At 47.0% G+C, this 238,443-nt stretch overlaps 14 protein-coding genes and 2 long non-coding RNA genes across 36 annotated transcripts; 8 read left to right on the top strand and 8 right to left on the bottom strand.

The window, feature by feature from the left end:
* Positions 1 to 25,372: 25,372 nt before the first annotated feature.
* PVRIG (PVR related immunoglobulin domain containing) lies at positions 25,373 to 27,237 on the bottom strand. Of its 3 annotated transcripts, none has more exons than XM_058711353.1 (5): positions 26,927 to 27,237; positions 26,490 to 26,843; positions 26,278 to 26,401; positions 26,130 to 26,187; positions 25,373 to 26,028 (listed from the first exon to the last, which is right to left on the bottom strand). In XM_058711353.1, the coding sequence occupies exons 1-5, from the start codon at positions 26,985 to 26,987 to the stop codon at positions 25,699 to 25,701; spliced, it is 927 nt and encodes a 308-aa protein (XP_058567336.1). In that variant the 5' UTR covers positions 26,988 to 27,237; the 3' UTR covers positions 25,373 to 25,698. The 3 variants fall into 3 exon arrangements, with proteins under 3 accessions (XP_058567336.1, XP_058567337.1, XP_058567338.1); XM_058711354.1 differs by having other exon boundaries at positions 25,373 to 26,025; XM_058711355.1 differs by having other exon boundaries at positions 26,490 to 26,681.
* A 3,435-nt stretch (positions 27,238 to 30,672) lies between these two features.
* Positions 30,673 to 62,761, bottom strand: STAG3 (STAG3 cohesin complex component). Of its 5 annotated transcripts, none has more exons than XM_058711344.1 (35): positions 62,650 to 62,761; positions 61,996 to 62,199; positions 61,152 to 61,313; positions 59,456 to 59,558; positions 58,951 to 59,067; positions 55,298 to 55,394; positions 54,256 to 54,332; positions 53,753 to 53,957; positions 53,089 to 53,240; positions 49,873 to 49,946; positions 48,755 to 48,878; positions 47,488 to 47,586; positions 47,199 to 47,278; positions 46,481 to 46,588; positions 46,103 to 46,217; positions 45,835 to 45,940; positions 45,590 to 45,693; positions 45,228 to 45,320; positions 45,013 to 45,102; positions 44,553 to 44,753; positions 44,362 to 44,432; positions 44,170 to 44,257; positions 43,610 to 43,690; positions 43,435 to 43,527; positions 43,118 to 43,286; positions 42,857 to 42,993; positions 42,146 to 42,247; positions 41,275 to 41,423; positions 40,899 to 41,027; positions 40,649 to 40,806; positions 35,953 to 36,124; positions 35,602 to 35,706; positions 35,221 to 35,293; positions 34,286 to 34,345; positions 33,602 to 34,015 (listed from the first exon to the last, which is right to left on the bottom strand). In XM_058711344.1, exons 3-35 carry the CDS (start codon positions 61,301 to 61,303, stop codon positions 34,007 to 34,009), a joined length of 3,693 nt encoding a protein of 1,230 aa, XP_058567327.1. In that variant the 5' UTR covers positions 61,304 to 61,313; positions 61,996 to 62,199; positions 62,650 to 62,761; the 3' UTR covers positions 33,602 to 34,006. The 5 variants fall into 5 exon arrangements, with proteins under 5 accessions (XP_058567329.1, XP_058567327.1, XP_058567328.1 ...); XM_058711345.1 differs by having other exon boundaries at positions 35,602 to 35,703; XM_058711347.1 differs by having other exon boundaries at positions 41,338 to 41,423.
* Positions 62,691 to 69,185, top strand: GPC2 (glypican 2). Its single transcript, XM_058711350.1, has 11 exons — positions 62,691 to 62,762; positions 62,848 to 63,046; positions 63,718 to 63,876; positions 64,192 to 64,514; positions 65,331 to 65,411; positions 66,201 to 66,363; positions 66,583 to 66,713; positions 66,919 to 67,098; positions 67,203 to 67,342; positions 67,438 to 67,610; positions 68,619 to 69,185. Exons 1-11 carry the CDS (start codon positions 62,718 to 62,720, stop codon positions 68,876 to 68,878), a joined length of 1,854 nt encoding a protein of 617 aa, XP_058567333.1. The 5' UTR covers positions 62,691 to 62,717; the 3' UTR covers positions 68,879 to 69,185.
* Positions 69,186 to 70,034: 849 nt separating this feature from the next.
* GAL3ST4 (galactose-3-O-sulfotransferase 4) lies at positions 70,035 to 76,232 on the top strand. The gene is made up of 4 exons (XM_058711352.1): positions 70,035 to 70,156; positions 71,306 to 71,616; positions 71,797 to 72,100; positions 74,792 to 76,232. Exons 2-4 carry the CDS (start codon positions 71,492 to 71,494, stop codon positions 75,824 to 75,826), a joined length of 1,464 nt encoding a protein of 487 aa, XP_058567335.1. The 5' UTR covers positions 70,035 to 70,156; positions 71,306 to 71,491; the 3' UTR covers positions 75,827 to 76,232.
* Positions 76,233 to 76,458: 226 nt separating this feature from the next.
* TRAPPC14 (trafficking protein particle complex subunit 14) lies at positions 76,459 to 80,890 on the top strand. The gene is made up of 11 exons (XM_058711351.1): positions 76,459 to 77,094; positions 77,295 to 77,390; positions 77,497 to 77,626; positions 77,772 to 77,858; positions 78,022 to 78,142; positions 78,246 to 78,393; positions 78,524 to 78,606; positions 78,694 to 78,857; positions 79,387 to 79,541; positions 79,770 to 79,963; positions 80,096 to 80,890. The coding sequence occupies exons 1-11, from the start codon at positions 76,684 to 76,686 to the stop codon at positions 80,247 to 80,249; spliced, it is 1,743 nt and encodes a 580-aa protein (XP_058567334.1). The 5' UTR covers positions 76,459 to 76,683; the 3' UTR covers positions 80,250 to 80,890.
* A 242-nt stretch (positions 80,891 to 81,132) lies between these two features.
* LAMTOR4 (late endosomal/lysosomal adaptor, MAPK and MTOR activator 4) lies at positions 81,133 to 84,359 on the bottom strand. Of its 3 annotated transcripts, none has more exons than XM_058711357.1 (4): positions 84,206 to 84,359; positions 83,652 to 83,732; positions 81,827 to 81,944; positions 81,133 to 81,493 (listed from the first exon to the last, which is right to left on the bottom strand). In XM_058711357.1, the coding sequence occupies exons 1-4, from the start codon at positions 84,206 to 84,208 to the stop codon at positions 81,447 to 81,449; spliced, it is 249 nt and encodes an 82-aa protein (XP_058567340.1). In that variant the 5' UTR covers positions 84,209 to 84,359; the 3' UTR covers positions 81,133 to 81,446. The 3 variants fall into 3 exon arrangements, with proteins under 3 accessions (XP_058567340.1, XP_058567339.1, XP_058567342.1); XM_058711356.1 differs by having other exon boundaries at positions 81,133 to 81,476; positions 84,206 to 84,358; XM_058711359.1 differs by lacking the exon at positions 83,652 to 83,732 and having other exon boundaries at positions 81,133 to 81,476; positions 84,206 to 84,323.
* A 196-nt stretch (positions 84,360 to 84,555) lies between these two features.
* LOC131501144 (NXPE family member 3-like) lies at positions 84,556 to 157,247 on the top strand. Of its 7 annotated transcripts, XM_058710870.1 has the most exons (11): positions 84,556 to 84,750; positions 89,314 to 89,409; positions 99,353 to 99,520; positions 104,943 to 105,133; positions 122,225 to 122,382; positions 122,668 to 122,873; positions 129,434 to 129,548; positions 143,759 to 144,483; positions 149,839 to 149,912; positions 150,019 to 150,231; positions 152,201 to 157,247. In XM_058710870.1, exons 6-11 carry the CDS (start codon positions 122,869 to 122,871, stop codon positions 152,731 to 152,733), a joined length of 1,665 nt encoding a protein of 554 aa, XP_058566853.1. In that variant the 5' UTR covers positions 84,556 to 84,750; positions 89,314 to 89,409; positions 99,353 to 99,520; positions 104,943 to 105,133; positions 122,225 to 122,382; positions 122,668 to 122,868; the 3' UTR covers positions 152,734 to 157,247. The 7 variants fall into 7 exon arrangements, with proteins under 7 accessions (XP_058566853.1, XP_058566851.1, XP_058566855.1 ...); XM_058710868.1 differs by lacking the exon at positions 89,314 to 89,409; XM_058710872.1 differs by lacking the exons at positions 89,314 to 89,409; positions 99,353 to 99,520.
* On the bottom strand, positions 144,127 to 149,955 carry LOC131501151 (uncharacterized). Its single transcript, XR_009256663.1, has 3 exons — positions 149,767 to 149,955; positions 145,010 to 145,117; positions 144,127 to 144,225 (listed from the first exon to the last, which is right to left on the bottom strand). It is a non-coding gene; the product is annotated as an uncharacterized LOC131501151 (long non-coding RNA).
* Positions 157,248 to 167,101: 9,854 nt separating the features above from the next.
* LOC131501149 (paired immunoglobulin-like type 2 receptor beta) lies at positions 167,102 to 179,448 on the top strand. Of its 2 annotated transcripts, XR_009256661.1 has the most exons (5): positions 167,102 to 168,537; positions 168,860 to 169,249; positions 175,287 to 175,448; positions 177,774 to 177,936; positions 179,107 to 179,448. XR_009256661.1 is itself a non-coding variant. In XM_058710882.1 (4 exons), exons 1-4 carry the CDS (start codon positions 168,483 to 168,485, stop codon positions 179,109 to 179,111), a joined length of 612 nt encoding a protein of 203 aa, XP_058566865.1. In that variant the 5' UTR covers positions 167,117 to 168,482; the 3' UTR covers positions 179,112 to 179,448. The 2 variants fall into 2 exon arrangements, 1 of the variants encoding a protein (XP_058566865.1); XM_058710882.1 differs by lacking the exon at positions 177,774 to 177,936 and having other exon boundaries at positions 167,117 to 168,537.
* Positions 179,449 to 183,448: 4,000 nt separating this feature from the next.
* On the bottom strand, positions 183,449 to 184,540 carry MBLAC1 (metallo-beta-lactamase domain containing 1). Its single transcript, XM_058710879.1, has one exon. It carries the CDS (start codon positions 184,422 to 184,424, stop codon positions 183,672 to 183,674), a length of 753 nt encoding a protein of 250 aa, XP_058566862.1. The 5' UTR covers positions 184,425 to 184,540; the 3' UTR covers positions 183,449 to 183,671.
* A 107-nt stretch (positions 184,541 to 184,647) lies between these two features.
* TAF6 (TATA-box binding protein associated factor 6) lies at positions 184,648 to 198,572 on the top strand. 3 transcript variants are annotated; one of them, XM_058710866.1, is made up of 15 exons: positions 184,648 to 184,671; positions 193,716 to 193,931; positions 194,034 to 194,120; positions 194,292 to 194,445; positions 194,640 to 194,696; positions 194,806 to 194,925; positions 195,154 to 195,299; positions 195,413 to 195,490; positions 195,601 to 195,702; positions 195,808 to 195,990; positions 196,256 to 196,330; positions 196,457 to 196,582; positions 197,090 to 197,263; positions 197,525 to 197,722; positions 197,993 to 198,572. In XM_058710866.1, the coding sequence occupies exons 2-15, from the start codon at positions 193,776 to 193,778 to the stop codon at positions 198,371 to 198,373; spliced, it is 2,037 nt and encodes a 678-aa protein (XP_058566849.1). In that variant the 5' UTR covers positions 184,648 to 184,671; positions 193,716 to 193,775; the 3' UTR covers positions 198,374 to 198,572. The 3 variants fall into 3 exon arrangements, with proteins under 3 accessions (XP_058566849.1, XP_058566848.1, XP_058566850.1); XM_058710865.1 differs by lacking the exon at positions 184,648 to 184,671 and adding an exon at positions 189,518 to 189,785; XM_058710867.1 differs by lacking the exon at positions 184,648 to 184,671 and adding an exon at positions 189,747 to 189,764.
* Positions 185,107 to 189,343, bottom strand: CNPY4 (canopy FGF signaling regulator 4). The gene is made up of 6 exons (XM_058710881.1): positions 189,213 to 189,343; positions 187,181 to 187,307; positions 186,986 to 187,082; positions 186,629 to 186,751; positions 185,998 to 186,115; positions 185,107 to 185,904 (listed from the first exon to the last, which is right to left on the bottom strand). The coding sequence occupies exons 1-6, from the start codon at positions 189,322 to 189,324 to the stop codon at positions 185,759 to 185,761; spliced, it is 723 nt and encodes a 240-aa protein (XP_058566864.1). The 5' UTR covers positions 189,325 to 189,343; the 3' UTR covers positions 185,107 to 185,758.
* On the bottom strand, positions 198,498 to 202,477 carry AP4M1 (adaptor related protein complex 4 subunit mu 1). Of its 2 annotated transcripts, XM_058710876.1 has the most exons (15): positions 202,263 to 202,477; positions 202,072 to 202,160; positions 201,613 to 201,719; positions 201,437 to 201,533; positions 201,194 to 201,304; positions 201,034 to 201,114; positions 200,779 to 200,841; positions 200,603 to 200,669; positions 200,445 to 200,498; positions 200,192 to 200,298; positions 199,995 to 200,089; positions 199,674 to 199,718; positions 199,390 to 199,440; positions 199,144 to 199,255; positions 198,498 to 199,001 (listed from the first exon to the last, which is right to left on the bottom strand). In XM_058710876.1, the coding sequence occupies exons 1-15, from the start codon at positions 202,318 to 202,320 to the stop codon at positions 198,777 to 198,779; spliced, it is 1,362 nt and encodes a 453-aa protein (XP_058566859.1). In that variant the 5' UTR covers positions 202,321 to 202,477; the 3' UTR covers positions 198,498 to 198,776. The 2 variants fall into 2 exon arrangements, with proteins under 2 accessions (XP_058566859.1, XP_058566860.1); XM_058710877.1 differs by lacking the exon at positions 199,390 to 199,440.
* Positions 200,298 to 201,307, top strand: LOC131501150 (uncharacterized). Its single transcript, XR_009256662.1, has 2 exons — positions 200,298 to 200,700; positions 201,004 to 201,307. It is a non-coding gene; the product is annotated as an uncharacterized LOC131501150 (long non-coding RNA).
* A 129-nt stretch (positions 202,478 to 202,606) lies between the features above and the next one.
* On the top strand, positions 202,607 to 209,977 carry MCM7 (minichromosome maintenance complex component 7). 3 transcript variants are annotated; one of them, XM_058710862.1, is made up of 15 exons: positions 202,607 to 202,759; positions 203,933 to 204,012; positions 204,284 to 204,448; positions 204,616 to 204,740; positions 204,816 to 204,996; positions 205,292 to 205,429; positions 205,747 to 205,896; positions 206,085 to 206,199; positions 206,287 to 206,418; positions 206,658 to 206,741; positions 206,970 to 207,363; positions 207,667 to 207,750; positions 208,356 to 208,524; positions 209,321 to 209,430; positions 209,607 to 209,977. In XM_058710862.1, exons 1-15 carry the CDS (start codon positions 202,729 to 202,731, stop codon positions 209,806 to 209,808), a joined length of 2,160 nt encoding a protein of 719 aa, XP_058566845.1. In that variant the 5' UTR covers positions 202,607 to 202,728; the 3' UTR covers positions 209,809 to 209,977. The 3 variants fall into 3 exon arrangements, with proteins under 3 accessions (XP_058566845.1, XP_058566847.1, XP_058566846.1); XM_058710864.1 differs by lacking the exon at positions 202,607 to 202,759 and adding an exon at positions 203,243 to 203,328; XM_058710863.1 differs by lacking the exon at positions 202,607 to 202,759 and adding an exon at positions 203,398 to 203,652.
* A 662-nt stretch (positions 209,978 to 210,639) lies between these two features.
* On the bottom strand, positions 210,640 to 213,358 carry COPS6 (COP9 signalosome subunit 6). The gene is made up of 10 exons (XM_058710878.1): positions 213,220 to 213,358; positions 212,850 to 212,975; positions 212,508 to 212,639; positions 212,110 to 212,198; positions 211,952 to 212,014; positions 211,568 to 211,615; positions 211,376 to 211,490; positions 211,191 to 211,283; positions 211,009 to 211,109; positions 210,640 to 210,897 (listed from the first exon to the last, which is right to left on the bottom strand). Exons 1-10 carry the CDS (start codon positions 213,341 to 213,343, stop codon positions 210,757 to 210,759), a joined length of 1,032 nt encoding a protein of 343 aa, XP_058566861.1. The 5' UTR covers positions 213,344 to 213,358; the 3' UTR covers positions 210,640 to 210,756.
* Between the last annotated feature and the right edge of the window lie 25,085 nt (positions 213,359 to 238,443).

Here is a 238,443-nt window from a genome sequence, read left to right as displayed (position 1 = left end):
GCTGAGACCATTGGTGACTCTCTGTGCTGGTTTTAGGAGGCTCAGCTCCCTCCCTCCCCAGAATGAGGTTGGCATTGGCTTACTCAGTAGATGGTGGGGATTGGAGAACATGATTTCATCACAGGAAGTGGCCCCATCTTCTGGAGGCCGAAGCAAGAAGACCAGCTTCCTTTCTCAGTTGCTTCCTCAGTCCTAATTTTCCCCCACGCTTCTTCCAGGGCCTTCCAGGCAGCCCCTGCCCTGTCCCTGTGTCTGCATTTCTTGCACTTCCTCCTAGGCCCCAGGAGACAGGTTCTGCATTTTCATGGAATCCCCTTCTCTGAGCCAGGCCCTAAACATCCATTGCCTCATTTTCAGCCCTACAACATTGGGTGGTGGATTTGTTGTTTTTCTATTTTCACCATCAGGAAACTGAGGCACCATCAGGAAGCAGCCTTAATGTCATGGAGTCCACTGGGCTGTGAAAGACATTTGGGTGAATGGTGACAGCTGGAAAGGTGGACAGAAGAGAGGACAAAGGACCGACTGCCTTTTTGGCAGTTCCTCTAGAGGGTGGCCTGCCCTGTCTGAGGGGTGACACCTGAATTTTATTCCCACCTTACCTCCCTGGCTGTGGAACCTGGCTGGACAGTCTCTTCTTTGCCAGGTCACCCAAGGAGGGGGCTGGACCCCACTAGGGGGTGCCCCAGCCCCTTCTGTTGGGCAGCGTGGCATGTTTACTCAACAGGCTCTGGGTCACTTTGGCAGAGTACCTGTCGCCCAGGTGCCTCAGGCCCTGCCTCTCCCATATACGATCTCCCTAGATGCAAGCTGCACATTCCATGCCATGTTCAAGCCCCTGGCCCCAGTGGGATCCCTATGAGACTTAAAATTAGGAGGCATGATTTCTGCTCACAGATGGTGTGTGGTCTTTGTGTTTGTTCACCCTCCCTTGTCCTGGTAGCATGAGAGGGCCCTGTAATCAGCATTAAGCTGTGGCTCTACTCACAGAGGGGCTTCTGGAAGGAGGAGGGCCTGGTGTTTTGTGATTCCCTGATGGGCAGAGCCTAAATGCAGGTTTTTAGCCCAGGGGGTGGCTGTGGGGGAGGGGTCAGGAGTGGGGGAGGGGTCAGGGACAGAGTGAGGGCTATGAGCTGTGGACCACAATTTGAGAATACGGCTTACATCTTCCTCCAAGTTCTCCTAAGTTTCTGTTCTCCCTTTCTCATTGGCCACATCTGTCACTGTCCCAGTCCCTTCCCCTCCATGGCACCTCACCCTGCTCCTGCTTTTCCCCCAAGATCAGGAGTAAGGCAAAGATGTCTGCTCTCACTACCTCCATTCATTGTGGTGGAGGTTCTAGCTTATGCAATAAGGCAAGACAAAGAGGTAAAATTGTTCTGTGTTTTCTGAGAATCTGTATTTATGTATTTGGCAGTCATTCATCACATGGCAATTGTATTGACTTTTTTTTTTTTTTAATTGCATTCTTGATGCTCTGGCACTTGTGGCCTTGCTGACTGGGAAGAGATGGCCCCTCCCAAGGCTAGCCTATTCTTAGATCTAGGGAAAAGCCTCCCAGCATGCCTTTCATATGCAAACTAACCCATGAGACCCGTACTCTAAAACACTACTTTTATCTAATTCTCACACACCAATCCAGTATTTCCTCTGCCCTGAGTCAACCCTGTCCTCGGTGCCAGACAACTAAAGATAACACTTGTAACCCAAGGCCCATTCAAATTAGTCAAACTAGCCAATCCTAAACTGGTTCCTCTTCCTTATCTTGTCTTGCCAGGGGAAAACATAATAAAGGCTGTGATCTATGCCTTCTGCTTGGTCTTGCTTCTGCCTCCTCTAGTGTTTCCCCAGGTGGCCCTCTATGGCATGGCATTTTCCTTCTCTGCAAGAAATGTCAGTTATAAAAACCTTTCAGTGTCATTACCCTCTCTGTGTCATCACTCAGTCTCCTGTATAAATTAAAACTCTGTGGGTATAAGAATTGAGCCAAAAGGCATCCAGATTGAAAAGGAAGAAATAAAAACTCTTTATTTACAGATGACTTGGTGCTTTATGTAGCCAATCCAATGGAATCAACAAAAAAACCCACTAGAACTATAAGTGACTTAAGCAAGTTCACAGGAATCAAGAGCAATACACAGAAATCAATTGTTTCCTATATACTAATGACAAAAAATGGAAGTCAAATGAAAACACTATCACTTACAATAGCTACAAAAATATGAAATATTTAGGGGTGCCTGGGTGGCTCACTCAGTTAGGTGTCTGACTTTGGCTCAAGTCATGATCTCACAGTTCGTGGGTTCAAGCCCTGCGTTGGGCTCTGAAATGACAGCTCAGAACCTAGAACCTGCTTCAGATTCTTTGTCTCCCTCTCTCTCTGCCCCTCCCTCGCCCACACTCTGTTTTTCTCTTCAAAATAAATAAACATTAAAAAATATTTTTTAAAAATATTAGGGGTACCTGGGTGGCTCAGTTGGTTGAGCATTTGACTTCAGCTAGGTCATGATCTTGCCGTTCATGGGTTTGGGACCTGTATCGGGCTCTTTGCTGACAGCTTGGAGCCTGGAGCCTGCTTTGGATTCTGTGTCTCCCTCTCTCTCTGTTCCTCCCCTGCTCACACTGTGTTCTGTCTCTCAAAAACAAACATTAAAAATTTTTTAAAAATATGAAATACTTATAACAGAATATGTGCAAGATCCAAACAGAACTAGAAAACATTACTGAGATAAATTAAAGATTGACGAATGGAGATTTCCTATGTAAGTATGAACAGTATCAATGCTGTTCAGAAGTCAGTTCTCTCCAAATTAATATGTAAATATAACACAATCTCAGTCATAGTCCCAGTAAGCTGTTTTGTAGAAATTGGAAGCAATTCTAAAATTCCTATAGAAATTCAAAGTACTTAGTACTTAGAATTCTTATAGAAATTCATAATACTCAAAGTGCTATCTCTAGTTGTCTGAAATAGAAGAACAAAAACGGAGGATTTATGTTACCTGACTTTAAGACTTACTGTAAGGGGCGCCTGGGTGGCGCAGTCGGTTAAGCGTCCGACTTCAGCCAGGTCACGATCTCGCGGTCCGTGAGTTCGAGCCCCGCGTCAGGCTCTGGGCTGATGGCTCGGAGCCTGGAGCCTGTTTCCGATTCTGTGTCTCCCTCTCTCTCTGCCCCTCCCCCGTTCATGCTCTGTCTCTCTCTGTCCCAAAAATAAATAAAAAACATTGAAAAAAAAAAAATTAAAAAAAAAAAAGACTTACTGTAAAACTACTGTAGTCAAGATATATTAATGTCAAGACAAATAGGTCAATGGAACTGAAACAAGTACAGAAAGAGACCCACGATTATGTGGTCAATTTATTTCTAACAAAGATGCAAAGACAATTCAGTGGAGAAATTATAGTCTTTTGAACAACTGGTACTGGAACAACTGGAAATTTATATTAAAAAAATGAACTTCATATTTTGTTTCTGTTTTTATTTTTGTTTTATTTTTTTTTAATTTTTTTTAACGTTTTATATATTTTTGAGACAGAGAGAGACAGAGCATGAACGGGGGAGGGGCAGAGAGAGAGGGAGACACAGAATCGGAAGCAGGCTCCAGGCTCTGAGCCATCAGCGCAGAGTCCGACACGGGGCTCGAACTCACAGACCGCGAGATCGTGACCTGAGCTGAAGTCGGACGCTTAACTGACTGAGCCACCCAGGCGCCCCTGTTTTTATTTTTTTTTAATGTTTACTTATTTCTGAGACAGAGACAGAGCATGAGTGGGGGAGGGGCAGGGAGGGAGTGAGACACAGAATCCAAAGTAGGCTCCAGGCTCTGAGCTGTCAGCACAGAGCCTGATGCAGGGCTTGAACTCACAAACCGTGAGATCGTGACCTGAGCCGAAGTCGGTCGTTCAACCGAATGAGCCACCCAGATGCCCCTCATATTTTGCACTATATGCAAAAATTAAATCAAAATGAATCATAAGCCTAAATTTAAGTCCTAAAATTATGTAACTCAAGAAAAAAAAAAACAGGAGAAAAATCTGTGACTTAGGTGCAGATTTCTCAATTCAACACCAAAAACATTAAAGAAAATACTGTTCGGGGCGCCTGAGTGGCTCAGTCAGTTAGATGTCTTGATTTTGGCTCAGGTCATGATCTCAGGGTCATGGGGTCTTGGTCTGCCCTGAGTGCAGAGCCTGCTTGGGATTCTCTCTCTCTCCCTCCCCCTCTGCCTCTCCACTGCTCACTAGTGCACTCCCTCTCTCTTTCTAAAAAAATAAAATTAAGTTAAAAAATGAAAATCATAATGAGATACCATTCTATATCTGTTAAATGGCTAAAATTGAAAGACCAGTCATACTGTTGGCAAGGATGTGGAGCAACTGGGAATGTAAAGAGGTACAACTGTTTGAGTCACTCCTTAAAAAGTGAAACATATACCTACTACCTATACATAAACATGTACCACATACACATACCACTGACAGGTATCACTGTGTTGACCAGCAGCAGCAGCAGAAGCACATGGGGACTTGTGAAAATGAAAAGTCTCAGGCCCCAGTCCAGCCTGTTGAAGTTTGAGAACCACTGCTCCCGGGCAAGGACACTGACTTTCAGGACCTGCCTTGTCTGTTACCTTTACTTTTCATGGCAATCCTGTGAGATGAAGAAATTTTATTCCCACCCATCAGAGGAAGAAACTAAGGTTCAGACAGGTCACCTCACTCACTCTAGTTCCCTCTACTGGGGCGGCCTGGACTTTGGACAACGCTCAGATCTGTGTGCCTTGGGTGCTTGGCGCTCTCCAATATGATTACCCTTCTTCCCAGCTCAGCCAGGAGTTTAACCTCTGCCATGTCCCCTCTCCTCCCGCAGCTCTTCTAGAGAAGGCCATTCATCAGTGCTTCATTCATCTAGATGCTTGTCAAGGTCTGGGGAAACAAAGGCAACTGAATATGAGCATGAGGTAAGGCAGGAAGATGACAATGGTTCCCTGAAGGTCAGGGAAGGAGGAGAAACCAGGAGCCAGATCTTGGTCTCTACCCTTCCCCATGAACTGCCTGGTGCCACTGCTGACAACAGCACTGTGTTTATTTACTTCCTCCTGTTTTCTACCAGAGGACAGGGGCCCAGAGAGGGTTTCTTCTGCCCTGGTTGGGGGCAGGCATGCAGTGAGCCCTCCAGGAATTAGGACCCAGCTGGGAAGGGAAGACTCACCCGTGTGAAGCAAGGAGAGGGAGGCCACAAAGTCAACGCTGAAACAGGTGGGGATGACATCTCCCACTTACTGGGTGCTGGGTGTTTTGCTTATTTGCTGTGTTCTTGATGCTTTGACAGGTGGAGCCTCACTGACCAGGGAGAGACTGCCCCTCTCAGTGCTGGCCAGTTCCTAGAGATGGCAAAGACTTGCCCAGGAGCACACCTTTCATATGCAAACCAACCAGTCCAGAGCCCAGTCCAGAGCCCGTACTCCAAACCACCTCTTCCATCTGGCTCTTCTGCCCCAGGAGGGCAATATTCCTCTACCCCATTCTCCCCAGGGCAGCCCCTAATCTGCAGAATCCGCTGAAATTATTCCCACTGGCCAATCATAAACCAGCTTAACCTGCTTTGCCTTGTCTTTTCCACAGACACTAGATAAAGGCTCCTGTCCATGTTTTCCCTTCATTTCCTTTGCTTCCTGACCGACCTTGGTGTCTCCCAATGCAGCCCTGCATGAGATTCCATGCCTCTGGGATCTAGGGATCAGTGAGTATAAATTCTTACCTCATGACAGTAATTTCTGTGTCTTTGTGTCTTACCATATCTGATTCAAACAAATCCAAATAAAATTATATATATATATATATATATATATATATATATATATATATGTATATGTGTGTGTGTGTGTGTGTGTGTGTGTGTATATATATATATATATATATGTTAAATGTTTATTTTTGAAAGAGGGAGAGAGAGGGCCAGCAGGGGAGGGGCAGAGAGAGAGGGAGACAAAGAATCTGAAGCAGGCTCCCGGCTCTGAGCTGTCAGCACAGAGCCGGAAGCAGGGCTCGAACTCAGGAACCGCGAGATCATGATCTGAGCTGAAGTTGGCAGCTTAACCATCTGAGCCACCCAGACGCCCCTAAAATTACATTTTAAAGTAGGAGTTAACTCTCCCCATAGGCAGGGTCTGTTATGGTCCTCATTTTACAAGAGGAAACTGAGGTCCTGAGTAAGGTTGTGAACATCACTTAAGGTCACATTGCCACTGAATACCTGCTGTGGTGTTGGGTCTGTGCCTCTGCTCCCCCCGCTTCCCCATGCAGTGACAACCATCAACAGTCCTCTGGGCCACATCAGCACCCAAGGGTTCCCTTTTCTGTGTTGTCTTCCTGCTACACAGGGAGATGCTTGAGGACTGACCGGGGCATGGAGCTTTGGGTCCTTGGCACCTGGCATAGTGCACGGGGCAGTCAGTGCCGACTGGTGTGAATGGAAAGAACACAGAGGTGGGTGTCAGGTGATGACGATCCATGTAGCTTTCCAGTTGGTGTGCAGTGTTTTCTGTCTTACCTCATTCTGTCCTCCCTCAGACCCTCTAAGGGAGGTAGCTGTTATCCCCACTTTACAGATGAGAAGACTGAGGCTCGGGGAAGGGAAGGCATTTGCCCAGCAGTCTGACCCAGGGGCTGCCTTCTGTGGAGTCTGCCACTGTCACATTCACAAGTTTCATTTGTCATGTGACCGAGACTTCCTCACCTGTCAGCTTCCTCCTCGTGGCCGCTGGCTGCATTCCAGCTCCTGATCAATGTGACAAATGCCAACAGAGCCTCTCAGAGGTGAGAGCAGAGGGCTGAGAACTGGGAGGCACCGGCTGACTCCTGACCTTGCCGTGCTCCCAGCTTGAGGGAGGAGGAAGGATACTCTCAGAGGTGACCCTTGTCGCCCTTCCCCTCTGTGTCACAAACAGCTCTCCAGAAGCCCCGATTCATAGCATTTGCCAGTTTCCATGGTGCAAGAACTCCCACAGTATGGAGTTAGCTACCTCTGTGTGGGCCAAATGTTTGCATCCCCACTGGACCCCCCAAATTCACATGTTGAAGCCCTAAGCACCAGTAGGGCTGTATTCAGAGGTGGGGCCCCTAAGGAAATAACCAAGGTTAATGAGTCATGGGGGTGGAGGGCTGATCCTATAGGACTAGTGTCCTTACAGAAAGTGACGTCAGAGTGCTGCTGTCTCTGTCTCCACACGCACATGCTGAGGGAAGGCCTTGTGAACACATAGCAAGATGGCGCCGTCAGGACACAACCTACCCTGCCAAACCTTGATCTTGGACTTCCCGCACTCCAGAACTGAGAGAAATTCCTGCTATTTAAGTCACCCGGTCTGTGGCATTTCATCATGGCAGCCCGAGCAGACTAATACGACTCCCGATGTGAAGTCACTGAATTTGAGCCAAGAAGAAATGCACAGCGGCAGGTGTTTCTACGTTATTCCCACCATGCAGACGCAACAGCATAAATAACGTCAAGAGCACAGATAATAGTAATACGTGGTAAACTATGTAGGCAGAGACGAGCTTTCTTCCTTTTTAATATAAGTTATTGTAAGGTTATATTTTTCTTTTTTTTTAGGTTTATGTATGTATGTACTTATTTATTTACAGTGCTGGGGGGGAGGGGCAGAGAGAGAGGGAGAGAGAGAGAATCTCATTAGGCTCCACACAGTTAGCAGTGTGGAACCCCATACGGGGCTCAAACTCATGAATTTTGAGATCATGACCTGAGCGGAAACCATGAGTTGGAGGCGTAAGTAACTGAGCTACTCAGGTGCCCCAGGTTATATTTTTTTCTTGATTAAAAATTAAGAAAACATTTTTAAATGTTTATTTTTGAGAGAGAGAGAGAGAGAGAGCACGAGTGGAAGAGGGGCGGGGGGGGGGGGTGGGGACACAGAATCCGAAGCAGGCTCCAGGCTCTGAGCTGTTAGCACAGAGCCTGACTCAGGGCTCAAACTCATGAACCGTGAGATCATGACCTGGGCCAAAGTTGGCGGCTTAAGTGACTGAGCCACCCAGGCGCCCCTTGATTAAAAATGTTTTATTGTGTTAATGCATACTTAACAAAAACTTACCATTTTAGCCATTTTTAAGTATACAGTTCAGTGGCATTAGGTACATTTATATTGTTGTACACATATTTAATATTTAATAGTGGCTGTGTTGAGAAAGGGTTCACAACATTCCCCCGAATTAACAATCAGCTCCGGTACGTTTCCCTCTGTGGGATCCCCTTTATCCATGGTCATCAGGTGGCTTAGCAAATTCAGAAGAAAAAGCCAGGAAATGCTTCTGTTGATGTGCATTTCACAGAATTCAAATTTAAGGTGAATTATGATGGACACATAGTCCTCCTCTTTTTTTTCCTTCCTTTATTTGAAATATGTTTTTAGTGGCCTGAGCTGAGCACATTCTTACAAGGCCTGAACTGGCCAACGGATCTCAGCTGAGGCGACACTTTGGTTCATGTCGGCCTCAAACTTCATGTCATTCACTGCGTGTCACTGGCCCCTGGTACTGATGTGTTTTTGGTTTGAAAGAGCAGACATTTATTCCCTCACAACTCTGGAGGCCAGAAGTCCAGAGTCAAGGTGTGGACAGATTGTGCCCCCTCTGAAGGCTCTAGGGAAGGATCCTTCCCGCCTCTCCCAGTTTCTGGAGCTCAAAGCGGGCTTCGGGGTCCTGGGCCCGTTGAGGCACCACGCAGTCTCTCCCTCCCATGTCTGCCTTCCAGCGTGACGATTGGCTTCCCTATATTCCCTGTTCAGATGCAGAGTGGCTGCCGGCCCTGGTGGCCCTGGTCTTTCACTGGAGCATAATTACTGTGATAAAGTGGTTACCAGTGCATCTTGGACAACACAAGCTGAGATGAGGGTGAGACCCAGGAGACCCGAGAGAGGGAGTTTGCATCTGAGAAGAGTGAGTGTGGGTGGTGACCCCCATAAGGACCCCAGGTGGAAGAGGCTTCTCCAGAGTCTGGGAGTAATAGCTGCAAACGGTTCCCAGGCACACACCCTGTCACAGGCCTTTATTAACTCATGGTGTCTATAGAAATGTAGTTATTCAGTGCCAGCAAAAGGCCAGAGTACAACCAGAGCCCTGTGCCTTATGTCTAAATATTTAAGTTATCATAACTTGGCAAATAATATCTCTCTGCCCTGAGAAGTATGCCTTCATAATACAAAATTGAGAAATGTGTTTTTATGCAAATGACAGTTAGCAAAACAAAGACAGCTGAACTGATTATTATTACAGGAGCCTGGATGTTCTGTTTTGGGTTGGCGATATTTGCAGATTTTTAAAGACGTAGGGGTGCCTGGGTGGCTCAGTCAATTAAGCATCTTACTTCGGCTCAGGTCATGATCTCACAGTTCGTGGGTTCGAGCCCTGTATGGGGCTCTGTGGAGCCTGGAGCCTGCTTCAGCTTCTGTGTCTTCCTCTCTCTCTGCCACTCCCCTGCTCATGCCCTCTGTCTCTCAAAAATAAGTAAACATTAAAAAAAAATTAAAGAGAACTACTGGGACCTCATCAAAATAAAAAGCTTCTGCACAGCGAAGGAAACAATCAACAAAACTAAAAGGCAACTGACAGAATGGGAGAAGATATTTGCAAATGACATATTAGATAAAGGGTTAGTAAAAATCTATAAAGAAGTTATCAAACTCAACACCCAAAAAACAAATAATCCAGTGAAGAAATAGGCAGAAGACATGAATAGACACTTCTCCAAAGAAGACATCCAGGTGGCCAACCGACACATGAAAAAATGTTCAACATCGCTCATCATCAGGGAAATACAAATCAAAACCACAATGAGATACCACCTCACAACTGTCAGAATGTCTAACATTAACAACTCAGGCAACAACAGATGTTGGCGAGGATGTGGAGAAAGAGGGTCTCTTTTGCATTGTTGGTGGGAATGCAAGCTGGTGCAGCCACTCTGGAAAACAGTATGGAGGTTCCTCAAAAAACTAAAAATAGAACTACCCTACGACCCAACAATTGCACTACTAGACATTTATCTACGGGCTACAGGTGTGCTGTTTCAAAGGGATATCTGCACCCCCATTTTTTAAGCAGCACTATCAACAATAGCTAAAGTATGGAAAGAGCCCAAATGTCCATCTATGGATGAATGGATAAAGAAAATGTCATATACAATGGAGTATCACTCAGCAATCAAAAAGAATGAAATCTTGCCATTTGCAACTACGTGGGTGGAACTGGAGGGCATTATGCTAAGTGAAATTAGTCAGAGAAAGACAAAAATCATATGACTTCACTCATATGAGGACTTTAAGAGACAAAACAGATGAACATAAGGGAAGGGAAATAAAAATAATATAAAAACAGGGAGGGGGACAAAACAGAAGAGACTCATAAATATGGAGAACAAACTGAGGGTTACCGGAGGCGTTGTGGGAGGGGGGATGGGCTAAATGGGTAAGGGGCACTAAGGAATCTACTCCTGAAATCATTGTTGCACTATATGCTAACTAATTTGGATGTAGACTTTAAGAAATAAAAAATAAAATAAAATTAAAGACATGGAATTCTTATGTATTATCTGTTTATGTAGTCAAATTTATTTTTTAACTTTTCTCGTAAAATCACTAAACACATTATAATCACTATTGTCATATAATTTGTTTTGTATGGGTAGTAATGCCAAATTAGGCAACCTTTTTTGAATCATTGTAGTTCTGTGGTTGTGTTGTTTTATCAATTCTAAAATTTTTTTTAACGTTTCTTTTTGAGACAGAGAGAGACAGAGCATGAGCAGAGGAAGGGAGAGAGAGAGAGAGAGAGAGAGAGAGGGAGACACAGAATCCAAAGCAGGCTCCAGGCTCTGAGCTGTCAGCACAGAGCCCGACGTGGGGCTCTAACTCAGGAGCTGTGAAATCATGACCTGAGCTGAAGTCGGACACCCAACCGACTGAGCCACCCAGGTGTCCCTGTTTTATCAATTCTAGTTGGAGAAAACTTCTCTCTGCTGAGGCAGCAATCAATACCATTCTTAAAGCAATACTCAGATTTGGAAATGTCATACATTTTACCCAAATATTCATGTGCTTGGAGGGGATCACATGTCACAAGTTATCTTTGTTATAGAAAATACTACAAAATATTTTAGTTTTATGATATAAATTGTTATCACATTATGGATTTTAACCACGTTTTATACTTTTATTTTAGAGAGAGAGAGCATAAGATGGGGAGAGGGATAGAGGGAGAGAGAAAGAGAGAGAGAGACAGGGAATCTCAAGCAGGCTCCACACTCAGTGGAGATGTGGGGCTAATTCCCAGGACCCTGGGCTCATGACCTGAGCCAAATCAAGCGTCAGTCACTCAACCAACTAAGACACCCAGGCACCCCTTAACCACATTTTAAATCTACTTTGGTAGGGGCGCCTGGGTGGCGCAGTTGGTTAAGCGTCCGACTTCAGCCAGGTCACGATCTTGCGGTCCGTGAGTTCGAGCCCCGCGTCGGGCTCTGGGCTGATGGCTTGGAGCCTGGAGCCTGTTTCCGATTCTGTGTCTCCCTCTCTCTCTGCCCCTCCCCCATTCATGCTCTGTCTCTCTCTGTCCCAAAAATAAAAAAAATAATTAAAAAAAAATCAACTTTGGTAGCTCGCTTCATGTATATGTCAAACTCACATATATATTTTATACCCATGCACATATATATATATATATATATATATGGAATGTGTGTACATGTACATATGCATATATATAGGTATGTACTAAGAATTTCTGTAGTTGCCGTCTGCACCTGTTAGGCATAGCATGCTAACCTGTGAGTATCTCTGGGACGATGAATTGGAACATGAAGAGGAGAGAGAGTGGGTGTTTGATACAACTAGGAGATAGTTGTGTGTTATACAAAAACTATTGCATTCAAGTTATCTGAGGGCAAGATTTAACAAATTAGTCTTTCTGTTACTTATGTAGCTCCTCTGCCCCTTTCCTTTACCTAGGCCCATGCAAAGACAGTCTCTTTTGTCAACAAGGGCACAACCCCCACCCCTCTGGCCTTAGGTCCAGTCCCCCCCTGTGTCAGAACATGGGGCAATCTGGGGGGAGAAGCACTTCTCTGGAGCCGGAAGACTGATAGTCTTGAGATCCCTGTTAGCAGGTTCCAGGTTGAACTGGCCCAGCAATGGGTGTCAGATTCCCGGATGTTCATGTGTCTTTTATAAATTCACTTATATGTATGTTTGAGAGAGACAGAGAGACAGAGCATGAGCAGGGGAGAGGCAGAGATAGGAGACACAGAATCCAAAGCAGCCTCCAGGCTCTGAGCTGTCAGTACAGAGCCTGACATGGGACTCGAACCCACACACTGTAGGATCATGACCTGAGCCGAAGTTGGATGCTTAACTGACTGAGCCACCCAGGTGCCCTCCACTTGTATGTTTTTATGTTCAAGAATTTCTAGGGTGGGCCAGGGTGGGATCCCTGTTGCCCAACTCCAGGTACGGTGCCCGTCACAGCCTGGTAGGCAGCCCTTTCCACACAGCTCTCCCTGCCTCCCTCTGAATTCTGGTAACTACTCTCTGGGGCCTGGAGATACCACCTCAGACTTGCTGCAGTGTCTGTGGGCCACCTCTCTGTCTCCATAGCGTTCCTACGCCCTGCCCATTTCATCCTCTGTAAAGATTCCTTTAAGCTCTCTTGCAATTGCCTTCATCTGAGAGCCATCTGTTTCCAGCCAGGATATGCCCCGCTTTACGCCTGGACAAAGGCTTGCAGAGTGTGAATTCATTGTCGGCAAATGTGTGGTAGATACAAAGGGTGAAGTGCTCGGCGGCTCTCTGTTCTATTTATTGCAGAAAACTTCTGCTTTTGGAGGGAGGAGAGCCACAATGTAGGTTGGAAAATGTAGACAGAAATAATTTTTTTCATTCTTGGGCCGGAGCTACATGGGATAAGGTAAATCCGACCACTATGTGACAAGCAATCCCCAAATGCTTGTGGTTTAACACAAGGAAAGTCAGTACTGGATTGTGTAGCATTCCAGTGTGGATGTTCCTGGTTTGAGGCTCTCCGGGGCATCTTCTTGGTCTCTCCTGCACTCAGAAACTCAGGGACCCAGGCTCCTTCCATCTTGCAGTTTCACCTCCTGTAGTTCTGGAGGCTCCTCTCCACGTGCCTGGCAGATGGGGAAACAGCGCGTGGAAGATTGCATAAAGAGTTTTATATCACTTCCTCTGGAGGCAATATACATCCTTCTTCCCACACTGCACTGGCCAGAAATCAGTTGTCCAACCCCCACCTGTCTGTGAGAGGGGAAATGTATTTAGATGTGGGACTAGAATCGGGGTGAGGCTGGGGAGGCACTGGCCTCAGATCAGAGCCATAAGAGGACTCCAAAAAAATTTAGTAGATTTTAAAAGTTTAATGGATGAGTTTGCTTCCAGTAAACCCAGGTAGGTAAAATTACAACAAATTCTGTTTGGGGTGTAATTAAAAATATTTAAACTTAGAATAGTTTTGAGAGTTTTAATAGACCACTTTTTAATGTGTAAATATATTTTTTAACCTCTTTAATGTTCTGTTAAGAATTAACCACTAAAATACACAGGAAACGTGTGTAGGGGCCCACATTTTTGTGTTTCCTGAAGGAAAGGGATCTAAGTTTTGAGAAACATTCAACAGTCTCAATCCCCAAACTTTATTTTTTATTCATTTCATTTTTCTTCTTATTAACTAATTTATTTTAATTTTTAATAAGCTTATTTATTTATTTTGAGAGAGAGAGACAGAGAAACAGAGAGAGAGGGAGAGAGCAAATCTTAAGCAGGCTCCATGCTGTCAGAGCAGAGCCTGAGGCAGGGCTCAAATTCCCCAACCATGAGATCATGACCTGAGCCGAAATCAAGAGTTGGACTCTTAACCAACTGAGCCACCCAGGCGCCCCTCATTTTTCTTTTTTATATCAAATGCCTTTAAGACAGGACACTTTTCTCTGCATACGGCTTTCATTATGTCCAAAGGTGTTGTTATGACAGTGTTTTCCTTCTTGTTGCCAAGTAGGAGTTTCTTTTAACTTATTTTTGGTCCAAGAGTTATTTAAGAGTGTGTCTCTTCATTTCCAAGCACATGTAGTTAAGACTGTTTGTCCCATTTAAAAAGGAAAGCTCTCCTGAGCCATGATTCACACACCGTACAATTCACTCATTTAAAGCATACAGTTCAGTGGTTTTTGTTTTTGGTATATGACATTATTAATTCCTAAAACTTGTGGTAAAATATACATAACATTTTCCATTTTAAACATTTTTAAGGTACAATTCAGTGACATCACTTATACTCACAATATTGTACAATGTTGTACAATCATCACCAGTCTCTATTTATAAAACTTTGCCATTATTCCAAACAAAAACTTCCTTCTGTTGTGTCTAGATATCCAGTTGTCCCAGCACCATTTATTGACGTAGTGTTTTCGTAGTCACTCTAGGGATTACAACAGATACACTGAACTTTTCACAGTCTAGTTAAAATTAATATTTTACCATTTCAAGTGAAATGGTAAACCATAGAGGTCCTTTTTGTTGTCATTTTCATACGTGTTAAATCTAAAATCATGAAAAATCCTCACCAGATAATGTTATAATTTTTTGCTTTCAGTAATCATGTTACTTTAAAGAATTTAAGAGGAGAAAAATAATCTGTCATATTCTCTTGGATAATCATTTCTGTTGTTTATCCTACATTATAGAAGTTTGAAGCTTCCCTGTGATGCTGTTTCTCTTCCCTATGAAATTTCCTTTAGCAGGTGGTGTGTTGGCTGTGAACTTTTCCATATTGGGGAATATCTTTCTTTCTCCTTCATTGCTACAGGATATTTTTGCTGGATAGAGGATTCTGGGTTGATGGCTCTTTCTTTGGGTGCTTGAAGCATGGTTTTTCTCTCTTCTGGCCTCCATGGTTTCTGATGAGGAATCTGTAGTAGTTTGAATGATTGAATGCAATGCTTTGTTATTCTCTGGCTGCTCTGACGATTTATTTCTTTATCTTTGGTTTTCACTAGTTTAATTATGATGTGTCTGGACATGATTATCTTTGAGTTGATCTGTTCACTGATCTTTTTTTTTTAAACAATACTTGTTTTTTTTGTTTTGTTTTGTTTTGTTTTGCTTTCTTTTCAAAAATTATAAAATTTTTATTTATTTTTGAGAGGGGGTGGGCAGAGAGAGAGACAGCAGGACACAGAATCCGAAGCAGGCTCCAGGCTCTGAGCTGTCAGCACAGAGCCCGATGCAGGGCTTGAACCCATGAACCGAACTGTGAGATCATGACCTGAGGCAAAGTCAGACATTCAACCGACTGAGCCAGCCAGGCGCCCCTCACTGATCTTAAATCTTTAATTTTATGTCTTTCACTGTATTTGAGAGGTTTTTAGCCAGTGTTTGTTTAAATGTTCCTTTCTTCATTGGTCTCAATTTCCTCTTCCTCCAGAATTCCAATGACATATGTGTTCAATCTTTTTATATTGTCCCATGGGTCTTTAAGGCTCTGTTCATTTCTTAAAATCTTATTTTTCCTGGCTGTTCAGGTTGGATAATTTCTTTTGATCTGTTTTTAAGTCTCCTGATTCTTTCCTGTCTCATCTCCATTCTGCTACTGAAGACTTCCAATTAACTTTTTGTTTCAGTTATCATATTTGTCAGCTTTAAATTTTCCATTTGACTTTTTTTTATGGCTTTTATTTTCTGCTGAGAAGGTCTATCTTTCCATTCATTTCAAGACTGTTTACATTTATTTCATGGGGGCATAGTGATAAAACAGCTACACGAAAGTCTTTGTCTGATCATTCCGACATCTTGGGATTCATGTCTTTTACCTTGTGGGCTGTTGAGTTTTCCTGTTTCCTTGTATGCCAAGTAATTTTGGATTATCCTGGACATTTTAAGTATTATTATGCTATGAGATGCTGGGTCCTGTTAAAGTTCTACGGAGAATGTTGACGTCTCTGTTTTGGCACACAGTTGAGCTACGTTCAGACCGCAAGTCCCAACACACCTTCTGTGGGCTGTGGTTTCAGTGCCATTTAAAAACTTGGCTGTGGTGTTTGGATCTGTCCTGTGTGTGCATCCCACACCCCCTGTTCTCCTCCACCCACCCTCCACTGCCCATGGGCCATTCTGAGACCAGGGTGGGGATCTACACCACAGTTTGGTTCTCAAAGCCTGTGGTATGCTTTCAGTGATCCATTCCATGTGTGTGTATCTTGGAGACAGGCTTGGGGCTTCATATACAGCTTATGGAATTCCTTTTTCAAGCTTCCTCCTCATAAAGAGAAGGCCAAGATTTTAGTTTCCCCTTGCACTTCTTGTCATGCACTTCCTGTGAGGTCATCTACCTCTTAGGGGAAGCAGTTAGAGGAAAGGAAGAGAGAAAAAAAACAGGGGGATTCCCCCCACACTCTTTCCCTTTGCTAGTTTCTATCAGGCAAAGGTTTTTGGGGTTTTTTTCCCCTTCTGTCTCCTGGTTTCTCTGTTATTGTGGGCGTGTCTGCTGCTGCTATGTCACCATTACTGCCATGAGAGTGCCTCAGGGCAGGCTTGGGTGGGATTAAAAATAAAGCAGGAAGGGGCCTGGGTGGCTCAGTCGGTTAAGCGTCTGACTTTGGCTCAGGTCATGATCTCCCGGTTCCTGAGTTCAAGCCCTGTGTTGGGCTCTGTGCTGACAGCTCAGAGCCTGGAGCCGGCATGGGATTCTGTGTCTCCCTCTCTCTCTGCCCCTCCCCCATTCACACTGTATCTCTCAAAAATGAATAAATGTTTAAAAAAAAATAAAAATAAAAGCAGGGTTTCCCCTTACACTCTCCCTCTTAGTCTTCTGACCAGAACAAGAGAGTTTCTCTTGGAGCTCTTCCTGTGCCCGCTGTGCAGTTCTGGGATCCAGGATGTTCTGAGTGTGAACTGGAGACTTGGGATGGTGAAAAACCAAAGAAAACCATAAACTCACTGCCATATATTTCCCTGAGGTTTTTTTTTTTTTTTTTTTTTTAATTTTTTAATGTTTATTATTTTTGAGAGAGAGAGACAGAGCACAAGCAGGGGAGGGGCAGAGAGAGGGAGACACAGAATCTGAAGCAGGCTCCAGGCTCAGAGCTGTCAGCCCAGAGCCCCATATGGGGCTTAAACTCACGAAATGGGAGATCATGACCTGAGCAAAAGTCGGACGCTTAACCAACTGAGCCATCCAGGTGCCCCTATTTCCCTGAGTTTTGATTTCTCTCTCCAGTCTGTTATTACCTACTTTGCAGTCCTCTATTATTTGCTTTGTGGACTCTGTCCAAGGTTTTAGTTGTAATGGGTGGAAGACATGAGGTGGGGTATTATTTATTCCACCGTAACCAGTGCTGGGACTCCTACCTTGATACTTTGAATCCCACAAACTAGGCATTGCTGGTATTGTTTGTCAGGCTCAATTTGTTTTTTTTTTTTTTTTTTTAAATTTTTTTTTTCAACATTTTTTATTTATTTTTTGGGACAGAGAGAGACAGAGCATGAACGGGGGAGGGGCAGAGAGAGAGGGAGACACAGAATCGGAAACAGGCTCCAGGCTCCGAGCCGTCAGCCCAGAGCCTGACGCGGGGCTCGAACTCACAGACCGCGAGATCGTGACCTGGCTGAAGTCAGACGCTTAACCGACTGCGCCACCCAGGCGCCCCTCAATTTGTTTTGATTTATCTACATGCTTCTTTCTTCTCCCCATCCCCTTTTGTATCTCAGAATTTACTTCTTTCTGTTGCTTTTGACTGAAAATGTATTTTTCCAGTGTTCTTAAAAATAATTTATCCTAGGAGTGCCTAAGTGGTTCAGCCATTTGAGCAACTGACTTCGACTCAGGTCATGATGTCACGGTTCATGTGTTCGACCCCACATCGAGCTCTCTGCTGTCAGTGCAGAGCCTGCTTCAGATCCTCTGTCCCCCTCTCTCTGCCCGTTCCCTGCTCTCTCTCTCTCTCAAAAATAAACGTTAAAAAAATAATTTATCCTAGTGTATAATTCTAGGTGGACACTACTTTTTCTTCACAATTCAAAGATAACATTGCACTACCTTTTGGGTTCCATTGAGAAGTTAGCTGTATACTTGTGGCCATGCTATAGATACTGTTTTTTGTGACTTTTTAAAATCATTTTGTCTATTAACATCCTCTCTTTGTTTTTGGCATTTTGTAGTTTTACTGGAATGTTTCTGGTTATGGACTTTTTTATATTTATTATTCTTGGAATTTATTGGGCTTCCTGAATTAATACTGGAAAAGTTTTAACCATTGTCTCTTCAAAGAGACAATGCTTACTTCCCAGTTTTTCAGTCTCTGTTTCTGAAATTAATATTATTAGATGCAGCCAACTTTCTTACTCTGTCTTTTATGTTTGATTTTTTTTCTTCATATTTTTCATCTCTGTATTTCCATGCTGCATTTTGACAATATCTCTGGATCTGTCTCAAGCCTGTCCAGTAATTTTATCTCTAGCTGTATCTAATTTGCTGTTTAATTTATCCACTTACTTTTTAAATTTGTATATATATATATATATATATATATATATATTTTTTTTTTTTTTTTTGAGAGACAGAGCATGAGTGGGGGAGGGGCAGAGAGAGAGGGAGCTGTCAGCACAGAGCCTGATGTGGAGCTCCAACCCACAAACTGCGAGATCATGACCTGAGCTGAAGTCGGATGCTTAACTGACTGAGCCACCCAGGCACCCCTAATTTTTATAATTTATATTTCTAGAGTTTCTTTTCTTTTTTTTTTTTTTAATGTTTATTTATTTCTGAGACAGAGAGAGAGAGAGAGAGAGAGCGTGCATGTGCATGAGCAAGATTGGGGGAGGGGCAGAGGGAGAGAGAGTCTTAACCAGACTTTAAGCTCAGCATGGAGCCTGATGGGGGGCATGATCCCATGACCCTGGGATCATGACCTGAGCTGAAATCAAGAGTTGGCCACTTAACTGACAGCCCCCGGGGCGCCTCTATTTCTAGAGTTTCTATTTGTGTTTTTCCCCCCAAAATTTACCTGGTTGCTTTTGCATTTTCTTGTTTCATCATGTTTCCAATATCTTCTTTTCTTCCTTTAGATAATTTATTTTATGATGTGTCAGATAATTCTAATATCAGCAGTCTTTGATGGCCTGATTCTACAGTTAATTGTTTCCAAAAAGATCTTACATATGTTTTGTTAGATTTATTCATTTTATTCCTATTACCTCATTGTTTGCTGTTTTAGATAATTGTATCTTTTTAAACTAAATCTGGTCTATGGAGGTATAATTTACCTACAATATTTTTCCTTTTCAGGTATTGTAGTTCAGTGAGGTTTTTAAAGGTATAAGGTCATGCAGTGGCCATCAAAATAGAGAATTTTTCCATTACCCCAAGAACTCCTTCATGCCCCTTTGTAATCAATCCTCCCTCCCCGGCTCTAGTCCCTGGCAGTCACTGCTCTGAATTCTGTCCCTATAATTTTACCTTTTCTAGAATGTTGTGTTCATCTTAAAAATAAAACTGCTGGTTATTTCACCAGCAAAAATGGGTTTGTTCAGGAACAGCAGAGGATTACAATATGGAACAAACCAGCTATGGCAAAATCAGAGGCATGTCTGCCACATAAAGGAGAGAAATGTTTTGTTTTTTGTTTTGCTTTGTTTTTAATATAATTTATTGTCAAGTTGGCTAACATAGAGTGTGTAGTGTGCTCTTGGTTTTGGGGTAGATTCCCATGATTCATCGCTTACATACAATACCCAGTCCTCATACCAACAAGTGCCCTCCTCAATGCCCATCACCCATTTCCCCCCCTCCCACCTGCCTCCCAAAGAGAAATGTATTTTAACAGAAGAAAGGGGGACACTGGGAAGTCTGTTATAAGCAAGTCCATTGGACTGACCTGGGGAAGTTCAACTACAGTGGCTTCTCATTGGCTGAGTATGTCTCTCATTGGCTGGGCTGTTGCGGGGGCGGGGGTGGGGGATGAAAACCTTTCTTCCTCTTGTTAGGGTAATAAAGTAGTATCCACCTGAAAGGCTCAGTTCTTTCTGTTGCATTTGCAATTGATGACTACTAGCAAAGCTTGAGAACCCATCTTCCTAACCTCCCGACTTGGTTTTAGTGAAATTCCCTTTATTAATTTTCCACAGTCATATAAATGGAAGCATAGCCTTTTGGGTTTGGCTTCTTTCACTTAGCAAAGTAATTTTGAGATTTATTCACATTATTACGTGTATTGGTAGTTGATTCCTTTTTACTACTGATAATATTGCATTGTATGGATGTCTCACTACTCATATACCCAGTCACCAGTTGATCAGGTGATGGACAATTGTTTTTTTCCCCACAGTTTTGGGTGATTATGAATAAAACTGCTATGAACATTAGCATACAGGTTTGTGTGACAACATGTTTTCCTTTCTGTGGAGTAGATACCTAGAAGTGGGAGGTTTGGTCATATGGTTCATACGTATTTATATTTAGAAGAATCTGCCAAAATATTTTTCTTTTAATTCTTAATGTTTATTTACTTTTGAGAGAGAGAGAGACAGAGAGAGACAGAGTGTGAGGGGATGGGGGACAGATAGAGAGGGAGACACAGAACCCGAATCAGGCTCCAGGCTCCAAGCTGTCAGCACAGAGCTTGACTCAGGGCTTGAACTCACCGAACATGAGATCATGACCTGAGCCAAAGTTGGAAGGCTAACCGAGTCACCGAGGTGCCCCCCCCCCCCACCAAAGTGTTTTTCAAAGTGATTGTACCTTTTGTTGTTGTTATTTGGTCCATATCATTCAGCACCCAGGGCCTGATGACCTCTGGAATGTTCTTGCTCCAATTTATGATTATACTATTTTGAATCCCCATCAGCAAAGTATGAGAGTTTCAGTTGCTCTGCATCCTCACTAGCTCTTGGTATTGTATCTTGTTGTGGTTTTAATCTGCATTTTCTGAATAACTAGTGATTTTGAAATTCATTTCATGCAATTATTTGTCATGTGTATCTCTTCTTTGATGAAGTATTGCTTCAAATCTTTTGTCCGATTTTTAAAAATTGGGATTTTTGTTATTGAGTATTGAGAGTTCTTTATAGATTGTGGTGACAAGTCCTTTATCAGATGCATGCTTTGCAAGTGTATTTCCCAGTCTGTAGTTTTTTTTTAAAAATGTTTATTTATTTATTTTGAGAGAGAGTGCATGAGTGGGGGGAGGGGCAGAGAGAGAGTGAGAGAGAGAGAGAGAGAGAGAGAGAGAGAGAGAGAGAATCCCAAGCAGGCTCTGTGCTATCAGCACAGAGCCTGATGAGGGGATCAATCCCATGAACCTTGAGATCGTGACCTGAGACGAAATCAAGAGTCAGATGCTTAACCGACTGAGCTACCCAGGCACTCCTGTGGTTTGGTTTTTTATTTTCTTAACAATATTTTTTGAAGAGCAGTTGTTGAGATTCCAGATGTCACCGGTCCCCCTCAGCAAGGTTTGCCTGGAATCTGAAGTTGGAAAGCTTCCCCCTGCCCATGGCTGGGCCAGCACACCTGGTATCTTATGCATATGTGTGTCCCTGTGTTGCAGTGGGGGCACAGCCTGGAGTTTCTCGTGGGGGAGTTACTCCACCATAGGACCTGAGAGAGGCCCAGAAAACAGGAGGGGGGCAGGAGGCTCTCCTAGTTCAACCCTAGCCCTTTTTAGCCCCCAGCTCATCCTGGATGTGGCCTTTTACCCATGTCCACCGGCTGAGCCTCTGTCTTATTTCTTTCTAGGTCCCAGGCCCCTGCCATTCACTGTAGAGGTCAGCATGAGCAGGATGAGCACCTGACAATGGCCAGGGGTGAGGTCATCACATCATCCAGTGTCCGGCAGTGAACCCAGCAAGGGTTGGAGTCTTCCTGGCCTACAGGTGCAGAAGTCACCCAGCCAGCAGGAGGTCAAGCTGTCCAAATCCCGGCACTCCCTCTGATCCCCAGAGGGTGCCTGCATGGGGAAGCAGCTGCCAGGTGCCTTGAACCCACGGCCTAGGGGTCAGTACAGAGTGGTGGCTGCTGAAAGTCCTGAGTGGAGAGAAGCAGGGATGGTCTATACGGGCAGTGGACCACAAGGAGGGTGGGGGTACTAGTGATATGGGGCTGCAGAGCAAATAGTCAAAAAAGAATTCTCGAGATGTTTTGGGTGCCAAACAGGTGTTTGTATTACAGCACGGGGACCGTGGGCAGAAAGAGCTGCACTTATCCTGTTGTTAGGGTAAGGTTATTTCATTGTCTAGTAGAAGGGTCCTGAGACCCCTCAGATGTGTATCAGCGGCCAGATGTTGAAAGAAGACTGTTAACATATATCCCGGGCAGGAGGAGGTGTGCAGTTATCAGAGGGAAGTTACACTGACCACAGTGATGAAGCTACAGCGGTAAAACATTAAAGGAAGTCCCTGAAGGAATAGAGGAGTGTTACAATCTGTAACCTTTGCTGCCTCAGGAGTCGCAGCAAAGTCTTCTGGTCTTTGTTCTTTTTCTCCCATCGCTAGGAAGAGCCGCGGGGGAAAGGGCGAGGAAAGGTCCCGGGAACAGGTGGCGGAATCCGGGTGGGGAGAAGGGCTCACGCTGGCAGGGGCCCGGCAACGATCTCCGGAGCCAAATCGGGTGGGCGAGCGCGAGGGTGGGTGGGAGCAGGCCTGCGGAAGGAGCGCTCCGGGGTCCCGAGGGGCAGCCCAAGCGAGGGTGGCGGGGTCGGGGAGCGGGTTCCCGGGGACCACCGCTGGGCTGCTGGGGGGAGAAGGAGCTACTGACCGCCAGTGAAGTCGGCCACGGGGTGGGGGCGTCCCGAGGGCCGTTTGCGGAGGGGAGAGCTGTCCGGGGCTGTCGGTCCAGCTGCGGTGGGCGAGGGCTGGGCTGAGGGAGCCGGTACGGAGGGGTGAGGGTCGCAGACACGGGTGAGTCACAACTCTTATCCTTTCCCCGAGACCCCGGCGGCACCTCGGAAGATGCTCTTCTCTCGGGCGGCACTGGTGTCTCCTGTGGAGCGACCTCCGGAGCCCGCTCGCCCGCAGCTCCGAGGCAGGCGTCAGCGGCGCCACCTGGTGGTTCCTGCACGCCCGGCCTCCCGCCCCAGGCCCAGGCCTCGTTCTGCTCCCGGCTCCTGAAGGTCGCCGCCTGCCCGCGGCCTCTCCTGCTGCCCCAGCCAAGCACAGTCACGGAGACATCCAGACCTCGTTGCTGTCGCTGTGCCTCCTTTGCTCCCTGCTGAAAGTACCTCCGCCTTCCAGTCTCAGGCTCCACATCTGTTAAATGGACTTACTGAAAACACCTACCTCTTCGAGTTGTAAGTCCTAAGTAACATATTCCGTGCGAAGTTGCTTAGTACTTGGTCCCGGTTTACAATCTTCACCCTCCCCTCAGGCCTTATGACTCTTATTATGTACTCGATGAGCAAAGTGAACCTCAGAGAGAGGTTAAGCTGCTGGAGGTTTCACAGTCAGGAAGTGGCCCCTGGAACTCCAAGTCAAGAGGGTCCAAAGCCCAAACCTTATCTCACATTATGGCAGAAGGCATGTCCTGGACATGGAAGTAAAGGGGCTAGTTCAGTTCTGTCCTCTTGGGCAATGCACCTCTTTCTCTCTCTGGTGTCGATTACCACGTGCACTGAATGAGCTCCCAGGCTGGGGTCTGAGAAGGGGTCTGTCCCTGGAATCTCTGGGGCTGAGTGGGTCTGGCAGCCCCAACAACTGCACTCACCCAGCTGGTCCCTTCAGTGCTGCTGGTTCTGGGACATGGGGCTGGACTGCTGGGAGCAGGCCAGCTGTGGAGACTTCCTGGCTCCTGAAGTTTTGGGTTTCACATACCATGGGGACCAGGCTGGCTGTGGCTGCCTGAGCTTGTAGAAGACAGGCTCCAGTTGGGGGAGCTCTCCCTGACTCCATAATGTGTAAGTGGCCTGGGCAGGCAGCCAGGTTCAGGCCCCGGGGTCCCTCAGAGCTCCCTCCCTTGTCCCACAAACATTCCCTTCCTAGAGAAGCGAGGCTTCCCGGGGAGACCCCAACACCTCCTCTGAGACCCTGCAAGTCCCATTGCCCCCACACCCCTGCCCCTGACATGGTCCTAAGGCAGCTGGGCCCACATCTACTCCCTCCCTAACATCTCCCTGAGCGGCCTCCGGGACCTCTGTGGCACCCTCTCCTCTCCCTTGAGCCCCCAGCCCTGCAGGGACCACTGAGCTGATTAGGCCAATGCTGAGGTCTCCTCAGAGGAGGAAGATGATCACAGGCTGAGGAAGGCAGGCCCTATGACCCCTTAACCACCCCCTCACCCTACCTGCCCCATCCTCTCCCCAATGCTTCATAGAGGTGGTGGCTGGGTGGGGCTGGGTCCTGGCAAAGCCACACCAGAGCATACCTAGAATAGTAAACTGGGTTTCTGGAAGGTTCTGTGGTTGGACACAGGCTCTGGGCAGGCTCTTCCTGAACCAGGCAGAGGGGGTGGTTCCTGGCTTGGCAGGTAGCACTGCCTGGGACTTCCCACAAGCAGAACCAAGTAAAGGACCTAGTGGCAGAGCTGGTGTCTCCTCTCCCAGGCAGGTATCCATCCTGGTTGGGGGTGCGGCCTGAGCCTGGCTCCAGGACCATCCTGTCGCTGCCACCCAGAATCTTTCACACTCCTGTAGAGCCTTGCAGCTTGTAGAGCTCTTCCGTGTTCTCACATGGCAAAGGTGTGATGAGGCCCAGGTGGCTGGGCCTGTTTACCGCAGGAGGCTGATTCCCGGATGGGAAGATGAGTGGGTAGGGGAGTGTGTGTTCAGTCCCTGTGTTGACCCGCCTCTACCTGCCCCCTGAGTACCCAGTGGGGAGTAGTGCTGGTGCCCTAGTAATAAGAGAGGAGCCAGAGGAAGCTACTGTGGGCAGATCTGAGGTGATCCTCCTGCCTCTGAATATCAATTCTGTGGAATTGTGGATATTGTGGAATTCTGTGGAAGGAAGGCATCAGGACCTCCTCCCCCAGAATATCTCAGGGAGCCCGACATAGGCATGCTGGGCCAGGCTACAGGGGCTTTTCTTGGGTTGAAGCCCCAGAAGCCCTTGCTGCTGTCCTAGGACATGGCAAGATGGGAGTATAGACCCCCCAATCTCACCTTCCCAGCCCCTGGTGCCACTCAGCAAGGTCTACAGGGCCAGGAACCCCCCTGGTCCAGAGTGGAGGGTGAGCAGGGGAGAGGTCTCCTATGCTGAGGCCCCATCCCTGTCCAAGTCTAACCTGGCTCCTGCCTCCCAGGGGTTGAAACTGCCTCTAACCTCTTAACCCCTAAAGAAGAAAAGGTCCAGCCAAGGCCCCAGTCAGAAACCACTTTTTTTTTTTTTTTAAACTTAGTTATCAACATCACCTGTGACGGCTGGGGACTTGAAAACAGGAAACAACCTGGGATGGAATTTTGTCACCTCGCATAGATACATGTGTGCCCACACGTACCCACACGTGCACACGTGCTGACCACATCCGTGGCGAGTGGGCCTTGGCCAGCTTTATGTTAGAGACACTTATGCAGGCCGGAGAATAAGATAAGATGTGCAAAGACGATGGGTACCCAGGACACAGGTGCACAACAGAAGGGGATCCCAGAGGCCTGAGAAGAGAGGGAGCCCAAGCAGACTTGGGGTCCCTCTCATCGAACTCCTAAGTGCTCCTCCGTGGTTCTGTGCCCCACAGGGTCAGGGAAATGGACAAAGTTGGGGCCAACTGGGAGAGGCCGCTCTCCCGCCTGAGCATAAAGTCCATTCTCAATGGAGACGAAACTGCTGCGTGCAGAGGCTGGCAGGGGCACCCAGGGGGCAGGAGGCCGCGGTTGGCACGCCGTGTGGGCGGGGAACACTGCCCATGGGGACAGTGGCCGGGGCTGAAGAACCGTGTCTAGAGTGGCGAGGCGGTAACGGTTGGTGTTGACAGTAGTGTACGGGATGTGGAGAGAGGCCAGGGAGGCTTGGCTGGCCACCTGCTGGGATGATGGGGAAGGAGGCCTGAGTTAGGCCCTACCTCATAGCCCCCCAGTACCAGCCCACTCTGTTCCCCACTCGCAAACAATCCCCCAGTCCTCACCCTTGCTCGCGTCTGTGTCTGGGGGCTGGTGAAGGGTGGCTGAAGCTTCATGACAGACCTGGGAAAGTGAGGAGGGTTAGAAGCAAAGCATGTGGCTAGCCCGCTGGTGTGGGAGTTTGGACTGGGCCCAGCAGGGGTTGGGTCTCACCAGTGCCTCTGCCGATGCAGCAGGTAGAGAAGGTAGACACAGCCAAAGATGAGGACCCCTGAGACCCCCAAGATCCCAGCCAGGTCAGCCCGCAGTATGGGGGATGGAGTAGGGGCAGGGAGCCCTGTGTATAGAGAGAGAGGTGTACCAGATGGGCAGCCAGTGCCCTGGGGTCCCTCCCTGCCCTCCCTGGCCCCTCTCATTGGCCCCACCTTGGTCTGTGCTGAGGAAGAGGTTCCCACAGGCCTCCTGGGAGCCTTCAGGAAAGGAAACAAATTTGCAGCAGAAGGTGGTGTTGGGATTGGGGCTTATCCCCTCAGACCCTTCTTCCAAGGTGAGGGAGATGCTGGTTTTGGTTTCCCAGTGGACCTGGCAGACGGGGGGCCAATGCTGGATGCCAAATTCTGGGTGCAAAACAGCCAGTCTAGTCCCTCCGGCACCGTCGGGCCCCCCAGAGCTCACAGTCACCAGGGAGACAGAACCAGATCCCAGGAATCCACAGCGGACAGTGAAGGACGGGGACTTGGTGGCCTCCATCTGAACTTGCACCCACACTTCAGGGGTCCCTGTGGGATACAGGCATAGGAGGGCCCCAGGGCTGGGTCTCCACCCTGCCCCATCTTCTGCTTCTCTCCAGTCCCCCACTCACCAGCAGTGATGCAGAGTGTCAGCAGCGCCAAGAGCAGGACCAGGGCCCGGGGCCTGTCCATGGCTCCCCTCCGGCCCCAGCTATGGGAGCTGCTGTGGTAGGGACAGCACCTGTGTTTCCGTTCTCATCACAGGAAGTTTTCATGTGTGAACAAGCCCGGGGAGCAGCTGGGCTCTGCAGCCCTGCCCCATTTCCTTCTCTGTCTGCCTCAGCTTGGTGAATGCAGGGCAATGCACCCTCTGCCTTGGGAGACTTAAAGCAACAGCAATAAGGTTTTCCCTGTACCCATGGTTGTGCTTCACTCAAGCAGGACAGCAAGCCAAAAACCAGTTGGTCCCTTGGGCAAACTGTCATCCCACCACACTGAGAGAAGCAGGGCCTCCAGGCCAATCACTTCACCGCTCTCAGCCCAGTGAGCATCCTCTGGACCCTTTGACCTCCTCTCTGGCTCCACACCTGACTCAGACCTGCTCTCACCGCTTCCTCCGCTGCTGTTCGCGACAGGGTAGGAGACCTGTGCACAGCTGACCGGTGTGGTAACCCAGCCCAGTGTGGGTGCAGAGCAGGGGGGCACATACCAGCCTCAGCCTCCCTAGCCCGGTAGCCCCTCTCCCACCGAGATCCTCCCCACTTTGCAAGGCCCTGCTCAAATCCCACCGCCTCCAGGAGGCTGCCCCCAAGGGAACATTTCCTTCTTGGACAACTGCTGCACAGAGGCTGGGCCTGGGTGGTGGCTCTCCCTGGGCCAGTGCTCACAGATGGACTCTGAGCCCTGGAAGAAGGTATAGCTTTTAGCAGACAGGGAGCTTGATACTTGGTGATTGATGGGACAAAAGCAATGGTACAACTACTCACCAAACTTCTCCATAAGCCACATGGTCCCCTCGGTAAGTTCTCATTGTAGATAATTAAAACAACACTGAATGGAAAACATCAAAGTTGTCTTTCACTATCCCACTTATTCCCATGTCCTTCCCCATTTTAATCTTCATGAGGTTACGACTGTCAATATTTTATCATTTCTGGATTTTGTACATTGCTTAGGAAGATCAAATTATAAAAATAACGTTGTAAATTTTGTTTTTATCCCTAACACTATGGAAGAGTTTCTTTTTTGCCCCTGAAGAATTTTTTTTTAAATTTTTTTTTTTCCAACGTTTTTTTTTTTTTATTTATTTTTGGGACAGAGAGAGACAGAGCATGAACGGGGGAGGGGCAGAGAGAGAGGGAGACACAGAATCGGAAACAGGCTCCAGGCTCCGAGCCATCAGCCCAGAGCCTGACGCAGGGCTCGAACTCACAGACCGCGAGATCGTGACCTGGCTGAAGTCGGACGCTTAACCGACTGCGCCACCCAGGCGCCCCTGCCCCTGAAGAATTTTAATTTGGGGATGGTGTAAAAAGTATAACCTTTTAGGTGGAGAGCCAACATCCTCAAGGTCTCTTGATGTTTTGAAATGCCATCTTGATCATAAATTCTTACAGATGATCTACTTCTGGATTCTCTTTGCTAATCTGTTGCTTCATTTGCTTATTCCTGTTTCAATACTGCACAGTCCTAATTATTAGAATGCTTTTGATGTGATGACCCTTGCCGTCAGAACTTTCTTGGTTACTCCTGAACAGTCTCCAGAATTTTCAGCTTCAGAGACACAAAAGGTCATTGAATTTACCAACCAAAAGCTCTGCAGCACCAAGCCTGCATTGTTGGGCCTCTTCCCTTTCTGGCCCAGAGGTACACATTAGATGACACAGGTAATGGCTACCTCCAGCTCTGACATTTAAAAATTTTTTTTTAATTTTATTTTGAGAGAGAGAGAGAGAGAGAGAGAGAGCGCGCACAAGTGGGGGAGGGGCAGAGAGAGAGACGGAGACACAAAATCTGAAGCAGGCTCCAGGCTCCGAGCTGTCAGCACAGAGCCCAATGTGGGGCTCAAACCCACAAACTGGGAGTCATGACCTGAGTTGCGGTCAAATGCTTAACCAACTGAGCCACCTAGGCACCCCCAGCTCTGACATTTCTTAGTGAAATCCCTGCAGCCACACACACTTCAAGTCCTGATGATCTCTTGTCATCAGTCTCTAGAATTAGGCCCATGAGGGTTGAACTGGTGCCACAATTTCATAGCTCTGCAAGCTCAAAGCAACCTCAACTCCCAAAGCAGTAACATCCCAACAGGGATCATACTCTGCTTCATGGCATGCAGCACTCTGCTCGTGCCTGGCTCAAGCCTTCAGGATATGTTGGTGACCATCCTTTTATGGGTTTATGAGTTCCCCACCTGAGTTTGTAGATTGAGACTCATACCTGATCCATTTATTTTATTTTACAAATATTTTAAATGTTGTGAAAAGGCCATTTTTGTTTCCCTATCAAAGTAATATAAATATGAAAGGTAATATCTGAGTGTACACTCTGTGCTAAATTTGTTCTGAACAAGTCAAACATTTTAGCTCCATACTTACAATGACCTTATGAGGAAGGAACTTGCCCAGGGTCACAAGGCTCTCACTGTGGGAGAGCAGCTTAGCATAGTTGTTAATATGTGGGTTCTGAAGCCAGGATTTGACAAAAATTTTAGCTTCAGAACCCACACTATTAACAACCATGCTGAGCTGCCTCTCCCACACACATTTTAAAAATTTAAATTACAAGGTTTTTGTCAAAATCCAGCAGTCCTCTGCCCCATCAGCAGAGAACCTGTGCTTAGTTCCTAGGCTGGGCTGCCCCCCACCCCCTGACATGAGCCACTTCAGTGCCGACAGGAGAGGCTTTTTCAGCTGCTGCTACCCCACTCGATTCCTTTGCTGCTCTCACCTACTGAATTAACTTAGGTATATTTTCCTTCAAGTTTCACCCAGGATTCTAGGCTCCTTTGCCACCCAGATGGCTTCTCTAGTGTCCTGGGCTTCATCTGGCAGGTTGGCCACCCTTCTAGTTCTCTGTTCCTACCTGACACTCCCCCCTCTTCTGTGCTATTTCTCTGGCTATCCCAACTCAACACCCAGGGCTCTCAGGGAATCTGTGCTCAAGGGAGACTTTCCAGATCCTGTGATCCACCCAACCCCGGGGAAGGAACTACAGAGCTCAAGGAAGACTTCAAAATGTTTGTGAAAATAAACCTTCCACCATCCTGCCACCTTATCCTCTCATGCCTTCCAAGCACAGACTCTCTTTTTTCTTGTAACATCCCAGTGTGCCTGGAATTCAGAACACAGAATGACTTACCTATTAGCTGAAGACTCTTCTCAGTAACCTGGAAAAAATCTCTTCACAATTTAGGAGAGAACACCAAACAATTCACCTTCTTGCAGAGCTTATGGCCACGACAAGAGTTAAAAAGAAAGAGGCTTGATTGAAGGTTACTTAAAATAATTCAAAAGCAATTATTCAATGCTAAGCTAACAGGCAATGCACAGCAGTGCCAGTCCCCTGGAAAGCACTGTTTGGTGTCACTTGTCAACCCAGGTAAGGTCAGCCTGTGCAGAGACCTCCACCTCTCTTGCCCCAGCTGGCCTCAGCTCTGGTTCCCACCTGGCCAGGGCCTGACCACTTGGCGCTGCTGCTCTGAAGCCCACAGCCCCACTTCTGTTGGCAAGGGGCTCACTGGCACGACATCCTCCAAAGCTGTGGTTTTTAAGGTGCCATGTTTGCACCTCAGCTGCTACACAAAATATCCACTGCTGTCATGCAGGACAAAAGATTAACATTTTTCATTTTTTTTAAAGATAAAAATACAATGAAGTAATTTTTTAATTATTTTATTTTATTATAGTTTAAAGTTTGTGAGTGAGAGCAAGAGAGCACACGTGTGTGCATGCAAGCAGTGAGGGGCTGAGAGGGAGAGACAGAGAATCCCATGCAGTCTCCGCGATGTCAGCACAGAGCCCGATGCAGGACTTGATCTCATGAACTTCGAAACCATGACCTGAGCCAAAATCAAGTCAGATGCTTAACAGACTGAGCTACAGGCGCCCCCAAGTACAATGAAGTATCCTCTCGCCAGGATCCAAATGTCACGGTTCATCTCTTAAGAAGATCATCATCCTAAGGTACGAGTGGGAAACCCACAATTGATGTTGGACTGTAATTTACATGCTATACGATGCCGTGGTTTTGTGGTCCTGAACAATGTGTATCCTCTCTAAGAACACTGTTATTGTACTTGGAAAGCATCTTCTGACCTGTTTATAAGTCTTCCAAATGAAAACTTTCAGTGGGTGCTGGCTCATCTATTTAAAAAAGTAGTAAACTTTTTTAGTAAACAAATTCCATTTGGATTCACAAGGTTTTGAGAAGTACCCCTTTCAATTATGTAGACCATAAAAGACAATTATCAAAATAAACTGATCTTTCAAGAAGAACCTCAGAAAACATTAAACCATTTAAATTTTTTTTCTTGGGGCGCCTGGGTGGCTACATCAGTGTCAGTTGAGCATCCGACTCTTGATTTTGGCTCAGGTCATGATCCCAGGGTCATGGGATCAAGCCCCGCATCGGGCTCTGTGCTAAGCATGCAGCCTGCTTAAGATTCTCTCTCTCTCTCTCTCTCTCTCTCTCTCTCTCTGTACCCCTCCCAGCTTACACTCTCTAAAAAAAAAAATTGCTTTTTTAGAGCAAAAAGGTATTTTGTACTGCTAAATAAAATATTTCAAAACATTTATTTTGTTATTAACTCACCATACATTTCTAAAATTTTTTTAATGTTTATTTATTTTTTTTATTTTTATAATATTTATTTATTTTTTAATGTTTATTTATTATATTAGAGAGACAGAGCATGAGTCGGGGAAGGGCAAAGAGAGAGAGGGAGATACAGAATCTGAAGCAGGCTCCAGGCTCCGAGCTGTCAGCACAGAGCCCAACACGGGGCTTGAACCCACAAACTGGGAGATCGTGACCTGAGCTGAAGTCAGACGCTTAACCGACTGAGCCACCCAGGCACCCCATGCCATACATCTCTAAAGTGTGTAATAAAACAAGTGGTAAATGTTTACATAATTTTTTAACTGATAAATGTGCCCTAACTTTTGGAGTCTTAGGACTCTAAGGTTCTGTTTTAGTTACTAGTGCTATGTAACAAACCACCCCAACTTGGTGTAAACATTTTATCGTGTCCATGGATTCTATGGGAGAGGAATTTGGAAAAGGCTGAGAAAAGATGAGGCCTGGGGCCTCAGCTGGAAGATTCAAAAGATGGGTGTTACAATCATCTGATTCACATCTGAAGCACATCTGGTGGTTGATACTGGATGTAGGCTGGGACTTCAGCTAGGCAGGACACCTAAAACATGGCCTTTCCATGTGGCTGCTTGGGGGCTGTCTCACAGCATGGTAATTGGGTTCCAAGAGCAAACATGTCAAGAAACAGGAGGTTGGGAGCTGCTAGTTAATTTTGGGTTCAGAAACTGGCACAGCATCATTTCCACTATATTCTATTAACCAAGCAATCACAGAGCTCATATTCCAGGAGAGAGGACCTAGACCCACCCTCTCAATAAAGAGTGTCAAAGAATTTGGGGAGCAGGATAGAAAACTCACATGTGTTCTGAGGTTGGGGCTCAACTGTCCACGCTGGGCTACCTGGATGTGTACAGATCTCTACATCTGCAGAACTTCCAAGTCTTTTGATCTTGTGAAGTAGCCTTAGCGTGGCTGGTATTTAAATAACTTGGGAATATTTCCCCTCCTGGATTCTTAGTGACCTCCATGTCTTCACATTGGCTTTCCTACTCTGTTCCCAGATCCCATAGGAAAGGCTCCTCTCCCTGGAGCTGTTCCCCCTGAATACAGGTTAAACATCTCTGAATGCGTCAGCTGCCCTACCCGGCACTGGCAGCTGCCTTTCCAAACAGAGACTCCTGAACCCAATTTCTAGCTTCTATCTGGGAGAGAGGGTGCTGGAGAAGGGAGGAGGTGGACTTAGTCAAAGAAGAAAGTGACAAGAGTGTCTTCACATATTTGGGTGCTTGTCAGGGGGAAAGAGAGAACAGAGGTGCTGTGCTCTTCCAAGAAGCAGAACAAGAACCAAAAAGTTAGAATTTCAAGGAAGCAGGTGTCCAGAGGCAGCCTAAGTGAGAATTGACGGTGGCAATGAGAGAGGAAACAGATCAGAGATATTTTGCAGAATGACTTGAGAGGATTTGGCTAAAAACTAGCTGGGGAAGGCAAGGATAAAGGAGAAGACAGTGTCAAAATCTTGGATTTGAGGGTTGGACATTTAGAGTAACTTCTAAATTTCTTCCTAACTCAGAAACTGAGAGTCTACACAATTTCAAATTATAACAGGTGTCTCTGGGATGAAGTCATGAAACTCCCCCTGCAAAGAATCCTTGGCTGAAGGCTGCCAAGGTGTATGGCCTGTTCTCAGTGTAGTGAGATAGGTCACCCTCTGGCAATCAGGATTCTGCCCTCTCTCCTCAGTCTGAATAGTCCTCACTACATAAACCACTGAAAGGCAGCCAGTGCTTCCTAGCTCCTCTGCCCTACCACGTCTCCCAGTTACAAAGCATTACATCCTTGAGAGCCAGTACACAAAGGCACCTGGGGGCGTGTTCAGGGCTGGTGTCTGTCTGTACGCTGGGCCACAGGGGGAAGGAGAGCCGCTTGAGACACTAGCAAAGAACCTGACTTCCATCAGTTTAACAATCTCAAGCCACACCCTGGGAACCAGCTGATTCAAACAAGTTTATTGAGCTAATCACAAGGATACAAAAGAGGCTGGGAAAGATGCTCCAAAAATACAGGAAACTATTGGGCTCTTTCCACTCAACACGGGGAGGCAGTGCTTCTCCAATACTGAGGTGAAGCCCCCACCCACTCCAAACGTGGCAGGAAAAAGGCACTCTTCTCAATACAGAGGGACAGAGCCAGGGAGCAGTAAGGAGGACTGGGGGCTTAAGGCTTCTCCATCGCAACATCATCAGAGAAAGGTCAGGTTAGAAAGGCACAGCCCACCTCTCCTTCCCCTCAGAGACCGGAGTGGAGCCTGGGAGTAGTGCTTCCTTCTGCTCTGTTCTCCTGTTTGCCTTTTCCAAGTTGAGATGGGGAGTGGAGACGGGGAGGGGCACAGAGTCATGTCAGAGATCCTGTAACGGGAAAGATGAAAGGAAAACACAGAGACAGAACAGCCCAAAGGGCAATGAGATGACTGCAAGGTCCTCCCCATGACAGTTTACTTCTCCTCCTGCCCTCCCCCCACAGCTACTCCTAAGGTTCCAGAAGCAGCAGAGAGGCCAGGCCTTGGGCTACTGCCTCTATTTCCACCTACTGCATAGCACACAGGTTACCTGCCAGCACCTCCCAAGGACACAAAGTCCTCTTAACCTGCTGTCCACAGTATTTTTGGGGACACTCACCTCAAGGTTCATCTCTGTGGAATCTAAGAGATCCAGCCCGTGCTCACTAGAGGAAGAGTGCTAGAGAGAGCAGGTGACAGTCAGACTAGCCCTTCTCACCCCTGTCACATGGGCAAACAATAACCAAGGTCCCTTTCCCAGGTGGGTGCCTGCAGCAGCCAGGGAGGGGAGACTAGCAAAGGGATGGTGGGCAGAAAGTTCAGACCTAGGAAGTTCCCAGAGTCCCAGGCCTCTCCTGGCTGCCAATTGAGTCCCTTAAATTTGTTCAGTTTAGAACCAGAGAATGGCATTTTTTTCTGAGGGGACTTTAGGAAATACTATGTTAATAGAGGACTTGTTTTCTAGTCTGTTGAAGAAGTCATTGTCTGTTTTTTTCCTTCTGAGCACAAAACCTCCATTCCCTTGCACTATTCCTCCCTTTCTCCCTCTGCAAAGAGCAGAGAAGGGAGGAGAATATCAGCAGCAGACACGTAACCCTTTTCAGTTTATAAGGTGCCTTCACTTTGTAGTTTGAGGGAAAACTCCATTTGAAAGATGAAGAGGCTGAGGGGTTAAGAGGAGCTAACTTGACAGAGTGGTGGTGCGGCGGACCCACATCACCTCACAGCTTCCACGTGCTCCTGCTGGCCTGGCGGCCGGGGTAGGAAAGAGAGTGAGGGGAGAACTGGGGAGAATGAGCCGCCTTCCTTCTCCAGCTCTGGCACTGCTTTCAACCCTGAGACTCAGAGGAAAAATACTTATTTGGACATTGGGAGGGGGAGTGTTATCCAAGCCCTTTTTGGTATTTTGAATTTGTTTTCCCTCCCCTCCTTAATAAAAGTCCAGGAAAAGTACAAAGCACCTTACAGGTCTCCCTTCTTTACTCTGTGATTCTTAGAGGACTTTCAAAAAGCCCTCTGGTTGTAGCAGGAAAAGGGAATGTTGGGTCCACTCACCTTGTCTGTATCTTGCCATTCTTCACTTAGCTCACTCTGGATCTCTTCTTCATCCTCTTCCATAAGGCTGAGTCTGAGGGCAGTGGCAAAGAGTAGAGGCTTTCACACTGCTATTTAAGGACTCCTGAGAGTATCTGGGAGGCACCCAGGAGAGTGAGATGGGCAGATGTGGAGCGAGCTCCAGGCTCCCACTGCTGCTTCAAACAGAGCAGCTGACTTCTATCAGTTCTATGAGCTAAGGACACACGTACCCCTGGAAGGAAGTGGTCTGTGATGTAAACAAGCCCAAAAAGTATGGGCACAGAAACACCAGGTTAGGGGAGAATCCCTCACAGCAGGTGCCTAATGTGAAGTGAGGATGAAAAGCAAGGAGCAGCTCACCTGGTCAGCCGGTTGCCCAGACCAGGACCGGAACGGTTGAGTAGAGTCCGGAAATGCTGTGGACTCGACAATCTTGACCTCTGGTTGCCTGAAAGGGGCTGGCTGCTGGTAATAAAGCAGGATCAGTAATGGGGATAAAGTAAAGGGTAAAAAGGATAAGGTGGGCAATGTTACAGGGGAGAAAAGCTCATAGGGAGAAAGAAAATCTACAGCTAAGAAAAGGGTAAAGGCCTGGAGAAGAACCCGAGAATGATGATGGAGTGCCACAGGATGGAACAAGAGAACAGAAATGGCAGGAGGAAGATGGCAAACACCAAGATCGGACACCCAACTGCTCTCCTCAGCCCTTACCTTTGGACAAGCTCGGGTTCTGGGCTGCCTTCTTCCATCTCTTCCAACCCCCCCAGAGGCTGCCTCCTCTTGATGGCTGTAGAGGTGAGGGTGGGTGTGGGTGGGATGCTGTTCAGCTGGAGGCTTTCCTCCTGGGATGAAGAGATATCCTCTCTCTGCTGCCTGGAGGGGCCTGCAAGGCAACAGAGGCACATATTCACTGCAGACCAGGTACTGCCACAGGCCATCTTCTACATTGTCAAGACCTGACCAGATTTTGGTTCAGGAAAGTTAAGAAAGAAGAGAATGGAAAACTTATATGGCCACATTAGGTTATGACTAAAAATTAAGCATAACCCTACATACTAAAAAGTAAAGGCTTACACAACAGTATCTAGGACTTGTTCAAGGAAAACGACACAGCTCAGAAAATAGAAAAAAAAATAGACATATATGTGATATGTGATAGACATATATCAATCACAGATAAACAGTAACATGAACATGAATGTGAGAGAGAATAAGATTCCTTAAGATTGCAAGGTCTCAATCAATGAAGATGTGTGAGGTCCTGTTCATTCATTCAAGATTTTTTTTAAACTTATTTATTCACTTACTCATTCACTTACTCAATCACTTCATTCATTCATTCATTGTAGGTACACCCAGCATGGAGCCCATTGTGGGGCCTGAACTCACAACCATGAGATCAAGACCTGAGCCAAAATCAAGGGTCAGACACTAAACCTACAGAGCCACCCAGGCACCCCTCAACATTTGTATGAAAAAAAAACAAAAAAAAAAAACAACCTTAAAATGGTAACAGAGTTCCTGAGCTCTGAAGCCGCTAGGGTGGAAGCAGGAGGGCTGGCAAGAAAAGACAAATGGGAGACTGGATTTTCTAAAGGCCAGGAAAACAGGAGGTGGCTGCATTGTCAGCATGCTTCTGACATGAAGAAATGGAGGACCTCGGGCTCACAATGTTAAAGTCTTCTGCAGAGACCGGAGAAAGGTAGAGGACCAGAAAGAATCCAAGGTTATCTCAGAAAACCCAGGCGATAGTACTTTCAAAGGGATATATTAATACTCGTCCACTGTAAATGTTCACAGCCCCAAGTTTCCAGAACTGGAAAGTGAGCTGCTACTGATCTAAGCAGAGAACTAGAGAAAGCCAGTGAGAGCCACACACATGATTTTGTGCCCTCGGGTAGGACCAGACGGGCCCCTCCTCAACTCCCCAACCTAGTCATAGTGTGATGCCCGAGGGCTCAGCCTTTCAGCATCTCCTGCCCATCATCTTCACTGGCTTCCTTAGCCTCGCAAGTTCACATTTCAAATACCAACTCCCAAATGTATCTCAAGCTTTTGCCTCTACCCTTAACTCCAGACTCCTATCTCCAGCTGTCTGTTTCACACTTCCACCTGTAGCAACATGGCTAATACTCAAGCCCTAATCTACTCATTCACTACCTTCCCCATTTCTGTTGGTATCAACTCCATCCTACCTAGTTGTCAGACCAAAATCTTTTTTTTTTTTTTTTAGGCCAAATTCACCCTCAATTCCCATCTTATATCCCACAGCCAGTTTGTCAGAAATCCTATGGGTGATACCTTAGAAATATATCCAGGATCTGTCCACTTCTCACCACCTCCATCCCTTCCCCCAGTCTACCCACTCAACAGCCTCCTTACTGGTTCCTTTGCTTCTACCCTTGCCCCTCTACAGTCCATTCTCACACAGCAGCCAGAGGGATCCTTTAAAAACAAGGCAGATCCTGTCACTCTCCGGTTCAAATGCTGTAATGTTTTCCCATTTCACTGTTGAGTAAAAGCCAGAGTCTTTACTCTGCCTCATATGCTCTGGGTTCCTCCAATCTCTTTGGTCTTATACCCTACATACTCTCCATTCGGCCATCTGGCCTTCTTGGCTCTTCCCAGAACATGACAGGCATATGCCATCATGGCCCTGTGCACTGGCGCCCCTTCTTGTATGCTCTTCTACAGACACTGTGCACCCCTTCCTTCCTTGCAATCCTGGCCCAACACTCACAAGCTCTGCCAGCCTTCCCCCAGCAATAAGAGAAGAGACTGCGATTCCCACCTCACCAAGGCTTCCCTGTCCTCTCCTCTGCTTTCCACCACAGCACACACACACTCTAAAGAAAAGAGACTTGTCTTTTTTTGTTCACTGCTATATTCCCAGCACATAGTGTTCAGTAAATATCTGTTGAGGGGACAATGGAACCAGTCTTTTCAGTTTTCTCCTACCTTTACAAACCCTCTGTTTTAGGCAAACCAGCCTAAACATCTGCATACTCAGCTAAAACATACCTTCCTATGTTTTGTTTGTGCTACTCTGGTAGCTCATGATACTCGTTCTTCCTCTGTTTAGCTTACATCAATCTTGTCCATTTTTCAAGCTCCAGCTTAAACTCCATCTTCCTGGTGAAGCCTTCCTAGGCTTTAGATCAACTAAACTCAAAGTGATACCTTCTTTCCTGGAATTCTAAAGCATTCAATCTGTCAATTTTTTTTAATTTTTTGATGTTTATTTATTTTGAGAAAGAGAGAGAGACAGCAAGCTGGGGAGGGGCAGAGAGAGAGGGAGAGAGAAATCCCAAGCAGGCTCCATGCTGTCAGTGCACAGCCCAATGCAGGGCTTGATCTTATGAACTGTGAGATCATGATCTAACCCGAAGCTAAGAGTCAGACCTCTAACCAACTGAGCCACCCAGGAGCCCCTCAATCTGTCAATTCTCAAAACCCTCAGGAAGTTATCATTTACTGGTGATGGTTCATAATTTAGATTTTCTATAAATGTATTTTCTCTATTAGATGGTAAGCTGCTTGAGGATCCTTCACAGCCTCTAAAACACCTAGCACAGTGTCCTGCACACAATAGGTCCTTAACAGATATTAGTTAAATGATTAAAACAGAGTTTCCTAGTGGTATAAAAAATACTTTTAAGTAGTATTAAGTACTTAAATTATAAGTAGAGACATTTTATTATTTATTATTATTATACATTTATTATTATAAGTAGAGACATTTTAAAGAGTTACATTCTACCTCACACCGTATACAAAAATTAACTCAAATGGATGGCAGAAAGAACTAAGACTAGAAAACTTTTAGAAGAAAACCATCTTCTAAAAAATCTTCATGATCTTGGATTAGACAATGATTTCTCAAGCTATGACACCAAAGCACAAACAACAAAAGAAAAACCAAATAATCTGGATTTCATCAAAATTAGGAACTTTTGTGTTTCAAAGGACACACAACAGATAATGGATAAAGAATATACAGTAGACATACACAATGAAATATCACTCAGCCCTCATTTAAGGGCTTTGTGGACAATGGATGGGCCTAGACAGCATCATGCCAAGAAATATCAGACAAATATGATATGATTTTACTCATATGTGAAATCTAAAAAACAAAACAAATGAACTAAAAAAGTGGAAACAGACCCATAGACCCATAAATACAGAGAACTGGTGGTTGGCAGAGGGGTGGGAGGATGGGCAAAATGGATGAAGGCAAGTGAGGCATAGGCTTTCCAGTCATGAAATGAGTAAGTCACGGGATGAAAGGTACAACACAGGGAACACAGTCAGTGGTATGGTGACAGATGGCAGCTATACTTAGGGGGACCACAACATAACCTATCAAGTTATACAGAGTTATAGAATCAGCTACATTGTACACCTGAAACTAATGTAATGTATGTCAACTATACTTCAATTAAAAAAAAAAGAAAACCACTCAGATGGCAATCAACTTAGTACAGGGATAAATAAAATGTGGCACAGCCATACGATAGAGTATTATTTGGCCATAAAAAGGTATGAGGTACTGATATATGCTAAAACATGGATGAACCTTAAAAACATTATGCTAAGTGAACAAAGGCAGTCACATAAGGCCACATATGGTATGATTTCACTTATATGAATGTCTAGAGTAGGCAGACCCAAAGACAGAAAGTAGATAAGTGATACTGCCTGGGGGGTGGGGTGGGGAGAACCAAGATTTTCAATTGTTCACTAGAAAACACATACGTGTGAACACATCAAGCTTGTGATTTCTAGGACATTTTTCACCTAAAATGAAATTATATTTAAAAAGAAAATTAAAGAAGGGCACCTGGGTGGCTCAGTCAGCTAAGCATCCGACTTCAGCTCAGGTTATGATCTCGAGGTTTGTGAGTTCAAGCCCCACATTGAGCTCTCCGCTGACAACTGGCCTCTCTCTCTGCCCCTCCCACGCTTCACATGTGTGTGTGTGCACACTCTCACAAAAATAATAAATAAGAATCAAAAAAAAGATTAAAGAAAAAGCGTTAGACTAGAAGACAAGTAATGATCTGAGAGTAAAAAAAATCATAAAGATTGTGTGAAAATCTTTAACATTTAGAAAATAATAGAATACTAGATGCAAGGATGGGCCCCCTAAATGTACAGATTTCTTATTTTCATCTTTGGTCTTATCATCAGTCGCTATTTGATTTTTCACAGAGGTTTGCTATTTTTAGCTGCCTAGACAAACTTTGAAGAAAATGAGTACCCCTTACTGATAGCACATGCTCAGTGAAATGTTTTTTATTTGACTAAAGACAAAAGTGTGAAGAAGGCAAAGGACCTTACATCTAGGTATTGGCTATGGAGGAAGGAAGTAGTGCTCACTACCCTGATATCCACACACACTTACCTTCAGTGCGCCTCTTCTTAGAGCGGGGATAGCCCTGAGGGTTGGCCTCCACTGTGTTCTCTACAGGGCTGAGGGAGTGGCAGTAGGTGGTGACTGGACCCCAGGGACAATCAGGTGCCTGGGAGACACGCTGCAGACACTTTTCCAGGTAGGACAGTCTAAGGAAGGGGTGAGATGAAGAGGCTGACTTGTCTGCTAGGCCCTCACTACTTCCCTAATCCTCCTCTTTATCCATTACCCACTAACTTACAGCAGCTGCTTGTCCTGATGGAAGAGTCGGGGGGAAAACTCGGCAAGGAGCTCCAGGAATGCTAGGTTTGGGGGCTGACCGGAGGAACCAGTTGCAGGAGACTCAGACAAGGAGAATTTGATGCCTTCCCTTGGTTGAACAGAATTATTTTAGGAAGATGGCCCCTCCTCACTTTCCTCCCCAGGGAAGCATCCTATCAAGTGCACCCTTCCCTTGTTCCCAGTCTGTCTCCCAGAGAATACCCACCAGCCAACCTGACTGCTGCTCCTCAACATGCCTATCCCTCCCTCCAAGACCACACTCCCACTCTCCCTGCACACAGCCTATGGCTCACCCCTCTTCAATCAAGTACCCTGACTTTTAACCAGTACTTTACTTGTGTAGCGTGACCACAAGGTCACGGTTCTGTAGCTGCTGGGGCCCAAAGCTCAAGGCAAACCTTCGGGCCAGGTCCCTCATCTCACTGAAGGCAGGAAGCTCATTCAGGCCCTGGGGCCCCTGTTCTTGCAGCAGTTCTGTGTACAACTGTGTCCAGGAGACATGGTACATTTGGGAAACGAAGGAACAAAGTGGAAATAGAGAAGTACAGCATTCCTTTCTCCGCGTAGAAATTCTAAAGGACTTGGGATGCCACCTGCTACCTTTACTCTTTCTTTCCTCCCAGGACACTGTTCCTATTCCTGAACCCCTACAGAAAGAAACTTCACCCTTGCTCTGTAACAATAAAAATGTCCCGGGGCGCCTGGGTGGCTCAGTCAGTTGAGCGTCCGACTTCAGCTCAGGTCACGATCTCGCGGTCCGTGAGTTCGAGCCCCGCGTCAGGCTCTGGGCTGATGGCTCAGAGCCTGGAGCCTGCTTCAGATTCTGTGTCTCCCTCTCTCTCTGCCCCTCCCCCGTTCATGCTCTGTCTCAAAAATAAATAAATGTTAAAAAAAAAAAATGTCCCTAGTAACTGAAGAGACTGACAGAGAACAGGGCAGAAAAAAATTAGGTATTTCCTATCACTTTATTGTTGGTGCTCCTATGTCCTGATAGTTCAATTTCTATGAAGTTGGGGAAACTGCCCATCACCTAATAGTTTCTACAGACTTACTAGTTATGAAGAAGACAGTCAAGTAAAGAGTCAAAATAAACTAGAAAGTTCCTTAAGGATCTCACATTCTAAATGGCTGAGGGTGAGCAGAGAGTTTGTGGGCTACAGGGAAGGCATATCACAGGTCAGAGGTATTCCAGGCAGAAGGGAGTACCTGCTTGAGGCTCAGCAGCAGGATTCGGGAACAATGACTTCGGTCAATCTGCCTTGCTCTAGTTAATGTTTCCTTGATAATGTCACCATAGTCACCGTAGAACTGAGGGACAGGAAATGAAGAAGATATCGTTTGGCCACAGGGCAAGACCGGTTCTGTTGTTTCTTCCTTTACATTTCTCATCATGTCTCCTTCCTAAAGTGAGTTAAGTCAGGAAACATGAATCTAAGTATAAAACAACTCAGACTAGACCAATAGGTCAAAGCCCGAAGACCTCAGAGTTTAGGCAAATAAATATGGGAAGAAATTCTGCTCAGAGCCCACTTCTTGGGAAGAAGTGCTCACAGTAAACAGAAATCAATACAATGGTGAGTTAAGGCAACTGAGGTACACATCTTCCATTCTTTTTTTTTTTTTTTTTTTTCTTCTTATATTACCCCAGTTTACGGAGACTGGGTTCACAGAAAAAAACAAAAAGATTCTGGACAGGATGAATAAGCTTACTTTCTCTCCAATTAATTTCCTAACAGCTTTTTTTCTGTAATTGTTTACTACCAATTTCCTCTTTGTCCCCTTGTTCTAAACTCCTGTTGCCTTTTTCCTCCTGCTTTTCTTCAAGCCTGGTACTGTCATCCTCGCCACGTTCTTTCCTGCAGTGTTCCAGCATCTGAAGTCGTGGCTGTGCTCACTCAGCCTGACGCCTCACTGTACCTTGTTGTAGTGTTTGAAAACATCTGAGGCTGCATCCATCTCCAGCACCCCATAAAGCAGCAGCTTGCAGAACCCAGCCAGGAGGCGGCGCCGCTGGTGCAGCTGCTCTATCTGTAAATGATCCTCCTGGGAATGACCTGGCTCACATCAAAAGCAGAATGGAAAGATCAGAACCACAGATCTAGGACTCCTGCCCTTATATGCCTGAGGCAGGCCCAAGCCCCAGACCCTTCCTGAGCCCCAGGTATAGAGTCCTTGTACCACTGCCCAGTTCTCCAGGCTGGATGAAGACATGGTCCATGAGGAAGCTGGCTAGTTCAGACTGGAGCGTGGCTTCAGGAAAAAAGACAAGGGGTCTAAGAAAATCGCGACCCCCTACAATCATCTGAGGGCTGAAGATGAGAAGTAGATCACTTAATAAGACAAAAGCCTGTTGGGAGGGGGAGAAAAAAGAATGCTTGAAGAGGACAGGATATTCACAAGACAGAAATTACACAGCTAATTTCTCCTTAGAATAAGGCTTCCTCAGACCATGAGAAGTGACATGCCTCCTTGGTCCCACTCGAGGAAATGCTAACCTGCTCCTGGATCTCAGAAGCCACATCTGAGAGGCAGCTCTGGCAGAGTTCGCAGAATGCCACCATCCTGTCCTTCAAACTCAACAGCTGCTTCTGTGGAGACAGTGGCTTGAGGAGGAGGAATGGAGACACAGGCTCCTCCATTCCCACTCTCCCTACTCAGACCCATATTCACCTGGGAAGCACCTGATCCAGAAAGGTGGGTTAGTGTCCACAGAATGGAAAAATAGACAAGAGTCAAGGCTGGCAGCATCACCTGTAACAACCAAATGTTACAAAAATGGGGGAGTCAGGAGTGAAGGGCAGAAAGGGAAAGAGGGAGGAAGAGAGAAAGGAAAAGACAGACAAGCAACACACACAAAGGAGTGAAGAGAGAAAATGAGATTAGAAGAGACCTGATTCCTTCTCTGGGGGAAAAAGATCTGATTCTGTACAATCTTCAGAGCATTCTGTCTTGGGCAGGAATGCCACCTCTTCTTTATTTATCTGATGTCTCCTAGAATCCCTCAACATTATCCTTGACTCCCCGGGAACCAGAGAGGATGGCTGTTTTCAGGCACTGGAAAGTACAGTTCACCTTATAAAGTGGAACTGAAGGAAAGATATGCACATGCTCTTCCTCTCGTGTCTCCTCTGCACCCCTGGGACTGGAACTGCCTGGGATAGTCGGCCACCTGGGACACAGGGCCCTTAAAAACTCCCCTCTGCCTCCACATCTCCGACTCATCTACTTGCCTGGTGAGGAACTTCTCCTGTGTCCACAGCCTTCCGGAGGAGTCGGAAGCATGGCTCATAGAGCTCCCAGCGAGTCAGGTCGTGAGCACTTTGGAGAAGAGATGGAAACATGATGCAGGAACAGAATGAGAGGAATCACCACCACAGACACCAGTAGAAATAGGAAGAGGGAATGGGAGGTGAGCTGCTCACTTGTAGAAGGCAGACAGGCGCTTCAGAGTGGCCGCCAGGCTGTACACCTCATCCTCATCTAGGAAGGACGACTGAGGGAGAGAAAAGGTCCACAACAGGATTTTCCCGAGAACGCATAGATCCACATTCCCCATCTAGCGGCCCCTCGGACCCAAGTTTGGGGCTTCCCATATTTCAGCCCCAGTTCCTACCTGCAGCAGCTCTTCAAGTTCTTGCTGGAAGCGGTCGCTCAGCAGATCCACCAGCTGGCTGCGGGCAAAGTCTACCCGGCCGAAGAACGTGAACTCAGGATTACAGAGCAGATAGAGGGCATGAGCACCTGCCTCAAGCACCGTGGGTTCCGCGTGCTTCACCACCACCTCCTGGAGCTGCTGCAAGAACAGCTCCAGGTGCTGACAGAAAAACAGATGGGAGAACACAGTGCTCTGGGCAAGGAAAAGAGGGGGCAAGTCTTCTGGAGGGGAGTGGGGTTGGGGGAGATGAGAAATACGATCGAAAGCATTAACTTTCAAGGAGAAGATGCCTATGGAAGGGAAGGCTTATTGATTTTTCTGGAACCTGGGTTCTTGAGAACCAGATACTGGCAGTAGAACCTTTGGTCCTACCAAGAAAGCAGCAAGGTGTAGGAACTTTACCTTCCTCTCTACTCACCTTCTCCAAGCGCCTCGTGCAGTAGATGTTGAGGTCAAAGTAGTTAAGAAGCTGGAGCAAGGGAGCAACCTTCTCCGCATCAGCTGAGAACTGTAGGGGTTGAGAGGGAGACCTAATCACTAGCTAATGTATGCTAAGTCTTACTCCCAGTCCTCACTGGGGGCCATTTCCTTTCACCCCTCATTCCCAGGTACTGAATGGTAGGGCAGCTCTACCTTGGCCAGGAGCTGGGGTAGCAGGGGGATGAGGTGCTCTGTCAGCTTCACCTTGTCATCAGCTTGGATCTTACGTTCTTTCGGGGTTAAGCCCTGGAATTAGTCATTTGGGGGTATAGGGAAAGATATGGAAAAACACTAGGTCCATAGGGAGTGCGTGTGTATCCCTCCTCCCCACAATCTCAGCTGCCCAGGAAGGAGAAGATAATTCATTTGGCACCTCCTTCAAATTTATTTTTCTAGAAACAGAATTCTTTGAGGGGCAGAGAAGAGGCACCCTAACCCAAGGCTTGAGGGTGAAGACAGACCATACCTGTCTGGACTTTTATTGCTAACCAGCCCACCCACCCTTCACACCATACCTTCCTCCCAGTGATCCGCCCCACAGGTGGGTGACCTTCAGAAGCTTGCCGAACACTGGACACCAAGATCTCAATCAATGTGCTCTCCTGCACATCGTCCAAGTCTGGGTTGGCAGGAGGATGAAAACCAGAATAACAAATCAGCCACCCTCCATCTCCCAAGTCACCCCAACTCCCCCACTGCCCAGGACACCTATGCCTCATGGGGGAAATGACCCCTCCTCCAGCTACCAGGTGGCACGCACTCTGGTCCTTCTCCAGCAACAGGCTTGTCAGACTCTCCCAGTCCTTCAGCTGAGACCCTGCACAGTCCCACAGGCTGTCTACTAAATAAGCAGCATGGTTATGGAGCTGTGGAAGAAGGTGCATGTTAAGTTACTGAAGCTATGTTAGAAAATTCTGGGAAGTGGCTACTGACAAACCATGTCTCTCCTTCCTGTAGTGCCAGTCCCATCCTTTTCTACTCACAGGTCTTTATGCACAACAGGCAAATAGTTCCTTCCCATACGTCACCTCACTTTCCACAAAGAAGGACAGCAGAAGGTGGAAGAAAGTTCTCTGGGCACGTGGACTTCTGCGTCGCTCTCTCCCACTGACCATTTTAGTCTCACACTCAGGGTAGAAGAGCCTGGTAGAACAAACACAGGGAAAGGGCACACCTGGGAGCAAATGAGGAGTGGAATAATCTCCATGAAAGAAAGAGTCCAAGGAGACATGTGAGGAAAAGAGGTGCAGAGCCAAGGAAAGCCTCAAGGAGTTAAGAGGGGCAAAGCAACAAAAGAGAGACTTTAACAGGTATGCGGGGTGGTCATTGGGAAGAGCAGCAGCAGACACAGGAGAAAAAACAACACAGGAGGGTGTTAAAGGAACAAATGAGAGGACCCTACTCACTTCCAGTAGAGAAACTCCCCTGCAGCAGAGGCCAGGGCTCGGTTAGAGGCATATACAACTGGGTAGATGCCCTCACAGTCTGCATCTGTCAGCACCCCTTCCATGTTCCTGCCAAGAGAAAAGGAGAAAAAGCAGGTGGATATGAAGGATGTCCCCTAGCACAACTAGGGCTAGAAACACAAAGAGGCAAATAAGGACTTGGAACAATCCAAAAGAGGAACAACAACAACAAAAATCAATGAGGATTAGCTGACAAAGAACTTTTATTATTATTTTTTTAATATTTAATTTTTTTAATACTTATTTATTACTGAGAGACAGAGCATGAGCAGGGGAGGGGCTGAGAGACGGGGAGACACAGAATCCAAAGCAGGCTCCAGGCTCCGAGCTGTCAGCACAGAGCCTGATGCAGGGCTCAAACTCACAAACCGCGAGATCATGACCTGAGCCGAAGTCGGACGCTTAACCGAAAGAGCCACCCAGGCGCCCAAGAACTTTTAAATGAAGAGTGGAAAACACAAGAGTATGGAGAGTTAGAGAAGATAAGAAATATCCCCCCTGGAGATCCTGCAACTCAGGAATGACCTCTGTCTTTCAACCTGTTACAGAAAGAAGAGTCAACCTGTGACAAGCAGAGGGACAGGACTCTGGAAGGGCCTGCCTAATGCTGGAAAGGTAGAAGTCTGAGATGCATGCCTCCCCATTCCCCAGGACTCACTTAAGGATGAGTGTTAGTAACTTGACAGCTTCCACCGCCACATCATACTCTCGGTCCATGACCATGGAAACCATCCGGTCCTATAAGGAGAGAGAACGTTGCTCAGTACTTCATTGTATCCATCCCAAATCATTATGCTCTCTTAGAATTTGAGAGATTCCTAAAGAGAATGAGTAGGCAGAGGTTGGGATAGCTGTAGACACATAAGAGCAATAGGAATGGAAAGATGGGGTGGGGGAAACAGGAACCAAAGAAAGAGCCAAGCACAGGAATACTGTCCCAATTTTACCTTAAAGCGGCTGGTAAAGAGCTCCAGGCGGGCAGTCAAATCCCGGCTGCCATACAGCCCTTTTAGAGCCTTGAGACACTTCAGACGGACTTCTCGATGCTATTGAGGAAAATGGAATATGAATAACTATTCCTCTACTCAACCCCCACTGGGCTTCCATGCCCCTCTCTCAGATTACTCTTTCTGGGCTTTGGTGTCCTCTATGCTGAGGACTTTGGGGTGACTCAGAGACAATAGACAGCTGTCTTCTTACATAAAAAAATGAAAAGGGGGCGCCTGGGTGGCGCAGTCAGTTAAGCGTCCGACTTCAGCCAGGTCACGATCTCGCGGTCTGTGAGTTCGAGCCCCGCGTCAGGCTCTGGGCTGATGGCTCGGAGCCTGGAGCCTGTTTCCGATTCTGTGTCTCCCTCTCTCTCTGCCCCTCCCCCGTTCATGCTCTGTCTCTCTCTGTCCAAAAATAAATAAAAAACGTCGAAAAAAAAAAAAAATGAAAAGATCACAGCAGAATTTAGCAATCATAATGAAAAGGATCTTTGGGGCACCTGGGTGGCTGAGATGGTTCAGTGTCCAACTCTTGATTTCAGCTAAGGTCATGATCTCATGGTTCATGGGATCGAGACCTGCGTTGAGCTGTGCACTGGCATTGTGGAGCCTGCTTGGGATTCTCTTTCTCTCCTCCTTCTCTGCCCCTCCCCCACTCACACCCTCTGTCTCTCTCTCAAAAATAAATAAACATTAAAAAAAAGAAAAGGGGGGCGCCTGGGTGGCGCAGTCGGTTAAGCGTCCGACTTCAGCCAGGTCATGATCTCGCGGTCCGTGAGTTCGAGCCCCGCGTCAGACTCTGGGCTGATGGCTCGGAGCCTGGAGCCTGTTTCCAATTCTGTGTGTCCCTCTCTCTCTGCCCCTCCCCCGTTGTTCATGCTCTGTCTCTCTCTGTCCCAAAAATAAAAAAAAAAAAAAAAGAAAGAAAAGGATCTTTTGGCTATCACCCTAGCACCTGTATCACCAATCCATTAATAGCTTTCTTGCTTTTTTCTAGGGAAAGTTTTTCTCTACTCTGGTTTTAAGGTGTTCATCTCCTGGATATATCTTTCTCTCTTCTACCTCATCCTACCCTCCCCAATACTGTGGAGTTTTGAGGTTCACTGTCTTGATGGGCTGATCACTAGTGAAGCTCCTAAGCAGCAGGGCCAGGAAAAGCTGTGGTGTCTTGAGACAGGGAAGATGGTGAGGGTAACAGAGGAAAAGAAACTGACTCAACACTGACCTTATCATGCAAGGTCCAGCCAATATATTTCAAATAGCTGTCAGTGAGGAAAGATGTGCTGTAGCTTTGCATCCAAGACCCAATCTCTTCAATGCAGATAGCACGGATCTCAGGAAGGATGTCCCTAGGCACAGAGAGATAAACTGACCCCTATCACCATCTTTCTCTAAATTCACTTTCCATCCACCCAGACATCTCCCTGCCATAGAAGAATCTACTTTCTTGACTGAACAACATGCTCCAAGCCTTTCATTTTTCCCTCCCAATGTAAATATATAAACAATAAATATTTTCTAGGGGCACCTGGGTGGCTTGCTTGGTTGAGCATCTGACTCTTGATTTTGGCTCAGATTATGATCTCATAATTCGTGAGTTTGAGCACCATGATGGGCTCTGTGCTGACAGCACAGAGCCTGCTTGGGATTCTCTCTCCCTCTCTCTCTCTCTCTCTCAAATAAATATTTAAAAATAAAAAATTAACATTTTTTTGGTAATACTGTATAAAATAATTGAGCTTATTTTCCATGCCCCTTTTAAAACTGACTTTGGAAGTCAGTTTAACTGTTGGCCAAATTTCCACTTGAAGAAAATATTAAATCAGCTGAAGAGTTCTGGAAAGGCAGAGGTTGAAATCTAGGTAACAGTGAGAAAAAAAATATGGATGCTATTTTTAACTTAATTCCACCAGTTCTTTTAAACAGTGTAAAACTCCCCTTCCTTTAGCCCAGTGAAACAGCAGGCTGCGCTAGGAAAAGGCCTGCCAAGTTGCAAATGCTCAGAAAAGCCCTGCCTTTTGTCTCTCTGCTGTGGTCTTCTCAGGTCTCCAGCTCCAGGAAGATGGGGAAGGGAAGATCTTAGGCAAAGCTGGAGCAGAATAATACTCAACAGTGCCTTATTCTCTTATTTTCTCTCCCAAAAGAGCTTACAAGAGCCTCTGGAGTTGGGGGTGAACTAAACCTTACTAATTTAAAACATCTGTTGTCAAAGTTTTTGCTCCAGCTGCATTTGCACTAGGACTAACCAAATTACCAGGGTTATAACGGAGGGACACCTTGCTACGTTTACAGATTCCATAACCAAGGACCAGCTGTTTCAACGAGAGGAGCGCATTCACTCACCTGTACCGATGCACAAAGACCCCCCTGAAGAGCGCATTCATCATCCCCTCAATCTCCTCTTGATGTTCTTGGAGCTGGAAGACAGGGAGTAACAGGTCAATCTTTCTTGTGCCCCAAAAGTATATAGAAAAGTATGACTTCCACTTACTTCCTTTTATTACAGGACATAATCTGAACCCCTGATATCCTAGGTTTCTTTTCAACCTTCTAAATTCTGGAAGAAGCTGTAGAGTCAACCACCGACTCAGAGGATTCTTTGTGTTTGGAAAAAATAATATCACCTCTGGGTCTGGTTATTTTTGGCTATTCAGAGGCACTAGCTGGTAGTTACACAGATTTTTTGACTTACAATTGAGAACATGAATTTTTAAATAAATGCAGTTTATTTGATAGAAATAGAAAACCGGGGCGCCTGGATGGCGCAGTCGGTTAAGCGTCCGACTTCAGCCAGGTCACGATCTCACGGTCCGTGAGTTCGAGCCCCGCGTCAGGCTCTGGGGCTCTGATGGCTCGGAGCCTGGAGCCTGTTTCCGATTCTGTGTCTCCCTCTCTCTCTGCCCCTCCCCCGTTCATGCTCTGTCTCTCTCTGTCCCAAAAAAATAAATAAAAAAAAAAACGTTGAAAAAAAAAAAAAAAGAAATAGAAAACCTAGCAGAAGAAGAAAAGGAAGAGATTAGACCAATGGTCCTCAACTAGGGCCCCTCAAGGGACATTTAGCAACTTCTGAAAACATTTTTGGTGGTCACTAATGGGAGGGGGTACTACTGCCATCTAGTGGATAGAGTCCAGGGATGCTGTTAAACATTCTGCAATGTCAAGACAGGCCCCCCAGGTCAACAGTGCCATTGTTGAGAAACCCTGGATTAGATGAATAGATATCAAGGAAGCAGAATTATAAAGGAACACAACTGACCCTACCTCTTCAATAAATCAATATATTGGGGGGGGGGGAATGGGAGAGGCAGAGGTTAAAAGAGGCTTAAGAAATACAACAAATGCAATGCATCATAATCCTTAATTAGATCCTGGTTGGAATTAATCAGATATAAAAGCCATTTTGGGGATACACAGGGAAATTTAAATATGAATTGGAATTAGAAAATATTAAGGAATAATTAATATTTTTGAATGTGAAAATGGTATTGAGTTAATGCAGGAATAATTTTTTTGGATGATAAGTTTTAAAATAATTTTCAGAGAACATATTTAAGTCTTTAGGTGGAAATACCAGTATATATATAATTTACTATAAAATAACAAAATAATTGGGGCACCTGGGTGGCTCAGTCAGTTAAGTGTCTGACTTCAGCTCAGGTCATGAACTTGCGGTTCATGGGTTTGAGCTCTGCTTCAGGCTGTGTGCTGACAGCTCAGAGCCTGGAACCTGCTTCAGATTCTGTGTCTCGCTCTCTCTCTGCTCCTCCCCCACTCATTCTCGCTCGCTCTCTCTCTCAAAAATAAACATTTAAAAAAATTTAAATAACAAAAAATTAGAAGAAACAAATATAATGAAATATTAGTTGTTAAATCTAGATAATTTGTATATGATGTTCACTCTGCCAGTGTTTCTCTCTGTCAGAATGTTTGGGAAATTTCATATTGAAAAGAAAAGGAAAGAGAGAGAGGGACAGAAGGAGGAAAAGTTGTCATCAGTACCAATTTCTATAGAAGTTTGGAAAAAGGAAATTAAGAAAAGACCACTGACTATAGGGATTAAAAAGTCAGTGGTTGGGGCGCCTGGGTGGCTCAGTTTGTTAAGCGTCTGACTTCAGCTCAGGTCACGATCTCGCGGTACATGAGTTTGAGCCCTGTGTTGGGCTCTGGGCTGATGACTCAGAGCCTGGAGCCTGCTTCTGATTCTGTGTCTCCCTCTCTCTCTGTCCCTCCCCCATTCATGCTCTGTCTCTCTCTGTCTCAAAAATAAATAAACGTTAAAAAAAAAAAGTAAAAAAAAAAGTCACTGGTTTGGAAAGAATAATTTCAAAGAAAAATGGGGAGAGAAGCTAGGTAGTAAAAAAATGGATTCAGTTGGATATTAAGGAAGTAAGAAAATACTAAAAAGGATAGAAATGGAGTAGTTCATAGAGAGGAAGAGTAAAGGGAAGATTCAAAGGCCTACAGACATTTCTAAGTGAAGAGAACAGTGGGGAGAGAGGAATTAAAAACAAAAAGAGAAATAATGACTGATAAAGCAAGAGCCTAGAGAACTAAAAAAAAAAAAAGATTCACGGTATTATACATAGGATATGAGACAGACCTAATACACATAAGGTTTAAGATCATACTGACATTGAAAATAGTAAGAGAGAGTAAGGAAAGAAGGTTTACCATGGAAGAAATCTTGGTGAGGGGTGAGAAGACAGTCAATTGTTGTGGTTAGGCATGGGGAGTCCTGCCAACCTCATGCTGGAGGAGTCTCAGATACTTAGAGATATTACTAAGAGAGAGTAGGGGGAAAATCAGTGTCTCATGACAGGCACAGCTGTTTGAGGGTTTAATCAGTGTAAAAGATTTTGTTAGGGCTTATGTCCTCCAGTTGTCTTTAAGTATAAAAGGAAATAAACCAAGTGTCCACTATGTGCCAGACTATTCACTCACCATCTATTTAATCTTCATAAAAAGGTAGAATTATCCCCTTTTTTAAAGAAAAGAAAATGGAAGCTTGGAAGTTATATAAGGCCATGGAACTGGTAGCTAATTGGAACAGACAGTCCAGGAGTGATTGAAAAGCCAGTCACTTTCCAGTCCTCAAACAGTTGGCCTCCCTCATCAGTGGTTGGCCTTTAATACTCTGGTGATCTCCAGACTATATAGTTGACCAGAAAGTCAAAAATTAACTCCTTGCATGAGATGCAAGCACAGCACTTAAAAACATTCCTGGTGATGAATGTAGATAATGGAAACTAAGCAAAAGTGGGATTATAAAGAACTCTAAAATTTACTCTGAGTTAGAACTAATTCATTGAGATCACATCCCAGAAACAAGATAAGCATGCAATGACCTCTGACAGGATGGGTCTATTAGACTACTGTCAGACTCCACTGTTCATGACCCAAAAGGTTGCTTAGGGGCCTGTGCCTTACAAGAGACAAGTGTGTGGGCAGGGGTAAAACGGGCTTCAGCAACAGTGGATGAAGCTGAGAGAGAGAGAGAGAGAGAGAGAGAGAGAGAGAGAGAGAGAGAGAGAGAGGGAAGAGGCAGGGAACACTTTTTACCTCTTTGCGTTTCTCCAACAGGCTCTCCAGTCGCTCAGGAGCTCTCTGTCCTGGTCCCTTATTTCGTTCAGCCTCATACTGCCGCTGATTATTGTCTTTGTGCAGACTCAGTTGGAGGGCAACTCTTACCAGGGAGGTCATTAGCTTCATGGCTTTGAGCCAGGAAAAACAAGAAAAGGGAATTTTTACTTAGGTCAGAGGAGGGAGGACAGATTTTAAAAAGGAAGAAAAAAAAGCATCTTGTGGTTCCAGTGGGAAGAAGAGGAGGAAGCAGGGAGTGGGGCACTTGGGGGTAACCCACCATGGCTGCTCCCACCTCTGCCACAGAAAGAAAGAAAAGAAGGAAAGAAAAAGGAAGGGGACTCAAAATGAAAAGCTAGAGCAGGGTGACCCTAAAATCCTAAGACTGTTCTGGACATTTTTTTCTCCCCCTTTTGGGCTTCTTTTAATCCTCAGCATGTTCCCAGCTGTTGAGCTATAAGAAACAAGTTAAGACTGGAAACTGTCACTGTAATCTATCCTTTTTTGCAATACTACTAGTGAGAAACTTGGTTGAAGTTTAGGGTAAAAGAAGCCAGGGCTTGAAAGGCTAAGAAGAATTCAGAGACCAGAGAACACAGGAAATCCCCAAAAGAACATTTATAGACTAAAAATGAATGCTCACCAGCCAGGGTGCTAGTGTGACGGAAGGCACGGACTTGGGAGTCTGAGAGGCCAGTGAGCAGGGAGATGAGGTTGTCCATAGGGAAGCCGTCATAGAGGAGGCTATACTGGCACTGATAGACCAATGTTTTCACAAATTCACAGAAACTGCCCTGGAACTTCTTCCAGGATGGACCCGGTGCTGTCAGGGGATACTCTCCTGAATCCTATAGAAGGGTTTATGAACTGAATGAGAAAAAGTACTACCAAGTCTATGAAACCATAGGGACTTTGGATGTCAAAACCCAATAGTATAGTAAAAATCTTTCTCTGTTATACCTCATTTCCTGCTATTCTCAACTTCAGAGGCATATTCAGATAACATCTATGGGTCCCTTTTGCCCCCAAGAGATTGAACTCCTTCTTCCAAAAGCTATCCTATTTCCCACAGTCAGAAAGAAGGGGATAATGGGCCTTGTGTTTTGAAATAAGTGTGGCAAGAGAATTCTGATTGTCTTCCTCCACCTCATTAAACTGTTCTGTTAGGTGCCGGATGATCTCTGAGTTGGACATCTTCTTGAACATCTCGGAGGTTACATTGCCTGAGGAATGGAGGAGGTGAAGTAGTTACAAGAAAAATAATAGGACACTGTGACCATTTGCACATACACCTGAAGATGAGCTAGGAAATATATTGAAAAGAGCATAGGTGGGGAATCAGAAAACCTAAATCCCAGTCCTAAACCTGCTGCCATCAAACTGTGTATCTGCTGTTAAAGCAACCTTTCTAGAAAACCCAAAGGAATCAAGCAATGGAAAAGAATAGTTTAAAAAAAAAATCCTGGGGCACCTGGGTGGCTCAGTCAGTTGGGTGTCCAACTTTGGTTCAGGTCATGATCTCATGGCTCATGAGTTTGGGCCCCATGTCGGGCTCTGTGCTCACAACTCAGAGCCTGGAGCCTGCTTGGGATTCTGTGTCTCTGGCTCTCTTTGCCTCTCCCCTGCTCACACTCTGTTTCTCTCTCTCTCTCAAAAACAAATAAACATTACAATTTTTTTCTTTAAACCCAAATAAAAAATAAATAAAGCAAAAAAACCACACAAATTCTGGATTCTTATAACACAACCTGCCTGAGATTATCTTACCCCAATAAGTTAGGTCATGACCTGTGGGGATCTGGGGAATCCACAGCTTCAGTGGAGAAATATGGAAGGAAGTATCTGAGAAATAGGGAATAATGAAGGATGATTTCATCTAAAGATAGGAAGACTAAAAGATGTCTAATGGTCTATTTTCAAATTTGTGAGTATCATTGGCCTCACATTAGTGTGATTAGTTACTTTTCCCCAAAGGGTCTTATCTCCAAACCAAACCAACATAGTTCCCTAACTGGACCACTTTCCTACTTACCAATCTACAATGTGGTCAAATCAGTGAAACTTTTCATATGCTTAACCTTCTCTCTTTATTTAGGCGATTCCTAGTCCTACTCATCTAAATGTAGCAAAAGTTCTATAACATAGGAGCAAAGGGCTAGGGATTAGAAAGGGGTAGGAGTTTCCTTACCTTTACATCCACAAGATCGGATGAAAAAGTTAACGAGTTCCAGGAATCCTGCATCCTGGTCTTGCTTGTAGCTATCCAGCCACTCATCCACCAAAGACTAGGAAAAAAAAGGTGGATGATTTCTATTTCTGGCAATATGACAGAATGGAAATCCTGTATGATTGTACCAACTGAAACAGCTAAACTTCTGATTAAAATGTTAAAAACATCTTTTAAAACGTATTGCTGAACTGGAATGAAAGGTAGAATTCCGTATAGGCCCAAAATGAAGTGAGGGTAGCAATCCTGGGAGATAAGCAAGCTGATTCTTGCCCTGAGGGTTCTATGGAACCCCAGGAACCATGACTTTCTGTCCAGATAGCTGCATGGAATGCAGAGCATAGGAGATCGAGCTTTTGGGCTTTCCAAGAAGAGAGGTCCAAAAGGAGGCTCCTGCGATAAAGCGAGGTGCTGCAAAAAGTCATGTTAGCATGAAAACAGGAATGAAAAATAAACCCACAGGTCAGAAGGGGACAGCATGAACACCAGCTTGTTAGGACGTTAACGTGGGGTGGAGGGAAAAAAAAGAACTCGCCCTTGAAAATTCATAACCATAAGTCAGCTCTCAGGTCTAGATTTGCAGTCTAGATCCACACTCCCTATACGATCAGAATACTCTCAATTAGAGAATTTAATTCAAAGTGATTCTGGAGGGTCCCCAGTCAACTACAGCCAAGCCAAGCAGGTTCCTCTCTTAAAAACACACCTTTAAAAACAAACAAACAAACAAACCAACAAACCACACCTTTAATTCAGGCCCCAAAGAATTCCAAAATATAGAACTCCAAAATATAGGGTCCAAAGTATAGAACTCCAAGAGACAATGAGCAGCTCAAAGTGTGAAACTTAGTAAAGAAATAAGGCACTGAAAGTAAGAATTAGCAGAAAAAACAGCAGAATCATATTCATAGATTTCAAACATTAAAGTTATCACAGATTATAAATTATGCTATGAATAAAAAAATAAAAGTGAAGCTTTAAACCAGAAGCAAAGAACAATCAATTTTGAAAAAAGACCCCCCAAAAATCTATAAAAATGAAAAAAAAATGTAAAACCCATTTAAATGAATGGTTTAAAGGCAGATTGGACACAGAAAAACAAAAGATGAGTGAACTAGAAGATTAAATCAAAGAAACTATCCAAAATGCAGCCTGGACAGACTAACAGAAACAGTGACAGAGCTATTAAGAGACATGGAGAATAGAGTGAGAAGTTCTAATTAATGTCTAATTGAATTTCAGAACAAGATAATGGAATGACAAAGAGGCAGTATTTGAAAAGAATTTTCCATAGTTGTTGAAAGACCCCAATCTTTAGAGCCTGGAAGCCAATAGATTTCAAACATAACAGAGGAAAAGAAAATGTACACCTATAAACATTATATAAAACATCAGAACACAAAAGCAAAATAAATCTCAAAAACAGGGCAAAAAGAGATCACTTACAAAGGATCTGCATATAACACTTACAAACAAAACCACTTACAAATTAGATTTGAACTAATCCATAAGCCCCTAGCCATATGTGGCTATTAAAATTAAATGAAATGAAAATTAAAATCCGGTTCCACAGTCACACCAGTCGCATTTCAAGTACTCAACAGCCACATGTGGCTAGTGAATACTATACTAAATGATGATATGCAACATTTCCATCATTACAAATTATTGTAGTAGATAGTGCTAACTTAAACTGACAGCTGACTTTCACCAGCAGTAAGTGAAGTTAGAAGGCAGTGGAATAATCTTTCTAATGTGCTGAAGCAGAAAAATGTCCTCTTAGACTTCTATACCCAGAAAATAACCTTTCAAGAACAAGGGTAAAAGACATTTCATACAAGCAACAACAACAACAAAGAGTCAATAAACTCTACCTAACAAATTTTAAAGGAGAAACTTTGAACAGCAAGAGAATGAATTTTTACAGAAGATTTGAGAAGGAATGATAAATAAAATGATACAAATGCAGGTAAATACAAACACTTTATAAAACAGCAATGTCTGATTTGTTGGAAAGGGAAATAGATACAAATAAAACACTACAAGACAGCATGTAAATTGGAAGGGGCAATTAGAATTAAAGTGTGCATAAGTCCTTATAGAAGACAGAATCCAAAAGCAAGGAAGTAAAGGAGAAAAAGAAACAGAAAAGCTAAGACAAAATGGAAGCACATAAAATGGGAGAAACAAATTCAAATGTATCAATAGTGCCAATAAATATAAATGAATCAAACTCTCTTGTTAAAGGAAAGATTGGCAGAATGGATTGAATAACATAATCTAGATATCCGTTATATGCAGGAGACACACTCCAAACATACATAGATTGAAGGTAAAAGGATAAAAAAGGTATCAGACAAATAGTAACTAAAAATAAAGCTAGTATAGATTATGTGAATAAAAAAACAGAACTGTTTATCTTAAAATATAAAAAGTGACAGTAAATAACAATAAAAGGTTCAATTTACTAGGCAACAAATGCTCAAAATGCTTAAGGCAAAGATAGGCATGAATACAAAAGTAGTAACTAAAGAGAACATCTTTGTGGGTTTTAATACATCTCTCTGTAATTGACATACCAGACCAAAAACAAGGAAACCCTAACACCTAGTAGAAAGATCAAAACAGTATCACATTTGTACCATTTGGGAGTTTTGATCTCACCCTAGAGAACGCTCTACCCAACAACTGGAGAATACACATCTTCTGTGAGCACAGGTGAAATAGTTTTGGAAATGGGTTAAATGCTAAGTAATAAAGCTAGTCTCCATAAGTTTCAAAGACCACATTTTCTGACTATAATGCAATAAAGTTAGAAATCAGTAACAAAAATATAAATAGAAAAACTTCCTATATTTGAAAATCTAAAACTGTTCTAGAAACTAAAAACCTATACTACACATCAATATGACTAAATCTCAAACAATCGAAGTAAGTCACGGAAGACTATACATATAAAGAACTGCTCACTTATTTAAAAAAAACACATTCTCTGGTGACAAAAGTATAATGAAAGGCAAGGGAATGATTAACATAAAATTTACTCTAGTGGTTATCTCTGGGTGGTGAGGGGACTGTGGGGGCCAGCCAGGTGGAGAGAAGATCTACTGTGGCCCTATTAATTTTCATTTCTTGAGGTGGGACTAGAGATCTGGGTGATCATTCAAAATTTTTAAATTATACATGAGCCTTCTACACTTTTAGATGATAATAGAATTACAATAAAATTATGGAAAAAGAAATGTGGAGAGAGAAAAAAGGATTAGGTGTAACTGTTAAAATGGAGCTAAAAAGTCACAAGGGTGAACAAGTTGCCACCCATAACATTTCCTCTCTAGACAATCCAATGCCTCTGCCTGCCTCCTCCATCAGTCAATAAAAGCAAAATCCACCTTGTTCTGTGACACTTTTAGGAAAGGAGCATTCTCTCTCATCCAAGGTCTCCCTTACATCATTCCAAGGATTCACTCCATGGTCTTATCTCTCTTTCCTGATATAGGTTATATTCCCTAACATGTCCACATTAAATCAATTTTGTAAACATTTGTCCTTATCTTTTTATCCTACAAAGAGTGAGATAGTATCAAGAAACAGAGGGTGAGACACCGTTTTACCTGCATGTCACTTTTGGCAGCTTTCACAGCATCAAAAAGATCACTGGTTGGTGGTTCTGAGTCTTTCTGGCCATGACCACGTACCATTCGGGACCCCTTCTTTGGATGTTTGGCCACCTAGTAAGTATAAAGAGATCATGAATATCCTTAAAAAGTAGAAGTGATATTAACACTCAGTCTCATCATTGTCACACAAGTAGGCTTAAGCTGCCAATTTCACAGCAGAGTTTGAGTTACTGAGATCTGAAATAACTAATTCTTATATTGTGAACTTTATTACTTTCTTCTCTTTTAAAAAAGTCCCTTAGGCCCATTCCTATTTCTTTATGCCCTTACTACCCTTTTCTCTTATCTTTCTTCAAAATTTTCCCTATTCTTATTTTTGTCCCTTAATGCTCTTTAAATTTTATCCTTTCATCAAACATATCATCTGAGGCTTTTTCTAGGTTTTCTTTTGCTGCTTCCCAGACCAAATTCAAAAGCAAAACAAAACGGACTGACTCACTGGGGTTGTCCTGAGTGGTCGTTTTGCTGCTCTCTTCTTCACACTGTGTCTCAGGCTGTCTTCAAAGTCACTGCCTTCATCAGCTGACAAAGAATCACTATCCCTATGAGGGAATGTGGTTCTCCTTAGATACAACACCCCCATCTTTATATACAAGGGTAAATGAATTAGAATTTCTTTGTCTCTGACTGTAGCCCTTTCTCTGTGAGAAAAATATATTCACATTTTCTTAAGATGTGTTGGGGTGTCTGGCTGGCTCAGTCAGTGGAATGTGTGGCTCTGCATCTTGAGGTTGTGGGTTCAAGCCCTGTTGGGTGTAGAGATTACTTAAAAATAAAATCTTTAGCGGGCATCTGGGTAGCTCAGTCGGTTAAGTGACTGACTCTTCATTTCAGCTCAGGTCATGATCTCACAGTTGTGAGATCGAGCCCTGCATCAGGCTCCATGCTGGGTGTGGAGCCTGCTAAGATTCTCTCTCTCCCTCTCCCTCTGCCCCTCCTCTGCTCATGCACATGTGTACTTTCTCTCAAAGTGAAATAAAGTCTTTTTTAAAAAAAAATAAGAGGGGCGCCTGGGTGGCGCAGTTGGTTAGGCGGCCGACTTCAGCCAGGTCATGATCTCGCGGTCCGTGAGTTCGAGCCCCGCGTCGGGCTCTGTGCTGACAGCTCGAGCCTGGAGCCTGTTTCCGATTCTGTGTCTCCCTCTCTCTCTGCCCCTCCCCCGTTCATGCTCTGTCTCTCTCTGTCCCAAAAATAAATAAAAAACGTTGAAAAAAAAATTAAAAAAAAAATAAATAAAAATAAAAAAATAAGAGATGTGTTTACTGTTATAGGGAGTAGAGACAAAAATCTTAAAAGAAAGCTTTCACTTGAAGAGAGCAGTGAAGATGAAAAATGAGAAACTGAGATGGGTGAAGGACAACCTTTTCCTAATATTCTCTCTGAATAAGAAAATCAAGTGATATTCACTTAAACAGGCAGAGGGATCACTGCTGTGGCGAAAAATCAGCATGGCCTGGTAAGTCGCATATTACTCATATATAACTTGGATGTTAATATGTGCCTAGAGTTAAATTTCATCCCTTGAAAAAATTTGTAAGTTGTATTGACTAGAGTTAAGTTTATAACAATAATATAATCTTCTCTCCAACAGTGGCACTGATAGAAATGAGTCAGAGGAAGCCAATTAAAAAAATAACCAGGAGATAAATCAGATCTTGTATGAGGTTATTTTATTCCTGGAAAGATAAAAAAGATGTATTATTATAACCTTCACAAAACAAGCTGGTAAATGATAATAGAGAAGGATAGACAAACCTGTTTATAAAATCCCCAAATAAAGGATCACACACCAACCAACAAGTATATACTATTTGTCAGGAGCAAACAAAGAACTCTTCTCCCTCCCCCCCCTCCCCACTCCCAATAGAGGCTGTACATGCTGAGCATACAAATATATGCAAGAAAAGTTTGTACAAATGGATGATAGGTTTGGAAGTGGATATATTATTTTTGATGTCTACAACATGTACGGCAGGGGGGGTAGAAAAACCCAATTAGCTAGCAAAGCAGGAGAGAGTCACTGCTCTGAGAGTGCATCTCTTAATGTTTACACAGAGGGGCAGACAGAGCTGAAAGGTGCCCCCACTGTGGGAGAAGGCCAGGCAATGCAACAAGTTCTCATCGACTCCACTCACCCCTCTGCAGTCTGGTCCGAGTCCCTGTCACCACAGTGCATATTGACAGACGAACTAGAAGATGCAGACAAGACCCTTTGTCTGCCTCCCGACGCTCTCCGCAGTGGGGAGGACACACTGCTTGGGGAGGAGGAGGACCGCAGCGTAGGCATGATGGTCGAGCTGCGGAAGTAAGGAGAGGAAAGGGCCTCTAGCCCACCACGTCTCCAGCCTCAGCTCTGACCATCCCCTTCCTTTCTAAGGGAAGTGCTCTGCAACTCGGGGGTGGGGTGTGGATGCGCACAAAAAATGACTGTCTTGACCTAAGGCATCTGGGGATTAGAGACATCACGGCCGCGCGTTTGGAAACCTCCCCAAGGCCGCCACGATGCGCACACCAGAGCCGCTTAAAGCAGACCCCTCTCTGCACGCGTCGGAGACGTAGATTGCCTGGTGCAAAGGAGACCAGCTCAAGCGGTACAAATTGGAAAAAAAAAAAAAAAAAAAAAGACCCCAGTCTTTCATTTTCAGGCTAGAACCTGATTCCACATAGAATGGAATGGGAAGCACTTAACGATTTACGGGCGCAGTCACCATTAGAACTGGAGCAGAAACACTGAGGGAGTAAAGGAAAACTCTCGTTCTCCACTTTTCCAGCAGATGGTATCTCTGACTGACCCTGGGGCAAGTGGACTGAGGAGCTTCCCAATCGCTGACGGGAGTGACTGTCAGTCTCTTGGGGCCTGGGGCTTGGGGTTCCTAGCTTCTGTGGAGGAAGCCATTGAGGCTTGGAGGAGGGTGGTTCCTCTCTCAGGGCCGGGAGTGCGGAGAGAGGGCATATTCTTGGGTCAAAGAGGAGCCTCACTGTCTGAGCCTGGAATAGCGACGTCTGGCTGATCAGGGATGAGGAAAGATCACAGCCTTGGCTCCCTCGGGGTTCTGCGTTCTTCACCCCGCCACCAGAACAGGGGCCGGCTGCTTCTCTTCCGGTGGTGGAAGAATCCAGAAAAACGCGGGAAGGCGCGAGACACGTTGTGCGCAGGCGCGAGCTCAACGGCACGTCCCAGGACTGGAAATTGTCGCGAGGCTTGGGCGTCTGCGAGCTCGTGTTCACCACGTTACAGTCACGCTGCTCCAGCAGCCTCGTGCGGCCCGAGCTCTTCGAGCTCTTTGGCGTGCCGCCCCGTCACGTGGACTCAGGCGCGCTGATCCCTGGCTTTAGCCCTGCTCCACCTCGGTCCCGCCCCCGCTGCCCCCAATTTCCCCCTCCATTGGTCGGGCTTCGCACTAGACTTGTTGTAGCCCCTTCACTCTGGCTTCTCAACTGCCATAGGCTGGGTTCCACCCAGGCCCCGCCTTTCGAATAGGGTAGCCACGCCCCAAGAAAGGCCACGCCCCTCCCCCACCAGCCTCTTTAGTTCCGCCGAGTCCCGCCCCCCCCCCCCCCCCCCCCGACGAGCTTCCCCACTACATTGGCTTAACTTCTCCCTCGACCCCGCCCCTGAGGCCCGCTCCTTACCATCATTGGCGGGACCCCGCCTCGGACCCCGCCCCCTGCCCGGCTCCCAGCTCCCATTGTCTCCGCAGATGCCGCTTGGTCCTGCTATCGTGCTCGGTGTTCAGTTTTCTGAAGTCGCGCTCTTTTTCTGGCCGGGGGAGCGGTCGCGCGGCAGAGAACCGGATTCCCGAGTTCGGGCTGTTCTTCTTTCCTTCTTAGGACACACTTTGCAGAACCAGGGCTGCAGCAGCTATGTTCGCTCTGCCACCTCTTCTGCTTTTGCTGCTGTCTCTGTGCCCCGGTCCTGGTCCTGGACCCGGGAGTGAGGCAAAGGTCACCCGGAGTTGCACTGAGACCCGGCAGGTGCTGGGGGCTCGGGGATATAGCTTAAGCCTACTCCCTCCCGCAGTGATCTCAGGTGAGGAGAATGAGGAAGACTAGAGAATTGGGGGCGAGGGAGGGGGCGGGGGCGGCTCCCCCCCTGCTTCACAATAACTCTTCCTTTTCAGAATGATCGTTATAATAATCTTTTCATGCCATTGTCATGCCAATAATGTCTCTTCTCCTGAACTTACTTACTAGGATCACAGTTATCCTCTTGTTCACATAATAGCTTTCTTACTCCACCCTCACACTAGGAATACCTTTCTAATAATTGGCACCCCCCCCCCCCCCCCCGTGTTTCTTTCTTCACATCTCAATTTGTTCCCTTCGGTGTTTCTAAGAGCCCCTTCTATGATAATACTTTCTTGCTTACCTAGTAACCCCACCCCTCCAAATCCCATTCTTCCATCGATGCTGTCTCTGTAGGTCCTTAGAGGCCTGAAGTGTGCAGTGTTGGGGAGGGTCACCTGAGGACACTCTGATCATTCATTTTGCCCATCACTATTTGATCCCATGACTAATGGCAGTGGACTTGGGATGGGTGATGGGACAATAAGGAGGGGATAGGTGGGATTGGGGGATAGACAATAGAAAAGAGACCAGACAGGTAGAAGAGAAAGGAAAATCTCCCAGACAGAGGAAGAAGGAAGGAATTTCTTGCTAGCACTCTCCCCCACCCCATTCTTCTATGTCTCCTCTGTCCAGGTGAGCACCTTCGGATCTGTCCCCAGGAGTACACCTGCTGTTCCAGTGAGATAGAGCAGAGGCTGACTTGGGAGACTGAGGCCACCTTCAGAGGCCTGGTGGAGGAGAGCGGCTCATTCCTGGTTCACACACTGGCTGCCCGGCACAGAAAATTTGATGGTGAGGAATTGGTGGTCCCCACACCTGGCCTCACCCCTCCTCTCTGTGCTTATGACCCCAGCAAACATCATGTCTTCACTCCCTAATTCATCCCGAAGGCATCCGAACCCTGGCTTAGCCTCTCTTCAGCCTCCTCTCCAGGGTCTGTCCCCCACCCCTTTCCCAGCCTGCCCAGGTCTCTTGAGAGTTCCTGAGGCTCTAACTCACTCGTCTTTTTTCTTCCAATCCCCATCTCTTCCTGCCTCTGCCCTTCCAATTTTCCATCCTTCTCTGGCCTCACCCCAACTCACACCCCTTTCTCTGCATTTGCCACAGAGGTTTTTCGGGAGATGCTCTCGTCATCTGAGCACTCTCTGGCCCTGCTCTTCCACCGCTCCTACGGCCACCTGTATTCCCAGCACGCCCCTGTATTCACTGGCTTGTTCTCTCGGCTGCGGGACTACTATGAGAGGTCCGGTGAGGGGTTAGAGGACGCTTTGGTGGATTTCTGGGCACAGCTCCTGGAGAAAATGTTCCCCCTGCTGCATCCACACTACATCTTCTCCCCCGACTACCTGTTTTGCCTCACTCGCCTCGCCTCCTCTCCTGATGACTCTCTGAAGCCTTTTGGGGAGGCACCCCGCCGCCTCCGCCTGCAGGTGAGAGGCCCCGAGGCTTGAGCTTCAGCCACCTCTGACCTGGTGACCTCTGAGCTGTGCACCACTCACCTCCGGCCCAGTGACCACCCCCCTCATGCTCCAGTCACCGCTGACCTGGTGATCTCCTCATCCTGCATGGCAGATGTCTCTGACCTGGTGACCCCTAGCTTGAGCCCCAGTCCCCTCTGCCTGACCCAATGCTCTCTGGTCTCCTTTAACTGGGTACTCCCTCACTCTCATCCGGTGCCCTAATTTCACACAAATCCCTGACCCTTTCACCTGCTCTTGGCCCCTAGCCACCTTTCTGCCAACTGCTCCCCAGTCCTAATATCTTGACTTTCTCTGGTTCAACTAAACATGAATTAGGCACTTAATAGTTGAGACAGACTTTCATCTGTAGTATCTCATTTAATTGTCATAACCCTTGGAGGTAGAAAGTATTATCCCTATTTTATGGGTAAGAAAACTGAGTCTCCCAGAAGTTAAGGTCTCAGAGCCAGTGGTAGAGCTGTGTCTCATACCCAGGTCTTCTGGCTTTCAGTTTATCGTTTGCTCTGATACATCGTTTCTCTATTTCCAAGCCCTGTAAAACACAATCTCTCTGTCTTTTCCTAAGCCCAGTTCCCCTTTATCCTTCTAGACTGCAATTCCTTTGAACCTGCTTCCCTGTACCACCTGACACTCCTAACGACCCCAACGTAACTCCACAAACCTGGCCCCCCAGTGCTTGTGCCCTTGGTTCAGTCTCTTGGTCCCTGTCTTGCCTGAATCATGACTGACCCTGTGGTTTCTCTCACCTTCTTTCCCCTACCCCAGATAACCCGGGCCCTGGTGGCTGCCCGGGCCTTTATCCAGGGCCTGGAAACCGGAAGAGATGTGGTCAGCGAAACACTTAAGGTTAGAGGGGACCTGAGTGTGGGCAGGGCCTAGAGAGGGAGAGGCAGAAGTAAGAGAGGCCCTATGAGAAAGAGTCAAGTGACACCTGGAGAGGTATGGGGCCTTCCCATATCAGCCCCAAGGCCCTGGGATCCAGGGTAAATCAGGAGGGGGGAGGCCAGAGTGAAGTCTCCCTTGTGTCATGATCCATGATCTCCTCTGACTCTCTTCTGCTCTCTGATGACTCCCCCCATCCCACCCCTGTCAGCTTCTGGTGGTCTGTTTATCTCCATAGCAGCCTGAGATTGAAGTAGTGCCTCTACCACTCCCCCCCTCCCCCCCCGCCCCCCCCCCCCCCCCCGGTGTCTCCCCATTCCCCTGCTACTGAAGGCCAGATTCCTGCCTTGGCCTTTAAAGCCCTCTCTTCACCACCCATTCTCTCCCTGACCTCCCAGCCTTACCTCCTGCATCCCCAGTCTCCCCTCTTCCCAGCCACAATGGGCTCACTCTTCTCTTTGAACCTTTTCTCAGACCCCTCTTCCCACTGTCTCTCTAATTCCATACCCTTCAAGAAGCGGTATCTACAGCCTGGGCCCCTAAGAACCTCTCTCATCAGATCTTTGGCAGTTTTGAGGTCTTACCTGCTGCCACCTGGGGTCAGCAACCCTAGACATTCACATCCAGCTCTCCACAGAGAGCCTAGGGAAGGTGGGGTGGAGTATGTATTTGATTTCGCTCTGTCCAAAACCAAACTTGTGTAAGTACAGCTACTGTGTTTGTGAATGACATAGTCCTGCTGTCTGCCCTCAGATGCCGTTGTCCGAAGGCTGTAGGCAGGCTGTGATGCGTCTGACCGGCTGTCCTCTTTGTCGGGGTGTCCCCTCGCTGCCACCCTGCCGGGGCTTCTGCCTCAACGTGGCCCATGGCTGTCTCAGCAGCCAGGGACTGGATCCTGACTGGGGGGCCTATCTGGGTGAGGGGATTCAGGAGGGTCTGGGAGGGCTGTTTGTGTTCTGGATGCTTTCCGGGTGGACTGGGGAGGGAGTTTTAAACCCTATTGAGTGAAGAAACTTTTCATGTAAGTTTGCCCTCTCCAACACCTTGCTGCTTCCCTCCAAGACCCAGGTCGGGAGGATTTGTAGGGACATCTAGTCCCTCATAGCACCCTTTCTCTGTCTTCCCCTCCTTCAAGATGGTCTCCTGTTCCTGGCCGAGAAGCTCCAGGGCCCTTTTTCTTTTGAACTGGCAGCCCAGTCCATTGGGGTGAAGATCTCAGAGGGTTTGGTGTATCTGCAGGAAAACAGTGCAGTGGTGTCAGCCCAGGTACAGGGGCCGTGAGAAAGGTGGGAGTGTCAACCTGAGGACAGGGGGAAGACAGTGTGGGTGTGTCAGCTAGAATACAGGAGGTGAGGGCCTGGAGTGGGGGGACAGTGTGGGGTATCAGGGATACTGCGGGTGTTGGGAGTGGGGACACTGTGTGGCTTTCACCGCAGGATGACTGGGAGGGGGTCTTTTCCCTGGGCGGTAGGTGTTTCGGGAATGCGGGAATCCCCAAAGGGCACCGTCCCGCGCCCGCCGAGCCCCAGCCCCCCGGGAGGAGGTGAGCCGCCTCTGGACCCCGGCGGCGGCGGCGGCGGCGGGGGCGGGGGCGGCGGGGACGGAGGAGGAGAGGCCCACGACGGCCGCAGGCACCAGCCTGAACCGCCTGGTGAGTGGGGCGCGGAGGAGGGGCGGGGGAGGGACGGGGCAGCCAGGCTGGGTGGGTAGTGGGGGGCGTGCGCTCCAGCCCAGCCGCTCTCTCTGCTGGCCCAGGTGTGGGAGCTCCGCGATCGGCTGGGCCGGGTGAGGGGCTTCTGGGCCGGGCTGGCCCTGACGGTATGCGCGAACCCCCGCATGGCGGCGGACATCTCGCAGGAGGCGGCGCCCTGCTGGACAGGAGCTGGGCGGGGCCGGTGAGACCGGGCGGCAGCTGGCGGGTGGGACGCGACTCCGGGGCGGGGCGGGCTTGGCGGGAGCCTGGGAGCCTTCGGGGCTGCTCTGCCGGCAGGTATTTGTCGCCTGTGGTCGCAAGTTCCCTGGAGCAGCTCGAAAACCCAGAGCTGGACCGTGAATCCTTGAGATCTGACGTCCAGACACGCAGGCGGCGGCTGCAGCTCCGGTTAGCCACGACCAGGATGAGGGCGGCCGCCCTGGGACGTGACATGGAACTGGAGGACTGGGGTGAGAGCCCCGGGTTCCCCGAGAGCCTCGAAGCTCCAGGCTTTCAGCGCTCGGGTCTGGCCCCGCCCACTGCTTTCTGAACCCCTCCCCCCCCCCGCCCCCACCGAGTCTCTACTCAGTTACTCATTCTCTCACTCCTTTGAACACGCGTGTACTGAACGCTTACCTCAAAGGTGAGGGGTTAGAAGACTGATGACAGGCTCTCCATCCTTAAGTTCACGGTCCAGTGGGGAGACACCAAAGCATTCCTACAGAATAGCGGGGAAACCTCTTAGAGTAAGCAAAAGGCTGTGGATCTTTGGGGAGGGCAGGGAAGCCAGGTGGGGAGCCACTGAGCAGACTCCCAAGGTAGAGTTTGCCAGAGAAGCAACGCACGGACAGACGTTCATTTTTTTCTCTACTACTGTTTGTCTCTGTCTTTCATTTTCTCTCTTCCAACACCCGTCTTTCTGTCTGCCACCTGCTTCTGTGCGTGTCTATTTTGTCTTTTCTGTTTATCTTCTCTCCATCTCTCTGTTCTGTGTCTGTCTCATTGTCTCTCATTCCCAAGTCTGTCTGATCTCTCTCCTTGCCTTCCTGTCACTTTCTCTCACCTCCCAACTTCCATCTATCTGTGTCTCTCTCTTCCTTGTCTCTCCTTTCTGTGTGTGTGTGTGTGTGTGTGTGTGTGTGTGTGTGTGGAGGGGGGGTTGGTAATGTTTATTGGTTTTTGAAAGACAGACAGAGCATGAGCAGGGGAGGGGCAAAGAGAGAGGGAGACACAGAATCTGAAGGAGGGTCCAGGCTCTAAGCTGTCAGTGCAGAGCCCCATGCAGGGCTTGAACTCATGAACTGCAAGATCATGACCTGAACCAAAGTCAGATGCCTAACTGACTAAGCCACCCAGGCACCCCTTTTCTTTTTTTTAATCTCAAATTCTCTTCCTCCCCATTTACACGTCTCTCTCTCTCTCCTCTGTCTCCCATTATGTCTTTTCCAACCCTGTTTCTGATCCTCTCCCTCCTGCAGATGAGGAGGAGGAGGACGCCAGCGGTTCTGGAGAGGGACAGCACTATGCAGATGACTGGATGGCTGGGGCAGCAGCTGTGGCCCCCCCAGCCCGGCTGCCTCGCCCTCCTCGAAGGGACACTTCTGGGGGCAAAGGAGGAGGTGTCCTTGTCCGCCACAACCAGGGCAGGAGCAGGACTGGGGGGACATCTGTTGGTTTTCACACCCAACCCATCCTCATTCTCTTCCTCTCAGCCCTGGCCCTGCTTGGACCAAGATAACAGGGGAAGGGTGCCCTAGCATCAGAAGGGTTCATGGCCCTTCCCCTCCTCCCCCTCTCCCTCAGCTGGGTCTGGGAAGGAGTCGAAGGGGGATGCAGAGAGGTAGAGAAAGGGACTTTTTGGGTGAATGGCTGGGGCCCCAAATCCAGGAGATTACCATTGGTGGGTTGGGGGTGGGTGGGTGTTCATAATATTTATTTTTTCATTTACAATCTGGGGAGGAGGGGCTGGGGGTATTTATTTAGGAAGAAGGCGTGTGCTTTCCAAGCACACCTCTATGTTGGGCAAGTTGTCAGCCCCAACAAAGAAAAGGGGAGGAGTTTTAGAGTTGCAATTGGGGGTGGGGTTTGAAGGAAGTTGGAAGTGGGGAGGGGTGGGGCATTCTGTCTCAAAGGGACCAAGCTGGGTGCTGGTGGGGTGCAGGGCAGGGGACTGGGGTGTGTGAATAGGATGTCAGGATCTGTGGGCCTGGTTTCTATGGAGTTTTCTCGGTTATCAATTTCTTAAACTACAATACCAAAAATTTTTTGAAAAAGGGCTGTTCTCATGACCTCTGCCATCCACATCCTTCACAAGCTTCACCATTTCATGTTTCAGTGTTTGATTCAGTGTTTATTCTGCAAATAAACAGCTAAATTATTGGACCCTGTGTTTGCCTTGTACTTCTAACATCCCTCCCTGAGCCCAGGCTCCTGGCAGAGGCTTCTGGCCTCTCTTGGAACCTGCCCCCTGTCGTTCACTTTGGGCAAGTTGTCTGCCCTCTGGGCCTGAGCACCTTCATCTGTAAAATGGGGAGAATTGTAGGGACTGGCAAAATTCTTTCTGAACCTGAGGCATCATTAATATCACAAGACTGCCCCTTGCCTTCAGGGTGGGGGCCCCTATTCTCTGTGTCAGCCTGGGGCTACCTTGTCATGTCCTTGACAATGTCTGCTTTCAACTCGTCTGTTATTTTCTTTTTCTTTCTTTCTTTCTGTTGCCTGAATGAGTCTTTTGTTCTGAAGAAAGCAAAAACGTGAAAGGAGGGTAGAAGTGCTGTCTTCCAAGGGCAGGCTGGGTGCCCTGACGGAGAAGGAAAGATGCCGTGAGAGAGAGAGCCAGAGACACAATTAAAGACCGAGCAGCTGCAGGGACTGGCGGGACAAAGGGAGGGAGGAGGAGGAGCCTGGGCGCGGAGCAAGTTTGTGGGGAAAGTTGAGCACAGCGCGGAGCCGGGCGGTGGCTGGGGTGTGCGGGAGGGCCAGACCCCGATCTCCCTGCTGCTCTTCAGGTGGCCTGGTGAGTGGGCAAGTGAAGCTGAGGTCGCAGCCAGTGGAGGGACTCTCGAATTTATGGGGGGAGACCTGGGGGGGAGGGGGTCACAGAGAGAACCTCGGAGGGGGCCAACAAAGGGCTGGCGACTGACTGAGCGGTCACCAAAGCTGGAGGGGACACAGGGCTGAAATGGGAGTAATGGGAGGAGACAGAGATGGATGGAAGGAATAGAAGAAATCAGGACACTGGAGGGAGTCCGGTGCGGTGCTGGATCCTGGGGGCTGTGTTGGGGGAGGGAATTAGGGGGTGATGCCAGAGGGGGCGGGTCTCTAGGCAGCAAGTGTGGGTTCTCCTTACCTGGGGTCACTCCTAGCTTGTCCCAGAAAGGGGTTGTCAGGAAGGGCTGTGGCCCTTGGTTGTGGCTGTAATCTGAAGGGGTGGGTCCAGACTCCCAGTTGATTAGGAAGCTGGGGCCTTCGGGGAGGAACTCAGAAGCTCGATGTTTGCATCTTTCAGTATCCTTATGTCGCAGAGTTTTTTTCTCTCTCTTTCCAGCTCCACCCTCTCCATCTTCTCTGGGTGCAGAGGGGATTGGAAAGCGGGCACAGGGGTGTTGGGGGGGGGGTCCGGGGATCTGAGCTTCATAAGTCACCCGTCTCCCCCAGCTTTTCATACACTGGGGTCTGCCTTATGCTGAGAACGTTTCAGAAGAGAAAAGAAATGCCCGAGTTTTAACTCCTACTCATGACAAAGTTGCTCCTATAGTTTGACCTCCCTGGGTTCAGCACCCTGTGCCTGTCTGACCCTCATTCCCTCCTTATGGCTGCCTTCTTGGCCTCAGAATGGGGTTCTTCATCCCCATCTGTCACAGGCAGAGGAACTCACGAGGAAGCCGGGCGTCCGGCTGATGTCCATCTCACTGTCACATGAGCAGATTGGTCTTTCTCCCCTCCTCTCTGAATCCCTGAGGCTCAGGGAGAACTGCAGGTGGGGGTCTGGGGAAACTGGAGACTGATGTCAGAGGAGTACTTGTGGGCCACCTGGAAGATCTGGGTGTAGAGAGCACATGCCCCTCTCCGCAGGCTCCCACTCCTGGTATGAGCTGTAGCAGCAGGAGAGAAGGCTTTACCCTCTCCTTAGACTCCCCTCCTTTCCCCCTCATTTCCCTTCTAGACGCTGACAGAGGCAAAAATCTGCTAACTCAGGGGGCAGACTCAACCAGGGCTGCGAGCAGGCCTGGGGAATGACCCCCCGATCTCCAACCAGCGCCTTCCACGGCTGCACGGCTGTCTCAAGCTGTCTCTGCCTCTGTGCCTGGCCCTTGCCCTGTCCCTCGATAGCATCACCCTTACCTGCCACATGGGCCCTCTGTCTCCTACCAGGACCATGCGCCTCTGGGGGCCTCGGAGCCTGGGGTTGGCTCTGGGAGTCTTCATGACCATCGGATTTGCCCTCCAGCTCTGGGGGGGCCCCTTCCAGAAGAGGTGAGTTCCCATCTTGTCCCAATGCCTGATAGATGCCCCCTATTTGCTCCTCCCTATGCCACCTAGGGCTGTGACTCTTGGTGACTCAGAGGAGGTTCCATGTCCTCTGTCTTTGCTCCACAAGATGCCCACTCACCTGCTGGTGAGGGACAGGAAAATTCCCCTCCCATCTCTCCCCAGGCTACCAGGCCTGCAACTCCGACAGCCCTTGGCCCCATCCCTGGGATCAGCTGCTTCATCCTGCCCACCCCGGCAGCGACTTGTGTTCCTGAAGACGCACAAATCTGGGAGCAGCTCTGTGCTGAACCTGCTTCATCGCTACGGGGACCGACACGGGCTGCGCTTTGCCCTCCCTGCCCGCTACCAGTTCGGCTACCCAAGGCTTTTCCAGGCCTCTCGGGTCAAAGGCTACCGCCCTCAGGGTGGAGGCACCAAGTCCCCCTTCCACATCCTCTGTCATCACATGAGGTTCAACCTGAAAGAGGTGAGGGGCATAGAAGGGGGTGGGTGGGACTGGAGAGAGATGGTCTCAGGCCTGTGGTCAAGACCACCAGGGGAGGAGGCCCCAGGCAAAATTTGGTCCTCACTCAAAAGTTGGGCATGGGGGTCACAGTGATTCCTATTCTCCTCTCCTCAGCTGTCTCTTGCCTAGTAGTTTCTGGTAGCCAAAGTCCTGCTTTCTCACATCTGGAGCTTTCTGGTCTCTTTCCTTGGCCAGTTTACCCCACTGGTATCAGTGCCCTGACAACTCTGACTCCCCAGACTCTCCCTCCAGGGGCTTCTTGCTCTTCTTGGCCCTTTCTATTAACACTACCAGGGCCCCTGCTCAGCCACTGCCTTCTGACTACCTTCCTCTGCCAGATATTGAGAATCAGCTCCATGCCAAGCCCTAGCCCGGTCCTGACCCCCTCCTCCCCAGTTCTAAAGGGGAAGGTACATGCGTGCACTCACGAGCTCATCCATACATACACAGGAACCCGAGAGCTCTCAGACACAGAAAATCAATGTGCAAATGACAACATACAGGGAAGGAACTTTTTTTTTTTTAATTTTTTTTTTAACGTTTATTCATTTTTGAGACAGAGAGAGACAGAGCATGAATGGGGGAAGGTCAGAGAGAGAGGGAGACACAGAATCTGAAACAGGCTCCAGGCTCTGAGCTGTTAGCACAGAGCCCGACGCGGGGCTCAAACTCACGGACCGCGAGATCATGACCCGAGCCGAAGTCGGACACCCAACCGACTGAGCCACCCAGGCGCCCCAGGGAAGGAACTTTTACTGAATACTTACTGAGTGCTGGGTTCTTACCTCACCATCACCTTGCCAGAAAGGCATTATAAGTGTCCCCATTACACAGATGAAGAGGGCAAGTTTCAGAGAGCCTAAGTGACTGGCCTCCTTCATAGAAAGCAGCAGAGCTAGGATCTGAACTTGGGCCCGTCTGCTCCAAAGTCAAAGCGCCTTCCCTGGCATGTGTGCATGCATATGTGTGTTTGTATTTGGAACTATGAGGAGAAGATTCAGCAAAAGAGGTGGAGCTTTCTGCTGAAGTGAGTTTTAAGGAAAGGTTTGACAGAACTTTGTAGTAAGAATATCAGGTATTTAAAAAAAATTTTTTTTAAGTTTATTCATTTTTGAGAGAGAGAGAGACAGAGTGTGAGCAGGGGAGGGGCGGAGAGAGAGAGAGGGAGACACAGAGCCCAAAGCAAGCTCCAGGCTCTGAGCTTTCAAAACAGAACCCGACGCAGGGCTCAAACTCATGAACTGCGAAATCATACCTGAGCCAAAGTCGGACGCTTAACTGACTGAGCCACCCAGGTGCCCCTTGAATATCAGGCATTTTAGAGGAAGCAGAACACCAGCAAAGCTGTGGTGGTGTTGGTGGCACGTGTGTAACAGGGGAAATGTGTGTAGGTGGCAGAACCCCAGATGCTCCCATGAAGCCAGAGCTGGAGAAAGCAGCTGAGGAGTATGTGTGGGACCTAAAAGGCAGTGGGGGGGGGGGGGGGGGGGGCGGTGGTCACTGCTGGGAGTGACATGATGACAATGAGCTTTCAGGCAGGCTTCTCTGGTTTTTGACCTTCATTGTCATTACCATTCATTGAGTACCATGCGCTCCCACATTCAAGGTAAGCGTTAACGCAGATTTGAGATGCAGGAATGATGGCTCTGAGAAGCTCAATGACCTGCCTAAAGTTACACAACTGGTAAATGGCTGAATTGGGGTTTATCCCAGGTTCACCTGATGCCACAGACTGTTCTTTGCACTGCTCTCCTCTGCCTTCAAAGAGACACTCAGTTCACAGGTGGTGCTCTGCGGGCATACCCACATTAGCAGAGCAGATTGGAGGTTGTTGTGAGGGGTGTTAGGTTCAGTGATAAGCTGTATTCAGAGGCAGAAACCCTTCAGGGAGCCCAGGAGCTGGGTTCTGATGTGTATGTGCCTGTAGGACCATGCTAGGGAGTGGCTCAGCCCAAGTCTCACCTCCCTTCTTGCTGAGAAGTTGAATCACATGTCCCAGGCTTCAGGGTAGCAGCCTACCAAGTGTCCATAGCTCCCCAGTGCCCAGTCCAGAGGTGTCCTTTACTTTCCTAGATGCCTAGGAGCCCCAGAAATACCCTTTCGGCCATCCTGGGGTTGGCCTGCCCACCTGATGCCTATACTTGAGACAGCATTATGGTTGGCCCCTTTCCTCCCTTTTTGCTGCCAGTGACCCACTGGCACTCTGGGAAGAGGCCTGAGGCCAGTTCCTTTCTTGGAACTGTGACCAAGAGTCCCAGGGTAGGCACTTAATAGGTTTTTGTTGGAGAAGTGAACACGAAGTTTGATTCTTAGAGATTTGGTTCTGACCAAAGCCACACAAAAAATCCCAAGGAAATTAATGTTCTCAAGGAGCTTCCCACATTCCAGGTTCCTTCATATCCTTATCTCCTGTACCTCCATAATCATTTGGTAAGGTATGATTATCCCCATTTTGCAGATGAGCAAATTGAGTCTTAGAAATGTTAAGTAACTTGCCCGAGATTTGTCAGTTAGTGAAGGAAGATAGGGGTTCCCAGCAGAGCTTTAAGAAGGTGATTTGAGGAGTCTAGGGAATCAGCCAGCAATGGGCATGCTCTTAGTTTCTTCCTGGTCCACTTCTTTCTCCCTATGCCTGTTTTCTCTCCTCCACAGGTACTCCAGGTCATGCCCTCTGACAGCTTCTTCTTTTCCATTGTCCGAGACCCAGCAGCTCTGGCCCGCTCTGCTTTCTCCTACTATAAATCCACCTCATCAGCCTTCCGCAAGGCACCATCATTGGCTGCCTTCCTGGCCAATCCTCGAGCCTTCTACCGGCCTGGAGCCCGTGGGGACCACTATGCACGCAACTTACTCTGGTTTGACTTTGGCCTCCCCTTCCCCCCAGAGATGAAGACCAAGAGAGGGAATCCTCATCCCCCTAGAGACCCCAAATCCCCACAGCTGAATGTTTTGCCTTCTGGCGCTGGCCTGAGAGCCCACTATACCCTGGATCCCAGTGCTCTCCTCCATCCTGCTCCTACAGTTGCTGGTGGTCACAGCCAGACATCCAGCCATGCCTCTTTGGATTTGGGGTCTTCATCCTTCATCCAGTGGAGTCTGGCCTGGCTGGACTCTGTCTTTGACCTGGTCTTGGTGGCCGAGTACTTTGATGAGTCACTGGTTCTACTGGCAGATGCCCTGTGCTGGGGTCTAGATGATGTGGTGGGCTTCATGCACAATGCCCAGGCTGGAGGTGAGCAGGGCAGAAGCGCGGTCAGCAGTGGTGGACTGACTGCTGAGGACAGGCAGCTGACTGCACGGGCCCGAGCCTGGAACCACCTGGACTGGGCTCTCTACGTTCATTTCAACCACAGTCTGTGGGCACGGATCAATCAATACGGCCAGAGCCGGCTGGAGAGTGCTGTGGCCGAGCTCCGGGCTCGCCGAGAGGCCTTGGCTAAACATTGTCTAGTGGGGGGTGAGGCTTTAGACCCCAAATATATCACTGACCGTCGATTCCGCCCTTTCCAGTTTGGGTCCGGTAAGGTTTTGGGCTATGTACTTCGGAGTGGACTGAGCCTCCCAGACCAGGAGGAGTGTGAGCGCCTGGCTACCCCTGAGCTACAGTACAAGGACAAGCTAGATGCCAAGCAATTTCCCTCAACAGTCTCTCTGCCCCTTAAGACTTCAGGGCTACTCTCCCCGTAGCCATTAGACTACTAAGTTTTAGCTTAAAAGCAGCTAAGCCACAAGGGCAAACATGTTTAGTATGGGGCAGCCAGATGCCGTTTCTGTTTCCCTCTGAAAGCATGTTTGTGCCCTAGACGATGAGTGGAACTTTGCACAGATGTGGGCACCAAATCCTCCAGCCTGTGTGGAGGAATTCCAGCAGTACCCCTCCCCCCAACTTTGCCCCTTCCCCTTTCCAAACCCCTGGCAGGTCCCCATTGCACTCTCAAAAGTCCCCTGGAGGAGCAAATCATGGAGTAAGCCAGAAATAACTTGGAACTTGTGGGTTGGAATAATGTGTCCATTTCTCTATGAATTATTTGGTTCCAGACTATGCTCATTTAACTGTGAAATGTTTGTGAATGAATAAATAATTTGAACCTTTGACTTGCATTATGTAGGGTGGAAAGGGGGCGGGATGTTCCATCTTCCCGGGAGAAGCGGAGTTGCAGGGGGTCCCTTTAATATTTCTTCTCTAAGAAACCTGTCTTGTCTCCCCTAAAGCCTTCTTACTGCAGCCTAACCCCAGCCGGACCCCGCCTCTCTCCCCAGCGGTCCGGTCACCCACAAATTCCGGGGGCCCGGAGGCCACGCCCCTTCCTTTCCGCTTCCGGTTTCTCTCCAGTCAATCGGCCCAGCAGCCCGGTTCCGGCCCTGCGGGGTCTCGGTTCCGGGTTCGTTGCCCCGGTTCCCGGCCCCGGCCGGTCTCCCGGGCCGGCCCGGCCGCGCACAGCACCCGTCGGGTGTCGGGACTCCCCAGCCCCACCCCAACGGCCCCCTCGCCCTCCGCCGGCCCGGCCCACCTCGCCCCCGGCCCGCGCCGTCCTCGCCGCCCCATGGAGTCCCAGTGTGACTACTCCATGTACTTCCCGGCCGTGCCGCTGCCGCCGCGCGCGGAGCTGGCGGGGGACCCGGGCCGGTACCGGGCGCTGCCCCGGCGCAACCATCTCTACTTGGGGGAGACTGTCCGCTTCCTGCTGGTGCTGCGCTGCCGGGGAGGCGCAGGGTCCGGCGCCGGGGGTGGCGCGGGCTTGGGCTCTCGAGGGGCCTGGGCAGAACTGGCAACGGCCTTGGCCGCCCTGGCGTCGGTCAGCGCCGGAGGCGGGGCGCCCGGGGGCGGTGGGTCCGGAGACCAGGATCCCGAACCCCCAGGGGGCGGGGATCCCGGAGGTGGGCCGTTGTTTCGAGGCTGCAGCCCCCTCCTCACCCACGGCCCGGGTCCTGCTACCTCAGGGGGAGCGACCACGGTGAGGAGCTTGGGGTGACACGGCACAGGGCGGAGGGGCGGTTTGCTGGGCTCCAGGGACAGGAGGGGGATGGACACTGGGGGCATGAAGGAGGCAGATGAAGGAAGCCAAGAAGAACCGCGTACAGCACATCTTAAAAGGGGACGCTGCAGGCTGCCTCTTTGACTCTCCCGCCCTTTTACCCCTTTCGCAAACACCAGCTGCCTGTGGAGGAACCAATTGTGTCCACAGATGAGGTCATCTTCCCACTCACCGTTTCACTGGATAGACTGCCCCCCGGGACACCTAAGGCCAAGGTAAGATTGACAAGGGGTGGAACTGTTGTCCTAATTCAGACTCCCTTTCTAAGGCAGGGCTGGCTGGCTCTCCTCTTAACTGTGGCCCCGTGTCCCTTGTTCTCAGATTGTAGTGACTGTGTGGAAACGGGAGGTTGAGGCACCAGAGGTCAGAGATCAAGGCTACTTGCGCTTGTTGCAGACCCGATCTCCTGGGGAGACGTTCCGGGGCGAGCAGAGCGCTTTCAAGGCCCAAGGTGGGGAGAATGTAGAGGGGAAATGCTCGAGTCTGAAATTTAGGGGATAGAGTGGAGGGGTGACACTGGCAAGCGCTGGATTAGAACTGTGTTGGGGATGAGGTCTCTGCCCAGCTCATCAGTTCTTGCCTCGGCCCTCCTGCAGTGAGCACCCTGCTGACTCTGCTGCCCCCTCCGGTTCTGAAATGCCGCCAGTTCACTGTGGCTGGAAAACACTTGACCGTGCTCAAGGGTGAGCAGATCTGTGGCTTGGGTCTTGGGTAGCAGCAGGGGCATTGACTAGGTGGCAGTTACTCTGGGCACACTGGTGGGGATCGGTCCATTTGGGAGGGGTAAAGTTGGGGTTTGAGGTGTCCCGGTACTCTCAACTGAGCTGACCTGGTTACCTCCAACAGTGCTGAACAGCTCCTCCCAGGAGGAAATTTCCATCTGGGATATCCGGATTCTCCCAAACTTCAATGCTAGTTATCTACCTGTCATGCCTGATGGCTCTGTGCTGCTGGTGGATAATGTCTGGTGAGATCCTGAGGAGGGGCAGGGATGTAAAGTGGGGATGGGGGCAGGACCAAGAGCTCTGGCAGGAAAAGATCAAGCTGTGTCGCTCTTTCTTCTGAACTAGTCACCAATCTGGGGAAGTCTCCATGGGCTCCTTCTGCCGGCTCCCTGGTACCTCTGGCTGCTTCCCCTGCCCGCTTAGTGCCCTGGAGGAACACAACTTCCTGTTTCAGCTGAGAGGGGGAGAGCAACCCCCTCAAGGGGCCAAGGAGGTGAGTATAGGGGACTGGATGCTCAAGGAAAAGGTTAAGAAAAAGCAGTGGGAGGGAAAGGCCAGTGGGCCACAGAAGATGAGAGGGGAACCTCAGGTACACACGATGTTTCCCTTTGTCTCTCCCACAGGGCCTAGAAGTTCCCCTGATTGCTGTGGTTCAGTGGTCCACCCCAAAGCTGCCCTTCACCCAGAGCATCTACACCCACTACCGGTGAGTTTCTGGGACTCTCCGCTGGACACCATCCTTTCACCTTTGTTTGGCAACACACACCCTTCTTCCCTCTCTCACTGCTTCTAGCCTGCCCAGCATCCGCCTGGACCGCCCATGCTTTGTGATGACTGCTTCTTGTGAGTCCCCCGTTCGAACTTATGAGCGGTTCACTGTCACCTACACACTGCTCAACAATCTCCAAGACTTCCTTGCTGTGAGGCTTGTGTGGACCCCGGAGCACGCACAGGCTGGTAGGTGGGCTGTCAGGCTCTGGGGACTTGTCCCAAAAGAGGAGGGGAAAGGAAGTTATAGAGGTGGGGGCTTGTGGCAGGCTCCTTTGGCTCTATACCTAGGTGGTCTCCACAGTGTTACAAACGGAGAGATCAGAGAAGCAGTGGGGCAGTGATTTTAAGGACATTGACCCTGGATCTGGGCTCCCTTGTATATTTGATTTCTATCTCTCCCCTTCACTAGCTGTGTGACCTTAGGTAGGTTACTTAATCTCCGAGCCTCACTTAGATTCCTCTTTTCTAAAATGGGGGAAATAATATCTCTTAGGATTGTTAATGGTGATCTAATAGTGTAGCATAAGTGAAGTGGTCAGAATAGACTTCAGCACACAGTAAGGATTTGCTATTGTTATTTATAAAGTTCAACAAAAGAGAATATATAAAGACTGTGCTCATGAAAAGCCCTTTGCGAACTGAGAAGTGCTGTATAGATGGGTTTACTGGTGGCTGTTTCTGCCCCCCCCCCCCCCCCCCCCCCCCACTCTCCCAGGAAAGCAGCTGTGTGAGGAGGAGCGCCGGGCCATGCAGGCAGCCCTGGACTCCATTGTCTGCCACACGCCCCTCAACAATCTAGGCTTTTCCCGGAAGGGCAGTGCGCTCACCTTCAGTGTGGCCTTCCAGGCTCTGAGGACAGGGCTCTTTGAGGTGGGCTGGGGAGGGGCTGGGCTTATGGGTTATGGGAATGTCAGGGTGGGAGGAGTCCAGGCCTCCAGCCTCTGTGGAGGAAACACCATGGATGGCACTGAACAGCCGGGCAGAGGGAAGGGGGAACTTCCATCCAACGTTGGCCGGGCAAGTGGGGAACTTGATTTGAAAGGAGGGTCGGGGCCTGGAGGCTGAGCTGGAATGCTGACCTGTGTCTCCCCGCCCCAGCTGAGCCAGCACATGAAACTGAAGCTGCAGTTCACCGCCAGTGTGTCCCACCCTCCGCCCGAGGCCCGGCCCCTGTCTCGAAAGAGCAGCCCCAGCAGCCCTGCTGTCCGGGACCTGGTAGAGAGACACCAGGCTAGCTTAGGCCGCTCTCAGTCCTTTTCTCACCAACAGCCCTCCCGGAGCCACCTCATGAGGTATGGAAGCCGTGGGGGGGGGGGGGGGGGGGGTGGTGGGCTCCGGACTGTGGAGAGGCCAGAGTTGGAGGGGGAACAGGAAAGGGTCCTGGGGCCCAACCAGAGCCCACAGCCTCTGCCTTCCCCCCCCAGGTCAGGCAGCGTGATGGAGCGCAGGGCCATCACACCTCCTGTGGCCTCCCCCGTGGGCCGCCCCCTCTACCTGCCTCCGGACAAGGCTGTGCTTTCTCTGGACAAGATTGCCAAGCGCGAGTGCAAGGTCCTGGTGGTGGAGCCTGTCAAGTAGCACCCTGCCGGCTCTCCTCCCTCTTACGCTCCCAGAAACCGAAAGCCCCCTGGAGGGGGCCCTTGCTCCAGACTGTGCCTCCCCTGGGATGCCTCCCACCATGGATGAGGAGGCCCAAGAGGGCCGCCTGTCTGTGTCTGCTGATGAGGGACAGGGAAGAAGCTGTGAAATGGGCGGGTATGGCTGCAGCACTAAGCCAACAGTATTTCCCCGGCTCCCTGGGGGGGGCTGGCCCCACCCCAAGGCCAGGGGCAAGGGCTCCGAGAGCCCCCTTGCCCCCCTCCCACCCAGTACCCTGGTTCTAAGTTTACAAAGTGTATTCCTTGTTCCTATTAAGTTGTCTCTCCTGACTCTGACACCCTCCCTCCCACCCACCCGCAGGGCTGAGATTAGAGGGTGGTGATGGCAAAGGGACCCTGACAATGGCCCTCCTGTCTCAGGGGTGAGGGGGGATAGCCAGGTGGCCTCCTCCTGCCCCTCATGTTTACGTTTGTGGCCTGAAGCACTTTAAGTTGTGTGGGCGTTTTTTCTTTCTTTGTTTCTTCTTCTTTTTTTTATCTCTCTGTTCCTATAACTTATTCTCCAACTACTGCTTCCAACTGAAATAAGACTATTAAATGCCTGTTCAGGAGGGAGAAGAATGACCTGCATTTGTGTGTTGGTGGCAGGAGCAGAGATCTCAGGGGCTCAGAACGGTTCCCTTCAGTAGGCACACAAATAGCTCCCTTCCTATCGTACTATTCTCCGACTGCCAGTTTTGTATGCCCAGGTGCCTTGCCCCCCCCCCCCCCCCCCGTCAACACACGACTGTCTCCCTAGAAGATGGAAGACTGACTCACGGTGTAACCTCCCTCACCCCCCATCGTACACACATCCCTAGGCCTGGGAGCATCAAACTCATGTTTATTAGGAGGGAGGGAGGGAAGAGGGAGATCCCCTTGCCCTCACTCTCCTTGACACAGTGCAAAGTCCCCAAGCCTCTGCCCTTCCAGGTAGGGGTGGGGCAGTGGGTGAGCAGAAAGCCTTAGTTCTAGCAGCAAGCCAAGAAAGAGGTGGAGGAGGTTTGTGTCTTCCTCATCACAGAGGCTCATGGACCCAATCCACCTCTGCCCCTTGCCCTCTGGCAGGCTCAGACGTCAACAGGCTCCCGGCCTCGGTTCTGCCTCTTCACCACAAATACCCTCTGTCCTGACACGGTCACCAGCAGCGTGTGTTCTCCAAAGACCACTGGAGAGGAGACACACCTTCCCCCACCCGGGGGAGGGAAGGGAGCACAGAGTTAGTGGGGTACAATGGCCTCTACACAGTCACGCAAACTGGTGGGATCAAAAGCCAAAGGCATGTGATAGTTCAAGGCTCAGAGATTTGAAGATAGGAGGGCTCCATTAAATCCCCTTCCTTCTCTTGGTTTCTCCTGATTGCAGGAGTGAATCCCAAATGGAAGAAAGTGGCCAGAACTAGGGATCTCAGAGATGGTGAGAGATTGGCAAATTTTTTTTTCCCCGAGAAAAGAAGCCTCTGGGAGCAACTCCCACCCCCTCCCATCACCACCATTAGGGGCAGGGGCTGAGGCTCACCCGATAGGCGCTTGAAGGGTATGTTCGTGCTGTGGTGCAACCGGAAGCCACAGGCCGTGCTGACCAGCTCAGAGATAGCACTGGCTGCCTGCTCGTCATTCTCTAGATCCCCAGATGACTGCATGCAGATGGAGGAAGGAGAGCAGAAATTAGGGAACAGAACCGGGAAAGAACTGTAAGAACAGTCACTTTGGCTCTCGCACTTGTAATTCTCCCTCTGAACTTTACGGTACTCCTAAGGATACCCCCATTTTTGGAAAAAAACAAACCTGAAATTTTCCTCTGATATTGCTGCTCTTCTTGATGCCATCCTGTTTCTCATTCTTACAACATGGGCCTTCCCCCAGTGAGCACGGACTCTCATTCATTTCTTTACTGACCATTTTTTCCTAATCCCTGAAACTTGATTTCTCCCTGTGTCCCCACTTATTAGATAAATCCACGTTCTCAAACATCTGTGCCCGCCCAGTACTGACTGGTTCAAGGCTCTGTCTTTTCCTCAGTCTTTCCTCTGGTTGCCCTGTCTGTAGAATCTGAAACATACACATCCTCTTTGTCCCTGAGGCCTGCCCTACTACCTAGCCCTTGGGTAATGATGTGACAGCGGCCCAGGCTTCCTCTTTTCCGGTGCTTGTCTCAACTTCCTCTCCTAACGTCCTCAACATGGGCCTCCCAATTAGATTAAGTTCAGTGCCCTTTGCTCTCTGTGACATTCTGTACCTCAGTATCCTCATCTGTAAATTGGGACAAGTTCCTATTTATGGGCTCATGGTGAAGATTATGTTGAGGTATCACTGGTGAGATGCTTAGAACAGCTCCCAGCAGTATATACTAACTGCTCTTACTCTGTTTCTAACCAATGTCTAAAGTCAAGTCACCAAAATTACCCTTAGTTCACCCCCTCCCCAATCAACTTCCTTTCTTAATTTCCTATCTGCCATGGTGCCATCATTCTAGACTTGGGTTCACTGTCTTACTAGACAGAAAAGTATCTCCATTACCCGTCTCTAGTCATTGCCAAGATATATTGATTCTTCCTTTAAAATTTCTTCTCTTCTTGCTCTTCACTGCCACCAGACCCATCCCAGACCTAGATTTTCAAAGCAGCCCTCACCACTTCTGAATCTGGCCCTTTCCCGTCTATCTTCACACCTAATAGAACAATCTTGCTTAACTATTTCGTCAGCTCACGTTTCTGTTCAAAGCTCCTATCACCCTCAAGATTAACATAAATGTGCTAATCCAGCCTTGAAAGTCCTCCACAGTCAGATCTTTCCTTACCATATTCTCTTCTTCCAAACCTTTCCAAATCTCTTCAACACGAACCTACCATGCCTACCCTGAGTACTCTCCTTTTCTGCCTGTTCACAACCATCCATCCTTTAAGACCAGCTGAATTCTCACCTCCTCCAAGAAAGTCTCCTTGTCATAATGTAAGTTATAACAGCTTTTAACCTTAAGCCTTGTCTCTCCAGCTAGATTAAAAACTTCTAGAAAGCTAACACTGTATTGTACTACGGAACAAACAAAATACAAAGGATCTTGAGTAAATACCAAATAAAAACATATTCGAGAATAACGTGGGTAATATCAGTTATCAACAAACCTATAACTAGTTGTCTGAAAAGATAGTAAACTTCTACCTCAGAAGTTCCCAGACTATGATTCCAGAGATTTTATTTGATTAGTTACCAAAAGCTTACTACGTGCCAGGCATGATAGCTAACAGTGAGAGTGGAGACAAATTAGGCTAAACTGGGTGATGTTAAAAGGGATCACTGGGCCCTGTGTCCTTGGGGGACCCCCGCCCTTGCCCACAACGCACCGCCAGCACTGCGCCTTCACTCAAAACCAGGTAGCCGAGCTGGTCTGGGATTCTCTCCAGCCCCTGGGTCAGTGCAGAAGTCTAGTGGGTAAAGTTGCGATTGGTGAGAAGCATGCCAAGGATGGCCCTCGATGCCCTTCATTTGCAAACCCATGTCTCTCGTAACAGTGCCCCCCAGACCTTTCCCCAGCCAGGGTCCTTCCAGACCCTCTCCCCTCTACAGAGCCTTCAACACGGAGCCTGAGGTTCCCATCTTCCTCACCCTCTGACCCTGGGCTCCCTTGGCCTCAGCAGCCCCATCAGCCCGCCCCATCTCCAATTCTCCTAGTAGTCCACCCCTCCCCCGCAGACTACTCGCCAGCGTCCGTACACCCTCCCACAGATCCCTCCTCAGCCCTCTACGTCGCCTCCCCTCCCATCTCCATTCTCTCTGCGTCCCGGGGTGGACAGGAGGTAAGGGCTGAGTGCAGGCCCAAAAGGGGGCAACCAAAGAGATTGGGGAACAGGGATGCGGAACCCCTGGCGCGTACTCCCGCGCATGCGTTCTCACTCACCATCGCAGCCTTAGGTGCTGGGGGCGCTCCCTTTCAGATAGGTAGCTTCCGGCTCCAGACCCAGGTCACGTGCCTTCTCCAGGCGGTCCCCTCCAGCCTTGCGCCTCCGGACTTTAGCTCCGCCCCCAAAGCGCGGATTGGAACATGACTACATCATCAGCCTTAATCTGCCAGTGAGGAGCGCCGCTTCCCAGAGACGCAAGCGGATTGGTCGCAGGTCCGTCCTAAATACCCATCTCCCAGCCCCTCAGCCGCAGATTTAGAGGACAGGGGGGCGTGTCGGTGGGGGGGCGGGGGTGGGGGCGGGGCCGGAGGGAGGAGGGCGGGCTGAGGGTGTGCGCCTGCGCGCAGAGGGCTCGGCGTTTTCTATGAGCTGGGGTTGCACTTGAGAGTGTGACAGCGAGTGAGAGAATAAAGTGAAATGCAGAGTGAAGAGCTATTCAAATGCCATTTTTATACCTACTCCAGGCAGCTCTCTGTTTAAGACAGGGGTTTGTTCCCAAAGCGGCTTTTCCTCCTGGGATTCTGTGAGGAACGGTGTGATGGTGAGTCGAGTCCCCCGCCTCCTCCCCTCAGGCAAAGCAGTCGTGGTGCTGTCTTGTCTAGTCTGTGCCAGGAAACATTAGCAACAGTACTTTGAAGTCACTTTTTAATACATGAGTGTCACATCGAAAGTTTTTGTTTTAATATAAATAGTTTCTGGGCCCGCAATACCAATGTGACCGAGAAAGTGCTGGTGAAGTAAAATGAAGGATGATTCTAGAAATAAGTACTTTTTGGTGATAAGATGGGGGAATTGGCGCCCTCGGTGCGTTGCTGATGGGGCCGTGAAATGATGCCACTTCTATGGAAAACCCATCAACGGTTCCTGGAAAAGCCAAATACAGAGTTAGTTCCATGAGCAGTTCCACTCCTAGATGGATACCTAGGAGACTTGAAAACATGTCCACGCAAAAACTTGCACACAAATATTCTTAATAACCTAAGGATGGAAACCACGCAAATATCCATAAACTGAACAACAGAGAAATAAAACGTGGCGTATCCATGCAGTGGACTCTCATGCAGCCATAAAAAGGAATGGCGTATTGGTAAATCCTACAGCATGGATAAACTTTGGAAACATGAACCCTGAGTGAAAGCAATCAGATACACGAGGCCACATAGAGTATTTTGCTGTTTATGCGAAATGTCTAGACGAGGCAAATCCGTAGAAGCAGATTAGAGGTTGCCAAGGGCAGAGGGGAGAGAGAAATGGGGGGGGGGGGTGACTGCTACTTGGTGATGGAAATGTTCTGGAATGATAGAGTGATGAGTGATGGTGGTTCCGCAGTCTGAATGTAATAAAACCACTGAATTGTGCACTTTATTTTTAAAAATATTTATTTATTTTGAGAGAGTGAGCAAGTGGGGGAGGGACAGAGAGAGAGAGAGAGAGAGAGAGAATCCCAAGCAGGATCCACGCTGTCAGCACGGAGCCTGATGTGGGGATCAAACTCATGAACTGTGAGATCATGATCTGAGCCGGATCGGGTGCCCCTAATTTGTACACTTTAAAATGGTGAGGGGCGCCTGGGTGGCGCAGTCGGTTGAGCGTCCGACTTCAGCCAGGTCACGATCTCGCGGTCCGTGAGTTCGAGCCCCGCGTCAGGCTCTGGGCCGATGGCTCGGAGCCTGGAGCCTGTTTCCGATTCTGTGTCTCCCTCTCTCTCTGCCCCTCCCCCGTTCATGCTCTGTCTCTCTCTGTCCCAAAAATAAATAAAAAACGTTGAAAAAAAAAAAATTTTAAAATGGTGAATATTGGAGTATGTGAATTGCATCTCAATAAAATAAAACTAAGTACTGTTACTTGAGGAGAAGGTTAATTAGAGAAGATGAATGCATTTTATTTCAAACGAGGTATGTTTAGAGGAGCCTTGGTGGCTCAGTTGAATTTCCAACCCTTGATTTCAGCTCAGGTCAGGATCCCAAGGTTGTGGAATTGAGCCCTGTGCTGAATGTGGAGCCTGCTTAAGATTCTCCCTCTGCCCCTCTCCCCTACTCTCACTAAAATAAAATAAAATAAAATAAAGTATGTATAACAAAATTTAAATTGGGAGGAGGGTGTAGAGAGACAAAGTTGTGTGGAGATGCTTAATTTGCAAAGGCTTCCCTTGGCCTTAGATATTGACAATACTTCGTAGCGTCATTTTCTTTAACTTACTGTTCAGGGCATTTTCATCCATACGCTTACTTCTCCCTCTCATTAACCACCCCGTAATAGTGTCTCTATTTTGCAGATGAGGAAGTGCAAATTTAAGAGAGGTTGAGCCCTGCTCACAGGCACCCAAGTGGGCAAGTGGCAGAGCCAGATTCCAGTCTAAGTTTGCTGACACTGAGTCTGATGCTTTTCTATTACTCCATTGGCCAACTATGTTTATTGTTATTTTTTAAAGCTACATTTAACTTTACCACAGAAATTCCCTATTTTCCTTTTTCTTTATGCAGAGAAGCCCCTCGCAAAACGATGTTCATCAGCCATCATCAGAATTGTTTCATTTTCACAAATCATAGTACCCATGTAGAGAGCAAAGTTTCTCGTTCTTTCATTCAACCAATGTTTATTGAGCACCTTCTGTGTACTAGACACTCTTCTTGGAATTGGAGATACGGCAGTGAATAAAAACGATTTTTTGGGGACGCCTGGGTGGCTCAGGCATCTGACTTCGGCTCAGGTCATGATCTCACAGTTTGTGGCTTCAAGCCCCACCTTGGGCTGTGTGCTGACAGCTCCAAGCCTGGATGGAGCCTGCTTCAAATTCTGTGTCTCCCTCTTTCTCTACCCCTCCTATGCTCGTACTCTGTCTTTCTCTCAAAAATAAATAAACATTAAAAAATTAAATTAAAAAGACATTTTGTATTGTTGTCAAGAAAAGTGAGGGAGAGGGTGAGCCAGATAATGAGTAAGAAGATGTTAAGTTATCAAGAAGTGCTATGAGGAAAAATAAAGCAGGCTTCCATTTCCATTCAGTTCAAAAAACATGAAAAACAAAATAATGTATTATTTAGGGATTTATCTATTATCTAGCTACCTATCTCAAAATGATAAAGATCAAGGGAATGATTTTTATTTTTATTTAAAAAAATGTTTTTAATGTTTTATTTATTTTTGAGAGAGAGAGAGAGAGTATGAGCAGGGAAGGGGCAGATAGAGAGAGGGAGGGAGACAGAATCCACGAAGCAGGCTCCAGGTTCTGAGCTGTTAGCACAGAGCTTGATGTGGGGCTCGAACCCATGAACCATGAGATCATGACCTGAGCCAAAGTCAGATGCTTAATCGACTGAGCCACCCAGGCACCCCTCAAGGGAATGAGTTTTAAAACTGGAATAATGGTTACTTCTGGAATAGAGAAGGGGTTGGGATAGAAAGAGACACAAAAGGTTTCAAATTCATATATTGATCCCCAAATTAATATATTGACCCTGATTCCATTTTGATGATATTTGGATGTAGGGATATTGGGAAGTGCTTATGTCATGAGAGTGGTACCCTCTTGAATGGGATTAATGCCCTTTTAAGATATATCCCAGAGACCCCTCCCCCCTTTTGCTATGTGAGCACACAGCACAGATGGCAGTCTGTGAAGCAGGAAGCAGGCCTCCACCAGACTGTAGGATCTGCTAGTGCCTTGATCTTGGATTCCTAGTCTCTAGAACTGTGAGAAATAAATGTTGTTGCTTATAAACCACCCAGTTCTGTATATTCAGCTCTATAGCAACCAGAATGGACTATGGCGGTAATATTCTATTTCTTAGGTTCTAAGTCTCTGCTTCTGTGTCCTCTGTGTGTGTGTGTGTGTGTACATATATACACACTTTTTAAAAAATTTTAATGTTTATTTATTTTTGAGAGACAGCACAAGTTGGGGACGGGCAGAGAGAGAGGAAGACACAGAATCCAAAGTGGACTCCAGGCTCTGAGCTGTTAGCACAGAGCCCGATGCCGGGCCCCAAACCTGCAAACCATAAGATCATGACCTGAGCCGGGGCGCCTGGGTGGCTCAGTCAGTTAAGCATCCAACTTCAGCCCAGGTCACGATCTCGCGGTCCGTGAGTTTGAGCCCCGCGTCAGGCTCTGGTCTGATGGCTCAGAGCCTGGAGCCTGCTTCTGATTCTGTGTCTCCCTCTCTCTCTGCCCGTCCCCTGTTCATGCTCTGTCTCTCTCTGTCTCAAAAAATAAAAGTTAAAAAAAAAATTAAAAAAAAAAAAAGATCATGACCTGAGCCAAAGTTGGCCGCTCAACCAACTGAGTCACCCAGGTGCCCCCATATACACTTTTTAATACATGAAAGATTTGATAGTCTTAAAAATCGTAAAAAAATTAAGTAGGTCACGGCACCTGACCTGATTTGCCTCAGTCAATTAAGTGTCCAACTCTTGGTTTTGGCTCAGGTCACGATCACCATTCATGAGATCGTGCCCCACGTGAGGCTCCATGCTGACAGCACAGAGCCTGCTTGAGATGCTCTGTCTGCCTCTCCCCATTTGTGTTGTCTCCTTCTCTCTCAAAATAAAGATACAAACTTTAAAAAATAAAAAAAATAAATAAAGTAGGTCTTATGACCCCACAATTTTACCCCAAGGTATATACCCAACAGAAAATGTGTGCATATATCTGCCCAAAGACAGTAGATTGTGTCACATTCACATAATGGAGCACTATTGATCAATGAGAAGGAATGAACTAAACCATACACAACAACATAAATGAATTGCACAAACTTGATATCTAGTGAAATAAACGAATCACAAAAGAGTAAATTCTGTGTGATTTCATTTACGTAAAGTACCAAAACAGGCAAAGCAATCTATGTTGTAGAAATCAGGATGGTAGTTATCCATGGGGGAAAGGTTGAGACTGGACAAGAGGGATGCTTCCAGTACTTGGTAATAGTATTTCTTGGTCTGGATGTTAGTGTCCTGTGTGTGTTCAGTTTGTGAAAAATTGGTGAGCTGTACACTTGTGATATGTGAACTTTTCATGTATATATGTTTGAATATTACAAAACAAAGTTGAGTGAGAAGATAGAGAAGGTCAGGGTGGTGATGGGTGTGCTGTTTTACACCAGGTGGGCAGGACTGGCCTCTCATGAGGAGAAAACTGAGCAGAAACCCAAGGGAGTGAACCATGTGGGTATCTACATACCTGGGGGTAGAATATTCTGGTGAGTGCTCATCTAGCTTGTCTTAGACTGAGTTCTTTGAAGATAAGCACCTGGTATACCTTTGAAATTCCAGTGTTTACCTCAGCACCTACCACATTGCTAACCTGCAAATTGAATAATTTGTTTTTGGTATATTGTCCTAGTCACTTCTAGCACTTCCTTCTGGTTTTATTATTATTTTTTTATTTTTTTTAATGTTTATTTATTTTTGAGACAGAGACAGAGCATGAGCGGGGGACGGGTAGAGAGAGAGAGGGAGACACAGAATCTGAAGCAGGCTCCAGGCTCCAAGCTGTCAGCACAGAACCTGATGTGGGGCTTGAACTCACGAACTGTGAGATCATGACCTGAGCTGAAGTTGGATGCTTAACTGAATGAGCCACCCAGGCGCCCCACTTCCTTCTGGTTTTAGAGACTTTTTTTTTTTTTTTTTTTTTTTTTTTTTTTTTGGCCTCATGGTCCCTTAATTCTGCTCTGTACCCTTCCATGGTACTTTCTTCTTTTGGAAAGGAGGGAACAAATCCTGAGATGTAAAATGTTTATACCCAGCTGTTTCCAAATAATCTCAGACCTTCCTCTCTCTGCCTGGAAACCACATGTTCCTTTATTTACCCCCAACTTGACCCCTCCCAACACACATACTTTGTCCCACCAGGATCTAAGTGGCTCCCATTTCTAGTCTAATGCTTACTATACTTCACTGCTACTCTTTGTTTACCTGCCTAGCTCACTTACAAGCTGAGCAGCATGGGGTCAAGTCTTTGATGTTTTCAACATGTTATTCCCAAAGCATGTGACTATTACCCTGCAGTCTTTAAAAAGTGCTGGTTGAATGGATGTGCCAGGGTTAAGATCCAGGAAGAATAGAGTTGGGGTTTGGAAGTCTGTTGATGGTTATATATAATACATAACATATTTTAAAATATTTTATTTCTTAAAATCCCTTCCCCTTCTGTCTGTAGAGAGAGAGATTTATTTTAAGGAATCTCAAGCAAATCACACTGGCAAGTAGGAAATCTGTAGGGTGGGCCAGCAGGAAGAGTTGATGTTGCACCTTGAGTCTGAAACCTGCAGGACACAAGGCTAGAACTCGGAGGTTTTATGTTATTACAGGAATTCTGGAGAATTCCTTCTTTTCTGAAAAAGCTTGATCTTTTCTTATAAGGTCTTCAATTGATTGGGTAAGGCCCACCCGCATGGTGGCATTTAATCTGTTTTGTTCGAAATTAAATATTCATCATATCTTAAAAAATGCTTTCACAGTGTAGGGGAGGCAGATTTTTACCTTTGCCCTCCTAGGGTCTTTGGCTGGGTCTGATGATTAAATTAACATAAGACAGGAGAAAAGTATACACATTTATTTAATGCAAGTTTTACATGACTAGGAAGCCTTCATAAGGAAACAGAGACTGAAAGAAGTGACAAAACCTTTTATACTAGGTTGAACAAAGGAAGACAGTTGTGGAAAACTAAACTGTGTGTGGGTGGTAAAGGAAGATAAGAAGAATTATTTTAATGAGGTCTGTTTTACAGAATTCTCTAGTCACAATTTCCTGTCCTTGATAATTAAGAATGTTACTTGCCCTCTGATACAGGGAGGACATCTAAGGGCCTTACCATCTGTTTTCAAGAAGAAAAGGAGGAGAGTCAGAGTGCCTTTCTTATAACTGCTGTTTAAGTACCTTTAGCTCATAATAATTTTTATGTCACAGAGACATATTTTGGGGTGACATACGATAATTTCCTTCAACAGCAACATCTAGACTGATGTTTGACCAAACCAATGGGTACCATAGCCTAGGCAAGTTGACACATAAAGTGAACCATCACATCCACAAAAGCCAAAGATGGTGGGTGCCCCTTTGCTGTGATGGTCTCTGTGGCAGCATTCATACCTGGGACTGCAGTTGTGGGTAATCCTTTCCCACTGGCTTTCCCTTGTCTCCATCCAGGAGTCTTATGGGATAACTGAGCAAAGGGGAAGGAATGTGCTTTGTAAGTACATATCTTGAGGAAGCACTGGTGAGCCAGAAGGGGAGGAGACACTTGAATGTCTGGAGCACTACAGCCTATGAGTGCTGGGAGCCCATATAAAGTTGGAGAGTCCACTTCCTTGGCTTTCTATGGCCAAGAGACAACAAAGCCCATCTAATAATACACAGGCTCAAGCCACTTCGATTCTCAAATTTAGTAGTATGTGAAAAAACAAAAAGAAGCAAAAGCAGGGTTCCAAAATTGTGCTATGATTGAAATGGTTGCACTTGAGAAATGAATGCTTTTAACACAGAGATATTACAAAGCTTTATGATTTTGACAGTCATGCAATAATTGCCAGGTTTACAAAGTTAATCTGAGAAGCAGAGTGCTATGAGACACCAGTTAAGTTGTAATCTGAAAGTCTCCTTCCTTTCTGGTGGGCATGTCTCTGACTGAATATATAACCAACACCCTTTAGAAGGAATGTTCAAAACCTACATTTGAGGCTTTCATGAATGTGAAGCCCAGGCAAAAAGTCCCTCTCAGCCTGGGCTAGGCTCCCGATACAGCTTTAACATGCCTCAATTTCTTGTTATTTTTATGGCCTTAAGGAGGGGGTCCCAGACAGAATTAATAACGTGGTCATGAGTCACATCCTTAGCCCTGGCTTCATACTTTTTTTCCAGTTATAGATTTACCCTCAACTGAATTTATAATTACTTTTAGGACGTAAGTTTTTCCCCTAAGGCTAGAAAGGATTAATTCATTCATTACAGAGCTACTACTAGACATTGTTCTAGAGGTTGTGGGTAGAACAAAGCTGTCTATCGTCATGGAGCTGATACTCTAGTAGATGGAGACAGAAAATAAGCAATACATATAAAAGGAAAATTAAGTAGCGTGTTAGAAGATGATAAGTGGTATAGGAAAAAAATCATCAGGGTAAATGGGATCCAGAGTGTGGAGGTAAGAGGGGACCTGCTGCTCTATTAAATAGGGTGGTCCTGGTAGGTTTCACTGAGGAGACATTGAGAAGACTCCGGCAAAGACTGGAAGGAGGTGAGGGAGTCAGCCTGGAGGAAATGGGAAAGAGTATCCATGGAAGAGGTAACGAATACAAAGGCTCGGTGTGTGTGCATATGAATGCGCTTATCTGATATACTTGAGAATTAGCAAAGAAGCCAATATGGTTGAAACTAAATGATCAAGTGGAGAGTAGTAGGAGTAGTAGGAGACAAGTTCAGGGAGGTAATGGAGGCCAGAACATGTATAGCTATATAGGAATTTGGTTTTTCTTCTGATTTGTTGTCAACTCCCCCCCCCCCCCATTATTATGCCCCGTAGGAGACTTTTTAGATTTTTATTTTCCTAATTGCTACCCTCTCATGAAATTTTAATACCATAGATATAGCTTCTATTTATCTATGTACTGTGGCCCTTTGGAGGGCTAGAAACCATTATAATATCCAAGATTTTTTCACCCCCTGCTCCCCAAAAAACAACTTTCATCCCCTTGGAGATGATATTGTTCCTGTTGAGAATGCATGCTGAGTGAAATAGGGACTCACCAGGGAGTTTAAACAGAGGAATGACATGATCTTACTATTAAAAGGATCATTCTGGATGTTCTGTTGAGAAAAGGCTATAGGAAAGTAAGTGCGGAAGCAAGAAGACCAATTAAGTAAGAGATTATGGTGACGTTGACCAGGGTAGTAGTAGTGGAGGTATTGAGAGGTAGTCAGATTATAAATATATCTTGAAGGTGAAACCAATAGGATTTCCTGAAGCATTGAGTGTAGGATGTGAGAAAAAATAAAGCAATAAGAATGATTTTTAAGGTGTTTGGCCTGAGCCACTGTAAGGATGGCATTATCAACTTAGTGGGAAAAGATAAGGTTAGAGTAGTTAATTTAGAGGGCAGTTGGTGGTGGAATCAGTTCATTTTTGCCCATATCTATCTGGTATGTATCCAAGTGGAGATTTTGAGTAGGCAGATAGAAGAGTCTGGAAATCAGGAAGGAGTTCTGTGCTAGAAATATAAATTTGGGAGCTATTGGTTAATAGATGGCCATGATATTGGATAAGCTAAACAAGGGAGTGAATGTAAATAGAGAAGAGAATCAAAGTCTGATCCCTGGGGCATGCCAACATCAAGAGATTGTGAGAAGAGGAGGAATCAGTGAAGGAGTCTGGGAAGGAACAATTTACCAATTGTTAGGTTAGAGGAAACCAGGAAAGTGAGGTGTCCTGGAAAACAAGTGAAGAGTATATATCAGGGGGGAGTGAGTGATCAGCTGGTGCAGACACTGCTGATAGGTGCTGAGAACCATCAGTAGGTGATTGATTGTTGGATTATGTGCTATGAAGGTCATTGATAATTTCAAGGACAGTTTCAGTGGAATGGTCAGAACAGAGTCTGATATAAGATTAAGAGAATGGGAGTGGAGAAATCAATTGCATTGAGTAAAGTCATATACTTTTAAGAGTTTTACTGCAAAGGAATCAAAGAAAAGGGGCAGTAGCTGGTAGAAGGATTAATCAGTGGATTAATCACTAGATTAATCAGTGATTAGAGCAGACCTTGGTGATCAATGGGGTCAAGGGAAGGTTTTGTCAAATTGAGAGAATAAAAGCATAGTTCTATGCTGTTAGGAATAACTCAGAAGCAGTTGGGGGGGGGGCGGGTGGTGATGTAGGAGAGAGCAAAGAAAATTTCTGGGGCAATAGCCTTGTGAAATTGAGGGAGGATGGGGTCTAGTGAAGGATGGTCTTTAGATAAGAATATGGACGGTTCATTCATGGCAACTGATGGGCAGGCTGGTTATATGGACACAGATGCTGATAGTAGCTGGATAGAAATGCGGGTGGGGGAGTCTGTGAAATATTTTCAGAATTGGGGACTACAGCCATTGCCTAGGAGAGAGGGGGAGATGATGTATTTGGAGTTTGAAGACACAGGCCCAGGTGTGAAATGGTCATCCCAGAAAGAGTGACTAAGGAAGGTGGATGACAGCATCGTCGGTGGAGAGCAGCTCACGGAAGTGAAAGGCTGTGGTGTTGAAAGATTCACCCACATGGATTTTGAAATTGCTGAGTGTTAGGACAGGTAGGGAATTGGAGAGAGTGACACTGAGCCAGGAGCTGACATTGTTTAGAAATGAGGGAGGAGGGTTGTTGGCAGATAACAGGAGCAACTTGCGGTAGGATCTGAAAGGCCCTGAGCAGTTATGAGCCTGAGTCCCTTGCAGGTCAAGGCAGTGGAGCTAGGAATGTGGCAGGTGAGGGTGGGCAAATGTGGCCTCAGAGGCATGGCACAGTGAGCTGGAAAGCCAAGGCTCAGGGCCAGCCAGTCAGCAGCAAGTGACCAAGCCGACTGGGAGCTAGAGTAAGGAAGGGCTCTCCTGCCTTCATTAGAGGGTGAGTGTGATTGGGGCAAGCATCTGTATTTAAACGATCCTAATGGTAAGATGGAGATGTGTAAATTCCCAGAGCTCCTGGTGCACATGATCCTATAGGGCCTGAATGGATGGGAGTCCGGTTGGCACCACTGTGAACTTGTTAAACAACAATTTCTTGCATTTGTGGAGTTACAGCCCTGTATTACTTGTATTTGAAAATATCAGCTCATCCTCATTCTCTATTCAGTCCCTCAAACCTCAGCTCAGGGCTGTCATTAGAATTTAGCCCCTTGCCTTGCAAACTAAGATTATGTTCATAAACTGGGGCTTTATTTTCTCAAAATTGGGCAAAACAAAATCAAATAAAATTCAGGTCCACAAATCCAGTATCATCTCTTTCCCAATTACCCCTCCCTCTCCATCATCCCCACCTCCCTTACCATAAAACCACCCATGAGAGGTAAGGAAGCCAAATTAGGGGACCCTTTCTTTTCTCTCCTCAAATAAATGACAATGTAGCCACTGCAGAAGGAATAAAGGCCTGGGCAAGTCTTGGCAGATACTCCAAAGAGAGGAAGGGTGGGAGACCAGAAAGGGGCTAAGATGGAGGTGGGATGGTAATATGAACCCAGAGGGGTGTATGCTAGATCATGGGGTTCAACCAAGTTCTAAATCGTCTCAGGGACAGAGGGGGTTGGACCCATCAAGGAGAACTTTCCTGGGTTGGACATGGGAGAGAGTCCTTTCTGATTCTGACTTTTCCCTTGAAAACTCTTCCCAAGTTGATTAGATTGTAATGAAGATATGAGTTAATATTATTTCATGATTCTTTAACGTTTTCATCACCAATGACCCCCTTTGTTATGGACTAAATGTCTCCCCTCATCCCCTTTTATATGTTGCAATCCTAAATGTGATGGTAGTAGGTGGAGCCTTTGGGAGGTGGTGAGGTCCTGAGGGTGGAGCCCTGTGAGTGGGATTAGGGCCACAATAAGAAGAGACTGGGGAGAGCTTCCTTCTTGTCTCTTTTCTCTACCACATGAGGATAAAACTAGAAGTCAGCAGTCTCAACTCAAAAGAGGGCTTTCACCAGAACCTGACCATCCTGGCACTCTGATCTTGGACTTCCAGGCTCCAGAACTAAATTTCTGTTGTATATGAGCCACCCAGGCTATGGTACTTTGGTACAGCAGCCAGGACTGAGACACCCTATTTTTAGTCTCTTTTTACAACATTATAATATGATGTAACCTTTCCCCCATTTTTGTTTCAAATTTATTAAAATTTTTCATTTCTGTTTCCAGTATCATTGGATACCTTCAACATCCATTTCTACTAAGTATTTTATTTAAAAATTTTTTTTAATGTTTATTTATTTTTTGAGAGAGAGAGAGACAGAGTTGAAAAGGGGAGGGCAGAGAGAGAGGTAGACACAGAATCTGAAGCAGGCTCCAGGCTCCGAGCTGTCAGCACAGAGCCTGATGTGGGGCTCAAGCTCACAAACCGTGAGATCATGACCTGAGCCAAAATCAGTTGCTTAACCGACTGAGCCACCCAAGTGCCCTTCTACTAAGTATTTTAAATACTTCAGATAGTTCACAGACCCCACTGTGGGACCCCGACTGCCTAATTTCCTTTGTGACTGTCATTTACTCTACTGCCTGGGTTGGTTCCTGTGTGTTGTCAGTCCTGTCCATATTACTATTGCTTTTCATCAGAGCTGACTTCATGGGTGCTCAAACTGTACAGTCACACAGGGTCCCATGCTCAGAAGGGCCTGTGCTGGGTTTAATGCTGTGCTGTCCCCATCTTGAAATTTGTAATAATTTTTGAACAAAGGGCCCCACATTTTCATTTTGTACAGGGCCCCCACATGTTGTAGTTGGTCCTGCCAGTCACGACTGGGAGAGGTCCTGGGGCTGGTTGGGGGCATAGCCCTGAATTACTCTGACAGGCTGCTCAAGACTATGGCAGGAGGGAGGGAGACTTCCACTTTCTCACCATCCATATCTCAGACCCACTTTGTTTCCTTGAGTTAAAAAATTATAAACATGAAATCACTGCTTCACTATATACTAATTTGGATGTAAATTTTAAAAAATAAAAAATAAAGTTAAATTATAAAAAAAAAAGTGACACGGATGGTTTAAGGACAGATTTACATTTACAGATTTGTGGCTATATTTCTAAAAATCATAAAATGTCTAATGTCACTTTATTGTAATAAGGATTTTTTTAAGTAAAAAAAAAAATTTATAAACATGAGGGGTGCCTGCGTGGCTCAGTCAGTTAAGCGTCCAACTCTTGATTTCAGCTCAGGTCACGATTGCAGGGTCATGGGATCTAACCCCTGTCAGACCCTGTCAGAACCGGCTTAGGATTCTCTCTCTTTCCCTCTCTCTCTGCCCCTTCCCTGCTCATGCTCAATCTCTCTCTCTCTCTCTCTCTCTCTCTCTCTCTCTCTCTCTCCCTCTCCCCCTCTCCCTCTCCCTCTCCTCCTCTCTAAATAAACTTAAAAAAAAATTGTAAATATGGACACAGATTCCCTCTTGCCTCTTTATTTGGAAAACCCTGCCACAAATTCTGTGCCTGTTGCTTTCATTTTTGTTTCCTTGTGCTTTATTTCATTTCCTCCCAACCAAGTGTGTTCGTGGTGCAAACAGGCAAGAGTTGTTCTTGGTGGGGACCCTGTTCACCACCTCCCATGCCCCTTTTTGCCCCCACCAGGCAGGCAGCCATGCACTCCTGCACAATTCCTGCTGCTGTCTTTGAACTTTCTGCCTCCAAATGCACTAAGGGCCCAAAGTGGTAAAGGGTAGAAGGGAAAGGAGATCGAAGGAGAAGGAATGGAGAGGAGGAGAGCGGGGGGGGGGGGGGGGGGGGGGGGGGGGATGAAAGGAAGAGAGAAGCAAAGGCCGAGTAGCTGAGGGTTGGGAAGTGCTTGGGATGAGACCCCTTTAAACTTATTTTATTTCTTAGAGAGAGAAAGAGAACAAGTCAGGGAGAGGGGCAGAGGGAGAGAGAGAATCCAAAGCAGGCTCCACGTATATATACGTATACATATATATAGAGAGAGAGGGAGACAGAGGGAGAGAGAGGGAGATTGTGCATACTATTTGATTATTTGGCCTACCGAAAATTCAACTATGTACACACATATATTCAACTACCCATTTAAAAGAGCTACCTAGGGGGTACCTGGGTGGCTTAGTTGGTTGGCTGTCTGACTCTTGATCTCAGCTCAGGTCTTGATCTCAGGGTCATGAGTTTGGGCTCCATGCTGGGCATGAAGCTTACTACAATAATAAAATAGAGTAGAATAGAATAGAATAAAAAAATAAAACTACCTAATATTCAGTCATTTAATTTATGTAATTTAATAATTTCCTATTGTACACCTGGTTATTTAAATTGTTTTCAATTTTCATTTTTATTTTTAAAAAAAATTTTTTTTTCAACGTTTTTTATTTATTTTTGGGACAGAGAGAGACAGAGCATGAATGGGGGAGGGGCAGAGAGAGAGGGAGACACAGAATCGGAAACAGGCTCCAGGCTCCGAGCCATCAGCCCAGAGCCTGACGCGGGGCTCGAACTCACAGACCGCGAGATCGTGACCTGGCTGAAGTCGGACGCTTAACCGACTGCGCCACCCAGGTGCCCCAATTTTCATTTTTAAACAGCATGGACTGAAATTTCTTGTGCATATCCAGGATATGCACTTTCTAGATAGGATAACTTTCTAGAAGGAGCATTTTAAAGGATGGCAGTCCACAGTGTAGAGTAGTGGCAAAAGCATGTATTAAAAACACTTATATGCTCTGTAATTTAGTTACATCATTTAGTCCCTCTGTAACTCTGTTTTCTGCATCTATAAAATGAAGGTGATAGCATACTGCTTCATGGGCAGCTGTGAGGATTGAAAGAACTAATAACACACTTAGCCTAGTGTCTGGAACATGATAAGAGCTCAATAAATGTGAGCTATTATTACTGCCAGACAGCTCTTTCAAAAAGTTGCGCAAATTACACAGCACCCTATACTATGATATACTCTCACTTGAATTAATGTTAGATATTATCCTCCTTTTAAATTAGTGATTCTCAACTTTGCCTATACATAGGAATCATGTGGGGAACCTTAAAAAATACTGATACCCTGGTCCCACTCCCAAAGATTCTGATTTAATTGGTCTGGGATGTGACCTTCAGCATTGGAATTTTTGAGGCTTCCCAGGTGATTCTGATATACCGATATGTGAGTTATCACTGTTTTATTTTCTCTTTGGTGGAAAAAAATATATATTGATGGTGCTAGCAGCTGGGAGGAGGGGGGTGAGGAGTAACTGCTTAATGGGTACTAGCTTTCCTTTTGTGGTGAAGAAAATGTTTTGGAACTAAATGGGTGTGGTAGTTACATAACACTGTGAAAGTACTAAATGCCACTGAATTGCTCACTTTAAAATGATTAATTTTGTGTTATGTGAATTTCACTTCAATAAAAAACAGAAAAATATTATGTCTTTTTTTAATATCCTTTAAAATTTTTTTAAATGTTTATTTATTTTCAGAGACAGAGACGGAGTAGGGGTAGGAGCAGAGAGAGAGAGAGGAGAGAGAATCCCAAGCAGACTCCATGCTGTCACCAAAGAGCCTGATGTGGGCCTCCATCCCATGAACTGTGAGATCGTGACCTGAACCAAAACCAGGAGTTGAACGCTTAACTGATTGAGATTCAGGTGCCCCTATTTTAATTTCTTTTACAATTATGATTGAGGGTTTAATTATATGTTTAGTAACCATTAGGGTGATTTTTCTTTTACTCTTTTTCTTAAGCCTGTCTATTGCTCACTTTCCTGCTAAGATGTTCATTTTACTGTTTGTAGGAGCTGTTAGAATGTTAACCTTTGTCTGACTCGGGTTTCAAATGTTTTTTTCAGTTTGCTTTTTGTCTTTTATTCCTGCGTTTTTTTTTTTATTTTTTTAAACATTTATTTATTTTTGAGAGACAGAGTGAGACAGAGCATGAGCAGGGGAGGGGCAGAGAGAGAGGGAGACACAGAATCCGAAGCAGGTTCCAGGTTCCAAGCTATCAGCACAGAGCCTGATGTGGGGCTCGAACTCACAAACCACGAGATCATGACCTGAGCCGAAGTCGGACACTTAACCGACTGAGCCACCCAGGCGCCCCAATTCCTGTGTTTTTTGATGTACAAGTTAAGTTTTTTTTCTTGTAATTAAGCTGTCAAGTTTTTTATGATTTTGCCCTTCAGTGTCAGGCTTAGAAAGTACCCCCCCCAACCACCCCCCCACACACACACTAGAAAAAGAGCAAACTAAACCTAAAGAGAACAGAAGGAAGGATATAATAAACATTAGAGTGGAGATAGAGAATACAAAATAAAGTAGTAGAGAATTCAAAATAATAGGGAAAATCCATTAAACCAAAAGTTGGTTCCTTAAAAACATCAACAAAATCAACAAATTTTTAGCCCAACTGACTATGAAACAAAGAAGACTCAAATAAATAAAATCAGAAATGAATTTCAGATAACATTACTATTGACCTTACAGGAAAAAGAAAAAGATTGTAAGAATATTCTGAATAGTTGCCAACAAATTAAATAATCTAGATGAAATGGACAAATTCCTAGAAACACACAGTGTACCAAAACTGATTCAAGAGGAAATAAAAAATCTGAATAGACCTATAACAAGTTAGGAGACTGAATCAGTAATCAAAGACTTTCACAAAAGGAAAAGTCCAGGACCAGAGGGCTTTACTGGTATTATCCGTGAAAAATTCTACCAAACATTTAAAGAAGTATGAATACCAGGGCGCCTGGGTGGCTCAGTCGGTTAGGCGGCCGACTTGGGCTCAGGTCACGATCTCACAGTCCGTGAGTTCGAGCCCCGCATCGGGCTCTGTGCTGACAGCTCAGAGCCCGGAGCCTGTTTCAGATTCTGTGTCTCCCTCTCTCTCTCTGACCCTCCCCCATTCATGCTCTGTCTCTCTCTGTCTCAAAAATAAATAAACGTTAGGGGCGCCTGGGTGGCGCAGTCGGTTAAGCGTCCAACTTCAGCCAGGTCACGATCTCGCGGTCCGTGAGTTCGAGCCCCGCGTCAGGCTCTGGGCTGATGGCTCGGAGCCTGGAGCCTGTTTCCGATTCTGTGTCTCCCTCTCTCTCTGCCCCTCCCCCGTTCATGCTCTGTCTCTCTCTGTCCCAAAAATAAATAAAAAACGTTGAAAAAAAAATTTTTTTAAAAAAATAAATAAATAAACGTTAAAAAAAATTTTAAAAAAAAGTATGAATACCAATTCTTCTCAACCTCCTTCAAAAAATAGGAGAGGAAGAAACACTTCCTAATTTATTCTGTTAGTCCAGCATTATCCTTATAACAAAGCTATAAGAATACATTGCAAGGAAAGAAAACTACAAACCATTATTCTTTATGAACATAGATGCAAAAATCTTCAACAAAGTATTAGTGAACTAAATCCAGCAACATATTGAAAGGATTATATACTGTGATAAAGTGGGATTTAACCCAGGAATGCAAAGATGGTTCAACTTACAAAAATCAATCACTGTAATACACCACAATAGGAGAAAGAAGGAAAAAAAAATTCCCACATAATCATCTCAATTGATGCAAAAAAAGCATTTGACAAAATCCAACACTTTCATGATAAGAAGAAAAGGATGCCTGCTTTTACCACGTCTATTCAGCGTTGAATTAGAAGTTCTAGCCAGAGCAACTAGGCAAGAAAAACAAAACACATCTAAATTGTAAATGAAATAACACTATATTTATTTGCAGATAACATGGTTATGTGTGTGTATATATATTTTTCTTTCTCTATGTGTGTGTGTGTGTGTGTGTGTGTATTTATAAAATCCCAAAGAATCTATGAAAACACTATTAGAGCTAATAAACCAATTCAGCAAAGTTGCAGGACACAAAATCAACACACAAAAATCAGTTGTATTTATATTCATTAGCAATTAATCTAAAAGGGACATTTAAATAACAATACCATTTATAATACATAAAAAGAATAGTATACTTAGAAATAAAGTTAACCAAAGAGGTGTGAGACTTGTATGAGGAAAATTACAAAAAAAAAAATTGCTGAAAGAAATTAAAGAAGATCTAAATAAATGGAAAGACATCCATATTCATGGGTTGTTAAAAAGACTTAATGTGGTTAAGATGGCCATACTGTCTATCATACTGCAAAGCGATCTACAGGTTCAGTGTAATCCTTATAAAAATCCCAATGGCCTTTTTGCAGAAAGGGAAATCACTCCTAAAATCCATAAATCAAGAGAATTGAAAACATATGTCCACCACAGAAAAACGTACACAAACGGTTGTAGCAGTACTATTCACAATAGCTGAAAGGTGGAAACAACTCAAATGTCCATCAACTGATGAATGACAAACAAAAACTAATATATCTATATACAATGGAATATCATTCAGCTGTTAAAAGTGATGAAGTCCTGATTCACACTGAAACATGAATGAGTTTGGAAACGAAAGAAGCCAAAAACAAAAGGCTACTTATCACATGTTTCTATTTATATGAAGTGTGTAGAATGGGCAAATCCATACAGACAGAAAGTTAGTGGTTGCCAGAGGGAAGGAGGGGGGAATGGGGAGTGAATGCTTAATGGATATGGGGTTTTCTTTGGGGTGATTAAAAGATCTGGAAGTAGTGGGAATGGTTGCACAATATTGTGAACGTACTTAATGTCACTGAATTGTACACTTTAAAATGTTAAAATGATGAACTTCATGTTATGTATTTTGTACTACAATAAAAAGTCCTTTCCAATGCAAGATCAAGTAAATTTTTACTTCCAAAAATAATAGGTTTTTTGTTTTATTATCAAAATTTTAACTCTTTAATTAAAAATTTTTACCCCAAATTATCACAATACCATTTATTGAATAATGTCTTTATTCTGTGCTGGTTTGAAATGCTGCCTTTATCATATGGTCTGAGGCCAGGCTTTCTCTGCAGCATGTGGTTGGATTTTGCAGTATTATTAGCCTCTGTTTTCAGTATAACATGTTTTTTTTTTATCTATTGTAGTTTAGAGCACATTTTAGTTTAGTACACATTTTAATATCAGAGTACCTCATTATTTAAGCATTTTCTTGGTGATTTTTTAACATTTTTCTCCCAGATGAACCCAATGATTATTTTGTTAGATTAAAACTACCCCTTTGGGGGCACCTGGCTGGCTCAGTTGGTGGAGTGTGCGACTCTTGATCTTGGGGTTGAGTTCGAATCGAGCCCCATGTTGGGTGTAGATATTACTTAATAATAAAATCTTAAAAAAAATACCCCTTTGGAATTTTAATCATAATTGCATTTAAGTTGAACATATTTACAATACTGTGTATTCCTGTCCAAGAACATATGTCTATTTATTTAACTCTTCTTCCGTGTCATTTAGTAAAGTTTTGAAGTTGAATTTATATACATATTATACTTATATCACTTCATTTCTAGAAAATTAAGTTGTTTCTGTTGAAACTTTGGTGACTGATCATTGGTAGTATGCAGGAAAATATAAGGGAAAGCTATTAGTTTTTGTTTAAATATTTTATAACTAGCCATGTTACTGAGTTATAATTGACTCTAACAATTTTCAGGTGCTTCCTTGGGTTTTTAGGTGATGATATCATACATGAATAACAGAAATTTTGTTTATGCCTTACCGTGTAATCTTGGGCATAGTTCCATCATAGGATTTAACTACCAAATGTAAAATTCTTGCAATATTGGCTGGTACACAGTAAGCATTTTATAATCTTAGTATTATAATAATGATACCATATTCTCTAACAGAAAAATTGGGAGGGGGGGGTATGGTACCTGGCTGGCCCATCAGTTGATAGAGCATGTGACTCTTGATTTTGGGATTGTGAATTCGAGCCCCATGTTGGGTGTAGAGATTACTTAAAAACCTTAAAAAAAATGTTTGGTGTTTTATCCTTTATCTTTGATATTAGTTGTTGGTTTGAGATAGATTTAAAATATTTTTTCATGATATAGAAGTATTTGCTTCTACTTTTCTAGAGCTTTTGTTTGTTAAGATAAATGTTGTCTGTTTAATGTCACAGGATACTGATTTGCATCCATCTGAATTATCCTTTCTCCTTTTTATACAATAAACTATATTAATAGATTTTCTAATGTTTAGCTAGTCCTATGCTATAATAAATCCAAATTGGTCGCAGTATCATTAAAATGTTGAATCTGATTTGCTTATTTTTTTTATAATCATTATATCTATACTTTTAAATGAGATTAATGTAAGGTTTTGTATTTTTTTCTATGTTGTGTGTGTTAGCCAGGAGTTGGTGTCCAGGTTTCTGTTAGCTTCATAAAATGACTTGGGAAATACTCCACTTTCCCCAATGTTCTGCAGCAGTTTTTACAGTATAGAAATGATTTATTTCTAGAACATTTGAAAGAATTTACCCTCAAAGCCAATTAGATCTGACATCTTTCTTGGAAGTATATTGTTGTAAACCTTAAAAAAATCTCATTTGTGATTTGTGATAAGTTCAGGATTTTAACTTCTTATATCAATTTTGAAAATTTCCTAGAAAATCACCCATTTCATCAATATTTTAAAATGTTTTAGCCTAGAGTTGTATAAGCAGTCAATTCTGCAATAACACAACATAAGCATTCCTAAAAATTACTAAAATCACACAGTGAAAACCACAGGGTTTAGGGGGAAAATGGGATTAGGGATATAATCTTCAAAAACTTTGTCAATGACACATTAAAAAAAGATGTGAACGTAATAAAACCATAGCATACTACAATAAACATGGCCCTATATATTGAAAAAAACCCAGAAATTTGCTTGTGGAAGTGGGCACTGGAAAAGTTGCAGCTTGAGAATGTTTTGAAGTGGCCAAGGAGGAAATCTAAAATTGGTCCAAGGTGTAACACTAGATCTGGGTGGGTGTGGCTCCTAACACATCCAGGTTGCTGAGGTAACTGGCAAATGCTTTAGATGAGTGCTCTGTGGGTTTCCTACAGAGCTGGGTGCAGTTTTTTGCATTCACGTGGGGTTCCCCCTGAAGGTTTCTCAGTAGCACCCTAAAGTACTGATTTATTTCCAACAGGTTCCAGAGGGTAGATTTACAGCAAGTTCTGCTGCTGTGACTCCACAGTGACTTCTCTGCCATTCAGTGGGCCGTGACTTGAGTCATCTCCAAAAGATCTGGATCTCAGCCCTAGGAGCAGTAGCTGCCTCTTATCTCTGCTATTCTTACGAATCGTTGTTCTTGGGAAGAATCCACTCTGACTCTCTCAGGTAGATACCCTCTTCCTATAGTGGGAATTTGTCATGCCAAAGTCCTCCCATTATGGAGTCACAATATATCAATAAAACAACTACAATGAACACCAAATACATTTTGTGAAAATTTACAAATGAATGACGAAATGTAAATTCTCTCACAGATGGTGAGATTGTTTTGGATATGATGAATTGTTATCTAAAGCTGTGGCAAAAAAGGTAATTCCCCAGATGGGTAAGCCAAGCTTTGTGCAAAGACCCAGAGTGGGAGTGGGGGATTGGTTTTTGGCACACTAGAATGAAATCTGCCTGTTTACAGGAAGTTGGATTGGTTTCAAAGGACAGAAAGTGAGACTCCAGGATTCAGGGGATGGGGGGTGGGAGTGGATGAGGAACTAGGACTTAGAAAGGTAGAAAAAAGAGACACAGGGCTTGGAAGAATTGGCAGTATCAGACGGAACATGCATATATGCCATATAACAATTTCCATGCCTTCTCTCGGGAAGTTACCAGAGTGAACTCACTCTTTAATGCTCCAAAGGCCTATTAAACTTTTATTGTTTTATGCTGTACCTGGGTCCATGGTTCATGCTGAGTATTTAAGAGAAACGTCTAGGCTGTCATGGATCCATTCATGGAGTGCAAGATTCTGACTGTCAGGTTGGTGTTTCTGGCTCTGGGGAGTACCTCTCTTGCCTCCACTGCCTCTCATCACTGGCTCCTGTGTTTTCTTCCTGTGCAACTGAGGGAAGCTGTCCATCTCCTTACCTGTGCCTCCTGTGACTCCAGGGGCAGCCATTACAGGGTGAAACATCATCCTTAGGAGGAGGGTGAATGGTTAGGTGTTAGGGTCTATTAGGGAATCCAAAACACAAACCTTCAGAAGAGATCATTTCAGGGAAATTCCTGTGGAGAACAAAAATAAGCAATTCCCCATGGTTCTTAGCTCTCCTCACCCTTCAAAAGTGTTTCCTTTCTTGGGGGCATCTGTGTGGCTCAGTCGGTTAACTGGCTGACTTCTGCTCAGGTCATGATCTTGCAGTTGGTGAGTTCAAGCCTCGTGTCGGGCTTTGTGCTGACAGCTCAGAGACTGGAGCTTGCTTCAGATTCTGTGTCTCCCTCTCCCTCTCTCTGCCCCTCCCCAACTCGTGCTAAGCCTCTCTCTGTCTCTCAAAAAATAACTAAATGTTAAAATTTTTTTCAAAAAAAAGTGTTTCCTTTCTATCCCACTGTAAGAGAAAGAGATGGAAATCTATGGTGTTGTCTCTGCTTTTTAGCGGGGGGGGGGGGGGGGGGGGGAGCCAGGAATTCGGTGAGGGCAGGGGGGGGTGGGAATCCCTTTCTGAAAAGAGAGTGGGTAATTGGCTGGAGTGACTTTTGCTGTGTCTTTTGGAAATATGAATATGGTAAGAAGCTAAGAATATCTCCTAGAGAAGGCATTTCTCTGTTTGTCCGTAAGTCAAAAGTGGAGATCTGGGGCTTAATATAGCTACAGATACATTTTGTTTGGACTGTTTAAACAATGCTGAATGGGTTGTTGATAGTTAAACAGTAGGGGCTTTCAAATGAAAATACGGATTTCTGGTTTCACTTTAGTGGTTGATCTGGCAAGATTGGTCTTTATTCTAAAAGTATGAAAGAGTTTGGCAGGAAAACCCTAATTCCTTAATAATCTGTTCCAAGGAAAGTGTTGATTTCATTTCCAGAGTAACCTTTCCTGTGAGAAAGAGTGAGACTTCTTGGAGCTAAAACTTTCCACCTTTTAAAAAAGCTGAACCGTAACATACATGAAAATATATAAATCATAAGTGCTCAATGAAATAAAAGACAACACACCTATGGAATCATCACTCAAGTCAAGTAGACATTACTAGTATCCTTAGGAACTTTCTCTCATGCCTTCATTCCCATCACTACCACCCTTTCTTCTTTCCAGGTGTAAACATTATAGTTTATTTTTGCCTGATTTTACATTTTATAGAAGTGTAATCATACACTGTGTACTTTTTTGTGTCTTTTTTTATTATTAAGAAGATGTGTCTTCATTCAATATTTTTGGTGAGATTCATCTACATTGTAGCGTAAAGCTATTATTCATGTTCATCTCACAGTACTCCAGTATATGAAAATACAACACTTTATTTATCGTTGCAGTGGTTGGTAGACAATTGGGTTGGTTTCAGTTTTTGACTATTTTAAGTATTGCTACTATAAATCTTCTTGCCCGTGTCTCTTAGTGTGCACATGCATGCCTTTCTGTTGGGTATATACCAACAAGCTAAATTGCTTGGTCCCAAGGTATACGTATGTTCAACTTTGGTACTTACTGCCAGTTTTCCAAAGTGGCTTTCCCAATTTATACCCTCACCAAAACAATATGAGGGATTCAATCGCTTCACATCCTCACGAGCATTGGTATTGTTTCTTAGTTTTAGCCTTCCTTTGAATATGTGGATGTATTGTGGTTTTCATTTTCATTCTTTTCTTACTTATTCTGTTGAGCATCTGTTCATATATTTATTGGTCATTTGAATTTCCTCTACTGCGAAATGCCTGTTAAGGTATCTTCTGTCCATTTCTAATTGGGTCATCTGTCTTTTTCCTATGAATTGGGAGGAATTCTTTATAGGTTTCGGATACAGCCCCTTCATTTGTTGTGTGTGTGTTACAAATATCTTCTCCAGCCCTGTGTTATGACTGTCTTTCACACTAATTGTGTCTTTTGACAAAAATGAATAATTTTTTTATTTCAAAATTTTGTGATAAGAACACAGTTTGAGATCTACCTGCTTAACAATTTTTAAAATATACAACACGGTATTATAGGTAAAATGTTGTACAGCAGATGTTTAGAACTTATTTATCTTGCTTAACTAAAACTTTATGCGCATTGATTAGTAACTCTCCATTTCCCCCATCCCTAGCTCTTAGCAAACACATTTCCACTTTTCAAGTCTATAAATTTGACTATTTTTGATACTTCATATAAGCAGAATCATGCAATATTTGTCTTTCTGTGACTGGTTTCTCACACCTAGCATAATATCTTCAAGGCTCATCCATGCTGTCTCTTGTTACAGAATTTCCTTCCATTCCATTGTATGTGCATACCATGCTTTGTCTTTTCATCTGCTGATGGATGTTTCCACATCTTGGCTATCGTGACTAGTGCTACAATGATCATGGGAATGTTAACATCTCTTCAAGATCTTGATTTCAATTCTTTTGGATAAATACTCAGAAGTAGGATTGCTAGATCCTGTTTTTAATTTGGAGGGGGGAACATACATTCTGTATTCCATAGCAGCTGCACCATTTTACATTCTCACCAACAGTGTGCAAGGGTTCCAATTGCCCCACATCCTTGACAATTTTGTTGTTGCTATTGTTGTTGTTGTTTGATAATAGTCATCCTGACAAGTGTGAGGTGATACTGTGATTTCCATCCTCCTGATGATTAGTGATGTTGAGCATCTTTTCATATACCTGTTGGCCATTTGTGTGTCTTCTTTGAAGAAAGGCCTGCTCAAGTCCTTAGCCCATTTTATAACTGGGTATTAGGTTTTTTTGTTAATGAATTGTTGGACTTATATATTTTGGAGCTTAAGTCCATATCAATTATATGGTTTGCAGACACTCTGTAGGTTGCCTTTTCACTTTGTTGATTGTTTCCTTTGCTGTACAGAAACTTTTTAGTTTGATGCAGTCACACATGTCCATTTGTGGTTTTGCCTGTGCTTTTGGTGTCATATCCAAAAAAATAATTGCCAAGACCAACGTTAAAAAGTTATTTCCCTAAATTTTCTTCTAGTAGTTTCATGATTTAAGGTCTTACATTTAAGTCTTTTATCCATTTTGTATTACGTTTATATATGTATAGTACCTCAGTGTCCCTTTTGTAATGGAGATAAGAATAGTACTTCATAGATTTTGTAAAAAGTAAATGAAGTAATATATATATAAAGCACATAAAAGAGTGCCTGGCGTTTTCTGTTATAACTGTTAGCCCTGTACTGTGTTTCATTTTCCTTATAGCCCTGTCCCCATAGCCCCCATTCTGCCCTGGGATTCCAGGCCCAAAACCCTCTGGCTTCTACCACTGAGATGTGTGACAGTCCCTGTCCTGCTCTGACCACTCCTCCACTGTTGACAGCATCCTGGGTTGCTGGCTGGCCATATCCACATGATGGGGACTCCACACTTCTGCATTGGTGGGAGTACCTGAGAGACAACATGTGCTGTGAGTGTCTATGCGGGGAGAGAGCAGGACACTTGGAGCTTCATGAAGGAAAAGGTGAACAAGGAGAGGGCTTTGAGAAACAAGACTCCTGTGTTTTCAGTAGAGAGGTGGGGCAGGATGCTGGGACTTTTCCAAGGGCATGTACGTGAAAGAGTCAGAGCTACGTGAATGTAATTAGTACCATTGAGCTGCCTTTCCAGTTTAGGTAACCAGATGTTATGTAATGAGTCAAATGACAGAATTAAAAAAAAAAAACACCTTTCAAATAATACAGTTTCTGATATACAAAAGCACCCCCCAATTAGTTAATAAATAAAATCCCCATTTATTCTCTTAAGTAAAATTAACTTGTAAATGACATAAAATTCAAACTTTTGTCCCACATTCCACCTCAATTTATTTTGCTTTCTTTTCTTTTCTTTTCTTTTCTTTTCTTTTCTTTTCTTTTCTTTTCTTTTCTTTTCTTTTCTTTTCTTTTTTCTTTCCCTTATTGAACAGCGAGTAGGCTGTGGTCCTTTTAGAACGTAAATCCTGAATGACTTCTTGCTCAATGCATGTAGTTTCCTCAGCCCCTCCAAAGTTAAATTAATCCAAACCCCATATCTTCCATGTGTGACAGTTTCTAATAGTCAAGATTAATGGAAAACAGAAAACTGTCACAGGACCTGTGAGTTACCTTCCATTTAGAAAAGAAAAACAGGGGCGCCTGGGTGGCGCAGTCGGTTAAGCGTCCGACTTCAGCCAGGTCACGATCTCGCGGTCCGTGAGTTCGAGCCCCGCGTCGGGCTCTGGGCTGATGGCTCGGAGCCTGGAGCCTGCTTCCAATTCTGTGTCTCCCTCTCTCTCTGCCCCTCCCCCGTTCATGCTCTGTCTCTCTCTGTCCCAAAAATAAATTAAAAATGTTGAAAAAAAAAAAAAAATTTAGAAAAGAAAAACATTTAACATCTCTAGTGGTTATATAGAATAAAAGTATGTCCCAAGAAACAGTGCCTTGTGCAAAGATATTACAAATCTCAAAGACTTCTGGGGAGGAGGAAAGTAGAATAGAAAAGCTAGCCATATGTTCAATGCATCACACTCTCTGTGAACTCAGTTGTAAAGTTAGCAACAAGCTAATTGTAGCTCTTGCTTACCATGTTTTTGAGGAATGTTCATCTAAGCATATCCTCTCTGATCTCAAATGGGAAGCTCAGATACATTCCTATCTTCCTGCAAAGTTTAGAAATTTGCCATATCGTCACCCTCAGTCACTAGACTAATTTGAGGTTCCCCTTTATTTTAATTTTAATTTTAATTTTTTTTTTTTGAGGGGAGGAAGGGCAGCAGGAAAGGGAGAGAGAATCTTAAGGAGGCTCCCAGCACAGAGCTTGACGGGGGGCTAGACTCACAACTGTGAGAGCATGACCTGAGCTGAAATCAAGAGTCAGACACTTAGCCCACTGAGCCACCAGGTTCCCCGAGGCTCCCCTTTATTTTTAAACAGTTTATTGAGGTGTAATTGACAAACCATAAACACATATTTAAAGTATGCAGTTTCAGAAGTTATAACATATATGTACACCTGGAAAACAATCTTCACAAAGAAGATAATTAACATCCTCAACACCCAGGAAAGTTTCCTCATGGCCCTTCCTAATCCTTCCCACACCCACCTCCCACTCCCTCCCCAGGAAACCACACATCTACTTTCCGTCTTTTTATCTTAGTTTGCATTTGCTAGAACTTTACACAAATGTGGCCATACAATACATACTCTTTTTTTCTGTGTGGCTTCTTTCACTCAACATAATTATTTTGACATTCATCGACATTTCTGCGTGTGACAATAGCTCATTCCCCATTTACTGCTGTGTAGTTTTCCACTGTATGGATATACCATTACTTGACTATCCATTCATCTGTCAGTGGACGTTTGGGTTCTTTCCAATTTTTAGCTATCACGAATAAAGCTGCTATGGATATTTGCACACAAGTCTTTGTATGGGGATATGCTTTCATTTTTCTTGAATAAATACCTTAAAGTGCAATGGCTAGATCATGTAGTAGGTATATGCTTAACTTTTTTTTTTTTTTAATGTTTTATTTATTTTTGAGAGAGAGGGAGAAAGTGGGAGAGAGGCAGATAGGACAGGGACAGAGGATCTGAAGTGGGCTCCATGTTGACAGGCTGACAACAGCAAACCCGATTTGGGGCTCAGACCCATAAACCGCGAGATTGTGACCTGAACTAAAGTTGGCGCTCAATTGACTGAGCGACTTAACTTTTTAAGAAACTGCCAAAATGTTCTCCAAACTAGTTGTACCATTTTGTATTCCTACCATCATTGGTTAGGAATTCCAGTTGCTCTATATCCTTGTCAACACTTGGAAGTGTCAATCTTTTAAATTGTATCTATACTAATAGATATGTAGTGTTCATATGGCCCATTCAAGCATTTTTTATGATGGCTGTTTTAAAAATCCTTATCAGATAATTCCAACATCTGAGTACTCTTTTTTTTAAGTTTATTTATTTATTTTGAGAGAGAGAAAGAGAGAGAAGGCACAAGTGGGGGAGGGACAGAGAGAGAGGGAGAGAGAGAGAGAGAGAGAGAGAATCTGAAGCAGGCTCCACACTGCCAATGCAGAGCCTGATGCAGGACTCGAACTCACAAACTGACAGATCATGACCTGAGCCAAAGTCAGACCCATGCACCCCAATATCTGAGTTCTCTTGATATTGGCACCTGATGATGATCTTTTCTCATTCCAGTTGTGATTATCCTGGTTGTTGGCATTGATTAATGATTTTCTATTGTTTACTGGACGCTCTGGGTGTTATGTCATGAGACTGTGCATCTTACTTGACCTTTCTTCTTTTGAGAAGGCAGTCACCTTGTTTAGGTGTAGCAAGCAGGTCCAGATGGGATGTATGTTCAGCTTTCTTGGGAGCCTGCTGATGCCAGCCTGGTGACAATGGAGCACCAACTCTCATTGTCTCATTTCCACTGGACAAAGGTGGAAGTTCAGGTCCACACTTTGCCTTACTGACACCAGGGGCAGTGGACACAGTGCAAACTAGCATTCTTCATCCCACCTTGTTCTGTCATGTTGCTTCCAGGTGGGAGTGGAAGCTCAGATCCCTCCTGGAAATCAATTTTATCTTAATCTATGTATATGTTACTTTGAATTCTTTACATACTACAAAGAACCAAGTGGATATCTTACAAATGGAAATATTCTTTAAAAACACTCAGCAGCTGGGGCTCCTGGATGGCTCAGTCAGTTAAGCGTCTGACTTCAGCTCAGGTCATGATCTTGCGGTTCGTGAGTTTGAGCCCCGCGTTGGGCTCTGTGCTGACAGCTCAGAGCCTGGGGCCTGCTTCGGATTCTGTGTCTCCCTCTCTCTCTGCCCCTCCTCTGCTCACACTCTGTCTCTCAAAAATAAATAAATGTTAAAAATTTTTTAAATTTTTTTACTTTCATCTTTTTCTTTTGCAAAATAAAAACAGCCCTGGAATTTCAATGACTTGACACCAAAGTTTATTCTGAACTCCCCTGAAGTCCAGTCAGCGATTGGGAACAGCCTTCATACTGCTGTCCTTTAAGCTCTGACTCTAGAATCAAGGTCCCTTTTATCCTAAGTTCCCAGTGTCCCTCAGGGCCTCCCCAGGGTCACTACTGGATCCTCTGCATCTGGCCCATTGATTGAGAGATTGAGAGAATAGAGGATTCTATGGGGTGTTTTATGTCCAGGCATGGAAGTGGTATACATCTTAGCTGCCCAAATTCCAACATCCACAACCCACTCATGGCCCAAACAGGGAATTTGGGAAACAAAGTCTTCGGGAAATAAAATAGGGTAGTGAGCAACTAGCTAGATTCCCATTTGCCCAGTGGATTGGCATTAGTTTTAGATATATCAATGAACTGTGTTTATATTTTTGTAATTAGGTAAGTTTTTCCTTCTTCATATTCAAAACTAATACTATGGTTTAGTGTCTTGTGTAGTAATTTGTTTTTCCTTGTCTCACTCTCCCCCTTCCCTTCCTTTCTTTTTCTTTCTTTCTTTCTTTCTTTCTTTCTTTCTTTCTTTCTTTCTTTCTTTCTTTCTTTCTTTCTTTCTTTCTTATTTTTCATCAATAAATATTTATTGAGCCGACCTCTGGACCCCTCTGATGTCCAAGCACTCTTCAGGTTCTAGGAACATAGCAGTGAACAAAACAAGAAATCAAGATTACTGTTTTCTTGTGCATAAACTCTAGTGGAAAGGCTCAGAAACAAGGAGCAAAACAAATATAGGTAAAGCTCCAGACAGTGGAAAGTTCTGTGAGAGAAAACAACGTGAAAGTTTTGAGATGGTGAAGAGGAAAAAGATGGTTGGATTAAAAGGTCAATGACGGTGCTTTTGAGCATTTTCATTTCAGCCGAGTCCAGAATGACAAGAAGGAACCAGCTGTTTGATGATCTTGGTGATAATCTCTGGCTCTGGTACATTCAACCCTCTACCTCTTTTGCAAGTACACCTGTGCCGCAGAACACACCTGGAGAGGAACGTTCAACCATGCTGACAATTCTCACTTGAAACACTGGCCCGCACACCTTAAGGGGGCCCTAATGCTGCACAGTAATCTCAGTGGCTCTCAAAATGTGGTCCCCAGATGGGCTGCCTCACCTGGGGGCTTGTTAGAAATGTAGCTTCTCAGTCCCAGCCCCAGGTCCACCCAGTCATTAACTCTGGGGAGGAGCCCGGTGTTTGTTTCAACAAGCCTTGTAGGTGCTGCTGATGTGCACAAAGCCAAAGAGCCACTGCCCTAGTCCCACTGGGTGCTCCTGGGTGACTGCTTCCCAGCATCTCCTCTCTCCTGAAGCCTTCCTCAACCTCACCCTCGGTGGATGACCTAACATACCTTCCTGAACAAACAAAGCAACCGGAAGTGAAATCGCACAGACTCCCACTACCATATTTCCTCACCTTCCGGCATCTGTACTAGAATTTTCTATCTTCTCACCTGTTTTTGTAAAGGAAACTCCGTGCTCTTATCTGTCACTGGTCCTTCTACTCAGCTCTGGTTCTCATCCCCTCTTGCCTATTCAAGGACATTGCAACTTAAATAACAGTGTTATTTCCATTACATTCTGGTGGCATATACCTGTCCCTTTTTACTTTATTTTCATATGCTTTAAGTGTTTGAGGCAATTACAGAATCATGACATTCTACCCCCAAATAATTCAGTATAAATGTTTTAAAAACAATATTTGTGTAGAAAACCAAAAAAGATTATTATGAACAAAATGAGTAATAATTCCTTAAATCTCATATCCGGTTCATAATCACATTTCCTCCATTGTCCTTCAAAAATCCATGCAACTGTTTTCTCAAAGCCAAGATGCATTCCAGGACCTGGTGGTTTCTTCCTTGATTTCTTTAACTCCAGGCTAGCCCTTCCTTTCCCTTATCCTTTTTAATGGAAAAGTCAGGGCCAGTTGTCCTGTCAAATAAATGTCCCACCTTCTGGACATTTCTGATTGCTCCCTGATGGTGACATTTAGTTCGTCCTCTATTTCTTGTATTCCCTATAAAAACAAATTTAGAGTTAAAGACTGGATAGATTTAACTTAAGCATTTGCAGAGGGATGTTGTGATGAGCACTAGGTGATGTAAGGAATTGTTGAGTCACTATATTAAATGTATATGTATTCATGCATATATATAATGGATGTATGTAATTTTACTTAAAATTTTATTATATAACAAAACAGAAAATGCGTGAAACAGTTCAACAAATTGTTATAAAATGATCACTCATATAACTCCCACCCTAAATAAGAGAAAAAGACCTTTACTCCAGAAGCCCCTGATACCATGTCCCTCCCAAGTTATATCCCTCCCTTTCTCCTATTATTCTAGATGTACTCATTATTCTAACTTTTATAATATTTTTGCCCTGGTCTTTCTTTATGGTTTTACCAACTTATGAGGCATTCCCAAACAATATATGTGCATTTTAACCTGATTTTCAACTTCATATAAATGACAACATACAGTATGAATTCTGTTTTGTCTAGCTTCTTTTGCTCAATGAAGTATTTAAGATTCATCCATATTCTTTCATATAATTGCAGTTCATCCATTTTCACTTATATTTCATTGTATGATTATATTACCCTATATTTTTACATTCTACTGTTGATGGGCTATTATGAAAAATGCTGCTGTGTTCTTGTGCATGTAACTCTACAGCCTGCATAAACAGGCATTTCTTCAGGGTGTCACCTGGTGGTGGTTTTGCTGATCAGAGAGTAGATTATCTTTCAACTTACTGGGTTCTGCCAGTATTTAAAAAGTGGTTTTACCTGTTTACTCTTTCACAAGCATTTCTTGTTCCACATTCTTGCCAGCATTTGATATTATCATTTAAAACTATTTGACAAAACTTGTGGGTGTGTAGTAGTGACTCATGTGGTTTTAATTTTAATTTCTCTGGATTACTTATGAAACAGCATTTTAAAAAAAAGTTTTGGGGGTGCCTGGTGGCTCAGTCGGTTAAGTGTCCCACTTCGGCTCAGGTCATGATCTCACGGTTCATGAGTTCAAGCCCCACATCAGGCTCTGTGCCGACAGCTCAGACCCTGGAGCCTGCTTCAGTTTCTGTGTCTCCCTCTCTTTCTGCCCCTCCCTTGCTCGTACTCTGTCTCTCTCTCTCTCTCCCTCAAAAATAAACATAAAAAGAAAAAAAGTTTTGGATGTTTGGACACCTGATTGACCTGACACGTTGACTGAGAAGTCCATCCATCCCCCATAGCTCTGCAGTACATCTTCCATCGCAAATCAGGTGTCAATGTATCGATTTGTTGGGGGCTGTCTATTCTGTACAGTGAGTCGATTTGTCTATATCTGCGCCAGTACCACCCAGTCTTCATTACTAAAGTTCCGTAATAATTCTGCATTTCTGGTAGACAAGACCTACATTTTTGTTCTTTAAAAGGGCCTTGGCATGGGGCGCCTGGGTGGCTCAGTGAGTTGAGCGTCCGACTTCGGCTTGGGTCATGATCTCACGGTTTGTGAGTTCGAGCCCCGCGTTGGGCTCTGTGCTGGCAGCTCACAGCCTGGAGCCCGCTTCGGATTCTGTGTCTCCATCTCTCTCTGCCCCTCCCCCACTCGTGCTCTGTCTCTCTCTGTCTCAGAAATAAAGAAACATTAAAAAAAATTTTTTTAAATAAAAGGGCCTTGGCAGATTTTTTTTTGAGCGTCCATAGAAATCTTTCACCAATTTGTGAAATTAAAAACAATTCCTGTTGGAATTTTTATGATTATATTGCATAATTGTGATTATACTGAATAACTGTTGTTATACTGAATTTTTAGTTTAGTGTGGTTTCAACTGAGAGATAATAAATATCTTTCCATTAATACTATTTTTGTCATTGATTTCTCTCTTTTTTTTTAATGTTTTTTTTTTTTTTTTTGAGAACGAGAGAGCGTGAACGGGAGAGGAGCAGAGAGAGAGGGAGCACAGAATCAGAAACAGGCTCCAAACTCCAAGCTGTCAGCACAGAGCCCGATGTGGAGCTCAAACTCACAAACCGCAAGATCATGACCTGGGCTGAAGTCAGATGCTTAACCGACTAAGCCACTTAGGTGCCCCTTTGTCATTGATTTCTAATATAATTGCATTGTGACCAGAAAATATATTTCATATGATTTAAATATTTTTAGATTTGATAAGCCTTGCTTTTTAGTCCAGGATACAATCAATTTTGTAAATATTCGCATGCATATTCTACAGTTGATACTTATTTTATTGACTAAATAGGACTGTTTTTTAAAATCATGTTGCTCAGGGGTGCCTGGGTGGCTCAGTCGGTTGAGCGTCCGGCTTCGGCTCAGGTCATGATCTCACAGCTTTTGAGTTCAAGCCCCGTGTTGGTCTCTGTGCTGGCAGCTCAGAGCCTGGAGCCTGCTTCGGATTCTGTGTCTCCCTCTCTCTCTGCCCCGAACCCACTCGCATTCTGTCTCTGTCTCTCTCAAAAATAAATAAACATTAAAAAATAAAATTAAAAAATAAAATCATGTTGTTCAAATCTTTTACATCATTACTAATCTTTTGTATAGTTATTTTACCAATTACTGATAGGTACGTATAAAAGTCTCCTTTATTTACTTGATGCCATTTTTTTAAGATTTTATTTTTAAGTAATCTCTACACCCAACATGGGGCCCGAATTCACAACCCCAAGATCAAGAGTCGCACACTGCATCAACTGAGGCAGCCAGGTGCCCTTGATGCCATATTATTAGATGCATAGCTGTTTAGAATTATTATATATTACTGGCAAATTGAGCTTTTTATCATTATGAGAAAACCTTTCCCATTTGTAGAAATGATGTTTGCCTTAATGTCTATACCAACTTTCTTTGGTTGCTATTTATATGGTGGATCTTTTTCTATTACATTTGTTTGAATCAGGATTCAGACAAGGTACACATACTGCGTTTGGTTATATGCTTACATTTTTCTTAATAGTTATAGCACTATTCAAAGTAACTGTTACATATTAGGTGAGTTTAATAGTTTGTGCTTTTTAGTGAATTGATCCATTTCATCTACAATGTCAAATTTATGTGTGTAAAGTTGTTTGCAGTATTCCCTTATACTTCTGATGGTCTGCAGAGTCTTTAGTGATAGTCTTTATTTCATTCTTAGCATTGATCACTTTTTGTCTTCTCTTATTTTTCATTGGATTTTTCTGTATTTTCAGTCAAATGTTATTTAATGTGGATTTTCCAAAAAATCCTTTGACTTTGTTGGGATCTTTGAAACAGTAGATTGATGCCCTTCATTACATCTTTAATTGGGGAAATTCTCAGCCATTATCTCTTCAAATATTAACTTTTTCCATTCTTCTTTCCTCCAGGACTGCAAATTAATTATGTTCTATTTTTCGCACTGTATTCTCCTGGCTTGTTTTGTCTTGCTTCACCATATGTCTTGTGATACTTGATTGTTTCCTGGACATTTTATTTGAAAAGATACTTTTATGTATAATGTAAGACCTTAGGCAATGTTATCATATTCTAAAGAAGACTTTTCATTCCAGCAGACATCTGAGAGTGTTTATAGTTCAGGAACAAAGTTTGAAGTTTTGTGAGCCATCTTTATAGTCTCTGAGAATATAGTACACACCAACATCCAGAGTAAAGTTCAGTTTCTAGCCCAGTACAGGGAACGTAACACTAGGGCTCTCCCTTGGTAGGTGCTAAGCTCCAACCCCCATTGCTCCACCAAAAATACATCTCCACCTTTCAGGGAACTTTCATGGATTGGTAAATAATCCCAGGTGTTTTGGGGTTCTCAGCCAAAAGCAAAACATATTTCACTAAAGTCTTCCTCCTTGATTGCCAAAGGACTTGACCTATGTTCACTTGACCTCTTAAGAATGGCAGAAGCAGAGCTTTGTATGTCTGCTTTCTCTATTCACAAATACCCCTCGTTTAGAACCAGCCTTATTTTATCTCTGAGCTCTAATCCTTTCCCTTTTCTCTCCTGATAATTTTTTAAAACTTTCTTTTAATTACTTTTTTTCAGTTGTCTTCATCAGGGTAGTTGGACCAAATCCCACAGCACACCATTAGCAAAAGGTAACATATAGCATAGACTATTCTGTACCTTTTTTTCTTACTTAATATATTTGGGATAGATAGTACAATGTCACAACTGGGATATTAACATTGATACAATCTACCAGTCTTATTCAGATCTCCCTATTTTTATTATACTCATTTGCACACATATGTATTTAGTTTTACACAACTTCATCATGTGTATTGGTGATATGTCTAATATTGGTGATAATTTTAATTCTTTAGCATCTGTTTTGTAGCCTTGGAAAGGAAAGACAAGGTCTAAGTGCCCAGTCTAATAGAAGAGCCCTAGACAAACTGTGATCTCAAAGGACTCTACCCTTAGGCTAAGGGTAATATAGAGATATAACTCCAGACCCAAGGAGCACAAGGAAAACTACTTTGGGCACATCTGATGAGTAGAACTGCAGGGGAAAGTGTCCACTAATACTTTATAGCCATAAGCCAGTCCTCATGCTGATTTTCAACCAAAATTGGCATCACTTGGGTGGCTTCAAAAATCTCTAGATCAACATTAATTTAAGTGCTTCTAGATTCATGTTGCCTCCGGGCATCTTACAGAAGAAAATACGTATGGTTTCTGGAGAAACCTACATTTATTTCAGATCTCACAGAATTTTCCACAGATAATACTACCAAGGACCTACTTCCTTTGAATTGATTCTTAAATTACTCCAGATTTGGCCAGTGAGACCGCCTTCAAGCTGCAGTGCTATTGTTATTGAAAGAGGGGTCTCCCCAACTTCATTTCCTCCCTTTCACATCTCACCCTGCTTTCCCTTCCAGTCAACCAAAACTGCTCGTATTAAGGTAAATCCCTTTTAGGGTATATCCAATGAACGCTATCCAGTCCTTACCTTTTGATTTTTTTCTACATCATGGACCACGCCTTCCTTTATGAAACTCTCCTATTCTTGGCTTCCATAATATCACATCCTTCAATTCAGACATGAATGACCTGAAAAATGAGGTCCACACAGAATCCATTTTGCTGGTAAGGGTGGTATCAGTGGTGGTAGTTGCAAGGTCAGGCCCCTGGCATAAAAAATGGCATCCTTGGTGTAAACAACAGCAGATATTTCTCCCAGTGATTGTCAGGCAGCAGCACTGGTGGTGGGCGCCTCAGCAGGCATGTTCAGAGCATGGTGTAAGGGTTCCTTAGACCCTTAATTAAGGTCTGAGTGCTTCTTAGACCCTCTAGTTCCTACAAGCTTACTTAGCATTCAAGCTTGCTTTTCCAGTCTCCCAGCAGTACGGGGAGTACACGGAATCCTCTTATTAATACCCCTTATTCTTTAATCAGCCAGAATTAGCTTCCATCTCTGGAAAGTAAGAATTCTGATTAATCAGAGTCAGTTATTATGCTGCCCCTGGTAACTGGCAGTTGCAATTTCATACAGTAAGTGTTATAACAGAGGTGAGCTATGGAGAGTAACAGGATAGGCATGTGACCCAGCCTCTGGGGCCTAGGGAAGAATTTCACAAAGGGGAGATACCTGAGCTGAGTTCTGAAAGAGGATTGTGAATTAGCCAGACACAGAGCATTCTAGGACATTGTAGATAGAAGGACATTCCAGGCTGGGAAACAGAGATGCCCAGGAATGGTATAAATCACATGGCAACATTTTTTGAGATGGGGACAGGGTGAGGAAAGAGGTGAGGTAGCAGAATTAAGCGAGAAGATCTCTGAGGATTTGTGTATCATACCCAAAGTGGTTTCCTGGACTAGTAGCAGGGCTTGAGCCCTTGCCTTGCAATGTATATCCCAGGGAAAAGGTAAATGCTTGACACTTCCTGGATATGGTTTTAGGTGATTACTTATTTTGTATTCAGCTCTCAGCCTTGCCTGAAAACTCAGGAAACAGCTAGTTGAAAGTGACAGTAGCCCATGATGGAAATTCTGACCCAGAAAGAAACCAGCATGCTGGACCCTCACATTGCAAACCCCTGAGCACGACTCCTCTCCCTTAGTCCTTGCAACTATGATCCAACTCAGCCAAACTCCATTCCCTTAGAGACCTTGTTATCTCAGGTTCTCCCCCAGACAACCCTCCTCCCTCCACTGTGTCTTCTACAATTTAGTTAACAGAGTGCTTTTCTCCAAAGCTGTATCTTGCTTTACTAGGAAAGAAAACATTTTATAAACCTTAGTGTTGGCCTTATTGCTAGAAAACCTATAGCTAAGCTGATTGCTTACGTGGAACAACTTATTTTTTTTAATTATTACTACCTCTGTTTTAGAGAGAGCGTGCATGAGCAGGGGAGAGGGGCAGAGGGAGAGAGGGGGAATGTTAAGCAGGCTCCACAGTCAGCCCGGACCCTGATGGGGGGCTCTATCCCATGACCCCGGGCTCATGACCTGAGCCAAAATCAAGTCAGAGGCTCAACTGACTGAGCCACCCAGGCACCTCTCACATGGAACAACTTCTAGGCAACAAGTTTAATTACTGTTTTGTCTGCCTCTGCTGTTAGATATGCTATTGTCTCTCAGTTCCAAACTTACCCTTCTATGCTCTACTTTGTGAGTCTGGGGCTGGGACTCCGCAAACATTGCTGCTCTACCTGCTGGTTGCCTGTTAGGCTCTTCCAATAGAGGATGCCAGAAGTAGAGGGCAAGGCTGCAGGAAAGAGAGGACTTGCAAAGAGACAGGATTTGCTATTCCTGTCTGCTTCTTACGGGATTGCTGCTTGTGTCCTTCCAGCGAGTCAGATACCCTCCTCACACTGGTGGCACCTATTGCTTCCAGGAGCAGAAGCTGATCAAGTTTGTGGTTTTTTCAACACTTTCAGAACAAATTGGGCAGCGCCACTCTGCAGAGGTCTGAGTACTATCTCCATGGACTCCTACGTTTCTAAGTGTTTACCGTTCTAACAACTTGGCTAGACTCCCTCAGTCCCAAGGGTAATGGCTGCTTCCGGCAGTTGGAACCTACCCAACAACATAGTGTTCTGCTTTTCCAGTTACCTATGCACAGCTCTTTATACCTGGTTAACAATTCTTGATATTAAATTCTCTCTGCTCAATCTAGTGGGATTTCTGTCTCCTTACCAGACTCTGGCCAGAATACTTCCCTCTCTGCTTTCTGAGTTTTCCTTTTTGTAAATCAGTCTTTCTTATTTTGTCTGATCAAATAATTTGTATTATCTATTTTGGAAATAGAATCAAAATAATGTTTTCCTGTGTAAACTCGGATTTCAAAGTTTGTCTTTTTCCCCTAACCTCTCATGCATTTCCTACAGCCATGACACTGGGAATCCTCCCGGCCCCCAACTTGGGTCCCTTTTCACTTCTTAGTGCTTGAATGCTACACAGAAGACAATGAAAATTCTGACTCAGGAAAAAAGCACTCAGTCTTCAAGCAAGGACATCATCCTGCACATCCCCTGCATCTTCCTAGGTATTAGCTTCAAGTCTAGTTTCTTTTTAGAAAGGAGATGTACATGGCCCTCTCGCCAGTATTTGCTTTGTTCAACAGACATGAGTAGAAAAGGCTTTCTGGTGAGTGGGAAGAGGAAGTCGTTATTCTTTGGGGGTTTGGACCATAGTGTTCTACAAGCACCATAGTGTTCCCCTGCAGGGAATAAGAAGGAATAAGGAATAAGAAGACATTTCTTCTTTGCTGTTGTGTTTTCAGCCTCTAACTTTATTCTGCTAAGAAGCGTGGCTCTCTTTCCTACTACAGGTGCCTTCTCTCCACATTTGACTTCATTCTGGGTGGTGACTGGCCACATCATCCTCACGGTTGGAGATGCCGTACTTGGGCAATATTTGAGCCATTGGCAGGATGTTACCCTGTGAGTTGCTATGAAAAGAGGAAACAAGACTTTGGGGACTTTACAGAGGAAAGACAGAAAGAACAAGAAGAGCTGAGAGGTATCCTGAGATGAGGTAAGCAGGCTGAGGCTTCAGAAAGGAAATGTGAGCAGAGAAAGTGGACACATGGGCAGACTCAGGTTGAGGGAACAGGGTATTTGGTCTACTTGTCAAGCAACCAGCATGAATTAAAATCATCATCTGGGCAAATTACTATCCTTATTGTTGTGTGGAATACAAAGAAGGGCACAGGATATGGCACCTGGTTTTCGGAAAGTGGTATGTACAAACAGAACATTGGGTAATGTCCACAGAAGGGGGTATGAGGCAGTGCCCAAGTGATTAAGAAAACAGGAGACTTGGGTAAAGCTTCAAGGTGGAGAAAGTGGTCAACAGTGTCAAATATTGCTGGGAACTTGAGAAAGCTAATGGAGAAAAAGACCTCAGAGATGGCAACCTTGTTAGCACTGGCAACCTTGTGCAGAACTGGGAGCAGGTTCGTGATTGGGAGGAGGGTGAGATGTGGAGTATCTCTAGGTTAGAAGATTAGGTGTCCACCCCTGCAAGGCAGAAGCCAGCATCCAACTGTGCAGAGCCAAGGATGATGACCAAGGTATTTTAGAGTGTGGTGCTACGCAAGTAAGCCCATAGCTGACCCTGTGGTTCTGTAGCCTACCTCATGGTTTCCCTGCATGCTCATTCTCACTCAGGAACTGGAGGAAAAGGAAAAGGGAGGTGGCATTGGGTGGTGGCAAAGGGGTCTCCTTCGTTCCTACTTCCCTTTTTGCTCCTATTGACCATTGCCTGATGCATAGCAGTCGTCTAGGTGATCCTGAATACAGTGCTGGCTGGGGAACCTGCTGATTGCCACCCAAATTGCAACAGTATGTTCAAGTGTATATACAGTAGTGACTTATCCATTAGCTGAACAAGCCTCTCTGACATGGTTTTGCTGTCATCCCTCTAGTGTTTGAGTTATGATGTCAACTTGACTCTGCCCTGGGTGGCACTTCTAATTAGGTAGATTGGTTCCTCTTCTTGGTCTGCCCTAGCTGAATGTGTCTGCCTAGGTCTCAGAGCTGTGTTGGGGAGAATATGGAGCCTGCAACCTTGTCTCAGGAGTGAAAAGGAGCAATTGAGTGGTAGGATGTCTGGAATTTCTAAAGAAGGATGGTCTGGATTCCCAGGTCTTCCAACAGCCACAAGAAGTGCAGAGGAAGACATAAGCCCTCCCTCTTAAAGGAGGAGCTGGAGGGAGAGGAATTAAAGAATAGGTTGCAGCTGCTTTATGAAGTCAGGGAAGAGATCCCTGGCTCTATCCCAAGTGAAATTCTCTTATTAGTATTTGCCTTAGATTTGATAAGATGTTGAATAAACCTGATGTGGTAATAATCTGGAAGCAGATGCCTGACAGTGTAGGATGACTGGATTTATTAGAGCAGTGCCAGTAGCTTTTAGATTTTAAGGAAGTCTGTCCAATATTACAAGTACAAAGAAGCAGGGGTGGAGTTTCTAGGTGCTTGATAGAGTGAAAAAGTGACTAGGTGAGTGGAATTGGGGGCCAAGTCCTCACATTTCAAGAAAAGAGATGGAAGGGGAATGTTTCTGGAGTTTGCTAATAGCTACTGGGGGACTGAATCTCTTTCATACACTTCTGCCTTCCATCTTCATTTGGGCAGAAGCTAAAAATCTGCCCAGGTGGCTGTGTTACTGCTAATTGCTTCATGTTTTTTAATGGGGCCTCATAATATTAATTGCATTTGGATATTTTATATTCACTCAGTCTCCACATGGGCACTGTTGGAGACGATAATACAGAAAATTATAATGACATTGGTGATACCACTCACTTGGCCCAGGGCTCTTTGCTGCTCTGGGTTAGAGAACAGGCAGAAAGTAATGCAGAAGGTCAAGAGGAGTCTCAGTTTATCCTCAGCTTGATGGTCCCCCATCCTACCCAAGAACCAGGTTGCCACTGAGTCTGGCAGCATTAGCTCTTTGCCAGCCCCAGGATTCACGCTGGATAGTGGAAGGCCTGGTTTTCAAGCTCCAGGCCAGGTTTCCAGTGGATGCATCTCTCTCTCTGGCTCTAGACAACTTGGAAGAGGCCCCATGCCCATGTGCCCTTTATAAGTAGTCCTTTGGACTCCTACTTAAACATGGTCCTCTCCTACTTAAATATGTCATCGGCCACCAAGGCAGTAGTACTTAGGGATATGCCCGTCTTTGCCCCACCTAATCCTGTCCTTTCTTGGAATCCAGCCTCAGTGGAGGAGGAAGAGAATTCCTCCATAAAAGTACACTTTTTATTTCCGTAATTAAAGTGTGATCATATAAATAACACTTGCTTTTTATTTGAATTTGAATTACACATGGAAATATAAAGAGAAAAATAGAAGACACCTGAAATCTCATTACCTTGAGATAACAGTTTGGTGACCATCCTTTCAAGAACCCCTTTATGCATTCAGACACACATGTGTATAGTTTTACATGAATGGGATGATATTACACATACTGTGTGTGTGTGTGTGTGTGTGTGTGTATTTTAAAATCATGAATTTTTTCTTTCTTGCTATCTCTTCTTCCTAAATGAACACTTATCTCCCTATTTCTGTCCTACATATGTTACTATCTGCTGTGTACCCTTCTATATTTTTCTCCATACTCAATTACTGTCATACAGAGATATGTGTATGTCTGTGTACCTATGCTTATATAATATACATATACTTTATAAGCAAATAGATAGATTTTTTCTTGGTTTTGAAATGTGATATACTTCAAAAAAAAAAAAAAAAAGAAATGTGATATACTTCAATCCATACTTTTATCACCTTGCTTTTCTTATTTAGTAATACCTTATGTTCCCACTTCCAAGTTACCTAGTATAACTCTATCCCATATCAACATTTCATTGCATAACATGGTAGAATTCCCCTATTAATATACATATGCTTGGTTTCCAGTCTGGACCACTGTGAGCAGTGCTGCAATAAATATCCCATTCCTTTCAAATAGGTTCTTTTATTTCTCTAGGATAGCTATCTAAGAGCCAGAATTGCTGGTTTAAAGAGTATTTGCATTTTAAATATTAATATATGTGGCCAGATTGCCTTCCAAAAAGGCTTGAACAGGGATGCCTGGGCGACTCAGTCAGTTAGGCATTGACTCTGAATTTTGGCTCAGGTCATGATCTCACAGTTCGTGAGTTCAAGCCCTGCAGTGGGTTCCACGCTGTGAATGTGGAGCCTGTTTGAGATTCTCTGTCTCCCTCTCTCTGCCCCTCCCCAGCTCTCTTTCTCTCATAGTAAATAAATAAACTTAAAACAACAATAACAACAAAAAGCTTTAAACACTTCAAAGTTTCACGAGCATAATTTATTTTCCTCCTTTCTTTTCTTCCACGTTTTAGGCAGAAATAGGGAATTATATCTCATTGTTGTTTTCATTTATAGTTTTCTGGCTTTTAGTGAATTTGAGCACCTATTCCTAAGGCTGGCTATCTGACAAACCTAACTATTTGTGACATTTGCCCATTTGTCCATGATATTATCTTTTTCTAATCAATTGGTAAGAGTTCTTTGTATATTACAGAGGTCGTGGTAGAGAAAACACTTATCCCTCACTTCTGATGTTTCCATCTAGCAGGGGCAGCCATTAATGTAATGTTTCTGTCAGGTCTTCAACTCTTCATTCACTTCCTTTCTGTGGTAGAGAGATTGAATCTGGTGAGTTTGGGAGGAGAGGTTGGAATGTAGTTAAGCCTATATCCTTTTTTTGTGTGTTTTCTTGTGGTGAGAGGTCTACTAAGAGCATATGTTCTTGATTGCACTCCACTGTCTTTTAATTGGTGAGTTTAACCTATTTACATTTATTTCAATGACTGTATAAATTACGACTTGTTTCTTCTAATGTATTTCAAATTTCCCATTTATTGTACTTTCTTTTTTTCTCCTTCCCTACTTTCCTTTTTTTTTTTTTTTTTTAAAGAAATAGCCTTTTAAAAAAATATTTATTTTTGGGGCGCCTGGGTGGCTTGGTCGGTTGGGCATCCGACTTCAGCTCAGGTCATAATCTTGCAGTCTGTGGGTTCGAGCCCCGCGTCGGGCTCCATGCTGACAGCTTAGAGCCTGGAGCCTGTTTCGGATTCTGTGTCTCCCTTTCTCTCTGCTCCTCCCCTGTTCGTGCTCTGTCTCTCTCTGTCTCAAAAATAAATAAATGTTAAAAAAAATTTTTTTTTTAAAAATATTTATTTTTGAGAGAAAGAGAGAGAGCACGAGTGGGGAGGGGCAGAGAGAGAGGGGGACACAGAATCCAAAGCAGGTTCTCGGCTCTGAACTGTCAGCACAGAGCCCTATGCAGGGCTCAAACTCACAAACCACAAGATCGTGACATGAACTGAAGTCAGCCACTAAACTGACTGAGCCACCCAGGTGCCGCTGTCCTTCCCTGCTTTTCAATGGATGAATCAAATATTTTTCCTGATGGTTTAAACATTTTACATTCTATTTTTAGTCTTATATTTGTTACTTGTGCTTATGTTTATTTACCTCTATTGATTACTTTTTTTATTTTTTAATTTTTTAATGTTTTTATTTATTTTTGAGAGACAGAGAGAGACAAGATATGAGTGGGGTAGGGACACAGAGAGAGAGAGAGAGACAGAATCTGAAACAGGCTCCAGACTCTGAGCTGTCAGCACAGAGCCCAACGTGGGGCTTGAAGTCATGAACTGCAAGATCATGACCTGAGCCAAAGCCCCACACTTAAGCAACTGAGCCACCCAGGCGCCCCACCTCTATTGATTTCTTATTTTACTTACCCCTTATTGATTTTAATATTGTACCAGAGGTAGTGAGAGAAACCAAGTATGAAAATGAAATAAAAAGCGTATAGATTTGGGGGCACCTGGGTGGCTCAGTGGGTTAAGCATCTGACTTCAGCTCAGGTCATGATCTCACAGTCTGTGAGTTCGAGCCCTGCGTTGGGCTCTGTGCTGACTGCTCAGAGCCTGGAGCCTGCTTTGGATTCTGTGTCTCCCTCTCTCTCTGCCCCTCCCCTGCTCATGCTCTGTCTCTCTCTGTCTCAAAAATAAATAAAAACATTAAAAAAGTGTTTAAAAAAAGCATATAGATTTGAAAGGAAGAAGTGAAATTCCCTCTATTTTCCAGATGACATGATCTTGTATAAATAAAATTCTACAGGGGCGCCTGGGTGGCTCAGTCGGTTAAGCGTCTGACTTCAGCTCAGGTCACGATCTCACGGTCCGTGAGTTCGAGCCCCGCGTCGGGCTCTGGGCTGATGGCTCAGAGCCTGGAGCCTGCTTCCGATTCTGTGTCTCCCTCTCTCTCTGCCCCTCCCCCATTCATGCTCTGTCTCTCTCTGTCTCAAAAATAAATAAACGTTAAAAAAAATTTTTTTTTTAAATAATAAAAAAAAATAAAATTCTACGGAATGTGCTGAAAACTTTTAGAGCTAACAAACAAGTTCAGCAAGGTTGTGAGGATTAATATGCCAAAAAAAAAATTATATTCCTAAACACTGTGAGTGAACAATCCAAAAATAAAAAAAAAATTCATTTGGGGTACCTAAGTGGCTCAGTTGGTTAAGCATCTGACTCTTGATTTTGGTCAGGTCATGCTGTCACAGTTCCTGAGTTCAAGCCCTGCACTGAGCTTTGCACTGATAGTGTGGAGCCTGCTTGGGTCTCTCTCCCCCCCCCTTTCTCTCTGTCTCTGTCTCTCTCTGTCTCTCTCAAAATAAATAAACTTAAAAAAAATAGTTTCATAATAGTATCAAAAAGAAGTATATCATCATCTGTATATTCCCCCTTGAATGATACAAATACTTAGTGTACTCTCATATCCCTTAATCTTACCCCATGCACCATCTCCACCATGTTGATAGTGTGTAAAATTTAGTTATGAATTATATAAGTATACATGCTTATCTTTTCTTCTCTTTATTGAGATATAGTTTTCATATAGTCAAATGCACAGATCTGTCTATAACTAATTTGGACAAATGTACATAATATATAAAAAACATCACCCAATTCAAGATAAAGGACATTTCCAGAACCCCATAAGGTTCCTTCATGCCCCCTTTTAGTCAACCCCTTCTACCAGAGCCAACTGTTATTCTGATTTCTATCACCATAGATTAGTTTGCCTCTTCTAGAATTTCTTATTAAAAGAATCATGTAATATATACCTTTTGGGTTTTGCTTTTTTCACTCAACCTGATATTTTTTGAAAGTCATTCATGTTATTGCATTTATTTGTAGTTGTTTTCTTTTTATTGCTAGTTGTTATTCAATTGTATGAACATACCAAAACTTGCTTATCTATTCTTCCATTGGTGGATGTTTGTGTTTTCTTTTTCAATTTGGGAATACTATGAATAAAACATTCTCATATAAGTTTTTTGTGTACATGAATAGAATTGCTGGATCATAATTGCTCCAAGGGTGTGTTGAAACTTCTCCACTGGACACTTGAACTTCTACAAAAGTCATCTCATCCATGGTGATTGTCATTATCCATCTTCTTTATGGGGGAGACAGTAGAAAACTCATATTGCACCATGTTTATAATGACACTGCTTCTGATTTGACACTTTTATCTATTTAGGGTCTTGATCACACACCAGATGTCTAGTAAACAACTCCAGGCTTCCACAGACCTATTCATCAGAGCGTTCAGGTGGCACATGATTGTGATTGTGGGATCAGTCATTGCAATTTGTGTAAGTATATTTCTTTCCACTTGTCTCTCTCTATCCATAGAGCTTGAACCAATTGCTTCCATCCAGGAGAAGGAGGCTGAAGGAAGCTCTCCATTTCATCATTCCATTTTCCTGTTTCTAATCCAGAAACAGAAGTGTCCAAGAGGGACAAGCTCTTAGAAAAAGAATGAGCAAATTATAGTAGGTAGGGGTAACTGTAAGGGAGTCCAAAACACTAGCCTGAAAAACTGAGGGGAAGAAGGAAACCTGAGCTCTCCATGCTTTCTTTCCCCCAAGGTGCTATATTTCTGCTCCAGCCCACCTGGCTCCTTTCTAGATCTTAAAATTGAGATAGCCCCCATACCTATCTCTAAGGATGCCCTGCTGTCCCTCTCTACCTCTGCATATATGTAAGAGTTTCCTTTTCCCCTTGGTTCCACTAAGGAAAAAAAAAAAAAGTTGAACTATGCAAAAAGAAGCTCTATCAGGAATAGGGGCGCCTGGGTAGCTCAGTTGGTTAAGCGTCCAACTCAGCTCAGGTCATGATCTCATGGTTTGTGAGTTCAAACCCCACGTTGGGCTCTGTGCTGACAGCTCAGAGCCTGGAGCCTGCTTCGGATTCTATGTCTCTCCCTTTCTCTTTCTCTCTCTGCCCCTCCCTGCTGTGTTCTGTCTCTCTCTCTCAAAAATAAGTAAACATTAAAAAAATTTAACAAAAGAAAACATTTAAAAAATTTAAGGGAAAAAATAAAAGAAACCTTAAAGATAGAAATCTATGTATGTACAAAGGACAAATCATTTATGTTAAGCTAAATAGCAGTTGTCTTCAAACTGAGTTGCTTCTATAGCTCCGTTTTCTGGGCGTTAGTTCAAACTTTTTGCCATTTAGCCTAAGATAAGTTTATTTTTGCTGTTGCTCTGACTAGTTCTGGTGAAACTGAGAATCTTTTCTTGAACATATTTTCTTGTTTTGAGTTCTTTATCTGAGAACAGGAAATGAGAATTTAGTAGAAAAGTGCTATCTCAGGATAGAGTATGTACCTTAGGGATATGATCCTAGCAGAGGAAAAGATTACTTCAAGAGATGGCATTTCGGGGGCGCCTGGGTGGCTCAGTCAGTTGAGCGTCTGACTTCAGCTCAGGTCACGATCTCACAGTCCGTGGGTTCGAGCCCCGCGTCGGGCTCTGGGCTGATGGCTCAGAGCCTGGAGCACGCTTCCGATTCTGTGTCTCCCTCTCTCTCTGCCCCTCCCCCGTTCATGCTCTGTCTCTCTCTGTCTCAAAAATAAATAAACGTTAAAAAAAAATTAAAAAAAAAATAGATGGCATTTCCTGATACCACTATAGAGTGATAAGCCCTTGGGAATTATAGAGGAAGGCAGTCAAGAAAGGTGGCAGCTAGACAAGAGCAGGGAAATGTTGGGAAATTGGTTTCATACAGGGAAATCAGGCAAGTAAGTAAATGCATTCAGGATAATGAGAAACCAGTTTCCATTATTGAAGGACTTACAAATACGGAAAGGGAAGACTGGAATAGACCCTGAGGTGTTGGACTGGAATTGAAGCTATAAAGGGAAATATTTCATAACGTTAAAAGGATCGATTCAGCAATCCGTCAAGAGGACATAACAGACCTGTTTATGCATCTAATAACAGAGTTTCAAAATATATGAAGCAAAAACTTACAGGACTTCAAATAAAAAATAGACAAATTCACAATTAGAGATTTCAATATCCCTTCATCTATAATTGACAGTATAAATTGACAGAAAATAGGTTAACATACCGAAGATGTGAACAACAGTACCAACTGACTTGACCCAATTATGTCATTTATAGAACACTCCACACAACACAGAAGAATACACATTGTTTTCAAGTGCTTATGGAATGTTTACCAAAATAGATTATATTCTGAATCATAAAACAACTCTAAATAAATTTAAAATGTTTCAAATCATACAAAATTGTGTTCTCAGATCACACTGAAAATACATTAGAAATCAATAATGGAAAGATTTCGAGAAAACTCCCAAATATTTGGAAACTAGGCAACATCTAAATAGTTCATGGGTCAAAGGAAAATCTTAAAGGAAATTGTAAAGTATTTTGAATAAATGGAAAATGAAAACAGACCTATTAATTTTTGTAGGATACGCACAGGGAAATTTATAGCACTAAATGCCTTTGTCAGAAAAGAAGTAAGATCTCAGACAAATTCTTAGAAATACACAAACTACCAAAACTGAAACAGGAAGAAATAGATCATCTGAACAGACCCATAACCAGCAAAGAAATTGAATTAGTAATCAAAAATCTCCCAACAGGGGTGCCTGTGGCTCAGATGATTGAGCGTCTAACTTCAGCTGAGGTCCTGATCTCAGGATTTTTGAGTTGGAGCCCTGCCTCAGGCTGTCTGCTGTCAGCACAGAGTCTGCTTTGAATCCTCTGTCTCCCTCTGTCTCTGCTCCTCCCCCCTCTCAAAAATGAATAAACATTAAAAAAAAAAAAACTCCCAACAAACAAAAGTCCAAGGCCAGATGGCTTCCCAAGGGAATTCTACCAGACATTTAAAGAAGAATTAATACTTCTTCTCAAACTGTTCCAAAAATAGAAATGGAAGGAAAACTTCCAAACTCGTTTTATGAGGCCAGCATTACCTTGATTCCAAAACCAGACAAAGACCCTACTAAAAGGAAAATTACTAAAAAGTCAATATCCCTGATGACCTAGATGCAAAAATCCTCAACAAGAAACTAGCAAATCAAACCAAGAGTACATTAAAAGAATTATTCACCATGATCAAGTGGGAATTTATTCCTGGGCTGCAGGGGTGGTTCAATATTCGCAAGTCAATCAATGTGATACACAACGTTAATAAAAGGAAAGATATATATGTTAACTAGCTTGGATTTAAATAAAATTTGAAAAAAATAAATAAAAAAGAAGGATAAGAACCATATGATCCTCTCAATAGATGCGGAAAAAGCATTTGACAAAATACAGCAACCATTCTTGATAAAAACCCTCCAGAAAGTAGGGATAGATATACATACCACAACATCATAAAGGCCGTATATGAAAGACCCACAGCTAATATTATCCTCAATGGGGAAAAACTGAGAGCTTTGACTCTGCAATCAGACAACAAAAAGAAATAAAAGGCATCCAGATCAGCAAGGAAGAAATCAAACTTTTGCTCTTTGCAGACAACATGATACTCTATGTAGAAAACTTAAAAGACTCCACCAAAATATTGCTAGAACTAATATACAAATTAAGCAATGTTTCAGGATATAAAATCAATGTACAAAAGTCTGTTGCATTTCTATTTACCGATAATGAAGCAGCAGAAAAAGAAATCAAGGAATCAGTCTCATTTACAACTGCACCAAAAACCATAAGGTCAAAAGGAATAAACCTAACCAAAGAGGTAAAAATATCTGTACTCTGAAAACTATAGAACACTTATGAAAGAAATTGAAGAAGACACAAAAAAATGGAAAATCTTTCCATGCTCATGGATTGGAAGAACAAACATTGTTGAAATGTCTATACTACCCAAAGCAATCTACACATTTAATTCAACCCAATCAAAATACTGCCAGCATTTTTCACAGAGCTAGAATAAACAATCCTAAAATTTTTATGGAACCACAAAAGATCCCAAATAGTCAAAGCAATCCTGAAAAAGAAAAGCAAAGCTGGAGGCATCATGATTCTGGACTACAAAGCAAGTCATCAAGACTACTGGCACAAAAACAGACACAGGGATCAATAGAACAAAATAGAAAACCCAGAATGGACCTACAACTATATGGTCAACTAATCTTTGACAAAGTAGGAAAGGATATCCAACAGAAAAAAGAAAGTCTTTTCAACAAATGGTGTTGGGAAAACTGGACAGCAACATGCAAAAGAATGAAACTGGACCACTTTCTTATACCATACCCCAAAATAAATTCAAGGTGGATGAAAGACCTACATGTGAGACAGGAAACTATCAAAATCCTAGAGAACACAAGTAGCCACCTCTTTGACATGGGCCATAGCAACTTCTTACTAGACACATTGCCGGAGGTAAGGGAAACAAAAGCAAAATTTGTGACATCATCAAGATAAAATCTTCTGCACAGTGAAGGAAACAATCAACAAAACTAAAAGGCAGCCTACAGAATGAGAAAAGATATTTGCAAATGACATATCTGATAAAGGATTAGTAGACAAAATCTATAAAGGATTTATCAAACAACACCCCCCCAAAAAACAAATAATCTAGTTAAGAACTGGGCAGAAGACATGAATAGACATTTTTCCAAAGAAGAAATCCAGATGGCTGACATATACATGAAAAGATGCTCAACGCCACTCATCATCAGGGAAACACAAATCAAAACCATGATGAGATATCACCTCATACCTGTCAGAATGGCTAAAATTAACAACACAAGAAACAAGTGTTGGCAAGGATGCAGAGAAAGGGGAATGCTCTTGCACTGTTGGTGGGGATGCAAACTGGTGCAGCCACTCTGGAAAACAGTATGGAGGTTCCTCAAAAAACTAAAAAGAGAACTACCCTACAATTCAGCAATTGCACTACTAGATATTTACCCTAAGGATACAAAAATACAGATTTGATGGGTTACATCACCCTGATGTTTATAGCAGCATTATCAACGATAGCCAAACTATGAAGAGAGCCAAATATCCACTGACCAATGAATGGATAAAGATGTGGGGTGTGTGTGTGTGTGTGTGTGTGTGTGTGTGTGTATAATGGAATGTTACTCAGCCATCAAAAGGAATGAAATCTTCCATTTGCAATGATGCAGATGGAGCTAGAGTGTGTTATGCTCAAATGAAATAATTCTGGCAGAGAAAGATAAATATATGATTTCACTCATGTTGAATTTAAGAAACAAAACAGATGAACACATGGGAAGGGGGGAAAAAAGAAAGAGGGGGAAATGAACCATAAGAGACTCTTAAAGATAGAGAACAAACTGAGGGTTGATGGAGGGAGGTGGGTGGGGGGTTGGGCTAAATGGATTGTGGGTGTTAAGGAAGGCACTTGTGTTGAACACTGGGTGTTATATGTAAGTGATGAATCACTAAATTCTACTCTTCTACTCCTGAAAACAATATTACACTACATGTTAACTAACTAGAATTTAAATAAAAATTTGGAAAAAGAAAGAAAAAAAAAGATCTCAAATCAATGAACTCAGTATCCACCTGAGTTCTGAGAAACTGATAAAGAAGAACCAATTAAGTCCTATGTAAGCAGAAAAATATATATATCAAAGCAGAAATAAATAAAATAGAAAATAGAAAAACAATATAGAAAATAAATTGAGGGGCACCTGGTTGGCTCAATTGGTTGAGTGTCCAACTCTTGATTTTGGCTCAGGTCATGATCTCATGGTTCCTGGGATCATGCGCACGTTGGGCTCTGGGCTAACAGCAAGGAGCCTTCTTGGAATTCTCTCTCCCTCTCTCTCTGCCCTTCTCTCTCTCTCTCTCTCTCTCTCTCTCTCTCTCTTTCTCTCAATTTCTTTCTCAGAAGAAAAAAAGAAAAAATTGAAAGCTGGTTCTATGAGAACATCAATAAAACTTAAGCCTGAAGTGCAACTAATCAGGAAAAAAGAGTAAAGATAAAAATTTTCAATATTAGGAATGCAAGAGGTATGTCAGTAAATATTCTGCAGATACTAAATAGATGAATAGATTTAAGCAAGTAAATTTGATAACTTTGATGGTGACAAACTCCTTAAAAGTTTGTCAAATTCCTTAAAAGATACAAACAACAAAAGATGACTCAGAAAGAAATATATAACCTGAATAGCCTCATACCAATTATAGAAATTGAATTTGCAGTTAAAAAAAACCTTCCTAGGAAAACCATCATTGTCAAGTGGATTTTATCCCAAGTGTACGAAGCTGACTCAATATTCAAACATCACTAAATATAATTCACCATGTTAATGGCCTAAGGGAAAAATACATGACCATCTCAATAGATGCAGAAAAAGTATTTGATGAAATTCAACATCTATTCATGATTAAAAGTCTTAGCAAAGCAGGAATAAAAGAGAATTTACTTAACCTGAGAAAGGGAATCTACTTAATCATACGTAATGGTTAAAGACTGAATGCTTTTCAGAAAGATCAGGAATATGGCATGGATATCTACTTCCAGCACTCCTCTTTAACGTTGTACTGGAAATCTGAGCCAGTGCAATAAGGCAGTGGGAGAAAATGGTATGCAGATTGGAAAGGAAGTCTCTGTCTAAAAAGTTTTTTTTGGGAGGTTGGTGACTCAGTTGGTTAAGCGTCCAACTTCGGCTCAGGTCATAATCCCATGGTCTGTGAGTTCAGGCCCCATGTAGGGCTCTGTACTGACAGCTCAGAGCCTAGAGCTTGCTTCAGATTCTGTGTCTCCGTTTCTGTCTGTGCCCCTACCCCGCTTGTGCTCTGTCTCTCAAAAATGCATAAACATTAAAAAAATTTTTTTGAAAAACCAAATGAATTATATTTCTATAGATGAACAATTGGAATCAAAAAATTTAAAAATACCATTTCCAATAGCACCATCCAAAAAAGAGAAAAATACTTAGGTATAAATGTAATAAAATATGTGCAAGATCTGTTCACAGAAAACTACAAAACACTGATGAAATAAATCAAAGAAGACCTAAATAAATTAAGAGATATACCATGTTAATGGAATAGAGAATCAATATCATTGATATGTCACTTACATGGGCAGGGGCAGGGGGATGTCATTTAAGAAGAAAACCTTAAGAAGAAAATACTAAATCAAAAGGTGAATTTAGGACAGTTAAATGATATAAAACCAAAATATAAAAATCAACTGTATTTCTATATACTAGCAATAAACAAATGGAAAGCTTTATGGGTGGTGGCTTTTCAATGTAGGGTGATTGGAGAACCTGTATGTTAGTACCATTAGGTCTTTCCTCTCAGGTCAGATTCCTCAGAGAAATTTTCCAGGATTCTGCTTTGAGGTTGGTGGCCTGTGCTTAGCTGTCAGTCTTCTAGGAGGTGAGTCTGGGAAGAAGGCTGGGGGTGAAGTTTGGGAAGGGAGGAGAAGAGCTAAGCATTCAGCATATAATCATTCTACTCCCTGGGAAGGGCTCCCCACACATTGGTTTCCATGGTCCTTGGCTTCATCATCTGGGAAGTTCCTCCTTATCCATTATCCACCTTGGTCACATCTGAAGTGGACACTGAAGAGGTAATATTGAGTGTAGCAAAGGACTGTCAATTATCTGTTAAACACCTTTCTCTAAAAACAGAACCTCTAAACCAGGACTTTTTTGTCTTTCTGGAGAGTTGGTTTACTAGCATGCTACTTCAGAAATCCCTGAATTTCAGGGAAGATGAATCCTTACCCAAGCCTAAGCCCTCCAGGCTGAATTGTAACTGGTCTCAACCAATCATGATAATGTCATTCTCCTAGCTCTGGTGGTCAGCTGACACTTGACAATGAAATATAAAGCCAAAGTCTTCTGGGTGGAGCTTTTGGAAAATATTTTCTTTCCTAATTTAAAGGGGAAAATCCAAGCACAGTTTGCTATTTCCCATTTTACTTGCTGACACATGGACATAAGCACTGGATAGACAGCCATCTTGCACCATGAACAGCAAGTCAACATAATAAGACAGCATATGGAGGCTGGATCCTTGATGACATTGTTGGAGCCACTAACCAGCCTTTCATGCCCTATTCCTGGACATCTCATTTTGTGAGAAAAATAAGACCATCATTCTTAAGCCACTGTGCTTTGGCTTTTCTGTAACCATTCCTAGCTCATATAACCAGTGTAGTTGAGCATCTTTTTCTGATGTTTATTTTCTTTTACAGTTCCCCTTTTGTAATATGCCTGTTCATGTATTTTCCCCATTTTCCCACTGTACTATTTATTGTATTCATTTTGACTGTGGTCATTCTTCCTATATTCTGGGTATTAGTCCTTTATCTTTTATACATGTTGTAAATATCGTATTTCATCAATTCCAAGATGTGCATTTTTTCACATTTGAATATCTCTGAAATTGAGATGTCATATAAATTATGGTATTTCATATTGCAGTCAGCAGGGGGCAGAGTTGGCATTGCTGTTGCCATAACCTGAGGCATATTTGCCAAGAAGCCAATGAGGCTCAAAGTTCAGACTCTAGGGGTACTGACTGAGCCAGTAGAGTATACAACTCTTGATCCCAGGGTCCTGAGTTCAAGCTGAACATTGAGCATGGAGCCTAGTCAAAAAAAAAAAAAAAAAAAAGTTCAGACTCTAACTAGCTTGGATCTCTACCAACGCCATGGGAGGGGCACTAGCAGTGTCATGTGGTTCTGTAAACTTTATAGTAGTAAAATATTTTAACCTCAATCTGTTAAGGTCATGTATCTTTCTATTACAACTTCCTCTATGTCAGGTGATGTGAGAGTGGTCACGGGCATTTTTTTTTAAGCCTGTTAAGAGAAATTGGAGTTGAGGAACATTTAGTTTTGATGTGATGTGGTTTCCAGACATTCTTGTGTATAGCTAAGTTGTAGTTAGTTGTCTCAGTATAGGAATGGCTTCCAGGAATACTCCTCCCCCACCCTGTGCCAACCCAGCATCACCACACAAAGAAACAGCCAGAGGCCCTACCATGATACCAGTGCTTCCTATGACACCCAGCACCAGAAAGAAGTATGTGGGTAGTGGAGAAGAAACAAAATTTGAAACGGCCTTTTCTTTCTTATTGCAAGATGGCTGACACACCTCCAGACACTGAATCCACATCTTAGGTGGAAATAAAATAGGGGCAGTCCCAGCTTTATTGGTCCTTTTTGTTTGGTGAGTGACAGCTGTCTCAGATGTCTGTTATCAGACCTCTCCTGGTATCTTAATAGCCAGAGCTGAGAAACTCTCAAAAAGATTGAGAAGGTGTAGAATGTGATGTCATGACTGGCTCAGACCAATAATAATATCCTACATGATAATATTGTATCACATTTGGCTATACAAAAATGGAATATGGATGGACAACCAACAGTGTCTGTCACAAACACCCTCCCCAAGTCTGGACCTAGGGAAACCTGCCTGCAGGACAGCCCAGATCTGCACAAGAGACACACTTATACAGGATCACTGTCTCACATACACAGGCCCTGAGAGTTTAGAATGAAGGAAGAAAGAGAACAAGGAAGAATGGCCTCCAAAGCCAACAGGACTCCCAGACTATCACAGCACTGGACCCATACCCACCAAAGTTAGAAAATGGTAGCAAATTCCCACCCCTCTGAGCAGTTAATCCAGGAAACAATGTTCCCAGAGCCTAATATAATCCAGTCTCTGGTTTTGCCAAAGAAACAAGCTGAGCTTCAGAGGTAGCCAAAGGCAAGTCAATAGGCAAGGAAGAGAAAAGCTTCTTGGTTTCAGGATCACCATTTGGTCTACAGTGGTTGTCTGAAGTCCACAGCCTATGAAGTTAAATTTTATTGGGACATTTCCCCCACTAAGGGTGATTGTGTCCTGTGCATACTATAGCAGTAGGAAAAATCCACTGGATTTTTATGTCCTGTGCATACTATAGCAGTAGGAAAAATCTGTGTGCTTCCTCCTCTTCCAGAGAATGGGGTGTGGGACATCCCCTTCTTTTTGAAAATTGTGGAAGTGTGCAGTAGGGAAAACTTCATCAGATCTTACTTAAAGGGCCCATCTTCCCCACATCATGTATGTTTGAAACATCTCAATTTCCTGTTCCCTTTTAGGTTCCATGGTCCTGATATCCAATTGCTGTATAAAGTGTGGGTTCTGTAAATGACACAACCTTGAGAAATATATCTGTCTATCAGTGTGTTGGCATCTTCCATGCTTTGCCCAAAGGCTGTGACCACAGCTTCTTGCACAGCCATTGCTTTGCCCCAAGAACATGCCTCCCGAGGGCAGTTTCCGTGTTAGCCCCATGTTGGTTTCCCTCTCAACAGGTTCCTGAACAAAATCTGGTGACTCCAAGGCTTTTGCCTCATTTTAGAAATATTCTCCCATTCTTCTCTACTAACTCAAAGCTGGGTAATGAGCCCAGCAGGGAAAGGGGAGAAGACTTTATGTCCAGATTCCATCATAGGCAGGAGTAGTCAATGAAATATAAAAAAAAGGTGTTGGGTGGTACTTCTAAAGCTATCTTGATGCCCTGATTTTCCTCCTTTGTGTTGCCCAAAAATGAATGTGATGACTGGAGCTCCAGTAGCCTTATTGGGACCATGAGAGAAATGCAAAGAGAGACCTTGGTCTGACATCCTTAAGACCAAAGCTACCAATTGTCTACTTTCAGATACTCATTGAGAGAAAATTAAATTTTCTTGGCTTATGCCAATGAAGTTAATGTCTGTTACTACCAGCCAAAAGCAATTCCTTACTAACACATTTGCCTTATTTCTGCTTTTGAATTTTCCAGTATGTGAATAACTTGTTATTTTAATGTCAACAAAAATATTTGTGTGTCACCTCTTTCTTTGTAGAGGAGGGTTTGTTTCTGGTAATATATTTCTTTCCTTCATTCTCTAGTCATTTCGGAAAGCTTCAACTATGCTTTTAATATTTTTTTTTTAAAAATTTAATGCTTATTTTTGAGAGAGAGAGAGAGAGAGAGAGAGAAGGAGCAGGGGAGGAGCAGAAAGAGAAAGAAACAGAGAATCCGAAGCAGGCTCTGCACTGTCCAGGCTGTCAGCCAAAAGTCCAATGTGAGCTCAAACCCACAAACCATGAGATCATGACCCGGGCCAAAGTTGGATGTTCAACCAACTGAGCCATCCAGCTGCTCCGATATTTTAACATGCTTTAAAAATTAGTCCATTTTCCTCTCCTTCATTATGGCCTTTATGTATCATCTTTTTCTTTGCATTCCTTTTTTAAAAATATTTATTTAGTTAGAGAGAGAAAGAGCAGGGGAGATACAGAGAGAGGGAGAGAGAAAGAATCCCAAGCAGCCTCTGAGCTGTTAGTGCAGAGCCCAATGTGGGGCTCAAACCCATGAACTGTAAGATCATGACCTGAGCCAAAATGAAGAGTTGGACAATTAATTGACTGAGCCACCCAGACCCCCCTTTTGCAATCCTTTTAAACAAATCCTAATCCCCTCTAGACGATGAACCCCCTGACTTGGGTGGAGATGATATACTCCAAAACACAAAATAAACAAAACTAGGGGCACCTAGCTAGCTCAGTCAGTAGAGCATGTGATTCTTTAAAAAAAAATTTTTTTTTAATGTTTATTTATTTTTGAGAGCAAGAGAGAGAGAGAGAGAAAGCACAAGTTGGGAAGGGGCAGAGAGAGGGAGACACAGAATCTGAAGCAAGCTCCAAGCTCTGAGCTGTCAGCACAGAGCCCAATGCAGAGCTTGAACCCACGAACTGCAAGATCATGACCTGAGCCAAAGTCAGTCGCTTGACCGACTGAGCCACCCAGGCACCCTGAGCATGTGATTCTTAATCTCAAGGTCGTGAGTTCAAGCCCTACATTGTGTGTGGAGCCTACTTAAAATTAAAAAACAAACAAACAAAAAAACCCCACAACTATATGCTCTCTCTCCTTGATAATCTAACCCCCTTTTTAGGAGCAGATTCTTAGATCAAAGTCAACAGCAGATACCCAGTTTTTGCCTACTGAAGTCCATGCAGTTAAAATCCAGGGGCAAGCCGCGCTTGGATGCCTCAGTTGGTTTAGCCTCCGACCTTCGCTCAAGTCACGATCTCACAGTTCATGAGCTCGAGCCCAACATCGGGCCCTGAGCTGACAGTGCAGAGCCTGCTTCAAATCCTCTGTCCCCCTCTCTCTGCCCCTTCCATGCTCATGCTCTCTCAAAAAATAAACACTAAAAAAATAAATAAAAATAAAAAAATAAAATCCAAGGGCAAGACTACAGCCATCAACCGCAATGTGGGTTATCACAGCCTGCAGAGACCAAAGGCCCATGCTTACTAGTTTACAACCAGTTTAGGGAGAACCTCGTTGGAATATAAATTTGAAACAATTTTAATTCTTCCAGTTGTTGCTATGCAATGTGTCTGTTCACTACTATCCTTCCCCTTAACCACATCTCTGTCTTATTCCATAACTTAAAAAAAAAAAATTTTTATTGTTTATTTATTTTTGAGAGAGACAGAGTGTGAGTGGGGGAGGGGCAGAGAGAGAGGGAGACAGAATCTGAAGCAGGCTCCAGGCTCCAAGCTGTGAGCACAGAGCCCGATGCGGGGCTCCAATCCATGAACCATGAGATCGTGATCTGAGCTGAAGTCGGACGTTTAACCGTTTAACCGACTGAGCCACCCAGGCACCCCTAATTCCATAACTTTTAATTCAATTTCAGTTGTGAAATTCAGTCGATCTCATGTCTCTAAGACTCAGCTCTATTCATTTTAAACTTCACCTTCATATCCAGTTCAAAATTCTCCTCTGCTCCATTCTTTCTCCCTCTGTCCCCTCTTGCCAGGTTCAGCCAAGGTTCTGGCTGATATGAGTCTGTGGGAGGCATGCTCTGCTCACACATATCTCCCTCATTCCTCCGCCCTCTATTTCTCCTCTGATACGGGAAGGGAAACAAAGAGAAGGAGAAATAGCCTCCATCCTGTCACTAACCTGACAAAGTGGCCATCCCTTCTTGTTGACTGATCAAAGTTGCTGACCAGCTCATTAACTATTGCCTTGATGACAGGGTGGTGGCTCCAACAGGCGCTGCAGATAAAGGACTCGCTGTCAAGCCACTCCCAGAGCCACTGGCAGACTCTGGTCTCATTCCCCAGTTGCATGGGTGCCTGATAAGACTGTGGCCTCCGCAGTTCTCAGTCCCAAACTATGCCAGCAACTCATACTATACAGAAAAATTGGAATTCCAGGGGCTTAAGTAAGTGCCTCTGGGGCAGGTCCCAGTGATCTGCATGAAGGAAATAGCTCCTCCTTTCTCTCCCCGTGTGCTGCAGTCCTTTCTTCCTGATGCAGGCCCCAAATCTTTCTTCCTGCTCATGTTGATTTTATCCAGGAGATACATAAGGAGGGGCCTTGGGCATCCCCTGTGCCCTGGCCCTGGTGAAACATGGGAGTATCACATGCCAGAGTGTGTATGTGTCACCTAATGTCTGTGCTGAGGAAAGGCTGAGCGAAGGGGTCCAGATCCCTGACGCTAAAGTGTAGTCAGAGGACAAATCAGAAGCAGGGTAAATAAATGCTAGAGACTGCCAAATACTGATGGGCCATCAAACTGGATTTACTTCCTTCCCTGGGAGGAATTGCTGAGCATTCGTACTGTGATTTTGAGCCATGTGGATGTCCCCCTGAGGCAAGGCCAATTTAGGCTTGTGGTTACCTGAGACTTGGATTTTGGTTGGGGGCTAGAGATAGCTGGAGCCACAGCCCACTCCCTCCCCACTGCCCCCTTCTATCTGCACATCTCTCCTTCTTGCCTCCTATGCAGGGAAACCCCACGACCCCATGAGTCTGATTCCATTGACTACTCCCCAAGGTGGACCTCTAGCTCATTCCTCTGTGTGTGAAGGAAACTCTCCTTCTCAAATCCGGGATGGAGATTATAAAGGTTGGGTTGTAGAAAGAGAAAATACAAAGGGGAAGGAGAATTTATCCTGGGTTTTGGAGTCCAGAGAGAGAAGGACGTGTAATGGGTGAGGAGAGCTGGAAAGTGGGGGGGGGGGGGGGGGGGGCTAGGTCCAAGCCTGGACACCCCTCAGCTGGCAGTTAGAGTGTATGCATCCCAAGTGAGCAGGTGATGGGGCAGAAGCCAGTGGGGACTGGGAGATAGATGAGTGAGTGTGTATGTGTATGCACATGAGCGGGGGTGGGGCAGAGAGAGAGGGAGAGAGAATCCCAAGCAGACTCTATGCTGTCAGTACAGAGCCTGACTCGGGGCTCAATCCCATGAATGGTAATATCATGACCTGAGTTGAAATCAAAAGTCAGACACTTAACCAACTGAGCCACCCAAGGCTCCCCAAGACATAGGGTTTTAAACATGAGATATCTGCACGTGTGTGTGGTGGTAGCTCACACACCAGCTTTGGATCAGAAGCGGCATGACATAGGGCTGGTAGGATTCCTGCCTGAGACCCACCAGGCAGAGGAGGACTATGTTTGTTGAACTGATACCTTCCCAGAAGAAAGGTGAAGAGACACAAACCACTGACAGTTTCTTCTTTTTCTGTCCACAGATCTTGTACATCAGAGTTTCCTGGCCTAACAGCATGGTCCCTCTGCCCCCACAGCCCCGCCCCGCCTGCAAGTCCTCTGGCTCTCTCCCCAAGGAGCTCTCGGACCTGACCCATCTTCTGCACTGGCCTCCCACCCCAGGAGATGCAGGGGACCTTTTGGCCTCCACCAGTCCCCAGACTTCCACCTACCACCTGAGGGATCGTTCCCAGGCCAGCTACACCCTGGGAGTCTCCCTAGAGGCCATCCTTGTCGCCAGAGACCACCAGGGCAGGCCCAAGACCTATGGTGGAGATCTGTTTCGGGCACAGCTGCTGGGTCCCCACCTGAAGGCAGGAGTCCCTGGGGATATCCAGGATCTGGAGAATGGCACCTACCTGTTGTCCTTCCCTCTGCTGTGGGCTGGGCAGGCCCAGGTGCGAGTGCAGCTGATCCACTCCAGCGAGGCAGTTAGGGTCCTGCGGGGAATCTGGAGAGACCAATGGGCCACAGTTGATTTCATGGGCTATTTCCGAGGACCCACAGGATATGAAGAAATTGTGACTTGCAATGTTAACCCCCTGCTAACTGGGGAGGAAGAGTCTACCTGTCACTACAAGGATGAAGATTCTGGTGAGCTCTGGTTCTGTGCTCGACCCCCAACCCTGCCCTGCAACTCACTGGTAGGGCATTCAAGTGGACATTACTGGAATGTGACCACACCACACGAGGAGGCCCTGCTGGCATGGTAAGAAACCCAGCATTATCTGGGATGTCTGCCCTAACCCTCGAACCCCAGTCCCTGTGATATTCTGCCTGAACAACTACTCTTATTCATCTATTCTCTTCTATTAGATGTGTTTCCTACTGCGTGCCAGGTCTCATACTAAGTGCTGACTACTTCTGTGTAATGGTCAGCATACCTGCCCTCTACAAGTTTTCAATGAGGAGATTCCTGACTTTTGTTTGGGTTTGTTTGTTTGCTTATATTTTTGTTTGTTTGTTTGTTTGTTTGTTTGTTTTTTGGGGAGAGAGAGAGAGAGAGGGAGAGAGAGAGAATCTTAGGCTCCACACTCAGTGTCAATTCTGACACGGGGCTCAATCCCACGACCCTGGGATCATGACCTGAGCCAAAATCAAGAGTCAGACACTCAACTGACTGAGCCACCCAGGCGCCCCTATGGAGATCCATGACTTTGGAAAACACAGTGTGACGAGTGCCTAAGTACAGTATACATTGCGTGGCTTGGGGACATGGAGAAAGGGCAACCCACCTGCCTGTGATGATCGGGCAGGTGACAGTTTAGCTAAGGCTTGAAGGAGAAACATGGACCTCTGGCAGAAGAGAAGCATTGCAGGCATCTTTGCTCTTCTGACTGCCCCTGTAAGGAGAGATGTAGGGTAGAAATTACCAGCATATGTGGTCGGAGAGTATGGAGGGTGGATGTGACCCCCGAGTGATAGGGGAGCAGAGCCTGAAGCCCAGAAGCTGAGAAAGGCTGAGAACTGTCCTCAGTCTCAGGGCGGGGTGGGGGCAAGCCTCCCTGGGTGGACACAAGATGGGAGTCATGGAGGGGAGATGGGCAAACAGCCTACTGTCCCTGAGATCTGAGGCAGGGTGGGGGTTAGAGAGACCCAAGGGAGAAGGGAGGCATTTTTTAAGGTGGGAGACCTGTGCATCTGGTCTCCAGCAGGGAGAGTAGGGGGTGGAGGTAAAAATGGGGTCCCAGAAGGTGGCAGGGTGGAGGCAGAGTAGGGGTGGAGGGACACCCCCACTGAGTGGGGGAAGAGAAGAGCCAGAGGTGTTTACAGAGCAGGCTGGCTGCTGCTGCACCACCCCAAGGAGCACAGAAGTTCTCACTGGCTGCCATGAGGACTGGAGGAGGTGAGCCGAGCCGGAGGCCCTGGCGGTGCTGAGGTGCCTGCTGGCCTCACCAGGTACCCATCTCTGGAGGCTCTCAGTAGTTCGTGTCTGGGGAATTCCCACTAACATTTCCTTCCTGGCATGAGAATTTAGCACCAGGTAACCTTGGTCTTTCCAGACCAATTCTTATGCTCCCTTTGGTCAGAAAAGGAGAATCACATATCCTTTTTGCATTGGTCGATTAAAAATACATCTAAGGTTATGGGGTGCCTGGATGGCTCGGTCAGCCATCCAGGCATGCATCCTGGATGGCTGCATCCGACTGATTTCGGCTCAGGTCAGGATCTCGCGGTCATGAGATCAAGCCCCATGTCAGGCTCCATGCTGAGCGTGGAGCCTGCTTGGGATTCTCTCTTTCTGCCCCTCCCCCACTTGCACTCTCTCTTGCTCTAGCTCTGTCTCTCAAAATAAATAAATAAACATTAAAAAATAAATCTAAGGGTAAAAACAGGAGCCATATCAGGATGTCACTTGGGGTACATCCCAGAAGTCTCTGGAGTGAGAGTACGTGGGTTCTGATCCTGGCTCCACCTGCTCGACTTGCCAGCTTCTGTCCATGTGATCTCTGGCAAGTCACTTAACCTGTCTGAACCTCTGTTCTCTCATTCATAGAGGGGGATAATAATAGTACTTCCCTCATAGACTTGGGGTGAAGAGCAAATATATTAATGTGTATAAAGTGCTTAGAACAGGGACAGCATATCTCAGCTCTCTTGGCTGTTACAATCTTGGCCCAAGTGTTTTGCTGCTGTCAAGTGGCCCCTGCTCTGTCAGACATGGTCCAAAGTCGTAGAGGTCCTGGGGATGAGAGAGCAGGGCAGACGTGGCCCCATCCTGTGGGAGCTAACAGTGTATTGATAGAAGTTTGGTGTTAAACAGATAACCACACATGTGAGGAATGTATAGCGGACATGAATTTGCAGCCCCAAGGTCAGGTGTTTTCTGTATATCAACTTTAATCCCATCTGAGGACCTCTGCAGCCAGGCTGGTGGGAAGAGCTCCCTTCACCGAGGGTCCTGCAAAGATACTGACGCCTTGGCCATCTGGGATCCTCCCGTAGTCCTCCCCAAAGTGCCCGCTGTTCAAGCTTGTGTAATCTTGGGCTCTGATGGGAGGGCAGGCGTCTTCCACCTGGGTCCAGAGTCCTTAAGATCATCCTTTACCTGCTTCCTGAAGCTGTCACCTCTAGGGGGCACTAGGGCCCTGACAGTCTCAGGGCAGGCCATACTCCTGCATTTTTCTAGCTTGTAGGAATATTCTCATCCCTTCTCCCCTCCAGAAGCAAATTCCCCTCTCCTCCTCAGACACAGCCCCTTCAGTAAGTCCATTCCTTCATTCAGCAAATGCATGCTGACCACACTCTACACGCATGGCCCTGCTGGAACTGGGAACGCAGCAGTGAAGATACAGCAAGGACCTTGCCTTGGTAAAGCTTATTTACAACAGGAGAGAGGATGATAAACAATAAACATAACAATAAGTAAATAGTATAGAATGCTAGAGGAGATGGGGCACCTGGGTGGCTCAGATGGTTAGACGTCCGACTCATGATTTCAGCTCAGGTCATGATCTCAAGGTTTGTGGGTTCGAGGCCCGCGTCGGGCTCTGATGCTGACAGCTCAGGGCCTCCTTGGGATTCTCTCTCTCTCCTTCTCCCTCTCTTTTCCTCCCTCACTTTCCCTCTCTCTCTCCCCCTCTCTCTCAAAAATAAATAAATAAACTTTTAAAAATTAAAAAAAAAAAAGAACGCTAGAAGGAGATTCGTGCTAGGGGAAATTGAAAACATACACGAGGTAAGGATTAGAAGTCCGATGGGGGCAGGTTGCGGTGTTAAATAGGGGGTCAGGATAGACCTCATTAAGAATTTGGCATTCCGGGGTGCCTGGGTGGCTCAGTCGGTTAAGCGGCCGACTTCGGCTCAGGTCACGATCTCGCAGTCCGTGAGTTCGAGCCCCGCGTCGGGCTCTGTGCTGACAGCTCAGAGCCTGGAGCCTGTTTCAGATTCTGTGTCTCCCTCTCTCTCTGCCCCTCCCCTGTTCATGCTCTGTCTCTCTCTGTCTCAAAAATAAATAAACGTTAAAAAAAAAAAGAATTTGGCATTCCAAGCTCCATGCTGAGTGTGGAGCCTGCTTGGAATTCTCTTTCCCCCTTTCCCTCTTGTCCCTCCCCCACTCATGTGCATTCACTCTCATGCTCTCTCGCTCTCTTTTTCTCTCTCAAAATAAATTAACTTACAAAAAAAGGAGAAGAAGACGAAGCTGACATTCATGCAAAGACTTAAAGGGAATGAGAGAGTTGGCCCAGGATGTACCTGAGATGAGAGAGTTCCAGGCAGAGGAAATGCCATAGTGTGCCTGGAACAGCAAAGGAAGCCAAATAGCTGGGATGGGGTGAGGGACGGAGAGGTGGGCAGGTGAAGACCAGCGGTGTTAAGCGAAGGATGCAGCATGACAGGAAGGGCTCTGTGAGTACACTGATTTTTTGCTGTAAGTGTAAAGGGAGTCATTGCAGGATTTTGAGCAGAAGATGGACACGCTATGATTCACATCATTTACAGGGTCTCAGACCGTTGCATTGAGAATGGACTACAAGTTAAGGGAGAATCAGGGAGACTGAAAGGTAGGAGGCCTCTGCTTCAGGTTGCAGTAGTAGAGGTGTCCACAGTGATTCATTTCTGGGTATATCCTGAAGGCAGTGCCCATAAAATGTTCTGAGAGAACACGGAATGTGCTAAAAAGCGAGAACTCACATGTGGCTGTGGGGCTTGGGGCCCGCTTCCCTGGAAGGACAGTTGCAGGTGGGGGGAAGGGTGGGGGTAGAGATCAGGAGTTTGGTCACATGCATTAGACACCAAGTGGAGGTGTTGAGCACATGGCTAGACTCACAAACCTGGAATCTGGCAGAGAAGTCTAGGCTGGAGATCTTGGCTGAGTGAGACCACCAAGGGAGGGAGTGTGATCCGGATAGAGGAGTGAAGGCTGAGCCTGGAGCATGGGAAGAAGGGGGCTCACACAAGGGGCTACCAGGGGAGGGAGGTGTCCTGGCAACCAGGAGAAGAGCGAGTCCCAGGGATCAGGGAACAACTGCTGGTCTAATCGTGATCGGGGAGAATCCAGCAGGAGTGGGCCCAGTAGGACCAAGAAGAGAGTTAGCACTTCTTACAAAAGGCTCCAAGCCCCTTCCTGTATAAATCATGTTTATAATTCCCTGTATTTTTGTGATGCTTTGATGCCTTGGGGCCATGTGGACCCAGGGAGGGCCAGCCCCTCCCAGGGTTAGCTAGCTCTTAGAGAGGCCTTGAGCATACCACCAATTTTAGTGCACCCCACCACCTTACCTCCCTCTATCAGGCTCCTACAGTCTGGGCCAATGTCCTGGGCCTGAAATCACCCCAGAGCCAGTTACTGACAACCAGAATCTGCCTCTATAGCCCAGACCCCATTGAAATCATTCAAAGGCTCCAATCCCAAGCCTCCTCAGCTGCTTACCCTTCCTTGCCTATTCCTTCCTGTGAAAATCACTACAAAGGTTTGTGCCCTCTGTTTGCTCTTACTCCCTCTGCCCCCGACTGACCCTGGTGCATCCCCCTGTGGCCCCATGTGGTGCACTGTGCCCCTGCCTCTCAGGGACTCTGAGTAACCCCCTGTCTTTCTCATGGCCATCATCTCCTGATGTGTTGGCCTCCCCAAAAAGCCTGGGTACGTAAAAAAAAAATTTTTTTTAATGTTTATTCATTTTTGAGAGACACAGAGTGAATGGGGGAAGGGCAGAGAGAGAGGGAGACACAGAACCTAAAGCAGGATCCAGGCTCTGAGCTGTTAGCACAGAGCCCGACGTGAGGCTTGACCTCACAAACCATGAGATCATGGCCTAAGCCGAAGTCGGACGCTTAACCAACTGGGTCACCCAGGCATGCCTGGGTACATTTTAAAACAGCTCTGCTTCCTGCACTGATGGAATCCCCGAGGCAAAGAACCTGGATCCCTGAACTCCAGCTTGCAATCCCTCTCCTGACCCCAAGCCTTCAGTATCTCCCAGGAGCCCTGACACTAGACAGATGCCCTTGATTTTGAGAACTTCCTTTCCTCCAAGAACCCCAGTCTCACCTCAGCCCAGGGTGCCTTCCCATCACGCATTTCCATTAAGGGCTTCCCTCTTGCAAATTGGTTTCTCTTCAGGAACGTGACAGACAAGGTCCTCCCTCAGGGTATTTCTCCAATCTGGGTGGCCAAGGAGAGCAACAAGAGTCTGGGTAAGTGACACTGGGGCTTGCAGAAAAGGCAGCACGTGTTCCATGCCTGTGGCTTTAGACTCTTCTGTACCCACGGATTGTTCTGCTCACAAATAATTGTTTACAGCTCTGTCCCCTCGACAACCATGCCACCCTGGGATCCCAGGCCCAAAGCCCTCTGGCTTCTACCACCAAGATGTGTGGCACTCACTGTCCTGCTCCGGACGCTCCTTCTCCACTGTTGACAGCATCCTGGGCTGCCTAGCTGGTCACGTCGTCCACATGATGGGGGACTCCACACTTCGGCAGTGGTGGGAGTACCTGCGCGACACTGTGCCCTGTGAGTGGCCGTGAGGGGAGAGGGCAGGGCTCCTAAGGCAAAAAGAGAAGATCCAGGGCTTTGAGAAGGCAGAAAACATTTCAGGAGAGTGCTGTGGAAGGACCAGATACTGGGTTTGGGGCAGAGGCAGGGATGGGGAACAGGTTGCCCAGATTGCACATAATCTCAACAATTAGGTGGATGATCAGAGGCTCTAACAGTAGGGTGGATGTGTTTGAAGAATGATGAATAGATAACCTTACCCGGAAGTGAGGATTTGCCAAGGGATATTGCAGGAATAGAGTTGGAATTTAAGAAAAGTGCTGTAGGGAAATCAGGGGTTTCTCTTGTGACTTTGGGAAGACACTGAATGTTTTCATTTTGTTTGACTGATTGATTGAAAAAGCACATTACAAAAACCAGTTATAAGACACTGGTAGGTCAGCATGCAGGCTGGTGAGAGACTAAATTGGGGTCAGCAGTAAAGGAAGCATTATACTGGGGGAACTGACAGCTTGTTGACTGATTGCTTCTAGAAAGAAGGGAGATGACCAGGTAACTACAGATAACAGAAAACGGACTCAAAATGGAAATCACTGGGGTGCCTGACTGCGTGTGGGAGCAAGGGACAGCAGTGATAGAAGATGGTGTACTTTTTTTATATTCTTCATATCGGGTTGTGTGGGCGGGTCTTCTGGGGAGTCTGTGCGTGAGGCATTTGAACACAGGGGACTGGAAGTGAATTGAGATGTCCAAGCTTCAGACAGAGTTTCATATTTATTTATTCCCTGGACGATAAAAGTTAAAAGAGGTGAGAGTATCATGAAGGGTGAGTGCCATCTGAGCCTCCAACTTTTGTTGCACAGATTCCACAATATAATGTAACGTGGTTTAAGGAATATGCTTTATCAGGGAGCGGGGGCAACGTGAGGGCCAAGGAAAGAAGGAACGTCAGCACCGAGCTGCCTCCCCTGCCTGTCTCCTATGATCCCAAAGAGAAGTGTGCAGGGTGGGTCTGTGCTCTCCTGGAAGAGAACCCCCTCAGGCTCTCCCTTGTCACCTACAAGTGTGAGAGCAGCCATGTTGGGCTTCCCGGCACCAGAGGGATGTGGGCCGCCATTTGTTTACAGAAGTTCTAAAAGTACCAGCTGCCCCCACCTAGAGATCTTGAGGTCTGGGCTGTTGTGTACGCTCCTGATTGAGGTATCAAAGCCCGCTGCCTCCCAGGAGGGTTAGTCTCGGTGCAGCCCCTTCCTTCAGGGAAAAAGAGAGCTCCAGTTCTAATTTGGTGTTTAGGCAATCTGAGGTGACCTCCCAGGGTCACTGCCCGTGGCAGTGGAGTAGTTGACTTTCCTACGCAAGAGGTGTATCTAGAGATGAATAGAAGTTCATGACAGAATGTTGGGAAAACCAGATCCTCTGCTAGCTGATTTGGCACCTTTCTGTGAAATAGAAAAAGGCGCCCCCTGTGCCCACAGAGCCCTGAAGCACAAGGTAGGGCAAGCAGGCAGAGACATGGTGCAAAGGAGGGGCCTTTTATTGCAGATGCGTCTAGCTCTCTATCAGGGTGTACAGCTGAGTGACCAGACCTGATTCCAGAAACCTCTGGCTCCCTCGGTTGGCCACCATTGTGCAAAGACACACTGGACAGCCTTCACTCTCTAGCCTGGGGCAAGTCTCCATCCAGGGGTGGCCAGAGGAGGCCAATGGATCAATCCAAGTTGAATCCTTTCTGCTAAGAAAGGAAGGAGCATCCAAAGGAACGTCAATGAGACAAAATGCTCCAGGGCCAGGGAGGCTGAGGACTGAGAATAGGTTTTGGGGCTTGGTAACTACTGGCGATATCACAGATTAGGGAGAACATAACCAGGTGCCTGGGCCAGAGGATGCTTGTGTCCTAAGGGGAAACTGATGCTAGATCTTCTATGTAATTAAACGAGGAAGTACGGTCCTATATTAGCCTCTAAGCTTCCTCTTGTCCTCCCCACAGCCCTGAAGCCTATGGATCTACACACCACATATCAGACGGGGCCCCTGATGGCGGTGGAGACCGCTCGGGGCATAGTGCTGCACTGGCGGGCCCACAGCTGGCCCCTGCGCTCCCTGCACACACCAGTGGCCTCCCTGCACTCTGTGGTCCGGGAACTGGGGGGCCTGGCCGGGGGCCCCCACACAGTGGTGGTGCTGGGCCTGGGCGCCCACTTCACCACCTTTCCCCCATCTGTCTTTGTGCAACGACTCGCAGGGATCAGGGCAGCCGTGGCTGCGCTGCTGGCCCGCGAGCCCCGCACTCTCGTGGTCATCAAGCTGGCCAATACCGGCTACAAGTCTGTGTATGGCAGTGACTGGTTCACCCTCCAGGTGAACCGGCTTCTCCGAGCCGCCTTTGCTGACCTCCATGTGGCCTTTGTGGACGCCTGGGAAATGACCTCCAGTCTGGCTCTGCCCGACAGGATCCACCCAGGGCGGCTTATTGTCCGCAATGAGGTCAACTTCCTCCTGTCCTTCATTTGCCCCATTTGAGCGCTTCTGCGGGTCCTGGGCTGTGTGGATGGAGGCGCTGGTGTGAGGATCAAGCCTGGAACCCCTTCCCCTCAGCTGTCTGTACCTCTTCTCTTAACTGTTTGTTTGTTTGTTTGTTTGTTTGTTTGTTTGTTTTGGATGAGGGAAAAAAGATTTTTTTATTGTATTTTAATTCAAACTTATTGGGTTCCTGGTGAGTTTTAAATTTAAAATACTTTATTAGCCAATTCTCAGCGTTGGTTCTATGAATTGTTCATCTCATTTAACTATTTTTCTCCTAGTTCTTTAGTGTTTTGGGGTTTTTTTATAATTTAACTTTATTTTTTATTTTTAAAAATTTACATCCAAATTAGTTAGCATATAGTGCAACAATGATTTCAGGAGTAGATTCCTTAATGCCCCTTACCCATTTAGCCTATCCCCCCTCCCACAACCCCTCCAGTAACTCTCAGTTTGTTCTCCATATTTATGAGTCTCTTCTGTTTTGTCCCTCTCTCTGTTTTTATATTATTTTTATTTCCCTTCCCTTATGTTCATCTGTTTTGTCTCTTAAAGTCCTCATATGAGTGAAGTCATATGATTTTTGTCTTTCTGTGATTGACTAATTTCACTTAGCATAATACCCTCCAGTTCCATCCACGTAGTTGCAGATGGCAAGATTTCATTCTTTTTGATGGCCGAGTAATACTCCATTGTGTATATAGACCACATCTTCTTTATCCATTCATCTGTCAATGGACATTTGGGCTCTTTCCATCCTTTGGCTATTGTCAATAGCGCTGCTATAAACATGGGGGTGCATGTGTCCCTTCGAAACAGCACACCAGTATCTTTTAGATAAATGCCTAGTAGTGCAATTGCTGGGTCGTGGGGTAGTTCTATTTTTAGGTTTTTGAGGAACCTCCATACTGTTTTCCAGAGTGGCTGCACCAGCTTGCATTCCCACCAACAATGCAAAAGAGATCGTCTTTCTCCGCATCCTCGCCAACATCTGTTGTTGCCTGAGTTGTTAATGTTAGCCATTCTGACAGGTGTAAGGTGGTATCTCATTGTGGTTTTGATTTGTATTTCCCTGATGATGAGTGACATGGAGCATTTTTTCATGTGTCGGTTGTCCATTTGGATGTCTTCTTTGGAGAAGTGTCTATTCATGTCTTTTGCCCATTTCTTCACTGGATTATTTGTTCTTTGGGTGTTGAGTTTGATAAGTTCTTTGTAGATTTTGGATACTAACCCTTTATCTGATATGTCATTTGCAAATATCTTCTCCCATTCTGTCGGTTGCCTTTTAGTTTTGCTGATTGTTTCCTTCACTGTGCAGAAGCTGTTTATTTTTATGAGGTCCTAGTAGTTCATTTTTGCTTTTGTTTCCCTTGCCTCCGGAGATGTGTTGAGTAAGAAATTGCTGCGGGCGAGATCAAAGAGGTTTTTGCCTGCTTTCTCCTCAAGGATATTGATGGCTTCCTGTCTTACATTGAGGTCTTTCATCCATTTTGAGTTTATTTTTGTGTCTGGTGTGAGAAAGTGGTCCAGGTTCATTCTTCTGCATGTCGCTGTCCAGTTTTCCCAGGACCACTTGCTGAAGAGACTGTCTTTATTCCATTGGATATTCTTTCCTGCTTTGTCAAAGATTAGTTGCCCCTATGTTTGTGGGTCCATTTCTGGGTTCTCTATTCTATTCCATTGATCTGAGTGTCTGTTCTTGTGCCAGTACCATACTGTCTTGATGATTACAGCTTTGTAGTGTAGCTTGAAGTCTGGGATTGTGATGCCTCCTGCTTTGGTTTTCTTTTTGAAGATTGCTTTGGCTATTTGGGGTCTTTTCTGGTTCCATGCAAATTTTAGGATTATTTGTTCTAGCTCTGTGAAGAATGCTGGTGTTACTTTGATAGGGATTGCGTTGAATATGTAGATTGCTTTGGGTGGTATTGACATTTTAACAATATTTGTTCTTCCTTGGAAGAACATGGAATCTTTTTCCATTTCTCTGTCTTCTTCAATTTCTTTCACAAGCTTTCTGTAGCTTTCAGTGTATAGATTTTTCACCTCTTTGGTTAGATTTATTCCTAGGTATTTTATGGTTTTTCTTCTCTTAACTTTTCTAATGCACAGGCAATAAATCCACCAGTGAGAATTGGGATGTGGGGGGTGGGGGTGGCAGGTGAGGGAAACCTGGCAGTGCTGAAGGGATGAGGCAGAGCCACAGCCAGAAACATCTATCACATCTGTGCATATAAGGATTGTCATTTTATGTGCTGGAGTCTCCATTTAGAATGCCAGCAAGCCTTGAAAAGATGTAAGAGAGGGATTCCATTTCAGTTCATCAGAGCCACCCTCGTGAAGAGCCCGACTATATATATAAAGACTTTTCGGGGTTGATTTGTAAAATAAAATATTTCTCCTCATCGTAAAAGTAATGCAGTGCTTTTTGTAGAAAACTTGAAAAGGTACCAAAAAAATAACAATGAAAATAAAAGTCACCTAGAATCCCATGGCTGGGAGACAATCACTGTTGAAATACATATATTCCCAACAATTTCTCAATGCATAAAAACAAAATTCTATACCTCTTCCTTTTATTATTATTTTTATTTACTCAAGATATATCCGACGGGTTTATTTTGAGATTCTAATGGACATTAATTTGGTGTGTGTGCCCCTTGGTCAGTTCAGGTCCTACAAGAAGCAGGTGTCAAGATAGGATTAGAAGTGCAAATATGTTTAGTGGAAACACCTATGAGAGATAATGCGGAGGAAGCCAGGTAAGGCTGGGAGAGCCTTCAGACCTGATGCAAGGTTGACCTGGAATAAAGGATGGAGGGAAGGAAGGTTGGGTAGAAGCATGCTAGACCATCGTGCAGTCTAAGGAAATTTTGGCAAGACCAGTGAGAAGTTCTTGAATCACAGTTGACCATCAGAGGAGTCCTGTATCTCCCAGGAAGGGGCCAGCCTCAGTATCCCTGCCGTGCTCAGCTGTTGGCTGGCAGCAGCCCCATGGGAAGAGTGGCCTCACTGTGAGGGATGTCAGAGGATAACAGCTGGGGCCCTTGGTCAAGTACAAGCCCTGCAGTCCACTAGGAAGGCAACAAACATTTCAAATATGTAATAACTCAGGAAATACAGTTGATTTTCTAAAAGAATGACAAAAGTCAAACTTCAGTCAAAGAAGACATTACTGATATGATCCAGCAATTCTACTTCTGGATATTTATCTGAAGGAAAGGAAAACACTAACTCAAAAATGTATCTGTACCCCCACGTTCACTGACTACAGCATTATTTATAATAGCCAAGATATGGAAGCAACCTAAGTGTCCACCAATGGATGGATGGATAAAGAAAATGCGGTATTTATGAAACAGTCAAGGACTGGAACAAGCCCCTGGACACCCAGGGCACTCCCTCTGGGCTCATATCCCTTTCCCTGGAGGGCAGAGCAAGAATCAAGGAGGAAACCCAGACTGGTTCCAACCGATCCCAGATGAGATGGTCACCAAAATTGACCTTTCACCAACTTTTCTCATCTTAATGCTAAAAAACATGCCCAGAGGTAGAGATTTAACATGCAAATGAAACGTCCTGTGCATGAAGAAGCATGTTCTGTCAAATGTACCTGTGCCCCCACTTTCCTGGGCTTCCCCACCCCTACTTGCTTAAGCAACATTCCTTTTTCCCACCTCGGCCCCTTTAAAACTCCCTGGCTATTGTCTGGAGAGCCAGTATGACACCTTAGTCATGACTTTGTCTCCCTTCTCCTGCAGCTATTGCCCCAATAAAGCCTTGTCTGTACCTTTAAATTTGGGGTCCATCCTCATTTCTACCATACCTGGGTCCAAGGACCCAAGTGTGGCACCATATACACAATGGAATATTAGCCAAAAAAAGAAAGAAATCCTGCCATTTCTTTGGGTGGATCCAACAATATGGTTGGATTTTGAAGGCATCATGCTTAATGAAATATGTCATATAGAGAAAGGTAAATGCCAAATGATCTTCCTTATATATGGAATCTGAAATAAACAAAGAAACTCCTAGGTAGGGAGAACAGAGTGGTGGTTGCCAGAGGTGGGCAGGGGGGCAAAATGGGTGAAGGGGGTCAAAAGGCACAAACTTCCAGCTAGAAAATAAGTAAGTCCTGGGATATAATGTACAGCATGGTGACTACAGTTAATAATGCTGTATTGTATATATGAACGCTGCTAAGAGTAGCTCTTAAAACTTCTTATGACAAGAAACAAAATTTTGTAGCTATGTTGGTGATGGGTGTCAACTAGACCTATTGCAGTGATCATTTCAATAATACAAATATCAAATATTTATGTTGTATACCTGAAGCTAATACAATGCTATACATCAGTTATATTTCAATTAAAAAATTAAAAAGGGTGTTTCTTGGTTTAGTCGTCTAATAGACTTTCCCAATGACATTTCTGTTCGTAGACAAAGATATGTTGTCTAATTTGGCATTGCTGCTGATAGAAAATAAATTATCTGGAAATATTGATTATAACGTATTTAGCGATTTTACTGAAAGAAAAAATAAATTTCAATAAATTTCAATATACAAAATAAATTTCAATAAATATACAATACAAATATATATAATACAGAATTCCACGTGTCTTTAAAAGTTCTGCAAATATCGCCAAGCCAAAATAGAACATGCAGGCTCCTGTAATAACGATCAATTCAGTTGTCTTTGTTTTGCTAACTTTCATCTGTATAAAAACACATTTCTCAGTTTTGTATTATGAAGGTATACTTCTCAGGGCAGAGAGACAATTATTTGGCAGATTATGATAACTTAAATATTTGGACATGAGGAACAGTGCTCTGGTTGTGCTCTGGCCGGGGTCTCACAAGTGATAGAAGCAAACCCACCATCCAAAAGTAAGGAAGCCAGCCCACAGTGAACCTGGCCACAGCCCTGTAGGGTGCACCCTTGATGCCCCCCAGGACTGGAGACGCACCCCCGTGACCTCACTCTCCTCCCTCCCCAGATCAGGATCCTGCCCCTGCTCCCATGTCAATCCATCACTCCGGGAAGAGCAGGGAGTGACCAGTGCTCGGAGGGCGGGGGGGTTGGGGGACGGGCCCCTCGGTCCTACAGGAGGGCTTGTGCCCGGCTTTGCTACAGGAAGCCTAACTCTCTAAGTAACACCGCCTGATTTTGGTGTCTTCCCCGCCCAAAATTGGCTTTATGAAGCAAGTCATGAATCAGACAGCATCTTATCCAGCAAGTAGCGAGATGCTCCCCCTTCTCCGCCTTTGGAAACAAAATCCACCAGTTTGTGTGGAGAAACATTGCCTCTTGCTGGCCCTGAATAATTATGTTTCTACAGAGACCACAGGTTAATAAAGGCCTGTGACAGGGTGTGTGCCTGGGAACCGTTTGCAGCTATTACTCCCAGACTCTGGAGAAGCCTCTTCCACCTGGGGTCCTTATGGGGGTCACCACCCACACTCACTCTTCTCAGATGCAAACTCCCTCTCTCGGGTCTCCTGGGTCTCACCCTCATCTCAGCTTGTGTTGTCCAAGATGCACTGGTAACCACTTTATCACAGTAATTATGCTCCAGTGAAAGACCAGGGCCACCAGGGCCGGCAGCCACTCTGCATCTGAACAGGGAATATAGGGAAGCCAATCGTCACGCTGGAAGGCAGACATGGGAGGGAGAGACTGCGTGGTGCCTCAACGGGCCCAGGACCCCGAAGCCCGCTTTGAGCTCCAGAAACTGGGAGAGGCGGGAAGGATCCTTCCCTAGAGCCTTCAGAGGGGGCACAATCCGTCCACACCTTGACTTTGGACTTCTGGCCTCCAGAGTTGTGAGGGAATAAATGTCTGCTCTTTCAAACCAAAAACACATCAGTACCAGGGGCCAGTGACACGCAGTGAATGACATGAAGTTTGAGGCCGACATGAACCAAAGTGTCGCCTCAGCTGAGATCCGTTGGCCAGTTCAGGCCTTGTAAGAATGTGCTCAGCTCAGGCCACTAAAAACATATTTCAAATAAAGGAAGGAAAAAAAAGAGGAGGACTATGTGTCCATCATAATTCACCTTAAATTTGAATTCTGTGAAATGCACATCAACAGAAGCATTTCCTGGCTTTTTCTTCTGAATTTGCTAAGCCACCTGATGACCATGGATAAAGGGGATCCCACAGAGGGAAACGTACCGGAGCTGATTGTTAATTCGGGGGAATGTTGTGAACCCTTTCTCAACACAGCCACTATTAAATATTAAATATGTGTATAACAATATAAATGTACCTAATGCCACTGAACTGTATACTTAAAAATGGCTAAAATGGTAAGTTTTTGTTAAGTATGCATTAACACAATAAAACATTTTTAATCAAGGGGCGCCTGGGTGGCTCAGTCACTTAAGCCGCCAACTTTGGCCCAGGTCATGATCTCACGGTTCATGAGTTTGAGCCCTGAGTCAGGCTCTGTGCTAACAGCTCAGAGCCTGGAGCCTGCTTCGGATTCTGTGTCCCCCCCTCTCTCTCTCTGCCCCTCTTCCACTCGTGCTCTCTCTCTCTCTCTCTCTCAAAAATAAACATTTAAAAATGTTTTCTTAATTTTTAATCAAGAAAAAAATATAACCTGGGGCACCTGAGTAGCTCAGTTACTTACGCCTCCAACTCATGGTTTCCGCTCAGGTCATGATCTCAAAATTCATGAGTTTGAGCCCCGTATGGGGTTCCACACTGCTAACTGTGTGGAGCCTAATGAGATTCTCTCTCTCTCCCTCTCTCTCTGCCCCTCCCCCCCAGCACTGTAAATAAATAAGTACATACATACATAAACCTAAAAAAAAAGAAAAATATAACCTTACAATAACTTATATTAAAAAGGAAGAAAGCTCGTCTCTGCCTACATAGTTTACCACGTATTACTATTATCTGTGCTCTTGACGTTATTTATGCTGTTGCGTCTGCATGGTGGGAATAACGTAGAAACACCTGCCGCTGTGCATTTCTTCTTGGCTCAAATTCAGTGACTTCACATCGGGAGTCGTATTAGTCTGCTCGGGCTGCCATGATGAAATGCCACAGACCGGGTGACTTAAATAGCAGGAATTTCTCTCAGTTCTGGAGTGCGGGAAGTCCAAGATCAAGGTTTGGCAGGGTAGGTTGTGTCCTGAGGTCACCGCCTGTAGCTTGTAGGCGGCGCCATCTTGCTATGTGTTCACAAGGCCTTCCCTCAGCATGTGCGTGTAGAGACAGAGACAGCAGCACTCTGACGTCACTTTCTGTAAGGACACTAGTCCTATAGGATCAGCCCTCCACCCCCATGACTCATTAACCTTGGTTATTTCCTTAGGGGCCCCACCTCTAAATACAGCCCTACTGGTGCTTAGGGCTTCAACATGTGAATTTGGGGGGTCCAGTGGGGATGCAAACATTTGGCCCACACAGAGGTAGCTAACTCCATACTGTGGGAGTTCTTGCACCATGGAAACTGGCAAATGCTATGAATCGGGGCTTCTGGAGAGCTGTTTGTGACACAGAGGGGAAGGGCGACAAGGGTCACCTCTGAGAGTATCCTTCCTCCTCCCTCAAGCTGGGAGCACGGCAAGGTCAGGAGTCAGCCGGTGCCTCCCAGTTCTCAGCCCTCTGCTCTCACCTCTGAGAGGCTCTGTTGGCATTTGTCACATTGATCAGGAGCTGGAATGCAGCCAGCGGCCACGAGGAGGAAGCTGACAGGTGAGGAAGTCTCGGTCACATGACAAATGAAACTTGTGAATGTGACAGTGGCAGACTCCACAGAAGGCAGCCCCTGGGTCAGACTGCTGGGCAAATGCCTTCCCTTCCCCGAGCCTCAGTCTTCTCATCTGTAAAGTGGGGATAACAGCTACCTCCCTTAGAGGGTCTGAGGGAGGACAGAATGAGGTAAGACAGAAAACACTGCACACCAACTGGAAAGCTACATGGATCGTCATCACCTGACACCCACCTCTGTGTTCTTTCCATTCACACCAGTCGGCACTGACTGCCCCGTGCACTATGCCAGGTGCCAAGGACCCAAAGCTCCATGCCCCGGTCAGTCTTCAAGCATCTCCCTGTGTAGCAGGAAGACAACACAGAAAAGGGAACCCTTGGGTGCTGATGTGGCCCAGAGGACTGTTGATGGTTGTCACTGCATGGGGAAGCGGGGGGAGCAGAGGCACAGACCCAACACCACAGCAGGTATTCAGTGGCAATGTGACCTTAAGTGATGTTCACAACCTTACTCAGGACCTCAGTTTCCTCTTGTAAAATGAGGACCATAACAGACCCTGCCTATGGGGAGAGTTAACTCCTACTTTAAAATGTAATTTTAGGGGCGTCTGGGTGGCTCAGATGGTTAAGCTGCCAACTTCAGCTCAGATCATGATCTCGCGGTTCCTGAGTTCGAGCCCTGCTTCCGGCTCTGTGCTGACAGCTCAGAGCCGGGAGCCTGCTTCAGATTCTTTGTCTCCCTCTCTCTCTGCCCCTCCCCTGCTGGCCCTCTCTCTCCCTCTTTCAAAAATAAACATTTAATATATATATATATATATATATATATATATATATATATATATATATATAATTTTATTTGGATTTGTTTGAATCAGATATGGTAAGACACAAAGACACAGAAATTACTGTCATGAGGTAAGAATTTATACTCACTGATCCCTAGATCCCAGAGGCATGGAATCTCATGCAGGGCTGCATTGGGAGACACCAAGTTCGGTCAGGAAGCAAAGGAAATGAAGGGAAAACATGGACAGGAGCCTTTATCTAGTGTCTGTGGAAAAGACAAGGCAAAGCAGGTTAAGCTGGTTTATGATTGGCCAGTGGGAATAATTTCAGCGGATTCTGCAGATTAGGGGCTGCCCTGGGGAGAATGGGGTAGAGGAATATTGCCCTCCCGGGGCAGAAGAGCCAGATGGAAGAGGTGGTTTGGAGTACAGGCTCTGGACTGGGCTCTGGACTGGTTGGTTTGCATATGAAAGGTGTGCTCCTGGGCAAGTCTTTGCCATCTCTAGGAACTGGCCAGCACTGAGAGGGGCAGTCTCTCCCTGGTCAGTGAGGCTCCACCTGTCAAAGCATCAAGAACACAGCAAATAAGCAAAACACCCAGCACCCAGTAAGTGGGAGATGTCATCCCCACCTGTTTCAGCGTTGACTTTGTGGCCTCCCTCTCCTTGCTTCACACGGGTGAGTCTTCCCTTCCCAGCTGGGTCCTAATTCCTGGAGGGCTCACTGCATGCCTGCCCCCAACCAGGGCAGAAGAAACCCTCTCTGGGCCCCCGTCCTCTGGATAGAAAACAGGAGGAAGTAAATAAACACAGTGCTGTTGTCAGCAGTGGCACCAGGCAGTTCATGGGGAAGGGTAGAGACTGTGCCCTGTTCTCCTTCAGAGAACTATTGTCATCTTCCTGCCTCACCTCACGCTCACATCCCCTTGCCTTTGTTTGCCCAGACCTTGACAAGTGGCCTGATGAATGAAGCGCTAGGAAGGGCTGTGGGAGGAAAGGAGGCAATAACTTGGGAAGCACCAAGCTTACAAAGTGCACAAACCTGAGAGTGGTCCAAACTACTCCAGACCTGCCCAGTGGAGGGAACTAGAGTGAGGTGACCCCTCTGAGCTGTAGTTTCGTCCTCTGTCGGGTAGAATACAATTCCTCTGTCTCACAGGATTGCCATGAAAAGTAAAAGTAACACACAGGGGGAGTCCTCAAAGTCAGTGTCCTTGCCCCACGGCAGCAGTTCTCAAACTTCAGCAGGTAGAGTGGGGCCTGAGAATTAGCATTTCCACAAGTTCCTAGGTGAGGCCGATGCAACTGGTCAACACTGTGATACCTATGAGGGGTATGGCTAGGGTATACAGTAGGCGTATGGTTAGCATTTTAAAGAATGGCCAAAATAGTTGTACTGTTTTAAATTCCCATCAGTAGTGTGAGAGTTCCAGCTGCTCCACATCCTTGCCAACCACTAGTATGGTTGGTCTTCCAATTTGGGCCATTTTGCGGATATGTGATGGTATGCCATTGTGGTTTTCATTCCATTTCCCTAATGACTAATGATGTCACACATCTCTTCATGTGCTGCTACCTGTATATCTCCTTCAATGAAGAATCCATCTAATCCAGTCTTCAGCTCACCTTTAAAATCGAGATTTGGGGGGCATCTGAGTGGCTCAGTCAGTTAAGCGTCCGACCTCGGCTCAGGTCATGATCTTGCAGTCTGTGAGTTCGAGCCCCGCATTGGGCTCTGTGCTGACAGCTCAGACCCTGGAGCCTGTTTCAAATTCTGTGTCTCCCTCTCTCTCTGCCCCTCCCCTGCTCATGCTCTGTCTCTCTGTCTCTGAGAAATGAACAAACCTTAAAAAAAATTTTTTTTAATTGAGATTTTGTTTCATCAAATTGAAGGTTTCTGTCAGTTATGTGATTTGAAAATATTTTGTCCCAGTCCATAGCTTTTATTTGTCATTTTCTTGATAGTATCTCTTGAAGAACAGAATTTTTAGTTTTGATAAACTGCAATTTATTAGTATATTCTTTTATGGATCATGCTTTTGGTGTTGAATCTAAGCAATCTTTGCCTAGCCCAAGGTCACATTTACTCCTGTGTTTTTTCTAGAGTTATATAATTTTAGGCCTTATATTTTTTAGTTTATTTATTTATTTTGAGAGAGAGTGTGCATGCATGAGCAGGGGTGGAGCAGAGAGAGAGGGGGAGAGAAAGAATCCCAAGCAGGCTCCATGCTGTCAGTGCAGAGCCCAACATGGGGCTCAATCTCACGAACTGTGAGATCATGACCTGAGCCAATATTAACAGTCTGATGCTTAACGGAATGTGCCACCCAGGCACCCCGTAGGTCTTAAATTTAAACTTATCATTCGTTTTCAGTTAATTTTTGTATAATGGATCAAGATATGGTGTTTTGTGTGTTGTTGTGGGCTTTTGTGGGTTTTTTTCTGTTTTGTTGTGTTTGGTTTGTTTTTGCATATGGAGGTCTAGTAGTTCTAGTACGTTTGTTTAAAAGACTATCATTTCATGGGGTGCCTGGGTGGCTCAGTCAGTTGAGTGACTGACTTCGGCTCAGGTCATGACCTTGCAGTTCGTGAGTTCGTGCCCCGTGTCGGGCTCTGTGCTGATGGCTCAGAGACTAGAGCCTGCCTTGGATTCTGTGTCTCCCTCTCTCTGCCCCTTCCCCACTCATGCTGGGTCTCTCTCTGTCTCTCAAAAATGAATAAACATTTTTAAAAAAAATTTTTTAAACTATCACATTTCCACTGAATTACCTTTGCACCTTTGTGGGGAATTAATTGACCATATATGTCTACGTCTATTTCTGTATTCTGTTCTTTCCATTTATCTAGTTGTCCATCTCGATTACAATTGCTTTATAATAAGTCCTGATGTCGAATAGCAGAAATCCTCCACTTTGTTTTCATTTTCAAAGTTGTTTTGATTGGCCTCGGTCCTTGAACTGCTTTGGGAAATTTTTTTTAATGTTTGTTTGTTTGTTTGTTTTATTTTTTAAATTTATTTTGAGAGAGAGAGAGAGAGAGAGATGTGGGAGGGGTGGGGGGGGGGGCGCAGAGAGAGAATCCCAAGCAGGCTCTACACCGTCAGTGCAGAGCCCTGTGTGGGACTTGAACTCGTGAACCCTGAGATCATGACCTGAGCTGAAACCAAAAGTCGGATGCTTAACCAACTGAGCCACCCAGGCACGCCTATTTATTCATTGAGGGAGAGAAAAAGAGAGAGAGAGCACGCGCACAAGCAAGGGAGAGGCAGAGAAAGGTAGGGAGAGAGAGAATCCTAAGTAGGCTCCACGCTGTCAGTGCAGAGCCCAGCACAGGGCTTGATTCCATGAAGCCTGCGAGCATGACCTAAGCCAAGATCAAGAGTCAGACGCTTAACTGACTGAGCCACCCAGGCGCCCCACTTTAGGAATTTCAGAGTTGACTTGTCAATTTCGGCAAAAAAGCCTACTGGGATTTTGGTTAAGATTGTGTTAAAGCTACAGATTAATTTGGGGAAACTTGACATCTTAATAGTATTGAGTCCTCTCATAGAAGAATTTATTAGTCTTCTTCAATTTCTCTCAGCAAATTTTGTGGTTATCAATGTACAGATCTTGCCATATTTACTCCTAAGTATTTCATTCTGGTGATGTTATTATAAATGTTTTTTTTTTCAATTTCCAATTCTTTGTTATTAGCATATAAAACACAATAATATTTCTGTATATTGCTCTTGTATCCTGCAAACTTGCTTAAATCACTTGTAACTCTATTAGCTCTTTTGAATTTTTTTTTTAATGTTTTTATTTATTTTTGAGACAGAGAGAGACAGAGCATGAGCAGGGGAGGGGCATTAAGAGAAGAAGACACAGAATCCAAAGCAGGCTCCAGGCTCTGAGCTGTCAGCACAGAGCCCGACACGGGGCTCGAACTCACAGACTGTGAGATCACGACCTGAGCTGAAGTCAGATGCTTAACCAACTGAGCCACCCAGGCGCCCCTCTATTAGCTCTTTTGTAGATTCCACTGGATTTTCTACATAACCAGTCAAGTCATCTATAAATAAGGACAGTTCTTACTTCTTCCTTTTCAATCTGGATGCATTTTGTATTGATTGTTGTACATGCAAGATTTTAATTGTAGAGGTGACTGAGTGATGACACAGAGCTAATGCCGTTGAAGGAAATTTTCTATAATTTTTATTTCCTAAGAGAAGGGAAAACGCCATGTCATTAGAGGGCCACCTGGGGAAACACTAGAGGAGGTAGAGGCAAGAACAAGCGGAAAGCGTAGACCACAGACTTTATCGTGTTTTCACCAGGCAAGACATGGCAAAGAAGGGGAAACAGCTTAGGATTGGTGGGCTTTGGGCTACAACTGCTATCGCTAGTTGCCTGGAATCCAGCACAGGGTTGACTCAGGGCAGAAGAAATACTGGCCTGGTGTGTGAAAGTTAGATAAAGGAAGTGGTTTAGAGTATGGGCCCCATGATTAGTTTGCATATGAGAGACATGCTCCTAGGAAAGCCCTTTGCAAGTTCTAAGAATAGGCTAGCCTTGGGAGGGGCCATCGCTCCCCAGTCAGCAAGGCCACAAGTGCCAGAGCATCAAGAATGCAGACAATTAAAAAAAAAAAAAAGTTAATACAATTGCCATGTGATGAATGAATGCCAAATACATAAATACAGATTCTCAGAAAACACAGAACAATTTTACCTATTTGTCTTGCCTTATTGCATGAGCTAGAACGACCATCACAATGAATGGGGGCAGTGAGAGCAGACCTCTTTGCCTTACTCCTGATCTTGGGGGGAAAAGAGGAGCAGGGTGAGGTGCCATGGACGGGGAAGGGACTGGAACAGTGACAGATGTGGCCAATGAAGAAGGGAGAACAGAAACTTAGTAGAACTTGGAGGAAGATCTAAGGCCCTATTCTCAAATTGTGATCCACAGCTCATAGTCCTCACTCTGTCCCTGCTTCTGATCACACTCCTGACCCCTCCCCCACAGCCACCCCCTGGGCTAAAAAGCTGCATTTAGGCTCTGCCCATCCAGGACAGGGAGGATGCTACCAGGACAGGGAGGATGAACAAACACAAAGACCACACACCATATGTGAGCAGAAATCATGTCTCCTAATTTCAAGTGTCATAGGGATCCCACTGGGGCCAGGGGCTTGAACATGGCATGGAATGTGCAGCTTGCATCTAGGGAGATCGTATATGGGAGAGGCAGGGCCTGAGGCACCTGGGCGACAGGTACTCTGCCAAAGTGACCCAGAGCCTGTTGAGTAAACATGCCACGCTGCCCAACAGAAGGGGCTGGGGCACCCCCTAGTGGGGTCCAGCCCCCTCCTTGGGTGACCTGGCAAAGAAGAGACTGTCCAGCCAGGTTCCACAGCCAGGGAGGTAAGGTGGGAATAAAATTCAGGTGTCACCCCTCAGACAGGGCAGGCCACCCTCTAGAGGAACTGCCAAAAAGGCAGTCGGTCCTTTGTCCTCTCTTCTGTCCACCTTTCCAGCTGTCACCATTCACCCAAATGTCTTTCACAGCCCAGTGGACTCCATGACATTAAGGCTGCTTCCTGATGGTGCCTCAGTTTCCTGATGGTGAAAATAGAAAAACAACAAATCCACCACCCAATGTTGTAGGGCTGAAAATGAGGCAATGGATGTTTAGGGCCTGGCTCAGAGAAGGGGATTCCATGAAAATGCAGAACCTGTCTCCTGGGGCCTGGGAGGAGGTATAAGAAATGCAGACACAGGGACAGGGCAGGGGCTGCCTGGAAGGCCCTGGAAGAAGCGTGGGGGAAAATTAGGACTGAGGAAGCAACTGAGAAAGGAAGCTGGTCTTCTTGCTTCGGCCTCCAGAAGATGGGGCCACTTCCTGTGATGAAATCATGTTCTCCAATCCCCACCATCTACTGAGTAAGCCAATGCCAACCTCATTCTGGGGAGGGAGGGAGCTGAGCCTCCTAAAACCAGCACAGAGAGTCACCAATGGTCTCAGCCCCAGTATCTCATCCCCACCCACCAGCAGTCACAGGCTGGCAGTGCCCTCGATTGGAGACGGTCCAGGGACCGTCCGGAGGGTGACTCATTACTGCTCTGGGCCTTATTTCCCCCCTGCTCAAGGAAGGCTCCCAATTAGCCAGGGCTCTCACAGCTGTGGAGGGAATGACCTAAGGGGCATTATAAAAATACAGCCTCCTGGGGCTTACCCCCCAGAAGGGAGCCAAGGCCCAAGGTTGTGTGGTGCAACTTGGTGGGAGCATCCAGAAGGAGCAGAAGGCTCTGTGGACTCAGCGAGACTGGAGTTTGAGTCCTGGACCTGCCTCGAGAGTCACATGACCTGAGGCAGGGCTTCTCTGAGCCCTTGGTCTCCTCATCTGTGGAGTGGAGGACAGAGGGGACTGCCGATCCAGTCTTGCCTCCTGTGGGTCAAGGCATGGGCTCCAGAAGGCCCACCCTCACCTCTTAACCCCAGGGATGGTGTGAGACTGCACAAAAGGAGCTGACCAGGGGAGGGAAGGAGCCTGGTAGGCCTGGGTCCTGGGCAGGGGAACCCCTGCTGGGAGGGAGAGTGGCCAGGTACAAGTTGGGTGTCCTTGGTGCCTGGTTCTGGGGTGGAGGCCATCTGATCACCAGTGGGTCCCTCCTCCTTCCTCTGGGGAGGCGTTAGCTGGGCAGAGACTCATGGCTGCCTGTCCTCTGGCTGGAAGAGCCAAACTGGTCCTGCTGCAGCCTTTCACCTGGACGACAGAAAGAGGCCAGGAGATGCCGAGAGCCAGTGAGAAGGAGAGCTGGAGACACAGAGACTGACTCCTGAGGAGAGGTGGCCAGGAGCTGAGATGGAAGAGGAGAGGCCACAGATGGCCAAGGTGTGGGGTGGCCATGTGAAGAAAGAATCATGAACCATGGCCATGTGAAGAAAGGCCATGAACTATGGCCCTCCATGTGAAGAAAGAAGTTGGGGGCCTTTCTCACGGCTCTCTGTGCACTGACCACAAGGGAGGCGCTTTTGCAATGTAGAAAAAGAAGAAACCAGATTGATAAAGGAAGTGCTGGGTACTCCGGGGGCCCGCGAGTTTGGGGAAGCTCACCCTCCCTTGCTCTTCCGAAGGAACCTGATCCACGCTTTCCACGTTCCTCTGGACTCCCCGAGGAGGCACCTCTGTAGCGCCTGCCCTCTGGCCTTGACAGAGCTACTTGGCTTCTCCTCTCCTGGGAGGAGAGTGAGGCAATGGGTCCGTCCCTGCTGCTGTCCCTGCTGCTGCTGCCGGCATCTCTGCAGGCTGGTGAGTGTCCAGGACACCCTGGCTCTGCCCCGAGGGCCAGGAGTCCCCAGGAAGGGCTGTGGCTGGGCAGCTGGAGAAGGGGTCTGCTGGGGTAGCCAGCCAGGCCTCCCAGCTCCAGCGGGCTGGTCCCATGGTGCCAGGTCCTCCCCAACCCTTCACCCTCCTCCCTACCCCAAGCCCGGCAAGGGGGACACCCAGGCCAGAGGGCCAGTCCTGCCATCTGTCACACTTGGTGTGCTCCGTGAGTGAGGGTGCCAGAAGGTCTGGGGTTATCGTCCTCATCTCTCCCAGTGGCTCAAAGTCTCTCCTCTCTCTCCTCCAGGCAGCTCAAAAGAATGCAATCCAAACACTGACTTTGGGATCAACCAACCATCGTCTCTCTCAGCCCCCGAGGGTGGTTCCACCTGCATCCTTTTCTCCTACTTCCACTGCTGGGAGTTAGCCAAGGATCCCAGACTGAGTATAGCCGTCAGACGGACAGACTTCTCTGGAGAGGTCATCTACAACAGTACCCAGCGTTTTATCCATAAGGATTACAAGAACCGGATCTCCCTGGACTTGAGAGAGGGTCAGAACTCCGGCACCCTGTGTATACGGAACCTGCGGAAAGAAGATGAGAATAGGTACTTTTGCCGGGTCCAAGTGGAAACGCTAAGAGATGGCAAAAAGGTGTGGCAGTCCATCCCAGGGACCAAACTCACCATTACCGACGGTGAGTCCAGCTGCCCGACAGCCACCACACCCACCCTGCAGGGTGCCCTCATCCCCCAGGCCTGGCCCAGGCCCCAATCTTCCTGCTTACCCCTTCTCTCAAACTCCTCTCCCCACCCCTCTCCCCTCCCCAGGCCTCTGCCAACTTTACTCTTTCTCCTGGATCTCCCCAAACCTGGGCTGCCTTCCTTGCCCATCCCCCTCACTGCCCCCTCCGGAGCCAGTCCCCACCCCGCTCCCCCAGCCTCAGCACCTTCCAGGCTGCCCAGGAATCCTCCCTTCTTGCTTCAAGCTGGGCCTCCAGTCTTGCCTCCCTCCCCTCACCCCACGCTGTCCAGGTGGACTTGACTTCTTCAGGTCGTGGTCTGCCTTCCCTTTGTCCTGTGTCCCTGTGAGTAGCCCCTGCCAGCCCCCAGTCTTGTGTCTCCCCAGAGTCGCGGGCTCAACCCAGCACACACAGCAGGTACCCAATTATGACCCAAGACCCCTGTCCCCTGGCCACGCCCCATTACCTCTTTTCCCAGTCCCCCCTGCGTCCTTCTCCTGCTCTGCTCCTCGGAAACTGGCCCACAATGCTCCCTGCCCCAGCCCCTTCCCTCCTCTCCTTTCCCAACCCCCTCTTCCCCTGCCTCCATCCTCTTTACCCTCCTTGCCCCCCCCCACCCCTGGTCCCCACCTCTGCCTGCACCGTCCCCACTGTCCACTCCGATCTTGCTCCTCCATCCTGGCCTTTGAGACATGCCATCGACAGCAGAAATATGGCGGCTGCCGCTTACCATGCACTGTGTCAGGTTGAACAACTAGGTGTACGTCACCCTGGTTAACAACCTTCCCCGCGACCCCACAGTAACAGTAGGCACTGCTCTTATCTTCCTGTTACAGATAGGGAAACTGAGGCTCAAAGAGCCTAAACGCCTGCCCAAAGCCACACGCATGGCGCAGGCAGGACTTGAACCCCGTTTAACCCCAGAGCCTCCACTCTTAACCTAGTAGCTGCTCAGCTTCACAGCTGACCTGATCCTGTTGCTGTCTTCACCTATTTTAACCCAGGAACGGGATGTGTTACAGCAGCAGATCTTCCCATGTTACCCAGCAGGCCTTGGGAACTTGAACCTAGGTTTGTCGGTCTCCAGAGCAGTTGGGGAGGGAGCCCTTCCCAGGAGCAGGCACTAGGGGATGCACTGTCTGTAGATATTATCTGTAGAAAATTCCTTAAAAACGAAAAACCCCAGGTCTGCTCTTTATAATCACTTGCACTGACAATTCTAACAACGTATCACTGCTCCTGGGTGGAAGGACACTCTCCGTGACCCCACCCTTGGTAAACCACTGTCCCATCTGGCCACCGTGCTGGTTTCAGAGCAAATAGAAAGTGGCTCACAACCTGAATTTAGCAAGACAGCGTTGGATTTCTATTTCTGGCACCTCCTCCATATTCCCTTAAATGGCCTTTTTTGAGAGGTTTTCGCTCTCCCCAGACCCCTCTTCCTCCTTCCCTGATCCTCCAACTTTCCTCACTTCTCACTTCAGTCACATTTACTATGAATTTTTCATCAATAAATTAATTTTTCTTTAAAAAACATTTTTTTTAATGTTTATTTCATTTTGAGAGAGAGAGAGCGTAAGCAGGGGAGGGGCAGAGAGAGAGGGAAACACAGAATCTGAAGCAGGTTGCAGGCTGTGAGCTGTCAGCACAGAGCCCCATATGGGGCTCGAACTCATGAACCGTGAGATCAAGACCTGAACCAAAGTCGGAAGGTTAACCAACTGAGCCACCCAGGCACCCCAATAAATTAATTTTTCAGTTAATACAATTAATTGGATATTCATGCTCATATTAAAAAATATAGGAAAGTAATAAAAAGAAATGTGTTTTTAATGTTTATTTATTTATTTTGAGATAAAGAGTGTGAGCGGGGAAGGGGCAGAGAGAAGGAGAAAAAGAACCCTGAGCAAGTTCCACACTCAGCATGGAGTCCGACATGGCGCTTGATCTCAGGACCGACCATGACACACTGACCTGAGCTGAAATTAAGAGTGTGAGGCTTAAGTGACTGAGTCCCCCAGTGCACCCAGTTATGCCTTTTTAAAAAAGGCTGCAGGGCGTCCCCTTGCGGTAATGTATCATAATGTACTTATTCAGTTTCCTATTTAAAGACTTTAGGTTGGGGGTGCCTGGGTGGCTCAGCCACGTGAGGGTCCAACTTCGGATCAGGCCATGATCTCACGGTTCGTGGGTTTGAGCCCTGTGTCAGGCTGTGTTCCGACAGTGTGGAGCCTGTTTGGGATTCTCTTCCTCTCCCTCACTCTCTGCCCCTACCCCACTCACACCTTTTCTCTCTCTCTCTCTCTCTCTCTCTCTCTCTCTCTCTCTCTCTCTCAAAAATAAATAAAGTTTAAAAAAAAAAAAGACATTTAGGTTGTTGACACAACACAAAGCTGCAAAGAACACCCTTAAACACAGGCCTTTGACGACTTGTCCAGTATTTCCACAGGATAAATTCCTAGCACTGAAATTACTGGGTCAAAGGCATGCCTGGGCATTTTGCATTTTGATAGATATTCCCAAATGCAATGCCAACCTATCCATTTTCCTGTAGTGCCAATTCTGGGTGGGTCCCTCTACTTGGATCAGTAAAAACAAGCAAGTAAACAACACCCCCAATGGCTTCTTATTTTAATCTGCATTTTTAAAAATTATTGAGAATAACCTCAGCATTCTCATATTACAAGATTTAGATTTGCAAAGTGACATAGGATTGCAAAATTTGAGGCACCAGGGTGGCTCAGCTGGTTGAGCTTCCAAATTTTGATTTGGACTTAGGTCATGATCCCAGGGTCTTGGGATCTAGCCCTGCGTTGAGCCCCATATCAGGCTTCATGCTGAGTGTGGAACCTGCTTAAGAGTTTCTCTCTCTCTCTCTCTCTCTCTCTCTCTCTCTGTCTCTCAAATAAAAAAATTTGGGGGGGCCAGGGTGGCCTGCTTACCTCAATGGGGTAAGCATCTGACTCTTGGTTTCGGCTCAAGTCATGATCTCATGGTTTCCTGAGTTCAAGCCCCACATCAGGCTCTGTGCTGACAGTGTGGAGCCTCCATGGGATTTTCTCTCTCTCTTCCTCTCCCTCTGCCCCTCCCCCACTCACTCTGTCTTTGTCTGTCTCAAAATAAATAAACTTAAAAATTTTTTTTTAATTTAAAAAATTTTAAAAAAGAGTTTCAAAGTTTTCCATTTCTCTGTGTTCTGAAACCTTCTGTTTAGGAATTATCTGTTCCTTGACTTTTTCCAAGAGTTTACCCATAAAACTTCCTGAGCTTAGAATCTTTATAAAAGGGAATTAATAGTGTTCTTAATTTCATCTCTGACTAGTCTTGAGTTAAAGTTTTTATGCTATTTCTTAAACATATCTTTTTAACCTTTATTTATTTATTTTATTTATTTATTTTTGAGAGACAGAGCATGAGCAGGGGAGGGCAGACAGAGTGGGAGATATAGGATCCGAAGCAGCTCCAGGCTCTGAGCTGTCAGCACAGAGCCCGACATGGGGCTCACACTCACAAACCGCAAGATCATGACCTGAGCCAAAGTCAGACGCTTAACCAACTAAGCCACCCAGGCACCCCACCATCTTAAACATATTTTTTAAATGTTTTGTTTGTTTTATAAAATCATCCACTTCCGAGAGGTTTTTAGATTTATCAGTCTATAGTGGAGCATACACTAACTCATAGTTTCAACACTTTTTTGTTGTTAGGTTTGGAAAAATTTCATGTTTGCCTGTTTGTTTTTTCCCTAAATAACCACTGCCCACATTTATTACACCTAATGCCGTCCTGTTTCCCATAAATTTACTCCTACATAGCTTCTCATTACATTCTTCCTCTGTTTCCTTCTCAGAGAAAGCCAACTTCTCTCTGTTTTTGGTATTTTTTCTTTGGGAACTATTTCATTCATTTAAAAAATGTCTCCATATTTAAAATAACGGAAGTATTTAGTGCTATAAATTTAACTTTGAGTGTAGCTTTAGCGTTTATATGCATTAATATTGTTTTTATATTATCTAGCATGGCAGTTTCTTTGATTAAGTAATTATGTTATCTTCTATATGTTTCTTTGATTAAGTAATTTTTAATTTTTCTAATGTTTATTTTTGAGAGAGAGAGAGAGAATGAGCGGGGGAGACACAGAATCCGAAGCAGGCTCCAGGCTCTGAGCTGTCAGCACAAAGCCCAATGCCGGGCTCGAACCCATGAACCGTGAGATCATGACCTGAGCTGAAGTCGGACGCTTAACCAACTGAGCCACCCAGGAGCCCCTGATTAAGAAATTTAAAAAATTTTAAATTCTCAACTGAGGAATGGTATTTTACCCTTTTACTCTTCATTTCTTTTTTTTTTTTTTTTTTTTTTTTTTTTTTTTTAACATTTTTTATTTTTATTTTTGGGACAGAGAGAGACATAGCATGAACGGGGGAGGGGCAGAGAGAGAGGGAGACACAGAATCGGAAACAGGCTCCAGGCTCCGAGCCATCAGCCCAGAGCCTGACGCGGGGCTCGAACTCACGGACTGCGAGATCGTGACCTGGCTGAAGTCGGACGCTTAACCGACTGCGCCACCCAGGCGCCCCTTACTCTTCATTTCTAATAAGAGTGAATAGTGAATTTGGTCCACACTAACCTGAAGATTTTATTCAAATGGGATTTTTTTCCTTTGGATTTTATCAATTTTTTAATGGTCCATTAAAAGAAGGTACAATCTGTTTGTAAGTCTTACATATTAATTTAGCCTTAAAAATACATTCCAGGAGCGCCTGGGTGGCTCAGTTGGTTAAGTGTCTGACTTTGGCACAGGTCATGATTTCATGGCTCGTGAGTTTGAGCCCCGTGTCGGGCTCTGTGCTGACAGCTCAGAGCCTGGAGCCTTCTTTGGATTCTGTTTTTCCCTCTCTCTGACCCTCCCCTGCTCGTACTCTGTCTCTCTCTCTCTCCCTCAAAAATAAATAAAACATTTAAAAAAATGTTAATACATTCCAATATAAATTAGAGGTGCTTTACAGATGTTTTCTCATTGATTAGAACAATCCTGATAAAGGACAAATACTGTTTGATTTCACTTGTAAGAGGTCGGTCCCTAGAGCAGTCAAAATCATAGACAGACTAAAACATGGTGTCTCTTCGATCAGATGGGGGCTCCCAAATGTGGGGGGATGATCGGTGGAAGTATGTGGCCCAGGCAGGTGAAAGGATTCACCCAAGGCAGAACAAAGGTGACAGAAGTTTTATTGACTACAGTGAAAGGGAGCAGCAGGCAGGATAGAAGAAGAAAAGTTGTCTGCAGCAAGGCAACGGGTAGGAGCTGTTTTAAAAGCGGGGAAGGTGAGGAGGTGTGATGATATATGGAATTTTCCCTTTTTTGGGTCATTGTGCCTGGTTGTATGTAGCCCATTGGTCAGTTAGGGCCTATGGATATTTTGAGGTCACCTGATGGGTCTGTCTGGATTCAGCCAGGAAGTCCATGTGGTCATTTTGCCTTGATCAGTTTCCATTTATCAAGCCTGTTGTCTAAAAGCAGCATCTACAGAACAGTGGATGCCAGTGGTGGGGCCAGGGGGTAAGGAGTGTCTAACGGATACACAGAGTTTCATTTTGGGAAAATTAAAAACCTCTGGAGAAGGATAGCAGTGATAGTTGTACAAGAACATGAAGAAATTTAATGCCACTTAACTGTACACTTACATATGGCTAAAATGGTAAGTCTTGTTATGTATATTTTACAATAAAAAGTATTTTTTGTTCCTGTGGATTTAGTGATCCCTGTTTGTCAGGGATGAAATGAGGTTCTGAGGTCACAGCACTGATCAGAGGTAGAGTCAGGATTTAAACTGAGTGATGTGGATTCATCACCCCCATCCTGTGTGAGAGCTTCAGAGAGTTGCTCCCCACCCCCAATATTCCCCACACTAGGGAACAAGATTTAAGTTTCATCCAGATACCTCCAGGCCTCTGAGGGGGAATCTGCTAAATTCTCGTGTCTTCTCAGCTGCCCAGATGACCACAATCACCAAGGGCCCTACCACCACTGTCACCACCACCACAAGGGACATGAATATGGAAACCATGGTCAAGGTGGCACTGCCCATTGCTGTATTCAAAACTGCAATTTTGGGACTGGTTGTCTACCTCTGGTGGAAGAGAAGCAAAGGTAAGTTTTTCTGGGCCATGCTCCCCACCAACCTTCCCAACTGGAGTGATTCTCAGAACCCACCCGCCTCAGAATGACCGCAGGTGCAGGTTAGAAAATGCAGATCCCTGCAGGTATCTAGGTCTGGGTTTGGGAATCTGCATTTCTCAAGGTCTTATCAAGTGGTGTCCGTGTGTGATCCAGTTTGAGAACCACTGCTTCAGACCAATCCCTCCCCACAAATCTGATCATTTTATAGTTTTTGTCTCTTAACTTAATCATTTCCCATCAATTCTCACCTTTTGGTTCATGGGGAGGGGAGGGTCAGCCTTGGGAAGAGTAAGAAGAGAGCAGAAGGGAAAGGAAGTTGGTTCAGCTCAGCAAGCATTGGTTGAAGACCTATCTTCCAGGGTCTGGCTTATAATTTTTTTTTAATACTCATTTCATTTTGAGAGAGAAACAGCACAAGTGGGGAAGGGGCAGAGAGAAAGGGAGACACAGAATCCAAAGCAGGCTCCAGGCTCCAAGCTGTCAGCACAGAGCCCAATGCAGGGCTTGAACTCACAAACCATGAGATCATAACCTGAGCCAAAGTCAGATGCTTAACCAACTGAGCCACCCAGGCACCCCCAGGGTCTGGCTTACAATTGGAGACACAAATGTAAATAAAGGGTAGGTCCTGCTTTCAAGGAACTCAGTGGAAGAGGGAGAGGAAAGGGGGTGACTACCTCATTTGGAAAGAACTGTGGTAGTCTAGGACATTGGAGGGGAATCACAGAGAGCTTCCCATAGGAAGTGACACTACAAAAAGTCTCAAAGAGTATAAGAGAATTAGCCAGGCAAGTGGTGAGGGTGGTGAAGACATCACTGTCCACACAGGTACAGGAAAGCAGTGGGGGAACTCTAAGCAGCTCCGTGCTGTGGAGGAGGCTGGAGATGGGAAGAGAACCTCGTAAATCACACCCAAGAGCTTCTGCTCCCAGAGGCAACATGAAACAGTTCGCCATGCAGATACATAAGTATGGGGTAGAGGTGCCAGAGGTGGGCCAGGCCAATCTAATGCAGTGGCAGTGTGGGTGGAGGGATAGAGCCAGACCCTGGAAGAGTTCAAGAGAGAAAACTGGTAAGACTTGGTGATCAGGCTGGTGTAGGGGCAAGGGAGTGGGAAGAACTTGGGTGAAACAGCCAAGCAAATTAGAGAACACAGGAGTTCAAAGACCATGTTGTGGGGAGAACAATGCTTCTTTAGCTTGAGACATGTTAGACATACCTGTGTGGCATCTGAGCAGAGATGTTCATCAGAAATTTGAGTGTATGCATTTACACCTAAAAGGACAGGGCTAGGGGTACCTGGGTGGCTCAGTCAGCTGATCGTCCCACTCTTGGTTTCAGCTTAGGTCATGGTCTCGGGGTTGTGGGTTCAAGCCCTGTGTTGGGTTCTACACTGAGCATGGAGGCTGCTTAAGATTCTCTCCCTCTCTCTCTCTCTCTCTCTCTTTCTCTCTCTCTCTCCCTCTGCCCCTCCCACCCCTGAAATAAAAAAACTTTTAATTAAAAAAAGAGGACAGGGCTAGAGGCATTAATTATTTACACCCCAACACCCTCCAATACTGATTTGAAATTCCTCTAGAGAAAGATTTCAGTGAGAGGAGATTAGCCCTATCAGATATTAAAGCACAGAGGTGAGCAGCATAGAATCTAGACTGCCTGCCCTCAAATCCTGGCTGGGGAAACTCTAGTGCAATGGTTGTATTACTCTGTGCCTCAACTTACTCATCGGTAAAATGAGAATAATAATAGTACTCACCCTGGGGGTTGTCACGACAATTAAATGTAATTCACTGAGAACAGATCCTGGCACAGAATAAAGACTATGTGAGCACTAGCACTTGTAATTATTAAGCTGCAATAATTAAAATGATTCGATGCTGTCATATTCATACACAGATAAACCAATGTATTAAAAGAGAAAAGCCCAAATATAGGCAGGACAAAATAGGTCAAAATATATTCAGGAATTTAGTAGGTTAAAAATTGGCATTTCTAATCAATGGGGAAAGATGAGTAATTCAATACATGGTGAGGGAACAATTGAGCAGCCATCTGAGAAAATGTTATCTCATAATTTGCACCAAAATAAATTCCATGGAGATCAATCAAAGAGTTAAATGGGGGGTGGACAGCATGGGGGGGAGGGGAAGAACCCTAGCATCAGAATAAAGCACGTGAGACTATTTTATAACCATGGAGTAGAGATGATCTCCCTAAATATAACATAAAACCTAAGAGCCATGAATAAAAATATTGATAAACTCAAATATATACAAATTGTTTTTAATTCTGCAGAGGAAAAATCACAGTGGTTGTCTCTAGAATGAGGATGAGGGTTGGAGATGAAGAAAAACATGACATAGTCACTGAGGATACAGAAGACAGTATTTAAGGATTCAACTCAGATGAGAAGCCATAAACTCTGTAAAGGCATCGCCTCATGTTTTTCCTCATGCAGGTTAGAACCCTCTGGGACTTGTTCATTAGGAGTTATGTTCGCCTGCTGGCACCAGAGACCAAAAGTAACAGGGCTTAAATAAGACTGAGTTTATTGTTTTCCCTCATATAAAAGGATGAGGAAGCAGATAGCAGAGGACACTGTCCTTAGGCAGTCAGGCTTCTATCTTCCTGCTCACCGTTATGGCTATTGGCTTTTATCCTGAATGTTGCCTCATGATCCAAGATGGCTGCTCAGAGTCCAGCCATTATTTCTGAATCCAGACAGGAAACAGGAGGAAGGAAGAAAGGAAAAAAAAAAAAAAAAAAAAAAGACTATGCCACAGCTGTCTGTCCTCATTTTAAAGAGTCTTCCTGAAAACCCTACCCACAACTTCCCCTTGAATCTTACTGGCTAGGATGTACTATGTCCCACATCTGTCAGTAGGGCAGCACACTGCCACCCCAAATAAAATCAAGGTTCTGTAGCTGAATAAGAAGAAATGAATGGATATTAGGTAAGCTAATAGCATTCTCTGCCATCAGCCACATCCAGAATTAGAGCTGTGTCAGCTAAGTGTGGCATAAGGACAGAGGAACACAGGCGGTCAAGGAGCTAGTGAAAGGGCAGGAGTAGAGAGTAGAGGATGAGCAGGGAGCTTGGACAGCCCAAAAGAAAGTGGATTATTAAGGGACAAGATTTCAGGGGGTCAAAACACAGATATACCAAACAGGCTGATGATAAAATAGAGCTGGAAGGAAAGAAAGTTGTAGCATAAAAATGATGCTGGCACTTAATATTTCAGAGTTCTCAATCCCAGGGATAAAAATGAGTCCAGGGTATGGCTGAGTGGAGTGGAGGTCACTAGAGTTGGGGGGACATAGGAGTCCCATGTGTTCAGAGGGCTGTCCGTGTCGATGATGGGACCTCCCAGGATAGTGTTGGGTGGTGGAGGGGATGTCTGTGAACCAGGGGCTGATCCTTGGGAAACGCTGTAGACAGACTCAGAAGGACAGGAGGGGAGATGGTGGCAGGGGGACAGCAGAGGTTTCAGTGGCAGAGGATGGAGAGGAACTGGCTGCAGCATAGACACCCATTCCAGCCCTGAGGTTCGGCAGGGGGAGGGAGGGAGGGGAAACAGCTGCCACTCCCCTTCCACTGTCTACCGCCTTTTCCTTCTTTCTCCCCCAGGATGAAGTGCAGGATGACAGCAGCATCCTCTATGCCTCCTTCACCCTCTCCAGCTCCTCCCTGCACCCCTCCCAAGGAGAGCCTGCAGGAGACCCTGTATTCTATTGTAAAGGCCCAGTGAGCAGGACTGAATGGGGACTCCCTGAGACTAAGCTGCACAGAAGGTCACAGCTTCTAGTAATAACCCTGGCCAGACACAGACAAAAGCCAGTGGGTGTGGAAGGCCACCAAGGACCAGAGAGAAACAGAGCCATCTGCTTCCATTCCCTCTTCAACTTCCCAACCCTTGCCCACAAAAATAAAAGTACTAGTAGGATTTGCCTGAAGGCACCTAAGGAGAAACTGATGGCATCTTCTGTCTTTTCCTTCTCGCCAAAAATGAGCTGTAAAAGTAGCTCACACCCGAGATCCCTCCTCCAGTGCTGGTGTTCAGTGACCGCCTTCAGGCCAGGCGGGGGACCCCAAACACTGGCAGCCAGCCCAGAGCCCAGACTCCGCCCCCTTATCTAACCATTCTACTTCTGCTACCATAACATGTACCGCGTTAAGTGCATCACTCATGTAAACATCACCAACAACCTTATACAGTCCTGGATGCACTCACCGGAGGCGTGAAGAGAAGACCCAGAATGGTTAGTGCTTTTCTCAAGGCCACACACCTAGTAAGTGGCTGAGCCAGGTCTGGACCCAGACCTGCCCTTCTCGACGGCCTCCTCCCAGGACTTGGGTCTCACTGCCTTCCCAGATCCCTGTACTGTGCCGGCCTCCCACCAGAAACAGGGACATGCCACAGGGACCGGGGCGGGGGGGTGGGGGGGACGGGGAGAGAAGCCAAGGGAAGCATGTGGTTAGAGACGAATGGAACCACTTAAGCCGGTAACCTGTTTTATTAACACATAAACTGCAGAGCCGTGACTTTAGCCAATTGACCTGTAGCTGAGGAACAAACCCCACACTTAGTAGCTTCTCAGGGACCCTCTGAGGGGCTCTCTCTGCTGCTCCTGTGGAAGCAGGTGAGGCAGGAGCACACAGCTATTCCTCAAAGAAGGTCGTGGTGAACTCCCCAGGGTCATCTCCACACTGTGGCTCCTCCAGCTGCTCCGGCTCTTCTCCAACATCTTCCAGGAGTTGCTCCAGGTCCAGGTCACTGGAGGCTTCATTGTCATGGGGGACGCTTCCAGCCTCCTGAGGACACTTTGAGCCTTCTTTCCCCACCATGGGACACGCCCCAAGATGGGCTGGTGGGGGCAGGCCCTTTGGCTGCATCCTGGCTTATTTGTCCTCAGACGGGCTGGTTCCTGCAGCCTTGCTTTGGGGAGCTTCCCGTTATTTAGCTTGTTATGTTTTTCTCCCTCCTACAGCTTTGATCCATCAACTCCCATACCACCCTGGGATCCCGGCCCCAGAGCCCTCTGGCAAGACACCTGGAGCTTCATATAGGAAGAGGTGAACAGGAGGGCTCTGAGTGGCACCGCTTTGTTCGCAGAGTGCACAGGATACTGGAACTTCTCCAGAGAATGGGCAGAGACAGACCCTGAAGTCCTGGGCAAGGAGTCAGAGCTGAGAAAAACAGCATGTGTCTATTACATGGCATTTGTAGACATAACACAAGCTCGGGAGCATTCAGAGAAGTTTTTTTGTTTTTTTGTTTTTTCCTCAGTTTCTGCTCTCAAAGGGCACAATGAGGAGAGGAGGACATTTCCAGAAAAAATTATCAACACTGGGTATATCTAATGTTAAGTGAATAATACAGAGAATGCCCTGCAAGAGTTTAAAGAAGAGCTGGAAAAATCAGGGGAGGTTTTTCTGTAGATGAGCTGAGTTGAGCCTGGATCGATGGATGGTACAGAACAGAGGGAGGCCGGCAGGAATAGAGCAGGATCAAAGGCCTGCAGGAGAGAAGGACTGCAGGCAGTCCTGCCAAACTGGAACAGGGAAAGTTTGTCTCAGAGATGACTGGACGAGAAAGTTTGCGATGTGGAGCCACTGAATATTTGCAAATACAAGTATCTAATCATATGGGTCAAGTTTTCCTAAGAATTTACACAAGAAGGAAGCTAAAAGAAACTTCTAAGAGTACAGTCACTCTGGGCCCCACCTCGAATGCTGCTTTCCCACCATTTCCGAGGCCTCTCTAATGGGTCATTTCCACCTGTGTTTGTATCCACCCAGGACTCCTCTTGTTGTGACTGAAAACACAGTCAAAGCCTTTCAGGCAGCAAAGGGGTTGATTAGCCCTGGTGACTCAAGAGTTCAGCAGCGGATCTGGCTTGAATTCAGCACTCAGATTTCTCCCCGGGGTCTATTTCTCATAACTGCTCATTTCTGCCCCCTATAGTTCAGCTTCATTCTCAGCCTCCACTTGGCCCCAGCGCCATGGGCTCTTCCCACAGGGTGGCAAATGACGTATCCTCTCAGGTCAGTGTGGTGTTTTTGTTTTTTTGTTTTTTAAGTTTTTGTTTAAATTCCAGTTAGTGAACATACAGTGTAGCATTACCTTCAGTGTAGCATCACTTCATATAGTGATGTATGTAAATATAGTGATTCAACACTTCCATACATCTCCCATGTCAGTCTTTCAGGAAAGAACTCGACTTTTCTTTTCCGCTAGCTCCAGCAAAACCCCTAAGATGACCAAGCCTGGAGTAGCTTAGGTGACCTGTCCATTGTGGAGACAGTCAGTGTGGCCAAAGAGATGTGTTGGCTCTAGATGACCAGACCAGAATCATGGGCAAGAGTACCATGTTATGGAAAGTAAGTCGGGATTGGAATTTTTATTTGTACAAGTTGAAAGTGCATAGTTCTCTATAACCCCCATCCCCTCCTTTTCATCCCTCTCATAGCCCTGAAGCTATTGGATCTACACTCCACATATCAGAGGGGGCCATGGAGATCACTCAGGGCACAGTGCTGCATTGGTGAGCACACAGCTGGCCCCTACACTCCCTCCGCACACCAGTGGCCTCCCCGCACTCTGTGGCCCAGAAGGTGGGGAACCTGGCCAGGGGCCCCCACACCATGATAGTTCTGACGCTGGGTGCCCACATCGCCACCTTCACTTCATTTATCTTTATCTGATGACTGGCAGGGATCTGGGCGGCTGTGGCTGCACCGTTGGCCTGGGAACTGTGCACTCTTGTGGTCATCAAACTGGTCAACACCAACTACGAGTCTATGTATGGCAGGTACTGGTTCACCCTCTAGGTTAACCAGCTCCTCTGAGCTGCCTTTGGTGACCTCCACCTGGTCTTTGTGGATGCCTGGAAAATAACCCTCAGTCTGGCCCTGCCGCCACAGCATCCACCCAGGGTGTCTCATCATCCACAACAAGGTAGACTTGCTCCTCTCCTTCATCTGCCCCACCCCAAGTGTTTCTGTGGGTTCTGACACTGTGTGGATGGAGGGCCTGGGGCACAGCTGTAAAGAGGGCCACAGCCAGAACAGCATTTCTGGGAGAAGAGCAGGTGCCACTAACTTCTCTTGCCTGAAAGACTGCAGTAGTTTCCTAACCAGTCCAGCTGATTCTATTCTTGCCCTACTCTGACCGCTTCTCCACTCAGAGTAGAACTTTAGAACTAGTAGAACAAGAGTAGTTACTTTAAAACATAAATGAGGCCAAGTCATTAGCCTGCTCAAAAGCCAAAGGCTTCTCTCTCAGTATAAATCCAAACCCTTAACCATGGTCCATGATGGCCTGGCCTAATTCTGTGTCCTCATTTGTTGCCACTCTTCCTTGGCACTCTACATTCTAACCCCATAGTCTTGCTACTCAAGCAGGTCAAGCTGTCCTGCCTCAGGACCTTTATACCTGCTGTTCCTGTGCCTGGAATGCACAACTGCCAGATCCTCATATGGTTGGCTTTCTTCTCATTTGGTTCCCTGATCAAACATCATCTCCTCAGAGGCTCTTCCTGACGACCTTAAATAAGAGAGGCCATCTTCCCATCTTGGCACTCCATCCCCTTTGCCCTCCTTTTCTTTCATGTCACTATTCACAATCTGTAATTATTTGGTTTACTATTATTGTTGTTTGCTTGTCTTTGTCTCTAGAATGTAATCTCCATAAGGGACAGGGAGTTTGTCTAGCTTGCTCACTGTTGCATCCCCATGACCTAGGGCAGTGTTTGAAACCTTTCAGGTTGTTAAATATTCCTTGAACAGATGGATGATAATCACATGACTAAGGTGTTACTTATATGCCCTGCACCTTCACAGCAAATCTCTATCTTATGAGAAATACGCAATTGGCCAAAGTGTCCCCCTGCTGCAGCTGCTAACTACCAAATTTCAGGATTGTCATTATTAATGATTTACATTTACATGAGGGCCGTACGATTTTCCCTACAGTTTTCTATTTTTATTTTGGACGACTCTCCCAAGAACATTCTCCCATTTTACGGAGGCCCAGAGAGGTGGCACACGGCTGAGTCAGTGCTTGGTCCTAGTTTGGTTGCAGTGATATCGGTGACTGTCCTTGCTGGAAAAACCAGCTTCTTGCGACAGCTGGAAGCCATCACCCCTGATTCCTCCGACTCAGCCGACTGGGTCCTCTGTTCTCCTGGACGTCAGTTCGGTGGTTGAGGGGCTTCCCTGACCACCCTAAAGGGGGCTCCGTGACCAGGCACAACCACGTCCGCTGTGCCTAGGACCCTCTTCCGGCTCCGCTCCTGGGCCACCGGGTCTTCGCTCAGCGCTTGCCACGAGTCTTCGTCTCCACTGCGTTCAAACACATCGCCCGCCACCACCACGGTGCCCAAGACCGTGCCCGCCACTACTACGCTCACGTCCCGCTGGCCCCCATGGCCCGGCGTGGCCCACACCTCGAGCCCCGGCCCCAGCCGCAGGGGCCGCTCCTCACCTAGCCCGTGGGGGAAGTAGCGGCCCCCGGGGAGGCAGAAGTCGTGAGAGACCAGCAGAGCCGCCCCGGGAAACAGCCCCAAGTTCCCGATGTGATCCGAGTGTCCATGGGTGCCCACCACCAGAGTCACGTCTCCGGGGGCCACGCCCTGCCGCGCCAGGGCCCCCAGGAGTGTGTCCCGGGCCCAAGGGCCCCCGGTGTCTACGAGGATGGGACCACGGGCCGCCTCCTCCAGGGCGGTCTTCGCCCCGCCGCCCTCGGGCGGGGACTCTCGGTGGCTGGAAGCCGGGCCCCAGGCCTGAGGCAGCACCAACGTCACGGAGCCGTCGGCGCGCACCGCGTCGCCCACCCCCTCGGGCTCCGCATAGCCCTGCAGAAGGACCACCACCGAGTAGGGGTCGCCGCGCACCAGCAGAGGCGGCTCCCCGAGCAGCGGCTCGGTCTGCACTAGACCGCTCATGGCAGAAGGACGGCTGGGGAAGGAAAGTGGGGCTATGGGGGACTGTCCAGTCCCTTCAGGTTCCCACACGCGCCTGCCTCCGCCGCGTGGCACCTTCCAAGTCTCAGTTCTTTGCCACCACCCCCCCGCACCCTTAAGGTGGTATCGCCCCAACCCCCTCCCATAGATGGTATCGTCCAATCATCCCTTAGGGTGAGCTCGCCTGCCAGTCCCACAGTGTCTTCGGCTGTCGCCACGCTCCTATGCGGTAGGTCCCCACCCATCACTCCCCTAAGGATATCCTCTTTATTCCCCTCATTCTAACTGGAGCCGTTCCCTGTCTTGAACTTAGTTTCACCGCTTCTCTTAATTCTTGCCTCTCCGTGGGGACACTGGCCCTCGGAAAAGCATGAGGGATTTTGTCCCCAGCGAGCTCCCGTAAGCCCAGAGTATGGTGGCCGACGCGCGCTCCCGCACGCTGATTTTGAATTCCAGGGTATTCTCCCGCAGGCGCCGAGAGGGGCCGCACAGATCCTAGCCTAAGTAATTATCAGCCGGGGACCCCTGCTAGTCTCCCTGAACTGCAAATTACAAAACGCTACTAGCTTCTAACAGACGGCCACCAACGGCTTATTCTGTGGGCGCTGCTATATCGGCTAGCTATGTTGTTTGCAGGTCAGTTGTTTGAAACTACAGGCCCAGCTGGTATTTTTAAAAAATTTACTAGCGATATAGAAAATTTGGCACCTGTGAAATCCCATGGTGGGCCCTCGGTGAAATTAATATGAAGTAGACCAAATATCTACCCAACTTATCAACATCACCCCATCCTGATACAGTGTCCCCATCGTGTTAAATTTGTTGGCTTGTAGCCTCCTAGATGCAGGCAGCGTGTGTATAGGTCGTAGAGAATGTCCGCGCTGGCTTCTTCCTCGGAAGGGTCTAAAAACAGACCCCCGAGGGGCGAAGTGACTTTCCTAAGGCCCAGAGCTCCAATGCCTTCATTGACCTCTGGGTGGGGTGGGGAGTAGGAGAGATATTTAAAGGGGAAAGCCTTCAATACTGTCCCCCCCCCACACACGTGACAGTTAAGGGGCTAGATGGCAGGTAGAGGGCTGATCTGTTGGGGCAGGCCTTCCACCTACTGCTCCCACCTTGTCCCTGTAGCCATGCCATGCTGCACCACCAGGATCCTGCCTGAGACCAGATAGGAGAGAACAGTTTCGAGCCTTGGGGTGGGATCCCTCGCACATACACACAAACCCTTATGTGGGGCAGGGAAGGGATTGCTCAGACTTCAGAGGGTTCTTCTCCAGGACCCCTGCCCCTCCTGAGGACTCAAACAAAAGCAGGGGTCAAAGATCCTCTGGGTCACGCTTGGGGTGCCCTGGTGTGTGAGTCATCCCTTCCTCTTCCTCCTGATCTTGCTCCTCCTCCTCTTCTGTCTTCTCTTGCCCATCTGTGATCTTTTCCTTTCCAGTCCAAGTTTCCTGTAGACACGCTAGGTTAGGTGATAGAAAACAATGTAGGTATTAGTCCTGGGGGGAGGGGAGGTTGTGGTCTGGCAGGAAGGGGGCCAGCCCCACACACTTACCAGTTTCAGCAGTGGGGAGCACATGACCTTCACAGAGAAAATGCTGTAGGGGCTGCTCCTGATGGTGGAAGTACCAGTCTCCCACAACATCTTCAAACTCCTCCAGCATCGTCTCACACTGATCAAATGGGTCAGAAGGAACTATGCTCTGCTGGGCTTTGGAAACCTCCTCTCTATTCTTCACTCCCTTTCTGCCCACCCCACCTTGAAGAGGCAGGTAGCCAGGAGGCTAAACCCTGCTTACTAGCTGTGTGGTCCTCATTCATTCATCAAACATTTACTAGTACCTGTTCTACCAAGTAGACTATTAAACTCTATGTCTCAGGCTTCTTGCCTATAAAATGGGAAATGGTAATAGTACCTACAGTGTGAGGGTGCTTTGAGAGGAAAATGAGGCAGCAGCTGGAAAGTTTGGGAGCCTGAATCTGACACATAGTAGGTGCTCAGTAAGTGGTAGTAGATATTTTTAGCCTCTACTATTACTCCTTGATATGCTCCTGGGCCCACTTCAATCAATGATAGAGTCCTCACTCTGCCCCCTTCTCTCTGCTCAGAGGTGGACCTCCCTAGGATCTAGCTCTCCCCTCAGGCTCCCTTCTCATTGCCCTGGCAGTGCATTACCCCATCCTACCTGCTTCTTGAGGAATGTGACTTCCACGCTGGGCTCGTCCCACAGCTCCAGAGGGATCCCCAGATCCACCTTCACCCCCTTCTGCACCAGACCTTTCAGTGTTACCATGGTCTGACTCTGACCCTGAAAGATAGGAATCTAGAATCAGCCGAGCCCCCTGCCCCACCTCTTTTTTCCCCTTTCTGCCATATCAGCACCGTCAATTACTGGAGACCCAGGGGTGAGCTCCATGAGGGTGAGATGAGGGAGTCTAACAAGGGGGTGGTGACACTCTCCAGAGCTGGAGGGAGATGGGTCCCAGGGGATATCCATTGTTGTTTCTGAAAAGTGGAATGCTGCCCTAGGGAAGGGTCTGACCTTGGCATATCTCAGTGAGCCCTTGTGCTCAGCATGAACACTGTAATCCAGGATCCGCTCACACAAATTCTCCAAGGCCTCTTCCAGCCTTGTCTCTCTGTGGGAAGAGGGGAAACAAAGACTCCTTGGATGCTGTAGGCACTCCCAGGGCTCCCTCAGGGGTTGGAAGGTAAGGGAGCACCAAAAAGAACTCACGAAACACTGTAAGGGACATGTCTCTTCCTCTTGCCCGTGTCCAGCACCTGCCCCAGCTCCAGCACCTCTCGAGATTGGCCAGTGCGACTGAGCTCTTCCTGTAGCTCCAGGCTTAGCAGCTTACACACTAGATGTCCAAAAGGATGTGAAAGACAAACAAACATACCAGCAACTCATTCTGTAGATGAGCAAAAGCAGCAGAACGTGACGGTTACAAGTGCAGACTGTGGAGCCAGACTGGCATGGTTAGAATACTGACTCAGCCACTTAATAGCTATGTGACAATTCCACTGTGCCCTGGCTTCTTCATCTCTAAAATGGAGATAATAATATAATAGGACCTCCTGTGGAGGGGGGTTGTGAGGATTAAATAGATCAATCTACATAAAGCCCCTAGGATAGTGCCTGGCATATAGTGAGCACTGTATGTGTTTGCTTTTATTCTGCAGTTATTTATTGAGCTCCTATATGTACAACAGCAACATAGCAATAAGACCCATGACCCCATCCACAAGACATTGCTGATGCAGTTGGGGACAAATAAAATGATGACAGTGTGCTGTGATGGGCCCTGCACTAGAGGTTAACAAGAGATTTAATCTCATTAGGAAATGCAAAATTCATGAAATTGTCATGTGTTGACTTCCTACCGGCTTGTGATTTCCTTAAGGATGAGCGTTGTGTATGTTCCACCACTGTCTTCCAGCAAATAGCACCTGGCCTGGCATGAAGTGGGTCCCAAAAAAAGGGAGTGGCCTATACAGAAGTGCCACGCAAACTAAACACAGGGCAGGTAACAAAAGTGCCTAAAATGTTCCAGACACTACGCTAGGACCTCAGAGACAGGTACTCTCCTTTCCTCCACGGGCTTAACAATATAGTGGGAGGTGACAGAAAAGGAAGAAGGCTTCCAAAGGAATTGACATCTGAACTGGGCCTTGAAGAACCAAATGCAGAAGGGAGGGTTATTCCAGGCAAAACGAAAAACAGTGTGCTAAGGCACAGAGGTGCAAGAGGATAAGGCAGGCTCGGTGACAGGTGAGAAGTTCAGCGAGGCTGAAGCATGGGCACTTTGAGGAAGGGAGTTGAGGTACCGAAATGTAAGAGAGGTGGGGACCATACAACAGAGACTGTCAAAAATGGCTGTATTCCGACCACAGCAGGAGGCCTGCAGAGATGTTACAGCAAGGACTGACATGACCAGGTCTGTGTGTAGAAAAATGACAGGCGTGGGGAGAAAAGCAGGGACACAAATGAAGGAGAGGTTAGGTCCAGGTCATGCAGAATACTGATAATGAAATTCAGTGTGGAGTGAGGTGAAGGGAAAAAGAATCCAGGGAAGAAATTAAAGTCAGGAAAGCAACAAAACTAGGAAACCACGGCACTCAATGGCCCAGCTCTTAAGTGTCCCTTCTCAGCTGCACACGTCCCCCACCGCTGTGGTGCAGCCATATAAGATGCTGTTCACAGTAAAATCCATAAGTATGCATCCTCTGCAAACCCTTACACCTACAGGGAACCTCCTCCACTTATGTGGCCTCCTCTCTCCTTTATGAGCTTCAAGGGCTTATTTCCTTACCTCCAAACCTGCCCCGGGAGAGCGTGGGGCCTGTAATTTGAGAGCGTCTCTGAAAGGGTGGAGCAGAGGATGGCCAAAAGGTATGAGCCTCATACCCAGCTCCTGCAGGTTCCCCAGACTTAGGTTTAGTGACATGGGGGAAACACACTTCAGATGCTCAGTAAAGTGGGCCATCCTGGGCACGATCTCTGAACTACAATTCCCACAAATCACTGGGGCTACGCTACTAAGAAAAAGCGGGCTCCCTCTGGATGTCCTATGGGAATTGTAGTGCCATAGTTGTGGGGTAGCGCTCTACGTTCCCTCCTTTGACCCCCTTCAAATTCAGCCAGAGTCTCCCTGAGGTCTTCAAAGAGATCTAGTGACCCACCCATCATGGTCCATTTGGTTCGGCCCAGACTAAAGAGATGGGCAGAGGGATGCGAATAGGGGCTAGCTACTCCCTTCAGATACCTTCGCATTTGCTGGGCAAGCGTTCTGTGTCATCGTCCTCCTTCGACGTCCCAACCCAAGCGCCGTACGCAGCCAAAATGAAAAGCAACATTCCCAGCCGCACGGGTCCCATGACAAAGTGCTCTCCAAACCAACAAAGTGCTCTCCAAACCAACAACCCCTTGCCTTCAAACCAACTTCGTGAAGGCAGCGGGCCCTTTAAATTTCGAGGCGGTGTCAGCGGGAACTTCTAGCCAGCCTGGCTTGCGAGGCGCACGCGCAGTCCCGGCCGGAAAGGAGGTGGAGCCTCATAGCGCTCCTGGCTGTCCCGCCTCGGTTTTGTGGCGCCTCTTGGGGTCCTGGCCGCCGGGTAGTGAAGGAATAAACTGAAGTTAATTGCAGTAGGAGTATGTGCTCCTTACACGTAGACTGAGAAACCCGTTTTTTATACCACTTCAGGCCGTGAGCCTAGGAGACTCATTCCGGCTCGGGGAAGGGGCAGCGACTTGCTCTCCGTCTCTACCAGGACCTGCTCCCGGGAGGGGGCGGGGCGAACATGGCGCCGAGCGCCGGGTGAGCGGTGCTTTGGCGGCGGTGAGAGACTTTTAATGCGTGGGGCGTTCGGCTGGTGGGGAAGGGTCTGAGTGCTACCCGGGACTAGGCCCTTTGAAGGGCCCATGTGGGAACCGGGAGGAGGGCGGTGGGTTGTGTGTCCGTGCGGGGGGACTCCGTACGTGTATGTTTGCATTGGGGGATGTTGGGGGGATGAGGTGGGCTCTCAGCGCCTTCTTTCGCGCTGTACCCGTTGCCTGGGGACCTTCGATTCGCTTCCTTGCCGGGGAAGCCACTACCCAAGTCTAGCTCATGTTAACCATCTTCTGTGAAGCTTTCCTGCCGACTCCACTGACCTGAGGGGCTCCTGAGGCCGTAGTGTGTTTCGTGAGCTGTTTACTGGCAGAGGGTACGGAGGGTATTGAAGGATTAGTAAGAGTTCGCCATTGACCTGGGACACGACAGCGTCTTGTTTACCCAGTGCCGGGCACAGAGTATGTGTTGAATAAATGTTTTCCATGAACGTACGACTTAAAAGTGGAGGCGGAGACCAAATTCTCTTTCGCCCCCGTGCTCACCCCTCCAGAACGCCCCCATCAGTACCTCACCGTCAGTCCTAAACACTTTGACCTTAGTCTTCCTAATGCTAACTCCAAGCGAGCCACTCTCCTTTTGGCCACAAAGCAGGTTCCAAACTTGGACCTATATCTTGTTCATCAAGAGAATAGTGGTGCCATGTATTCACTGAGCCCCTACATCTCTAAGCCCTACACTTCATTAATTTATTCAGCAAGTATTTACTGAGTACAGTGTCTCCGGCACCAGTCCGGGGTCTTGGAATACATCAGTGAACACAAAGGGAAGGTGGTGGTGGTGATAAACAATTAGAAATGATACAGTGTATATTAGCAGATGTTAAATTTTTCCGTGGGGGAAAAAAGAGCAGAGTGGGGTTGGAGTGTGGTATTAAATAGGGTGATGGGACTAGGCAGCCAAGCTAACATCTGGGGAAGAGTATTCAAGGCAGAAGGAAAAGAGCAAAGGCCAAAAAGCAAGAGCTTGCCTGTGAGGTTTGAACAGCAGGAGGAGAATGAGGCTGGATCAAGATGGAAGAAGGAAGGAAAACAGATCAGAGATGTGATTGGAGTGAGGGCAAATTATGAAGGGCCTTATAGACTATAATTAGGATTTTGGATTTTACTATAGGGTAAATGTGGAGCCATTCCAGGGTTTTGAACAAAAAAATGACCCAGTCTGATTTATGTTTTGACAGAATCAGTCTGGCTGCTGTGTTAGGAAGAGATGTGGGGAGCAAGGGTGGAAGCAGGAAGCCCTTGTCAGGAGACTATTGGAATTAGCCAGGCGAGATATGGTGGTGACTTGGGCATGCCGTTGGGAGTGGAGGAGTCAGGTTGGATCACCCAACTGATTTGATGTGAGGGCTCACATAAAGAGTGAGTGCCTGGATAGATGGCATTGCCATGAAGATGAAGAAAACAGGCTGGACCTGGTGGGGAGTGAGAGATCAGGAGTTCAGCTGTAGAAGAGATTTAAGTCGACAGTTTGATATACAACACTGGTGTTAGGAAGACCGCCCTGGGCTGGGGATAGAAATTTGGCCATCCGCCTATAAGCAATACTGAAAATTGAGGGTAGTTGACATTACCAAAGAAATTAAGTGTAGCTACAGAAGAAGACCAAAGACTGAGCCCAGGACGCTCCAGCATTAGGCAGTTTTATTTATGTATTTTTTTAAGATGAGAAGAGGAAGAACTTGTCAAGGAAACCGAGGGGGGTGGGGTGGCCAGTGAGATAGGAGGAAGCCAGGAGAAGGTAGTGTGCAGTGCAGTGAAGAGTGTCTTCAGGAGGGAGTAGTCTAGCTATACTAGATGCTGCCAGCAGGTCAAGTCTGATGATGACAGAGAGTGGACCTTGGATTCCACAGTGTGGAGTCATCGGCGACCTTGAGCTGTTTCAGGGACCTGGTGGGGTCAAAAGCTTGATTGGAGTAGGTGCAAGAAAGGAAAGGAAGTAGAAACAGTTAGGATAATTCTTTCAGGGAGTTTAGTTGCAAGGAGGAGCCGAAACATGGGGCTCTTCTAGAGAAAGTGGAATGAAAAGTAACATTTTTTTTTTTTAATTTTTCAAATGTTTTTGTTTTTGAGAGAGAATGAGAGCGTGAGCAGGAGAGGGGCAGAAAGAGAGGGAGACACAGAATCCAAAGCAGGCTCCAGGCTCTGAGCTGTCAGCACAGAGCCTGATGGGGGGCTCGAACTTGAGAACTGTGAGGTCATGACCTGAGCCAAAGTTGGATGCTTAACCACCACCCAGGCACCCCAAATTAACATTTAAAATTTTTAATTGTGGTGAAATACACATAACATAAAGCTCACCATCTGAAACCATTTCAAGTGTACACTTTAGCGGGATTAAATACATTCATGATGTTCTACAACCGTCACACCATCCATCTCCAGAACTCTTCATGTTGTAAAACCGAAGCTCTGTCATTATACACTAACTCCCCATTCTTCCTCCCCTAGCCACAGCAACCCCATTCTGCTGAGTCTATGAATTTGACTCCACTAAGAACCTCATAAAAGTGGAATCATAACACTGTTTGCCCTTTTCTGGCTCCCTTATTTCACTCTGCATAGTGTCCTCAAGGTTCACCCATGTCGTAGCATGTGTCAGAATCACCTTCCTTTTTCAGGCTCGATACTAGTCTGGTGTATGGATAGACGACTGTCTTGTTTTCTTGAGAAGGGAGAAGTAAGTGCATTTGGGAGGCTGATGGGAACCATCGACCAAGTAGGTTGAAAATGTGGTGGTGATGCAGGGAGACGGAAGCAGTGTTGGAGTTGGCAAGGGGCACAAATGACTTCTCTACGGTAACAGGCAGGAAGGCAGAAGATGTGGGCGCCAGTGCTGTTAGGTTGGTGGATGCAGTGGGAGTCTATGGGGGTCTCTTCTAATGGCGTAAAGTGCGGAGGAGAGGTTGTATCATGTAGGACAGGGGGACTGAGTGCACGGAGGTGTGGTATGATTGTCAGGCAGTTTGCGATCATTGGGGCACTGGGTGGCTCAGTTGGTTAAGCATCTGACTCTTTTTGTTTTTGTTTTTTTTTTGAAAGACGGAGAGAGAGAGAATCCCAAGCAGGCTCCACACTGTCAGAACAGAGCCCTACACAGGGCTTGAACCCACAAGCCATGAGGTCATGACCTAAGCCAAAATCAAGAGTCAGACACTACCGACCAAGACACCCAGACGCCCCAAGTGTCTGACTCTTGATCTCAGCTCAGGTCGTCTTCTTCTTCTTCCTTCTTCCTTCTTCCTTCTTCCTTCTTCCTTCTCCCCCTCCCCCTTCTCCCCCTTCTCCCCCTTCTCCCCCTTCTTCTCCTCCTTCTTCTTCTCCTCCTTCTTCTTCTCCTCCTTCTTCTTCTTTCTTCTTCTTCTTCTTCTTTTTTCTTTCTTCTTTTTTTTTGATGTTTATTCATTTTGAGAGAGAGAGAAAGCGGTGGGACAGGCAGAGGGAGAGAGAGAATTTTAAGCATGCTCCACACCCAGCATGGAGCCTGACACAGGGCTTAATCTCATAAACTAAGAGATCATGACCTGAGTGGAAATCAAGAGTCATACGCTCAACTGACTAGCCACCCAGGCACCCCTCATCTCAGGTCTTGATCTCAGGGCTGTGAGTTCAAGCCCTGCATTGGGAAGAAACCCAAAGCTGGGAGGATGTAAGTAACTTGCCCAAATAACCCAGCTAAGTAATCTAGGGCCAGGATTTAAATTGAAGACACGTCTGTTCTCGTATATCTCACTTGCATGGCACCTGGCACAGAATCAGAGCTCAGTACATTTTGTTGAACCGGGTCAGATCACTACCTGCTTCTCTTACACCCAATACTAATTACACGGAGATGGACACGTTGATTTTTTTATTTCTGCCCACCCCATACCCCTGCCAGGTCTCCCATCTTTCCACCCTGGGGTATCACTCTTTGGGGGAGGGAGAGAGAGGCTCCAGAATGGCTGAGGAGAAGAAGCTGAAGCTCAGCAATACCGTGCTGCCTTCAGAGTCGATGAAAGTGGTGGCCGAGTCCATGGGCATCGCTCAGATCCAGGAGGAGACCTGCCAGCTGCTGACAGACGAGGTCAGCTACCGCATCAAGGAGATTGCACAGGTACCCCAACTGCTCCACCCAGCCCTTCGTTGTGTTAAGAATGCTGCCCAGGCCCCCTTCTTCCTCAGGCTCTTGAGTTGATGTTTGTTCTCCCACCCCCAGGATGCCTTGAAGTTCATGCACATGGGGAAGCGGCAGAAGCTAACCACCAGTGACATTGATTACGCGCTGAAGCTAAAGAATGTCGAGGTGATTGAGACATGTGGGACTGAGGTTGGCAGGGTTGGTGGGGGGCAAGATGGTGAGACCCGTCTTCCCTGACACTGCATTTGCCTTCAGTCATGCCTCCTTGGGCTCCCTTCTCATCTCAATGTCTCTTTCTCTCTCTCTCTCTCTCTCTCTCTCTCTCTCCTGATCCAGCCACTCTATGGCTTCCACGCCCAGGAGTTCATTCCTTTTCGTTTTGCCTCTGGTGGGGGCCGGGAGCTTTACTTCTACGAGGAGAAGGAGGTTGATCTGAGCGACATCATCAATACCCCTCTGCCCCGGGTGCCCCTGGATGTCTGCCTCAAAGGTTGGGGCAGGGATCGCAGGGTGGCGGGGAGGAGGAAAAGGGGTTGAGGAGGCTCACAAGTGAAGAAGCCCTCAGCGTGAGATCACTAGGGAGTTGCAGGAAGTGGGGACAGGACGGAAAGCACATCCCTGGTATGGAGTGACTCCCTAGTGTCCATGTCCAGCCGTTCAACTTGACACCTTCTTTCCTCACAGCTCATTGGCTGAGCATTGAAGGCTGCCAGCCAGCTATACCTGAGAACCCACCCCCAGGTAACCTCATCTGTGCCCAAGGCCCAACCCTCTCTATCTCATGTCCCCTCTCCTTCCTTTATATCCCCTGCCACTCTCGTCACTCCTGCTGTGACGGCTTTCCCACCAGCTCCCAAAGAGCAGCAGAAGGCTGAGGCCACAGAACCCCTGAAGTCAGCAAAGCCAGGCCAGGAGGAAGATGGACCCTTGAAAGGCAAAGGTCAAGGGGCTGCTCCAGCCGACAGCAAAGGTCAGTATTGCTAGGCTGGGCCCCTCGGTGCTCCTGCCAGATGGCGATTTGTGAGGTGGCTGAGGGCAGGGCAAGGGGTGACACCTATGGCTGGAGAGCCCTGGAAAGGATCAGGAAACCTGAGAGGAGCCAGGTCCTGGGTCTCACCGGGCAGGGAGCAAAGGTTTGTCCGGCTCTAGGCCTCTTCTGGAGCCTTCGTGTTCAAACCTGTCTTGGCAATTCACACAGGGAAAGAGAAGAAGGCACCACCCCTGCTGGAGGGGGCCCCTTTGCGACTGAAGCCCCGAAGTATCCACGAGCTGTCCGTGGAGCAGCAGCTGTACTACAAGGAGATCACTGAAGCGTGTGTGGGCTCCTGTGAGGCCAAGAGAGCGGTGAGGCCCTGCCGACCTGCTTCTCCCCGCCTGGGGCATTCCTTCTCTCTGGAGTTCCAAGAATCCCTCCCCATCTCTGCCCCTCCGCGTCACTTGCTCCCTCCCCACTGCAGGAGGCGCTGCAGAGCATTGCAACGGACCCAGGGCTCTATCAGATGCTGCCGAGATTCAGCACCTTCATCTCGGAGGGGGTGAGAGGAGGCAGAAGGGCAGGACCCAGAATGAGGTTCCGGGCGGTGAGGAGGCAGCAGGGGGAGCTCATCGGAGGGTCTCACTGCCCTGTCACTTCCCCTTCTGGCAGGTCCGTGTGAATGTGGTGCAGAACAACCTGGCCCTGCTCATCTACCTGATGCGCATGGTGAAGGCGCTGATGGACAACCCCACGCTGTATCTAGAAAAATACGTGAGCGGCCCTGCCCACCCACCTTTCAGCCTAGGGTCGGGGCACCTGGTTGCCACCAACAGGAAGCCATCCTCAGAATTGGCCAACTTGCCACTTCTCCCTTAGGTCCATGAGTTGATTCCAGCTGTGATGACGTGCATCGTAAGCAGACAGCTGTGCCTGCGGCCAGATGTGGACAATCACTGGGCACTCCGGGACTTTGCTGCCCGCCTCGTGGCCCAGATCTGCAAGCATTTCAGCACGACCACCAACAACATCCAGTCCCGGATCACCAAGACCTTCACCAAGGTGAGCAAAAATGAGGAGTGTAGACGATCTTGCGTCTCCACCCCAGGGTGGTGACCAGGGCAAAGAGCTTCACCCACACCAGAGGCGGTTCAGCGTGGCTAGAGGAAGTGACAGTGGAAAGATGCGGGAGATGGACAGGGACTGGCACCTGGGCCACATCTGTAGTGTTGTAACAATCTACAACATAAGTGTGTTCGCGAGACTTATTCCGTAACAATTAGCCTCTCGGGCCCCTTTCCCCATTATATCTTCCTTCCCCTTGCAGAGCTGGGTGGACGAGAAGACTCCATGGACTACGCGGTATGGCTCCATCGCAGGCCTGGCAGAGCTCGGACACGATGTGAGGCCCCCGGCGCGGGGAACACTGCAAGAAAGGAGGCATCGTGGGTCCTAGTGGGCAAGGGCCCCACCTGCAAGGCCCTGTGGTGACCCGAGGGCCCTGGCTTGTCCCCTTCCTTTCCAACAGGTGATTAAGACTCTGATTCTGCCACGGCTGCAGCAGGAAGGGGAGCGGATCCGCGGTGTCCTGGACGGCCCCGTGCTGAGCAACATTGACCGCATTGGAGCTGACCATGTGCAGAGCCTCCTCCTGGTGACTAGAACCCCTGTCCCTGCCCTCCCCCCAGTCCTTCCCCCCACCACTCCCCCCCCCCACACACACACAGGCACGACAATCAGTAAACAGCTGTTGTCTTTTATTCACTCATTGCATTTGCCTCATGTGTTCTGAGCCCAATACTGTTGTGCAGATGGAGAGACAAAGGCAAGAGGTTAAGTAAGAAATAAGAGACCTTAACCGTCAGCCTGTGACCCTGCTTAGACTGGACCGCCCCTGAGGCTTCCCCATCACTGTGCTGCATTCCATGCAGGGCATCCCCCTGTGGACCAGCCACCCCTTAGAAATCACAAGTGTTTTCAGCAAGTTTCCCCATCCACGCTGGTGCTGCCTGGGGATCCTCACACACACTGCCAGCCCAGCAGCCCGGCCTGCAACACAACGCACTGGAGTAATGGGCAGTTTCCTTTCTCACCCCTTCCTTGTCACTTCCTGAGTGTCCCAGCCCTCCACCTACCTTGTTTTTCTTTGCTTTCTCTGCAGAAACACTGTGCCCCTGTTCTGGCAAAGCTGCGCCTACCACCTGACAATCAAGATGCCTATCGGGCAGAATTTGGGTCCCTCGGGCCCCTCCTCTGCTCTCATGTTGTCAAGGCCCGGGCCCAGGCTGCTCTGCAGGCTCAGCAGGTCAACAGGACCACTCTGACCATCACTCAGGTCAGGGACTGGGGGGAAGAGGGGTCTGGTGAGGAAACACGTGGGAAGGGGGCAAGCAGGGGGGACAGGGCCATGGTTCCCTTCAGGGTGGGGGACTCACAGACGCACGCTTGCTTTTGTAAAACACAGGGCCCTCTGAGTGAGACTTGGGGGATCTGAGTCCCCTTAGTGGATGATTCTTCAACCCAAGGGAGACCCTCTGAGGAGCAGCAATAAGTGCCCCTCCTTTTCACATTTCCTTCCTGCCTCTTCTTTGTGCAGCCCCGGCCCACGCTGACCCTCTCCCAGGCCCCTCAGCCTGGCCCTCGGACCCCTGGCTTGCTGAAGGTCCCTGGCTCCATTGCACTGCCTGTGCAGACCTTGGTGTCTGCGCGAGCTGCTGCCCCGCCTCAGCCTTCCCCTCCTCCAACCAAGTTTATTGTCATGTCCTCATCCTCCAGCGCCTCATCCACTCAACAGGTACTGGGACTCAGGTGGGACTGGGGAGGGTGCGGAGCACGACCAGGGTTACCTCCAAGTACCCTGGGGGCCCCAGAGTAGAGCCCAGTCCCCCCTGGGCCTAAAGACAGGAGCAGGAAGGAGCAATTCACGGAGGCCATAAGGCATAGCTGCTCATCCTGAGCTCGGGTCTCAGGCCTACAGGCACCTGAGCAGGTGAATGAATCATCAACTCTTCTGCCGGAACAGGTGAATTCTCCCCCAGGCAGTGCCTCTCCTTTCTCCCCCCAGGTCCTGTCCCTCAGCACCTCAGCCCCTGGCTCAGGCTCCACCACTACCTCTCCCGTCACCACCACGGTCCCCAGCGTGCAGCCCATCGTCAAGCTGGTCTCTACTGCCACCACCGCACCCCCTAGCACTGCTCCCTCTGGTCCGGGCAGCGTCCAGAAGTACATCGTGGTCTCTCTTCCTCCTACAGGGGAGGGCAAAGGAGGCCCCACCTCCCATCCTTCTCCAGCTCCTGCCCCATCCTCAGCCCCCTCCCCGCTTGGGGGCAGTGCCCTCTGTGGGGGGAAACAGGAAGCTGGGGATAGCCCCCCTCCAGCTCCAGGGACTCCAAAAACTAACGGCTCCCAGCCCCCTGGCTCTGGCTCCCCTCAGCCTGCGCCTTAATGCTGTCACACATCTGCCAACCTTCTTCTCTCCCCGATTCTCTCTCTCTCTCTCTCTCTCTCTCTCTCTCTCTCTCACACACACACACACACACACACACACACACACACACACTAGGTGGAAGTAATGGTTTGCTTCTTCCATGTTACTTTTAGATATTATACAGCCAGTTCCTCAGAATAAAAGTTTGATTTGTAAATTCTGATCCACCCCGGCCTTTCCTGTGTCAGGTACCACAGGAAGGTCAAATATGTCAACTAGGACTGGTCTCCTGGACTCTCAGGACTCAGGACATTTCATCCAGGTCCATGACCATGGTCTGGAAGGGTGGAAAAGACAGTATCGTCCTTCTCTGGTTCCACAGACTACTGCCTTTGCTGCCCGCATCCTCGTCTGGGGAGCCTCAGATCCGAATGACGTAGGCATCACTGTGGCTCAGATGTCGCACCCACTTGTGGGGGTTGGCATTGCCGCAGGGTCTGAACGCCAGCCTGAGGAAGCGCACCTGGAGGCCAGAGCATGTGTGCCGGGGAAGTTCAAAAGAGAGGCTGGCGGGGCCCAGCCCCAGCGGAGGGGCCGTGGTGGAGGGTCCTTGGCCAGAAGGCCCAGGGAGACCTGGAACATCCATCTGTGAGGGACAGAGGCCAGGGAAGGGTGCTGAGGGCACAGAGGAGGGAGGGCATGGGGCTCAGGTCCAGTGCATGAGGAGGGGTGGTTGGGGCTAAACATGCCGCTGGAAGAGAGGGTCTCAGGGAGTCGGCAGCTCGTACCTGGAAAAGGCCTGACAGCTGGGAGCCGCCTTGCACCCGAGGCAGGTCCCAGTGGAGGGCTCCATCCCCGAGCTCTGCCTTCTGTTCAGGGCCGCTCAGCTCCTGAGACAGGCTGAAGTTTGGGGATGACAGGCGCTGTGCTCAGCCTGCCTTCCTGGGACAGGCTGGTCCCACCCTCCCTGCCACCACCCTGTCACCCTGGGGAAGCTGGCAAAACCTCCCGGGCCCTGTGGCTGCAACACTAACCTAATCACCCCTCGCGGCAGGGGAAGGTGCAGCCTGACGTTGAGAGCTTGGCTGCCAAGAAGAGAGGAACAGAGTCAGCCCCGGGAAGGCAGTGACTCGTCCCCCCTCTTCAATAATGCCACTAGCACAGGTGTTACACCCACCCCCTTTCCCAGCCTTCCTGTCTCTAACTGAATGGGATTCCGAAGCTGACGGACGCATCCGAAGGGTGAAGCAACAGGTATTTGGGCCCTGTGTCCTGCCCCACGATACTGAACGAGGCCTGGCTAACCCCCTACTCGTACCTCTTCGGGGGCAGGTCACATCGTAACTTCAGGTAAACCTGGAGCCTGGGTGAAAGGGATGGTTCTGTTACTCACTGGCCTCTCACCATCCCCACCCGGGACCCCCATGCAGGGCTGCTGCGTAGGTCGGTCATGCCCCCAAGCAGGAGAGAGAAGGGATGATATCCAGCCCAACTCCACTAAGGGCTGAGTCTGCATAGGAGGGAGGGTGCCTTTTTCTGACTTGTACCTGTTACCATCCCTCCTCCACAATGCGCTTTGGGAACAGATGTGCATTAGCTTGGACTTCGGGAAAGTTCTAGAAGAGAAAAATGGCCTTACCTGCCTGAGCCTCGGTCCCACTGCACAGAGGGAAAGAGCCGGAAGGGGAGTGGGGAGGGGAGGTCGTCTGAGAGTTGGTACCGCATCACAGTCAGCTGAGACCAGACAGGAATGGAGGTCAGTTTGGTCTCCTCACACCTGAACTTGCCTCCCTTCCCAACGGAGGATGGAAAGTGCTAGGCCAGCCCAATCCTGACCTCGCCCTGAGGGGGCTGCAAGCGGAGGATTCGATGAGACTCAAACTCCTCAAGGAGCACTGAGCTGTGAAATGAGACCTCATCCACCCGGATTCCTGGGCCGTAACCTGGAGGGAAAGAAAGTGTCCTCTCCTAACCCAGGTTGTGGGTGAGAAGAGCAGCAAGGTGGTAGCTGGGGGAAAACCCATCTCTGTTCCATGAAACTTTTGGTGGCAACCTGTACCTAGGAGAGAAGGACCCCTTTTCTTCTCACCTCTCAGTTCTGACTTCCCCACACAAAACTCTTCTGTCAGGCCAATGCGCATCTCTGTCACAGAAAAGAACAGAAAAGGCCACCAGATACCAACATTCACATACCACCAAGGAGTCCGTTCCAAACCCCACCCTGGGCTAAGCCTGCAGACTTCTCACCAGAGCCACTGGGAAGAAAGCTCTTGAGCCGGATCTCTCCCTGCACGTCTACCTTCAGCAGCGAGCCCTGAGAAGAACGGAGAGATCAATGTCCCGAGGTGACACCCCGCCCCTGACCCCATACATTTCCCAAAAGCCGTTTATCCTCTGCTCTAGGGCTGGGGGCCCAAACTCACGTTAGATGCTATCAGTACAGACAGCCTCTCGACCACATCCAAAAACACTTCATTCTTTTGGCTCTGAAGAAGAGAGGGGATTTGGAGGCTGAGTGACCTGTGTTGTAAAGTGCATAGGCAGAAAGGACAGGCCAGTGGAAGCTAGGGCCCTGGGGTGGGGACATGGGGAAGGGAAGGGATTGTCCACGTCTGGGAACACCAGGATCTCGTTCTCTGGTGTTCCAGGAAAAACTCAGAGGGTCTGATGCATCTCACCTGGTCAGAGCGGCTGGACAGGACAGGGCGGCTGGCTGCACTGCTGGGGGCCACTTTGCTCTGCTGCGTCTCAGCCCCAAACTGTAAAGCACCCAAAGCAAGCAATCTTCAGGTTTGACACTACCCACCACCCCTCCTCCTCCTCTTTCCCTCGACTGACCAAGCCAACACTGCTGAGGTCAAAGAGACTGAAGGGCTTGCTGACCACAGCCTCTGTCTGGATGAAGTTTCTCAGCATCTCTGTGGATGTGGTCTGCACGTAGCCATAGTCCTGTGGGCAGAGGAAGGACAGCCTGTGGGAGGTCAGTGGAGGGAAGGGGTGGAAATGAATGGACTTAGCCTCCCACCCACACTGCATATCTGCAAGGAATGGGGTGCAGTGAGGGAAATGCTTGGCCCTTACCAGCACTTCATCCAGGAGCTCATAGACAAGAGCCACGTTGCGGGAGATGGTCCCCTCGCCCAAGGAGCCACAGTAATCGCCCAGGAGAGTGGCCAACCTGAGAAAACGAGTCGGAGTGTGCATATGCCCCTCCTGTCAGATCCCCGCGCCCAGGTGCCCAGCCCTGCCTTCCTCACCGGGAGAGCAGCTCTAGGAGGCTGAAGGGAGAAATGTTCTCTGAAGTCGTGGCCACCAAATAGAGGCCGCTGTGTCTGATGTGAATAAAATGACGGTCATCGTGGTGCTGAGGCAGAGGTGGGGAAGAAGCATTAGGAAGAGAGCTGTGATTAAGGGCCCGTGAGACTTCCTAACAGTGTGCCTTGAGAACCCTGGGCATCCCCCCTGGGGTCCAGCTTCCTGACATGTCAGGGGAGGTAACCAATAGTACCCACCCCGGAGTTGCGGGGGGAGTGGGACGTGAGAGGAGCCTGTGCCTGGTGCATTGTTAGCTCTTGATAAACTTGAATTCACATTATTTGGCGTAACGTACCCCCCAAGCGGAAGCTCTCAGGGAAAGAGCCCTGGGAGGAAGGAGGCGCCCTCCCCACCCGCCCCCTGCCCGCGAGGCGCATCCCCCACTCCCCGCCACTGGTTACCATGACAACCGGGGACTCATCTCCGGGCAGTCCCGTCAGCTTCCGGTAGAAGAGCTCGGCCACATCCCGACCACCACTGTCCCCGCGGACTGACCGGGTGGAAGAACAGCTAAGGAGCCAGCGATACAGTCAGGCCCCGGGGCACCACTCCCACCCAGAGCCCCCCCTCCTGCCCCGTAGGTCAAGGATACAATCCTTGTAGATGAGCGGGTCCCCTTTGGAGGAAAGAATGAAGAACTGGGAGATCATGGCGGCTCTGGAGAGTAGGCAGGGAGACAACGAAAGTTGGGCCTGCCCCGCCCTGCGGCCCCGGAACAAAAGGACGAGCGTACGCTGGCCCTTTAAGAGCAATTCTCCTCCCGCGCCACCTCAGACCGCGGGAAACCGGCGTCCGCCCCGCCTTTCCGTCCCGGTTCAGGAGCCTCTTCCCTGTCACTCAGCCCAGGCTCGCCGGGTGATTGGCCGAGGCTGGGGCCGGCGGTGAGTGGGAGGGGCAAAGAGCCTCCTCTTTGATAGGCCCGCACGCGGCGGCGCCGGTCACGTGAGGGAGGACGTTTCGCGCCAATTTCGGTTGGTCCGCAGCAGCGCGCCGCGCGTACGTTTTCTGCTGTCCCGGGAGTGAGATCTTTGAACCTGCCAACTGCTGCCGCACGGGCGATGGCAGTTAAGGACTATGTGCTCGAGAAAGGTGAGGGTATGCCAGTCTGGGGGGAGCGTCCTACGCGGAAAGCCTCCCGGCTAACACCTGTTTGTGTGGGCTGGAGTCCTGGGGGGCTGGGCTCGGCGCGCGAGGCCAAAGGCAGGTTCGGGAGGCGGCGGGGCCAAGGCAGAAGGTGCCTGGGAGGCGCGCGGGCCTCCTAGTTCGGAGAAGAGCCGGTTATCGTGTCTGGGGAAGGAGTGGGGGTCGTGGGGCCGGGGGCGACAGACAGCCCGACTCGGGGCTCCATAGGGGGAGAGTCGCGCCCAGGAGAGACCGGGACCTCAGGAGACCCTGTGCAGGGGCCTTTCGCCGCAGGGACGGACACCCGGATCCGCTTCCGTCTGCGCCCTTAGGCATTCGGAGTGCCCGCGTTCTCGGGAGACGCGCCGAAGCCCCGAGGGCGGGCAGGCCCGGGCCACTGAGCGCCGCTATTGGCCATTTCAGGCCAACCTCCAAGCGGAAGTGAAGGCGGGCGGAAGTTGCGCGACGTTGCTGGAGGGAGTGTCGTGTGTAAACAGTGTCCTTCCGCGCGGCGGCCTTGGAGAGAGCTGCTCAGGGTGGGGGCGTGCCTGGAATCGGGGGGTTTAGCGGGAGGCCAAGAGAGGAGGTGGTGGGGTGGGACGGAGTGGCCCGGGACAGGCAGGCCAATTGCCGGACGGGATCCCGCCTTGGCGGAAGAATCCCGGGCTGTGAGGCGGCTGCATCTGGGCCCATGTGCTTCTTTGTTTACTAAGAGCGGAAGCAGTGGCGGGAGAGGGGGTGGGGTGGAGGACGGGCTTGGTGGAGATATTTAGGAGGCCGAAAGGAAAGGGAGAATCGTGCGCAAGGAAGAGAAGTGGGGAACCTTGAGATCTGAGTGTGTGGGAAGCTTTTGGAAAAGGGTACTGAGATTTTTTTAAGGCAGAAACTGGAATTCCCCTCGGGGGAGGTTTTTGGGTAATGTTCTTAACTGCCAGGGGCCCCTTCTTCCCTAGGTAAAAACAGACTTGTTAAAAGGAGTTCTGCCCTACTCCGGGAGAACTAAGTAGACTTACTTAGATTTTTAGGTAAACTGACAAATTCATATATTTTGTAAAGAGAGTGAGTTCTTTAGATCCACATCAAGGGAGCTTGGGTAAAGTATCTGAGACAGATTATCATGACTTTACATTTTCCTTACAGAAAAGGTTAAAAAGTTCCTGCAAGAGTTTTACCAGGATGATGAATTTGGCAAGAAGCAATTCAAGTACGGGAACCAATTGGTGAGTCTAAGATGAAGTGGAGGAATTGGGTGGTGGCTCGAGGAGCTGTTAAGAGGGGGCCTGGTTTGTTTCTGCAAGCATAGAAGTGAGTGACGCATTTAGCATTCTATCTAATGTCTGGTAAGTGAATTTAAGTCTACGTGCACGATGATTAAGATGTTTTAGAAGTTTGGAGGCTAAGAAGTAAGTGTTGCTTTGTTCCTCTCTCCTGTGGGTGGTGGGCACTGCTGAGCATGGTAAACATGGCTCTGTTGTGTCTTCCTTGCCCCAGGTTCGACTGGCTCATCGGGAACAAGTGGCAATGTACATAGACCTAGATGATGTAGCAGAGGACGACCCTGAGTTGGTGGACTCCATTTGTGAGAATGCCAGGCGCTACGCAAGGCTCTTTGCTGATGCTGTGCAAGAGCTGCTTCCTCAGTACAAGGAGAGAGAGGTGAGTGGTTGCAGGAAAATGCAAAGCGAGAAACGGGTTGCTTTTGGGAAGCTTCTCAGATACTGGTGTTTTTTGAGCTGGCAGAAATAGGGCAATTAATTTCTGCCTGGTGCCCTTTACTATCTTTCCTTTTCCTCTTTCTGCCATTCATTGTTTTCTGTCTTTAGGTGACTAATAAAGACGTCCTGGATGTTTACATTGAACATCGGTTGATGATGGAGCAGCGGAGCCGGGACCCTGGGGCAGTCCGAAGCCCGCAGAACCAGTACCCTCCTGAGCTCATGCGCAGATTGTGAGTGGTCTCAGTGGGGAAGGGTGTGGGAATTTGTTCTCTGGGACTTGAATAACTACTGTTTTCTTCTCCTAGTGAGCTGTACTTTCACGGGCCAAGCAGTAACAAGCCTCGCGTGATACGGGAAGTACGGGCTGACTCTGTGGGGAAATTGGTAACTGTGCGTGGAATCGTCACTCGTGTCTCCGAAGTCAAACCCAGAATGGTGGTGGCCACTTACACTTGTGACCAGTGTGGGGCAGAGACCTACCAGCCGGTATGTGTGGAGAAAAGAATAGGAACACATTTATTGTTAACAGTTTCCTTAAGAACTCATTTTGTCTATCGGTGTTAACCTGTCATCGCGTCGGTTGTGAGACACGACTGCATATTCACCTTTCATTCTCTTTTTGGTACCCAGTGGTCTTTCCATCCATTTTGTGTTCTTGGTGCCTATGGTTACTGACTTGGGATAGGTCAAGGCACTCTGAGCAGTTTGTGGTACGTGCCACGAAGAGGAAGTGTGATTCATGTGACTGGTTTCCTTTGGTGTTTCCTTTCTCATATCCCAGATCCAGTCCCCTACTTTCATGCCCCTGATCATGTGTCCCAGCCAGGAGTGCCAGACCAACCGCTCAGGAGGACGGCTATATCTGCAGACACGTGGCTCCAAATTCATCAAATTCCAGGAGATAAAGATGCAGGAACATGTGAGTTTGGGGTATGTGGCCCAGGGCCCAGGGAAGGTGGAGACTGGGTGTCCACTCGAATTCTGCAGTCATGTACAGAGTGAAAGAAAGCAAGAAAAACAAAAGAGGCTGAAACCGAGAAGTTCCTTAGAGCAGGAGGGAGGTTTAACTGGAACTTACTGGTGGAGTAAAGAAGGGGTAAAAACGATCTCTGGCTCTCTTTTCCTGTTGGCGCATCTGAGGCTGAGAAGCAGGAGGTGGGAGGCCTGGGCAGGGAAGGTGAGGTCCTCATCGACTTCGTGTTCCTTTCTCCCGCCTGTGCGCCTTCTCCCTTGTAGAGTGACCAAGTGCCTGTGGGGAACATTCCCCGTAGCATCACAGTGCTGGTAGAAGGAGAGAACACGAGGATCGCCCAGCCTGGGGACCACGTCAGTGTCACTGGCATCTTCTTGCCGATCCTGCGCTCTGGGTTCCGACAGGTGGTGCAGGTAAGTGAGGGGTTTGAAAGGAGGAGGAAACTTCTTCTTTCCTTCTCGTTCCCTCCCTCCTCACTGCTCCGCAGAGAGAACAGTCAACAGCAAAGTAGCACAGGGTTTTGTCAGGAACTCCTGGGAGAGTCACGTGAACAGGCAAGTTCAAGGGCCTTCATCCGTACCCTGGCATTCTCCTCCCCAAGGGTCTCCTCTCAGAAACTTACGTGGAAGCTCACCGGGTCGTGAAGATGAGCAAGAGTGAGGACGACGAGTCTGCGGCCGGAGAGCTGAGCAGGGAGGAGCTGAGGCGAATTGCAGGTGAGGGGCCTGACGAAGCCTGGGAACAGAGGTTCCTTCCCAGCACCCCCATCCCGCTCTCAATGTTCTGTATAAACTTCTGTGCAGAGGAAGATTTCTATGAGAAGCTGGCCGCCTCCATCGCCCCGGAGATCTATGGGCATGAAGATGTGAAGAAGGCCCTGCTGCTCCTGCTGGTGGGAGGGGTGGACCAGTCTCCTCGGGGCATGAAGATCAGGGGTGAGCGGGGAAACAAGGGGGGCAGCCAGGAGGGAGGAAGGATGTCAGCCGCTGTCCCATGACACAGATCAGATCTGTGACCTCCGTGTCACAGAGTAAGAGTCTGTAGCTTGGTCTCCTGGGCGCAGGGAGGGAGGAGGGGAAGGGATGCTGGGTGTCGGGGCAGATTTCAAAGGTACGGGTCTCTGTCGTTGGGCAGCTTGCACTCAAGCCTCACCCGGGGCTTTCCTCCCTGCCAGGCAACATCAACATCTGCCTGATGGGGGATCCAGGTGTGGCCAAGTCTCAGCTTCTGTCTTACATCGATCGCCTGGCGCCCCGCAGTGAGTATTGGGCCCTAGGAGAAGTACCCATACCAGCTGGGGTGGAGGGGGGACCACCACACTGCTTCTCCTTGGGGGGGGGGGGGGGGGGAGCTGGTGCTGCACGGATCTTCAGCCGCCTCGGGAAGGTCTGGTCCCGGCGCAGGCCTCATTTCTGCCCTGTTCTTCTTTCGTTGTTCTTTTCCTCTGCTTCAGTGTGTCTGTTTTTTTCCTGTTCCTGCCATTTAGGCCAGTACACAACGGGCCGGGGCTCCTCAGGAGTGGGGCTCACGGCGGCTGTGCTGAGGGACTCCGTGACTGGAGAGCTGACCTTGGAGGGGGGGGCCCTCGTGCTGGCTGACCAGGGGGTGTGCTGTATCGACGAGTTTGACAAAATGGCCGAGGCCGACCGCACGGCCATCCACGAGGTCATGGAGCAGCAGACCATCTCCATTGCCAAAGCCGGCATTCTCACCACGCTCAATGCCCGCTGTTCCATCCTGGCTGCCGCCAATCCTGCCTATGGGCGCTACAACCCTCGCCGCAGCCTGGAGCAGAACATACAGCTTCCTGCTGCACTGCTCTCCCGATTCGACCTTCTCTGGCTGATCCAGGACCGGCCTGACCGAGACAATGACCTACGGTGAGTGAATCCAACATTCGAGGACACGTGTGCCCTAACGATCTGAAGGGAGAGAGAAGACCTCAGAAACCCCCTCCGATTCCCTGCTTGTGGAAACTCCAGAGCCTTCCCCTCTTACTGCAGGAACTAGTCCACAGTTATTTAGGGAAATGGAGGGGTGGGACTGAAACACTGGTGATTTCCTGGGAGAGCCTCCCTCCTGCGCTGCGAAGATGGCGGAGCGAAGGCACACAGGTCAAGAGACAGGGTGTGGGATGTGTAGCCCCAAGAGGAACGTTTTCTAGCTGCCTTCACTCTTCCCAGGTTGGCCCAGCACATCACGTATGTGCACCAGCACAGCCGCCAGCCGCCAGCCCAATTTGAACCTCTGGACATGAAGCTGATGAGGTAGGAGAGCTGCGGAAAGGCCAGTGTGCTTGACCCATAGCCATGTGTGGCAGCATCTTGGGCTGATCTGTGTCTCCTGGAGAGCTTTCCATTCTGGGTCATTTTTCACTGCCACTCACTCTGCTCTGTGGGGTCTGTGAACAGGGGGTCCAGGCACCCCAGGTCTGGCTTCACAAGAAGAACCAGCATCAGAACCTTTCACACCCACCACCTGCCCGTCTCAGGGTTGAGGCAGGTTCAGACCAGAGCTGGATGCTGCTCGGTGGACTTGATGTTGCCATTTTCTCCGCAGGGTGGATCGCCTGGTGATCCCCCAACCTCCTTCACTTTCACTTTCTCTTGAAGTAAATGAAATGTATTTCTGCTCCCTTTAGTCACATCTTAGGTTCAGGGGAAGGACTTTACCATCTTTTATAGGTGGATCTGTCTTACTGGTATAAAGATCCTTTTTCCGGAAAATTAGGAGTAACTTGGAACGTGCTATTTACAGAAACCCATCCGTGACATTCAAGTTAATTTGTTCTTCCTACTTAAAACTGCTCCCCACCCTAGAGTATTTTCTTAAATGCCAAACTCTCCTCTCCCGCGAACCTTCTCTCCCGTAGGCGCTACATAGCCATGTGCCGGGAGAAGCAGCCCACAGTGCCAGAGTCTCTGGCGGACTACATCACAGCCGCATACGTGGAGATGAGGCGGGAAGCTTGGGCCAGCAAGGACGCCACCTACACCTCCGCCCGGACGCTACTGGCGATCCTGCGGCTGTCCACTGCTCTGGTGAGTGCGCGGTCCCACTCCGCCAGCGGGTGGTCCGCTCGGACTGCCCGGGCACCCGGTGCAGCACGCTCCTCCCGCGGCCGCCTCCCTCCCACTCAGGCCCTGCTGGTGCTAAAGTGCTGACAGTGCAGATAGCGGTCCTGCGTGCTACCGCACTGTGGGTACTTGCTGCTCCAGCAGGGCACGCACGGCGTCCCTGGAGGGAAAGGCCTTCTCCCCGCTCTTCCGGCCCCCCCTGCAGGGCCGGCAGGGTTCACTTCACTGCCTGTGTCCTGGATCCTTGCTAGAAACCCGCACTTCTGTCCGTACACCTTGGACCTTAGTCCTGGGGGCTCCAAAGTGCTGTTCGTGCAGGTAGTGTGATTACCCGACCTACTGCTGAGCTAGCACTTCCCGAGCCCCGGGGACGCGACCTCTCTGCCATTGCCTTCTTAGCCGAGCTCCCTGTGCTCTGTCAGCACTGTCACAGAGCACTGTCGTGGTGGGGAGCCCGGGGGCGCTCAGCGGGGTCTGGTCTCCCGCACAGGACAGCTGAACCCGGGACTGGCCAGCGTTGAGAGGCGGAGACTTGGGCAATTGCTGGACGCTGCCCGCGCATTGCACTTGTCTCGGTCTGACAGTGCCGGCCCCGTGCTGCGGACGCTGGGGGGGGCGGGGGGGGGGCGGCGGGGGGGGGGCGGCGGGGGGGGGGCCTCTGCTCGCGCCCTGTGGGCTGCCTGCTGAAAGCTAGAGCGAGGGGGTCCCCTGACCGAGTTCCATCCCCTCCCGTTTCCATCTCTCCCCCCCTTTCCCGCAGGCACGGCTGCGGATGGTGGACATGGTAGAGAAGGAAGATGTGAACGAAGCCATACGGCTAATGGAGATGTCCAAGGACTCGCTTCTGGGTGACAAGGGGCAAACGGCGAGGTGAGTGGTTTAAACAACGAAATCAGGAGTCACCTTGACCGTCTCATCCTTATGGCTTCTGCATCCACACGTACGTCACGTGACGTTGGCTTTGGAGTTGTACCACTGGCCTGTGTTCCCGACGTGCCGCCTGTTGTTTGTACTCTGACCTTACACAGCCATGCTGTTCCCTTCAGGACCCAGAGACCGGCAGATGTGATATTTGCCACGGTCCGGGAGTTGGTCTCAGAGGGCCGAAGTGTCCGGTTTTCAGAAGCGGAGCAGCGCTGCATCTCCCGTGGCTTCACACCTGCCCAGTTCCAGGCGGCTCTAGATGAGTATGAGGAGTTAAACGTCTGGCAGGTTAATACTGCCCGGACACGGATCACTTTTGTTTGATTCCAACCAGCTTGAGACCCTGGGGTCCACTCTGCGTCCCGTGTGCCGACCCACCCCTTCCTGGAACGGTCTGATGATGCCTTTGCAGGGAGAGGAGGGACCTGCTCTTTTCTCCTGAGCTGCACTTGTTTTATTCTTTTTGCTAATAAAGCATGTGTAGGTTGCTGTATTCTGTTCATAGAAGGTATCGTGAGTTTTCTAGATTCCTATCTTGTTCACTCTGAATTTACTGTGTAAAGCACCCATTTTGCCTGCCCACACTGATGTTCCTTGCTGCTTCCCAGACTAAATTCTGGGGGTTATAGACAGGGATGTGCCAAGGTTGAGAAAGTGTGTGAAGTATGGGCACTGGAACCTCTGCCTCTTAGGGTTGAGGTACTACAGGTCAGGTGTAGACATCTGTGTGCTCGGCCTTCAGTAAACAGCAGTGAGAAACCCCTCCCTCTCAGCAGTAAACTGTGTCCATGGGTCAAAGCTTTCAGGTTGTCCCTCCTAGAAACCTGCTCAATACCCCTGGCTCCTTTGTGAAAAAGACTTAAATTCACTTAGCTTTGGGGAGCAGTCATTGGTCAAGTTTAGAGGTTGGTCTATATGCACTGCTGTCCCAGAGAAACCTTAAAGAGAACACAGATGGCTGAAGTGGGAGCAGGCAGCCTTTGGCTCAGTATAGATGTGCTCCACCTGACTGGACGAGGGGTCACCTCAAGTGGCAGTGAGCTCCCAATCCCCGCAGGATGTCCTGCCCAAGCAAGGCTGGAACTAAGGGCCTCCTTTTAAGATCCAAGTTGAGAAACCAGCGTGGGGCCCAACAGAGAGAACAGAGCCATTGGAAGGGGTGCTGAGGGGCTGCTCCCCTTTTATTATTGACAGAGGTTTCTCTAAAGGGAGTGTAACACCCCTCCCCTGTGGGACCACTGTCCAACCTGTGCATCGTCCCTTCAAGCACCCTCAGAAGAAGAGCCCCCGCATCCGCCTGCCGATGCCTTGTCGATCATAGAGGACGTTGAACTTGTTCACAAACTGGTTCATGGTGTTGCACGTTTTGGTGATGGTGCCAAGGTAGGCCATGAGCCCCACGTCGTTACATTGCTGGGAGGAACAGAAAACTGGTTGCCCAGGGAACGGCTGAGTTCACTTCCCACGTGCAGAAGTTCCATCCATCAGCCCCACCTCCCCACCCACCTGCGGTTTTACACTCACATCGTAGAAGTCTGTCTTGAACTTGTCTGTGCTGAGCACTGGAAGGCAGTGACACAGAGCATAGGCCTCCCGCAGGATCTCGTGATTAAAGGGGACCTCCCCTAAAGGCACAGAAAGACTGCATTAATGTGGATGCGGTCACTTCCCCAAGAGGGAGAGGAAAAGCGGTGCACCTGTCCTACCTGCTTCAGAGGCCTTGACGTATTCCAAGATGAGCTTGACCCGGCTGTGCAGCATCTTGATGGCACTGTGTTGCGCTATCAGGTGTTCAGCCACTGCAGGGAGACGGGGAGAGGCCAAGGTTGAAAAAGCACATGACAACAGTCTCCACCCCAACTGCTGAAGGAGCTCCTCCAGCCTTCATTACCAGTGGAGTTCTCCCCGCTGCCTGTGGCTGTCATTCGGGCTACGTGGTCTACACCGATGCGTTCAGCTTCCTCTGTGGCCAGAGTGTAGGTCAGCTCAGCAAACAGCATTGTGGCCTGTGGAGTGCCAGGGGACAGTGAGAAGCAGAAAAAGGCCAGGAGCAATGTCTGAGGGTTAAAGGATCGGGCATTACCTCTCCATTGATTATATCGATGACAGACTCAAAAACACTGACGGGAAGCTGTAAGGAAGCAATGGAGAACAGCTCTTATCGACATCAAGCACACCCGAGCTTCCACTATATGCCAAAAGCCAGGCCGAGCTCTTCCACAGATGTTCTCAACTAATCTTCCCGAGGACCCACTGATGTAGGGATTATCCTCATCTTCCACGTGAGGCAAAAAAAACAGCTGCGGTTAAAAGACTAACCCAAAGTCACACAGCTGGTAAGCGGGAGAGTTCACCCCAAGTGAAGACTTAACCCAACAGATGTACAGAGAACAGGGGAGGAGGATAAAAAAATAGGCACAGTGATCGACAAGCACGACACCGGGAGCTCGGGATCAGTATTACTCACATCTGTGTGTTTGGTCATAGGGTTCAACTTAAGAAAGAGAGGGCTCTCGATTATCTCGCACACCTGGAAGAGGGGGCAGTGGACACACGTGTTGAACGCCCATCTTTCTTCCCCTCACCCTCATGCTCTGCCCCAGCACGCGCGCGTGAGCATGTTACCTGCTTATGGACGTGGATGTCAGAGGGGTCAGGCGGCCCCCCGGTGGTATACCAACCCAGAAACTCCAGCTCCTTGAACACCTGTTTGACTGGGAAGAGCCAGGGCACAGTGTATTTCTTTAAACCACCCTTCTAATTGGAAGCTCCTGGTATCTCCCCTCCCTGCTCAAATCCTGGCTCAATTCACAAGACAATTCACAATAATTAACCCCCTCTATCTTCTCTCATCCTTTACTTTGGGGGAATACCTAAATGTGTTCTTCTTCTGAGATCTTTTCAGCTACTCTCCTTACTCCCTCCTCCCCCCCCCCCCCACTTCTTCCCAACGCATTCTATCTTCCCCACTCGCCTGCGTTTCTTACTCCCACTGCTCTCCCCCAGGTCTATTCCCCTCTCACACTGCTCCTCCTTGGTGTAGTAATACTCCTTGTCGATGATAATCTTCTCTTCCACGGTGTGGGATAGCAGCTCAAAGGAGTTCATCACCTCGATATTTCGGCCCTCCTGTTTCCCGATCAGAGCCCCAATCACTGGGGGAGGGAACGACACGTAAGAGGTGAGGGTTAGGAATCCGTCCCTAATCATTACAGCCCGAGGGTCGAGGTCAGTGTAAACCAGATGCTGGGGACACGGTGACTTGGGGGAGGGGGAACCGGCCGCAGCAAAGGAAGGGGCAAAGACCCCTATTTGGGGGCAGGTGACCAAGGAAAGGAGGTTGGAGAATTACGTCCAAGACGCACCCTGCATAGGCCGCCCCTCCTGGGAGCGCATACGAATCCAATGGTCTGAAATGTTGAGAATGACGAGGGGATGAAGAGCGACTGAGACGCTCCCCGTCACGCCGGAGGCCATCACGCTGGGGACCACTGAGGGTGGAGGAAAAGGAGAGCAAATGAGAGTCCGGGCCGCACGTTCTGCCTCAGAGCTGGGAGCGGGAGACGGCAGAGCCGGAGCCATACATCCCTCCCGCAGGTTAGCAGCCCAGGGAGCGGTATCGCCGTCCCGCCCCCTCAGTCCTCCATGGAGTACGGCGGGGGGGGGGGGGGGGAGGGGGGGGCTTGTCGCTCCCCGAGGGGCGTCACCAGAGGCCGCCCCCGCGAGGCCCGTTACCTGCTGCATCCACCTCCATCCCGCTGCTCCCTCCAGTCCCGTTCGCCGCCGCCGCCATTTTCCCTGCGCCCGCCCGCCTCGGCCCCGCCCCCTCCCTCCCGGCTTCCGTAGGCCAGCGGCGCATGCTCAGTGGGCGCAGGGCCTCGACGGACGGGGCGGGACTGGCGGCCCTCAGGGCCGGAAAAACCCGAGCCCACGGGACTTTCAATGACCCTGGTCTGGCCTCTCCCGTGCAGCTGCGGCTGAGTTTTGAACAAATTACCTAACCCTATCCCCTTCCAACCTGACCTTCCTCGTCAGTAAAATTGGGATAAAACGTCCTAGTTCCTAAGGCTGTTGCAGAATGAATGAAAAATCATGTTACTGCCCTCAGAGTAAAATCCAAGCCCCTAACCACTGCATGCAAGGCCCTGCATGATCCGGTCCCTGCCTTCCAGAGGGCACTGTCCTCTACTTTGCCACTTGGGCCCCGTGCTTCAGCCACATTGGCTCTCACGTCAGTTCCCTTCACTCGCCCACACATTCCCACATAAGGACCTCTGTCTCATTCCTCACTGTAACCTCTGTGACCAACATAGTGCCTGACACAGGCACCTAGTTTTTCCAGTGAATGAATAATTTGAGGTGGAACCTGTTTGCGAGTGGCTTCATCTGTATGTCCAATCTTTTCTCCTTCCGCATACCATATTACCTACCATGCTAGGAACATTCCCAGCATTTTTTTAAAAGTTTTATGTGTTTTAAGTAATCTCTACACCCAACATGGGGCTCGAACTCACAAGACCCTGAGATCAAGAGTCCTGCGCTCTTCGGAATGAGGCAACCAGGTGCCCCCCATTCCCGGCATTTTCTAACCCTTCCCAACAGCCTTTCAAAACTCACCTCTGGCAAACCTAGCTGTTTCCAGGCCTGTCCCCACTCCTCCACTCAAGCAAGGTGGGTACACTGCATTTACCCCTCTTGCTGCCCCACAATTTGCCTGGCTGGCTCTCTGTATCACACCCAAAGTGTAAGCTCTCAGAAAGCAGGTGGAGACTACTGTCTTGACCCTGCAGAGCCCACTCCAGTGCCCATGACCAGTGGTACCAGGAAATGTGTTCTGGTTTATCACCTTCCTCATCTTCAAGTCCAGGGTTTTAACAGCATCTTAAATCCTTCTTTGTCTCTGTGTTCCCACTGTCACATTGCCTTCTGTAGTCAAATCCCTCCCTGCTTCCCTCTTATAAAGACACCTGGGATTACACGTAGTGCCCACTGGGATAACCCAGGATAATCTCCCCATCTGAAGATCCTTAACTTAATCCTAAAGCCATGATAATCTCTCTGCTGAAGATCCTTAACTTAATCAGATCTTCAAAATCTCTTTTTCCCTGTAAAGTAACATTCACAGGTTCCAAGCATTAGGACCTGGCTGTCTTTGGGGACTATTGTTCAGCCTGCCACAGCACATGTGGGCCACTGTGGGGGAACTGGAGAGCAATGCCCTCAATTGAATGGTCATTGTCTTTGTGATCTAGAATTATGTCAGTCCATGAAGAGAATCCTGGTGGCTGAACCAGAATTAAGTTGGAATTCCCTAGGCTCCCTTTTGGCTGGGCTGTATCCAAAGGGTCTATCAACCAGGATGGCCTGGGGTAGCCATGGGAGGCCGGGGGAAGAACTGTCACACTCAGGAATGGTCAGGGCAGAGTCTTTAATTTTTAAAACAAGTCTACAAAGCTCCCTTTCATCCTGACCATTACCCAAGAGATGGTGGCCAACCAAGAGGAGATGAACACTTTCAGGGGGCAGCCACGTTTAGCGACCATGACACCTTACTAGGGTCTGTGGATCGGGAGGAGGGGAGGGAGGTAGGGATAATTTGGAGGAGGCCATTCCAGCCCTTGGCACTCAGATGCTGTGGATGGTAGGGAGTGTGGAATGTCCATCCAACACCTTGACTGTTGGCCCATTGTTGGTTAGATCTGGGGACAAAAGGTGCACCAGATGTCAGACTGTAGATGGTCTACAAAGCCTAAAACATGGCACATCTTAGTTTCAAGGGCCATAACGATGTGGTCTAAGTTCCATCAGAATGGACCAGGGACACTGGCACCAAGAAAGCCCCTAAAAAGTGTTGAAAGTTTGGTGGAGTCGATTTAGGAGGAGTGGGAGGGAGCTTCTAGGCAGTGTAGGCTTGATCAGCATTTTATATATCTTTCTTTCTTTCTTTCTTTTTGTATTCTTTCTTTTTTTTTTTTTAGAGAGAGAGTACACAAGAAGGGGAGAGGGGAAGAGGGAGAGAGAGAGAATCCCAAGCAAGCTCCACACTCAGCACGGAGCCAGACGCAGGGCTCAATCCCACGACCTTGGGATCATGACCTGAGCCGAAACCAAGAATCAGATGCTCAACTGACAGCCATGCAGATGCCCCTTGATCAGCATCTTAAAAGTGCCAGCCTTTGAGACCAGGTCCCAACCTTGGGCACGCACATGAGTGACTCAGCTGTCAGAGCCAAGGTGTGTTTCCAAAGCGCATTGCCCCAAAGGGCATGCCTTTAATTGTCTGTCTCTGTCATCTTCAAGTGGCAAACCAAGCAGCCAGGCCATTGACTAACAGCCCAGGTCAGTAAAAGCTCAGTGGAATGCTGGCCAGATTAATGATGAGAACAGCTTTGAGTTCTCCCTGCTGAGCAGAGCCGTGACATTGGCTTTCAGTTTTGCGTCGCCGGCCCTGAAGCTGGGCAGTGTCAGCCACCCACACCCAGTGGACCCCATCAGGTTTCATCTAGGCTGGGCCATCAGTGAACCAAACCCAGGCATTTAGGGGAACTCTGAGACCTGAAGTTCCCACTGACCCATGTCTTTTTTTCAGGTGTTTGCTTCCAAAGCAGTGGTGCCATTTCTTCATGTAAAACCTCTCGGACTCTTAAATATACCATCTCTGTCTTACTAGGGAGACATTTTAGGCTACTCCCATCTTGTTAATCATCAGCTTTGACTTGATTCACCCCAAAATGGGGGTATGAGGCTGGAGAGTTACAAAGCCTCCGGAGTCTGCAGTTCTTCGGGAGCAGGTGCGCCCGATGGCTGTGTCCCACAGGTGGCACTGTCACCCTGAGAAATGGCTTCCCTGGGAACACTGGCCCCGTTTTTTTGAGTAAAGCTGGGATTTCCCTTTCTCCTTCGCTTGGCAATCTGCATGTCCCACTGTCGCCGTCTACCTACGTCTACCTACGTCTACCTACGGCAGTCCCTGAATGGGAAAATCCCCTCTAACACTTAAGGGACTGGAAAATTGCGAGCATATGACCCACCGCTTCCTACTTACATGTTTAGGTGTAGAAGCAGCAAAGACATCAGGCCCCACACAAGATCACTGCAGCTACATTTCTCCAATTGCAAACCTTGTCCAGACCCCATCTGCTGAATTCAGGCTCGTCTTCCCCTACAGAAACAAGGACCGAGGAATCTAACACGTTCTCAGTGGCTACAGCGACAACCAGCCAACCAGTGACAATCAGCAGGAGACCACACCAATCCTTCAGACTGAGAGGGCAGGGTCTGGTGGAGGCAGAACAGGTGAAACAGAACCCTCAGCCTTCTTTTTTTCCCCTGGCATCAGACTCCAAGGTCAGCAGCCACTATTCAGTACTGCCTCTGCCGTCCTGGGGAGGGGTGGTACCTCCTGGCTTTCTGTGAAAAGCTCTGTTCCTGAGCTTAGTTTAGGAGAGCTGCCTTCCCTCAGAGACCTGCGGAGGATTGGGAAGCACCTTGGCTCTCGAAGTAGCTGCTGGAGCCGGTTACCAGCTTGCACAACCACACTCCAAGCATGGCTTTGGGGACAATATCTCTCCTGCAGTTGGTGTTTCCTTTGGGAGAGATTCGACCATGTTCCTGCAGCCCCAGCCCTACAGGACACCTGGCCCGGAAACTGTCCCATCTCTAGGCTTCAGGGCCATCTACACCCTGGATGTAGGGGGTAAAACAGAGCTTTAACCCATCTGGCTGGATGCTGCCTTCGCTGAGTGACACCCTGTGGGGAGGGTAGCTGGCCTGTAAGAGCTGGGTCCTGAAGGCAAGGCGCTGTGCTTGTCCCAAGGCCAGGCCAGGAGCAAGGGACCTCTGCTCCAGCCTTGTGCTCAGGAACCCTCACCAGCCTCTTCCCAGCGCCCGGCCCCTCCTGTCCAACATCCCAGTGCAGGACCCAAGAGATGCCTCTAAACACTCGGGAAGCCTGGACACGTAGAGAGGGAGCAGGCTGAAGCTATGGGGAGGGACAGATGGGCCATCTGGACCTCTCTCTGCTACGGCTCTATGGATGTGAGCATTGTGACTGGGGACCTGGATCCCAAACTGAATGAGGGTGATACTCGAGCTAGTTTTTAGTTGTTATTGGAAATGGATACGTGATTCCATAGTTCTCTGTCACCTTTAAACCAAGTGCCCTGAGACTACACAGGGATGGTCTCTGCAAGTCGTGGAATAAGAGGGAGGCATCTTTTTTTTTTTTTAATTTTTTACTCTTTATTTATGTTTGATTTGGTGGGGGGTGGGGGAGGGAGAGAGAGAGACAGCACAAGCCAACTCATGAACCACGAAATCATGACCTGATCTGAAGTTGGATGCTTAACGGACTGAGCCACCCAGGCGCCCCAGAGGGAGGCCTCTTAAATCCTTACCTTCTGGTCAGAACTGCTGTGCTGATTCATTTGGATCATCGCTCTACCATGTACATGCCCATGGCAACAGCTGCTCTGGGGACTCACGGTGTTAAGTGCTTCCTGCCAGTAGTCAGAGGTTCCTGGTCCAGGAGAGTGGTTAGTGCTACAATCCAAAGTTTCATCAGTGCTTATCACTTAGCCTCTCCAGACTAAGTCCAGGGAAAAGTGGGGAAGGGAGGGTGATACGGGGCACAGAGAGATCGCAGAATCCAAAGGCAGGATCCAAGTCAGCATCGGGGCTCACGGGACTGCAAGAGACACGGCTGCTGTCTATGGAAACTGGCGCCACTTTCTCCTGTGTGTCCAAACACGAGCCCCCTCCGCTCACTCGTGAGCACCCACACAGGACCACAGGATCCTCTGGAGGCACCGTCAGGGGCTCAGGCACATCTTGTCTGTAAGGGGGCCTCACTGAGGCTGGAGGGACAGAGGAGATAGACTCATACCCAGGAGCGGTTCTCGGTGATGGCCACAGGCCAGGGGGGCCTCAGCTGGGATACGGGGACTGGGTGGGGGCGGCTGGCAGGTGAGGTCACCTCACTTGACAGATAGTATTTTCAGCCGTGGCAAAAATTCATGTGGGTTTTGTGCAAATGAAGGTATTCACTTTTGGAGAAACAGCCACAGCCCCTGTGCCGGCATGCCCTGTGAGCGTCTGTGCGTACGGATGCGGCCAGGCTGGCGCCCAGAGCCTCGCTGCTGCTTTTCGGTGGACGGAGCGGCCCACCTACTCCCACAGGTCACCTCCCAGTGGCCGCCCCTGGCTGTGGCCCTTCCACGTCTCCACTGCTGCTGCTGCTGCTGCTGCTTACCCCCCAGGCGTGCCGTCCAGTCTTGGCTGGTTCCTGCAAGCCGCTTCTCAGGGACTAGGGGTAAGCTTCTTCCTCCACAGCTGCAGGTAAGGAGATGGTGGGGATGTGCAGACCTTCTGAGTTAGGTGAGAGGTCAGGAAGTTGAGATAAGTCAGACCAGAGAGCCTTGATTTTCGGTGAGGCAGGAGGCCCAACGACGGTGAAGGGCAGGGTTGCAGAGGACAGGCCTCCCATTAGGGGCCCGGCCTGGGCGCCTGGCACGGGGTGTGGTGAGCAGAGCCGCTCTTGGCACCCGAGGGCCTAGTGGCGTCATGGTTGTAGGGGAGCGGAGGCAGCAATGGGAGGAGGAGGTTGCTATGGAGATCTCGTGGCGGTAGAACCAAGAGCACCTGGCAAGCGATTAAATGCCCAGGACGAGGGCCACGGAGGATCGGAAGAGAGGGTAAGTTGCCTCTCAGTGCACGGGATCGGCTCAGTCTACTAGTTCCTGCAACTCTCGAACTGCTCACTTTTGTTTTCCAGACTGTAACTCCTAGGGTGGAGGCTCATGGACCAATCTACCTTTGTAACTCCATGGAACCTTAATCAATTAGAAAGTTAACGATGCTTTCTTTACAGATTACACTCTTCTGGCCACTTCCAGGACTAAATGGAGAGTGAACACCTTATCCTCTCTCAGTCCATCCTCCCGGACAACGAGCTGAGCTGTGTGTGTGTGTGTGTGTGTGTGTGTGTGGTATTGGGACGTATGTGTGCGTGTGTGTACATGTGTGACCGTGGTTGTGATGGTTTGGGTGGAGAAAGTGCCTACACGATGTGGAATTGCCCACAGATGACCAGCTGGCTGCGGGTTACAGGAATGGGCTGGAGGCCAGCTCCTGAGACGGGGATTTTGTGACCTGCAGCCGACATGGAGCACTGCTGAAAGTGACTGACTCAGGAGGCCTGTCCAACCCAGCCTGGTAACAAGGCCACTTGTTTTCAATAATATGGGCCCAGAGGGGGCAGTCATGGGTGGCTCTGTGAGAGACACGGCTCCCTGTGCAAGGCAGGCAGGGGCATCTGGACAGTCGCCTTGGGCCAGTGCTGCATAGAGCCAGTGGCCTGAATGTCGTCTGGGCTGGGCTCACCACCCAGCTGCACTACCTGGTTCCTGATACAGCCCAGAGTGGCCGGCGATGAGGATGGGGTGCTGGGCACAGGGACGCCCAGGTGGGATGGACCGCAGGGTGAAATGCAGCAACATGCAATTGATTGAACACACTTCTAATAAATTGGGGAAAACTGCAGAAACCAAAGTATAGTTTTTAGATTAAATAATGACTTTTCCCAATTTAAAAATAGGAGAATTGAGTCAAACAATATTTCCTTTAAAGTGTTTTCAGGAATGTCAATCAATATTATATGACAATATATCACACATGGCTTGATCCAAGGACAGGTCTCATCTTTTTTTTTTTTTAATTAAAAAAAAATTTTAATGTTTATTTATTTACTTTTTTCTCTTTCTTTCTTTCTTTCTTTCTTTTTTTTTTTTGAGAGAGAGAGGGCAGAGTGCAAGCCAGGGAGGGAGGGGCAGAGAGAGAGGGAGACATAGAATCTGAAACAGGCTCCAGGCTCTGAGTGTCAGCACAGAGCCCCATGTGGGGCTCGAACCCATGAACTGTGAGATCATGACCTGAGCTGAAGTCAGATGCTTAACTGACTTGAGCCAACCAGGCGCCCCTCTCATCTTTTATTTGGAGTCCATTTCAGTGGTGGTTGAGTGGCCCATGGCACCACAGTTTGTGTCGTGGCCAGGCCGGCACAGCACTGGGCAGCATGTGCAAGAAGAGCCTCATCTGAGAACGGGGCCTCTAAGAACAGAACACAGGCCTTGTTCTCCAGAAAACAATTCACTGGAAATTAACCAAATTTTCTGCAAAAGTTAGTGGATTAACTTGATTTGTTGGAAGAAGCATTTACAAATGTCGTCAAGTATAAGAATCCAGCAAAAGATATTAAAGTATAAAATGCCGACTCCAGAGCCTCATTTTGCACAGCAAAGGGCTGCCTGTGATGTAAACTTTTCTCCCTCACATTCCAGCAGCACTGTCTGCCTGCCAACCAGAATGTTAACTGCAGGCATATCATCCATCTTTACTGGACTCCTTTCCCAGTAAAGAATTTATAATACCTATTCTGAAATGGTGGTGGTGGGGGGAGTTCTTTTTAAGTCTTTGATTTCTGCTATTAGGGTGAAAGTATAGACATGTGAGGGAGGTCTGGTTGCCACAGACCTTTGTCCCAGCTGATCTCCCTCCATTCCCCTTACCTTACCTTAATTACAGGGATTTTCCTCCTGAGCCAACAAGGTCAACAACCCTCACGGCCTTGGTTTCTTCTGTGAATATCTTCCTGGTTAATGTGATATAGCAGTGACACCTCAGTCAGATTAAGCAGAAGAGCTTTGGGTTCTGTTTCCCCCTAGTTAGAAATAAAAGGCTGATCTCATCTCAAATTTCTTAACTTAATTAGACCCTTTTTCCAAATAAAATAACATTTACAAGTTCCAGGGATTAGGACTTGACCAAGCCTTTGGGTGGCCATTATGCAACCTACTACAGTAGTATGTCTTGAATAATGGCAAGATCATTCATTCATTCATTCATTCATTTATTCAAAGTAGGCCTCATGCCCAGCATGGAGCCCAACATGGGTCCTGAACTCACGACCTTGAGATCAAGACCTGAGCTAAGATCAAGAGTCAGACTCTCAACCTACTGAGCCACCCAGGCGCCCCAATGGCACGATCACATTTCATTGGAAGTAGGAGACGAAGTTTATTCTGCAAGTCTTTTCCTTCATCAAATTGGGCCCATCTTCACTAATCCAAATGTGTTACTGCTTCTGATGTGTTGACAGCATCCCTCTGTCACCCAGAGACCACAGGTAGTGACAAAACATGGGTTCCAGGCTGGTTGCTGGGGCAGGAATGTGGCAGCAGGGGTAAGGCAGACAGTGACTGGAAGTGAAGTATCTTCAGAGGGGAGATGCAGTTAGCAGAGGATTGAAGCATTCAGAACACAGACGTGAAATTGATGAGTTTCTGACGCAGGGGCATTCGACACTCTCCTCTGCCTCCTCTTGGCGCTGCCAGAGACCCACAACGACCAATGTCAGGGGAATATATTTAGCATGTGCTTTCGTTTTTTTGGTTTTTATCTATTTATTTTGAGAGCGAGAGCGAGAGAGAGCACGCAGGGGGAAGAGGCAGAGAGAGAGAGAGAGAGAATCCCAAGCAGCCTCTGAGCTGTCAGCTCTGAACCTGATGCGGGGCTCGATCTTATGAACTGTAAGATCATGACCTGAGCCAAAACTAAGAGTAAGATACTTAACTGAATGAGCCACCCAGGTGCCCCTAGCATTGTGCTTTTTGAATACAGTAGCTACTGTTTACTGAATAAACATGGTAACTTAGTATGTCATGTACAGTGCTTAAGGCTTTTACATACATTCTATACTCAGAAGAATCTGTGACCTAGGAGGTAGTTTATATTGCTATTTTACACATGAGGAAACAGACTCAGCACTCCAACCAATTCAGTGGTGCAGCTAGAATTCTCACTGAGGCTCTGTCTGCCTCTAATGCCTAGGCTGCCTGGGCATTTATCTCAGAGTGATGTAAATCACTCCAGACTTTTAATAGAATGTTTCTTTTCTTTACCACAGAGATTAATGTCATTTTCCTTCTTTTCTATTTATTATCTTAGACCAAAAATTGACAACCAAAAATAACCTGAGTACTCCAGGAGGGGGTGGTCGTAAAGCAGCAGATATAAATGGAAGATTTGATGAGTATTCTAAATCTATGAGCTATTTAGAAATAGCAGCAAAATTCCACGAAAGAAAGAAAAGCATCTCCTTCCCCCAGGTCATGTTCTAGCAGAACAACAGTTATCCCCAGAAAACCCCCCATTGGAGAAAAAGCCTTCAATCATAAGAAAGCTGATAGAGATGTCAACATCCCATAAGAATAAAGCTCTTCTGGGGCATCTGGTTCACTCAGCCAGTAGAGCATGCAGCTCTCGATCACGAAATTGTGAGTTCAAGCCTCAGGTTGGGCACGGAGCCTACTTAAATTAAAAAAAAATTAATACTAAATATTAAATATTAAATAATATTAAAATATTATAAGAAATGTATTGGGCGGGGGGATGCCTGGATGGCTCAGTCAGTTAAGCATCCAACTTCAGCTCAGGTCATGATCTCATGGTTCGTGAGTTCAAGCCCTGTGTTGGGCTCCATGTTGCTGACCACTTGGAGCCCACTTCAGATTCTGTGTTTCCCTCTCTCCTTGCCTCTCCCCTGCTCATGCTCTGTCTCTCTCTCAAATAAACATTAAAAAAGTTTTTTTTTGAGAAATGTATTGGGTTGTTCAACCACCAGTAAGCATCAGAAAATCCCCCAACTAAAGAAATCCTATTATGTAGTGATTGTAGGAAAACCTAGGTCAGAAACCCCACCTTCTAGCATCTGAGAAAACATGCTGGAGAGAGCAGCCCTTCAGCGTGTGATGAATGTGGGAAAGCGCTCACTGGGCGCTCCACCCTTACTCAGCATTGGAAAATCCATCATGGGGAGAAGCCGTTTAAGTGCAGTGACAGTAGAAAACCCTTGGGGCAGAACGCGCCTCACTGGCCATCAGAAAATTCGTTCTAGAGAGAAATAAATGCGAGTGTGGAAGAGCCTTTAGGAATTGCTCATGGCTTTATCAAGTCAGATATTCCACACTGGAGAGAAACCTCATCAGTGCAACAACTGTGGGGAAACCTATCAGAAAACCAAGTCTGATCACACACAGGGGTTGCACGCTGGGCAGAAAGCTCATACGTGCCTTCGTTGTGGGGAAACTTACTGTCAGCAATCAAACCTTCTCATACAACACAGAATCCACACTGGAGAGAAACCTTATAAATGCAGTGGTTGTGGAGTTCAAACCTTATCACACACCAAACCATTCACAGCAGAGAGAGGCCCTATGTGTCTGATTGGTGTGAGAAAACCTTCTGTTTGAGTAGGGATCCCACCAAACATCAGGGTGCTCACACTGCAGAGAAGCCTTATAAAAGCAGTGAGACAAGCTTCTGTCAAAAGTCCAATCTTCCCACCCATCAGTGTGTCCACACAGGAGAGGGACCTTATAATTGTGCCAGGTGTGACAAAGCATTATGCCTTGACAGGGGGGTCTCAGCAGACCAGGGGGATCATGCTGCAGAGAAACCTCACATATGCCATACATGTGAGACAGCTTTCAGCCAGAGCTTGAGTCTTATCAGTATCCACACGAAAGAGAGGCCCTTTACACAGGGAGTCAGTGCCAGAGAAACTTCTGTCTTAAGAGCGACCTTACCAAGCACCTGAGAGCTCACCTAAAGGGAATGCCTGAGGTGGTCTTCACAAGCAGAGTTAGGATTTCATCTCACATACAGTAAATCTGTTGTACGAGGTTATGATCATGTAGGACCTCCACACTAGTGGGGGGCCCTGCAATTGTCATGAAATGGAAGGTGTATTCACTCACCCAAACTCATACTTCAGGAAAACCTTGTGAATTTGCCGTATTGAAAAGACTCTAACATCGTGAATGTACTTAATGGCATTTAATTGTACACACAAAAATGCAAAAATGTTAAAATTTATGTTAAATATATATATATATATATACACACACACACACACACACACAAACACACATACATATATTTAGGTTTATTTATTTACTTTTGACAGAGGGAGCTAGCACAGGCAGGGGAGGGGCAGAGAGAGAGAGAAAGAGAATCCCAAGCAGGCTCCACACTGTCAGTGCAGGGCCTAATGAGGGGCTTGAACCCACAAACTGTGAGATCATGACCTGAGCTGAAATCAAGAGTCAGAAAGAGTCAGAGGCTTAACCAACTGAACCACCCAGGTGCCCCTATGTTAAATATATTTTACCACAATTTTTTTAATTGCCAAAAAAAGTGGGGCACCTGGGTGGCTCAGTCGGTTAAGTGTCTGACCTCAGCTCAGGTCATGATCTCACAGTTCGTGAGTTTGAGCCCCGCATTGGGCTCTGTGCTGACAGCTCAGAGCCTGGACCCTGCTTTGGATTCTGTGTCTCCCTCTCTCTGTCCTTCCCCTGCTGTCACTCTCTGTCTTCCTCAAAAATAAATAAACATTTAAAAAAATTAACAAAAAAGAAAAAAATTGCCAAAAGAAGTTTAGTGTGCTTGGTGCATGCAATATATCCCATTTAAAAAAAAAAAAAAAAGACTAATGGAGTGCCTGGCTGGCTCAGTCAGTAGAGTATGCAACTTTTGATCTCAGGATCGTGAGTTCAAGCCATACATTGGACATGGAGACTACTAAAAAAAAAAAAAAAAAAAAAAAAAGCTAACAGACTTTTGACTCATATTCTACAACTGTGGAGTCTACCTTTTGAGGGAATTTAGAGTATGTTAGAGACAGTAGATGTTTTATGGTAGCTCAAAAGTATATCAAAACTCAAAATTCCTGGGGCACCTAGGTGGCTTAGTTGTTAAGCGTCTGACTTCAGCTCAGGTCATGATCTCACGGTTCCTGAGTTTGAGTCCCGCATCGGGCTCTGTGCTGACAGCTCAGACACTGGAGCCTCCTTCAGATTCTGTGTCTCCTTCTCTTTCTGCCCCTCCCTCTCTTGCGCTCGTCTCCCTCTCAAAAATAAACATTAAAAAATAAAAATAAAATTACTTAAAAAAAAACAAATTCAAAATTCATCTCACAACAGATGAGATCAATCTGAGTTTGTAAATGCTTTTTAAAAATTGTTTGAGGTATATCCGTTCTGTCTGGAAAGAGACACTGCAGGACTGTCTGACGTCTCCCTAAGCCATGAATTGCTCCTGGCAGATACTCCTCCTGATATGAATGATTAGTAATGGGTTCTGAGCACATACTCCAAGCAGCCTCTAGGCAAATGCTTCACCAGCATGCTGGCATTTAAGCCAGTTACTTATCAAGTACCTACTGTTCACAGAAGTGAACACTGAGGCTTAGAGAAGGTGCGTCATTTGCCAAAGGGTCACTCACAGCAAGTCAAGGGACAAAGCTAAGAACATCTGTCTGTAGAACCCACTGTGTTGGCTCCATACAGGTACGGACCAACTGAGCAAGTCTCAGGGGCAGTTAAGCAGACCATCACAACATCTGTTTAGGTTTGTGGTAAGATCACATACTGAAAACAGACTGAATTCAAAACAAGTACAAAATGGCTTGATAGGTAATGCCCATGACCTCAAAGATCTGATGGGATTAAAGTCTGTCTCAGTTCCAGGGCACCTGGCTGGCTTAGTCAGTAGAGCGTACAACTCTTGATCTCAAGGTTGTGAGTTTGAGCCCCAGGTTGGGTGTTGAGCTTACTTAAAGAAAAAGTTTGTCTCAGTTCCACCAGGACTTGACCACATTTTGAGTTCATTATGCTAGTTACGATACAAAATAAATAACTAGGGGCGCCTGGGTGGCGCAGTCGGTTAAGCGTCCGACTTCAGCCAGGTCACGATCTCACGGCCAGTGAGTTCGAGCCCCGCGTCAGGCTCTGGGCTGATGGCTCAGAGCCTGGAGCCTGTTTCCGATTCTGTGTCTCCCTCTCTCTCTGTCCCTCCCCCGTTCATGCTCTGTCTCTCTCTGTCCCAAAAATAAATAAATGTTGAAAAAAAAAATTTAAAAAAAAAAAAAAACAAAAAAACAAAATAAATAACTAAATAAATACAGTGAGTCCCCATTGCCTTTCCAATTACAGCTAAGTAACAAGGTAACACCCCATTGTTAGGACACATCAATTTCATTCCTAATCTGACTTTTCTTTGCCGCTCTCCAACAGGACTCCTTGGCCCAGAGTGAGCCCTTGTCAATGGGAGTCAGACCGTGGTCACTCTGCTGAAGCCCTCCTGTGGTTCCAGATGGCTCAGGAATCAGGTCAAACCCCCAATCATGGCTACCATTGCCATACATGACACGCCCCCTCCATCTTTCAGAGGAAAGATACAGACAGACTGAGAGCTTTCCTGCAATGGAGTGGCTTAGCTGATTGTGGGGGCTGGCTGGCAGGTCTGAAATCCACAGGGCAGGCCATCGGAACTGCAGGCTGAACTCCAGCTCAAGCTGAAACTGCTGCCCACAGGCGAATTTTCTTCTGGGAAAGGAGCTCTGCTCTGGGCCTTTCAACTGAATCCATCCCACCCAGATTATTATGGATGATCACACCAATTACATGGACAGATCACATCATGGCTACACCTACATTACTGTTTGATTGAAAGTCTGGGGACTGTCGCCTGGGCAGGCGGACACAGGAAAGCATCCCATCTCCTTGCCTCTCTGACCTTACTTTCTGCTGCTTAACCCCCTGCCCTCCCTTTATTTCCTATTATTTCTGTTGCCACTTGAACAGAGGCTCCAGGGACTGCCTTGTTCCCTCCTGCACCCGCAGGCTTGCCACAGTGCCTGGGAAGCTGCTTAATAAACATTAATTGAATAACGTGTGTGCGACCTTTCATGTGATGCTTGACCCTCTGCTGTAACACCCAGCCCCTTTCCAAACATTCCTGCCCCCGTGACTGGCACCTTCCTCTCTGCTCATGCCTTTACCTCCATACACAGGACCAGACCTCTCTCTTGGCAGCTTCCCCTCCTGGCCCCAGACCCTGTCCAGCCTCCGTCTCCTCTCCCTGGCAGAGCCCTTCCCAACTTTCCACAAGCACCTGCACGCCTCTGCTGTCTCCCAGCCTCCATGTCCTCTGCATGGTGGCCAAAGCAAGCGTGTTCTCTCCACACATCCCTCAGGTAAAGAAAAGGGCTCTCACCTCCCACATTCTATCCACACAGACTCAGACCCCAGTGGCCTATTGTCAGGCCCATCATATTGTGGGACTCAGTTACAGCTGAGCACCCTCATGTTTCTCCCAGAATCACCTTGCTTGTAAACCTCCATTCTCCCGGGGGAACCCCCTCCCAGGCCACCTGCCCTCCTTCCCCCTACACAGCTGGTCTGGAGAACTTCTCCAAACAGGGATCAGTGCACCCCTGGGCTTCTCCACAATGGAAGATTCCCCTCTCTCCACCCTGCAGGCTCATCTCCTCTGAGGGGACTCCAAGTTGGCCAGCAGAGCCATCCTTTCTGCTTTGGTGAATTCGGTGGTTAGAGGTCCCAGAAGTCCTGCTGTTCCGGACACTGCTCTTCTCAGCCTAGGCTGGCCTCTCTTCTCTGGGGCTACGACCCCTCACCTGGCCCAGTGCCAGCATTTAGACCAGCTTGTCTGGCCATGAGGTGACGGTTTAGAGAGGGAGCTCCCAGTTGCTGGCCACTGGGATTCAGGGGGTCTGGAAATGTCTGTAAAGGGGGTGCACGTTCTTACGTGCACGTGTCAGGGAAAGGAGTGGATTTACAGACCAGGAAAGGGCACATTGTTTCTTTCCCACTTCCATCAGGGCACCCACCTTGTGGATTGCCTAGTGGCTGAAAGAGGATTTAAGTCAGGGTTCCCAAACTTGGTTTTGCATGGAGATCACCCTCCGGTGGGGGGTGGGGATGGGGTGTGTGTAAGGAACCCGAGCAGTGCAGGCCCCGCCCTCAATCGCATAATCCTTCCCGGACAGTGTCGAGGGTGGGGTGTCCTCCGCCCAGAAACCCGGCTTCACACACACCACAGTCGGCAGCACCGCGCAGTCGAAAGTGGCGGGGGCGGAGTGGGGGGGAAGGGGCCCTAGGGCAGACAGGGCCTGGGGTAGGTGAGGGTGTGGGGAGGGATGTTCCCTTCTGGGGGCTGTGGGCCCTCCCAGACTGACCATCTCTGCGCAGGGCTCAGATGGCCCTCTCGGGGACAGGCGGGACGCGCTTGCCCTTGCGATCAGCCCCTCCCAGGGCTTCCCAAACCATCTTTCCTGCGGATTCTCTCCTGGTGTCCAGACTGCCTGCCCGGCCTTTCACATACAACGTGCTTCCTGTCTCACCGAATCAACCTGCCTGCGAACATCAGGTGCACATCAAGTGCCCGTTTCCCTGCACTGGACATAGATTATTTTGTTTACACCACAATCCTTGAGGTAGTTATTTTTAATTTTCTAATGGTTTAAAATGAAAGTGCAAAGTGAGTTTTTCTCCTCTTTTCCAGTTCTATGAATTTTAGCCCATATATAGATTCGTGGAACCCCTATGGAAAGGTCCCATCAAAGACTCCCTGGGGTGCCTGGGTGGCTCAGTCAGTTTTAGCATCTGACTGGCTCAGGTCATGATCTCATAGTTTGTGGGTTGGAGCCCTGCCTCAGCTCTGCACTGACAGTGGGGATCCTGCTTGGGATTCTCTTTCTCTTCCTCTCTCTCTGCCCCTCCCCACTCACACTCTTTGTCTCAAAATAAATAATGAAATCAACTTAAAAGAAAAAAAAGACTCCCTCTTGCTAGCCCTTTAGGACACAACCTCCCTATGCTCCTAACCCCTGGCAACCACTGACCTGTTCTCTATCATTACAGTTTTGTCTTTTCAAGAATGTCATATAAATGGCGTAACGCAGCATGCAACTTTTTGAGATTGACTTCTTTCACTCAGCATAATGTTTTTTAGATTCATCCAAGCCGTTGGTGAGTGTCCATAGCTCATTCCAATTGACTATATTCCATTTTACAGTATTCCACTGTGCGATGTACCGCGACTTGGTAATAACTCAGTGATTCCTTCTTTATTCCCACATTTGACTTGGGTCCAGTTTTGGAGTTGATGAATAAGGCTGTTATAACATCAGTGTACAAATTTTTGTGTGAATATAACTCATTTCTCTATGGTAGATCCCTAGGATTGGGACTGTGGGTCATATTGTACGTATGTGTTTAACTTAAAAAAAATTTTTTTAGGGGCGCCTGGGTGGCTCAGTTGGTTGAGTGTCCGACTTCGGCTCAGGTCATGATCTCACAGTCTGTGAGTTCGAGCCCCGCGTCGGGCTCTGTGCTGACAGCTCAGAGCCTGGAGCCTGCTTCGGATTCTGTGTCTCCCTCTCTCCCGCCCCCCCCCCCCCCCCGCCTCCCTGCTCATGCTCTGTCTCTGTCAAAAAATAAATAAAACATTAAACAAATTTTAAAAAATTTGTTTAACGTTTTATTTTTGAGACGGCAAAATATGCAGAGAATGGGTAAATTCTCACTCCCTCCCGCCCTTCCTCCCTCCTTCTCATCCATCCTCTGCCCTCCAGCATTGGGGCTGTCTTTGTTTCTTAGGCCTTCAGACTCTGGGGATTACACCGGAGGCCAACCAGGGTTCTCAGCCCTTTGAGACTGAATTATGCCACCAGCTTTCCTGGTTCTCCAGCTCCTAGGGGAGAATATCATGGCACAGCTGGGCCTCCACGATCACATGAGCCAATCTCCATCATAAATATCCTCTTCTGTCTCTCTCTATATATCCTATTATTTCTGTCTTTCTGGAGAGCCCTGACTACTACAGACACCAAAAGCATAAGGAACCAAAAGAAAGATGGATAAATGAGACATCACCAAAATTAAAAACGTTTGTGCTTCAAAGGCCACCATCAAGAAAGTGAAAGGAGAGGGGAGCCTGGGTGGCTCAGTGGGTGAGCATCCAACTTCAGCTTAGGTCATGACCTCACAGTTGGTGGGTTCAGGCCCCACATCCAGCTCTGCATCAGGCTCTGTACTGACAGCTTGGAGCCTGGAGCCTGGAGCCTACTTTGGATTCTGTGTCTCCCTCTCTTTCTCTTCCCCTCACCCACTTGTGCTCTCTCTCTCTCTTGCTCTTAAAAATAAATAAACATTAAAAATAAAATGGGGCGCCTGGGTGGCGCAGTCGGTTAAGCGTCCGACTTCAGCCAGGTCACGATCTCGCGGTCAGTGAGTTCGAGCCCCGCGTCAGGCTCTGGGCTGATGGCTCGGAGCCTGGAGCCTGTTTCCGATTCTGTGTCTCCCTCTCTCTCTGCCCCTGCCCCGTTCATGCTTTGTCTCTCTCTGTCCCAAAAATAAATAAAAAACGTTGAAAAAAAAAAAAAAAAAAAGTGAAAGGAGAGCCTACATAATGATAGAAAATTTTTATAAATCAGGCATAGATGATCAGTTTTACATCTAGAATATATCATACAACTCAATAATAAAAAGACAACAAATTAAAAGATGGACAAAGGGTCTGAACATTTCTCCAAAAAACATCTAAACATGGACCACAAGGACATGGAAAGATGCTTGCCATCACTGGCTGTCAGAGAAATGCAAATCACAACCACAGTGAGGCCGCTTCACACCCAGTAGAACAGCCATAATAAAAAGGATAGTAACAAGTGTGTTGAGGATAGAGAAATCAGAAGCCTATACACAGCTGGTGAGAATGCAAAGTGGGGCAACCACTTGGGAAGACAGTCTGGCATTCCCTCAAAAGATTAAATAAAGCATTTGACCCAGAAATTCCTATCCTAAGTATATACCCAAGAGAAACAAAAACATATGTCCACACAAAAATGTGCACACGATGTTCACAGCAATGTCATTCCTAATAGCCCCAAAGTGGAAACAACCCAAATGGCCACCAGTGGAGGAAAGAATAAACACACTGTGGTCCATGCGTACAGTGGAAGGCTGCTCAGCTATTAAAAAGGATGAAGTACAGATTCACGCTGCAACATACGTGAATGAAACCTGACATCACCATGCTCAGCGAAAGAAGCCAGACACAAAAGGCCATATATTGTGTGATGACAGTTCCATTTACGTGATGTGTCCAAAAGAGGCAAATCCAGAGAGACACACAGACTGGAAGTTGCCAGGGACTGAGGGACTGAGGGGTATGGGGGTGACTGCCAAAGGGTATGGGGTCTCTTTTTGGGGTGATGAAAATGTTCTCAAATGGATTATGGTAATGCTGCACAGCTCTGAATACTAAAAGTCACTGAATTGTGTACTTCACATGGGTGAACTGTTTGGTGTATGAATGATAATACAGTTGTTATTTTAAAAACACACACACAAAGAAACCCAAGCAAGCAAGCAAGCAAGCAAGCAGTTACCTCGGGAACATAAGGCATGCAGAGCCTTTGCCAAAAGGCCAGAGTTGGTGGAGCAGGCGAGGACTCATGCTAAGGAACACCCTGGGTGTCTACACGAGCCGCTTCTTAGTAGAGGCTGCACGTGGGGGTCAGATGTGGCTTGACGTGAAAAGATCCACACCAACAGTTATCCTTGTAACTATAATTAAGGGTAGTGAAATTTTCTATCAGAATTTCAACTGGACTAGGGATTAAGGATTCTGTATGAAAAAAAACCCCTTCACATCTGATGATCTGGCTTTTAGAATGCAACCCTTCCTAGATTGCAATGCCCTTGCTGTTCCTGGAATGGGACAAAAACATTCCTCTCCAAGGAGCCAGTGCAGTGGCTGTTCCTCCCACTGAGAATGCTTTCGCTCCATGTTAACATACTAGGATTTTAGCAGTCAGGGAAGGAAGGAAGGACATTGCAAACAGAGGGAACAGCACCAGCAAAGGCAGGATGCTGGAGAGTAAGTGGCACGCTCGAGAGAGAAGATGCTGTGTGGGTCCTGGGAAGAATGGAAGGATGGGAAGGTCATTGGCTTTGAATGCCAGGTCATGGAGTAGGTGATGGAAATCCATGACGGGACACCAGGACAGTTCCTGAACAGGCGTGAGACATGAAGAATCACGTGCAGCTGCCGTGGTAAGGTCTCTCTGTGGTGTAATTAGAGCAGATAAGTATTATTAAGAAATTATATTTTCAGGGGCACGTGGGGGTAGCTTAGTCGGTTAAGAGTCCAACTTTGGCTCAGGTCGTGATCTCACAGTTGGTGAGTTTCAAGCCCTGCGTCAGGCTCTGTGCTGACACCTCAGAGCCTGGAGCCTGCTTTGAATTCTGGGTCTCCCTCTCTCTCTGCCCCTCCCCCCACCTCAAAAATAAATTAAAAAAGCTTTTTAAAATTCTATATATATATATATATTTTTAACGTTTATTTATTTTTGAGACAGAGAGAGACAGAGCATGAACGGGGGAGGGTCAGAGAGAGGGAGACACAGAATCTGAAACAGGCTCCAGGCTCCGAGCTGTCAGCACAGAGCCCGACACGGGGCTTGAACTCACGGACCGTGAGATCATGACCTGAGCCGAAGTCGGCCGCTTAACCGACTGAGCCACCCAGGCGCCCCAAAACCTTTTTAAATTATATTTTCAAGACAGGTGATGTAAGTAGCTTGAAAAGTGTTTTGTTTTGGTTCGGTTTGGGTCATTTGTTACTATTTATCTGTTTTGATTCTGATGGTACATCAGCTTCCTCCCACAGAAGAGACAACCTAAACTTTTCTTTTCACTGGCACTTTTCATCCCGGTGTCTGCCCTGTGATGAAGCAGACAGGAGTGCAGGGAGGGGTGACGGTGGTATTTCCTGTTTCTGGCTAAATAGTTCTGTCCTAACGATTCCTACCTGCCCACAGTGTTAAGTCTTGCACCACGCAGAGGAACTCTAGAGGAATATGATGGAGTCTTGAGGGAAAGAGAAATGGTTCTCTGTTTCACCTATCCACGTTCCTAATTTAGCTTTCATGCCATTTCCTTGATGAAGCCTTTTGTGATGGCTCTGTGCCTCGCATCTCCCCAAGCAGAACACAATCCGTCGTTCTTTGAATGCCTCCATTTCATTTGTAGAGATAGTACAGCAGTGCAATTAAGAGCCCAAGCTCGGGGCGCCTGGGTGGCTCAGTCGGTTAAGCGTCCGACTTCAGCTCAGGTCACGATCTCACGGTCCGTGAGTTCGAGCCCCGCGTCGGGCTCTGGGCTGATGGCTCAGAGCCTGGAGCCTGCTTCCGATTCTGTGTCTCCCTCTCTCTCTGCTCCTCCCCCGTTCATCCTCTGTCTCTGTCTCAAAAATAAATAAACGTTAAAAAAAAAAAAAAAAATTAAAAAAAAAAGAGCCCAAGCTCTGAGCCAGACTGCTGGGGTCCAAATCCCTGCTCCACTACTTATTAGCTCTGTAGCGTCAGGCAAATTACTTAACTGCTCTGGACCTTGGTTTTGTCATCTGCAAAATAGGGGTAGTAATAGCCTAGCAGCGTCTATGATTGCTGCGAAGACCACACACACGGGCATGGAGGTCAGAGGTCAGTAAAGATGAGGCACATGGTCACTGCACCTCTCCTGGCGTCTGATTCTGTTTTGTTTTATCCATGCAGGCTTCCTGTCTCCCAGGCAACCCGAGTCCCGTTCAGTGTGGGAACCACGCTTCTTTCACCATCGTGTCCCCTTCAGTAACGACAGAACTGCTGCTGACGAGCTCCAGGGACTGGTGGGAGGAGAGGGGCCTTGCAAGAGGGCTGGGGGTTCCCTCCAGCGGTCTGGGGGGAGTGATAAGGAGATGAAGCCCCGGCTGTGGGCTCCAGACGCCTTTGTACCTCGCTGTGCCTGAGGGGCTCCCCTCCCTTCCTCCTTCCTTCCTTCTTTCCTGAAGGGAACAGAAATGGGGGCAATAATAGTACCTAGCTCATGGAATTGTGATGAGGGTTAGATTAGGCAACATAGAAAGCGTTTAGAACAATATGCCTGAAGCAGCGTAAGTGCTCAGTGGGTGTTCCTTCTTACTACTTTCTTTTTCTTCATACTTATTTTTTTCTGATTAAGAAAGCAATGCTTATTTGTGGTAAAGTGTGAAAAGGTAGGGAAAAACTCACCACAGTGAGGGAGTCAGATATACGAACAAATAATAAGAGACGAGGAATAAGTGCAATAAGGAAAGTGAGCGCGAGATGATGCAGAGGCAGCTCAGAGGAAATGAACTCGCTGGGGGCAGAAGGGGACAAGCATAATTTCTGGAAAAGCTCCACAGAAAAGGTAAGCTTACGAGGAGGCTTTCAAAGATGAACAAGAGTTTGTTAGGTGGACAAGGAGGGGAGGGCGTTCAGGAGGAAGGAACAGCATGTGCAAAGGCACGGAGGCATGAAACAGCATGTGTGCTCCTGTTAACTGTGGTTTTGCATGGCTCCAGTGTACAGTATGTGGGGGTTGGGAGTTAGAGTAAGAGGTGTGCTACGAGGCAGGGTGGGGAAGTAGGCAGGGCTAGGAAATGAAAAGTCCTGCCCCTCAATAGAGTTTGGACGTCGACCTAAGGAATGAGAAGGGGCCACTGAAAGGTTCAGAGGGGGCGTCATACACATTTTAGCATTTTAGAGAGCTCATGTAGAGGTGCCAAGAATGGACCGGAGAGCAAGGCTTTGGAAGCAAAGACACTTCTGTAATGCTAGGGCCAGAGTCCCAGAACGAGTTAAGGACAGCCCAGGCCTACACAGGAGTCAAGGGTGAGCAACACAGGATGGGCTAGATATTGCCTGACAACTGTAGGGGTGAGGAGTTGCAGAGAAACACTGCATCCAGAACAATTCCCAGGTTTCTGGCTTAGCTGACTGGGAAGTGGATGATGGCGGCAACCAAAGTAGGAAATACACAAAGAAAAATTTGCTTGTGGAGAGAAACCACTCTGGTGACCAGATTTATCTTTGTATGTAAAAAAATCGTCCATGTAGTTTTCTTAAGTAAGTGCTACACCCAAGGTGGGGTTGAACCTATGACCTGAGATCAAGAGTCACATGCTCTAACTACTGAGCTGGCTCTAACACTGCCCCTAGTCCGTATAATTTTTTATTCATTTGAAAATCTTCAGTTCTTCATTACTGGCATATTTAAAATAATGCAGCTGACTGGGCTCTATTTTTTTTTCTGAAGTACAGAACATTTTTCTTCTCCACGGCTGCTTTGTGATTCATACTTCTGTCAGCCGGCATGTTCAGGTAAAACCAGGGTTTTCCCTTACTTGGAAACTTACCACGTAATATCCTTTCTCGGAACTATTTGAGTTGGATCTCAAGAACAGATATGACTTGGGATGGGTGAGAGGCATTAGGAATGAAAATGCTTTTGCTATGACAGATAATGTCCTTGGAAATCTTGCCCATCCCTCTCATTTCACAGATGAGAGGCAAAACCAGAAGCTAACCATGGAAGGCAGAAACGTACAAGGAGGCAGAATTCAGCTCAAATTAACTTCCAGCAAGTAGAATGCTCAACAGGAGAACTTGCCTGCTTTTGCTGGGTATTACAGTGAGTCCTCATCCTGAAGACAGTAGAGAATGGATGGTCATCAGTCAGGCACTAAGGCAGGAGGTTGAAAATGGTTTCTTTTTAAAGTTTATTTATTTTTTAAAAAAAAAAAATTTTTTTTTTCAAAGTTTTTTTTATTTATTTTTGGGACAGAGAGAGACAGAGCATGAACGGGGGAGGGGCAGAGAGAGAGAGGGAGACACAGAATCGGAAACAGGCTCCAGGCTCCGAGCCATCAGCCCAGAGCCTGACGCGGGGCTCGAACTCATGGACCGCGAGATCGTGACCTGGCTGAAGTCGGACGCTTAACCGACTGCGCCACCCAGGCGCCCCTAAAGTTTATTTATTTTGAGAGACAGACAGAGCGAGCAGGGAAAAGGCAGAGGGAAAGGGAGAGTCCCAAGCTCCGTACTGTCAGTGCAGAGCCCTGTGTGGGTCTCCATCCCACCAACCACAAGATCATGACCAGAGCCGGAATCAACAGTCGGCCACTTAACTGACTAAGCCACCCAGGCCCCCCTGAAGATGGTTTCTAAGGCCCTCTTGGACTGATTTTTATTAATTGTGAGGAGCCAGAGCAGGACAGGGGGAACACTGTGTGAGCAAACCCATGGGCATAAATGTAAGGTGTGGAGGGGGCCCTGTTATATTACCACTATTTGATGTGACAAAAATTCTTTGCTTCACCAAAGCAAACTCAGGGTCCTGAAACTTCTCCTGGGCCCATCTGCGCATTTCCTTGTAAAATCTAGTTCTAGCAAGAACCCTGTGAAGTCAGGATGAGTCCCTCATCCTCCACCGTCACCCCAGGGTGGGGGACCTACTCACCTGGACCCATCTTCAGCAAGAATCCAGTTAGGGGTCAGTTTATCCAAAACCCCTCTTGCTCCCCCTTATGTATATTTTCTTCTCTTAGGAATTTTCTATTCACTGACTACTCCCCTCCCCCACCATCCTTTGGTTGGTTATGAATTCCCACCTGACCAGCAGTATTCAGACATTAGCCCAGTTCTATAGAGAGGCCTCTGTTCCCCTATTGCAAGAGTACTGAATAATAAAAAATATTTTTATTGCCCTAACTACTGACGAGCACTTTTTCACAAATCTGGTTTTTAGATGTGTGAAGAGAAGATATGCAGAGACCAGCTCAAGGAAAGCCTGGACTACGTGGCTAAGGATTTCGCATTTTATTCTCTAAGAAGGGAGAAGATACTGAAACTTTTTGATAAAGGAGTGACAAGATAGGTGTAGTTTTAGGGAAACTGAAAGCAAATAAAGATAATAATCCCTTTAGGAGACTATATACTCCAGGGGAGGAGTAATAAGGACCTGAACCCTGAGCTTAGCAGCAATGGAAACAAAGACGACTATGACCGAGATGTAGAACCGTAAGGGACAAGACAAGGCCATCACTTGGGTGAGGGAGGCTTCCTCTTCACACGCCTCCCCACTCATCACATAGCCGTCCGGGACACGTGGTCCAGCTTCCCACTAAGTAGAGCAACCCAGGGTCTTCCACTCTTGGGTCTCCTTGTCCTACCTCCCCTGGCAAGTTCACTGGTTTCCTCATCTGTACAATGGGGTTACTATGAACATCTGCTTCACACACAGGCTGTGACGATGACCTGGCTTAATCATCTGAAAACCACTGGAAAAGGGCCAGGCGGAGTATATGCCATATGCCAGCTACTATTACTACCATCACTTGGAAATCCCACCTCTCCCACGACCTCAATTCTGAAGCCTTCCCCAGTCCATGCTTACTGAACCTGCCCAGGACTTGATACTATTCAGATGTAGGAAGAGGAGAAGAACCAAAGAAAACTCTGATCTAACCCCGAGTTTACAGAAATCTTAAGAGGGGGCAGTTTATGGGAAAGATGTATTTGGTTTGAAACTTGTAACGTGAAACTATTAGAGGTCCAAATATAAATGCCCTGCAGTCTGCTGGAGACCCAAGACTGGAACTTGGGAGGGACTAGAATCACAGGTGCAAACTTAAAACTTATTCACATAGAGGGAATAGTTGAGACCACAGGAGTAAGTGGGTTCCAAGGGTAATGGTGTAGAAGAGACAAAATGGCATGATGACCAAACATTCCTTTGAGTACTCAGGGAGTGAGAAAAGAGGAATCATTATGGGAAATAGGGATAATCAGGAGAATCAGATGAATAAAATGTTATGGCAACTTCAAAGATATTTAAAAAGGGGCGTCTGGGTGGCTCAGTTGGTTTTAAGCATCCGACTTCAGCTCAGGTTATGGTCTCACGGTTCGTGAGTTCCAGCCCCACATCAGGCTCTGCTGACAGCTCAGAGCCTGGAGCCTGCTTCAGATTGTCTCCCTCTCTCCGTGCCCCTTCCCTGTTCACGTTCTCTCTCTCTCAAAAATGAACGTTAAAAAAAAAAAAAGATACTTAAAAAATATGGACACCTGAGTGGCTCAGTCAGTTGAGCATCTGACTTTGATTCAGGTCATGATTTCACGGTTTGTGGGTTCAGGCCCCACACTGGGCTTTGTGCTGACAGCATGGAGCATGCTTCAAATTGTCTCCCACTTTCCCT

This window comes from Neofelis nebulosa, chromosome 18 (genome assembly GCF_028018385.1).
Source record: "Neofelis nebulosa isolate mNeoNeb1 chromosome 18, mNeoNeb1.pri, whole genome shotgun sequence".
In the NCBI taxonomy this organism is placed as follows: Eukaryota; Metazoa; Chordata; class Mammalia; order Carnivora; family Felidae; genus Neofelis; species Neofelis nebulosa.
This window is presented reverse-complemented; position numbering and strand designations above follow the sequence as displayed.

Excerpts from the sequence above, each read along its gene's own strand:
- GPC2 (XM_058711350.1), top strand. The coding sequence starts at position 62,718 with ATGCCGCTTGGTCCTGCTATCGTGCTCGGTGTTCAGTTTTCTGAA. Across the intron at positions 64,515-65,330 it reads CCCGCCGCCTCCGCCTGCAG|ATAACCCGGGCCCTGGTGGC; the intron begins GTGAGAGGCCCC and ends CCCCTACCCCAG. Across the intron at positions 66,714-66,918 it reads GTGCAGTGGTGTCAGCCCAG|GTGTTTCGGGAATGCGGGAA; the intron begins GTACAGGGGCCG and ends CCTGGGCGGTAG.
- TRAPPC14 (XM_058711351.1), top strand. The coding sequence starts at position 76,684 with ATGGAGTCCCAGTGTGACTACTCCATGTACTTCCCGGCCGTGCCGCTG. Across the intron at positions 78,394-78,523 it reads CCCCTCAAGGGGCCAAGGAG|GGCCTAGAAGTTCCCCTGAT; the intron begins GTGAGTATAGGG and ends TCTCTCCCACAG. Across the intron at positions 79,964-80,095 it reads TCCCGGAGCCACCTCATGAG|GTCAGGCAGCGTGATGGAGC; the intron begins GTATGGAAGCCG and ends TTCCCCCCCCAG.
- TAF6 (XM_058710866.1), top strand. The coding sequence starts at position 193,776 with ATGGCTGAGGAGAAGAAGCTGAAGCTCAGCAATACCGTGCTGCCTTCA. Across the intron at positions 194,926-195,153 it reads TGCTCCAGCCGACAGCAAAG|GGAAAGAGAAGAAGGCACCA; the intron begins GTCAGTATTGCT and ends CAATTCACACAG. Across the intron at positions 195,703-195,807 it reads CGCTGTATCTAGAAAAATAC|GTCCATGAGTTGATTCCAGC; the intron begins GTGAGCGGCCCT and ends CTTCTCCCTTAG.
- LOC131501149 (XM_058710882.1), top strand. The coding sequence starts at position 168,483 with ATGGGTCCGTCCCTGCTGCTGTCCCTGCTGCTGCTGCCGGCATCTCTG. Across the intron at positions 168,538-168,859 it reads GCCGGCATCTCTGCAGGCTG|GCAGCTCAAAAGAATGCAAT; the intron begins GTGAGTGTCCAG and ends TCTCTCCTCCAG. Across the intron at positions 169,250-175,286 it reads CAAACTCACCATTACCGACG|CTGCCCAGATGACCACAATC; the intron begins GTGAGTCCAGCT and ends GTGTCTTCTCAG.
- LAMTOR4 (XM_058711356.1), bottom strand. Across the intron at positions 81,945-83,651 it reads GTGAAGGCGCAGTGCTGGCG|TCATCTGGGGATCTAGAGAA; the intron begins GTGCGTTGTGGG and ends ATCTGCATGCAG. Across the intron at positions 81,477-81,826 it reads ACCCTTCAAGCGCCTATCGG|TGGTCTTTGGAGAACACACG; the intron begins GTGAGCCTCAGC and ends TCTCCTCTCCAG.
- PVRIG (XM_058711353.1), bottom strand. The coding sequence starts at position 26,987 with ATGGACAGGCCCCGGGCCCTGGTCCTGCTCTTGGCGCTGCTGACACTC. Across the intron at positions 26,844-26,926 it reads GACACTCTGCATCACTGCTG|GGACCCCTGAAGTGTGGGTG; the intron begins GTGAGTGGGGGA and ends TGTATCCCACAG. Across the intron at positions 26,029-26,129 it reads AGACACAGACGCGAGCAAGG|CAGGTGGCCAGCCAAGCCTC; the intron begins GTGAGGACTGGG and ends CCATCATCCCAG.
- AP4M1 (XM_058710876.1), bottom strand. The coding sequence starts at position 202,320 with ATGATCTCCCAGTTCTTCATTCTTTCCTCCAAAGGGGACCCGCTCATC. Across the intron at positions 200,499-200,602 it reads CTTTCTTCCCAGTGGCTCTG|AGATGCGCATTGGCCTGACA; the intron begins GTGAGAAGTCTG and ends TTTCTGTGACAG. Across the intron at positions 199,002-199,143 it reads AGCTGTCAGGCCTTTTCCAG|ATGGATGTTCCAGGTCTCCC; the intron begins GTACGAGCTGCC and ends TGTCCCTCACAG.
- LOC131501144 (XM_058710872.1), top strand. Across the intron at positions 144,484-149,838 it reads GAGGAGGCCCTGCTGGCATG|GAACGTGACAGACAAGGTCC; the intron begins GTAAGAAACCCA and ends GTTTCTCTTCAG. Across the intron at positions 149,913-150,018 it reads GGAGAGCAACAAGAGTCTGG|CTCTGTCCCCTCGACAACCA; the intron begins GTAAGTGACACT and ends AATTGTTTACAG.
- STAG3 (XM_058711344.1), bottom strand. The coding sequence starts at position 61,303 with ATGCCTACGCTGCGGTCCTCCTCCTCCCCAAGCAGTGTGTCCTCCCCA. Across the intron at positions 55,395-58,950 it reads CTGCCAAAAGTGACATGCAG|TCTTTGGTGGATGAGTGGCT; the intron begins GTAAAACGGTGT and ends TTTTTTTCCTAG. Across the intron at positions 36,125-40,648 it reads TAAGAAGAGGCGCACTGAAG|GCCCCTCCAGGCAGCAGAGA; the intron begins GTAAGTGTGTGT and ends GTTGCCTTGCAG.
- MCM7 (XM_058710862.1), top strand. The coding sequence starts at position 202,729 with ATGGCAGTTAAGGACTATGTGCTCGAGAAAG. Across the intron at positions 204,997-205,291 it reads GGGCAGAGACCTACCAGCCG|ATCCAGTCCCCTACTTTCAT; the intron begins GTATGTGTGGAG and ends CTCATATCCCAG. Across the intron at positions 207,364-207,666 it reads GACCGAGACAATGACCTACG|GTTGGCCCAGCACATCACGT; the intron begins GTGAGTGAATCC and ends CACTCTTCCCAG.
- GAL3ST4 (XM_058711352.1), top strand. The coding sequence starts at position 71,492 with ATGGGCCCTCTGTCTCCTACCAGGACCATGCGCCTCTGGGGGCCTCGG. Across the intron at positions 71,617-71,796 it reads GGGGGCCCCTTCCAGAAGAG|GCTACCAGGCCTGCAACTCC; the intron begins GTGAGTTCCCAT and ends ATCTCTCCCCAG. Across the intron at positions 72,101-74,791 it reads TGAGGTTCAACCTGAAAGAG|GTACTCCAGGTCATGCCCTC; the intron begins GTGAGGGGCATA and ends TCTCCTCCACAG.
- CNPY4 (XM_058710881.1), bottom strand. The coding sequence starts at position 189,324 with ATGGGACCCGTGCGGCTGGGAATGTTGCTTTTCATTTTGGCTGCGTAC. Across the intron at positions 187,308-189,212 it reads CTTGCCCAGCAAATGCGAAG|TGTGTAAGCTGCTAAGCCTG; the intron begins GTATCTGAAGGG and ends TTGGACATCTAG. Across the intron at positions 185,905-185,997 it reads GCTCCCCACTGCTGAAACTG|CGTGTCTACAGGAAACTTGG; the intron begins GTAAGTGTGTGG and ends CACCTAACCTAG.
- MBLAC1 (XM_058710879.1), bottom strand. The coding sequence starts at position 184,424 with ATGAGCGGTCTAGTGCAGACCGAGCCGCTGCTCGGGGAGCCGCCTCTG.
- COPS6 (XM_058710878.1), bottom strand. The coding sequence starts at position 213,343 with ATGCGCCGCTGGCCTACGGAAGCCGGGAGGGAGGGGGCGGGGCCGAGG. Across the intron at positions 212,976-213,219 it reads GATGGAGGTGGATGCAGCAG|TGGTCCCCAGCGTGATGGCC; the intron begins GTAACGGGCCTC and ends CTCCACCCTCAG. Across the intron at positions 212,199-212,507 it reads CTACACCAAGGAGGAGCAGT|TCAAACAGGTGTTCAAGGAG; the intron begins GTGAGAGGGGAA and ends GGCTCTTCCCAG.